Consider the following 223,287-nt stretch of genomic DNA (forward strand, 5'->3'; position numbering starts at 1 on the left):
GTATTTTTCTGACATCCAACATTTTTCTTGCCAATGTTATGAGGTCAGCTTTACCCTTTACCACTAGTTATATTAACTATTTTTAGGGCAAACTGTCAATGCACCCTACTCATTCCTGCTTCCTACATTTTCAATTTATTTTCTTTAGCCATATCTATTTATATCTGAAGTGTTTTTTTTTTTAAGAGATGTCCTCATTATTCTGCCAACGATGAAGTCAGGGCTTGTAATGAAGTTATAAACACACTGGGAGGGAAAGATGACATGTGATTTCAATGGGGAGATTGTGGATGAACTTTGGATTCTTTTTCTGATTCTGAATAAAAACCTCACTTTAACATTTTGAATCATACAGTCACAGAACTGGTAGGGACCTGAGGTGTCCTCTGTGTTGGTTAAGACCATGGGTTTTGTATCAGGCAGGTGTGTGACCCTGGGGCCAGAATCTACCATCTATAAAATGGTGATACTAACATCTACCTTCTAGAGCTTTTTTGTGGATTAAATGAGATGACTGCGCTCTGTTCCTTGTACCTACTTTTGATCCACAGTAGTTGTGGTAATTACTATTATTATACCGTCATTATCTCCCCAGATGACTCCAAGGGGGTGCAGTCTCTTCAAGCCCATCTAGTCCTGTCCCAGCAGGACCTTCCTCCTTGTTCTCCACCAGGACCCCTGAACTTTCCCCCTGGGGGAGAGGCCCATGGTTAGCAGGCCACCCCCTCCCCGTGCTCGCCCTGTGGGGTGCCCCGGGCAGTTCTTACAAGAAAGCTGTGCTGAGGCCCGCTACCAAAGCGCCCCTCAGCACACCCTCCGACCTCCCCACTTCCTTCAACACTCTTCCTCCCCTAGGACCTGCCTCCACAGACGCCTCCAGATGCATCTGAAAATATCACTGTTGAGGCTTTCCTTGGGACCAGCCACCTTGCTCTTAAGTGCTCTTGCCAATGACTGTGGACCCCTTGCCTCTCCAAAGCCACTGAGGAAGGGCAGGGCTTTCCTAGCCAAGCTTAGGATGCATGTCCCCATTGCCCAGAAACGTATCACACAGCCCCACATCATGGCTCGGGAGGACTCGTTTTGGGCACCGTAACCACAAACCCAGGAGAAGTCCCCACTTTGGCCTAAGATAGCAGGGAGTGAGAGCTCATGCCAAGGACACCTTCAGAGATCAGCCACGTGTCTGAAGTTGGAAAGTAGTTTAGCTCTGCCATGACCCTGAACTCAAGAAGATTTTAGAGGTGAGCACACTGACACCCAGGGGCTTAAGGAGTTGGCCTACAGGTACGGAGAATACCTGACGTTGACTTCCCCCTCGGATACGATGTTTATTCCTGGCACTAATACCCTTCGGCAATCCCCGCTCGTGTTGAAGTTGAGACAGCCTCCCACCCCCACCCCCACAGTTAGCACAGCGTGTGTCATCCAGAAGATAAGTGATAATATAATTATGATAATAATTAAGCGTTCAGTTATTAGGCCCTCGCAATTTCTTTGTTTCTGCGTCCTTAGGGCGGGCTCAGGGCCTCTCCCCTGGAGGCTTCTGCGCAGGTGGGAACCCTGGGCCCTTCCCCTCGGATTCTCCACGCTCGCGGGCCCAGGGTCTGACACCTGCAGGTGCCCGGCAGGTGCTGTCCCCTCTTCGCGAGGCCTTATTTATCTCAAGTCTTCTTGTGCTGGTTGCTTTTGGACCCTCTTTGTAACGTGAATAGAAATAAGATGTTATTCCTGAAGTACGCCTATTTCTGACTATTGAAAATTTTAGCTGTCTCAGGCACAGCCAAATCCAGGCCAACCCGGACCCTCCTGCCGCCTGTTGCCTAGTAACGACCGCCCTGGCCCCGCCCCACGCCCTGGCCCCGCCCCACGCCCTGGTCCCCGCCCCGCGCCCTGGCGCGCGAGCTCACAGCCTCCCTCCAGGTCCCGCCCCCGCGGCGCACAGTGGTGACGTACAGAGTCCGAGACACTTCCGGCGCGCTCGGCCGCCGGCCCCGTTAACCGGCTCCGTGGGTCCTGGGCGCCATGGCTTCTGTGGGGGTGTCTGTCGGCCGGCAGGCCGAGGATGCGCTGCAGCCACCCGCAGAGCCGCCGCTGCCCGAGACGAAGCCGCTGCCGCCTCCGCAGCCGCCGCCGCCGGTCTCCGCGCCGCAGCCGCAACCGCCGCCGAGGCCTCCGTCCCCGGCCGGCGTGAAGGCGGAGGAGAACTGCTCCTTCCTCCCACTGGTTCACAACATCATCAAATGGTAAGGCTCGGGGGGGGCCAGCCCGCAAGACCCCCGCTGCCAGTCACATTTCCGAGCTCCGGGGGCGCCCCGCGGTACAAAGGAGGAGGCCGACCTGGAGGGGAGCGGCCTCACCGAGACCACCCCCCAGTCGTCCCAAGAGTTCAGCAGACTCTGGCCCTGGGAGTTGCTAGGCCCCGTGCTGGCAGGCCCCGCTACGGTCAGACCACTCGTGTGCAGCCTGGTGGCCTGAAGCCAGTCAGGCTTCTCTGAGCCTGTTTTCTCACCTGTAATTAGGGGTATAGTACTCACTTCGGCGTCTTTCCCAACAGATCCAACAGATGTGTATCATATTCCGTGTGTGGCACACTGCTAAGTGCTGTGGGGTGTACAGGTGAAAGGGCAGACTTTTCACCCCCACGTTGGTAACCAGTTAGAAGGGAAAACGTCGTGAGAGAGAATAACCCATAATGCAAAGGGATTATAGGGGTGATGATGGGAACATTACAGGAAACGGGTGCTGGCCGTCTGCCAGCGCTTACGGTGCCCTAACATGGTGTCACGGGATGATTGTCTCCTTTTGGCCAGTCTTCAGGTTACCTAACTTTTCAAACTGACCCTTAGAAGAAACACACACACACACAAACCCAAAATCTTCCCAATCCCTACATTTGCCCAAATTATTTTTTTACCGTTATTTATGATAAACAAAGTGTAAACCCCTGGGCTTAACATTTTTATTCAGCCATTAAAAACCAAAACAAAGTAAATTACAACAAAGTTACTTTTACAGTAACATTCAAGTGAACATCAGTTGTGGTCCTGGATGTTTTGCTGAAATGGAATTGCTACTCACAACATGAAAATATTGTTACTGGCCCAGCTGGGTCTTTTTTTGTGTGTGTGGTACGCGGGCCTCTCGCTGTTGTGGCCTCTCCCGTTGTGGAGCACAGGCTCCGGACGCGCAGGTTCAGTGGCCATGGCTCACGGACCCAGCCGCTTCGAGGCATGTGGGATCTTCCCAGACTGGGGCACGAACCCGCGTCCCCTGCATCGACAGGCGGACTCTCAACCACTGCGCCACCAGGGAAGCCCCCAGCTGGGTTTTGTTCTTTTTTTTTTTTTGGTTGGGTTGGGTCTTCGTTGCTGCACGCAGGCTTTCTCTAGTTGCCGTGAGCGGGGGCCACTCTTCGTTGCGGTGCGTAGGCTTCTTATTGCGGTGGCTTCTCGTTGCAGAGCACGGGCTTCTAGGCACGCAGGCTTCAGTAGTTGTGGCACGCGGGCTCAGTAGTTGTGGTGCATGGGCCTAGTTGCTCCGCGGCATGTGGGATCTTCCTGGACCAGGGATTGAACCCGTGTTCCCTGCATTGGCAGGCAGATGATTAACCACTGCGCCATCGGGGAAGTCCCTCCACCGCTTTTCAAACAGCTGCAAAGCATTTGTTCTCACAGTAGACCTTGACTTCATCTGGCTTCACTTGGTGCGAACATACTGTTTATCGAGTAAGGCAGACTGTTCTGTCCTCATGAGCCTGTGATCGTCAAGTAGCACTTCTAGGCTGCAGTGACATGGCAAACGCAAACACAAATGCAGACCCTGCAGTCCCAGGGCAGTGCTTGATTATAAAAGCGTTATCCAGATCAACCCAAATATACTTATTCTGGTTTTAGGGAAAATATGGAAAAATGAAAATACATGGTGTATATTCTTGCATGCTGATAGAGCAGTTGGGTTGGGCTGGACTCAGAGATCGAGAAGTAACGTACACGAGAGAGAACATGGGCTTTGAAGTCAGATAGCCTTGAATTCGGGTCTGCCCGCTGACGCTTGCTTGCCTTGTAATCTTAGTAAATACGTAGCCTTTCTAGGCCTTAATTTTTTTATCTCTAATATGTGAATAATAATAATAATGAACTTCAAATGGTGGGTTCAGGTGATAGCTTTATGATGTACTGACCTTGGTGAAACAGCTGCTCTGAGCCTCTTTTCTCTTGTGAACGGGGACTAGCAATACTTAAGTCATAAGGCTGTTGTGAGGAGTCTCAAGAGCGTCCTCCTGTGAAAGGTGGCGGGTTGGCCACATGTGTTTGTCTCTGTTCCCTCTGAAAGCACAGTGAAGACTGGTTTTAAAGCATAAAACCGAAGAGGACAGGAGAGGAGATGATTGCCACAAAGCGATGGCCAAGGGCCAGTCCACCTCCCAGTGCCGGGAGCAGCCCGGAGCAGCTGCCTTTGGCCGTGGCCCCCTCCAAATCCCAGGAGATGGCACTGCCAGGGACCCCTGGTGAAGGGGGACTTAGAGCAGGAGGATTACCTGAAAGGCCGTTTGGACACGGACCCCCTCAGTCCGCTCCCTGATGCAAGCACACAGTGACGACCCTTCCACCTCAGCAGACAAGTAAAGGCGCACACTTTCCCAAGGTTGTTTTTAGGAAAGAGTCAGCTGGAGAGTGTCTGGACTGGGGGACACCAGGCATACTGCAGGACCTGAGGGAAGGGAGCCGTCCTGAGGAGAGGGCTGAGAGCAAGTCCACAGACTGGGTGTTGAGACCCAGCCCCCGCCTTCACCACCCCCACCCCCGGCTTCTAGACTGGCAGCCAAAGAAAACAGACTCTCCCGGGTGTCCGATCCCGACACACAACCCCAGAGACATTGAACTTAGTTCACTGTAAGAAAGTAGAACATCACTCGTACTCAAGAGTTTCCATTCAGCCTTTTAGTGTTTCACTGTTTGGGTTTTTAATATTCTTCAGTATTTATTTATACCCCATTTTTTACTAAGGGATATAAAACAGTTATATTTTCTGTTGCCTTCAGCTTCCCCCTCCCCATCTGATCCAAATTGTAATAATCAGCATTTTCCTTATTGTAAGGTTACATCTTTTTCTTCCTTCACTCAGCATGGTGGAAGCAGTGTATTATACATGTAACCCAAATAGTGTTTACTCTTAAACACGTGGTTGGACAGCCAAAGCCACTAAGCATGAGAAGAAAACCCCAAGTAGGGGCTTCCCTGGTGGCGCAGTCGTTGAGAGTCCGCCTGCCGATGCAGGGGACGCGGGTTCGTGCCCTGGTCTGGGAGGGTCCCACATGCCGCGGAGCGGCTGGTCCCGTGAGCCATGGCCGCTGAGCCTGCGCGTCCAGAGCCTGTGCTCCGCAACGGGAGAGGCCGCAACAGTGAGAGGCCCGCGTACCGCAAAAAAAAAAAAAAAAAAAGAAAACCCCAAGTAAAAAGGACGGGACTGAGCAGCAGAGTGGAAATCCAGTGCGCACAGAGAGAAGGGAGGTGCTGTGAGCCTGAGGAAAGGCTGGGATCTGATTTTAAACACTGTGTCTCGGCATTTGTTTGAGCTGCTAGGCTACTGAGGGTCAGGGCAGTGAGGGGGAGGAGGCCTCGTGGAGCCTGGAAGGGTCAGAAGACTTGTTGGGGGAGATGCCAGCTGCATGTCTAGAAGTATGAAAGGGAGGGGAGGTGGGTGGGGTAGGACAGGCTGCCGAGAAACATCCCTGACCCGTGGGGGGTCCGCGGTCAGTTTGGTGGAGCTGGAGCATAAATCCAAGGTAGGGAGGGAGTCCTGGTTGTCAGGCTGGTCTCACTTAGTGGAATTACCCATCACCACGGGTACTTAAACCTTTGCAGGTCCCCCCGGGCGTGTTGGATGTGGCAGAGGCAGGTTGGGGGGCCTCACGCTGGGTCGGCCTTCACGTTCACTTGGGGCGCGAGGCTGGAGCTGGCCCAGGGGTCATCGAGGCCGGTCAGCAGGACCCCAAGCCCGCAGGGCCTCTTCCCACACACATGCCGGTTCCAGTCCGCCCGGCAATCCGCCAGCCGCGGCCTGGCCTTGGGTCCTGATGGCCAGGAGGTGACCCCACGACTCGCCTGCAGTAGCTCTGCCCGTCCCTGTCTTCTTCTTTGCCGAATCCGAGTGAAAAGGCCAAGTGCCCAGATAGGGATTGTTGGTAGGCTGTTTGGAGGAATTCTCTCTTGGGAGGAGAGCACGGATCCCAGGAGGTCGGAGGCTGTTTGTGGTGGTCCTGAGGTTGTGCGTACACACACACGCACACAAACACACAGAGTGTGAACTTGCCTGGGAGCCGAGGAGCCATCTGAAGTTTTTGAGCTCAGGCCTGGGTTTTGTAAAGCTAGATGGGACAGAGGGTTTTAGGAGGGGGAAAGGACTGGGTCCACAGGAATAGTGGGAAGAGGTGCAGGGGTGCCCTGAGGCGGGTGGCAGGTGGAGTGGCTGTGCTGGAGGGGGGGCGGGGGACGGTGGGGCACACGGCACACGGGGGTATAGGTGTGGGATGTCATCGCCATTTGGATTGCAGGCGATCAGTTGCAAACATGCGCGTACCTATCAACAGCCAAGTAATCTAGCCGTATTATCGTGTACATCTTAACATGGACAGACATCCAAGGTGCATGTTACGTGAAGAAAGCAAGAATCAGAACCATGTGTGTAGTGTGGCCACAGTTTTGTCAAAACAACCTGAAAAGTATGTGTGTGTTTGTGTGCTACTGACTATCTTAAAGCGATATTAAACAATATGCACCACGTGTTACCAGAGCTTACCTGGGACAAGGGATTAGAGGGACTTCCCTATTGTAAGCCTTGGTTGTCTGTCATTAAACATTCTTTTCCCTCAAGCCCTGTAACTGTCGTAACTTAAAGGCCCTACTATTTTAGAAAGATGCCAGCCACTGACATTAGTGTGGGGAGAAGACTGGTCCCAGGGCCGGTCGGCGAGGAGGACATTGGGGGTGTGGGGACATGGGGCCGGAGGTTTTGAGGAGGAAGAAATAGTTTCCCATTTCTTTCCCGAGTCGGATGCCACCAAGAGACCAAAGAAATGCCTCTCGGATTTGGGAGGACGTGACTTCAGTGACCTGGTGGTTCCTTCGGCTTCTGAGTCACCAGTGGACACACCTGCCCAGCTGACACCAGTTTGCACCTGCAAGTGAAGCATCGTTCTTAGGCTTACCCGCTAGAACTGTGTGGTGTGCCCGAGCCCGTGTCTCCCACCGGGCGCCGCCACGCATCACCCGGGCCTGCCCAGAGGACCGGCAGGAAGTGGCCCGTCACTCGAGCCATGCGGTGGTGTCCTGAGCGCCCTCACCTTGCCCTGGTTTGTGGATTTTGTGCTTCTCCACCCATCCTGGTCTCCTTTGTTTCCTTCTGAGTCAGGTGCCGACCAGCACTGGCCACAGAGGCGGGCCCCCTGGAGCTCCCGCTTGCTCTCTGGTACCCAGGCCATCTCTTCTCTCGGCTGGAGTCAGGGTCCCGCTGCCTCCGCCTCAGGCAGCCTCCCAGCTCAGCTTCCCTCCGGGTGGGCTTTATAAATGGCTCCTAATCTCCTCCCCTCCCTTTTTTTTTTTTGCATTTTTTTATCGAAGTCTAGTTGATTTACAATGTTGTGTTGATTTCTGCTGTACGGCAGTGATTCAGTTACACATATATGTACATTTTTAATATTCTTTTCCATTATGGTTTATCATAGGAGACTGAATATAGTTCTCTGTATTACACAGTAGGACCTTGTTATTTACCTAATTTTTATTTTATATATTTTTGTTTGTTTTTACCTTGTCCTTTGAGACTTGTGTGATGTAAATCAGTTTTCTTAAAACTATATTTTAATTTCAAAACTCCCTTGGGACTTAAATTCGTAACGATGTGTTAGCACGTATGCCATCCAAGTGGAACGACTTCAGAAGCCCAAGTGGTGTCTGTCCAGGGTTGTAGATCTGAGCTGAGACATAAAAGAATTAGAATATAAGGTGCTCCCTCGAAGCTTGGGTAAGGTGTACCACTGATGGCGTGTGCAAATTGAGGGCCTCAGATGACAAGAGGAAATGTTTGGTTGGCCATTCATGCCCTAGAATAAACCATTGATTCTCCAAATCTTGCTTCCACGTTCAAGCTATTGATAAATAGTGAGCAGGCCTGGTGCATCTCATTTGTCGGGAATGAGCTGTAACCGGTGGATCACCAGGAAAGATGGATATTCTGTCTGCGTAAGCAGAGAAATGATTAATAAGAAACATGAACTGGCACCATCTGGGTAGAAATTTCCCATCAGGGATGAACGTTTATTAAAAAAAAATAAACGATCATTGACAGTTTTCCCCTGTCACGCTACTCAGTGGGTGACTTTGAAAACAGCCTGTGAATCAGCTTTTAGATTTTAGTCTCAACTGCCTTGTTTTCAGAAGCTCATCCATCCATCTACTAACTTTTAAAAAATTTAGAGGAGCGACTGACAGGCCGTTTCTTTGATCGTAGGTGAAGGTTTTTGTTCTTGTTTGCTTTTAATTTAGTCATGACAGGGAGCATGGATCTCTGGGCAGCTAATAATAGCGGTGAGGTGAAGAGTACGATCCTGCCTTTAAAGTGAGCGTGACCGGAAGGCGAGGGATTTACACGAGTGTGGTGGGAGAGGACGGGTACCTGCTGAAAATTTTCCAGTAGCTTGTAACTAGTTTAAAATTTATGAAAAGCTCTGTGGAAATTAGGATGTAAACAGGTTCAAGCATCTGAACATCAGCTCAAATTATCTCTTGCTCGTCGATAGTCTCCCGATTGGCCTGGAATGTCTCAAATTAGAAATGTGGTATGTCAGCAAGTGTCACTTGCCGTTTGTTACATGACATTGGTCAGAGTTTTTCGTTCATTCAGCAGACACTTAGGAACTTATTTGCCAGGCGTCCACTCTTTCAGCAAATGTGCCTGGGCTGGGGAAGCAGCTCTGCGGGAGGGCTCGGCGCCCGGCGGGCACCTGCTGGGGGCTGGGGGTGCCGCCTGCACTACGGCTGCACGGGCAAGAATCCGCCCCGTCGCCCGGGCGCACAGCCCAGCCCAGCGCAGCCGGGGACACAGGCGACAGGCGTTCGGACGCGGGGATGCGAGGCTGGAGCTGCCTGGGCTGCTGGTGCTAACACCTGCCCTCTGCCTCCGCAGCATGGACAAGGACAGCCCTGATGTCCAGCAGGACCTGAACGCCCTCAGGACCAAGTTCCAGGAGATGCGCAAGGTGGTCGGCGCCATGCCTGGCATCCACCTGAGCCCCGAGCGGCAGCAGCAGCAGCTGCACCGCCTCCGCGAGCAGGTCCGGACCAAGAACGAGCTCCTGCAGAAGTACAAGAGCCTGTGCATGTTCGAGACCCCCAAGGAGTAGATGAGCTGGCCCCCGGGACGAGGCGGGCACGGGCCTCCCGTCTTCCAGCCCTGTGGAGGGGGTCTCTGGTACTGCCTGCTTAGCTGAACGTGGCCCTGACTGCGGAGCGGTGTGTGTGCTGGCCTCCCTGGGCGTCCTTGTGTACTGTCCCCGCGGTCCAGATGCATAATGACTGTGTGCCTGCCGCCGGAAGGAGGAGGGCTCCTGAGGCCGGGGGGGGCGGGGCCGCGGCCCGGCCTTCGGGCTGCGCTGGCAGATCCCGGGGCAAAGCAGGACGGGAGGCGGCTGCCCTCTGCCCCTCCCCTCCGCTCGCGGCCCCGGTGGTGGGTATCCAGGTAGCCAGCGTTGAGTGAGCAGCAGGGTGCGTGGAGTCCACTGGACAGTTAGGCGTGCGCTCACATGGCGAGGGTTTAGGATAGACAAAGGCCTTGGGAGGACGGCCCTGTTCCTAAAGACTTGAGGGTGGCTTTTTGCTCTGGAATATTTGTTTCCTTCTGTGTTTGAGGGGTGGGTGTCACTGTCCGTGGGCTGCCCACCCAGGGCCCTGCCGGCAGCCCTGCCTCCAGGTTCCTGCCTCCCACGTGTGGGTGGGTGGCAGAGGCTCTTGCTCCTCTGTCCCTTGTCACCTTCAGGCAGCTCGTTTAGCCATTTCATGCCCAAGAATGGCCAGACCGCCTCAGGCCACGTGGTCTCCAGGTGAACAGACCCCTTCCAGCTTCTCAGAGTCCTGTTCCTGGTTTAGCGCGGCTTCCCCTCTGGCCTCACTGCGCGCAAACAGGCGGCCACGATGTGCCCTCCGCTCAGAGCCCCTCGGGGTGGGGAGAACTCACCTGGCAGTCGTGCGGCCAAGGCCTGGTTCATAGATGCTTATAAACACCTTTGTTTCACCTAGACGGACGTTGTGTTAGTGTGACCAGACTGAGGTAAGAGCATCTCTTTCCTTCGCCTCTGAAGGATGCGGGACAGACGGGCTCATAACCTGTGCTGACCGAGTCGGGGGCTTAACAGCTGCCTGCCAGTTGGCAGGAATGTAGGTTGAAGATATTTTGAGCAGGGGTTCTGTCCATGTCAGGCGTGCAGGGGGGTGTCAGGTTTCAGCGGCCTTGCCCAGAGGCGCAGGCTCTGAATTTAAGTGGGTGTCACCTGTTAGTCCAGCTCTACCCTGGGGCTGTTATCAACTGAATCAGTTATTTTCTTGACGTTTCAGAGTAGTGTGTGGGCCGGTTTTAAGGCTCCGACCAAATACTGTGGGACAGGAAGCTCAGAAACACCAGGCGGCCGGGCTCTCCCGGAAGGCTGCGGCGGACACGGGCTCCTCATGGGCCTCTCCTGTGCTCCAGAGTTGTGACTTGTGACACTTTTCAAGCGTGTGATTAAAAGAACTTGTGCTGTGCTGTCAGGACGTCTTGGGTTTGTACTGAGAAATTCACAGTAGGACCTCCCCTTCGGATAGTTGAGAGGAAAACCTCTGCTTTGCTCAGAGGAGACAGAAGGGACTGTGGGCACCTCCACTCTGTGCCCCCGCGCCAGCCCCCAGCACACACAGCCACATCAGCTAGACCAACGTGAACATGGGCTGACCCTCCCGGGAGTGGCATCCATCCCCAGGGTGCAGCTGGCCCGGGGGCCCCCGGGGCTGCCATTCCTCCTCTCAGAGGTGGGTTGGGCCCTGGTGGTGGGCAGTCCCCCAGAACGGTTGAAAGCCCTCCCCGGGACAGCACTGACACCTCACTTGGATGCCTGTTGGCGGGCACCACGTAAGACGTCGCCCGTGGCCCTCACAGCAACCCCAAGCGGAGGCGTCTGCTCTCTGTATTTCACGGGCGGAGAATTTGGGGCTTGGCAGGCGTCACTTGCCCCAGGCGTACACAGTTACAAGTGGCAGAGAGAGCTGGGTCCCGAGTTGGGACTGGGTGCCCTCAACTGCTGAGGGAGGGGGTGCTGGACCCCAAGTGGGTGGCGAGCGCTTCCTGGAGCCGGAGGGGCCGGGGCTGCTCATTGTGACTGGATCCAGGTGGCTACATGGCAGAGCCTGAAGCCGACTCAGGATGAGGGTCCTGCACAGAAGAGGGCCCGAGGGACCCCTTGAACTGTCTGCGGGTTCCAGGTTTGGTGACACTTTGTTGCCCTGGGCCTGTGCTGAGTATAGGATGGCGCTGGCCGGTCCCGGAGGCCCTTGGGGCTGGGCTAGTGGGCAACCTAGGCAGGTAAACAGCTGGAAAGATGCATCTCTAGGAAGGACCCTGAAGTGCTTTGTTTTTGTCCTGGCGTTCTGAGGAGTGGCTCCCCAAACGGAAAGGCATCCAGTCCAGCTGGAACTTTTGTGGAGCCTTTTCTCCCAGGAGGGCTGGAGCTGTGTTCAGAAAGCCAGGATTATTTTCCAGCTCTGGGGAAGGGGAGTCTAATTCCACAGAAGTAGAAACCCGCCTCTCCCTTCTCCCCCTTTCCCCCTTCCCCCTATTTCGAAAAGCAGAGGAAGCATGGTTTTCCATTTTAAGTTATTTTATTTTATATTAAAAAACCAGTGACAAGACTAACTTCAAAGGTAAGGTTTTGTTCGCGTCAGGCGGCGACACCAGAACTACCATAAAGTGCAAGTCCTCTGTTCTGCTTTGTGCAGTAGCGTACACGTGTAAACAAGGCACTCCCTAGGTCGGACCCGCCCTCAGTTTTCAGGCCAGCTGTCGTGGCAACCCCCAATCACAGATAATGCCCCGTTTTGTCCTGGCCCTCCAGCTGGCAGGACCCATTTCTGAAAGCCCAGTGGTGGCTGATTAACTCCCATTCCCACCCCCATTCTTAGGTCTTTGTGAGAAACAAGGCAAATTCAACCTCTGCTGGGCGGGTGGGGCTAGCGGGCGCCTACGGGGGATCGGACGTGGCGGGAGCCCGGGCTCAGCTAGCTCTTTTTCCTTCCAGAGCAGATAATGGTCCCTTCTCGGTTTCTTTGAGTCTCCCCAGTGAACAGGCTGGAGTGCTGGGAAGGAAGACGCCCGTCCGCGCGCGCACGCGGCTCGGGACGCACGGCCCGGACACTTGACTCTTGGACAAGAGGGTCTCCTGAGGCTCTGCGTCCGCGCGGGGCGGGAGTTCCTAGCTGATAACGCAGCGTTCCTTGTCCTTGGTCTGGCCGCCGCCGCTGGCCTTCTCGCGGATGTACATGAGATCGCTGTGCACGCTCGGCCTGCGCGCCCAGGGCGCCAAGATGCCGAAGGCGTCGTCCTGGTCGCCGCCCGCTCGCCGCAGCCTCTTGCCCCGCAGCGCCTTCTTGTGCAGCGTCTCGCAGTGCTGCGCCGATACCCGGCGGTGCAGGTCCGGGCTCATCTCGCGCGGCAGGTTGGCCATGGCGAAGAGCGCGTGGAACATCTGGTCCAGGCGGCTGTTCCTCTTGGCCGAGATCTCGAAGTAGGCGCAGCGCTGGGGGTCGGCGCCCACCAGCTGCTCGATCTCGCGCTGCTCCACCTCGCGGTAGAAGTCCCGGTCCCCTTTGTTGCCACAGATGACCAGGGGCACGTCCACGTTCTCCTTGGTTTTGTTCTTGAGGCAAGACTTGGTGTCGAGGATCTGCCGCTTGAGCCTCTGCACCTCCTCGAAGGAGTCGCGGTTGTCCAGGCTGAACACCAGGATGAACACGTCTCCTACGGGGAGCAGAAAAGGAGAGGGTGAGGGCAGCCGCCAGGGGACAACTTAAGCGGGCTGACTTCGGGGCCTCTCGACGCCGGGGCTCCGGCCGCCGCGAGGGTCGCGCCGAACTCTCCGCGGCCGCGCCTCCAGCCCAGGCGTCCGGGGACGAGGGGTCCCCGGCACTGCGGCGGCGCGCTCCCTCCCCTGCCCGCTGCCCGGCCGTCCCGGCTCACCAGTGAGGATGGAGAGGCGCCGCATGGCGGGGAAGGGGTGGTTGCCGGACGTGTCGAGGATGTCGAGCTGGTAGATCTCGCCGCGGATGCAGTAAAACTTGCGGTGGAAGTCCTCGATGGTGGGCGTGTAGGCGTCCTCGAAGCGGCCAGTGAGGAAGCGCGACACGATGGCCGTCTTGCCCACCTTGGACGAGCCAAGGACCACCATGCGGTAGCAGTTCTTGGCCGGGATACTCAGTTCCGAGTCGCTCTGGCACATCTTCTTGATCATCGCGGCCAATTTCATTGAGCAGAGGGACCGCGGGGGCGGGCGCGGGGCCGCGAGACGAGCCGACTGTGGCTGGGGGAACGGGGCAGAGCGGCGCGGCTCGAGCTCGGGACGAAACCTCTGCCTCTCAGCGCCCAGCGACTGCCCTTATATGCAGCCCGCGTGGCCGCCCCGCCCCGCGCCCGCCCAGCCTCTGCGCGTCACGGTGCGCACGCTCGCGAGCCCCGCCGCGCGCTCCCTCCACCTCCGCGGGCCGCTGCCCGTTCCCGCCCGCGGGGCTCGGGAAGGAAAACGGTACAGGGTCTGCCTGCGGCTACGGGCGCGCGGACCCTTCGCTTCTCCGCTGCGCGGGGCTCAGCGGCCCTAAGGGCGTCGGGGACACAGTCCCGGCTGTGCCTCTGACCTGGGGCAAAGAACCCCCCACTCCCCTGCCACCGCAGCACTCACACGCGCACACACTCACTTTCTTTGGGACGTTTCCCCAGAGAATAACGGCACTGGGCAGCGTGATGGCATGTGCTTGCCTGGTGCTAGGCACCGCGTCCGGGCTCCGCCCATCTTCTCACCAGCTCTGCGAACTGGCCCAGCGTAGGCCCCTTCGCGTCTCAGGCGGGTTTTGCTCCCGGGCGGCCGTGCCAGCGCGAGGTGGGCGCCGCGCGCCCCGGCCGCCAGAGTGCAGCAGAGGCCCCGCCGCCAGAACGGGGAGCCGTGAGCGCCACGCTCAGGGCTGGAGTCAGCGCAGCCAGAGCGTCCCGACCCCGCGTTCTACCGCAGGCTCAGCTTTCTCCCAACCAAAGATCCGCTGGATCCTGGCAGGGGTTTTCAGCCAGAGGTTGTCCGGTCATCTTCCTGTCGGAGACTGGAAGGACCAGAGGTTTGCCCTTAGTCAGTCTGAGGCCAATGTCCCCTCCCTTCCCCATAGCATTTTGTGCCTTTGGAGTCCCGTGGGCCAACATTCCCATTTTTATAGTTAGGGGAGCTGGTCTCGAAGCCAGAGTGAGCCTGAATGCTGTGTGGCCATCACAGCAGTCTCCGGCCTTCTCTGGACCTCGGGTTCCTCTTCTGGAAGATGGCGGTCTGGCTCTGACTGGCTGAGAACTTGCGAACAGTGTAGGGGCAGGCCCTAGTAATAACAATAGTAAATGACCCACGAGGCTGCAGGACAAACCGGGGGGCGGGGGCAGCAGGTAGATCAGTAACCAGGAGTGGGCTGCTGCCGAAAGGCTGCCGGAGCTGGCCAGCTCTGGCCTGGGAGCTCATGGAGAAGCCATCGCTCCCCGTGGTGACAGGCGAGGCACTCTGATTTGGGAGAAAGCCAGGGCTGTTCGCTGTTGCCACCCACCCATCCACGCGGTCCACGCAAGGTCGGAGCTGTGGGCAACGCTGGGGTTGCCAAGCCCGCACCCCTAGCTGTTTACGCAGGGCCTCTGGACTCTCATGGGCTTCTCGGCCAGCCCTCTATGACGAGTGATTCAGCAGAAATCTCACACCCTCTGCAGGGGGGCCAGGAGAGGTGTTTATTCCACGTATTCCATGCCAGGCATTGTTAAGGTCCTTCCTCGTGGCACCCGTGAGGGGTGGGAACTATTATTCTCTCCATTTTACAGGTAGAGAAACTGAGGCAAGGGAAGTGACTTGCCCAGGGCCCACAGCTATTAAACTGCAGGGTCCAGGGTTTGAACACAGCTCTCCCTGGGGTGGTCAGTGGGCCAGGACCCAGCCCTAGAGTCAGAGCCTCCCTCCCCCCACCCCAGGTCCGGCCCCTTCCAGCTGGTGACAGTGGTGGGTACTGAGCCCAGCCTGGGTTCTCAACCTTCGGTTCCTGGCACCTGGGCCCATCCCCACCCACAGATGCCGGGTTCTAAGACTTGTTCTCCCAGGTCAGCCAAGTTCATTAGGCCCTGAGCACACCTGTCGTTCTTTCCCCGCAGTGTGCCCCCCTCCCCCCCTTTGCATTAGTTCTAGGTTGTCCAGGTTTACGATGTTACCAGTGATCTCTCTTCCTATGCTTGAGCGCCTGCCTGTATCATTTCCTTGCAATGAAGCAATTTTCCAGCTCCAAGTGGAATGGGGAACCCAAACGTTGGGGGTGGGCTGGGGTCGGACAGCTGGACCCCAAGGCAGGAAGTGTCCACCACAGCCTGGTCTGCGGGCACAGAGTGGCTTAGAAGGTTCTTGAAAGCCGTGTCTGAGGAGTGCCGGGCGGGGCCCCGTCAGGGGGCGTGTGGAGGGGTGCTTGTGCTGAGCGCCAAGCCTGCCGCCCGGGCCCCACCCCCAGCAGCTCCTCGCCCAGAGGGTCCTGTGTCACCCCGGCCCACAGCCACACCTGACGAAGAGGGACAGGGCTGAAACGGAGATGGGTTTCCCCTCTGACCTCGCTTCCTCGGCAGTTCCCTCCTCAGCTGCGGGCCTGCTCCCATCACAGCTGACCCTCCCCACTCCGGGCCCACCCCTCACGGCGGCGTGACCCGCGGGTCAGAGGCCCGGAGGTGCTTGGTCTTGCCCTGACAGAGGGAGGGCTTAGGCCATGGGGGCCAGCACGTCCTTGAAGGGCTGGGGAGGATGTGTGTGCAGCGGTGCCCGCGGAGGGGTGAGCTTCCTGTCCCTGGAGGTATGTGAGCAGAGGCGTTGGGTTAAGATCAGCCTCTGTGCCTCCTGTGGCCCCTCGAGCCCGGGAGACCTCTGGAACCCAGACACCAAAGGGCGCCCTTGGGGTGCTCCATGGCGGGGTGGGGGCCCAGCAGCTCCGGTGCCCAGGGCGGGCACGGCTATGGCAGCCACTTCACAGGTGAGAACGCAAGGCTCAGGGCCAGGCGCCACACATAGAGTACACCCGTCTGCCATCCTGAAGGGAGGAAAGGCGAGTTCTGTGCCCTTGGAGGGCTGGGGGCCTGTGCAAGGGAGGGCCGGGCCCAAAGGCGGGTCCTGCCCCATCCCTGTGGCTCTGTGGTCAGGCCCGGCAACCTGGCCCCGGATGACCCCACAGCTGCTCCTTGTGGCCACACGAGGTCCCACGATGGGATTAGGAGAGAAATGTCAGTACCCAGAGACACCAGGTTCAGCAGGGGTGGGGGAGGGCCCAGTGCTTCCAACCCAGGAAGCCGAGGCAGGGCCCGGTCCCGCTGGCCCCCCACGAGGGGCAGAAGTGGGGTGAAGCTGGTGGCACAGGAGGCCCAAAGGCCTGGGCAGTCCCCCCCATTTGGCTGTGGATGGCGGCGCCGCTCCTGGCTCACAGGACCCCCTCCCAGACACCAGCCTGCCCCTCCCTGGCTTGGACAGACAGAGACCAAGGATGGGGCTGGGGGTCAGGCGCCTTTATTGGTCAGGGATGTGGGGGGTTGGCAGGGCAGGGGGCTCTGGGGCCACACGGTGCCTTCAGGCCCCCAAGCCACATTTCCAAGAGCACTGGACGGCCCAGGCCAGGCACCACTCTCCCCCTCCCCTCGAGGGGACGTGTGCTCGGGGCAAGCCCGAGGTGGGGACCCCCACGGAGTGGCCGCGGTCCTGTCAGCTCCTCTTGTGGGCCTGGGAGGCTTTCTGCTGGTAGATTCTCAGCGGTGAAAGGGCCTGCGGGGGTGGGGAGAGAGGCTTGCTCAGCTGGCGTCGAGGTTGACGCTGCCACCCAGGCACCCCCACCCGGCATGGACAGGGTGAGGGGGTCCGTGTGGGAGCAGGAGGGTCCAGCACCACCTGCCCGGCACCCGGGCCACCCCGTGCCTGCTCTCCAGCTGCTCGTCTGCCACCCTGACGGTGACTCGGCGTGGCCAGCTGCCCAGGCCCCAGGAAAGGCCTTGGAGGGAGAGGCAGGGCTGGTGCAGGTGACGCGGACGGTACACGGCAGCCCCGGCCCGAGATGGCGCCTACTCACTCCTCGTTACAGGATGGCGACCGTGTAGGTGAGCGCCACTACCGTGGTCCAGCAGCAGGCCGGCGGGGCTGGCGTGCCTGCGGGGAAACGCGGGTCAGGGGCAGGCCCGGGTCCAGCCTTCTCTCGGACCGGGGTTCACGGTCCGGGCCCTGACCCGCGGGACTAGCTCGCCACTGCCCGTTTGGGCCTGGCTCCCTGTCCACAGGCCTCCAGCTCCAGTCAGGAGCTCAGAACAGTGATGTGGGTGAGGACGGAATGGCTAGCCCTCCCCAAATCACTTGAATGGTCAGCGTGTCTTCTGCACAGGAGGCTTGTCCCGGTGGCAAAAACGCTCTCCTTGCCAACCAGAGGTGATGTTCTCAGCTGTTTTCCTAGAAATGGGCCCAGGGCCGCCAAAGCCAGGCGGAGCGTCCCTTGGGCCCCTTCCCGGGCTCTCTCCTGGTGACTGCTGTGGGGGCTGAGCCCCTGCATAGGACAGTTCGGGGAGGAGAGAGGTGGGTTGAGCTGGCTGGTGGAGCCCAGGAGCCAGAGGGGAACGTGAGCCCCAGGCCAGGGGCCCCGAGGCACAGGGGCTGGAAGACACACGAATACCCTTTGGGGACCCTCTGCCCTGCCCACTCCCCTCCCGCTGGGACATCACACTGTCCATCTGGGGGCTCCAGCAACAGCGAAGGGTAAGTGTCCCCTACGAAACCGCCAACTCCCGTTCCACGGGCTCCATTCAAATCAAGCTTGAGAGGCGGACTGGGCCACTTGGCCCTCGGCACTGCCACGTGGAGATGCCAAGGCCACAGATGCTTTGGGGCTGAAATGAGATCTGCCCTCCTGAGGCTCTGCTCACTGGCCCTGGCGCTGTTTCCTGAGTGGGCAGGGCTTCACCCCGCACAGCCAGGCAGCCCAGGGGCTGGGGAGGGGCAGGCTGAACCCCCCAGGGGACCTCAGGGCCAGGGCTCTGTGGCCACCATATCCCTAAGGCTGACGGCCCCTGCCTGGGAAGCTGAGTTAACTAGGCTCTACGGAGGCGAGGGTCGGGGCAGCCGGTGCCTGGTCAACCCCGACATGGGCCCTTCTCCGTTCCGTCCATGTCAAGTTTTCCCACCTTCCAGGACCTGTCGCAACCTAACAACCTATGTGGAGATGACCATCCCACACTGCAGGATGAGGAAACTGAGGTCCACAGGGACCCACATGCCAGAGCCCAGGCCTGGCCCCGAGCCTGGGGCAGGTGGGGTTGGTCCCAGGGACCCGGCTGTGCATACTGGGGAGGGGGCGTCTCACTCGGGCTGACAGGCCCAGAGAGAGAAGGCCCAGTTCCTGGTGCCCCCAGAATCCCGCTGCTCTGGGCCTTCTGGGGCTCCCACACACCTGGTTGCTTGGGTACCCGGAAGGCCCATCCGTGGGGGCCGCAGGTCGGGGACAGATGGGCTGCGGAAGGCCTGGGGCAGCCCTGCTGGGTCAGCGTCTGGCGCCCCGGGTAATGGCTTGTCTCTAATGAGCACTCAGACAGAGGGCTCCATCCCCAGCACAGCCGAGGCCCCCTCCTCATCACCGCATGGCTGCTGTCCTCCTGAGGGGTCTGTGGGAGCCTGGCCCCCCTAGGATCCCTCACATGTTCCTGAGAGCCTGGCCTGACAGCCCTGAGGAGGCAGCGACCTCTCACTTCTGGGTGCCAGGCACTGCTGGGGCACAGAGAGGACCCACTGTGTGGCTCTGCCCTTGGAGGCCCCGTCTGAGCACAGAGAAAGGACGTGAGTGTGTGTGTGTGTGTGTGTTGGGGGCATGTGGTCAGGGAGGACTTCCTGGAGGAGGGGACATCTCCAGTTGGGTTTGGAAAGACCCAAGTGGGAGGGAACATTGGGTGTGCTAGCAGGGCAGGCTGCAGGGGGACCTGCATGGGGTTTACCCTGCCAGTCTCATGTGGGAGTGGGTAAGTCGGGGATGTGAAGCCTGCCCCACTGGATCCCACTGCCTGAGTCCAGGTGAAAGGGGCCAGGCTGAAGGTAGGTGGGCAGGGTCGGAAGTGGGGCTGGGGTTGGGGGGTGTCCCGCAGACCCACACATGCCCCTCTAGCTCCTCGTCACTCAAAGCCCAGTGATTGGATCCCGGGCCACCCCCGAAGGTGGGGCTGGGAGGGGACGTCTCGCTCGCTCCAGGCCTTCCACCATTGATTCATTCCTTTGGGTCCTGTTGCCCTTCTGGTCTCTGGGAGCACTGGTAAGTAACCTTCTAGGTAAGTGGTTTTCAAGCAGAACACTTTCTACAAAAACAACTTTCTATGGAAGAAGTCCTCATCCAGAAAATGGACAAATCGGAGCTGCTCTGGGGGGCACGCGGCGTGATGCCCTGTGCCAGCCTCCTTGATGGCGGGCCGTTTGCTGGCACCCACAGCCGGCGACGCAGACGGAGGTCGGCACGGGGCCTCATCTGCAGGGTGCGGATCCCTGCAGCCTGGCCGTGGGCAGGGAGCCTCCCAGCCCAAACGTTCCAGCACCGAGTCAGCAGCCTGCAGGCCCCGGGCCAAGAACAGCTTTTAAAATTTTAATTGTTTTAAAAAATCCCAAGAATATTTTGTGACTCGTGAAAATTATGTGAAATTCTAATTTCAGTGTCCATGAACAAGGCAGTGGGGCCCCCAGCCACAGCCATTCCTTCACCTGCCTGCAGCTCGGGGACCTCCCACTCTTGTAACCGACCCCTGTTCTAGGAAGGGGACCCTGACCAGTGCCCTGGGCTCCACGGTGGTATAAGAGCTGACCCATCGCCCAGGTGGCACAGAGGGAGCCCGGGACTTACATGATGGCCCAGCCCAGGTAGTTGGCTGTGCTGCCCCAGTACATGGGGTTGTCCAGGACGCTGAATGGGAACGTGGTCACTCTGGTCTCCTTCAGGATCCCGAAGTAGTCGCCTGTGCACAGGGTGGGGAGGACGGCGGCGGGGGGGGGGGGTCACACCCTGGCCACCCCATCTCCAGGCGAAGGGGCCTGGGTCCCCAGGGGCCGAGGCCACTGAGTCTCCACGCCCACCTGCCTCTGTGCCTTTGCACACGCCGTTCCCCCCTGCCTGGGGTGCCTATTGCCTGCTCCCTGCACACCTCTCCTCTGCCATCTCCCTCAGCTCACATCCCCTCCTGTAGACCCTTCCCCCCACACTGTCCAAGGCAGGCCTGCCTGCTATTCACCGTCTCTGCCTCCATCTCCGCCCTCTGCCCCCCCCCGCCCAGGCTGCCCACCACCCCAGACCCCACCAGCCGGCCTGGAGCCGCTCACAGGGGAGCGTGTGGCCGCCCCGAGAAGCCTCCCCTAGAGGCATGAGACACAGGCACAGTGTCCGGCGCAGCACTGCTCACTAGGCCCCCTCTCCCCGACGTCCCTTGAGCTCCAGGCACAAGTAGGGCAGGAGTGGCAGCGGCGTCATCGCTGTCTGGGGACAGAGGGCTCGGGGCCGGGGAGCCGCGGGAACCTTTCTTCCTGGTGGCACAGAGACCAGCTTTGGGGTGACTCACGGAGGGAAGCGGCTGCCATGCCCTACATCCCAGAGTCTGTGGGCCCCTTGAGTTTCCACACCGTTTCTCCGCGGCGGCAGCTGGCATCTGGGCCCTTCCCCCTCCCTCCTCCAGACCCTGCGCTGCCCCAGCCTGCCGCCCTCTGCTGTGGGGCTGCTCACCCCGGCCCTCCTGACCTGAGGCAACAGCACCACCCTTCCCTCCCCCTCCACGAGGCCCACACCGTGGTCCCCCCCTCCTCCCTGCCCCCTATCCCGGCTCGGCCCCACCGGTCGCCTCCTCGTTGCTGGGAGACCACGCCTGTGGCCCCCTCCTCCCCGGGAGTGACACCTCAGTCCCCTGCATGGCTCTCGGGACACGTGCGACGTGGCCCCCAGCTGGCCTTCCACTCTGGCCCCACTGGCCCTTGCACACCAGCCACCCTGCCCTCCCGCCCGCGGCCCTGCACCTGCACACCCTCCTCTAGCACCGGGCTCCCTCCAGCTGCTGCCAGGTCCTCGCCCAAGTGCTGGTCCCCAGAGGACGACAAGTCTCATTTGCCTTCCGAGGGTCTTCTGTGGGACCCCTGCTGCAGCCCGCAGAGCCCCAGGCCGCCCCAGGCACTGCAGGGAATGGAGGCCAAGACTCCACAGCTGGCTGGGGCGAGGGGAGGAGGACCCAGGAGCCCCTCACCAGGCCGTCAGAGCCGGGTCACCTCCCTGTGCCCTGTGTGCCCGGAGGGCGCTCTCTGCGGCAGTGGCCCCCTCCCCTTCCCCCAGTCCCGGGGCTGCCCTGGCCCCTGCAGCCCCCACCCCGCCCCCGGGCTGCTCCCCTTCCCGAGCTTCCAAGCTGCTGGGAGTTGACGTCAGGAGGACATCCAGCCAGGCCAGCACTGGGCTCCCAGCCCCAAAGCACCGGAGCCGCAGGCAGTGGGGAAAGCAGAAGGCACAGCGCCCCCCATGTGTTGCCAGCTCCGGCTCGCAGCCCGCACACAGCGAACAGAAATCCCGCCCTTCCTGGCGGCCAAGCAGCTGGATGGGGTTTGAGAGCCCGGCCTCCCAAGCGGAGCAGGGCAGGCCAAGGCCTGGAGGAGCAAAGGCGGCCTGGAGCTGGTGGTAGCCGGGCCCCGGCCCCCCGCCCTGCGGGTCTTACCTAGGAAGGTCCCCGTGAAGCCCAGAGCCAGGAAACTGGAAAGGACAAACACGCCGCCCACTCCCAGGAGTGCCAGGCCCATGCGGTAGGCCAAGGGGTTGTCCAGGCTCTGCATCCTGGGTTGGCTCAGCATGGCCTGCGTGAAGCTGCGGGGCAGGGGACGGGAGAGACACGTCACTGCTGTGCAGAGGGGCCACCCTGCCCCTCCCGCCCCACCCCCCTGGGGCCCCCAGAGTAGCCGGGCCAGGAGTGTCGAACTCGGGGCAAGGCGGGTGCCGAAAGCGAGTGAAGTGGGCTGCCGGGGGGGCTGCCCGAACGACATTCAGCCCGTGAGAACAGCGGCGCCTCCTGCCCCGAACACCTCCCTGGCCCCAGCCCGCGCCAGGCAGAAGGGGTCCCAGTACGTGTTCAGTAGCCAGAGGAAAAGCAGCCCCCTCCCCTCGCCTCCCCTCCCCGCAAAGGAAGAAGGGGGGCAGGGAGAGAGGGAGAAGCGTCTGTTTGAACAGCAAACAGGACGCCGTGGGCAGAGGCCTGCATGGTGACCTGTCAAACAGTGGCACACATGTGTCAGGGCACACCTGGCCTCCGGTCACGCTGCCCACACCCCCTTCTCTCCACCCACCCCTCCTGCTGCCTGGGCTCAGGGTCACCCTGCTGCTCCAGGCTGAGCCGCTGGGATTGGCTCAGGGCCGCGCACACGCAGTGCTGTGCTAGGTGGCCGAGCCGTGCCCCACCTCCCCACCCCCAGCTCCGAGAGACCAGCAGCCTCCACCCCCTCCCCCTCTCCTATCTGCAGGCAGTGGAGTGGGAGGGGCCGGGCGTGGGCAGCAGGTGGGCCCTGGCCCAGCAGAGCCCACCTGCAGGCCCCTGGCTCCTTGGCCACCAGAGTGCTAGGGACCACGCGGCAGAGCGAGTGTGTGTGAGTGGGATGGGGGAGGCGCTCAGGCCTCCACGCAGATGACCCACTTCCGCTCAGCCCCCGCCCAGGCTGACCCCCGACCCCCAAACCTAGGGCAGCGAGGCATGCCGGGCCCCCTCTGGCCATCGCTAGGCCGCCTGCAGCCTGGTGCACCCACGGCCACAAGTTCTAGTTGGGGGCACCGCATGGCGACCCGATGGAAGTGCCGTGGGCTCGGGCAGAAGAGTGACACTGGGTTCAGACAGACCTGGGTGCCCCAGGCTCAGTTTTCACCCCTGTGATGGTGACACTGGGAGGTATGTGACCCGCTGGGCTCTGCCCACAGAGCTCAGGGACAGCTGGAGGGACAGGGGAGTGAACTGAGGGTGACACCATGAGATGAAGCAGGACAGGCACGCTGGGCGGGGCCAGAGCTGTGATCCCACGGAGGAGACGCAGTTTCTTTTGGGGTTTTCTGCGCTGGGGGTGTGAGTGGAGAGGCTCATCCATGTCTCTAGTTCTGCTTTTAAAACCTGGACTGAGCTTTTGGTCACCAATGTGACAAACCTGTCTGCATTCTGCTCCCCAGAAACCCCGGAACATGGGTGGAGGTGGGCTGGGGTGTCCCACTTGGTGCCCATTTCTATCCGCAGCCGATAAGCCCAGGGAACCCCAGCCCCTCGGGGACGTGGCCGCGACACCGTCTCAGGCTCGGGGCACTAAGCTCCCCGTTCTTCAGCCCACACCAAGCAAAACTGTCCACGAGAGTAGCATCTGACAGGCTCACTTGTGTTTTCTAACACACATTAAAATAAGCATACAACCACAAAATCAAAAAAAATGTTCACATGGGTAACATTTTCCACCTGTGAAAAATCGTGGAATTTAGGGCTCCGATGCTGTACTGATTCTGTACATTTGATCAACACATCACCTTTCCAAAGTGTTCCCCAAACCCATCACAGCTAAGAGAGGGTCTGTGGTCTTACAAATCCCCCCGGTTGGGGAAAGGAAGGGGGAGGAGCCCAGGCTGATAACCAGGCTCACCCTCCCCTGGAGGGTGGGCTGCCCTGTGAACACCAGGGGTGCCAGTACCTGGTGGTGCGAGGTCGGGGCATTTCACCGAAAATGTTACCCTGGGGCCCTTTCAAAGAGGCTTTGGAGGTCAGAGAGACTCTCCCGCTGGCCTGGAGGAAGGCGCCCGCCCTGCTGTGGGGAGGGCACAGACTCCAGAATGAGAGCCTCGGTCCTGCAGCCACAGGAGCTGAGTCCTGTCCCCCGCCCATGAACCTGGGGGAGGCCCCACCCGACCTCTATGTGCTCCCCCTGCGCCGGCTGCCCGGCCTGCTCTGCGGTGAGCTGTTCCCGTCTGTCTGCCCCATTCACTGCTCCTTCGTGCGGCCACTCAGCCATCAGGCCTGTCCTGACCGTGTCCTTGAGCAGCTCCAGCTGGACTCTGTCAGCAACGGCTGGCACCCAGATGGCCACAGGGACAGAGCCACCCGTGCCGACACCCCGCCGGTGCACCAGTGCACACGCAGGGACCTGCCCTCAGGCAACGAGCACACAGGTGTGGGGGGAGGCTTGCTCCCCCCAGCACAGCCCGGCTCCTGTCCGCTGTGCCTCAGCCCATGACTGATGGACACCCATTCACATGGTGAGGTCCTGAGCATCACAAAACTATACCTTAAGATGGCTGAAACGGTCAATTTTAGTAATGTGTGTTTCAACACACACACACACACACACACACACACACACACACACACACACACACACACACACACACACACACACACACACACACACACCCCTACACCCCTGCAGGAACCACATAAAGTGACAGGTGAAGGGTGCCAGGGAAGGGGGCGGGACTCCCGCAGAGCCCCTCCGCAGAGCCCCAGCCAGACCACCCAGACCTGTCAGCAGGGGGCAACCGGGAGGAGGACCCGAGAGGGGAGAAGAGGAAACAGGCCTGCGGGGGGGCGTCCTTTCTCTCCCCCCAGATTCCCTGGGTGGCCAGCTCAGCCAGACACCAGGCCTGGCCAGCACTGACACAGGGGCCTGGACGGTGGGGAGGGCGCTGGACCTGGGGTCACTTCCTCCCAGGCCTCCTAAGGGCCCAGGACACAAGAAGAAACAGGAAGAACAGGAAAAGGCCGTCGGCCCTCGGGGCTTGGCCCTCAGGGTACAGAAGCAGGACAGACAGGGAGAGGGGCTCGTCTAAAGCCACCTGCCTCTGCCGAGCGCTGGCAAAGGGGGGGCTTGGGTCGGGGCCCCAGGGGGCCCCCTTCAGCCCTTGGGCCGCCGGGCTCTCCATCACCTCACCCTCCGCCCCTCTGCTGCCCCGGCCCCCACCTGGCTGCCCACCTGGGCGCAGCCCACCTGCAGGGCGGGAGGGACTGTCAGCCTCCACCCCCCAGAAACAGCAGCTGGGGCTGGCCCAGGGTTCTGGGCTACCAGGTACCAGGCTGAAGAGAGCCCAACTGGGGTTTTCTCTTTACATCTTGGACTCAGGAAGCCAAGAACGCAGAAGTTTAGAACCGGGAACAGCACATCCTGTTCGGGGAAAGGCAGCAGGTTTCGGGCGCTTTAGATGCCTCCTCGGTGGCTGCCAGGAAGAACGCAGCTGGCGGGGTGGAGTGTGCCCACCCGGGCACTCACGCGTTCGCTCACCCGTTCACTCATTCACTCACTCATTCAGAAGGGCCAGAGTGTCTGCAAAGGCTCGTTAGGGAAGAAGACAGGAAAAAAAAAAAAATCAATCGAGCCGAAGGGTAGCACCTGGGCTGGCCTGCAGCCCAGGTGGGGCCGTTTGGGTCTCCTCTCCCCCCAGGCTGAGTTTCTAGAGAGTAACTGGGGGAGGAAGGCCGGGGTGCAGTACAAACGCACCAGCAGCCAAGCCCGCGGGAGGGTTTCAGGAGCCGACACAGAGCCCACCGGGCTGTCCTCTCCCCCAGCCCCCGAGGCCACTGCTCGCTGCCCTCCGTGCGGGCACCTCTCAGCCAGCAGAGCCGGGCGGGCGAGGGTAGCCCAGCTCAGAGCAGCCCCTGCACAGTGAAAGCCAACAGTCCATCCGTTCGCGCCCCCCGCCCCCCAACAGCTCGCGGCTCCCGTTTTCCTTCCACGTCCCGGGTGCCGCCTGACCCCCGCACGAGCCTTCCCGGGCGACCGGGACTCTCGTGGAGGGGACGGGGTTCCGTGCGGTCGGGCTGCCTCTCCCGCAGGCGCGCAGGGTGGGGGGCGGGGGCCTTACCAGTGGGAGCGCAGCACGTTGAGAAGCAGGATGGCGCCGCCCAGGGTGCAGCAGGCCAGGTGGGGGGACCCGAAGGCCCCGCTCAGCTTTCGGGTCTTATGTTCCCATCTCGCGACCTACGCAGCGGAGAGAGAAGCAGCCTGCGCGTGAGGCCTGCGCGGAGGGTCACGGTGCGGGGCGGGAGCGGGGTGGAGGGGTCAGGAGGAGGGGGGATAGGGGGATGCGGCTGGCAGCCGGGGGTCCTCAGCCCAGCCCCGTGGGGCATCCACCCTGCGAGTCCTGTACGGACGGACCACAAGGTGCTCCCGGAAGCAGCCTCTCCCGGCAAACACGACAAACACGGGGGCAGGGGCGGCCCTGAGCCCGCGCGGCCCGCTGCCGCCCTGGCTTCCTCTGCCCACGGCCTGGCACACACTCGGGTCGCCCACTGCATGACACAGGGGACCGCGGAGGGCAGGGAGCCTGCGGACGTGGCCCAGCGCCACCATCCGCGGGGCGCTCCCACCGGGTCCTGGGCCCTCAGCCCTACCCCCCAGTGCGCCACCAAAAACAGACTTTCCAGCTTTTAACTTTTAGCCACAGAAGCCTGCCTTTATTTTTTCAAGCTCGTCACGCCTGAAATCTCGACCTTCAGCAGCCGACAGCGCAGCCAAGTTGAGGACGGCCCCTCAGCTCCCTCCCGCCTCTGCCGTCTCCACAGCTGCCTGCCTGTCCCTGTGGCACGAAAGCCAGCCGGGCCAACTTGCTCAAAGTCAGGGGGGCGTCTGGGTGGTCGGCCTTCAGGACAGGAACCTGCACACGTTTCCTTCTGGGGCCCCTGGGGGACAGTCCCCTCCAAAGCAGCTGGACCAAAGGGGACCCACCGAGGGGGTGAAGGGAGGTCCCTGCAGGGTGACTGTCCGTCGGCAAAGTGGACGCAAGTGTCCTTGGCCGGAGGAAGCAGCCTGCTTTCACACATGGACCCGAGACTCAAGCCACAAGGGTGGACGGGACGTCCAGGCAGAGTGAGCTGGGAGGGGCGCCGACGTCCCAAGAAGCGAAGGATGTCAACGCCAACAATAAAAATCACAACCGTCGATTCAGCACCTGACGATTTAAGTGCTTTTACCTGCGCTCACTTAACACTCAAAACAAGCCTGGGCCGATAGCACTGGTGAACATGGATGCAAAAATCCTCAACAAAATACTAGCAGACAGAACCCAGCAGCACATTCTAAGGATCATACACCAGGATCAAGTGGGGTTTATCCCAGGGATGGAAGGATTCTTCAATATACGCAAATCAATCAATGTGATACACCATATTAACAGACTGAAGGAGAAAAACTGTATGATCACCTCAACAGATGCAGAAAAAGCTTTCGACAAAATTCAACACCCTCCAGAAAGTAGGCATAGAGGGAACCTACCTCCACATAGTAAAGGCCATATATCACCAACCCACAGCCAACATCGTTCTCAATGGTGAAAAACAATAGCTGATTCACTTTGTTATAAAGCAGAAACGAACACACCGGGACTTCCCTGGTGGCGCAGTGGTTGAGAATCCACCTGCCAATGCAGGGGACACAGGTTCGAGCCCTGGTCCGGGAAGATCCCACATGCCGTGGAGCAACTGAGCCCGTGCGCCCCAGAGCCTGCGAGCCACAACTACCGAAGCCCGCGGGCCTAGAGCCCATGCTCCGCGACAAGAGAAGCCAACGCGATGAGAAGCCCACGCACCGCAATGAAGAGCAGCCCCTGCCCGCCACAACTAGAGAGAGTCCGCGCGCAGCAGCAAAGACCCAACGCAGCCAAACATAAATAAATAAATAAATTTATTAAAAAAAAAAAAAAAAACTAACACACTGTTGTAAAGCAATTATACTCCAATAAAGATGTTAAGAAAAAGAAAGAAACAAGCCTGGGGTGGGTGGGACGAGGTCCGTTTACACGTCGGGAAGACGGGGCCCCTCAGAAGTGACTGGGGTGGGGGAGGGGGTCACTCAGCCACAAAGAGGAGCACCCGAGCGACCCCGAGACTCCGGGCCCAGGGTCCCTTCTATCTGAAGGGGCCCAGTTGTCCTTCAAACATGCTGTTTTTGTCACAAAACCTTGTTCCTGGTATGGGATTTCAAGATGCAGCTTTAAAGGCCATTGATTTTTCCTCCCAGCTGACGAGCTAACGCTTTCAAAAGGACACTGAAATGGGTGGGAAACCGCGTAGTACCACGTCCTCACCCCTCCTGCAGGCCCGGTGCGGGAGCACAAGCCCCGGGGGCCAGACCCAGAGCCCCCGCGTTTGTCGGTGCAGGCATGTTCCGCACTCTACCCCCACCCCGAACCGGCCACCCACCGAACGGGGCACGTGGACGAAGTGTGGTCCATCCAGAGGACGGCTGTCGTCGGCTTCATGCAGAGCGGGAGGAGTCTCCATCCTCGCAAAGGCCTGGAGGGCAGAGCCCACCACGGTGACGAGTCAGAGCCGCAGCGGCTGGGCTGGGGGTCTGACTAGGAAGGGGCAGGAGAGGACGTCTGGGGAAGGAAGGGTTAGGGTCTTGATCAGGGCGGTGGTGACACAGGCGTATACATTTGTCGAGACTCAAACTACATTTAGAATGTGTTTACTTTATTGTATACACATTCTAGCTCAATAGAGCTGATTATTGAACATTCCGTCCCTGCAGAATCTGAGCTCTAGGGACGGATGAGAACGGCCACCCACGTCACCCACCCGGGCAGACTCTTCTGCTCACAACACGCCGGGTCCGGCCCCTGAAGGAGGGGCCTCTCCCCTGTATCCAAGGGGGCCGTGACCGGCTGCACCCCCGCCCAGAGCCCCGGGCAGCGGAGGGGGCCAAGCTTCAGCCGAGCGAACCGGGCGCTGGGACCTCCGGACTCCGAGCTGGGCCCCCCGCTGCTCTGCGGACGGTGGAGTGTCTTTCCACCAAAGGCCCTTTGGGGACCGCTCTGCCAGCTCTGGCCTCCCGGATGGCCCCCCAACGCCTGCTCCTTCACCTGGGAAACGGCGGGGTCGTAACTGCACTTTCTGAGCAACCCAGAGACAAAAGGTGGGAGAGGAAGGAGGGGAAACAGCGAATCCGATTCGCCAACAGCTGTCTGCCTCCCGGCTGGCCAGCCTTAGACAGGTTGTTATTTCAAGGCAATCAATAAAGCAGCAGCCAGGAGCCTTGCTGGGTCCGAGGTTAATGTCCCGCCTGGCCTTTCCCGGGGCCCAGCTGCACACTTCATCGGATTAGGGGCCCAGAAGCAGGCATTGGAGCTGAGCACAGGGGACTGGCCACCACGGGCTGGGCCGTGAGACGATGCGGGTCATCACCCCGGGGGCCGAGTGACTGGCGCGAAGCGGGACGACCAGACGCTCTGCTGTTACCCTCCTGACTTGGCGTGGCTTCTAGGTTGCCAGGACCCCAAAATGGAGATGCCCTGGCCCAGCCCCTGGCCCTACCCCACACTCACGTTCCCTCTCCCTAGGGCTGCCAGAGAAACACAGGCCCCCAGGTGAACCTGGATCTCATATAAAGAACAAGTAATTCAGTACAAGTTGCCCCAAATGTAGCTCCCATTTGTTGTTTCCCTGAAATCCAAGTGAACCGGGCTGGTTCTGCGTTTGCCACCTTGGGCCACCTTGCCCGCACCCCAGGCAGGGTCACCAGTTCACCTCTGTAACGGGTAGGCCTCTTCCCCAAAATGTTGATTTTTTTTTTTTTTTTTTTTTTGCAAACCTCTCCCACAGAATCTGGGCCAGGAAGGAGGCTGCCGGGGCAGGAGGGGACTGGGATGGATGGAAATCGGGGGAATTTGTCCCTGACAGCCAGCCGCCAGCTGTACATTCCGTCAACCAAGTCAGCAGGGAAATGCGACAAACGGGCCAGTGACTCCTTATCCACCTCCCAGTGTGCGGGGAAGACCCAGCGGGCGACGGATGGCCACACGCCAGCACCAGCGCCTCGTCCGGGTGGAGGGCCCCTCCCCCAGGGGCCCTGATCCCAAGAGCAGCCCCTGCGTCTCGGTCCCCTCCGGGTCCCACTCAGCCACACTGATGGTGCTAGGTTTGCCTGTAAAGGAGGTGGCTCTGTTCCCCCCGGCAGCCCGGGGCCCGCATCCTGGGGCTCAGAGGGCATAAGGCATAGCCCAGAGGTGTTTTGGTCAAACCCACAGCATTTAAAAGTATCTGTCCATCAACAGAGGAACGGATAAAGAAGATGTGGTACGTATATACAATGGAATATTACTCAGCCATGAAAAAGAACGCAATTGGGTCATTTGTAGAGACGTGGATGGACCTAGAGACTGTCATACAGAGTGACGTAAGTAAGTCAGGAAGAGAAAAATATCGTATATTAACGCATATATGTGGAATCTGAAGAAACTGGTACAGATGATCTTATTTGCAGGGCAGAAACAGAGACACAAACGTAGAGAACAAACGTATGGACACCAAGGCGGGGAGGAGGGGTGGGATGAATTGGGAGACTGCGATTGACATATGTACACTATTGATGCTGCGTGAGAACCTGCTGCATAGCATGGGGAGCTCAGTGCTCTGTGGTGACCTAAATGGGAAGGAAATCCAAAAAAGGGGGCTATGTGTAAACGTGTGGCTGACTCACTTTGCTGTACGGCAGAAACTAACACCACGTGGTGAGGCAACTACACTCCAATAAAAATAAATAAATAAAAAATAGAAAGCATTTGACCCAACAATTCAACACCACTTAGAACTTCCACATTAAAACCCAGGCATCTGGGGCTTCCCTGGTGGCGCAGTGGTTAAGAACCCGCCTGCCAGTGCAGGGGACACGGGTTCGAGCCCTGGTCCGGGAAGACCCCACATGCCGCGGAGCAACGAAGCCCGCGTGCCACAACTACTGAGCCCGCGCGCCCAGAGCCCGTGCTCTGCAACAAGAGAGGCCACTGCAATGAGAAGCCCGCAAACAGCAACGAAGACCCAATGCAGCCAAAAATAAATACTTTACTTAAAAAACAAAAACCCAGGCATCCAATTTGAGGTGAAAAATCTGGACACTGAGGCTATGGGGGCTTCCACCCTGCACGGCAACCCCGGCCGCAGCCATGCCCGGGGTGGGAGCAGGCGTCCCATGTGGGCTCGGGCTCCTGCAGGCTCATGCGGGGGGGCGGCAGGGAGACAACAGCCGCATGTCCGCCGGATGGGCAGCCCCGTTAACTGCAAAGCCGACTCGCCAGCGTCCACAGGGAAGGAGAAAAAGCACGTTACCAAGACACGCGAGGCATCTGAGCTAGGAGCCACCAGCTCCGCAGGGCGCTGTGTCCCAACTCTCAGAGGCCTGCTGGGTTTGAGGCCCAGGCATCAGAGTGTTGACAGGTGACGTCATTGACTCAGGACATGGAACTCCTGTGTGTGAGCCAGGGGGGTCGCCGCGGGCTCAGCAGGCCTGGACCCTGGCCAGCTGTCACAGACCGTGTGCCCGTGGGCCGTGTCCTCTGCCTGAAACACCAGTGGTACCGACCACAGACAGATCACAGGGACCGTATGCTCGCCCAGGGCCAGGTAACAGTGTGTCCCCCGGGACACCCTCACACAGGGAGGCTGACAGCCCAGTGGCACCTGTTAGAACCAGGACCCGCCAAGCATCCCACACTGTCTGAGCATCTCACTGGGGACACAGTGAGCGTGGGTGACAGCAACTGAAACGATGGGGCATGGGGGTGAGGCCACAAGGACAGAGGTGGACTCTGGGGGGTCTTTTCAGGGCCTGTGGTCCACAGAGCAGAGTCTCCAGCGCTGGAGGCATGAGAAGTCCTTCCTCTCGATCCATCCACCCACCCACCAAGCGCCCATGTAGCCATACGTCCAGCTCTTACTGGGGGCCCTACTACAGGCTTGATGTTGTGATAGAGTGTTTTCTTGAAAAGAAAATGGGGAAACAACACAGGAAGTAAGTGCTTGCTTTGATTGGTACATGTAATTTAACAGTGATAACTCAAAGCCCAGATGGGTCCACAGGACAAAAGCCAGGGCAGCAGGAGGAACCTGTGCCCCGAGCACCTACACAGCGCGGCGGGGGGGCTGCTCTGGACGGCCCCCAGCCTCTCAGACGCCCCCACGTGTCCTCGAAGTGAGGCCCCATGTGAAGTGAGGCAAGGGTCCTCATGCTCCTTAAAGGACTGACTGTTGGGCAGGGACCCAGCGCCCGGAGGACGGCAGGTGGGCTGGGTGCCGGGTCCGGGTCCACCCACGAGCTCCTCTGCCTACCAGCCGTGTGACCCGGGGGCGTCGCAGCCCCTCTCTGCCTCAGTTTCCTGACCCGGAAGAGGGAGCCAAGCAGCGACGTCGCACCTCGTAGCGCTGCTGTGCGAGTCCGGGAGTTGACGCGTGTCTGGAGGAGACTGCGGCGCTGTCTGCCTCCTTCTGGGGGAACAAGCGGGGGCGGCGGGGGGCCGCCCACAGGTGAGGAAAGCCTGCTGCGCCCGCATCCCGGGCGGTGAGGGCCGGCAGAACTGGGACCACGCGGGCACCCGTCTGCCAGAACCTCCCCCTGCAGCCCCCGCGGCCCTGAACCCGGCAGGAGGGAGGCCGGCCACCGTCTCGTCCGGGCTCTCCACCTGGGGGCCTGGGCGTGTTCCGGGGCTCAGTAAACATCCCCAAACGGAAGCAAAGGCCGAGCGCTTTTGCATTTGTAGCTTTTGCTGAGAAGGAGCCAGCGTTTCCCTGCGTTTCTCAAAGGGGCCCACAGCCCAGAAGCACGAACCACCTGTGCACCACCACCCCTCCTGCTCGGGTGGCGGTCCCCTCCTGCCAGACACACAGGTGCTCCAGCCTTCTCACCTTCTTCTTCCTGCCTGCAATGCACGCCACGAGCTGCCCTGGACCACCCAGCACAGCCAGAACCTCCCGCTCCCTGCACCTGGCTCCACCGTCAAATGACACCCCACCTCTGTCTGTGCTCAGTGTCATATCCGCACGCGAGGCAGCCAACGGAGGGGGCCCCTGCGAACGCTGATCTCCACGCGCGGGTGGACGCGGAAACGCACAACAGCTCAGCGGCCTCCCACCCAGCCTGCTGGGTGAGGGGCTTCCCTGCAGCGGGGCTCGGTGGGGCCCGCCCAGCTGGTTCCATCTGAAAGTGGGTGACGGCCTGGCCTGGAGGGACTGGGAAGGGTGGGAGCTGGGGGGCTCCACGAGAGGGAGTCCCAAGCTGCGCCCTGTCCCACAGAGTGGCGTCCAAGAGCTTCCCCCAGCCGAACTGCCCCTTCACCACTGTCCATTAGCTCGCTCAGCCATCACCTGCTCACTGGACACCTTCCATCAGCTTGTCCAGGGAATACATCGATGCTGAGATGCACGCAGTCTTCCCCCAGCAGTGAATTCACATCTGGACTTGACTGCCTGGGAGACAGTCCCCAAATCCTACTGCCCACCCCAGACAACCTGGAAGGTTCCCGACACGGCATGACAGAGTTGAAGCATCACCACCTGCAGCTCCTCAGTGAGGACCCAGGAAACTCTATCATCAGGGACAGGGCGGAGAACCTGGCCGTGAGGGTCAGGCTGACCTCCTGAACCCACTGGTCAATCTCAGTGTCATGCAAAGTGGCGCTTCCCGACGGGCTGGGACAGGTAGCGTGACGTGGAACGTCAGGACACGGCACTTGGCAGGGCAAATAGTCAAATATTGGCGATTTCACATCCTTCAACCGAACACGCAGCACGTTTACGCAGAGTTCTTTATAACTATCAGGTTCAGGAAATACAAAGGAACACGTTAAAAAGCATCACAAAGATATAATCGCCCAAACTCAGAAAATTCTACTGGACAAGTGATTCAGTTTCTTCCCTAAGTAAATGACGTGGAAAGAAGGGGTGGGACACTGGTCTGGGTAAAAAGGGCTCGGGAATCACATCGACTGAACGCAACGTGTAGACCTTATTCAGATCTGGATTCAAACACACCAACTGGAACAAGACACTTTTGAGACAATTGGGGAAAATTGAACATGGGCTGAGTACTGAATGGTATTAAGTCATTACTGCTGTCCTTTCTACTTCCGGCTAAGATGGATGGAGCTTAGCATCTCACCCGAAACAACCAAAAACAGACAAATATACAAGGGCTTTCCAGACACCAGACATGAAGGAATGAAGGACGCTGATTTAAACCTAACCCCATCGATAACATTAAATGCTAATGGCCAAACATCTCAATTTAAAGGCAGAGAGTGTCAGGACTTCCCTGGCGGTCCAGTGCTTAAGGCTCTGCACTTGCACTTCAGGGGGCTCGGGGCTGATCCCTGGTCGGAGAAGTTCCACATGCCATGGGGTTCAGACAGAAAAAAAAAAAAAAGAAAGAAAAAGAAAAAGCAGAGATTGTCAGATTGGATAAAAAAGCAAGATCCAACTGCATGCTGGCCCCACAAAATACACTTTGCTTATAAAGATACAAACCAGATCAAAGTAACAGGCTGGTACAAGAGACATCCGGCTAACACTGGTCAAAAGGAGAGTGAGTGGTTACACAGATTTCACACAAAGCAGATTTCAGAGCAGACATTATTACCGGGATAAAGAAGATCGTTTCACGATTATCCAAGAGGACATAACAACCCAAAACATCCATGCACCCGATGCCTGAGCTTGTGGTCCATGAAGTAAAACTGATAAATCTGCACAACAGAAATAGTTATTTCAATACCCCTCTCTCCATATTGACAGAACAAATAAGGATATAGATTTGAATACTATCAACGAACTTGGTCTACTGACGTTTATAGAAGACTTCACTCAACGACAGGAGAGGGACTTCCTTGGTGGCGCAGTGGTTAAGAATCCGCCTGCCAATGCAGGGGACACGGGTTCGAACCCTGGTCTGGGAAGATCCCACATGCCGTGGAGCAACTAAGCCCGTGCGCCACAACCACTGAGCCTGCGCTCTAGAGCCCGCGAGCCACAACTACTGAGCCTGCGTGCTGCAACTACTGAGCCCGCGTGCCACAACTACTGAAGCCCACACGCCTGGAGCCCGTGCTCTGCAGCAAGAGAAGCCACCGCAGTGAGAAGCCCGCACACCACAACGAAGAGCAGCCCCTGCTCGCCGCAACTAGAGAAAGCCTGGGCGCAGCATCGAAGACCCAATGCAGCCAAAAAAAAAATTAATTAATTAAAAAAAAAAACGGTAGAAATTAGTTTCAAGTGCGCACAGGACATTTACCAAGATAGACCACGTGCCGGGAAATAAAACTAGTCCCAGTAAGTTCAAAGAATTATACATCACACAAAGTGTGTTCTCTGACCACAATGGAGTTAATTAGAAATTAATAACAGCAAGATCGCTGAAAAAAATCCCCAAACATCTAGAGACTAAGTAACACATTTCTAAAAAAAAAGCAACTCACGGGAAAAGGAAGAAATGGAAAGGGAAACTAGAAGGATTTTGACTTGAACAAAAATGAAAGCACAACATACCAGCGTCTGTGGGATGCTGCTGCTTGAGAGGGTTTATGGCACTGAACACCCACAGGAGAGAAAGAAGGAAGGTCTCCAATCACTGGTCTCAACTCCCACAAGAAACTAGAGAAAGAAGAGAAAATGAAACCCATGTAAGTAGAGGAAAGTTTGAAGTGGGAATCAATGATAGAAAATAGAAAAACACTAGAGAAAAAAAAAAATCAATGAAACCATGAGATGGTTCTCTGAAAAGATGAATAAAACCTCTATTCAGACTGATCTGAATAGAGATCAAGGAAAAAAGACACAAAGGCAAAAAAAGGAATACGTGAACAACTTATACCAATGAACTGGATCAAAGCTCACTCAGGAAAAGAAGCAGAGAGCCTGACCAGCACACACTATATATACCCATCAACATATAGTCAAAAACCTTCAGAAGAAAAAGCTCCAGGTCCAGACGGCTTCGCTGGTGAATGCCACCACACATCTAAGTAAGGAATAGTACCAATTATGTAAAAATTCTTCCCAAAAACTGAAGAGGAAGGAACACTCTCCAATTCATTCAATGAGGCCAGCATTAGCTGATACCAAAACACTGCAAGAAAACTAGAGAAAAATACCTCTCCTGAACAAAACGCAAAAATTCTAGACAAAATGTTAGCAAATTAGCAAACGGAATCCAACAACATACTAAAAGGATAATATAGCATGACCGAGTGAGATTTATACCAGGAACAAAAAGTTGCTTTAACGTTTGAAAACCAGTCAATGTAATTCACCACATAAACACAGTAAGTGAGAAAAAACACTACGATCGCCTTAATAGACATGAACATTTGACAAGAATCCAACATACACTCCTGACAGAAACTCAGCACGTGAGGAGTAGCGGGAAACGCCCTCGTCCTAACAAAAGGCGTCTGTGAAAACCCTACAGCTGACATCACCCCAGATGCTCCCTTAGACCAGAAAGAAGGCATCATGTCAAGTGAGATGTGACACGTGGTCACCTACATAAACGCTGATGAACCTGGCAAAGAATGCCGGACTGGCACCCCGAAACCTGCGAAGCTTCGCCAAGAATTTAAGAAAAGACCTCGATAAACGGAGAGATACAGAGTGTCCGTGGGTCCGGAAACTCAGTATTATGAAGATATCAATTCTCCTTGATTGGTCTACAGATTCAACGCAAACCCAATCAAAACCCCAACAGGCTTTTTGCTGCAAACCGACAACCTGAATCTAAAATTCTCATGAAAATGCAAAGGACTTAGAATAGGCAAAACAACTGAAAAAGGACAAAGGGAGGCCAAGTCGACAGATTTTGAACCGCATCATAAAGCCACTGTGACCAGGACTGGGGTGCTGGTGCCAAAGTGGACAGACAGACCATCGGAACAGGACAGGGAGTCCAGAAATAGACCCACGTGTGTAAGGTCGACCGATCTGTGATGCAGTATAAAGGTCATTAATTCAGGGGGCAGGGGACAACGGCACTGGGTGTCGTGCGCAGAACTCAGACCACATACAAAAATTAACACAAGTGGGTTATAAATCTAAACATAAAAACTGAAGCTACAAAATTTTTAGAGGAAAACAAACTAGAAAATCTGTATGACCTCGAGTCACGCAGTGATTTCTTAGATACACCGCGGAGATGTGATGAATGGTCGGGTTCCGGCTGACGGCTGGAGGGCTGGGCTGTTGTCACTCCCCCCGGGGGGCGGGGAGCAGCCCCCAGCGCCCACACCAGCTGCCCTCCACCTGCACAAATGCCCGCCAGGCCCCCTCAGCCCTCCGGCGCGGCCTGCGGCATCCCCTGCCACCTCCTCGGCCTCCCTTCACCCACGAGACCGAGTCACAAGACCCCCTCCTGCTCCTGGGCCCTGGGTCCCCTGCGTCTCCTCGCCCCTGCTGACACCCCCAAGAGGGCAGATCCCGTCCGGGCAGGTCCCCAGGCCCCTTCTGCCCAGGGCGACCAAGGTCACCTCATGAGGGTAGGACACAACTGCCCCGCTGCGCCGACCCCCCAAAGGATCACTGTTGTGATGTCGATTACTCACACTCTGCCTCGTGGCCACCTCCCCCGTCCCTGATGTTTGCCTCTGGGGGAAGGAAAGAGATCCGGAGGTTCTGCCCCCGTGGAGCCCGCCAGCCTCGGACGGGCCAGCCCTGGACCGGGCAGGCGGGGGACAGACGGCTGGTCCAGAACCTGGCTCTGCAGCGGGGCCTCGGGCCAAGCACTACGCAGGACGTGGCGGGGCTGGCGAGGGTCCCCGCCGCCACCCGGCCTCTGGGCGGCTCTGGGCGCCTTTGTTGACTCGAAAGGTGGTCACAGCTGTGACTCGGGAGGGACCTCGTCTTGGGGTCCAACCTGCCAACACAGGTAGTCCGGGAAAGAGGCCTGGGAGCTCTCAGCCAGCAAATCCATCACGGGGGACGGCTCGGCTGTGAGGACCGCTCCCCACCCCCCCACCCCCCCCCCCCCCGGGCAGCCCATCCGGTCTGAGCTGCTTTCCCTGTGCCTGCGACGGGGCAGTGCAGGAGGACGCCGGAGGGACCCCACCCATGCACATCTGGAGGAAGCAAGGAAGCTGCCCAGCCCCCCCACAAGAAAGCCCATCACCCCCTCAATAGGCCATGAGGCGGCCACGTGGCCCGAGAGCCCCAGGCTGGGGCAGGGGACACCCGTGGACCCAGCGACACAGTCCTTAAGCAGACCAAATACCTGTCTTTTCAGTTTTACATAATAAATATACTAACGGGGCAGGGAGAGTTGACTCTTTTTTCTTTTTTTGTGGTACGCGGGCTTCTCACTGTTGTGGCCTCTCCCGTTGCGGAGCACAGGCTCCGGACGCGCAGGTTCAGTGGCCATGGCTCACGGGCCCAGCCGCTCCGCAGCATGTAGTATCTTCCCGGACCGGGGCACGAAACCCGTGTCCCCTGCATCGGCAGGCGGACTCTCAACCACTGCGCCACCAGGGAAGCCCGAAAATTGATTCTTTATTGAAAGATCCGCTCGCTCGGGGATTCATCTAAATGTGCTGGTTTTCCCCCTACACTTACAATGTTTGAGTTACGCACAGCTCTTTAGGGTCTTTTTAAAATTTTAAATGAAACAAGGCCCCTCTGTAGGAAGCCACTGGGAAAATAGCCGTGGAGTGAGTGGCTCTTCAACTACTAACCAAATACAGTACAAAACCTGGTCTGCCTTATTTGGTCAATATTTACATGGACTTCAGCCTCGGAAAGAAAATTGGGCCGTGCTGGCGCTCAGCTGGGGGAGCTGTCTAGATACGTGGGCTCGATAGGCAGCTGGGCCCCCTCTGGCATCACAGGCGGGTGGGCGGGACACGCCACCAAGACCAGTGCCAACGCCAGTGTCGGCACAGCATCCGCACCTGTGGCCGGACGGCTGTTTCTCTTTTTTTTCTGAGCGAAGAGTAGTTTATTTTAGAAGGGGAGACTATTTTCGGTCAGCTTTAGAGGTAAAAGTAAAATTCTGTTAGACACAGGACACTTCCCGTCGCCCTGGAAAGCTCCCCGCGCCCCCGCCCCACGGCCCCTGACCTGGTTTCTGCCCCGTCCAGCCTTCTCCAGCGCGTGTGGCCACCAGACCGTCCAGGGAGCTGTGCGTGGATGGCCCATCGCTGGCTCGCGCACCCCAGCTGGGGGCCCTGCGTCACGAGCTCTGCTGGTGTCAGCAGAGCTGCTCCCAGGATTGTGTGTACGCACGTCTGCTGGGCTGAGGGAAGTGAGCCTTCAGCGTTCTGGGCACCTGTGCCCACCCAGCCCGTGCTGTGCGACCCCAGGAGGGTGGGCTGGGAAGACTGACCGGGCAATGGCAGGGCACCCTCGGGGGGCACCTCCCACAGTGCACAGCCCGAGGCCCAGGTGGGGGCAGGATGTGGAGCTGACAGCGGGAGCGAGGAGCCAAGGCCTGGGGCACAGAGATCCCTTCCTAAGCCCGGACAGAGACACAGGAAGGAAGGGGGAGGAGTCACGAGAAACAGGAAGGAAACGGGGAGGAGTCACGAGACACAGGAAGGAAACGGGGAGGAGTCACGAGACACAGGAAGGAAGGGGGAGGAGTCACCAGACACAAGAAGGAAGTGGGGAGGAGTCACGAGACACAGGAAGGAAGGGGAGGAGTCACGAGACACAGGAAGGAAACGGGGAGGAGTCACGAGACACAGGAAGGAAGGGGGAGGAGTCACCAGACACAAGAAGGAAGTGGGGAGGAGTCACGAGACACAGGAAGGAAGTGGGGAGGAGTCACGAGACACAGGAAGGAAGTGGGAAGGAGTCACGAGACACAGGAAGGAAGGGGGAGGAGTCCCGGGCAGCGAGGGCGGGAGGGGTGGGGGGGGGGGGTGCTCTGCAGGAAGGCGGGCCTGAGCCCCTCTCTCCCAGACCGCTTTCATCTGGGAAGCAGGGAGCAGTGCGGAACCCCCCTGTAGCCTCCGCGTCACCCGCTGAGCCGGTGGGTGAAGACGAGACGTCTGCCCTCTCTCGGCCCTGGGACCCCCCCCAGGGGGCGGCAGCAGTGGGGTGTGGCGCCTGGTCCCCAGGTCCAGAGAGCAGACGTGGCATCTGTCAGGAGGCCACCCACTCGCTGGGCTTGAAAGGTCAGCCCCAGACCTGGGCTGCGTGGCGGGGGAGAAGGCAGATCAATATTTCTACAACCACGTTCCAGGTGAAAACTGCAGTTCAGAGAGGGAAGGTAACCTGCCGCGATGCACAAAGGCAGGGCCGGGACTTGTCCGGGGGCTCTCCTTGTGAGCCCCCCGCCCAGAGAGGAAGGGCATGTGCCGGAGGGCTAGTGAAGCTCCATCAGCCAATGTCACAATACTGATGCCGGAGCCCGAGGGTGCAGCTAATCCTCTTATCCTCCAGGGCAGGAACTGCGCTGAGGAAAGTGCTTTGCCTAATTGTGCTCCCTCACAGTTAATCCAGAAAAAGAGGCCCCGTCTGCATGGACTGGCGTGACACGGCCCGCGGGCCCCCGGCTCGGGACGGAGATCCCCAGCTCCGTCCAAGGGTGCTCACCTCGCTGTGGCCCAGACCCCAGCTCACCTCCTGGTCAGGCGTCCGGAGCTGGCAGGGGCCCATCTCTTGGCCATCACCAGCCTCCCGGAGCGAGCTGGGCCACAGCAGGGACACAACCTGGCCAGGGCAGGGCATCGCGCTTTGGTGGGACTGTCTTTCGTGGAAGAAAGTTGCGTGTGGTCTGAACCTTTCCACCAGGACAGCACCCACTCCTGAACCTGTGTGGCATCCAGGTGTAAGCGGGGCTGAGCCGGGCCTGGGGGCCCTCCCTGCTGTGCAGTCACTAGGCCTGAGGCCACCGGGGCCACGATGCCGTCCCTTGGGGACGCTGCCCCGTCTAGGGGGACCTGACGCCAGGAGGGCTTGGGGACGCGGTGCTGCTCTCTCCAGCTGCCTTCCCGCACAGGCTGGCCTCCTCGCTGCCTCTAAACCTGTTCCTCAAACCCAGAGTGGTCCGCAGACCGGCAGCTTGGAAGCCTGTTAGAAATGCAGGCTCTCAGGACCTGCCCCAGACCTGCTGAGTCAGAATCTGCGCTTTAACCAGACACCCTGGGACGGCGAGGCAGCTGTGCTGCTCCAGGACACGGTGGGGACCCTGCAGCCGCTTGCTCCCGACGCAGCTCCCCCAAAGTTGGCTTCGGGCTCCTCTGTGCACACCCACGACCCTGCTGCACACTCGACTCCTCGGGCGTGCTGGTGTGTGAGCCTCTTTCCCGTCTCCCCACCCACGGGATGACCCCTGGAAGGTGCTGTCCTAGAAGCAGACACAGAAGGCATCACACACACACCCCTTGGGCCGTCTGGGGCTCAGAGTACAGCTGCAGGCAGACGGCAAAACCAAGCTCCTGCCTTCCTTGACCTCTCAGCTTGACGGGGCACGCAACTCTCTGGGGACCCTGGTGGCCGTCAGGTCCTTGGAACAACAGGCTTTGCGCCTCGGAGGAGCTTGCAGGATGGAGCTCCTGCTTTGGCAAACCTCGGGAACGGCCTTCCCAGGAGAAGTCAGCACCTCTCATGATGGCTGGATGGGATCAGAGAACAGCACCTACTGTGTGCAGCGCCCGCCCGGGGACCTTCTCAGTCCTCGCCGCCACCCACGAGGAATGCACTTCAGTTTACGCACCACTCAAGGGAACAGAGGCACAGAGAGGTTAAGTGACTCACTCAAAGCCACACAGCTGGGAAGTGGGAAAGCCCAGCCTTGAACCCAGAGCCTGTCTCTAGCCACTAAGCCCCTGGGCCTCCAGGCTGTTCCCCCTGCCCCCCACCCAGATCTGCTGGCACCGATCTCCAGACGGGCTGGACTCCAACAGCCCCGACAGCCCCGACGCCCTGCAGGGCTGGGCACGATGGCTCGGGGCCCAAGAGCCCTTTCCCACCGCACCAGGAGCTTCTGCCACGTGAAGCCTGGGCGGAGATGCGGGCGTTTAACGGCCCCCCCCCCCCCCACCTTCAGTGTTTCTGTCGGTGGAGCCAGAAACACTCGTAGGAGGGAGGGGAGGCCGCACTGGTTGACGGAGGTGACGCTCCGGTGCCCCTTCCAGAGCCGCCACGGCCCCAGGCCCTTGGCCTCACCAGGCGTCTCCCAGTCCTGAGGGCCACCGGTGTCCCCAGCTGCCCCCGGGCGGCACGTCGCCGGATCCCGGACCAGGGCCCCACCCCTCAGAGCCTGACCTCTCCTGGGCACGTCAGGCGGCCGGCCGGGACCACCGACATGGAGCCCAGCCATACGGGCCACCCCCGGGCAGCCCATGCTCCGTGCCGGCGTCCCCGGCCACCCAGCGGCCACAGGCCCCGCGTCCCCTCACGTCCATCTGCCTGGACGCCACAGCTTCCTGCACATCCCGGCCATCCGGAGGGGCTGCCCACCGCCCTTCGCCTGCTGCTGGCCATGCTGAAGACCCTCCTCTGGCTGTCCCTCCCACCTTGTCCTGCATCCTGGGTCCAGGCCTCACCTCGTCCAGACCCCGGACCCCAGGGCCTTGACGGCCTCCCCTGTCCCAGGGGCCGGGGGCGGGCGGCCAATGCCATGACTCACCCGCTCGTTCCAGAACACAGAACAAACCCTGCTCTTGCTTCCAAAGTTTGCTCACAATGTTCTCTCTCATAATGAGGTCGTGCTGAGGCAGGAAACGTCCTTAGCTTTGGGGATGCAACGACGCAGGGGCAGCAACCGTGCAGGATGTCCTGGGATCCGGGCGACAGCAGGCCCGTTCTCGCCACTGTTCCACATACTTAAAATTTGCAAATTAAAAAACAATTCCCTCTGCCCAGAAGCCTCCGTCCTCGGGGGTCTCCACTCTGTCCCCTCCATCCCCTGGGCCACATGCCGTCTTCCGAGTCCCGGAGTCTTTTCTGGAGGCTCCCCCCTCCTCAAGCAGCCTGGGAACCCCAGGGAGGGGCCTCTTCCTCTCCGAGCCTCCGGGCGTCCTGCGCTCGGACACTGGCCAAACCCCGACCTGCTAAGTGCCCAGGTCCACAGGCCGCCTCCGCGTGGGCGGTGGGCGGAGGCAGCAAAGCCGTCGCGCTCATGAGGAAAGGGGGGAGCGACCAGCGTCGGGGGAGAGCGCGTCCCGCAGCCAAGGTGCGGCAGGAACCTGCAGGGCGCCATCCCGCCCCAGCCCGGCAGCCCAGCAGCCCAGAACCCACTGGACGCACATTCAGCTGGTCTAGTGCTCGCGGGAGCAGCGGGGCTTTCTGTGCAGAAGCAGATGGGGCCGTGCACACGCGGCCAGACTCCTGCTGAATCTGCCGAGGACGCAAGCCTGCAGGGCTGCGAGTAGCGGCCCTGGAGCGGCCCGTCCCACACACGACCCCCAGCCGGCCACCGCCTCTCGCCCAGGGACCCAGCACAAAGATGCTGGGGAGGCCAGTGCAGTCCAGGGAAGGGGGCGACCCACCGTTCACCCCTAGGCGGGATGGGACTCAACAGGCACGCTTGTCACTCCAGGGGCTCAGCTCGTAAGAGGGGAAGAGGGGCTGCCATTCCAGGGGAGGGCTGACCCCCAGCCTGTGGCCCACGGCTTATGACCTGGAGAGCCACACCAAGTCCCAGCGAGCTCCTGATATAATTGCTGAAGCTTCCGTGCCGACAACACGCTTGGTGTCCTCACAGCCGCTGAACTCAGCGCTGAGCTGGGATCGTTCACTTTGCGCATGCCGACCTGAGCCCTGTCCACTGGGCTCCATTTGGTTGCCTCTCCTTTTAAAGGACAGAAACGAGGTGGCCAGGGGCTGGGCCTCTGCACAAGTCTACATGACCTTCAGGACTGAGCCCGGCGGCCCGCTGAGGCTGGGGGGGCCGTGGTTTCTCCAGGACTGGAGCTGAGCACCCCCCTGCTCCAGGTGCTGGGGGCCAGGCACGGCCTCCTGGGGCAGAGGTTCGGGACAATTAATCCAGCACCGAGGGGCTACCCGGGGGAGGCATTTACAGAACAGCCGAGGTCCAGGCCAGGCCAGTCTCCCCGCGCTGCAAGCCCGCCCCCACCCCCCCCCCCCCGACCCCGGCAGCCAATGGGTACCGAGGAGACCCAGGCCAGCGTGGCCTCTGCCCTCGGGGCCTCCAGTGCGGGGCAGATGTACTGGGGATGTGATCGCCAGAGAAGGGTGCTGGGAGGAAGAATAAATTGGGGTAGGGCCGTGGGGAGGCCTCTCTGGCAGGTGACCCTCACTCGAGGCCTGAGGGCTGAAAAGGAGACCCACACAGAGCACAGAGAGATGGGTCCTCCAGCAGAAACATGTGGCCTGCAACACCCCCAGGGTGCTGTCCGGACCAGACCAGCGGAGTCCAGTCCAGCCGGCCAGGCCACATGCCGGCCTGGGGGGTGGGGGGCGGGAGGCGGAGTGGGCCAGGGTTCACCAGAAAGCGCCACAGGTGCAGGGACACTGCAGGTGACAAAGCGAATGGGGGAGGAGCCGGCAGGACAAAGGAGCCAGAGAGAGGAAATCCGAAACCCCAGATGCCTGTGGGATCTCTGGGGGTCGAACAAGGAACCCCCGGCGGCCAGGGCCCCACCAGCACCACCTGCTCCTCGCAGGAACCCCGGCTGATCAGGACCCGCCGCCCACAGACCAGGCTCGAGGGCTGCTGCACCGCCAGGGAGCAGGTACAAGGCCGGGGGCCGCGCGGAGGGACGGCCCCACGGCGGAGGAGTCAGAGCGGCGTGGAGAGGGCTGGGGCGTCATCTCGCCCGCGGCTCCCAGTGGCCCGGATACCCGCGGCCAGCGGGCCAAATGTTGTGGATGCAGGCCTTGAAGATGGGCGGGACGCAGAGGTGCCACAGGCCACGCACCACGGCCCGATCTGGGACATTCCGTCCAGAAAGTCTCCCGGACCCAGCACGGGGGCCCAGCCCTCCGCGGTGACAGCAGCCTAGCCTTTTACTCATGGAATCCAGCGGGCTCCCACAAAAGCTGCCGAGACAGCGCGGCGGTCCCCGTGTCCTCCGGCCGCCCGCCCAGCCTCCCAGACCCACTGCGCAACTTGTTGGAGCCACAGCCGAAACACAACCCCACCCTTCCCCGGGCAGAAGCCATGCTGCTCTGCCGGGTCTCAGGGGCTGGGAGGTGCGCGTCCTGGTCACGGCCACACAGCTCCCAGGGGCTGTGACGTCCTCACCCGCCCCCCACCGCCCGGCAGCTGAGAAACACAAAAAGCCTGCGTCCTGACGGAAACCCAATCCCCTCGCAGAGCCCTGCGACTGGGACAGTCTCTCCTTCACTGAGTACAGCCTGGGTCAAAATACCGTGTTCTGTGCTAAATCGCCACACTCCCCCCACCGCGGGAACATTCTGGGGCCCTGAGGGGGGGCTTATGGCTCTGTGTCCCCCGAGGACGCGGCAGACAGAACACAGAACAGGACGGCCCCTGCCTGCAGCACGACAGCATGCTCTCTCCGGAAGACCTGCACAGCCTCCCGAGCCACTGCTCAGCCCGGCTGAAGCAAGAGCCCAGGGCCTCGTGGATGCACGGCTGGGGCGGCTCAGGGACTCCTGCAGCACGCAGGGGTCAAGGGTCGCGCTCAAGCCACCAGCCAGTCGGCTTCGGGACGTGGGGCCCTGGGCCTCCCTGCCAGCTCCACCAGTCACAGCCACACGGTCCGGTGACCGGAGGTTTCCGCGTCCAGAAGCAGATCCTGGACGTGTGCAGATAAGCAGGATGAAGACGTTTATTTTAGGGCTGTTTATGGGGCAAAGTGTGACATCAGCCGCTCATCCACTGGTGGGGGCCTGCTGAGCGAATGACAGGACATCCCCACAAGGGGCCTGAAAGAGTGCAGAGGCCTCTGGGTGTGAAAGTGAATGGCCTCCAAAATCCACTCAGAGGGGCTGTGAGGACAGGGCCCAGCGCTTAGGGGACCCTAACAAAGGCCAGTTCCATCTTCTGCTTTCCCGAACGAAAGGATGAGGGACCTGCAGGGGCTGCGGTTGGGGGCAGGTGGGCAGGTGGGCATCTCGGGGGCGCGTCCGGGGCCCGGGGCAGGGCTCAGACAGCCGTTCTCACCATCCGCTTCCGCAGATGGTGGATGGTGCACGTGCGTGGCCAACATTTAAACCTTCAACGTCCTAAACTGCAGAGAGACTAAAACAAGTGGCCACGCCCAGGGGGAGGGGCAGACGGCAGGGACCCTGGGGTTGGGGGAGGGGCTGGAGCGATCGAGGCCGACCAAGGGGAGGAGGGTCACACCCGCTCTTCCCAGGTGCCCCCCCCGCGGGAACGGTAACTCCCGCCTCAGGGGGACATGCTCTCCCCTCCACGCATGATCCTAACAAGCCCGGAACAGCAGGTAAGTGGCAGGTCAGAAGGGAGATGTGGGCAGGGGATGTGACGGCCGGCGAGGGGTCAGAACCACTGGACAGCCCAGGGCCGGCCTCCCAGCCCCGGGGCCAACGAGCCGTCTGACCCCTGAGCAGGCCGGGGACCTGTGTGAGCTGAAAGCTTCCCTGCGCACCAGCAGGTTTACTGCCCAAAGCAGGTTCCTCCCGCGGTGCTGGACAAACGCACCTCTTCCACCCCATGACTTGTTCTGCAGCGTGGAGGCCTCCGCCCACCTGCTGGTCCGGCCCGCATCTCCGCTGAGCTCTGCCCGGGGAGGGGGGGCTCCTAGCCGCCCCCCGAGGCCACGGGCAGCCCTGTCGGGTGGCCGGTGATGCTCCCCCAGGGAACGTGCTGGCTTCGGAGTTAAGGGTTGAAGCCGGGCTGTCCTCGTTCTCTCTCTCTTTAATCATTCTGCTGTTTTGACATGCACACCCAAGGTCTAAAATTAGGCCACTGGATCTCACACCTGACTTTCCAAGCTCCCTGTTGCGGGGGTGGGGGTCAGCACTGACCCGGGAAGGTGTCAGATCCGTGTGGGGGAACAGTGCCTTCTCAACACGCTGTTCCAGCCCTGCCTGCTGGAGGGCTGCCCGCCTGTGCACCACGGCCCGCAGGGTTCCAGCGCCCCCCCGCCCCCCCCCTCCTGGCCGCTCACCACTTCCACAAATTCAGGCCTGAAGGCGCCTGGCAGGCGGCGGAGTTAGAAAGGCTATGAGGTCCCCACCATCCCCACCGTGTCCTCGGGGCCGAGTGCTGAGACCCTCCGTGCAGGCCACACTCAGACGTGGGCCAGAGAACCAGGGTCAGGGCTCCAACTGCCCCCAGACGGGAAGACCTGGCCAGTGTCCTCCGCCTGTCACCTGGCCACGGGGTCGCCGTCTGCGCTCCGCTGTGGGAAGGCAGGAAGCACCTGCTCTCTTCCCTTCCTTGCCCATGAAGGTCCCTGCGACTCCCCCTGTTTCCTGAGGACCACCCCCACGCCAGAACGCCTTCCCACGCCATCAGGGTTTGTTTCGGAGGGACCCGAATTCTGCACCCGTTAAGCCCACAGTGCTCCCAGGAAGGGCCCTGCCCCTGCTCATGGCATCCGTGTGGCCACCTCCGGGAGGACCACAGTCCTGCCAGCCAAGCAACCCCGGTGCTTTCAACCACACCCCTTCCTCTTCCCTCGCCTGTTTCTCGGGAAGCAGTTTGTGCAGGTATTTGGCCGTCAGGACAGGGAGACAGCACTAGGGGATCAGCTCCCTTCACCTCCACCACCAGCCAAGGTGTGAGATCTGACCTCTGTCCTTTAGCGAGCAGCCTGACGGTCGATGGGGCCGAAACTTACATACTCCCCACCCTGCTCTCGGGCCACCTGCCATGGGCTCAGGGGCACTGATGCGGCACCTGGGCACGGCTAACATGGAGCACCTGTCCCGGCAGGTATGGTGAGGCCAGCAGGGTGGGGGCCTGCCCCAGGCTGGGCCGGCAAGTGCAGCCCTGTCACTGCAAGACGGCATCACTGCCCAGGCAGCCCAGCCACGAGGAACGGCCAGGGCGAGGCCGACAAAGGGCACCAGGTGGCCGGAGAGGAAGGAGGGGTGGCAGCTGCTGGCTGGCTCCAAGCGAGGTTCTGTGCCTGTTTTACAGATGAGAAAACCAAGGCTCAGAAAAGCGAAAAATCCTGCCCAGGTCCCGGCCAGGAGGCAACAGCAGCAGGACAGGCTGGTGTGCTCAGAGGCCCACGCCCCTCCCCGGGCCGCGAGACAGGCAGGGAGGACTCGGGGGCGGGCGGGGGGCACGGCTGCACTGGGCTCCTAGGGCCAAGCAGGCCAAGGACGGGCCCGAGGACGTGCAGCCGCCCCTTCTAGGTGGCTGCCCCTCGTGGGCGCCCCACACACGGCCCTGCCCACAGAAAGTCCATGTACCGTCATAACACTGACACAGGCGGGGCGCACACCAGCCAGGAAGCCGGTGCGGGGCACACTCGTGCACCCCAGGCTGCAGGGGGCGGGGCCGCAGGGCTGGACCCCCAGCAGGTGTCGTGGGGGCCTCTTCGGCCATCAGGGCCCCAGGTCCTGCCCAATCTGGGCCGGGCCAGGCCGACACATAGGGCTGTGTCTGCACCAGGCAGGCCCTCCGGGGGGTGGTACGGAGGCGGGCATGACACACAGGAGCAGAATCCGCAGCTGCCAGGCCCAGCTCTTGCTCTTACAGCTGTGTGACCCGGGCAGGTCAAGCCACCTCTCTGGTCCTCAGCTGCTGCTTCTGAAAATCCTGGGGTTGACCCGCCCCCACCCCGGGTCTGCACATCAAATCTGTTGGGGGGTGGTGACAGTAATTCTCACTCCCAGGACGGGCATCACTGAGTGCGCCCCACCCCCAGAGCCCCCAGTCCCAAGGCTGTCCTGCCCCTGTCACTGCGGTGCAATCCCTCAGTCCCCTCCCCTCCCCAGGGCTGGTGGGGAGATACAGAGCAAGGCACCACGCCCAACAGCTGACTGACCCTCGCAGGCGCCCACGCCCAGCCACCTCGCTCATGACCTGCAGGACAAGGGCTGGACTCTTCTTACTGTAATTCACAGAACCCCCTTCCCACCCATTATTCACCTGGAGCCCTGTGGGTGGACAGGTGGGGCGCCAGGCGAACAGGTGCCCGTTACGTGCCAGGAGCAGGCCCCTGTATACACACCTGTGGAAAGTGTATGCTTCCCAGGCTATTTTCCTACCTAAGCCCCGGGATGACCCTGAAGGAGGATAACGCTGTCCAGCCAGAGGGCTGTAGGGACCCTCACCATCCTCACTGCGGTCCCTCTGCCCACAAGCACAGCCCCGGAAGGCAGGAGGACCCTCACATCCCTTGTGCGCCCGTCTGGTGGCCAGTTGGGGTCAGTCTGATGTTGAGCTGCAGTGGCCCTCACTGTGCTGCAGAGCCACCAGCCCCTGGGCCACCGGGGGACCCTCTGCAGCAGGGGCGGCTGGACAGAGCGAAAGGTAGCAGAGGTGTGTACAGGCGGGGGTGACCCTCGCTCCCTGCAGGGGCTGGTACCCGAGTACAGGGGCTGCCCTCTGAGGCTGGCCAGAGCCTCAGACGACAGCACCGGATCCGGAAGTACCGTCGGGGAAGCTATGCAGGCTCCACCCCCGCCCTCTCCTGATTCCCTAGCTGCATCAGGTGGCCTGGTTCTCCGTCCCTCTTTGCCCAGGACCCCTGTGTTCCGGCCCCCCGACTCTCGTGATCTCCGCCTCCCCGGAGCCCACACTCCAGGCTGACGCCTCTTTGAAGAAACTACAAGAATCTCAGATCCGGCAACACGGCGAGTCTAGGGGCCTTCCCTGAGGTGCTGTGGGCATCCATCGCCAGGGTCTTTGGGCCGGCACTTGACCACCTTGCTTCCTAGCCCTCCTGAGGCTCAGGGTGCCAGGGCAGGGGACCAGGAGGCGGGATCAGAGGAAAGGTGGCCACGAAACGGGGCGTCCTCCCGGGCCCCAGAGCGGGCAGCGGCCGGACACCACGGGGAGCCCACGGCACTTCCAGGCGCCACGTGGCCCGGCGCCGGCCAGTGACAAGCACACCCATTGCCCCTGCATCTCAGAGCCTCTCCCAGGCCAATTCCTGATTCCTGGAGGCGAGGAAAGGGTCGCCAGCTACAACACACTCTCCGAGATGTACCCCTAGGCCACGGAGCATCTCTGGGCTTAAGACTCTGGGACAAGTGAGAGCACCGGGCCTTCAGCTCAGGCAGCAGCTCTGGGAGTTTGCGCTGATGCAAGAGCCCTTCCAGACGCGCCTGCACCCGGGACGTGCCTGCACCCAGGCGGCTCCCACGGCTGCTTTCTCCTCTGGGCCAAGTATGCCCGGCGCTTTCCAGACCCTTTCACACCCCACTGCCCGCCCCCACAGCCTGGCAGAAAAAAAGAGAAAAGCTGGGCAAAGGCCACTCCTCCAGAACGAAGATGAGGCAGCCGAGGCCCAGGTCAGAGCAAGTCAGCAGTAAAATGAGACAAAAAACCCAAGCCTTGGACATTTTCCCCGGAACATCCGCTGGCCTCAGAGGAAGACCAAGGGATGGGGCAAGCCAACGACACAGCCAGGTGGGCACCGTGCGGCCGGCGGAGGACCTAGCACCCCTCTACCAAGTGGAGGAAACTGCCTGGCCCACGGCACCCCGGGCCACTCTGGGCTCACCTGCGCTCACACTGGGCCTGCCCTTAACTCCAAGGCAGGAGCCCTCGGTCTAAGGTAGGAGGTGAAACATAAACTCGCGAGCAACAGCGACCACAGATCTGCGGGTCAGGGAGGCTGGAAGGGAGCTGGGCCACGTCTGCTCGGGGCCAGGGCAACAGGGAAGGCCAGTGAAGACCTGGGAGGGAAACAGGAGCAGGTTGGTGTGGCAGAGCCCTTCTAGGAGGGAGCAGGCCGTGCAAAGTCACGGGAGCACGAGGAGACCAAGCCTGCTGATGGCAGAGGGCAGGACACCAGAGCTCCAGGGAAGGTCACAGCAGACACCCTACGGAGGTGTGGACGGGCCCTCGAGGCTGCGGGGCCTACAGGAAGTCGAAGCAGGAGGGCTGATCTGTTGGGAACCCCAAGGGGAGGCCAGGTCATCAAACTGCCCCTCGTGCGGGAGGGGCCCGAGAGATGACCCACCAGGAGCCCTCCCGCCGCTGCAGCCACCTTGTCCCACCCAAGCTGCTGCTGCAGAGGCCGGGTCGTGTCCAAGTGAAGCATCGCAGGAGAGGCGCATCCTCTATCCACACGGCCCCCAGCAGGACTCGTGAGAAAACTCAGGGCTGCATCCTGGAGCGTCAGGATCCGGGAAGGAGAGGAAGCCCAGCTCAGGTGGGGTCTCACCCGGGGCTCCGGGTGGGAGAGCCTCCCTCCTCACCCCCTCGGCCTCCGCACGGTCCCGGCAGAAGGCAAGCTAGCCGCGTTCCAGCCGCCACGTACGCTTTACCGCCACGCTCCTCGGACACCTGAAGTTAGCGCAGCTGCAGCCCGTTGCCCACAGACGACGCTGCTGCCTGGCACGGCTCTCCCTTCAGAGGGATGGGGCCAAGGGGCAGGCAGGGCTGCCTGCGCCAGAGGACACACGCCTACTCCTCGAAAAGCACACCCACGCACGCGCCACAGGACATCCTGCGCTCGAGCCGACGTCGCAGCCAGAGGAGCGAGCATGGGTCCTAGTGATAAGGGGCTGACTGTCCCCACTGCAGAGCCAAGGCCAGACACCCGTCAGCACTGCAGGAATCCAGCTCTGAGCACAGCTCGGGCGGACAGGGGAGCTGCTGTTCCACGGCGTCCTGGGCGACATCGGTTCGGAACGGATGGCGGCCGGCCAGAGCCCTGTGCTCCCAGAGCCGAGGTCTCAGTGAGGCCCAGCCGGCCAGCTGGCTCTGCTCAGAGGAGAAGCCCTCGCTGGGGCCACGGGCCCTACCAGGAAGCCCCACTCAGCATCCCTGCAAACGCAGGACGCGCCTCGTCTAGAAACTCGGCACAGAGCCAGTGGGTACGCAGCCGTGCCCTCGGAGCCGAACTTCTGAGCCAGATGGGAGCAAGGGTGTCACACAAACCTGTCCACAGCCCGGAGCCCAAACTCCCCCGCACTCACACGGGCACACGCGTGTACACCTCGCGCACGCCCCTCGCCGCCGGCTCCAGCCACACAACCCGGTTGCAGGCCAGCACTACAGGGCCCTCCCGCAGGGGGACCGGCCGGCCTGTCCCCCTCCCCACCTGCACCGCATCCCAGCTCCTCCAGCAGCCCAGCCTCCGGCTCATCCCCTCGCAGCCCCCAAGCCAAGGAGCCGCACAGCCCCTCGCCCTGTCTCCTGGACAAGCTCCAGACGCCAGCTTCCTTGTAACCAACTCCGACGTTTGGATTGCAGGTCTGATGCCCAGTCTTACCTCGCTGCCAGCTCCAGGAAGGCAGGCCGCCCTCTCCCAGGGGGCCTGCGCGGGGGTCACCCCAGGGGGGCAGGGTAAGCCGAGTGGCTGCAGTGCTTCAGAGCCCAATGGGCCTCCATTCACAGATGGAAAAACCAAGGCCCAGAGGGGGCGTGAACACAGGGGCTGGGACCACCAGCCTCCGTCCTTCCTTCAGCACCCGCAGCATCACCTTCCCGGCCCCTGTGGGGGTCCCCGGGGCAGCCGAGCCCACCCCACAGTGGCTGACACCGAGGCAGACACGGAAGCCGCGCAGCAAACGCACACAAGGTTGCGGGGACGCCCCCCCCGCCCCCCCCCCGCCCCCGGCCTCGCCCTGGCCTTGCCCACAGCGCCACCTACCGTCCTGCTGCCCCCCGCTTCCTCGAGAGCCCGCGGCCGCCAGACTTCAGGCCGGCAGAACGCCCCTGTGCCAGGGCCCCCCAAGGCGCATGGGGAGCGCCCCCCTTTCTGGGGAGGTGCGTCTCCCTGCAGACCAGGTGACCTAGCAGGACGAAAGGCTCTGGGAACGCGGGACACCCAGGGATAAAGCGGGTCAGCCATACCGCTCACACTTCATCCTAGAAGGCGGGGTGCGGGGCGATCCCTGGCCCTGTGTTTGCGGGGTGAGAGCACGAGCGGAAGGTGGAGAGGAGCGGCTGGTGGGGCCGCGCTGAGCAGGGGGACGGGGGCGGGGCGTGGCAACCGCGAGCAAGGAGGGCAGGCTGGTCCAGGCCCTGGCACAGGGCGGCCTTCTCCTGCAGGTGGGGGAGGGAGCATGTCGGGGAAGTGTGGGCCAGGGCCAAAGAGCGAGGCTCTCTGCGGGGTCTGGACGTGCCCAGGCGCGGCCGAGCACCGGACACAAGGTCCTGGCACTGAGGAGATTCTGCGCCAGACAGCGACACAGGTGACAAGGAAACGCCCCAGCTGGTCCCTCTGCAGCACTTATTCTTCCCAACATTAACCCATCCGTGCATCTCGTGGGCTCATCCCCCCGCCCCCGCGGGCCACTCAGCACCCCAACAGCGGGCTCCCCAAGAGCACTTGCGGGGTGAGTGAGTGAAGAAGAGGGGGTCATGGCAGAGACGGGGCCAGGGACACCCCACGAGAGAGGGCAGGAGGCCCCTGCGGGCACAGCAACAGGGGTGCTGGCGCCAGGTGGGCAGGCAGGGCAGCGCGTCCAGAGATGCCCCAAGAGCTGAGGTCCAGCCCCGGGCAGCCACTCCCCAAACCTGGCTCCACCTGGAGGCCCTGGGGCAGGTCTGAGCTCCCCACCAGCCCTCGCCTCCAGCCCCCTTCTGCACCAATTTCCACGGGAGGGTCTTCCCCACACATCCGAACAATGCTGACATCAGCCGGGTGTGCTACAATTCAGCTCAATTCCAACACTCTCTACCTGTCGCAGGTCTCTGGAAACCAGCTCACTCACTAGATGACAGGTGTGTTACACAGGAAGCTAAAGCATACAGACCCAGGGGCCAGGTGAGAGGCCGCGCGGCCGCGGCGGGAGGGGGCCTGAGGGACGGAGGAGCTCTGGGGAGCGGGGGACCGGAGCTCGCTTTGTGGGGGAAGCATCTTCAGGCTCCTGGGAGCTTTGGTCCCTCCTGCCTGAGTGGCCCTGACCTGACACAGGCCCCAGCCATAGCTGGGGTGGCCCGCGCTTCGCCCGCCCCACGGTGATTCTGCTCTCCCCCCACCCCTCCCCGCGTCCCACCCAGTGCACCTTCCCCTCCCGCAGCACCAGACAATGAAGGGTAAAGGGTGTGACAGCTGAAAATCAGGCTTAAATGATGTCCCACGTCCTGACCTCAGAACTGGTGGAGGCTGCCTGCCCAGCAAAGAGGGGGCTTAGCTTGCGTTCAGGGTCTTTGAGATGGGAGTTGTCCTGGGTCGGCGGGGCCCTGACTGCTGTCCCCCCCCCGCCCCGTTTCCTTATAGGAGGGAGGCAAGGTGGGGGGAAGATGCTGGCCTTGAGGACTGGAGCCGGCTCTCCTGGAGGGGACCCTCCCCTGGAGCTGGGGGTACGGACAGCCCTGCCCGCACCTGGATCTTGACCAGTACTGGTTTTCAGGTTTCTGGCCCCCAGAGCCAGGGGAAAATATATTCCTGCTGTTCTAAAGTCCCCAGTCTGTGGTCATTTGTTACAGCGGCACAGGAAACCAGCGGGGCGTATGAAAAAGCCGTGTGTCCATCCTGGACAGGAGACCAGTCGGTCTGTCGGGAGGGATGGCGTGTTGACTGCAGCCTCTTTGAGATGAGCACCCTGCCCCCACCCCGCTCTCTCCCAGATGAAGAAAAGACCTAACTCGTCAACCAGATGCAAACAGGTCCGTTCTGCCCCGGGGACCGAGCGGCCACCCGAGAGGAAGACAGCTCGGAACGGCTGACGCCGAGCCCAGGCTCGTTCAGCAGGCCGCCCTCGAGGTGAGCACAGGACGTCCACGCTCTGCATCGGCAGACGCCTCGGGGGGGGCGGCCCGGGGAGCACGTCTACCGCCCCTTCCAGCCCACCAGAGGTGCTGGACAGCAGCCCAGAAACCCCAAGGGCTTCTTCCCCACATCCTGACAGGGGAGGGATGTCTCCGAGAAGGGCTGGCAGGAGGGACTGCTCAGAGCCCACTCCCCTCTACCTCCCACCCGGCCAGCCCCCCAGGCCCCCAGCCTCCTCGCGGCCCCGCACCCACAGAAGACCTGGGCGCAGACCTGCCTCCCGTTTCACTTGCTGTCAGCTCCTTCCTGCCCCAGCACCCCTCAGCCCGAGGGCTGCAGATGACCCTGCAGGAAGCCTCGATTAGGAAAAGTGATGATGTTTATGGAGCACACCTGCTGCGGGGGGGCTCCTAAGAAGGCGGCTGCCCTGTGTGTTGTGGCAGGAGGGGAGCAAAGCCCCGCAGGGACCTGCTGTCTGCTGAGGCCAAGATGTCGTGGGACCCCGCGGTGAGGGACTTCCCCGGTCCACGTCCTCCCTGGGTGCCGACCTCGATGGGGAAGCAGGACAATCTCCCATGCTGGCCAGAGACAGACGAGCAGAGGGAAGAGCCACCCGTCCGTCCCATCCATCCCTCTGCACAGCCTGTCCTGGGGCACTTACCACGTTCCAGAAAAGCGGATTGAAAGCGATGGTGAGGACTGCAGCCACAAAGTGGGGTTCTGAGGGGTCCACGTAGCCCAGCAGCCGGGTCATAATGCAGAGGTCTGCCTGCAGGGACAGAGCCAGCGTCAGCGGGAGACCTGTCTGCCCTGCCCCGCCCCACGTGGACAGACACGGGAGCGAGTGACAAGCCCCAGAACTTGGAAACAAAGTTACCCTCCAGGAACAGGTCAGGAGGCTTGGGCACGTCCAAGTCCAGCAAAGGTTACTACAATGTAATCTCATAAATGGAAGATAAAAGCCGAAACCCAACCGGCCGTGTCGTGCCTGTTGGAGAGCGGCCGAGCCAGCGGCGGAAGCACAGAGAGGAAACCAGCAGCTCTGAGGATGAGGTGTCCCAGCACGCTGGCGGGGCAGTGACCCCGCCGGGACCCGTGTCTGCATCACCAGGGTGACCAGGACACAACAGAGGTGTTCAGAGGCCCCAGAGACAACCCGAGGGGCCGACATCCGTGTGAAGATAGCTCAGCCTCCGAGACCCAGGAAAATGCAGATGAACTCTTCCCAGCCCCTGGACCGGCGCTCCTGAGTATGGGGGCTCCAAAACCCTGGCATCTGCCCCGCGAGCTCACACACAGTGCACAGCTGTTTCCTATCGGCAGCCCCTGGACCGGCGCTCCTGGGTATGGGGGCTCCCAACCCCGGCACCTGCCCCGAGAGCTCACACACAGTGCAACAGCTGTTCCTATCGGCAAGCATGGAACAGGTGTGCACGCCGGGGGCTCGGGTAAACCAGATGCGCTGTCCCCAAAGCAGCTTAAACCAGGGAACTGAAACAGACCAGGTCTGTGTCAAACTGCCATGTTCTCAAAACACATGTCAAATGGTACAAGGACGCTGCAGAAGCCAGAGCACCCTGTACCCACCACACAGCGCTGAGTGCCCCTCCCGTATGTGCAGAGGGCCAGCTTTGAGCCCCAGATTCATTGCCCCCTGTGACCGGGCGGGTCTCCCCACCACCTCCACGCTGTCGACCCTCCGGCCGGCACTCTTTGTGGCCCCCACCCACTCCATGCCGGCCGTCTCCCAGCTGTGACAAGCGAAAATGGCTCCAGACGTGGCCCAGATGTCCCCGGGGACAGAAACTAAGGACCCTGCCTCTTAGGACAAGAGGAGGAAACAGCTGGATGCCTCTAATGCTGCGTTCCCCCTTTAAAAACCGTGACACACTGCTGACTTCTGCGTGGTCAGTGTTCACTGAGTCCCTGCGTTACTCTTTGTATTTTTCTTTTTCTTTTAGAAATTCATGGCCGCTCTCCACATGCAATTCAGAATAACAATAAGTCTCAACTGGAAGGTAAGTCACAAGCCTTGGCTTGGGGTGGGGGGGTGTGGAATCCACTCCAGGCGGGCCAGCCGTGCCCAGGGTGCAGAGCTGGGGGGCAGCCGGGTACGTAAACCACGCCTCCTGCCAACGGCCCCCAGCCCCGGCCTGGCAACTGAATCACCACATCCAGCTTAGGGCCGCCCACAAAACATGCTTCTCACCAGTTACGGACTCTTATGACAGCAACAACTCCCACGGGAGTTGATATGGCATTTCTGCAGACAAGGGTGTCATTGTCAGCCAGACTCCCATTTTTCTCTTTTTCTTTTTTTTTTTTTTTGCGGCAGGTGGGCCTCTCACTGTTGTGGCCTCTCCCGCTGCGGAGCACAGGCTCTGGACGTGCAGGCTCAGCGGTCATGGTTCACGGGCCCAGCCGCTCCACGGCATGTGGGATCCTCCCGGACCGGGGCACGAACCCGCGTCCCCTGCATCGGCAGCATCGGCAGGCGGGCTCTCAACCGCTGCGCCACCAGGGAAGCCCCAAGCTCCAGATATTTTTAAGAATTCCACTGCTAGTCATTCAGCAAACACTGAGCATCCCCGGGAGGCTCCACTCTGGGGGTCTGAGAGCTAAGCCCCTGCAACGAGACCAATGCGCACCTATGTAAGTTCTCACACCTCACCTTGGGCCACCACCCAGCAAGACGAGCGCCGCTGTCGTGCCAGCTCAGAGAGAATCAAGCCAGAGGCCCCCAGGGGGCCAGGCCAGGCCAGCGCTTCCAGATTCCAGATTCCAGATTCCGGGTTCAGGCACTGGAGTGAGGATAAGTCCCAAACACCCCCAAGGAGGCCGGGCAAGTGAGCGGGAGAGAGACTGCTTCTTCGCCTTTAGGAGAGCAGAGGCGGAGGGGAAACTGAGGCAGAGCGGTTAAGCAGTGACGCTGGCTGAGGTGGCCAGCAGCAGACATCTGGCCCGGGCTCCCTGTTAGGGCTGAACTGGTCAAAACTGGAACCTTGGCCCCCGCCCAGGTCCCAGGGCCCTCGGTCAACCTCTCATCCAGGAAGTATCCGGTCACCTTGAGGGGGGATTTGCGTTGCCCAGAGAAGGGCCCACCGAGCAGGAAAGAATGACGGACAAGTCAGGTGGCAGCAGAGGGCCCCCTCCTGGCTTCCCGCTCCAGAGGCCTGCAGGTCCCGTCCTGGTTGCTGTCACCCCCAAAACCCACTGGAAAGGGTGCCCTCCCGGGTCAGGCAGGAGCAGAGCAGGAGGGTCCCAGACCCCCGTCCCGTCACCCTGTACCCCTGTGGGCCACCTCGACTAAGGGGAGGGGCCCACCGGGGCCCACCCACCCTCTGCCCAACCTGATTAAAGCAGCGGATGTCCTGGCCTTCTGCTCCCGGTAACCCTAACAATGGAGCCCCCCTCTGGCTCCAAGTCCTGGTGCTGGAACAGAGAGGAGATGGGCTACCTACCGCTGCCCGGGCAGTGCTCCCTTGAGGGGCTCAGCGGCTAGAGCCCGTGCCACTCACCGTGCGAGGGTCAACAGCACCCAGGGTCACATTGTGACATCCAAACAAACAGCAGGGGCCCAGGGAATCAAAGTCACGTCGACCGCAGCTGGGACCCACGTACCGCTCACTGCCGGGGAAGGGGACGGGGTGGGGGCAGCGGGGCGGGCCTCTAGCTGGACCCTCCGTCCTCCGGGCCTTCTCGGTGATTCAGGAGACGTCTACCGGGAAACTTCTGCTGCAAGCCCCGAGCCTGGCGCATCCAAGAAGGAGCGGTCACAAAGAAGCTTTATACTAAGGCGGCCACGACCTCATGGCGGGGGCACCAGGCGCAGAAGAAGGTCTCTGGGCAGCGGATAATCCAGGCTGGGCTGGGGGCACCCCCTCACCCTCCAGGGACGGACCACAGGAAGCTCCATGACCCATCTCCGCCCAGGGGGATGAGAGGGGAAAACAGGTGCCAAGATACAAGGGGCAGAGGGTGCTCCCTGTGCGCCTGATGCCAGCGCTACAGACAGATGCTCTCTGGAGGGGCCCTCGGGGAATGCTCCCTTCTTAAGGAAGAGCCAGCGAGGGGTACAGCCCACATGCTGGGATGGGGGCCGAGACAGCACTGGAGACCACCTGAAGTCTCTGCTTTCCTACGATACAGACAGCGGCCAGTGGCTGCCCCAGAGTTCCGAATCCATGACTCCTTCCAGGAAGCTGTTTATTCACACCCTTCCTCCAGTGAGCCTGTCCTGGGCCATGTGCCGCGAGGCTCTGAGGGGCCCGTGGGGTCCCGCGTCCATGGGGCAAGGTGGGCCCTTCCTGGGAGTGGGTCTGGGGCCTCCTCTCCTCTGCGGGGGGGCCGTAAGCCGCAGACCTCTCTCTACATTTGCCCTCAGGGGCCCCGGACAGGCCCTGCTACGCTGGTGCCTAAGGCTATTTACCTAAGGAACCGTTCTGTGTCCAAGGCAGTGGTGACAGGAAGCCAGCTGACCGAGCCCTGGGCCAGGGCTTTGCAGAGGCAACAGAGCCTGTCCTGAGACACGGCCGCTTGCCCTGTGGGAACCTGGGTAAACTTTGACGGGGGTGGCCCCTCCTTCCTGGGACCAGTCAGGAGGATTAAGTGAGATGATACAGGAAGCTCACTTATTACTCTGTGACTGAGTCCGCCCACAACCCTGTGAGACATGCCCAATTTTCAGACTAAAAACTGAGGCTAACACATGAAGCCAAAACAGGTAGGCAGAAAATCGGTGAGGACAAGGTGGGCCAGAGCACCAGCCCCCATAACAGCAGAAGGCTCATCCCTCTCAGTGCACATGAAAGAAAAGAAAGAAAAAGTAAAAGTATGTATGTTCTTGAACCCATAACAGAAGCAAACTAGAAATCAATACCAGAAAGATCCTTGTTAAAGACCATCAGTAGGGGGCTTCCCTGGTGGCGCAGTGCTTAAGAATCTACCTGCCAATGCAGGGAACACGGGTTCGAGCCCTGGTCCGGGAAGATCCCACATGCCACGGAGCAACTAAGCCCTTGCGCCACAACTACCGAGCCTGCGCTCTAGAGCCCGTGAGCCGCAACTACTGAGCCTGCGAGCCACAACTACTGAAGCCCGCGCGCCTAGAGCCCGTGCTCCGCAACAAGAGAAGGCACTGCCATGAGAAGCCCGCGCACCGCAACAAAGAGTACCCCCCACCGCTCGCCGCAACTAGAGAAAGCCCACGCGCAGCAACGAAGACCCAATGCAGCCAAAATAAATAAATAAATACAATACAATAAAAATTAAAATAAAATAAAGAACACAAATAGGGACTTCCCTGGTGGTCCAGTGGTAAAGAATCCGCCTTCCAATGCAGGGGATGCAGGTTCGATCCCTGGCCAGGGAGCTAAGATCCCACATGCTGCAGGGCACCTAAAGCCCACGCAACAATTACTGAGTTTGTGTGCCTCAACGAGAGAATCCGCGTGCCGCAAACGACAGAGCCCACGCACTCTGGAGCCCACACACCACTATTAGAGAGAGAAGCCCATGTGCCACAAGAAAAGATCCCACATACCTCAACAAAGATCCCGCGTGCCACAACTAAGACCCAACGTAGCCAAAACACACAAATAAATATTTGTTTTAAAAAAGAAAAGAACATCCATACTGACAGACGGATGAGTAAAGCCCCGCGATCACCTCAACAGAGGAGAAGAAACCGAGGTTCTGCCCGCTTACGTGACTTGCCCAAGGTCTGGACTCTGACTCAAAAACACTGAAGACAAAAATTACGTCCTTGAGAACTTCACACAGTAAGTCGTCCAGAGAAACGGCCTGCTGTTTATTCTAACTAATGTGATAACGCCATAAGAGTTTGGAAAACAACTCAGTGCAGCAGGCAAACATCTCGCCCCGGAAGGCAGCTCCTACCTGCCCCTGGGATTTGCCTCCCAAATGAGCACAGATGAGTCACAAACAGGGACCGTGCAGCCCAAGGGGCCTGTCACCCAGCATGGTCTCGACGCTGCCTGAACAACAGCGGCCTTGCCTTCTGAAGAGCACCCACCCTCAGGTGGGCTGCACTTTACAGCTGACAAAGGTCCCATTTTACGGAGCAGGTAACTGAAGGGCCCCTCATGACACCTACACCACCCATCGCTCACAAGGGCTGGAGAACCATCTGGAAATGGGCATGAAAGGGGCCCCCCGACTGTGCCCTGGCAGCCTGTGCTCCCAAAGAAGCCGGCACCCCGAGGCCCCACTGGAGCCCTCCAGTCCGGCTCCATCGCCCACCAGCCGGCGGGCTTCACTCAGCTGCCCAGCTGAGGAGCCTGGCTGAGTCCAGGGCAGGGAGAGCCTCGGTCGACGAGGCTGCAGCCGGGGACGCGCCTCAGCCCAAGGGGGGACTTTCTAAGCTCAAAACAAAGCCCAGATTCTGCACCAGCTGGGGCAGGCCCAGGAGCTAGTGGTCAAGGGCACCGTGCCCATGGTTGCACGTCAGCACACGTGCGGCTGCTGAGGACGTGCGGTGCCACGTGATGAAATGACGTATTTTACGTATCGGGTCAAATATATTGTCAAAAGTGATTCACCGATTCCTTACTTTTTCAACTGTGGCTACTAGAGGAGTTTCGATTCTCAGCGTGACATATTACCGCCAAGGGACGGCGCGGGTCCAACCCACTGCCACCATGCAGCTGAGACGCCCGGCTGCAGAGAAACCATCCCGAGGATGACATCTCTCAAAACCAGAAGTTTTCACAGGAGGGAGGAGGGCTGCCAAGTAGGACAAATACGTAACGTTCAGCGTTGTTGGCAACAGGAGGCTTAACTGCACCAATAAGGGCTGCAGTGGAAAAAGCGGAATGTTAGCCAACGAGGGTCACCCTGACCTGTCCCCTGAAAGGCTCCCAGATCGCTCCAACCGCACAGCCCCACAGGGGAGGGAAGAAGGGCAGAAAAGGCCTTCCCCCCAACACCCAGGAAATCTCCCCCTCCCCCGCTGCTAGGTCTAGAACACAAGCCTTGCCTAGACCTGAGGGCAGGACCCTAACCCTGCAGCGGGGCCCACTGCCCCCTTGATTTCCACCAGAAGCCCCGAAGGCTTCCCCACCTCCAGTTAATGGTGCCCCATCCATCCCCTGTAGGTCTCACCCATGAAACATCCACCCCAAGCCAGGCAATGCCGAGGGTCCCCTTTGGCTAGGCTTCTCTTTGTTCTTGAACAAATACTCCTCCTCAAGGCCTTGGTCTGCCAGCCCCCCACCAGAGCACCTGGGCCCCCACCCCCCAGGGCGTATCACTCAGGGCTCAGATCAGAGGTCACCTCCTCAGATGGGGACCGGCTATCTCAGGATCTCAACCCACCTCCCCACAAGCCAGTTTCTAAAACATTGACCAGTTTTATCTCCGGCAGAGAATTTTCAGTTTCCAGCCTCAGTGGAGTGAATGGTCAGTGAGAGCCGACAAAGAATGCCGCCTGCCATTCCGGTAAACAAGGGAAGTCGCCCCCCATCAAGCCATCGGCTGCTGCTGCCGCCAACCCCACAGTGCACCCTGACGGGGGATTCAGGATGGAGAAAAACAGGAGACAGGCCCCAGGCAGTTAAGATGCAGATCTGAGGAATAATTTCAAGGAGCCCAGACTCTTGCACCTTCCCACAAATAGAAAAGTGCTAAAATCATGTACAAGATGTCTGCTTTTTTGTGTTTAGCAGTAATCTTTTGATGTTCGATGTGGGTTTTTTTTCCAGCAAAAACTCCTATATATCCTGGCTCCCCCTCAGAGCTACTGAGAGGCTCTTTCCTGGGCTAGAGTCCTCAGTAAGGCCCCCAATAGAACACAACTCGCAACCATTAGGTTGTGCGTTTTTCTTCAGTGGACACCTGCTCTCGATCGGTACCGGCTGTACCAATGAATGGACCACAAAAGGCGGCCTCGGGCAGGGACCTCTTGGGAGCTCCACGGGGAGTGGCTGACGCCAAAAAGGTTAATGTCTTGTCTCAGAGGAGACTCTAAGGGCCGGGGCCAGGGGCCCGGCTGGTCTTCAGAACCAGGTCCCGCCTGGCCCATCCCGGCCCGGCCCGTGCGGGGCTCCGCAGGCCGCGAACTCCCCGCCAGTCCACCCGGGAGGAGCCCTGTCCTCCGGTCTCAGCTCGGGGCGCCTCCTCCCCGGAGCCTAGCGATCCCGTAGGTGCACACGTGTACGCACTCCCACGCGCGGTTACGGGTGCGGACACGCGCATTCGCACTCACACACACGCACCCGCGGCCCCGCCCCGCGCCCGTTGCCTGGTAACGGCGGCACCGCCCGCGGGCGTAGGCGGTGGCACCGCCCGCCGCGGACCCAGCAGCCCTAGCGACCCCCCCTCCTGGCCCGGCTGCCGGCGCGGTCGGTACCTTCCTGAAGTCCAAGTTGCCGAGGCCCCCGCAGCAGTCGGGCGCCGCCACCGAGCTGCACATGGACCCCGCCCGGCCCGGCCCCGTCGGCCGCGGGCCGCCTTGCAGGGACCAAGTGCGGGCCTCGCGGCAGCCCCCAACCGCCAGCACCGGCCCCATCGCGCCCGGGAAGCGCCGCCGGACGCGGCGCTTTCCCGGTGACCGCGCTTCCCCGGCCTTCTGGGAAATGTAGTCCCCGTCCCCGCGCAGCGCCGCGCTCCCGGGCTCGCACCGGCCTCTCGCGGAGCCGAGAACTACAAGTCCCAGGGCCGCCCGTTGCGGCGCCTGCCAGTCCCGAGTAGGCCACGCGGCTGCTGGGCCCCCGCCCGCCGGCCCCCGGCCCCCGGCCCCCGGCTCCCCACTCGGTCCGCCAACTCACCTGGTGTCCCTGTCCTTGGCCGGCTGCGGCGGGTCGTAGGTTTAAGTAGCGCGCTGCGCAGCCCCGCGGACCTGGACTTTGGCCGGCTCGGCCCCCCGCCCCTCCTAAGGCTGCCTGTGGCGGGGGGCGGGCACACCCCGCAGCTCCCGCCCCCCCACCCGGTTGCGACCCCTCCTCCACTGGCCCTCGAGCACTCACCGGGGCTGCCCTCACTGTCCCCTGGGAGATGAGAGCCGAGCAGCACAATAAAGGGTTATAGCTTGATGCGGGCTGGGATGGCAAAACGGGGGACACTGCCCTGGAATGCTCAGGGAAGGGCCCGAGGGAAGCCTGTGCGCAGGAGAAGGTGGCAGACATGCAAATTGCGGGGGTGGGAAGAGGGACCACCTGTGCAGGTGCCTGGAGACCAGAGAAGTCCTCAGTAATCCGGAAAAGGCTGGCGTAGTGGTGGAGGGGGGACAACGGGAGGGAAGGGGTTTAGAAAAGTAGGTGGGATTTTAGCTGGTTGGGTCCCAAGAGAGCCCCTTTGGTAGCTAGGTGTCACATACCTGGGAGCCCTGGCAGTCCCTCTGCTTCCTGATTCCGGCCCACTTCTCTCCCCCTTGGCCCTCAGCACCTACCAGCCCAGAGCATTTGTGAGCTGCCACCGTGTGCCCACCCCTGTGCTGACCACAGCATCCCTAGGATGGGGCAGGCCCACCAAGAGACAGGAAGGATGCTGGCACCTAGCTAGCTAGGTGCACTAGCTCTGTGGTTGCAGGCAACTTTCGTTTTCTCAAAAGTAAAAGGGAAATAGCTGCTGGTAAAACCCACTGCACAGGACCTGACCCGTGGGAAGTGCTTGAGAACCACTGGCCACGAATGGGCTGGGTGCACAGCAGGTGCTGCAGGGCTGGCTTGCCCACTGACCACCCCGTCAGGGTGTCCAGGCAGGGCCTTCCGGAACCAGAGCCAATTCTGGAGAGCCCGCCAAGGGGGAGGGCCCCCAGGGAGCACTACCCCCCCCCACCACTACAGTCTGTTTCACCCAAGCCCCAGTTTTCTCCCCACCTACCAGGCCACTCTCCTCCCCCCCACCCCCCATTCTTTTATTAAGCCAGGAAAATTAGTTTTTGTGTGTTTGGTTTATCTGGGAACAAAGAAAGGTAAATGTCAGAGGTCACACCGTAGCTGATGCAACTGGAGGAATCCACTCCTCCACCGCTAACCCACCCCCACCACTCTGGCTCCATGAAAGGAACACACCCAGACGTGCAGAAGCCAAACTCAGCTTCCAGTGTGATCGATCGGGACTGTTCAGATCAAAAACCTCCTGCTGAAGAAATCTGGGGGCAGAAGTCTTGCCTGGCCCTTTGAAAACTCCCAGGTGTGAGCTGGCAGGGGAGTCCCCAGGCCGACCTCTCTCGGGGGAATATGCCTTTTCCGGCAACCCTGGCAAACAGAGAAGTCACTTCTGAGGCAGCACGCTGCTCTGTTGGACAGGATGTTTGTTCCAGATACCGACCCAAAGTCCCTCTTGCTGGAGCTTTAACAAACAGCCCGTTTCTACCCTCAGGGTTATCTCTCTTTGCCCCTTGATAGCTCTTCAGATATGGGAGCCATTTATCATGAGTGTCTCCCAGTCAGCTCCAGGACAAACATCTCTAGATGACCTCTCTGGCCAGGAGTTTGACCTTTGCTGGGAGGGGATCAAAGCTAACAGCCATTTCTTTGCCGTCCTCCCTCCCCCAGTGGCCCTGGATCTGAGTGCCTGGCTCCCAGCAATCACCAAAAGCAGCTTTTATTACTAAAATTAACATTTGCTTATCGAGTGGCCTTGGGTAAAACCTAAACCTTCCCCTACTCTGAGTCTATTTTCTGTTCATAAAGTAGGTACGATAGTGTCTCCCGATAGGATCAGCCCGGCACGCAGTAGGTTCTCAACAGATGCCTGTCTCCCTCCTTTCCATACAATCAAGACTTGCCTGAGATCATACCCCTGACGGGCATGAACACGCTGCGGTTTAGGACTGCCCATGACGGGGTCCAGGGGAGCCGGCTACTAACTAGGAGGCCTGCGAGTCCCCGGGAGGACGTGGGTGAGGAGGCAGGCTGGGCAGCGTCCCTGAGGGGTGGGAAGCGGGGGGAGGCTGGGGCGGTGGCGGGCACCACAGGTCACCGGAAACCAGGTCATCGCGAGTTCTTTAAAACCAGGAGGGGACTGAGGGGCCGCGGCCATGATGCCCAGCTCCCCTCCTACCTCCAGGCCTGATTGCCCCCACCCTGACCACGGCAGGTTCTGTAGGAGCCGGGTGGGAGCTGGGGCGGGGCAGCACCGCTCATGAAGAGTCAACGACCCCTTCCGCCAGGGCTTGGGGAGGAGCCCCTTCCCCAGCGACCTCTGTTGCTGGGAGGAGGGCCTCGCAGCAGGTTCCCCTGAATTCAGGCCCAGGAAGCACCAGCAATCTCTGCGGGCTCTCTGCTGGGCCTGGAGCACCCCGGGCCCTCTCTCACCTCAGGACGTTCGCACACGCTGTGCCTTCTGCCTGGAATGCTGCTCCCCTAGATGTCCTGAGAGCCCCTCCCTCACCTCCTTCAAGTCAAATGCCACCTTTCCACTCGACTGGACTTGTCAGCCTCCCCCCGCTCTCCATCCCCTTCCCAACTGTATTTCTCTCCAAAGCCCTTGTCGCCACCTAACAAATGTATTTGGTTTACTTATTTCTTCTGTGTAGCATCAGTCACCCCCAGGAGGATATGAGCTTCCCGAGGGCAGGGTTTTATCTGTTTCTACACCACTCTCTCCCTGGCGCCTGGGTCGCTCCTGGCACAAAGCAGGCACTCAATAAATAGTGAATGAGTGAATAGTTCTGCCACTCCCATATTTGGGGCATCCTTGGGCAAACCACTTCTCTGGGCCTCAGGGACCCTGTCAGTGGAACGGGGAGGGTGAAGGACCCTGGCTGTGTGGCCTAGGGCAAGCAACTTACCCTCTGACTCTCAGCAGATGAGAAAATCCTAATCATAAAAACAAGAGCTAAGATGTTTGAACTCTTGCAAAGCTGCAGGCCCAGCGCTCAGCACCGTTTTCTCTGAGCCTCGTGACGACCCAGTGAAGGAGAGATGGCAAGCTGACTCACGTGGAAGGGACCGCAGTCACGCAGCCAAATGAGTGACGGGCTTGGGAACTGCCAGCCTAGAGCCAAGCCTGGCCTTTACCACCAGAAAGGAGCAGGTGACCCAAAGCCCAGCACAGGACCCACTGCAGGAGCCAGCCCTGGTTCAGACAGTCAGCGCTCAACCCCACCAGGTTTCTGCCCCCTTCTCAGCTTCTTTTCACCACATGCACCCTTCACGGGCCAGTTAAAGCTTTGTCTTTTCTGAGAAGCCTCACTGCTCCTATAAGGACGAGGGCAAAGCGTGATTCCTCACCCACAAGGTCCCAAGTGGCCCAGGTGCAGCCGCCTCCCCAGCCCTTCTTGCTCCCTGTGCTCCAGCCACGGGGCCTTTGCACATCCCCCTCCCTCTGCCAGGCACACACTTCCCTCTCTTCTTGGAGAGCGAGGGCGTTTCCTGCACCCACGCACACTCAGCACCAGTCAGGGCTCATCGGATATTCACCCAACAAACGAATACACGAGTGAATGACGGTCAAAACTGAATTTCAGTCCAGTGAAATTATCCCTCAAAAATGGAGACAAAGTAAAGGTGTATTCAGACAAAGGAAGGTTAAGAGAATTCATCCCCAGCAGGCTGGTCGGGAGCCCGGGAACGCTGGAAGGAGTGAAGAGCAGTGAAAATTAGCTGTTAAAACTAATCAATATTGGACGTTCGTAACAATAGAAACATCTTGTGGGAGTTAAAATATTTATCTTGGTCACTGAGAGAAAAGTCAGGGAAACCCCCATAGGGTTTGATTCCCCACAAAACCTCCTCCTATTAGTGGCAGAGTATACGTTCTTGTCAAGGTCACGCAGAGCATTGGCCAATGTCGACCACATGCAGAGGCACATAGGGCAAATCTCGATAGATTTTGAAGGAGTGCGATCACGTAGTTTATTCTCCCATACACAGGTGGATTAAGCTAGAAAACAGGAAGGCAACTACCGCAGCCCCCAACATTTGGGAATTACCCAAAACATTTTTTTTTTAAACCCCAGAGACAAGTTCTAGCTGCTTCGAGTTCCCGGGACCCACCAGGCACTTTACCTGGCTGGAGTGGGTCAGGCGGGGGACACGGCTTCGAGGACCCTCTTGGAGGAGGGGCCTTTCCTGTTTAATCCCAGGTTCCAGGAGCGGAGGAGAGGGGTTGGGGTGGGGCGCTGGGTGCTCTGAGGGCTGAGGGGTGTAATGGGGGCTGAGCGTGTGCGCAAGAACCAGCAGTCCTGGCCCAAAGCTCAGGGCGAGTGGAGTCTCAGCAGGTCTTCAGGCTGAAGACTGTGCAGGGTACCCCTCGGGCACAGCCCGAGCAGGAGCTGGAAGCGACCGTGATCAGCGCTGAGGACGGGCCGGGGCCTCGTGCACCGCATCAGCTCCACGTGCGGAGTCTTGTTTAGGACTGTTGCCAGGAGCACAGAGGACACAGTCGGCCCAACCTCTTTCCACAGGTTTGTGCCTCCCTTCCTCACCAGCATGGGATCTTATTATTCCAAATATACTTACATTAACTTAATAGTTGAATGATTATACCTTATTTAACTTGTTTCTTCCCCGTTATATGTGATGTTGGACGTTTTCCCATGTGCTTTCCTTTTTGGTCAGAATACTGTTTCGTTTGCACTATTTAACAGCGCACCTCTTGGGCTTTCTTGCAAAAAGACCTGTGAGCCTCAGTCTTAGCAATCTCTTGAACTTTTTAATTAAATGAATGGGGCCGTTGTAACTCTTAAGTGATTAAAAATTGTTTTTACCTTGAAAAGTTTCCAAGCCACAAAAAATGTGGAAGAATTATGCAATAAACACCTCTGTACCCTTCACCTAGATTGACCCATTTTCATTCTCCAGCATTTGCTTTATCTGTTTATAAGGAGTTTTATTTGGGGGGGGGGGGTGGATTTTTTTTGCTTGGCCGAGCCGTGAGTGTAGCATGCGGGATCTTAGCTCCCCAACCGGGGATTGAACCCACGCCCCCTGCAGTGGAAGTGCAGAGTCTTAACCACTGGACCTCCAGGGAAGTCCCTACATGAAGTTTTTTTTAATTTAATTTATTTATTATTTTTATTTATTTATTTTTGGCTGCATTGGGTCTTCGTTGAGGTGCACGGGCTTCTCGCCGCGGTGGCCTCTCTAGTTGCAGAGCACTGGCTCCAGGCACGCGGGCTTCAGGAGTTGTGGTTTGCGGGCTCTAGAGTGCAGGCTCAGTAGCTGTGGCGCACGGGCTTAGTTGCTCCACGGCATGTGGGATCTTCCCGGACCAGGGATCGAACCCGCGTCCCCTGCACTGGCAGGCGGATCCTTAGCCACTGCGCCACCAGGGAAGCCCTGGAGTTATTTTTCTATGAACTGTTTGAGAGCACATGCAGACTCTTCACCCCTAAACCCTCCAGTGGATATTTCTCCTGGGAACAAAGACATTCTCCTGGGAAACCTCAATACAGCGATCAGAGTCAGCAGGTTTATGGTGGATACCGAGGACAGCTAACGCTGAGGCCACGTCCGGATTTCACCCACTGTCCCATCGAGCAGACTGGCCCTCAAGTGGGTTTTGTTTGGTGGTCTCGGGGCCAGAGCGTCCCCTCAGTGCTGCGACCTCTGAACCTGCTTCCAGCTGCCCTTCCCGGTGCCTGAGCTTGACCTCTGGGCATGGGCCTCTCCTCCGCAGAGATGCACGGGTTCAGCTATTTCCTTTCCTCTGTGTTACCTGCTCGGCCGTCGCCCTGGCCTGTTGTTCTTACCGATTCACAAAACTCCTGGGGTTTCATAGTCCAACTCAGGAGGGCAGCTCAGAGGCAGCCAGGGTCCAGGCTGTCACCCCAGCCCCTGCTGCCTGGTCCATGCGTCCCTGGTATGCTGGCATCTCCGACATCTAAGGGGAAAATCCCTACGGAGGAGCCAGTGTCCCAGCAGCCAGCAGACCCGCTGGATCTGTGGGAGATGCTGGGCCTCCTCCTGGTACAGCCTCCGCCCCTGGCAGGCCAGACAGGAGATGCCCGGGTCAGAACCTGCTCAGGTTTCTGGACGAGGGCAAGTGGGACAACGCTCTGTGCTGTGGGCAAACATGGGCATCCCTGCCCCTCACCCTGGAAATACACCCCCAACCCGAAACGCCCCACTCCAAGGAGGGATTTATGGGCCCCTGTTGAGAACAGCTAGAGAACACTATGTATTGAGGGCTTCCTTGGAGCTGGCCTTGAGCCAAGCACTTGAGACACTTTATCCTGTTGGTACCGCCCAACTGTCCACTCTACAGATGAGAAAAGTGAGGCCCAGGAAGTTGGAGCCGGGACCGTGACCCCGTAGGCCTGACCCTTGTGCCCCCCCCGTTCCCGCTGTCCACAAATGGAGGCCACGTCACATGCTCGTGTGGCCCCAGGTTCTGAGTTAAGCCCAAGCAGGAGGTTGGATTATCGCTCAGCAAACACTGGCCCTCATGCTTCCCCTCTCACTGAGGGCAGAGCGGATGTCCCCGTGCCATCCACCTGGGCCTGGGCCCGGGCCTGGGAGCTGCTCGGGCTGATGCAACCATAGCGGGCAGGACATACAGAGCCGTTAGATGAGGCAAAGGCCCTGAATGTGGCCCACGTGATCTGCTCGGGCTCCTTGGGCTCCAGTGACCAGCGCGAGGAGCACATGGCCTGGACCCCAGAGCAAACACCCCTGGAGAAGGCCTGGACTTGGCCAGGTCAGACAGCACCACAGCCTGAGTGTAAGTCTCGTGGCCATAAGGCCCTGGCGTGGGCAGTCTTTCCGCAGCATCCCTGCAGCAGTAGCTGACGGACACAGCCTGGCTCCAGGGGCATCTTGGGCAGGTGCTTCCGCCTCTGCAGAGTTGTTTCCCATCCATGTGAGAGTCAACGACAGAACGGACCTTATAGGTTGTGGGGCAGGTGGGAGGGGCTTGCGCTCTCAGCACAGGGCCCGGTGCGCACAGAGCACTTAGTAAACGCTTGTCCTGCGTGACTACTGTCACTAGAGCCGCTGCTCGTACCGTTGGCTGTGCCGCCCGGGGTCCAGCAAGGAGACCCAGGCTCTGCCCTCGAGGACTCAGACCGTTGGAGGTTAATGAATAGGAAGCAGAGTTAGCCTTCAGCTACGGGGGCAGCTCTCGGAGCACCCTGCCTAGTCCTGGAGTTGCCCCTCCCCTGATCCCAACTTGCCCAGCAGCATCTAAAGTGGGCTGCCTGGACCCCAGATGGCCACGTGCCCGGTGGGGAGGACCGGCCGGGTCACGGTGACCCACAGACCACGGGAAACTCAAAGCCAGCCTAGCCCCACCCCACCCCGACAGGCCTCCCCCTCCGTCAGCCCGGCTCTGGGCCCAGGCCCTCGGGTGTGTGTCGTGTGATGGTAGCGTTTGGGTCTGTTTCAGTGTGTGTGTGGGTGGGTGTGTGTCTGTGTGTTTCCAGGCGTGTGCAAGTCTGCTTCAGCATCCACGTGTGTGTGTGAATGGGTGTGTCAGTATGGTCTGTGTATGTCGGTGGGAGTGTACTTCTGTGTTTCCAGGGCCATGGCTGTGTATCTCTGACTCAGAGCACTGCCATCCAGAGGCCAGGAGCTGACCGACAGCAGCTCCCCTCCTGCCCACGCGGGGACCGGGCACACCTGGGGTCTGCCCAGATGTGCACACATGCACTGACGGATGCTGGGCGGATGCCTTCACCTCTCTGGGCCCCCAGTCCCTCACGAGCTTGTCGTGAGGGTCAAAGGCGGCAGTCCTTTATCCAGCTCCGGGCAGACGGCCTCTGAGGACCGTGCGAAGCTCAGACTTCACTCAAGAAGAGGACGGGGTGAGCTGGGGGTCTCGGGAGGCGCGGGCGGCCTTGACGACCCTGAGCGCACGAGGGGGTCCCAGTGCCCAGAGGCCTGCTGGTGGCACCGCGGGGCCCAGGGCCGCAGACTGCACCCTTCTCATGGCCATTTCATGTTTTATTCTGCTTTTTTAATGAACAGACCTTATTTTCAGAATACTTTTAGGTTTGTTGAAAAATTGAGCAGAACATACAGAGAGTTCCCATACACTTAAAGAAGCTTTTGTACTGATGTAAAATTAATCATTTTAACCGTGCTAACGTGTACAATTCAGTGCTTTTCAGCACATTCACAGGGTCGTACGACCACCGTCACCAGCTCATTCCAGAACACTTCCGGCATCCACGTGGAGACACGAACCCATTGGCTCCCACCCCCGCCACCTGTGATCTACTCTCTGTCTCCATGGATTTGCCTGTCCTGGAAGTTTCATATAAACAGAACCAGGCGACAGGCGACCTTTTACACCTGGCATCTTTCACTGAGAGCAATGCATCTGAGGTTCTCCCACGTTGTAGCAGGTGTCAGTACTTCCGTCCTCTTTACGACAGAATGACATCCCACCATGCGGATGGACCACGCTTGTTCATCTGATCACCTGCTGATGGACACCGGGGTCGCTTCTACCTTCTGGGGGCTGTGAACAGGGCTGCTGTGGACATTCACGTACAGGTGTTTTTTTTTTATGGACACTTTTTTTTGTATTTCTCCTGGCTATTCTCTAGCAGGGAAATTACGGAGTCACATGGCAACTCTATATTTGCCTTTGGAGGAACTTCCAGACCGTTTTCCACGGCAGCTGAACCACTTCCTGCTCCCACCGGCAGCACACGAGGTTTCCAGTTCCTCCGCGTCTTCCACACTTACTCCTTGGTTTTGCGATGATGGCCATTCTCACAGATGTGAGGTGGTACCTCACTGTGGTTTTGATTTGCATTTCCCTGAAGTCTAATGCTATCGAGCATCTTTTCCTGCGCTACTGGCCTTCTGCACGTCTCCTTTGCAGACACGTCTGTTCGGATCCTTTGCCCATTTTAATCGGTTATTTGCCTTTATAGTATTGAGCTCTAAGGTAAAGGGTAATTACACACCAGGAGTCTTTAAAATGGAAGGCGGGACATAGCTTCTCAGGGTTGTCAGCCCCATCACTGGACACGAGCCCCTGTTGTGCGTCGCCAGGGAGGACGGAGCACGCCTTCCCCTGGGAGGTTGCTTCCAGGCAAACCCAAGGCCTTCCACCCAGTCAAGGGCTCTTAAAGTGTTTTTCCAGCCAAGAGGTACTCTTCCTCTCAGCATCAGTGCTGCTGCCACCTCGTATGAACGGAGAAATAGCTACTGCCCGCTTCTTAAAAATAGAATTACGTACGCGTTTTTTCTGCCCGTCACTACACATGAATGACTTATAATTTTCCATTTCTCGTTTGACTTCTCTTCCAGATTCCTTCCACATGCTGAACTCCTCCCCAGCGTGGGGTGGGGGGTGGGGGGCGGGGGCGGGCGGGGGGGTGTCTTCCAGGCACCTTGCCCGAAGCCCTCTCCGCTCCCTGGTCCCCGATCCAGCGCCCCTCCCCCTCGCCCCCTCCCTCCCCACCACAAGGAATCAGTCCTCAGAGTAACTGTTCCTCTGAGGCTCAGGCCTCGTCAGCTCCCACCTGGACTATCAAGGTACCTGGCCTCCCAGCCTCTCCCGTTTCCAAAGCATCCTCCACCGACAGCAGGTGGCCCCTGCTCTGAGCCCTGCAGTGGCTCTACTGCCCAGACCGAGACCCAGTCCTCGCAGGCTGGCATAGGAGACTCTCCAGGAATCAGACCCTTCATTCGTTGGTTCATTCATTCAGTTTTCTGAGCACCTACTGTGTGCAAGGGACTGGGACACAGTGAACAAAGGACAGGGCTTTGAGGAGAAGCAAGCCTCACAGGGTGGCCGGCAGTACAGTGGGCCTGGGGGAGATAGTGGGGACAGAGAGGAGGGGACCAGACCCAGTGAGCAGAGGGCTTCCCAGAGGGGCAGCTCCCCAGTACCCACTCCCGCTCCAGCCACTTCCAATCACCTCCAACTCCCAGAATACACCTGCCGTCCTTGCAAACCCACCAAAGCCACCCCGCCCACCCCCGGCTCCCCACCCTTTGGCAAACTCTCCCAGCCTTCAGAAGTGACTCCTCATTTGCCGAGTCCCCCACCCCCTGTACGGAGCTGATCCCTTGGTTCTGCCTTTAAGACGCCCCCAGCCCCACAGAGACCCCATCACAACGTTGATCTCACCCAATTCTTATGTTAGCTGTGACTTTCTGGGAACTGAATCGCCATCTTGCTGTCCTTTTCTGCTGCTATAGACACAGGGAGACACAGCCTGTCCCCCACCCCCCACCGAAGTCCAGGGTTCTCAATCAGGTGATCTTGCCACGTAACCACCTCCCCCAAGGACCCTGGGCGCCGTCTGGAAACACCTGTGGTTGTCACAGCTGGGAGGTGCTGCGGACATCGGGTAGGGCGAGGCCAGGGACGCTGCTCAGCCTGCTACAGCGCGGGGTCCGGCTCCACAGCCAAGATCATCCCGCCCAGGGTGTGATGGTGTTGAGGTCAAGGAAGCTTCTAAGGCCGGGACAGCCAGGTGTGGTTTGGGGGAGGGCAGGCCTGGGGTCAGGTGGGCGTGGCGCTGGGAGACGCAGGGGTATCCAAGGCCCCGGGCGGGGGGGTGGGGGGGTGGGAGGGTGGAGTGGGGTGGGCACGTGACCGTGTCCCAGCCAATGAGCGGGAGGAGGTGGTGCCCTGCTTGCTTACGGCCTGGCCCGTGCGCCCAGCTCAGTGTGACCCTCGTGCAGCAGCTGACTCTCCGGTCCCGGCCTGCGCGTAGGGAGCCCCTGAGACGCTGGGTGTAAACCAGGCCCAGACTCGGACCCCGACGTTCCTGGGTCCGCGGGGGTGTCCGGCGTGCAAGGCCAGGTCCCTGGGCTTTTCCAGCTGAAGCCCCCCCCCCCCCGGTACCCCGTGTTGACCATGAGCAGCCCCACCTCCCTCATCACAGTCTTGTGCCGTTTTTCCAACCCTGGCGCATGGGTGCGAAAGCAGGGTCCAATCTGATTTTCAGAAGAAAAGGGCTTTCCTGCGCCCTGAGCGCTGGCAACAGTTCTTATCAGTTACACAATTTGTCTGTTGTGTCTTTTGGTGGACTGTGACCCCCTGAGGGGAAGGTCTGGGCCTGATTCACCGGATGTCACCAAGGACCAGCAGAGGCCCCAGCACAGGGCAGTCCCAGGAGCTGTTTGTGGACCTCTGAGCAGGGATGGCCCTCACAGCTGCCCACCCTGCCTTCATGTCCGTATCAGTTAGGAACACATTTACCTGCAGAACACCAAAATCCAACCAACAGGGGCTTAAACAAATTGATAGGAGGTTCGTTTTTCCACAAAACACAACTAGAGGCAGGCAGTTGCTAGCACCAGGGACCCTGACTCCACCATCCCTAATATAACTGACCTCTCAGGCTTATGCTTTGGCCTCGTAGTCACAAGATGGCTGCCATAGCTCTAGTCATCACACTTGGCTTCCAGACAAGCCAAAGGTAGGGGAAAGGTCAAGGGCCACAGTAGCTGCACCTGTCTCTTTTCATCAAGTGAGCGAAAGCTTTCCCAGAAATGCCCCGCAGCAGACTTCCACTTTAGGACTGATTGGCCAGAACTGGGTCACACAACCAGCATGAGACACTGGAAAATTTGGTAACAAAATGACCATGACTGGCTTAGAACACCGTATCAAAAACTAATGGAGGTTTTGTAAGCACAAAAGGAATAGGTGTTAGGAAAGAGGCCAACGATGTCCTCTTCTCCTAGGATCCAGAGGGCTTGCACGCCTGGTCTTCCGAAGGCCTGAGGCTCTGTGGGGATAAATCCGCGGGACCCTCCCACGTCCGTTCGCAGCTCTGTCCTGGTGCCTCTTCCCAGGAAGCCTTTGGTGTGCCCTCTACAGCCTGTACAGATGGCCTCTTCCAGCAGAGACTATCCCAGTCACGCGGCAAAGCTGGACTCCGTCCCCAGGAGATGGAAGGAAAGTCCGTGAGTCATTCCCCCAGTGAAGGCGGGGGCCGAATCAGTGGATTCTGCAGAATAAACACAGCATTCTCAGTTACTCCAATCTGAGGGACTGTCACAGCGCTCCACCGTGGCTGCAAATAACCACTGGGCTCACAGGTAGAATCCAGAATTCCAAGGAAATGGAACTAAAAATAGCCGGAGGCAGGAGGATGTGCTCCCAGGCAGACAACGTTCAGCCAAATGTGGGAAACAGAGGGAGGAGTCCGGGACTGAGAACAGGGTGACAACAGCGAACTCGGACCAGGCGCCTACTGTGTGCCAGGTACTGAATGGGGCTCGTCCAGGCATTAGGGTCTCATTGGAGACTCCAGCCAGCCCAAAGAAGTTCTGTCATCTCCCCCATCCACAGACAGGGACACCGGAGCTGTCAGGGGTTATGATGTGAGCTCTGTGTTCTCCCAGCTTGTGGTTCCCTGGCTGTATGTGAAACCCTTGCACCTCAGTTTCCTCATCTATAAAATGGAAATGATAGCAGTACCTACCTCATAGGCTCACTGGGGAGACTCCCTATATTAACACAAGTAAAGCTCTCAGAAAAGGGCTGGCAGGAGATAAGCCCTTGAGCTACATGACTGGAGCAAATCCCTTTAAACCTCAGTTTCCTCATCTCTTAAATGGTGATAATACCTCCATTCTCATGGGGTTATTGTGATAAGACGGTCCAGGGGAAGCGTGAGCACAACTCCCAGTGGCTGGTTTATGAGCCCTGAGCTTCTTGTTCCCACCCATCGCTGGGCTTTGCGAAGGCTGTTATCTCCCACTTCATAAGCTTCCCTTTGACGCCTCCAAACCATCCCTGTATGACAAGCTCCAGCTCTGGGTTGACCTTCTTGAAGAAACAAAAGAAATGTTTAAACACACATTTGTTTGCTGGGAGGAGGACCTGCACAGATGCTCGCTGGAAGGTGGGCCGTCAACCTCCACATCCTTTTTTGTGGGATGTATAAGCACACCTGCCCACTCACAGCTTTAGGGGACCCACTCACCTGTGCACCTAGTGGAGATGTTTCTGGGACTCAGGGCCACCATGCCCAGTTGCACAGGTTGGGCACTGTGCAACCCAACAGGGGTACATTTGCAGACCTGGACATGACTGACATCCTCCCTAGGGTTAGGCGGTGCATAGCTTGCACAGTGATGCCTGGCAGGCGTGGTCAGTGTGGAACTGCTGTGTTTGGAAGTAAAGGAGTTTCCTTGAGAGATGGGAATGTTTGTGAGAAACAAGACAGTTTTCTCTGCTTCTGAAGGTCAAGTGAACTCTGGCATTTAAACACAGCTGCTGGAGTCACCCTACATTCTGTGTTTTCCTCCTAAGAAGGAAAGCTTGGCCAGGGAAACGTCAGCTCTGAGGTCCACGCCAGCCTCCGAGGAGCTGTGTTGCGTCGCCCTGTTCACCTGGGCGGTGGGACCCCCCCACCAACCCCCCGCCTCGTGCATGCAGGACCTGACTCCTCACAGGCCAGGCAGGCCCCGCCTCGCTCGGCCTTGGGACTGCCGCGCTGGGCCACGCGGGCTGTGCCCACACATCAGGAATCTGCAGTGGGCACAGCGCCCCCCGGAATTGTGCAGACACGACCTGCCCTCCAGACTTGGGCTGGAATCCCAGCTCCACTGGGGCTGGCTGTGGGACTTCTCTGAGCCTCTGTCTTCCTCTGCAAAGTGGGAACTAGAGATGGAGCTGCTGGAAGGGATGGGGTGTGCGCGGGGGGCCCTGGCCAGCCTCAGGAGCTGGGTAACCGTAGCCCTTGTCATGATCCCTGTACTCATTCTTGGAACACGTGGGAGACACGAACACCGACCCGCACACAATCCCAGCCAGGCTGCGCAGTCCTCCGAATGCCCATCCTAAGCCAGCACGTCTTACTGACTCTTTTGTTCTTCCTTTGTAAGAAAAATATCTAAAATGCAGGAAAATGGAAAGAATGATAAACAGCCAGATTTCCATCACTCAGAGAAGTCCAGCTTCCAGGCAGGCAGCCCTCAGTGGGGGGACCCGCTCGGACAGAGGCAGTGCTCCCCTGCCTGCCTCACTGCCCACCCAGCTTCCCCTGGGGGGATGGCCTGGGTGAGATTCGGGGGCCGGGGCTGCAGGAGGCAAGGGGGCAGCCCCCCTGGTTAATCTCACAAAGACAGGAGGGCTGGGCAGCATCACGGAGGTGCCGAGAGGGTCACGCCCTGTGGTCCTCACGCCACCACCGTCAGCCCCCTTGGCCGTGACGGGAGGCGGTCCGGGCAGGAGAGCCCTGCAGGCCGTGTCCACCACTGTCCCCGGATCAATGCCAAGCGTTCGTCCTGTTGCTGCTGCAGCCCTGGGGGCGGCCTCTAGCAGCCCCTCCCATCCTGGGGGTGGGCGGGGACCTAGCAGCCCGCTGTGATGGTGCAGCATCACTGAGGGGACCGCGGTGTCAGGCTGGGGGCCCTATGGACTCTCGAGGGCAGATGTCTACTGGCTATTTGGGTAAGGGAGGACCCTGGAGGGGTAAGTGAGGCCACGTATGTGACTGGCCTGGCCCACGTGGGGCTCAGCAGTGTCTCAGGCTGGGGTCCCCTCGGAAGCAGACCCCAAGACGAGGGCTCCAGAGCAGTGACTTCTGTGAGAGGTGACCTCACCCCAGGAGCAGTGGGAGGAAGGTGAGGCGGGGAGGGAGTGCTGGCCACGCCAGCAGCTCTGGGAGTGAACCCAGCCCCCGACACTGAGCCCCAGGGGACAAGCCTGCACGGGGGCGGGGTGGGGGGGGGGTGGGGGGGGGCCAGGCAGGCCCAGCCCAGTTCCTGACTCTGCCGCCTCCTGACCACTCTCCTGGGCTGGTTGCCGAGACTCTTCCCCTTGAAGGTGAGCTCAGGCCTCGTAGAACAGATGTGAGGGCACGAGGGGAACCACGCCAAGTGCTTGGGGCAGAGCCGGCCCTCAGGACGCGCTCAGTGGACACTCCAGAAATCCATGGCGGGTCAGCTGTGATCCCAGGTGCCAGGGCGGGACCTTCCAGGCGAGGTTGGAGGCCAGCAGGAAATGCATTTCAAGTGCAAAACCCCCTGAGGCCCGGTCCTGGCTGCTTTCGGCACCAGGCTCGTGGTGGGGGTGGGCGGTGGGGAGAAAGGGCCAGGAGACAGCGGTCAGAGTCTGGCTTGGCCCCGCGGCCACAGGGCTGGTCACCTCCCAGCACAGCCCCAAGCCCACCACACCAGTGTCCAGAGAGCAGGTGACCTCGTGGAGCAGGGGGTCCTGTGAAGCCTCAGGGAATCGGGGTTGCGGGGAGTCCAGGCTGCAGGCCCTGAGGGAGCCACCGAGCCCTTGGTCCGGGAGGGGTCAGCACTAAGTGATGGGGGAGAGGCTGTGCCGTGCCACTCAGAGGACAGAAGCCAGCCTGCAGCCGGGTCTCCATCCTCGCCCTGGCCTCCACGGGCAGGTGCACCGGGGGGCCCGCAGTGGTGGGAAGGGGCCCCGAGCTGTGGGTGATCCCGTTCTGACGCTCAGCTTTGCCAGAAGATACAAGCAGCTGCACATCCCTGCCGCTGGGACCTGCATCATGTTCAGTGTGGAGCTGCAGCCACGCTTACGTGCTCAGGACGGAGTGGCGGACTGCTGTTCATTTATTGATTGAATGGTGAACCGGCCAACTGGGCGACTACCACGGGCCAGGCTGGGGCCTGCTGGGCGCCCCCACCCGCTGCCTTTAGGCCTCTGCTTCAACATCCCCTACCTGAGACAGCACCTCCACCCTGGACACTTGCTGCAGCCGAAACACGCCCCAGACACGTCCACGTCCTAACCCCCGGAGCCTGTGAATGTTCCCTTTTACGGCAAAAAGAATAAATAAAAATAAAAAATAGAGGTTTCCAGGTGTGACTAAGTAGAGGATCTTGAGATGGCAGTTGTCCTGGGTCGGCGTGGCCCTGCCTACTGTCCCCTGTTTCCTTATAGGAGGGAGGTGGGGCGGAGGGGGGTGAGATGCTGACCTTGAAGACTGGGGGTGGGGGGCGGACACCATGGCCAAGGGGGGGTCAGGCGCCGAAGCCGGAGCAGGTCTCCTGGAGGGGACCCTCCCCTGGAGCCTGGGGGCAGGCAGCCTTGCCCACACCTGCATCTTGGCCCAGCAGTACTGGTTTCAGGCTTCTGGCCCCCAGAGCTGGAGAGAATACGTTTCTGTTGTCTGTGTCCGTGAGTTCCAGCGGGAACAGGTACTGTCTCTGCCTCTGATTCCCCTTCCCCAGCTTCCAGTTCTTCTTCCTCTGCGGGTCTCCTCCCAACGGGGGCTCCACACCGAGTCCCCTGCACTTGTCGTGGACTTCGGGCCGGGAAGCCCATAGTCCCCGCCATTGAGGGATTCGGGATCCTCTATTTTATCAACAAGACAGGTAGGGAAGGCAAGCCGTGAGGGGAGGGGACCATGGATTTTCCCAGAAGACTGGTTTCCTGTGGGGTGGAGGCCGGGAGCAGATGTGAAGGAAGAGGTGGCCCTGCAGGGCTGTCATTTGAGTGGGGCTGCAGGCAGAACCCTGGTGTCTCTGGCCCTTTAGAAAATGTGGAAGGGACTTCCCTGGTGGTGCAGTGGTTAAGAATCCACCTGCCAGTGCAGGGGACACGGGCTCGAGCTCTGGTCTGGGAAGATCCCACATGCGACGGAGCAACTAAGCCCACGCGCCATAACTACTGAGCCTGCGCTCTAGAGCCCGCGAGCCACAACTACTGAGCCCACGTGCCTAGAGCCCGCGCTCTGCAACAACAGAAGCCACCGCCATGAGAAGCCCGCGCACTGCAACAAAGAGTAGCCCCCGCTCGCCGAAACTAGAGTAAGCCCAAGCGCAGCAACAACGAAGACCCAACGCAGCCATAAATAAGTAAACAAATAAACAAATGAACAAATAAATTTATTTTTTAAAAAGGGTGCAGGAGGGAGTCATTGACAGGGGAGCAGCGCCACCTGGTGGACCGCGGGGGCATGACCAGCACTGCTCTTTGGGCCGCCGGTGGAGGTTGGTCCCAGGTGCCCCAGGACCCCAGCCTCGCCCAGGCCACCGACACTGTGGCGCTGGTTCCTCTTTTCCTTCCTCCTGACGGGGCTTCCTGGGGCTCTTCCCCCACACGGCCGCCACCCCAGGTCCCTGTCTGGACAGGCCCATCCAGCTCCGAGCGCCTCTGACAGGTGGGTCCCATGCTGCCCCCTCCCCACCTCAGTGCAGACGACCAGGGCCAGGCGTGTCACCGACGGGGACACGGGGCAGCCACGCACCTGTCCTTCCTGGGCCGGCCTGCTGACGCCTGGCACCCTGCCCCCTTTCCCTTCCGGAGGCCCCATGTGGACGGCCACTCACATAGGGGTCGGCAAACCTGTAAAGGGCCAGTGAGCGGATATTTCCGGCTCTGCATCCCACACGGTGTCTCTGGGACCACTGGGCCCGTGTCGTAGCCCTTAACCCTCAATTTGGACTTGGTTCCGTCCCCTTACAGGAGTCCCCAGGCCTGGGAAGCCAGTATTCTGGAAGAATTCCTCAGTTTCCCCTCAATTCTGCCGATCAGGCAGGTGACCCCTGCTCCCCGGGGACACTGACCTGGCCGTGACCGGGAAAGATGGTGACCACGGTCCTCAGCCTTCCAGGTGTCTCTGTGTAGCATCTCCCCCTTATGAGGACACCTGTCATTGGATTTAGGCCTCGCCCTAAATCCACAATGATCTCACCTTGAGATCTCTACCTAAGTAGATCTGCAAAGACCCTGTTTCCAAAGGAAGTCACATTCTGTGGGGCTAGGTGGACATGACTTTGAGGGGAACGCTCTCCGGGACCACAGCCAGGATCAAACAGTAATCTGTCTCTGGACCCCCCACCCCACCCCTCCCCAACCTTCCTGCCCTCTCCAGGGCCAAGCTTCACCCTGCCCTCCCCCCAAGCGCCCTCATACTTTTGCCACCTGCCCATTCAGCCCCTCTCCCCTCCCACCAGCCACCCCTAGCCTCCTCTGTTGGCAACAGTGCTCCCTTGCCACCCCTACAATGGGCCACAGCCAAGTGGCCCTCAGCACCCATCCCCACCTCCTTCTCCGCCCCCCTGGGCAGTGAGGCCAGAAAGCTGAGTCCCTGTCCCCGATTCCCTGCGGCCAGCTTCTGGATTTGAAATTGCTCTGGCCGTTCAACGAGCTGATCCCCAGACCGGGAAGGAGAGGAGGGAGGGGCTCCTCCCTGCCTGGGGGTGGGGTGTTGGCTCCAGGATCCAACGCTGGGGGGCTGCTGTGGTGGCGGCGGCATCCTGGCCCAGCTTTGGCAGGGGGCGGGGGGTCCCCGGCTCCCCACTGTCTGGATTGTAGCAGAGCTGGACGGTCTGCTCTGGAGCCTGACTCTGCAGGCCAAGCGACAGCTCTGTTCTAATTGCTGCATTAGTTAGGACACATGAGGTTACGCTGCTGTAGCAAGCAGCCCCGAAATCTCAGCGGCTTTTAAGCCTTAAAAGAACAAAGGCTGAGCAATGACTTTTTAGATACAACACCAAGTCGTGATCCATCAGAGAAAGAATCGATGAGCTGGGCCTCATTAAAATTTAAAACCTCTGCTCTGTGAAAGACACTGTCGAGAGGATGAGAAGGGCGGAAAGGACGAAAAAGAAAGAAGTGATTTCTCACTCATGCTGCACATCTGACCCAACGGGCAGGGAGACATCGCACGTCAGAGTCACCCAGGCGGCCGAGGCTCTATCTTGGTGAGGGTGGGCAGGTCCGGGCAAAGGGAAAGGGAAGAACTGCAATCCCTCTCTTGAAGCTGCTTCCTGGAGCGCGATTTCATCGGCCGGAGCAAGTCTCCTGCCACCCTGACTTCAAAGCGAGCGGGGGCGTCATGCCACCGTGTCTAGCGCCAGGAGGGGAACCAGAGCACCCGTGGTGGTCACAGACGTCACGTTCTACGGGGGACCACACGGAGCCCTGCCTCCTGCGCACAACACACGCACGCCCACCTCCTCCGCACCCCGTGACATTCCGGCGCGGCTGTTCCTCAGCTGTTGAAAACAAGGGCCCTCAGTCTGGGGAGGGAATCATTTCCAAAGCAGTCAATCAGACATTCACTGAGAATGTTTGGTTCTGCTCTCACAGCCAGATGAAGGCTCAGGCGGCCGAACGGAACAGGGCCGAGAGTGGTGTCTCCGGAGGTCCCTCCGTGGCTCTAGTGGAGGGTGGGAAGTCATGAGCCCCAGGCTTTGCGACTGGATCAGTACAGCGTAATGACATGCAGTTAAACTGACCGGTTTTTAGTGTACACTTCTGTGAGTTTTGACAAATATGTAAAGCCGTGTAATCTCCACCACCACTGTCACGACGTGAAACACTTACCTCACCCCCAGAACGTTCCTGGGTGCCCCCTGGGTTGACCTTCCCCCCACCCCCGGGCCCTGGCAGCCACCGGTCCATTTTCTGTCCCTGTCATTTCCACGCTCCCAGAACGTCACGTAAACAGAATCAGTTTGCGGCCTCGCGATCCGGCTCCTTCCATGCAGCGAAACGCGTGTGCGATTCACTGACAGCTCTGCCTCTCCCGCGGCGCATTCCTTTTCATTGCTGAATAATATTTCACTGGAGGGATGTGTCGCGTTTGCGTATTCACTCCTCCGTTGACGAACATTTGGGTTGTTTTCAGTTTGGGGCAATTATGAATAAAACCGCCACAAGCATGTGTGCAGACATATGTTCTCACTTCTCTCGGGTAAACACCTAGGAGTGGAAAGGCTAGATTGTGTGGTAAGCGTATATTTAACCATATAAGAGACTGCCGGACTGTTCTCCAAAGTGGCTGTGCATTTCTCATTCCCACAGCCACGTGTGAGCGCTCCCCCGGTCCCGTGTCCCGGATCCTCCCCTGAACTTGTGTTACCGTTTTTCCCTTGTACCTGTCCTGGCTGCTATGGTGGGCATCGTCCCCTGCGCTCGCCGCCCCTCTGTACCTCTTCTGTGGGGAAGTGTCTGCTCGGGTCTTCTGCTCACCTTGATTGTGTTGTTTGTCTTCTTACGAGTTGTGAAGGTTCTGGGTTTGTTTTGCCGAGCAGAGCTTGCAGAGGGGCCAGAGCAGAGTCACTCCGGGCAAGAGGAGAGGGGAGCTGTCTGCCACCAGCAGACAGCTTTGTCACCCACCACTTGGGACCCCTATGCATCTTCCACACCAGTCCCCAGGCTCACTGAGCCTTTCCAAGATGAAGAGCTGTCCAGGCTTCCTCGGGCTTAACTAAACCCCTTCCCCAGGCCTGGCATCCAAGGCCCGGCCGGCCCGGCCCTGTGGACAGCCCTGGTCCCTCTGTTCCCTCCCATCAACGCCGGTGACCTGACATGCCCCTCGCTGTGGAACCCACACCGCTCCAGCACATCGGCCCCACAGCACCTGAACCTCAGGGCCTTTGCACTTGCTGGTCCCTCTGCTTGCATGTCCCTCCTTCCTCTGGCCTCTGCTCACAGGCCTGCCCCCTGACCACCCATCACGCACTGTCCTTATTGACTGACTTGCGTGCTGTCCATCTCCCATCAAGCTGAGATTCCCAAGGGAAGGGACTTTGATCGCTGAGTCCACAGGGCCTGACACACAGTCAGCCCTCAATAAAGACATGTTGAATGAATAAGCTTGCCGTCCCTGGACTCACGTGAAGATTATGTGAAATATCGGGTGCGATTGCCTTTCACAACCTCCTGTGTCCACAGAGGAGGAAGCTGTGGCTCAGAAGGGGTGCACACGAGGGCCGCAGTCAGACACTTGGGCCACCCCTCGCCCACCCGGCCTCAGGCCAGAAACACACGCTGCACACACGCTGCCCACATGTCTCCACGTGTAGATTCGCGCAGCTTTGCGCACAGGTGTTCCACTGGCGCACCCACACACACGGGCGCACAAACCACTCATGCCCGCGTCCCACAGCACAGGCCCAGGTGACTGACAGCCCAGGACTCCAGCGGGCCTCCATCACTATGACAACGGACAGCGCCAGCTCGGGCTGTGCACAGTGGCCAGGAAGGATTCAAACCATGTGCGTCACGGCTGTGGCGATGCTCCTGGGCTCCCCGCAGACCCCTGGTGCCAGCCCTTCCTGGCCGTGAGCTGACCTCTCAGACGTGTGTGGAAACTGCGCTTCCTCATCCACCTTGGGGACGAGGCTCCAGCTCCCCAGGCTCTGTGCCGGGTGTGGCATGGGCCCAGCGCTTCACACACGTTTTATCCCTACGTCCTCAATGTCCTCCAGATGAGCACTGCCAGGGAACCCATTCCACAGGTGGCAAACTGAGGCTCAGAGAGGGAAAGTCTCTCGCTCAGGGTCACCCAGCAGGTAGCCAGCAGGGCTGAAAGCTGGACCACTGCCCTGGGCTCCATCTCAGCAGCATGGTTTCTCCAGCAGCAAACAGTCTGGCCATCCTTTGGAAGGTAGTGAGATCCCCCTCATGAGTGGCATTCAAGCAGAATCTGTCAGAGTTTTTACGGAAAAGGATCTGGCTTCAGGACCAAGGGGTTGGATGAGCCGGCCTCCCGTTAGTCTTTGAGTTACAAATGACAAAAAAATTATTTGGTGAATGTAACTGGAAAGAAGCTAGCTTCGGATAAAGCTGGATCCAGCTCTCAGACATCAACAGGAGACTTTCTCTGGGTTTCCCTTTCTGCTGGTTTACTTTATTCTCAGATTAGCCTTCCCTGGCCTGCATGGCCCCCAGAGCTCCAGATTTATATCATATGAGCTTAGCGCCCCCCAAGAGCAAGCCCAGTAAACGTTTGTCAAGTGAACGCTAAAGCACGGATAAGGTAGGGGTTTGAGTCCAGTCGAGTCCCAGCCCAGCCTCTGGGAGAGGAGCCCGGCACCCGTGGTCACTCGGACACAGCACAGGGCCTGTTCCTCTGCGCGGACCACCACCGTCTCTGAAATGTCAGAGAGTGGACGTGGCGTCTGCTGCGCACCAGGCTGTGTCTTGAGCACTTTACAGATATTAACCTATAGAAACCACGTGGCAGCCCTGTGAGGCTGTCACGGTCCCCATCTCCTGGAAGGGAAACTGAGTCACAGAGAAGTGAGGTGGCCAGCCCAACGCAGGACTGGAGCCACAGGGCCACTCAACATGCCGGGCTCGGGGGGGCTCCACCTCCCGCAGGGGCACAAGCGCTATCCTGAAGCCCTCGTCTGCCCAGGGGTGCAGAGGACAGCACCGACGCTCACTCTGCCAGGCCGCCCTGGGGTTACTATGGGATGGAGCCTGGAGGAGCTGAAGTTTCCCGAGAAACTTCTGAGAACTGGGTCTGGTCCCAGCCTTCCCGTCTGTAAAACGGGCAGGCCTCTCCACTCAGAAGCACGGCTCTCGTGTCATGCTGGACCACCCGCTTTCCGTGATGTCCCCCGAGGTAGCCACATGTGGCTTCGAAAACCTGAGCTGTGGGTGGTGTGACCAAGAAACCACAGAAAACATTTTTTTTTAAATCTCCTTTAATTAGTGGAAATTCAAACAGCCCCACGTGGCTACTGACACCTCTATGAGCAGCCACCTCCAGGGCTCCAGACGGTCGATCGAACGTGGGTTTTCATCTTGGTTTTGTTCTGTCCGCTAGTTACCCGCCCTTCCCCCGCTCCACCAGGCAGGTGCCCCCGGCATATCCTCTCCAAGGGAGTTTTGCTGGTGTCTCTCCCGGCCAGGAAGAGGCGGTCACCTGTCCTGACCCGCAGCCCTGCCAGATAAGATGGCCAGACTCAGAGTGGCCTGAGTACCTTCGCGTCACTGAAGGGGACGGGAGCCCCAATAACGGCTGAGATCTAGTTTCCCAGCAGCCAGCTGGAGGCGGGCTTAGCACAGGATTTAAACTGATCTAAAGACAGGAAGGAAGCCGGCTGCTTGTGGCACACCTGCGTTTTCAGCTGGGTCTGTACCAGGTACACACACCTACTCCCTACCAGTGTGGGAGCGCTGCGCATCTGTGCCCCACACCCCAGCACGCACACACTCACACACACACACGCAGGTGTGGACACGGCCCTGCTCTGTGGGCTTCCTCCTGCCAAACTCCCAGCAAGGGTTGGGGGTAACGACATCCTGTGCCCTCTGTTCCGAGGCCAGGAGGAACCCAGCCGCCTTCTCCAGGGTGACCCCCGCTGCACCCTGACACCCAGGAGCTGGGCAGAGGTCAGGCATGCCCAGGAGCCCAGGCCTGAGCTCAGGGTCCAGTAGCTTTGGGCCCCGGCCACCTCCCTCCCCTCCAGTTGCCCCTGGGGGTCTGCAGGAGTGAGTGACCACCCCCTACCCTACACGCTCACCTCCCAGCTCCGAGTGAGCAGTGGGCAGGGAGGGGGCTCAGGTGGTAGCCGAGAAGTCCTAAAATGTAAGAGGATTCGCTTCCTGTGGCCCCTGTAACACAGCCCCACAAACGTGGTGGCTTAAAGCACAGACGTTTATTCTCTCTTGGTTCTGGAGGCTGGAAGTCCAGAACCAGTATCGCTGGGCCGAATCAAGGTGCTGGCGGGCACACTCCCTCCTCTACCAGCTTCCGTGGCTTCCTAGGCCTGTGGCTGTAGCCCCGCCCCATCTCTGCCTCTGTGGCCACGTGGCCTCCTCCCCAGCGGATCACGTCCCTTCAGCCTCTCTCTGAGGACACTTGTGTGGCGTTTAGGGCCACGTGCATGATCCAGGACGATCTCCCCGCCTCAAGGTCCTCAGCTCAATCACGCCCTCAAAGACTCCTTTTGCTGTTTTTATAAGTGACATCCAGGTCCCAGCGGTTGGGGCGTGGGTGTCTTTGGGGGCCGTCTTCAATGGGCCACAGAGAACCACGCGGGGTCTGAGCTGTGCCCGCTCCTGAAGCTGGCTCTGGCCGTGACCAATGCATGACCGAGGGGAGCCGTGTACAGCGACAGACCCCGGATCCTGTGTGGTACCAATGTCAAGGGCCTCAGGGGCCTGCGATGCCTGCCTGCGGGGACCCCCAGAATGAAGGGCAGGGGGGCAATGGGGCCGGGGGTGGCACTGGGGGGAGTGAGCACGGGGAGGACACCCGGGCTGCCTCCTACCTTCCCGAAGCCCCCTTGACGGGTCAGAAACTGGCAGGACCAGCCCACGGGACAGGTGCCGCAGCTCCAGGTCCAGAGGGGTGGACGCAAGGTAGACCTGCCCCAGGACACATGGCAACAGGTGGCGACAGTGGGCCCCTCTGGTGACCTGGGCCCCATGTCCCCCGAGCCAGGCTTTGAGCTGGTCTTGGAGGCTGGGCAGGATGTGGGGAGGAGGGGAGTGGAGGAAGCCTGAGAGCTAAAAGGACCCATGGATGCTTCCTGACTTCCAGAGGGAGAGGCCCGAGGTGTGAGGGCTCGGGGGGCAGATTCCTCCTTTCGGGGCCCCAGGACGGACCCCAGCAACCCCTGGAGGGGTTGGACCCACAGTGCCCACGTTCACCCCACGAGTGTTTCTTGAGGGCCTGTCGCGGCCCCTCCCGGCCCGTTCCCTCTGCCTTTCGCCAGCTCCCAGCCCCCAGGCCCTGGGGGCTGCAGAGAGGAGGTGGGCAGGGATCTGCTTGGCTGGGGCTGGTGCCCCACCTGGGAAAGCAGGAGGAGTGGAGGAAGGGGTGAGAGCCCTGCCCTGGACTCTGAGGGTACATGCTCACAGCCGCGTGTGCGGACACACGACCCCACCCTCACTCACCTGGGCCTGCGGACCTCAGACACCCACAAAGAGCGGGCCCCTTGCCTAAGGCAAGCACAAGGACAGTCGCTCAGGCCAAAGCCCCCAAGTGCCCTGGACTCCTCTCTTTCTGACCCTGTCAATTTTACCTTCAGAATATATCTGGGATTAGAACTTACACAACCCACGGCCCACACCCTGGCCAGTCCTGTGGTTGCCCATCTGGACAGGTGTTCCCCTCAACTCAGCGTCATTGCCAGAGGTCTCTCCGTGGCCACCCATGCCCTTCCTGACTGCCTCTGGCCCACAGGCCTCCTCCCATCCCCCTCATTCTGGCCTCAGGGCCTTTGCACCTGCTGTTCCCGTGGCAGGGCAGGCACCCCCCTCCAGCTCTCCACGACTTCCTACTTAAGTAACTCAGAGCCACCTCCTCACAACTAGCCTGTGTATTTACTTATCTATGTGTTTGTCTGTCTCCCCCCAGCCCCCAGAATGTCAGCTCCACGAGGGCATGAATTTGTGTCTGCTTTGGTCACCGTTGCTCCCTGCCCAGCCCCACACCTGGCACAAGACAGACCCTACCGCCTGTGGACTGCAGGAAGCCACAGATGCAGGTGGACACCCATGGAGACGGTACATGTGAACAGCACTGCGGTCCACCGTGCCCGCCGGGCCCCAGCCCCTCTCCTCCTGTCATTCAGCCCTGACACATCACAGCCGGGAGGGACGCAGGCCGCCCAGGTGCGGCTGCTCCATCGAGTGGAAGGGGAGACTGAGGCGGGAGGTTGAAGCCCAGGATGTGGCTCCCTGCCCAGCCTGCCCCTGCTGGCTTGGTCACCTCCCAGTCCGACTCCGCAGCCCGGGAGTGTGCAGTCACCACGCATGCTCCCACCAGCCAGGCCTCCAGCCCCATCTTGGCCGGAGGAGCTTATCACCGATGACTTTCCAGACAGAAATCGATAGAAAACGTTTTATCTCCTTCCCCAGGGGCAGCCGGGCCTGAGAGCGGAGCTGGCTCCGTTACTATGGTGACCCTCCTGGACCTCCCCACTCCCTCCCCTCCCCCTCCTCCACTCCTTCCCCTGGTGGCCCCACTCCCCTTGTCCCCTCCCCACAGCTCCCATCCTGCTGCCTGGTGGCTGCAGCATTGCCATTTTGTGGGCCTGAGAGGGAGTGGCCTCGGGGCCCCTCAGTCCACCCAAACGTGACCTTGCGGCCCTCTGCTTCCATACCAAAGCGTGGCTCTGGAGGCCAGCTTGGGTCTCATCCCCCTGCCAGGCACTGTCCTCCGTGTCTGTGACAATCCTCTGATCATTTAGCTCAGTTTCCCCTCTGTACAATCAGACGGGGAACAGTTCCTCCCTATAGGGCACTATGGGCACCCTGGGAGACTGGACCTGTAAAGGCAGGGAGCACAGGGCTTGGCTGTGATCAAGAAACGCCAGCCACTGTAGATAAGCCTCGATCTGCACATCTGCAGAACGGGTACACGAGAGATTACGGTTGTCAAGTCTAAATGAGACAGGAAAAACCGTCTGGCCCTCTGCCTGGCATGTCCTAAACGGTGCATTCTCTGGAACGACCATCGTCCAGGCCCTGCTGTGGGGGTGGGAGGAGGTGGGAGGGACAGCGGTGCCCCACCCTCCACGGAGGCTCCCTGGCCATGGCCTCCATGTGGCCCGCCGTGGGCAGTGATGCCTCACGGGGCCCACGTAACCTGTACTCTCCCTCCACCCACAGAGCCGTGTGGATTTTCTCCCTGCCTGCAGGCTGGGGTCGCGTTCCTCCTTCTGCCTCGAGTGCCCTGCCCCACGCGGTCCGCTAGGCCACACACCTCCGGGATAGGAGGCACCACGTATGGCACAGAGACTGGAGCCAGACCACCGGGGGTGTCTCAGCTCTGCCGCTTGGGGACACTTCTGTGGCCGCTGAATAATGGCCCCGGAGATATCCACACCCCAATCCCCAGAACCTGGAGTGTGACCTCAGATGTCAGAAGGGACTCTGCAGGTGTGATTAAAGATCCTGAGATGTGGGGATGATCCCACCTTATGCGGGTGGGCTTTACACGTCATCACAAGTGTCCTTCCAGGAGAGAAGCGGGGGAGAACCGACACAGGCGAGGAGAGGTGACGATGCAAGCAGAGAGGCAAGGAAGCGGCCACGAGCCGAAGGGCGCAGGCGGCCCCTGGAATCTGAAAAGGGCGAGACACCACCGTCGCCTGGAGCCGCAGGGATGCTGAGCTGGACTCCTGACCTCCAGGACTGCGGTCTTAAAGCAGTAGGTCAGCGGCAGTGGTCACGGCAGCCCCGGGAGATGCCCTCTTGGTGCCTCTGCATCTGTAAGATGGGCTGATGCAGTGCCCCCTCCCTGGGCTCTTGGGAGGCTGACCTGAGTGGACAGTGCAAAGAGCTTAGAAAACTGAGAAGTATTGTTTTTAAAATGACTGTGCAAAAAGCTGGTCTGCCTTAAAGAGGACAGCACTCCTGCCCTCAAGGAACTAACTCATGACCTGGAGCCAGAGAGACTTACAAAGAATAGTGATGACTGGGAATGTGATAGGAGGGCCTCAGGTGACTGGGGGAGGTCTGAGAGGGCTTCTTGGAGGAGCCCACTCTTTTTTTTTTAAGATTAAAAAGTTTTATTTATTTATTTATGGCTGCGTTGGGTCTTCGTTGCTGCGCACGGGCTTTCTCTAGTTGCGGCGAGCGGTGTGGTGCGCGGGCTTCTCATGGCAGTGGCTTCTCTTGCTGCGGAGCACGGGCTCTAGGCGCGCGGGCTTCGGTAGTTGCGGCTCACGGGCTGTAGAGCGCAGGCTCAGTAGCTGTGGCGCGCGGGCTTAGTTGCTCCGCAGCATGTGGGATCTTCCCGGAGCAGGGATCGATCCCTGTGTCCCCTGCATCAGCAGGCGGATTCTTAACCACTGCGCCACCAGGGAAGTCCGAGGAGCCCACTCTTCATTTGAGCCTGGAAAGGTGTGGAGGGAGCAGCCACACAGGGCAGAGAGGGAAGGATGTGCAGGGGCCAGGCCAGCCCTGGGGTGTGTGTGGGGAGTGCAGGCCGGGGAGGGACACCGCGGAACAGAACAGGGCCACCGTGAAGAGGGTGGATGGGGGTGTTGAAACAGGGCGAGGAGACAAGTTACAGAGGCCGCGACCAAGCAGGGAGCAGAGCGTAGAACCGACAGGATTTCAGGACAGCTTGGGCCAGGCGGGTGAGCAGGGGAGGGGCCGGAGAGCTTGGGGCACTTCGCCTGGACAGCCATCGTCCTAACTAGCGCCAGAACCTGGCTCTCACCACCTACACGCCAGGGGACGTGCCAAGTGCTGGATGTGTCTCATCTCAGCCTCAGTCCTCACAGCCCTGAAATTGTGATTGGCCACAGTGTGCAGAGGGGAGACCGAGCCCAGACACAGAGCAGGGGGGCGAGGGGGCGGGGCGTAGGGGCTGGGAGGGCAGGGGTGGAATAGCTTTCATATAAACTCGGTAAGAAATGGTTTGGGGACTGCTTCTGTAACAGGTTTTTATTCCAAGAAAGAAGTAAAGAAAGAAGGAAAGGAGGGAGGAAGGAAGGAAGAAAAATATTCATGTTTTATTAGTACCTAAGTGCTTTTATTTTCACCACTGGTAATAAGAAAAAAATCTGCACAGCCTGAAAGTATGGCAATTCAAACCTCTGTTAAAGAAAGACCTGTGACCTGCACACCCCTTAGGATGGTGCACACGTAGTAACAGCTTAAAGCTGGAGGGGGAGTCTACGACCAGGAGCTCAGCTGTATCGATGAGGTTTGATTTCTCGAGCTGACAATGGTGGATGCAGGGGTGATCCCTGAATATTTCTTGCGCCTTCTTGACTATCTTAAATATTTTACAATTAAACATTGGGAGTCACTGATGATCCCCAGCTGTCCGCTAAAGCGGGTCTGAGGTCCCAGCTCACATCCATCTGATGACAGGACCGCTGTCCTTGCAGCCAGCCTGAGTCCCCTCCACCACATCCTGCCTGTTTGCACAGCCCCAAGGAGGGAACTTCCTCTGTCCCGAGGCAGTGCATGGTCTCCTCTGAACAGTTCTTATTGTGGGAAAGTTCTGCCTCATAAAGAGTCAAAATGCTCTCACTGGAAACCCACAACTTGCATGTGAGTACACAGCGCCAGGGCAGCCCTTCAGATCTTTGAAGAAGTCAGTCCCCTCCCCTCCTCACCCTCATTTTTCTTCTCCAGGTAAAGCAGCCTTAGTTCTCTTTGAGACAAGCGACAGAAAACAAACTTAGGCTGGTTTAGGTAAACAGGTAAACTTATTGGTTTGTGTGTAATGAGCTTCAGGTGTAGCTGGATCCAGGTGCCCAGCTGGTGTCTCTACGTGTGTTTTGACACTGCTCTCCTACATACTGGCTTTATTCTCAGGCCCACAACCAACCAGCTTAACACCCCCTGGAGGTTCCAGCAAAGCTCAATCCTTCCTGCAAAACTGCCAGTGGCCTTGGGTCATGTGGCCATCCCTGAACCAGCCACTGCAGCCAGGGAAATGGGGCACTTTGATTGGTTAAACCTGACTCCTAGGCACATCTCTGTGTACCGGAGGTAGCGTCAGCCCAGGCTGAACCACGTGGGCAGATAGCGGGAAGAAATGTTCCCCCAGGAAATCAAGGTGTGATAACCACCAAGAGACAGGTGTGTGAGCTGGGACAAAGGTTCTCTGTCACAGAGATCCACAACGGCTGAGACAAGGTAGGACTTTATCCCTCCCTAATGTAGCTTCCTCAGGGAGGCAGGCCGGCTGCGCAGAGCTCAAGCTGGGCCCTCAGACACACCTGCAGCCCACTCCGCACGCCCCACTCCAGGTGCCTCCCCTCCCTGTGCTTGGTCTTCCGTGTGATAAAGGGGGCGGGGGCTCCTGAACTGGGGATGTCCCCACGGAGGCGAGCCACCAGTAAGCCAGTCCCTCAGGGTACGGGAGTCTGTCCGGAGGTGGATCCCCCTTCCCTGTCTTCCAGCCCCGGGGACCTCTCTCCCTCGGCCGGGAGTCATTGTCTCCTTTTGGCCTAGGAGAAAACCGAGGGGGAGTTCCAGGCCAAGGCACAGATGCAAAACTGAGTCTTAAGACCCCAGGGGAGCGGGGAGGATATCTCAAACCTGGTGCCTTTGGGGGCAGTCGGTGATTTAAATGTGGGTGTGGGTAGTGGTAGGGCCGCAAGAATTTATATTCCTTAAAGGTATTTCAACTCCAAAATCTTTAGACACTTTTCTCTCCAGTCAAAACAAGCCCGCAGCCTGGATCCCACCTCGAGGCTGCAAGTTCGACATCTTTGTAGCAACACTGCCTTTACTGGGTGTCTGCGTTGGGCAGTGGGCCCACTCCCACCTTACCTCCCACTGCATCCCATGAGAGGTGACAAGTAGCTTCTCGGCAGAAATCTTCCGGGGGCTGGCTCTGCTGACCAACCCCTGATGGTGCCCACAGCAGACTGAGCACTGTCCTGCTCAGAAGCCTCCCCTCCCTAAATTGGGCTACCCAGCCTTCTGAAGAGGCCTAAGGATCACCCTCCAGATCTCAGCTCACAGGTCACCTCCTCCAGGAAGCCTTCCCTGAATTCCTCAACAGGACCAGGTCACGACACTTTGTGCCTGAGCTCCACAGCACGTTTTTCACAGGTAGCTCTTACATGGCAACCCAGAACCTAACCCAGTGTCTGACCCACGGTGGGCACTCAATTAATATGCATGGGAGAGGTGAAAAGGCTTACCTGCTGTGTGACCTTGGATGAGGGGCTGACCTCTCTGAGCCTCAATTCTTTCATCTGTAAAATGAGTTGTGATGAGGGAGCACTGAGAGGATGCATGGAGTGTGAGGCTGAATAACGGCTCACAAAGATATCTGGGTCCTGATCCCCGGATCCTGTGAATGTTTCCTTATGTGGTACAAAAAAACAGGGGGTGGAGGGTCCTTGTAGGTGTGCTTATATTAGGGTCTTGAGATGAGAGAGTCTCCTGGATTATCCAGGCGGCCCGAATGGAATTGCAAGGGTCTTATAAGAGGAGGCAAGAAGGTCAAGGGAGGAAGCAGGAGCTGTGACAACAGAAGCAATTATTTCCTGCCTTTTCTGGTTCCTGGAGGTCACCAAGGGGGCACGAGCCATGACATGCACGTGGCCTCCAGAAGCTAGAAAAGGCAGGGAACGGACTCTCCTGCTGATGCTGATTTCGGACATCTGCCCTGCAGGACTGTAGAGAATAAAGTTGGGTTGTTTTAAGCCACTAAATGTGTGGTCATCTGTCTCAGCAGCCCTAGGAAACTCACACCCACGGAAAGCATCTGGTGCACAACGGGCCCTCAGAATGGCAGTGGTTAGTGCCTAGACCACGCCATCTCCTCCTCCCCCGGGACACCCCCTCTTCTCACCGCCCACCGAGGTCCCTGGTGCCAGGCCTTCCCTTGGTTCTTCCCAGAGCAGGGGAGGGCAGGGAGGGCAGGAGGCTGGACACGGCAGGGGGTAGAAGCCCCTGGATGTATGGAAGCCCCGTTCCCCCTCCTCTACCTCGTGACCTAAAGCACTGACAGTGTTCACGGCCTCCAGGCTCCGGGCTCGACGCTCCACACTCCCACCTCCTTTAGTCCTCAGGAACCCGGGAAGTAGGTGCTACTCTTACCCCCATTTTACAGATGAGGAAACCGCGACTCAGCATGTCAACTGGTTTTTCCAAAGCCTCCCAACTGGGCCCAGAGAAGCCAGACTTAGAGACGAGGTCTGTCTCCCCCAGAACCTGTGCTTAAAGCCACGCTGCGCACCCTCTTAGCCCGCTGCTGTCCGGCTCTCAAGCTCGCCCTCCGGGGTGGTGGCTGAGTTGGGTGCAGGTCCTGGGTCTCGCTTGTCACCTTAGCTTGAGACCCTGGACAGATGACTTCACTGCTCTGTGCCTCAGTTTCCTTGCGAACAAAAGCGGTGGGTTTGCCTCCTGGGGGGCGAGGGGGCCGTGGGTGTCAGGATCGGATGAGAGGACGTGTAAACAGGGGGACAGTCCTCTGTCACAGAGTAAGAGCACCGTACCCACCACCTGGCCTTACCTACAGGGGAGGAGGCTGAAGTTCCCGGGACCCTGGCTCCTTGACAGCCCTCCCCTGCTCGTGGGACCAATAGACCCCAGAGGCTGGGTGGGAGCAGGAGGCCTTCTGCCTCGGCTGTGGCGAGTGGAGGCTTTGGGGCAGGAAGTCAGGCAGCTGTAAGCTCATAATAGGTTCACTCACCCATTCATTCAGCATTCCTCTGCCCAAGCTCTGCCGATGGCACTAGAATTGCATCCGAGGTCCCCACCAGGCCGTGGTAGCGCTGGAGACCCGGGTCCTCCCTACGGCTCTGCCTGTCCCCCTGCTCTCTCCTGCCTCGGGGCCTTTGCACTTGCTCCTCCCCCTGCCAGGAACGGTCAGTTCCCAGCTCACACCCAGCTAAGTAGCCCCTGTTCTTCACTTCACTAATGACTAGCGCTCATTTGTCCCTGGAACGATCTTCCTCACGTGTGGAAGCATTTGTTTGCTGTCTGTCTCTGCCCACCAGGGTGCCAGCCCCGTGACGACAGGACCACTTGTCTCTGCTGATTTTGCGTCCAGCGAGGTGCCAGAAAGTGAAGAAATCCATGCTCGGCGGCCTACTGAGCTTAGAGGTCGGAACGTTTCCCAGACTGTGAAGGGGAGGTCACGGGAGGGCTGTGGTGGGTGAGGGCGGGGGCCTGGCCCAGGGACCCGGCCAGAGCCTGGGAGCATCTGAAGACCGGTGCCGGTCCACGTCCTCCGCCCGAGGTTCCGGCCCCGACCCCGGCCCGCGAGTCCTTGAGGGCCCCCCTGAGTCCCCCCGCCCAGCCCCCTCCCCCCAGGCCCGCGGCGGGCGCTGGCCGCCAGGGGGTGCTGTCGGGGCGCGCGGCCCACCTGGCTTCCCGGGCGGCGAGCGAGCGCAGCCAGGCGGCCGGGAACTTTTCTCCTCGCGCTCTCGCCGCCTTCTCCCCCCGCGCGCCGCCCGCCGCCGGCTCTTCCTGCGCGGAGGGGACCGCATTCCCCCGCGGCCGTGCGACGCCAGCAGGCCCGGCGGTGCGCAGCCAGGGCCCGGTCCCCGCGCCCCGGGCGCCGCCCCTGCCCGCGGCTGCGCTCGGAAGGCGAGGTGCGGAGCGAGGCGCGGCCGGAGCGAGAGCGCGCCGAGCAGGCCGCCCAGCCCGCCGCCCGAGCGCCGGCTCGAGGAGGGGGCGCCGAGGCCCACCCTCTTTCCTGCCTGGCTGCTGGCCGGCCGGGCCGCCGCGCCCCGACCCCCATGGCCGCCCGAGTCTCCGGGCAGCGAAGTCGCAGCGCCAGAACCCGGGCCCCCGAGTGAGCGCGCGCTGAGGTGAGCACCGAGCGCCAGGGCGGGGGCGCGGGGGGCCGCGGGGAAGTGCTTTGTGTGCGGGGGGCGCGAGGTCACCGGATGGCCGTCCGGGGAGCTGCGGGGTGCGGGCGCGAGGAGCTAGGGTCGCGGGTGCGGGGGTTGTGCGCGCGGTGGCGCCGGGGGTCAGCCGAGTGCGGGTGGGGACCGGGGCGTTCGCGCGGCGCCGGGGCCGGAGGCGAGCTTTGTGAGTGCGTCCGGGTGGGGGGCGGGGAGCCGACTTCTCCGGGGGGACTCGGGGCCTGGTGGGGCCACGGCGTGGGAGCCAGGGCCTCGAGGGACGGCGAGGGCCGTGGTGGGGAGGGGTGGCGCGCGGGGCTCTCAGCGGAGCCCGCGGCGGTGCCCCCTCGCGGGCGGCGGCGCCCCGGCCTGTGCGCAGGCCGCGCGACCCGGCAGGAAGCGGCCCCGGAGGACTGGGAGCTCCGACGCGGGCAGGCCCGGGGCGCGCGGGCCTTTCGGGGTGACGTCACGGTGGGGGCTCCGGCCACGCGAGTCCCGTGTTCCCGGACGGACGGCTGCGCACCGGCCGTGTCCCTGGCCCCGCGGCTCCGCGCCTGGGAGGCAGGGGACCTGGGAGGAGGACGCGGGGACCGGGCGCAAGGCAGTGTCGCCGAGCGCGGCGGGGGGTGTGTGTGTGTGTTGCAGGACGCGGGGTTGACATTTGGAGCCTTGGTCGCCGGGGGCGGCCGAAGAGGGGCGGAGGGGAAGCGAAACACCAGACAGGCCCGAGGCCGCGGCGGCCCCAGCTTCCTGGGGCGCCCGTTTTCCCAGCGAGCTGTTTCCTTTCTTGGGTTCTGGGTCGGCCTCAAATCCACGCCAGGGGCCGGAATGCGGCCCGAGCCGTGCCCTGGTTCGGGGAGCCCCCGACGGGCGCGGCGCTGGGGCTCCGGGCCTGAATGGAGACGGCTGTCGAGAGTAACAATGCGCTACTGGGGGGCTGGGGGAGGGGAGGCAGCGCGCCTGAATGGCGACCCGGGCCCCGGGCTTGCCAGGGTTTCCGCAGGCTCCGATCCGGGACCCATGCGGGACCCTCACGGTTCCCTCCACCCAGAGTGCCCCCCCCCCCATTTGTCTTCCAACGCAGCGGCGTGTTGAGGATTCAAGGGCATTACATCTGGTTGCAATCCAGTTTCATGCCGCTGTTGGGCTGTTAAGACTTCGCGCTGACGTCAGAGCAGGGGAATTACTTCTTTTTATTTTATCTTTTTTTAGTTGTCTGCTGCCCGGGGAGGGGAGGCGGGGTGGGTTAGGAGAGTTCTGATGTGGAGGCGCCAGCGCCGTGGGAGCCCCAGGCTGGGGGCTATGCCTCTCTCCCCACACCGCATCCTCCATTCAGACCTGGCTCCGCCTGGGGTCAGGCGCACCCTGGGTGGGGGCAGCCCTCGCTGCAGACTCAGTGGAGGCCCCTCCCGACTGACCACACAGCTGCATTTCCAGAGGCTTCCCTGGGACGTGGCCTCAGGATCTGGAAGCTGGAAAGGAATCTTCTAGTTTCCCACCCCTCCCCCTTGACAGTGAGGGCCTCAGGAGTGTCCAGAAGGGAGTCCTTAGGAAAAGTGGCCTTCTGGGTAACACAGAGGAGTGGACACAGACATTCTGGTTTGGGGGAGGCTCAGCCCCAAAACTGTGGCAAAGGCTCTCACAGGCAAGAGGCTTGGAAAGGAGAATGTGTCCAGGGGCGATCCCGGCCCCAGAAGCCGAGTATGGAGTGGGCTGAGTGTGATCTTTCCCAACAGCCAGAAGCTTCTGTAGCTTCCTCAACAGGGCGGGGGGGCGTCACCCGCCCCGTAACGGTCTTTCTCTCCCCGTTGACCAGGAGGCCCCTGCAGGCAGGGACCCTGCTTATTCCTCCTTAGACTCTTTAGTCTGGACTGTGGCCTCCAAACCCTCAGCTGTGACCTATAGTAAGAAATGCATTTTAGGTCACAATTCCATTCACGCCCACTGTGTGTAACTGGAAAAAAAAGTTTAGTGACATAGCTCTTTACTCTGCTATGTACCCTGGTCTGATACTTTCTATTCTAGTCTATTTGGTTTTTGTTGTTTTTTTAAATTGCTTTCTGTGACCCACTAAATTGATTTCACGATCCACTAATGGGTCCTACCCAGGGTTTGAAGAAACAGGCCTAGAAAATGGGTCTGCCTTCTATTCATTCAACAAACATTAACTGAGGCCCTGACAGTTTCTCTCAGTTTCTTCTTTTTGAATTACTCAGGTAAGACATGGATTTGTGAACAATGCAAATAACCCGGAAGTACACAGAGTAAAAGTGCCCCCCAGGTAACCCCAGTTAACACCTTGAATATGGTTTGCTCTTCTCTTATGCATACATGTATCATGTACACAAATACAGAGTTTTCTCTTACCCCAAACGAGACCGCCCCTCGGGCTCTTAGTGGTCAGCTCCCTTTTCCTTCCTGTTGTCTTGGCGGGGTCACAGGTGGGGTGCTCCAGGGCAAGGCTTTGGGTGACTCCTGGCTCCACCACGTCCTGAATGAGTTGTTCACCTCTCTGTGCCTCTGTGTCCCCATCTGTGCAACGGGGGTAATAACAGTACCAGCCTCACAGGACTGTGAGTGAAGCTTTAACGAGTGAGTGAGTCCACGTCAACCTGTGAAGCTGAGAACAGTACTTGTCCCAATAAATGTTAGCTGCCACTGTCACCATTATCATCACCACTGTCTTCCCATGGCCGTCCACGTTTGCACCTCGTTGCTTTAATAGCGCCTGTGGCTGGGCATGGATGTCCCGCCAGCGACGTGTGGCTCCGCAGGCAGGCCCAGGCGGAGCCCTGCACGCCGGGCAGCGTTCCTTCGGGAGAGGCACCGGGGCTTACTGGCCCACCAGGTATTTTCCAAGGGCCCGCCGTTTCGAAGTTCTGTGTTTAATGCACCTGCCTCCAAGGTCACAGCCCAGGGGTGAGAACCAGATGGTACCCAAGGGGACAAGTGGGAGCTCGCGCCAGGTCTTGGCAGGAAGCAGGGCCTCGCATGGAAGCACTGACAGGTGTTCTGGGGACAACGTGGGAGGGAGTGGGTCGGTGTCTTTGGCGGGACTTGGTCACGCGGGGAGGGGCAGAGGGGACCACGGAAGCCAGTTCCAGGATGGTGGGCAGGTAGCCTGAGCTTTACGATCCAGGGATGAGTGTGTCCCAACTTGACCAGGGTTGGGGCTTTGTGGAGGTGCGGCTGCATGGCAGAGGGGGCTTGGAGCAGGTGCTTGGAGCACAGGTAGGTGATGAGGGGCCGTTCCTGGCAAAGGGGACACACCAGCGATTCTTCGGCAGCTGCAGCGGACATGGCCGGTGTCCTATGGCCAGGAGGGAGGACTTGGCTCAGAAAGAACGTGGTGGGAGAGGCTAGCTGTTGCCGCGGCCTCCTCAGCAGCCTCCCTGCCTCCATCCTGCCCCCTCCCAGCATGGGCCACACTGCAGAGTGACCTTTCTCAACCACGGCAGTGACTCCCCGGGGCTCCTGCTGCGCTCTGCATCAAGGTCTGCTCCGGAGTCCCTCCCGCGCCGTGTGGGCCTTTCTGGTCCTCGCCTGCTCTGGTCCCACTCAAGCCCCGTCCCCTCCTGCCACAGCCGAGCCCCCTCCCAGGATGCAACCCTGGCATTACTGCCTCTGTACGTTGGCCCAAGCTGTTCCTTCCACCTGGGCTGCCCTTCACCTTCCTCCCTGCGTCCCGAGACCCAAACAGACGTCCTGTCCCCTCCTTCTCTGACCTCCACGGCAGAACTGAGTCATCTCCCTTTGTCTATGGCTGAGGCATAGCATTTATCTCAGAATTATCGGTAATTCTGTCGGTGTCTGTCCTCCCCGGGAGGCCGGGGCATCCAGGCCCAGAGCTCAGCTGCCTCGTCTGTGCGGCCCCAGCTCCAAGGGTGAGGCCGGGGGCGCGGGGCGCTCAGAAGTCTTCCCGGCAGGAAGGGCCGGGCGAGGTGGGGCGGGGGAGCCCAGCATTGTTTCGGGGGCCCCTGTGGGATCTTGGGGATTCTTGGGGCGCCAGTCAGGGGATTCTATTCGTCACCCTCAGAGGAGACCGGCAAGGCCAGAGAGGGGCCCCTGCTCCTTCTGGGGGGCTGAGGAGAAACTGGCTCGTCCTGTTTCCCGGGATTGAGGCAGAGCCGTGCCCCGTGCCTGGGTGGGTCACCGGGATCCGAGACTGGAATGTGACACCAGGGTGGGTGCCAGCAGCTGGAGGTGCAGATGGGGCTCGGCTACCAGAGGAGAGCTTTTGCCCTACTGGTTCTCGAATCTGTGTGGATAGCGTGTGTGGTGGTGGGACACCAGTGGGGTTGGTGGGAACGAGGAGAGGGCGACGTGGGAAGGACGCCTAGTCAGGAAGGACAGAAGGACAGGCCAGGAGCACCAGGGCTCTGCTGTGACCACCCGATCGTCGCTCACCCAGCAGACACCCCCTCCCCGCCACGTTTCTTCCCCTTGGCCCTGGGCTCGCCGGCCCCGGAGATGAGATGCTCAGGGCCAGTGGACAGCAGGCGTCCAGTTTCTGCATGGTGATCGGCCTCAGGAGGAGGGGGTCCCGCAAGCCCGGAGGGGAGCTGTCAGGAGGTGTAGGGTCCCAGTGGGGGGGGGCTGGGGCCCCTCAGGGCCCCCCAGGCTGGGGGTCCCAAGGGAGCTGGTGCAGACTACACCGCATTTGGCCCCCTCTCCTCCCGTCCCCTCCCTGGAGACATGCCTCAGTCCAGTCTGGGCAGCACGGCTGAGCAGGGGAGCGGCCTTGGGTTTGGAATCAGGACAGGGTTTGAGTTCCAGCTGCTGCTTCAGGAAAGTCACGCCCTCTCCTTCCCCCCCTCCCCCGTCCCCCACCCCCCGCCCCACCACCCCAGCACATTTCCCCTCCTGTCCGAGAGGGGGCGGTAACTGCTGCATCCAGTGTGCTCTGTGATCTGGAAAGCATGGGGTCAGAAACACAGGCCAGCCCGGGTTCACATCCAGGTGCCACCGTCCTTTCAGGGGCTCCGTCTCCCCACCTTTGAAACGGGCACAGTCACAGGCCCCGAGTCACTGGCTGCTGGCCCGTGGACTCGGCAGGGACCAGTACTCTTTCTGCTGAAGGACTTTGGGGGAAGAGGTCGCTGTTATCACTCCTCCCGTAGCCTTCCCTGCGGTGACGTTGGCCAAAACCAGGAGTTCGGTGCCTGTTCCTCCCCCAAGCCAGGCTGAGGTGGATGGATTGCGTGTCTCTGTCAGCCGGTGGGGCAGGTGAGAATTACAGTTTTCCGGCCAGTTTCTGTTTGCAAAGAGGCTTTGCCCCGGTGCTATAGGTGGACTTGGGCAGCAGTGTACCACAAACTCATTCATTTCTTTGTGCATTCATTCATAAATCACATACTGAGTATCTCGCGCACACCAGGGTGCTGGGAACACAGCCGTAAACACAGGCTTTTTGGCCGTGAACACCTTTCAGAGTTCAGCTGCCTGGGTTCACATTCTGGCTCTGCCGCTTGCAAACTCAGACAAGTTACTTCTTTGCTTTCTTTACTCATCCGTGAAATGGGGGAAATGGCAGCGCTTGCCTCAGGGTTGTTGGGAGAATGAGTGAGTTGATGCAGATAAAATCCTTAAGACAGGGCCTGTTTTCATACATAGAAATACACAGAAGGTGCTCGAGGATGGTGGTTTTTTATTCCTGCCCTGAAGAATCTCAGTGCCCGCTCAGCACTGGGGGAAGACAGTCCAGCCAGGGCCTTCCGGAGACGGGTGACACCTGGGAAGGGGGTGGCAGCCCTCCGAGCCCCGCCCTCAGGCCCTGGCCCAGGGAGGCCACTGCACCAGGTACCTCTGCAGTCAGACCTTCCGTGCGGCCCTGGGGCCAGGGGTCTAACTCCGCCTGCACCAGGAGGGCTTCAGACTTGGAAAAGTAATTTCAGTATCCAGGGTTGAAGCTGAACGGGTTTTCTGATTGGCATCCTCAGTTACCAGAGGCCAGCAGACCACCTCTGGGTGTCCTCAGGTAGGTTCCCCCAGCTCCCTGGGCCTCTCTTTCCTCCTTTATAGACAGCAGAAACAACAGTACCGACCTCATCGTTTCCCTTTTAAGAGGATTGAATGAGATGATGCCTGTAAAACGCTCAGCTGTACTTGGCACATAGCAAAGCGCTTAATGATGGTGCCTACTAGTAATAATAATTCTCAGCAAATGTAAATTAAAAACCATCTGAAAGATTTCTTCTTGGGCACTACAGCTCCCTGGAGGTGTGAAGTTGTCACCCTCCCACCGGCTAACAGGACAAAGAATTGTTACAGAGACGCTGAGGCCCAGACAAGCTTAGCTGCTGACACAAAGTCACACAGGAGCCCAGGGCAGGGTGTGGAAGGGGGAGCAGAACTGGGTTTTAGTCGGGTGCTCTCTGATGCTTTGAGAGTTATTCCTGCAGCAAAATGGTAACTGGTGATCAGCTCTGATATTCAGCTGAGGTCAAATGGGCCTGTATTCTGGAAGCTTCTGGTCTGATAGGGAAGATGAAATTTGTACATGATTATGATAAGAGGAAAAGAGGTAAAATAAAAATCACCTGTTCTGTTGGGGGAAGAAGGGAGAGTCGTGCGTTCACTCATTTTGGGGGGCGGGGTGCCAGGCCTCAGAGCAGTGGTTCTCAGTTGTGGGTAATTTTGTCCCTCAGGGGACGTTAGGCGCTGTCTGAAGGCATTTTTGGTTGTCTTCACTGGGTAGGGGATGCGGGCATCTAGTGGGTCGAGGCCGGGGACACCCCCCCAACAAATTACCTGGCCCCAAATGTCAACGGTGCTGATGGGGTTTGAGCAGCCTTGCCCTGGAGAAATGGGTGACTACATGACGGCCGCCCCTCCCCTTTTGAAGCCCACAGTCGGGTAGGGGAGCGGACCTGAAAGACATGATTCATAGATGTGGATTCAGATGTGGTCGTGTTGCAGCTAAGAGGGCGCTCCTCGCAGGGGAGGCCTTGGGGGAGAGCTTCCAGGCCGGGGGCGCGGGTGCAGCCCAAGCGAAGGCAGAGAAGCAGAAAGGCAAAGGTGTGTGGTGGGAGGGGCGGACGCCTGGTGTGTGTCTGGGGCGGCAGCAGACAATGACCCGGCCTCAGGGCTTCCAGAACCGGAAGGCCGAGGACTTCTCCGCTTTGCCTGGTTTGAAGCAACTTTGTCTCCTAGCCTGCTGTGCTCTGGGGGACTGGTTGTGGGGGGGAGGAATGCTGCCCTCCGAGGGGTCCCAGCTCTGCCCCTTACCTCATTTGCATCCACCTGATAGGTGGGAGAGAGAAGCAGGATAAAAAGAAGAGGAAGAACGATACTTTCATTTCAAACACAGATAGGGACGGGGAGATGGGAAGGAATTCGGTTTAGGGTACCTTTGAGAGGAGCACAGAAAATCCCCACCATGGCCCAAAAGAGCACTAAAAACAGACGTTTTGCCAGATCAGACTTAACTGAGTGGCTCCCTCTTGTCGAGTCCAGCAGGATGTGGATGGAGCTGGCTTTGTTCCCTTGGGGTGACATTGACCCCTGGGGCCCCCTCCCTGGCAGATTAAACAGAGAGGCCCTGGTCTCCTGGACAGGACAGGAGCCTGCGGAGCTCAGCTTGAGCGTTCCAGAGGGCCAGAGATGGTGACGGGGGGGGGGGGGGGGGGGGGGGGGGGGGGGGGGGAGGGGGGGGGCAGGCCCGGCAGCAGGGCCAGATGGGGGATGGTTCCTCTAATAAGTGTATGTCTGGCTCTCTGGCTGCCGAGAGGGATCATGGAGCAAAGCCGTCATTTAATGAGTGCCTGCTTTTGTGCTTGGCACTGGGTGGTCCTCTGTAAGCCTTATTAACCGCCTCATACAGATTATCAAGGAAACTGAAGCTCAGAGAGGTTAAGTGACCTGCATGAGGTCACACAGCGACCAAATGCGATTGGAAACCACATCTCTTGGGCGCCAAAGCCAGGCCCTGCCTGCCCCTTGCTCACTTCCTCATGGTGGTCACTCATCCAGTCAGCAGATAATCTCTGACTGTGAAATAGTACTGTGACCTGGTGGGAAATTTTAGAGTCGGAAGTGGGCTTGAATTCTGACCGGAGCAGTTTTAGTGTCTGGAAGTTGGAGCCTCCTTTCATCTGTCAAGCGGGCGTAACCATACCTTTATCCTGGAGTTGCTGTAAGGGTTAAACTCTGCATGGAAGGGGACAGGAAGGGGAAGAGGGAGGCCCGGGGAGGTTAGGACCTGCCCTGGGCCACCCAGCGTGGCAGGGCGCAATAAGAGAGCCCTGGGTAGAAGGAACCAGGCGAGATTGTGGTATCTCTGTGCAGTATCGGTGTTGGGTTTCTTTATTTGAACCAGGAGAGAGGGCAGCCCCACTCTGCAGGTAGAAAAGGTGGTGTGGAATGCGGGTGTTTATTTTTCTTTGCCTGTGAAAGCCTTGTTTCAGCTCAGGCCGATAGGGCTTCCCAAGACACTGCAGAGGGTGCCTGCCATGCTGAGGGGTCTGCTCAGGTGCCTGCCTAGGGTGGGCACTGAGGGGGCACCTACCAAGCCAGGCTCCCAGTGCAGCCTGTGGACCCCCAGAAAGAGTGAGGGTGGGTGAAGACCGTGAAACCGGGGCGTCGCTCTGCCTCCTTGAATTTGGCCTTCCTGGTCCCATTCATCTCCTTATCTCTGGCAGCCCCCTTGGGTTGCTGGGAAGTCAGGGGCAGCCTTCCTGATTGACAAACAAAACAGGCCTTGCTCACAAAAGGAGAGGGGAGGTTGGCCGGACCGCTCTGGCTTCCCAGCCCCTGGCTGCAGGCATCTCTCCTGCTCCACCCAGAAGACACCCTACATTCTGAGAGGCAGTGAGGGGGCTGCAAAGCCATTTTCAGTCAGATCGCCCTGGCTGGTCCCCAGCCTCCAGCAGTTAAGGAGGTGGATTCTCGGAACGATGAGGTGGCCACGAGGCAGGGCTTGCTGTATGGTCGGCGCCTCCTTCCCTTCAGCAGGCTGGGAAGGCAGCTTGGAGAGGAAGCCAGGCCGGCAGGTAGCAGAGAAAGACATCGGATCCAGGGGGAGCAGCAGAGAAAGCAAACAAACAGGGCTTTGTGTGGTTGTAGATCGGCGGCTCAGAAGGGAAGCCGGCTGGTGGGAGGGGGAGAGGGAGGGGGAGGAGGGGAGTGCAGGCCGGGCCAGTGCTCTGGGCAGATAGGTGGCCGGACCAGCTCAGGCTGGGTGGCCACGGGGCAGGGAGTGCCACTGTGTGTGGACAGGCGTCTGGAGTCAGCCTGGCCGAGTCCCAGCCCTGCCACTTCCCTCCTTAACAGATCTGGGCTTGTTTGCCCACCTACCCGGGCAGAGCCACTCACACAGGACTGGGGAGATAAGTCATCCGGCCCGACTGGCCTGGCCTGTCGTGTGAGCCCCCACCCTATGGGGATGCAGGCCAAGAAGGGGTCAGGGTCTGCCTGGCGGGCTGCCAGCTTGGCTGGGTCTCCTGGGAGGGCACTGCGGGGGGCCTGGACGGCAGCCGAGCAGAGGAGTTTGCACTGTCCAGCAGCAGATGCCTGGCGTGTGGGTGGGCAGAGGCCAGCATCTCGGGCCCCCGGCCCTGGCGCGGAACGTCTGCACTGTGGTGGAGGGGCCATCTCGGGGCCAAACCCTGGATCCTAGCGGGGCTGGCCCGCCTGTCCAGGAGCGCGCAGCTCCGCCTCGGGGAGGGCTTGGCAGGAGCGGGCAGGCCAGACACGCAGGCAGCTGCATTATCGCCTCCGGGGCCATGTCCTCTCCTCCCTGACCTCGGGAGGGCAAACGCCCGCTCTTTCTGGCCTCCCTTCGTTCCCGGCGGCGCCCCCACCGCGGCCGCGCCGGAGCCTCCGCGCGTCCAAGCGGATGAGCCCCGCTGGGGCCGAGACCGCGACGCGGGGAGGGCGGGGCGGGGCGGCCGTTGCGTCGCCATGGCAGCGCCCCTCCCGGCGTGCCCCGCGCCGCCGCGGGGCGGGGCTTCCAGGCCCTGCCCCTCACCTCGCCGACCCGCGGCTTCCGGGAACCCGGGCTGGGGGCGGGACTTCCATGCCCCGCCCCCCATCGCCCACGGCTTCCGGGAACCGGGGCGCGGGGCGGGGCTTCCGGGCGGTCTGCCTTCGGCCGGGTTCTGCTCCTGCGTCCGGTACCGGTTGCCGGGGAGCTGCGGTCGTGAGTCCGGCGCAACCCTGCGGGGCGGGCCTGGGGTTACCTCCGCCCTTCCCCCGCCAGCCGCCGCTCCTGCTTGGCGCCCCTTCGGTGGCCCGCTAGTCACTCCCGGGCTGCCTTCTCTCCCGGGGCACTCGCTGAGCTCTGCCCGCCCCCACCTGGCTTGGGCAGGCCGCCGGACGTGGTGCAGCCTTGGGCCTTGGAAGGAAGGGGGGCTCTGGGCGGGGGCAGTCGTCCTTGGCCTTTCCCGAACCTCTCCCGGGGCACGCGCACCGGGAAGGTGAGAATGGGCTTCAGCAGCTGCGGGAGGGACTTGATATGGAAAAGAACTTCTCAGGCCTGAGCATTTTGTTAATAAAACCACCAGGTTATAAGCATGTTGATTTTTAGAAAAACCTAAAAATACCGTAAGACAAGTAAAAATCCCCTATAATTCTACCCCCGGGACACACCATTGTCAACATTTTTTCTCTAGGCATGTGATAAACAACACATGGTAAATGTAATAAATATAAAACGTGGAATCATGCAATATATTTGGCTTTGTAAGGCACTTGGTGGTTTAATACCTTTTTTTAAATCACTATACACGGAGGACAGGCTTATTGTAGACTTTTGGAAAATAAGGCAAGTTAAAAGAAAAGCAGTTCACCCGAACTCCCAGTCTCCAAAGGCAGGTGCGTTTGACTTTTCTTCGCAGCCACCCGCACCCCCGTTCACGGGGTCTCTGTTTAAGTATGCTGCCACTCCTCCCCTGTGTCCATCTGACATCCTGCTTTTCTCCCCTCCTGTTGTGGGACCTGCTCCTTTTTATTGAGTCTGTGAGTCTGGAGGGAACTGCAACCAGGTCTTGGGAGAGCTTCAGACAAGAGTCGGGCTGGGGGGGCTGCTTCCTGACTTAGTCCGTCCTCTCCCCACCTGTCGACCCCGGGAGCCCTTCCCCACAGCCACTCACTCTGATCGGCAGCTTGGGCAGGGGCCACCCAGCCTGAACAGGTACGTTGAAGACTTGTGGCCCTCTCTGAGACCCAGGCTCCAGCTGCAAGGCCACACCGAGGTCTCAGACCTCAGCCTCATCCGGGGCCTCCTTTGCCCAGCACACTCGGACTCAAAGACCCCTTGTTGGTCCTGTGGCCCACCTTCTGCTCCCTCTCTGCCTCCTAGGAGCAGGTTTCTGCTGCCCTGGGCTCCTTAGCCTCCCCCCGGGGGTGTGTGGGCCTGGCACCAGGCACAGCCTCCCTCTGCCCAGCTGCCTCTCAAGCTACAAGCTGCCCTTGCTCCCATCCGTCCCTCCTGCCAGGCCTTCTCTTCCCCATTCCTCAACAGTTCGATTCTAACACATCCCAGCCCCGTGTGAAACAGACCTTGGAAAATCAGAGTTGCCAAGGATGGATTGGCATTTAAAAGGCATCCAAGGGTTGGGGGGAAAAGCCGAAGAGGCAAGAGAGCACAGGGCCCTGTCCCTGAGCAGTAGCAGGATTTAGTGGATGGAAAATCACAGAACGCTCCTTTCCCTGGAATAACAGCCTAGGCAGAGGGGTGGCGGGTAGGGTACCAGACAGCATGCCCCACTGGCCACCACCTGCTGTCACTGCCGTGTGCTCTCCGAAGTGAAAAGATGCGGGAGGGATGTTGGGAGCCTGCAGCCAATGGCCCTGTAAATTGTATTCTTTTAGCAAGTTTATTCATGTATAAAATATGTAAGGCCTGCTTCACTTCACCTGTAGCAAGGAGGTGGCCGGGTTGGGGCTGAGATTGACGCTCTGAGCGGTTTACTTATCTGGAGCTGCTCTTCTGGGCTGGGCACCGCCTGCCATGTGGAATTTAACCAAGTGGCAAGATGGGTGTGTGTCTGTTCCTGGGCTTGGGGGCTGTGTGTATGTGGCGTGTGTCTGTCAGTCTTTGGGGGGCTCTGTACGTGGAGGGTGATGGTTCTCGAGCGGTTGCTGCATCCAGGCACGTGTGAGTCTGTGTGTGTCGGATTGCTGAGCGTGAGCTCGTATGTGTGATGTGTGTGTGTGCCTGTGCGTGTGCGTGTGCGTCTCGGTTGGGAAACGAGTTAAGGGGACAGGTTTTGTGAGCATGTCTTGGGCGCTTACATGTGCGGTGGTGTCCACGACGTGGGGGGAGGACACACGTGCTCCTCTGTGTGTCTGCGTTTGTGCGTGGGGCCCCGTGTGTGGCTGAGTCTGTCGTGTGTGTGTGCGTCGTTTCCGTGGGCACGTGCGGTGTGGTGCAGGACTGTACGTCAAAGGCAGAGGCAGTGCCGCCGGCCGGGTTGTGGAGCACCGGCTTACAGCCCTGGGCACTGGGAGGGATTGATGCCTGGCGCACCTGTGTTCTGTGACCCCTGTGTGGCTGGGCCTCAGGCTCCAGGAAGGACTGGCCTTGGGGACTCAGGGGAGGCTGACGCCCCTGGGCCTCTTCCAGCAGAACCGGGCCTTCCCTGCCCTGTGACTCAGAAACCAGAGGGAACTCCAGGGTCAAGGTGGTCTGGGCCCATGTTTGACGGATGGGGAAACCGAGGTCCAAGGGCACACAGCCTGTGGTGGCCATGGCAGCCCGTAATGCCGGGCATGGCTCCGGCAGCACAGCCCCACCCCCCACCCCCCCCACCCCGCCAGGCTTAAGCTTCCGCTTCTGTGCCTGGGGGCTTGGTTCCCGGCTCTGGGGGCGACTCTGCACCGAGGCGGCATCGCTGTCCCTCCCCTAGCTGCAGCTCCCGGCCCAGACGCGGCCCAGTGGCATTCTCCTCAGCCTCGTGACAGCCCACAGCTTCCCCCACCTCAGCAGCTAACGCGTCTGTCACTACTTTCCTAATGAGGCTGCCGAGGGCCCCCCCCCCCCCGGGACCGATACCTTTGCAGGCCAGCCGGCAGCTGAGAGGGTGGGCCGGCCTCGGGTCAGGCTCGGGACGGGGCAAGCCCCTTTCCCGACTTCAGCCCCAGCCACGAGGGCATCGAGGTCCGTCCAGGCCCCTGAGCCTGCTGCTTGGGGGCGGGGGGTGCCCGAAGGCCCTGGGGAGGCAGGAAAGCCCACACCGGCCACATTTTTCTTTGGCACCGCGACCGTTTATAGTAACAGTACTTCATCCGGCCGGTAGGTGTGTTGGCGGGCCTACTGTGTGCCAGGGCTAAACTCATCCGTGATCTGGCTGTTCGTAAGCCCTGCCCTTGGGGAGCTGTGGCCAAAGCAGGAAAGACAGTAATCAACTGAGTTGTTTGCATCGTTACGCATTCCCGTGTGGGGATGCGCCTTTGTCACGAGCCAAGACAGAGGCATGGACCAAACTTGCAGAGTTTTTCTAACAGAGAGCAGGAGTCCTGTGCCTAGGCTGGGCCACACCGGCCCCTGAAAGGCTCAGCTAGGACTTGAATGAGTCAGGGGACCGAGACCCTTGCTGTTTGGCCCCAGGCCACTGCCCACCTTCTCTGGGCTCCCTAGGGGCTAGAAGTTCCCTTCCGGCTCCATCACCTCTGACTGGAACTCAGGCAGCGGTGTCTCTTTGCCCTCCCCTCCAGGGCCCTCAGGACACCTAAGCTACAGCCTTGGCTTGGGAATGCCAGAGGCACTGCCCCAGGGGACCCGGGAGCCTGTCCTCAGGCCCCACCTCCTTTTGCTCTCACAGAGGCTGTCCCTGGGCTGAAGGAAGCTGGGAAGAGACGGAGCCGGAGCGTCAGGCCCAGCCCCTCTGCAGCAGAGGGAGGTGTCTGTTCATTCATTCACCTGCCCACGAGTGCCTTTATTTTTTTATTTTTGAAAATTTATTATTTTTATTTTTGGCTGCGTTGGGTCTTCGTTGCTATGCGCGGGCTCTCTAGATGCTGCGAGCGGGGTGGGGCCACTCTTCGTTGCGGTGCGTGGGCACGGGCTCTAAGCGTGCGGGCTTCAGCAGTTGTGGCTCACGGGCTCAGTAGCTGTGGCGCACGGGCTTAGTCGCTCCGCGGCACGTGGGATCCTCCCGGACCAGGGCTCGAACCCGTGTCCCCTGCATTGGCAGGCGGACTCCTAACCACTGCGCCACCCGGAAAGCCCCTGGACGCCTTTAATTGCCGGGCACTGTGCTGTGCATGAGACCAGGTGCCACACTGGTTGTCGTCTTGCCACATCCGGCCCCCAGACCCACCTTGAAGGCCCACCAGTGTTTGGGGGGGGGGGAAGCAAATGAGTTGCCAGGGAGCAGCCCTTGGGAGATGTCACGTCCAATTCCAGCTTACAGCTCACCTGGATTATTGCGGTCTGCTTCCCTCAAGACCACGCTTGGTGGCCCTCCTACAGCCTGACACCCAGGTGGGGTGGGATGGCACACCTCCTCCTAGCCACAGCCCCCATGCCTCCCTGGTGTCCTGGCTGTGTTGCCCGTGGTGATGCAGCTTCCTGGTTACGAGCCCAGCCTCAGGAGCCAGACCGCCCTGTAAATCAAGTCCCTGTCTAAGCCTCAGTTTCCTTCTTGTCAAGTGGGGTCACAACAGTAAGGACCCACGAGCTCCTGGAGTCACAGGAGGGATTAAAGGAGAGAAGTTTTAAGTGCTTAGAACTGGCTTCAGTGTTGGCTGCTGCCCTTGTGTTACGAGCCACCTGCAGGCTGAGACCTGGGTTCCAGCTCCCTTGCTGGGGACCCTGTGTGGCACGCGCATCTCCAGGCTTGTTTCCCCAGGTGTTTCTTTGGGAGAGAGACACCTGCCGTCCCCGTTGGACCTCGTCCCTCACCGTCCAAAGACCTAGTCTTGGGACCTGGACTGGGCCCCTGGGGACCTGGACCCCCCACCCCATCCCAGGCGGGGCCCCCCGTGGGTGGGGCTTCTCTTGGGACTCAGGTCCCGGCAGCCCTGGGGTCCCGTGGCCCTTGGAGGGTCTTCTCGTTCTTCTGCTAATGAGCTGCATTAATGCTTCGTGGCCTCGAGCACGGGTTTAATTGCTCCTGTCCGGTTGCCGGCCTGCGTGGCCTTCATCACCCGGAAGGTGCGTGGGGTGGGGGTGGGGGGAGGCTGGGGGGTGCACTGGACCAAGGTGGGCTCAGGCTGCGTGCGGGTTCATGTAATTGATTCGCTGCCCACCCGCCCGCCCTTCCAGCGCCCGGCCAGCTCTGGCTTGGCGTTCAAGGCCCCGCGGGACCGGCTGCTGCCCGTGACCTGGCCTCACCCTCTGGCACCCACAGTAACAACAGTGGTCGCTCACTGCATGCCAGGCACCCGGTGGGCAGTCCGTGTCACCTCTCCGAGGCCCGACACCTCCCTCTCCCACCCTCCCTGACAATCCCTGCCCCTCCCAGGCGAGCCTCTGCGCCCCAGGGGTGGTCTGGTCCCCCTGCTGGGGGTGGGGCAGCCCAGGGGGAGGGGAGTCAGTTCCTTGAGGCCGCCTGGTCTGGCCATCCTGCCCCCGTATGGCACCTGGGGGTGGCACAGGGGTTGTGGCTGTGGTGTTGCCCTAAGCCCTCTGCCCGGGCTAGGGGCCCCGGGGCCGTGGGAGCAATGGAAACCTCCCAAAGCCTTGAGGCTTAAGGTGGTCCCTGTGGGACCGGCCTCTGCTCCTCCGCAACCCGCCAGCTAAGCTTCGGGGGTGCGCCCCAGTTCGGGGCAGCTCACGTTCCCTTCTCCCGCTGCGTCCTTCCCTCCCACCCTCTCCTCTCCCTCGGGGGGAGGGCGAGAAGGGAAGCGGGAGCGGGAGAACTGGTCAGCGGTTTCCCCAAGCTGGCCTTCTCCTCCCTGCCCCTCCCCTTCCCTGCACCCCAGCCCCTCCGCTAGGCCCCCTCCAGCCCACCCCCTTTGGTCTGCACCACCCGTGTCTCCCGAGTGGGCGCCTGCGCCCCTCCCCCCGTGCCACCTGAGAGACAGAAGCATAAAGGGTCACGCAGTGTCCCTCTGTGGACACCGACCCCGGCCCTGTCAGGTTGGGGCTCTGCCTGCCAAGGATCCCTGTCTGGGCGGGTGGCCTTAGGAGGGAATCCCTGTACTGCAATGTGAAAAGGACCAAGTTGGGGGAAGCAGAGAGCGTCTTTGAGCCCAGACCTGGAAGGTCAGGGGAGGCTTCTAAGCCCGGCCTGGAAGGATGTGTGTGAGCTCCTCAGAGAGGCTGGGAATAGCCCTCTAGGAAGGGGGCAGTTGGAGCAAAGGCCTGGCGGACAGTTCGGGGCGGGGGGGTAAGGGATGAACACGCAAAGCCCAAGCGCACAGATGGAGGTGAGGCCTGAGGCTGGAGATGTGGGCAGAGGTCTCTTTGCCACTCGACACTCTTAGTGGCTCCCTGCTGCCCAGGGGGCCAGATGCGTCCCTCTGAACTCGGGCCACCTCATCTCAGGACACGGCCTGGCCTCAGCCTGTTTCCTTCCACCAGCACAGCCCTTGGTGTTTATTGTGGGCCGACTGTGTGTGTGCAGGTGGTGGCGGGGGGTGGGGTGTTGGCAGTGACTCTGTGGCTCCAGGGCAGTTGGGCCTGCTGGGTGGGCCTCTTCTGTTTTCCTGGGGTCCTGCCACAGCTGGCCTGCAGCCAGGACTTGGCCTGCTCCATCCTGGCCCTGTGTCCTTGCAGACAGGATGGAGGTGAACGGGCAGGCTGCCAGGGGCGTCAGGTGGCATCCCAGCCGGGCGGACAGTCCTGCCTGTTTAATGAGGCGGTGGAAAGCCGGAGGGCGGTCTCCATTGGCTCTGCCCTGGCCCGTCTAGGGGAGAAATGAGGCCTACACGGGTTGAGCACCTACTGTGTGCCAGGCTCTGCTTGAGGCTCGGTACCACCCACGCGGCAGATCATGCTCCAGTCTCCTGGTGCGGATGGAGGCGCTGAGGCCGGCGCGGTGAGACAGCGGCCAGAGGCACTTAGCTGGGGGGCAGGTCTGTGCGCCTTCAAGCCTGTGTATGTTCCCGCAGGTCTGTGCAGCTGGACTGTGGGCTGGCGGGGAACGGGCCTGGCGCTTTGCAGCTCTGCCTCTCAGGGTGGACGGCACGTAGCAGATGCTCCACGGATGCTGTGGGCTGAGGATTGGGCTGGGGAGCTGGGCGCAGGGTTCCTAGGTGCTGGAAGGTTCTGCCGCCCCCACCCCCCCCCCAGCAGCTGGCGGGGCGGGGGCTTAGTGGGTAAGGGGACTCGGAGACTCCAGTCTTCCAGGCAGAGGATGAGGCCGGGAGGACGGCTGCCCCGGAGGCTGAGCTGAGGGCTGGCCTCACTGAGCCAGTGGCACTGCTTGGGGCGTGGATGCCGGGCGGGGTTTGGGTACGGGTGGGGGCTCTTTCTGACCTAGCTCCTGGGCACGGAACCTTTGGGAGGGACCAGGTGAGAGGAGCGCATTCTAGTGGCAGCCAGGGCGAGAGTCTGCACCCATAATCTTTCTGGTGCGGGACCCCTGTAGTTCAAGAAATAAATGAATCACGGTCTGGGGCTCAGGTTGATGGGGGTGCGTGGTGGGCAAAAAAATACCAGTAACAACCATAACGGCCACAGCGTTTGTATCAGGTATCGGGTACGTCATCTGTACTCCCGCTCACAACCCCATTTTACAGATGAGGAAACGGAGGCTTGGGGAGGTTCAGGTCACAGAGCAGAGCTGGGATCTGACTCCAGGTGGGTCTTTTCTCAAACTCCACTGCTCCCTTTTCTTTTGTTCCTTGCCACTCTGCACAGCCCCCACCCCCACCCCAATGTGGCTTTCTGAAGGTCACCGGCCTTGTTTTCAGAAGTCCTGGAGGTGACACCTTGGAGGAAAGACTTACCTCCGTCCGTCCCTCTTTGGCCTCCGCTATGGGACTGTCCCTGGGGGCAGGTGCCGGCTACTCGGCCCAGCTCCTCAGAGAGCGGCCCAGGTGGTCAGGGCTACAGGCTTGCTGGCCTGGAAGCGGGGACACTGCCTCAGTGGACCTGCCTGCAGGAAGGTGGAGCGTGTATCGCCACCCTCACTTCTGAGGGTCCCTGGTTGAGGCTGTGGATGCCCACGGGCACCCAGTGCTGTCAGGGCAGTTGGGACAGTCATGCCACAGTGGACAGGGGCTTGCAGCCTCGTCTCTGCCGTGCACGGCCCCACGGGGTGACCTTGGCCCGGTCACCCCTCCCTCTGGGCCTCCATTTCTATCCGTGAAATTTGGGACCAGCATCGGGGATGTCTGGATATGGGACATGGCAGGGCAAGGAGGCTCTTTCTGGTGGGGACAGTGCGGTCCTTGCCCCCAGCTGGCCTTGGTGGAGGAAGCTGAGAGCCTGTGCCCAGCAGTGGGCTCCATGGGGGAGTTCGTGAGGTCCCGGAATTACCAACGTGAGTTCTGACCTCGGGGTCCCCACGTCCAAGCTGGGTGATCTCGGTGAGTCAGTCACGTCAGTGTCTGGGCTTCAGTGACCTCGTCGGGAAAATGGGGCTCTTCATGGCACTGGCCTCAGAATAACGCGTGAGCATTAAGGGAAATTCCACTTTGGCCCTCAGACCAGCGTCCAGGGCACAGGAAGTACTGGATGAGTGGCCTCCGCTGTTGGTATTGGTGGTGGTGTCATCAGAGGTGTCAGGCGAGCTTTTGGTCCAAACTCCTAGTCCCCCATCCTCCCGAGCCCATGGTAGGATGAGCTTCTGGGACGGCTTGTGGTTGGTTGGGGTCATGTGACCAGGTCTGGCCAATGAGACGTGTGTCCCTCCCTGGCTGGGTGTGTCACTGCCAGGGCCACCTGCCAGGCCTCTTTCCCTTGGCCCAGGTGTGACGACTTGGTGAGCAGGAACCTCCCTGCCACCCTGCCGGACCTGCAGTGTGAACGAGAAACAAACCTGTGTTGTTTTGCATTAAGCCCTTGAGCTTTGGGGGTTTTGTTACAGCAGCATAGCCTAGCCCGTTCTGACTGACGCGTCGTGACTGTCCTCAGCGTCGTGTCCAAGCGTGCCCCCTGCCAGGTCTGTACCGGAGAACTGTGCGCCGTGGAGGAGACCTGGCAGAAAGTAGAACGTGTTGGCTGACCTGTTCCCAGAGCCCTCCCACTCAGACTCTCACTCGTTTATTCACCTTCTCGCTAAGTGGTTCACATCATTCATTCATTTATTCAGCAGGTGTCCCTTGAGCACCTGTTCACTGGCCTGAGGGAGCCCATAGGACGGTGGGGAGCTGGAGATCGTTGTGCAGAGTGATGGTGCCCGGCCCAGAGAGGGCCAGGTCCCCTAAGGGGCTAGTGGTGGGGGTACCCTGAAAGGGCGGCGGGCAGCAGACTTGCTGAGCCGGGCAGCGGGCGCTGCTCCAGCAAAGGCTGAGGGGTGACAAGAGACCTGGGCGGTTGGGTGTGGCCAGCAGGGCTGGGGCCAGGGCACAGCCAGGCTGGAGGGAGACTTTGGCCTTTGGCGCAGTGCTCTGGGCTGAAAGATGAGGCTGAAGGCCTCACGGGTAAGACAGAAGGCCAGCACTTGGAGAGGGAGACCAGGTAGGAGCCAGGCCGTGGATCCGGGTGGGCAAGGGCCGGACAGGGGTCTGAAGAGGAGAGGCAGGCACAGGGAGAGCCTGGAGGACGGCCAGTGTTCCCGGGGGAGTGGTGGGTGGGTAGGGGCGCCCTGCACAGGGATGGGGAAGGTTTGGGGGGGTCAATGCGGCCAGTGCCTGAGCAACACCTAGGGGTGACGTCTAGGACGCAGGGTGGTCAGCGGACTGAAGGAAAAGGATGACCACCCTTCCTGCCCCGGATCCAACCACTGCTTTGGGGGTGGGCCTGGGCTGGGAGGGGTGGCACGTGTGTCTTCTCTGTGCTGTCTCAGGAGAAAAGAGAATTGAAACTGCGACAGGGGGAACGTTATAAAGATTTCACCATTCAAGTGGAGGCTCTCCTGTCTCAGAGAACAGGGTGTTGTACCCATTCCCACGCATTTACTGAGCCCCTGCCCTGTGCCGGGCGCTGTTCCGGGTGCACGTGGATGAACAGAGCAGAGGTCCTGCCCTGCTGGAGCGTCTGCTCTAACGGGAGACGGTACCACAGAGGATATTAGAAGGCGATAAATGCAGCGAGGAAAAAATAGCGCAGGAGTCGGGGAGCTGTTCACAGCTTTAAATTGGGGAGTCAGGAAAGGCCTCCTGAGCGGGCGACTTGAGGGAGGTCGGTGAACCTGGGGGACATCTGGGGGGAATGGCCGTGCAAAGGCCCTGAGGCTGGAGCGTGCTGCACATGTTGCAAAAACAAGCGAAGGGGCCAGTGTGATGGGTGGAGTGGGGGAGGGATCGGGAAAGGCCTCCGACCACGGCCGGACTTGGCTTTCACCCCAAGAGAGCTGCCCTGAGCTGATCTAGGAGCTCACAGGCTCCCTGGGGACTTGAGGGGCCAGCAGAGCTCAGAGAGCAGGAGAAGCTTCCCGGAGTCCTCAGGCCCTGCAACCTGATGGGCCTCAGAGGCTACTGCCCGCCCCATCTCCCAGAAATAGAGGAGTGGGTACCCCGCCATCCTCGTCCCCCTCCCCCTCCAGCTTCCCTGCACCCCACTCTCTGCTCCCTTTGCCCTCCAGGATCGCTCAGCCTGCAGGCCCCGGCCCTCTCCAAGTGTATGTGACCTGGAGGAAGCAGCAGGAGTGGGGGCTGCCCTCCAGGGGGAGGCCCCTCGGTGGATGTGCGTGCCCGCGGCCCGGATCGAGGGCTTGGCTCCCACGTCCTCCTGCCCGCCCCTCCGGCTGCTCTCCCTCCCGGGTGAGGCTGGGGGACCAGGTCTTGGCGCTCCCGGGCGGGATCGGCCTCGGTGGGTCACAGCCTCCTACGTCTTGCACGCCTGCTGTGACGTCCCCAGACAGTGCATCGTTTGTCACGCTTGAGACCCAGGGAGACTCTGTGTCCCCGTGTCCCTGAGCCCCCATCCTTCAGCGGTGGCCATCTCTACCCACACTCTCCTTCTTGTAACCGAGGGGTTCCAGACAAGGTGAGGGACACAGAGCAATGGTCCAGAGTCTGGAGACCAGGTCCCTGTCCTGGGCTGGGCACCAGCACACTGACCCAAGCCTGTCCTGTACGTGCTGAAATCCTCTAGGCCGGGTGGAAGCTCCCACAGCATCCCAGCTTGGCAACTGCGGGGAGCTGGGGGGCGGGGGTGAGTCCCGTGCCCCGCCCCCAGCTCCAGGCACAGAGGGAGCACACTCAGGGGCAGGGTGGGCCGGGGTGCCCCTTTTACAGGCGGGGAGACTGAGGCCCAGGGAGAAGCGACTTACAGTGGGAGCGGGGCTGCAACCCGGGGGTCTCCTGCGTGGTTGGGCAGCAGCCCGGGAACCACTGCAGTGCCAGCCCCTGGCCTCCACCTGTGAGGAGGACGGTCCACGTCCCAGCCTGGGTCGGGGCAGAGCTGGGAGCCCCTGTCTTGTCCTGTGTGGCTGTTCGTCTCGGTGCCCCCCGTTTGGTCTCTCCCACACGCTCAGAAACCCCCCTTATCCGCCCATAGCCCCCACTTCCCCCTCATCACCCCGGCCTCCGGGGGCCCTGCTGGTCTCCTGGCTTCCGGCTCTCGTTACCCCTGTTTCGTTGCGCCTATAAGCTGACCCTCCCTTGTCCCAGCTGGGAGCAGTGGCTGAGCACCCCTGGCTGCCCCCCAGGATCTCTGTCCTGTGCAGCCCTGGGTCTGCTCCCTGCCCCCCGTGCCCTCGCAGGCCGCTGATCTCCCTCCTCTGGGCCAGGATGTGGCCTCGAGGCCTGACCCAGGACCTGCTGGGCCTTGGGAAGGTGGGCGGGCCCCTGCCCGGGCTCCTTGCACCCTAATACCGGGTCCAGAGTCCGTGCACAGTGCCCAGGCACGTGGCCGGCAGCATTCCTCTGAGTGTCAAGGGGCCCCCAGATATGAGCCCCGGGCCGGGGCGCATGCGTGGGTGCAGCTGCCGGGTTCTGGAACCGGAGAGCAGGAGCCTCGAGGGGCAGTCCCTGGAGTCGTGCCTCGGGAGGAGGTCCTCCAGCTGGGTGCTCACCCTGGACACCAGCCCCCACGCTGTGGGCACGCTCGTGGGTGCTCCCAGCCCTTCCACGGCCCGCACAGCCTGCGTCTCACTCACACACACACACACACACAGGTGTGCCAGCTGGCCTCGGACCAGCCGGACCCCGAGGCACAGATGGACATGCGGACGAGGGCGTCGGGCTCCTGCACGTGCTCCGGTCGGAACTGGTGGCCGCAGTGAGGGCGACTCAGAGGCCAGCTTCTCACTGAGAAACAGCCACTGACTCCGGGGGGAGTCGCTCTACTGACACGCACACGCGTGCGTGCACACGGAATGACACACGCAGACGCAGCCAGAGACTCACTTCCCGCTGCTGCTGTGGGGACTTTTCCTCCTGGCTTAGGCGGTGTCCCATCCCCCACCCCAGAGCTGGGCTCTGCCCAGAGACCCCTCCCTCTCTCCTGGCGCCACGGGGGAGGCCTGCCCAGCGCCCTTGGTGCAGGGGATGGGCCTTCCGCTGTAGGCCCCCGCTGGTCCCGCGGCGGGCGGGCGAGGCAGGCCTGAGCCCTGTGACTGGCACAAGCTGCTCTGCCAGCTCCTCGGCCCCCTGCCTACTGAGGCTTTGCCCTCCTCACTGTAGAGGTGCGGAGACAGAAAAGGAAGTGGAAAGAGCCTCATCGGGGACCCTGGGCACACCTCCCTCACACCCTGCCTCCTTTGTGACAGACAGCCCCCGCGGAAGCCCGTGCATCCTATAGCTGGGGACCTTCAGGGCTATCTTCTCCAGAGGCCCAGAGAGGGCAAGGGTCTTGCCCAAGGTCACACAGCAACTCCACGGCACAGCTGACCAGACTTACTCCAGAGCTCTCCTGGGGGCCCCACATGTGCATCGGAGGGGGTGTGGAGGGGGAGTGAGTGGGAGGCAGAGCTGAGTTCACATGGAGCCTCTCCTCTTACCCTCCCCTGCTCCCTTCTCTTCCTCAAACGGGTTTGTTTGGAGAATGACTCACAGGAATGCAGCAAAATCCTGATGGATGAGAAGGCAGGGCCGCAGTACCCGGAAAATCTCTCCGGGGAGGCGGGACTGAGCCGTGGGGCCAGGGAGGCTGGCAATCCAGGGAGCCCTGCATGCAGGGGGGGGAGACCGAGGCCCTGGGAGAACTCCAGGCTCTGCCTGCTGTGGCGCCTGCTATCGTCAGCGTGAACGCGCACACACACATGTGCGGGCCCTACTGCAGCGGCACATCTGGGCTCCAGCTCTCCCACCTCTTCTCTGTACCTGACCCCCTACCCCACCCCCACCCTCCAGGGCTGTCCTGGGTTTTCCATCGCTGTGTCTCCTGCCAGCGCACAGTAGGTGGTTGGCAAGTGTGGGCACTGAGCGTGACCCCAGCCAGACTTTTCTAGGTGCGTGCATGTTACAGTAGATCCCTCAGGGCGGGGGCCGTTCACTCAGCCCCTTAACGCAGCTTCCTGCCTCCTATGTGCCCTACTGTGTGCTGGGCGCAGCCAGGGCCAGGGGAGGCTGGGAGGGAGAGGGTGCCCCCTAGCTCAGTCAGAGGGGGAGGCGGGGGACACCCGAGGGGGCAAGTGAGGTGGGGTCCCTTAGCAGGTGTGGGACCACGGCGAGAGCAGGCACCGGCTGCAGCAGCTGCTAGGGTGGTGGGAGCTCCGGTGCCTGGGGAGGGGCCGGGCTGTAGCTGGGATTGGGCGGGGTCGGCCGGGCCTTTGCGGGAGCCTCACCGCCTGCTGATGTCGTCGTGCGGCTGTGCGGCATGGATGACCAGATCCGAGTTTTCAGAACTCCCCCGGCAAGGTCTGGAGAGGCACCGTGTGGCTTGCACCTTGCGTGCCCACAGGCAGAGGGGCGGCCAGTTACAACGGCTCTGTAGGCGCATGGGTTTTGCATGTGCTCCTTTACATTGCTTGTTCTATTGGAAACAACCCAAATATTCACTGAACTGCAACTCAGTGCTAGGTGCGAGCTGCCATTTTAGTGGAGAAGATGGGACAGAAAGAATGTCAGGTGATGTGTCCTGAAGAAGAAAGCAGAATTACAGGGAGCGGTGGGGAAAGTTGAGCCTAGCAGAAGCATGTTCCAGGTGAGAGGAACAGCTGGTGCAAAGGCCCTGGGGCAGGACCATGCTTGATGGAGGCCAGCGTGCCTAGAGCAGAGGGAGCGAAGGGGAGGGTGGGAGGAGGTGAGACAGCGGAGGTCCAATTGCACGGGACTGTGGGCCGAGGTGTAAGTGAGGTTGTAGCTCGGGTGAGGTGGGAGCCGCCACGGAGGGTTCTGAGGGCGGGTGGGCAGGTTATGATCTGACCTGAGTTTCAGCAGGCTCCCTCGGCTGCCAGAGTGCTGAAGGGGGCCGGGGTGGGCACAGGGAGGCCGGGAAGAGGTGCTGCCCTGGCCCCTAAAGACGGAGAGCAGATGAGCGGTTGACAGGGGCTGTGGTGTAGGGGAGACTGGGGTGACTGCTCATGGGTACTGGTTTCTTTCTGATGAAAATGTTCTGGAAATAAATAGTGGTGATGGTCGCACAGCTCTGTGCATACACCAAAAACTGCTTTAAAAGCGTGAATTTTATAGTATGTGGATTGTGTCTTAATTTTTTTAAATTTAGAGCACACGAGGATTTCTAACCAAAACCGATGTGTGTAGAGAAGATTGGAAGGAAGTATTAGTGGTAACTGTCCCAGGGCGAGGGGAACCTTGGCTTTGTTTCCTTTCTACTTTTGTATACTTTCCAACTTCTAAAATCAAAAGTAGGAATTTCCCTCTAAAAGTTAAGTGGCTCGTGTTGTGGGGGGTGGGGGGGGCAGGTAGGGAATCGGATCGGAGGGCTGGGCCCCTTTCTCCAGCCCGTTTCCGATGCCGTCGGTGGGTCTACGGGGTTTCACGTGGCAGCTCTGGCCCCCAGCTCTGACCTTCTGGAATTCCGTGCCTGCTCACGTGGCCTCGGGCAAGTCACAGGACCAGAGATCCCCGCGGCCCTCCCCTGGCCTGCGTGCGAGCCGCCTGCGTGGTGCCCCCACCCGGAGACCCCCTTGTCTGCTTGCTCGCCGTCAGCCACAGGCCGCTCACCACCTCCCCGGGGCGGCAGGCTCATTCCATTCCTGGGCAGCTCTTGCCTGTGAGCAAGTTCTTCCTTATATGGAGGCGAAAGCTATCTCTCTGTTGCTTCTACTTCTCCTCACCTCCCTCTCTGGGCCCTGGTTTCTGGGTGTGCGGCGTGGGGCTCCCGGCGCCTCCTTGCCCTGCGCCTGGCTGCTGGGAGGCTGTGGAGGGATCTGGGGATTAGCAGCCCAGGGCGGTGTCGGTGGCCGTGCGGTTCTGGGACGTAGCGGGTCTGGGCCTCTGCCCCAGGAGCACGGCTGAGTAGGGTGACCACATGCAACATTCAGACCATCGCCATGGAACTGAATTTGATAACTCATCTCAGAGGCTGAAAACTCAGCTCTCTCCATAGACCAGAAGGGAATAACCCTCCTCAGAGATACAGCAGGCAAATCGCGCAGTGACTTCCACGTGCTAATTTCCATTCATCAACACTCCCTTTTAAAGGTGAAAAAACTGAGGCTGAGAAATGCAATGAGAAGCCGCTGAGTGAGTTCTGTTGCCTCAGGTCCCGGGAGCGTGTGGACCGTGTAGGAAGCTGACCAGCAGTCGGCCTCTCCGCTCCGCCCAAAGCGCAGGGGAGCAGCTGGAAACGCTGCTAGTTGTGGCTGGTTGGACTTGGCTCTTGGCCCTGTCAGCTCGTCCAGTGAAGGGTCCTCACATCAGTTTTGGTCCTAGGTTTGGGAGGAGTCTCCTGGTCGCACGCTGTGAGCTTCTTGCTAACTTTGGGAGAGACCTATTACAGCCTAGAAGCCTGCTGTCCAGCCCGTGTCCGCCCCACTCCCATACCCCACCACTGTCACCCACAAGCCGGAGCAGACGCATTATCCCTCTTCTCAGCTGTGGAAACCGGGCCCAGAGAGGGTGTGGCGCTGCCCAGGGCCACACAGCCGGGATATGGCAGAGCTGGAGTTGCTCTGGGGGCAGGTGGGGGCCTGCCTTTCCTGGTTCAGGGTGTCTGGGAGTATGGTGACCTCAGCTCCCACTAACTCTCCTGGAGAGCCCAGCAGGGCGTCTGAAGCCAGGGTTGGACCCTTTCTTCCACACGTGTGCCGGGTGGGCTGCGCTGGGCCGGGGCCTGGGCGTAACAGGTGCATAAGAGTGGCCCCTCGAGAAGCTCTGGGGACGGCGCAGCGGTTCGGGCTGGACCTGAAATCACCCAGGCCTGAACCTTGCTCCTCTGCTCCCCCAGCCCGTTTTCGCGTCTCTAAGGTGGGTTGAAGACTCCTACCTCCAAGGCTGCTGGGACGGTTCCCCGGGGAGCGCTTGGTGGAGTTGGCGCCATCTCCACCCGCCACCCCTGCCCCCACCCATCACCTGGTTTCCACCGGGGAATTTGGGATGGAGCCAGACTAGTAGGCGGGGCACAAGAACCGTGATTCCCCTCCCCCTCCCCCTCCCCCATCCTCGTACACTCACACTCACGCAGCTCCCCAAACGGCCCCCGCCCACACCCTCCAGCAGTTTCTTCTCCATCCTTCCAGAGGACATTCTCTGCAGATCCAGGAGGCCCTGAATTCAGGCTTTCGATGTGAATGTCCTCGGGATTCACCTGCCCCTGGAGAAACTGGGCCCGGGCCTCCCTCATCCTGCCAGCTGGGTCAGGGGACTGGGTCCCCCTTAGGAAGAGCGCACCACAAGCAGCCTGGAGCCAGGCGGGACAAGGTCAGGAGGACTCGGGTCCTCAGGTGCCGGGGGCTGTGGGCCAGGAGAGTCCCTGGGGGCCGCATCCCTGGAGCCACCAAGTCGAGGGAGAGCAGAGGCCCCAGGAGCTCTGGGCGGAGCTGGGAAGGGGCTGGAGGGGTCACGTGGGCCACCAGAGGTAGGGGCACCACGAGCGCTGGGGTCGGGGAGGCAGGTGTGGGTGTGTGTGGCGCCGTCACAGAGGAGTCTCTGCGTGTCCTCACCCTGTGCCCCTTGCACGTGTATACATGCCCTGTGCGCATCTCCTCGCCTGCATTGAGTACGTGTGTGTCTAATCAGGGGAGTGTGTGTGTGCATGTCCTGACCGCCTTGATCTGCTGTGTGAAGTGGGGGGAGTTTGGGGGAGGGAGCCATGCTCGCCCTCTTGCTGGGCTCCCTCCCAGGCGGGCAGAGGAAGCCACGGGGCCCACGGAGGGGCCGTGAGGAAGTGGAGGGCTGTCTGTTGTCGCGCCCATTGTCTGATGCCTGGGGAGCCCCTGGGCCTGGGCCGGAGGGGCTGAGTGGCCCAGCGAGAAGGGGCCGGGGGCAGGGGGCACAGACAGTCTGCGTGTACACACGTCGTCTGTTTGCCGTGCCCTGGGGCCTGGCTGCGTGTGTGCGTCCAGCCTCCCGTCACCGCAGGCCTGAGGCCTCTGTGGGCCACTGCGGGCTTGATGGTGCTTCTTACCTGGGCGGTGAGTGGCCCTGAACTGGGCCTTTTCCCTTCTTCCTACGTGGTCCCCAGAGGAACATGTCCACAGGATGGTCACCACAGTAGGCCTCTGCCGGCATCAGGGTTGAGGCTGGGGCCGGGGTCAGAGGTCAGCCTGTGGCTAGAGACTATGGCTGGGGTCAGAAGTCCATCCCCAGCAGAGGGCGGGGGTCTGTCTGTGGCTGGGGTCGGGTCAGGATGCTGGCGCACTGACTGGGATCAAGGGTCGGTCTGTGGCTGGGGCCAGGGGTTCATCCGCATTGGTGCAGTGGACGGGTTAGGCCTCAGCCACACTGTGGCCCCCAGCCCCTTGGTGGGCCCTGCTGGGCACCAAGCAGGCGTGTGGCTGCCAGGAGCTGCTCCCAGGGCCAAGTCAGGATCGCAGCCAGGCCAGAAGTGCCGGGAGTGGGTGGCCTTGTCATAGCCAGGAACCGAGGTGTGCCCTCCGGTCCCAGGACCTTTCCAGAGAATGCAGAGCGGGAGAGGCACCGGGAGACCCCTGCCCACCCTCTCCTCCAGGCTCCCTTCTTTCCTCCATTCTGCTCCCATCTCTCACCTCCTTCCTTCCCCCCTGCCCTTCATCTGCACTTCCCGTCTGTCCATCTGTCTTCCTTCCCTCTTCTTTTCCCCCCACTGATCCGCTCTCCGAATCCGGGGCCTTGCAGCCTCCAAGCTCAGGGACAGAATCCAGCATCTTCAGGTGCGCTGGGACGCTGAGAGAGGAAGGCGATGGCGGGGGCAGGGTGATGGGGCTGCACTGGCCTGGATCCCCCAGCAGAGGGAGGCTGCAGAGGCTACTGGCAGGGTGAGTGTGTGAGAGAGAGAAAGTGTGGGACCTCCAGGCCAGGTCCCACACCCAGGGAAGAGGGTCCCCTAGCAGGTGGGTGTGCTCTATCTGAGTATGAGTTATATGACCTCATCTGGTGGCCTCCCACCAGTCTAGAAAGGAAGGATGGACAGACAGATGGCAGAGATCAAAGGTCTTACAGACCAAAGGCACAGGGAAGAAGGGCTGGCCTTGGCCTGATGTTCAGCAGGCGCTGCGAGTGGACCCCAGTGCAGCCAGCCCCAGGGCCACAGGCCAGCCCCGGGCAGGAGAGGTGGGCACCACGCAGCCCTGCTCCTGCCTGGACTCTGGCAGAACCTAAATGAGGAGACCCCACACCTTCCTGCAACCTCTCCTGCTGGCCCCTGGGATGCGGGGGAGATGGACAAACTGAAAATGTGCCCCAAACTTAAGGGAATTTGGGCATTTATACTCCTGATTCCCCACCCCTGCCCCCAGCAAAAACATCAAGTTCTTTGCCCTGAGTCCACATTGTGGCCCAGCTCTCAGGAAGTGCCGGGCGTGAGAGGGTTTGGGGAGAAAAAGGAGGCGGGCGGGAGCTGTTTGCTGTCCACGTTGGCCCGCGAGGGCAGGGTGCGGGTCTGCCTTGTCCTCTGCTGTCTCCCCGGCTACCTGACAACACCTGGCACCCGGTGGGCACTCCAGAAACGTTGGGCCAAGGAGCGATCCGTGGGGCAGGCTTGCCTGCTGGTCTGTGAGGTGGACAGGAGCCGCAGGGAGGGAGGTACGTGGGCCTCGGCTGCTGACCTGGACCCACAGGTGCGTAAAAAGGGGGAACCGAGGCTCGGAACGGACTCAACTTGTCAGGTCACCAGAGCTGACCCAGGCGGGCACGGCTCCTGGCACATCTGCTAACAGTGGAGGTATCTGAGCTGACAGAGCGGACGTGAAGGTCACAGACCTGTCACAGACGCAGGAGGACTGCCCTCCCGCTGGGGGCGCCCGCCCCACGTGCCCACCCGGCTGCCCGCAGCGGCTAATCCTGTCAGCCCCGCCTCCAAAACAAACCCAGAACTGGACGCCCTCTCGGCTCTCCCTGGTCCCCGTCCTGGCCAGGCCACCTCCCTGGGCTCCCTGCTCCTGCCCTGGCCTCACCCCTGTGAGGACCCGTGGAGGTCCCTGGCCTCCCTGGCTCAGAGCGCTGCAGGGACACCTCATCTCGTGCCCCGCGAGAGCTGCAGGCCTCACAGACGTGCACAAGGGCCTGTGGGTGGCTCCTGTCCCTTCTCTGTCCCCGTTCCCTCCCACGTCGTGCCCCATCGCACCTCCACTCCGGCCTCTGGGCCTCCTCCGCCCTCGCCGTCCCCTCTGTCTGCACAGCTCTGCCCCCGGTAGCTGCCTGCCTCACCGCCTTCATGTGTCAGGTCTGTTCTCACCTGTTTCAAGTGCCGGTTCCCTGGCCAGTGACAGGAAGACAGCATCCCCACCCCGGGCTCCCAGCCCACTCCCCAGCTTCATTTATTTGTCACAGCACACTTCCCCTAAATGTCACAGACCACGGAACTCGCTCACTCATGCAGTTTCTTGACAGTGTCCTGACGAGGACGAAGGGGAGCTTTGTCTTGTTCCTTGCTCTGAATCTTCACGTGCAGAACGGTCCTGGAACATAGTAGGTGCTCAGTAAATATGGGCCAAGCAGTTGGGTGATGGTGGGCCAGTCAGCCATCTGGACCTCAGGGACCCTGTCTCCGAAATGGGGAGGGTGGCAGAGATGAGGGAAAGATGGAAACTTGAAACTGCCGGTGCACCTCTGACCCCAGGCCTGCGCCCCTGCAGGCCAGGTACCTGGTGCTGCATCCTCTTCTCGGCGAGCTGCAGCCCCCCTGAGGCCAGGAGACCTGGGGGTCACCAGAGCAGGGCTGAGCTTGAACGAGACTTCTGGGTCTCGGTAGCACCCGCCTGGCCTGGTGTCTGGAGTGCACGTCCCTTTTCTCCGCCTCTCGTGCTCACCGGGGTGGTGCCTGGCTCACCCGTTCCCTGATGGCCTGTCAGTGAGCCCAACATCTGGCAGCCCCGCTGACCGCATTGCCTGCCTGGGGTCCCTGTTTATTATTTCACCCTGGACAGCATTTGGACACGGGCTTTGCAGGAAGGCGGCTTTGCAGACGGTGCTGGGAGAGTGAAGGGCCGCCAGTCCAAGCCCTGGCTCTCTGACTGCAGCCACGCCTCCCCAGGAAGCAGTGGCCCTTTGAGACCGTGAACACCCCACCCTGGCCCACGGGACTCTCCTGCCAGCCACGCGAGGGCATCCCCTGTCCCCGCCGAGCCTGGAGCAGGACTCACGTGGTGAGCTGTGGACTTAGACCCCTGGCTGGAGCAGGGAGCTAGCCAGCCTGGCAGCCTCCCCTCAGTGTGGACAGAAGACCCGCCGTGTGCTGGGCACGGCTGCCACAATCCCGTGAATCCTGCTAGTAGGGTCTGATGGGACAGGCAAGGGGTTGGGCGCTGTGCAGACCTAAGTCTGAATCTTGATGCTGTCACTTCATTCATTCCTTTGCTAAGTGCATACGGAGTGCCCGCTCTGGAAACTTACAGTCAGGTGGGGATCAGCTTGTCCTGCTGTGTGTCCTTGACAAGTCCTCTGATGGCTCTGAGCCTGGCTTCTCTCAGAGATTGGCAGATCCCTTCCATGAGGGGCTGTCCTCACCACCTTCCATGACAACACTGGTGGGAGGACCCTGGCCAGGTAGGGTGGGTGTGAATCTGGACCCTCAGCCATGCCCTTATCCTCCTTTGGGATGAGCCATGGCTCACCATCTCATTCCTCCAGACCCTCAGGACTCGTGCTGGGAATCCGGAATCCATGAAGGGCCCTAGAGTGACCTTGGATGAGTCATACCATCTGTCCTTGCCCCACTGTTTTCTGTCCCCTCCCATTGTTCTCCAGAGGGGCCCTGGGTTCAAAGAGAAAGCCCCGGGCTGGGTCAGGCTCAGTCACCAAATACTTACTGAATGTGCGCCAAGCACGGTTCCAGGCACGGAGGATACACCAGTGAGCAGACAGACAAAAATTCCTACAAAATACATATGTCAGTGGACTGTATGGTACAGTAGAAGGTGGGGAAGAGCATTCCAGGCGGAAGGACCAGCAAGTGCAAAGGCCCTGAGGTGAGAATGTACCTGGGGAATTCAAGGAGCCGCAAGGGGACAGTGGTGAGGGGCAGGGGGCGCTGACTGTGTGGGAGCTTTAGCCACTGTGAGGACTTTTTCTTCTGATTACTCTGAAACCAGGAAGGGGAGGGAGCCTGTGCCCGCCCCCCAGGGGAAGGGGGCATCCACTACCAGCCTCATTCTCCCACCTGCCACGTAGCCCGTGGGTGGCTGGAGGAGGTGGCTGAGTCAGAATGTGACAGGGATAGTCTGAGGCTGTGGGTCAGGTGGCACTGAGGCTGGGTCGGGGGGGGGGGGGGTCCCAGCAGGGATTGGGACTCTCTTGTCTAATGGTGCACACAGTGGGCCTCTCCTGGCTCGCTGAGCCGCCTCAGGACTGAGTGAGCCTGGTTCCCAGGCCAGATAATTGAAGAGGGAGATTAAGCGGTCTGCATTTTAGAGGTGGGGGGTGGGGCTAGAGCCCAGAGCAGGGAGAGGCTGCCAGGGCCTGCTGGTGGGATCAGGTGCCTGTAGTTGGCATCTCTCTTTTCGCTGCATCCTTCCCAGGTGAGTCTGGGGTCAGCCTAGAGGGTCCATTTCTGGGAGCAAAAAGGGTTGCTCTTTGCGCCGGGCGGCCGCGCTCAGGACTGCGCAGGCTGTTAAGATGTTCCAGGCCAGTGGTTCCCAAGCCTGGCTGTGAGATGCTGATTCCCAGGCAGAGGGAACAGCCTATGAAGAGGCTTTGGGCACTTGGGTTGATGAGGTCTGGGCTAGAGCCCAGGAACCTGTTTTTTTCATCCCCAGTTGACACCCTACAAATGGCAGGTTTGGGAGTGACTGTTGTGGTCACTGGGGTCCTAATGGCCCCTGTGCCACCAGGACCTGGGGGCAGAGCAATCCTTCATAAGCCCCCCCCTCGAATGCCCCCATCCCCAGCCCAGAGAAGGCCAGGCTGAGGAGGCCCTCCGGCAGTGGTGTGATGAGCTGCTGGCTACTGCCCTCACCAGGTCTCAGGGAGGGCGGGGAGAAGGCAGGGGTGGGTGTGGGACGTATGAATCCGTTAGTGGGGGGGGGGGGTGTTAGTAGGCGGGGCAGGGGTCCCCTGAATCACTGAAAAGCAAAGCCCGAGTGTGACAGGGCGTGGGGTGCACTCCTCCCTCCTGCCAGACAGAGAGGGGCCTGAGGGGAGGCAAGGTGGCTGCCGAGGAGAATGGCACGGACAGATTGGCGAGCAGGAGAAAGTGGAGAGAGCCAGCTCTGACGCATCAGGGTGATCCCTGGCGCGACAATCGGGCGGACGGACGATAGGCCGGACACGTGTATGGATAGAAGGTGGGTGGATGGAGAGAGGATGGATGAATGAATGAATGGCTGCGTGGGCGGTGCGCTGCCGGGCGAGGGGCGGGCTGCCGAGCGCTCAATCACGGCCCCGGGGCGCGGCGCCCGCCTGCTACGCTCACCACCGCCCCCCACCTTGGCCCCGCCCGGGGCGCGTAGTTCCGCGTCCCTAGGGCTCTGGGGCAGCTGCGGCGGCGGCCCCGGGACTGGAGCGAGGAGGGGCCGCCCCTCGGCCGCGGGGGGACCGGAGGTACGGTCCCGCCTCGAGGCCCCGGCCCCGCTCTTTGTCTGGGCCTGGTCCTCCGCCGTCTCCGGACCGCGACCCGCCTTTGCGGGCAGCCCTCGCCGCGCGCTTCTGGGCTGCTCCCGGATCTCCGAGCCTTGGGTCCCCGCTAACCCCCAGCCCGTAGGCGTCTTCCCGGGCCGGTAGGGTCCTCCAAACCCGGTGCCTCTAGGACCGCGGGGCTGGCCAGGGCCAGGATCTCCAAGCTGCGTCTCTGGTGCGGACGGGGGTGTGGGGTGGGGGCGGGATGCGGGACCCCGGGTCTCCGCCTTCTCTTTTCCGCCACCACTCGTCTCGCTTCGCCCCGACCCCAGCGCGGCCTGTTCGTGCCTCAGGCGCCTCTTCTGCGGCGGTGCGGTCCCCGACGCCACGCGGACCCCCCCCCACCCCCTCACAAGCCAGGCCTCGGCCCTGCACGCAGAACACTGCCCCGCCAGCCCCACACAAGGCCGCCTGCGGGCGCACCCCAGCCGTGCACGGCCCCTACCACCGCAGCCCCACGCAAACAAGCCCCCACGGAGACACGACACCCCTGAGACACACTCGGGCCCACGCAGACACAAGCCCATAAACACACAACCTCACGCAGACACGGCCCACACAGGCGCAGTCCCGCAACCGTCGATAAACAATCGCACACAAACAACCCCACGCAGGCACCGCATCACTCCGTGCCCCGGAGACCCAGAAGCACATTCACAAGCTCGCCGCAGGCCCCCAAGCCCCGTGATATTCACACGGAAGACAGACCAGAAACACACAGCCACACTGATACACACACGGGCCCAAGCGCGCAGCCAGGAGCTCATCCACGGGCTCGTAAGTCACTGGGAAAATATTAAAGCGTTCCTCCCTCCCTCCCCTTCCATGTCTTCGTGCGCGCGCGCGGGCGCGCGCACGAAAGACACTAACCCCCACCCCCACCTCCCGCCCGGTCTCTAATCGCCTCGGAGCCTCCTAGCCGTTGACCCCGAGCCCCTGCGGTGAGAGCCGCGGGAGCGTCTCCCCGGCGCCCCCTCCTCCCGCTCGCTTCACCAGCTCCCGCTCCTCCCCCGCCTCCTCCTTCCCTGCCCCCTCCGCCTCCTCCCCTCCCCCGCGTCTGGGGCGCGGGCTGCGCGCAGCCAAGCCCCCTCATCGCGCGCCCCTCCCCGCGCGCGCCCCGCGCCCGCATCGCGCTCGCCGAGTGGATGCGGCCACTGGGCTGTCTCTACCTCCTGCCCCCGGTGGCCCGTGAATAATGGCTACTGAGGGCGCTCGCAGGGTCTGCTGAGAAGGAAACGCGGGGCGCTAGAGGCGCGGCGCGCGCGGGAGCGCGAGGGAGAAAGGAGCGAGCCCCGGGCCGCCGCGAGCGGCGGGCGGAGAGAAAGGAACCGTGCGAGCGCTCACATTTTTTTCTCCCAAGGATCTCATCCGGCCGCCGCGTTCTGGAAGAGACGAAGGGAGAGCGCGCGCGAGCTGAGGAGGAGGAGAGGCGGCGCGGGGAAGGGAGGCGGCGAGACGCGCAGCGCTGGCGCCCGGGAGACCCAGGAGGAACCCGCAGGTATTGTTGGCGGCGGAGCTTTGTGTCTTCGGGGGGCCGATCCGGGCGCGAGGGCTCTCGGGGCTGCCGGCGGGGGTCGCCTCCCGCCCCCGGCACCCCTCCCGCCGCGCCGCGATCTTGGCTAGAGTTGCAGATCTGCCTGTTTGGGGTTTTCGACACCGGTTGAGGAAATCGGGCTCAGAAGGAATTTCTTTTTTCTTTTTTTTGGCTGCAGTTTGGTTGGGCTGGGGATTCCTCCCTTCCCTTTTCTCCACCATACATAGGTGAAGGGTCTTGGCGACAGCGCCACTGGCCTAAGGCTGGGGTCTGAGATGGCGGGGCTGGTGGCCGCGGACGGGAGGGGAGGGACGCGGGGAAGGAAGGAGTTTGCTCAAGTTCGCAATCTGCGCCCGGGAGCTGGTCAGGCGGGGAGGGGTGTCTGCGCGCCCAGTCCTGCTCCGGGCCACTGGTGGGAAACTTCCCGAGAGCGCAGCCTCCCGGGGGACTCGGCGCCCCCGACGCCTCGGGCGCTTCCTGCGGCCGCCGCGGCCCCTCCTTGCAGCCCGCGAGCGCGGAGGTCGCGCTCTCCCCGCCCCCGCCTTCCTTCTCCCCCGGCGGCTTCCGGATCTGGACAGAGCGAGAGGAGCTGCTCTAAACACTTCCCCTGGAGACCCCTCCCCACTGGCCGCGATAGCTCCCCTGCCCTGCACCGCCGCCTCGCGCGCGCCCCAGTGGCCAGGTTGACAATGAAACCTCGCGCCTGTGCGGTTGCGGGGGGAGGTGGGGGGGTCGAAGCTCGGTCTCTCCGGGGGCTGCTGACCCTGGCCAGGGAAAGGGGGAGGGAGACTCCTTAGTGGGAGGGGCTTGTTTGGGTTAGAGATGTTGACGTCGGATGGGTCGGGCGGGGTGGGGTGCGCAGTGGAGGCCCGAGGCTTGGGTTTGGGGCCCGGGTCGTGGGTTCCAGCCTCTCTCGGGCTGGGTGGTTGGCTGGTGACTCCAGGCACGTCGAGGCCCCCCACCACCAGCCTCCTCCTCTCCTGTACAATGCGGGCTTCAGAGGTGATCCCGAGGGTGGTGTGTTGTGTGTGTGTGTGTGTGTGTGTGTGTGTGTGTGTGTGACGGCGTGTGTGTCTCCTGCGATCCACAGCAGACGCTGCTCCTTGACCCGGAGATCCGGACCCTCGCCCCTCCCCTAGGGGCTGGGGGAGGGGAGAAGAGGGGTGGGAACTTCTCCTTTCCCGCCTGGGCCCTGCTAAGGGAGCGCTGGCCCGGAGAATTTCTGGGGACCGTAGTCCTGAAGGGGGGCTCGACTCAAAGTGGCGGCCGCAGGGTCAGCTAAGCGCTCGGATTCCTTTGCTCCTTGGGGGCGGAGGGGAGGGGTGAAAGGGGTCGGGGCTAGTTGGAATGGGAGCGGGGGTGAAGGAGAGTCCGTGGAAATCTGCCTTCGTTGGGTTCCAGGCAGCGGCGCAGGGCGCTAAGGGGGGGGCTCTCCCCTTTTTCTCCCGAGGGTTGGGCCCAGCAAACCCGATCAGGTGAAGGAAATCCTTCTACTTAAGAAGGCGTTCCTGCGGGAGGGGGGCAGCTGTTCTGTGGCTCCGTCCAGGTGTGGGAAGAGTTAACCCTCCTGGGAAACCTGTCAGCCCCAACCTGGCAGGCCGCAGTGTGGACCTTTGACGTGCTGTGCTCCCGCCTGGTGGGGTGGTGCCTTACTCAGGGACCCTGGGGAGGTGGGAATCTGAGCCCAGAGAAGGTGCCCACAGCCAGATAGCAGCTGTGTGGCCTCAAGGGAAAAGGGGTTATGCCTACTGCCTTGGGGCTGTTGCCGTGGACGTGGGGTGGCGGCGTTCCCCCAGTCCCCATTCCCCGCCGTTAAGCGTGGGTTTCTGACCCATAGGCTAGGCTGTGAGGCCCTGGCAGCTGAGGGCAGGCCTGCCGAGGCTGCAGGAAGGCAGGACCTGGCAGGATCGATTTCTGCTCACCCAAGGGCCAGATACAGCACAGGCCCCTGGTGTAGATCCTGGGGTAGGGGCGAGGTAGGGGGGCGCGTCTTCCCTCCCCCACTGGTTTCCCTTTCCTGCAAGTGAGAGCCCAGCCTGGCCATGATGAGCAGTGGGCTTTGGCCGATGGACACAGGGGTGAATGCATCAGTCATGAATGAATGAATAAATGAACCGTAGGGGAAAGTTTCTCAATTGGAGGCGTTCAGTCCTTGTTTTTTTTTTAAACGATATTTTCAATGTATATATCTTAAAATATGGTTAATAGAAAAATGTGAAAAATAGAGAAAAATAAAAAAGGTTACAGACAGCCTCAGTGGGCTGTGACAATGTTAATATGTTGTGGTCTTTCTCCACGGTCTTCTTGACTTGGTGGTTGGTTTGTTTTTTAGAGACTTGCCGGCATTCTTTATGTTCAGACGTATATCCTGCACTTCGTTGGCGCTAACGGGAGCCTTTTCCTGTTTTGTAACCAACTCTTCATAAACAGCGCAGTTAATGTCTTCAGGCTTTTCCAATTGGATGGATGCGCCACCGTTTACTTAATATTCCCCTTTTGTTCCACGTTCTGGATGCCCCTGATGAATGAGGTAGTGGATTTATTTGTCTGGAGAGCTTTTTTTGACGTTTAAAATGATTTCCTCAAAATGACACTGCTCGCACCTGCAGCGGGAGAAACGGGCTCCTCGTTTTTTCCCTGATAAGTGGAACACTCTTCTCCTTCCTCCCCACTATCTAGAACCTTCTCTCAGAGCTGAAAGAGCCTTGGCAATGAGTCACCTGTCTGACCTCCTTCCTTTGACACAGGAGGAAACGTGAGCCCAGAGAGGGGAAGTGAATTCCAGGGTCACACAGCAGCCGCTGGGCCTTGTAGCGGCCAAGAATGGGCTCCTGACCTGCCTTTTGGTTTCCGCATCTGGGAAGAGTCCCTAGGGGTCTTTTAGGCTGACCTTGGCCATTTCACAGATGGGGGCACTGAGACCACAAGAGAGGAGAGGCACCTGGCTGGCCTATCGTGTTGGCAGCTGGAGCACCAGACAGGCTGCTCAGCCCGTGTGTGCCATGCACACTGGCTGTGGCCACGATGTCCACGGTACCTGGGGCCACCCAAGGTACCAGCCTGCCACTGGCCAGCCGTGGATTCCCTGTGGCCCCTCCACACGGCTCCCCCTTCCTCCTTGCCATCCCATTTTCCAGGAGGAAAAGCCGAGGACCCAAAGCAGGTGCAGAGAGACAGTGGGACTGCAGATGTCAGAGGACCCCAGAGGTCATGCCCCTTCCCCCAGGCCTCCGTTTACCTATCTGGAGACCTAGCTCTGGGTCTTTTCAGTGGCTGGGAGTGGGTATTGGCACAGATGGCCACTGCGGGGCAGTGGGGAAGGACCAGCGACATCTCACCCACTCCCTCTGGCTCAGCTTGACCCCAGGAGGCCCCTGGGGAGGAAGGGGAAAGAGGGAGGGGAAGAAGGAGGAGACAGGGAAGGAAGGCTGGGAGCAAAGGCACACGGAGAAAAAGGGATTAGAAAGGGGGTAGAGGCAGAAAATGGGGAAGGAAAGGACCTGTTTAAAGTGAAAAAAGGAGAGAGGAAGCCCCCAGCCCCCAGCCTCATTGGGCACCCAGAGGAGCGGCTGGGGGCATGGCTCCCAGTGCGGGCGGGGGCTGGCCAGACCTGCATGGCCCGGAAAGGCTGGACCTTGGGGTGGGCTCGCTCAGGGCAGAGTGGGACAGCTGTTCAGGGGGCTCTGGAGATCAGGAGGACCCAGAACAGGTGGGTGGCAGGGAGGCAAGACCTGGGCGGTGGCTTCTCTGTTCGTGGGTCCCTGTGGGGCAGGCGGCAGGGCCCCCTCAGGTCCGAGGTCAGGGCCGGGGTGCATGGGCGAGGCGATTGTGGCTCGGACTCCCCACTGCAGGACAGGGGCCTTCTATCCCCCCTGTGCACAGCCCTCCCACGAGTGTGGGTATTTGGGCCTTTCTGTGGTGTCTCCGGGCTTGGATGCTTTCCCGTGTGCTTGCATGTGCATATGTCTGTGTGTCTGATCCTGTTTGTGTATTCTTGGGGGTCGGCGTGCCTGCCAGCCTGGGTGTGTGCGCCCATGCCTGTGTGCCTCGGGCCGTTTGTACATTCTTGGGCACGTGTGCGTGCGTGCATACCTGTGTGTGTGTGTGTGAATCTGTGTGTGTCCCCACGTGTACCGTGTCTGTGGGTCTCTGATCCCATTCACGCATTTCCAGGGGGAGAGCGTGCCCTGGAGCTTGGGCACGTGCGTGTTTATCTGTGTGCGAGCACACACTTTCCTCCTAATGGCCCCAAGAGGGATCTAGGCACCAGGCTTTTGTGCTGCTTTCAAGGTTGCGGCTGGGGGAGGGGGTGAAGGGGGGCGGCCTTCGACTGGGAGGGGGAGGTGGGGGGAGGCAAAAGAAAATCTTAAAAGACCGTCTTCCCTCTGGTCTCCAAGGAGATCAGCCTGTGAAATGATCTGCACGTTAATTAAAAACGATTATATCCTGATTGAGCCATTTCTGCTCACATCCCCCAGCCGGAGAGAGGATGGGGCTGCGGCCAGAGATGTAGGATGGGACAGGGTTCCACTGCAGGGCAGGGCCAGCTCAAGACCCGGCCCCCAGAGTGGAGCGGACCTGGAGGTGGGGGCAGGTGGCGAGGTGCTGGGGGTATTTGCCCACGGTGGATTTGAGCTTCTCCTTTGAGTTTTGAAGGCACCCCACTCCCAGGTATGTTCTCTGAGGTACAAACAGCTCCATCCAGGAGGTCGAGGTTAAGAGCCACCCACCCTTGAGTGTGGGCATTTGGGCATTTCTGTGCTGTGTCTTTGTGCTTGGGTGTGTGCCTGGGTGTCGGGGTGGCAGCCACCAGGCCCCATAGATGCCCACTCATACGCAGGGCACTGGGCCTGTTTGCACACATCCTGCGAGCCAGCGTTTGTGGTTCCAGTTTTATAGAGAATTGGCATGCTTGAGGTCACGGAGTCAGAGGTTGGGGACCCCATCCTCTGATCCCGAGGTCCAGACTCCCACGATGAGGGGTCCTCCCTCTGCAGGACCCCTGGGAAGCTGGGGTGCCCAAGGGCACGCCTTGTCATGCTCACAGCACCCCTGAGGTTGTTCGGCTCTGAGGTCCGAGCTGCACGGGGTGTAGGGCTGTGGTGCCCGCTCACGTGGGGAGCAGGTGGCTCGCCAGCCTGGGCAGGGCCTGGCCGGGGACCGCTGGCCACCGAGGAACCACACTCCTGGGTCCATTGCCATCAAGACCTTTCTGGAGAAGTCTGGGCCAGGTCACACTCTGCCTAGCCTGGTTGTCTGGCCCCCAGTCAGCCCTGTGAGCCCTGCAGTCATGGAACAAGTAGCCGTAATAACAAGAAGCCAGGAGACCCTCAGCCTGCATCCCAGAATCAGGTGTTGTCGCGGTCTGTAACTGGGAGGCGCTCGGGTGAACCGGGTCACCTCCCATTTGTGGGGACCCGACTGTCCAGAAGGTGGCCCACTGCCCTGCCCCTTGCACTGCACGCACTCGGCACCGGCCACGAGCATGGGCCTTTCATGCTTCCTCCAGCCTCAGTTGGCCCTTTGTGCTGTGGGGAGCATAGCTTTTTCCTGACTGGACTGTCGGGAAGGTAAGGAAAACCAGGTCAAGTTTGTTCACGGGCCCGGTTGCATCCGGACGCACAGAGAGGCTCGTTAAGCGTTTGCCTGCGCAGCTGTCCAACCAGGGCGCCTGTGCGTTGCCACGGCAGGGGCCCTGGGTTTGCTGGCTTCTGGGAGGGAGATGGCGCTGTTACTCCTTCAGTGCTTCCGGGGGACATTCTGGGGGTGAGGTGGCTGTCGTCTCGGTAGGAGCCTCCAGGGGACTAAGGAGTTCACTGGGCCCACCTGAAACTACATTATCAAAGGTAGAGTGTCTGGAAAGAGGGAGGGGATGTACCTGCTGGACCAGATCCCACATTCCTAGGGGGAGCTTGACCCAGGGGAGGGTTCTGGGGCCAGAAATGGTGTCATGAGGAACTAGAGGCATCGATGGGACCAGAAAGGTCCTCTGTCCATTCCCAAGGGCAAGCGCTGGGAGAGAGACAGGCAGATGTCGGCTTCTCCCACGAAAAGCCCTTCGCACTGAAGCAGGCAGAGACCCTGCCCGCCCGGGCCTGCAGGGTGCCACCTTCCAGGAGCACCTTGACCCACGCGGTATTGGCCTTCTTGCCTTTCCCAGGGCCGGAGATGCCTCCTCTCTCCTCCCACGGTATCCTGCTTACCCAAAGGCGTGTGGCCCAGGAGTGACCCGGGATGAGCTCGTGTCTGCACAGCGCAGGGCCCTCCAACCTGCAGGACCTGCAGGGCCAGCAGGCAAATCTACCGAGGGAAGGGGGGCCGCTTGGTCCTCATGGGGGGCAGCAGCTCAGCTCTGCTGGGTGGCATTTGGGGATGTGGCCCGGGTGCCGTTACCCGCCTTCTTAGGAACTGGTACTCAGGTGTTTACGTGACATCTTCTGGTTAGGGTACGTTGTCGCCTAATCCGGCAACTCACCTGTGGCCAGATTGAGACCCCAGGCCGCAGTTTGCAGCCTCCTGGCTAAGTGGCTGTTCCTCAGGGGTCTCTGTGTCCGGCCTCGAACCTCAGTCTACCAGCCTCATGCACAGCTGCACTGTCCCCAGCCCTGTGCGCCGTCTTGGAGGTGAGGCCGTGGGAGCAGAGGGCACACCCGGGGCTGCCGGGACCCACCTGAGCGCCAGCCTGCCCCGCCCCCCTGTGTGCACAGCCGGGCGGGGCGGGCATCTGATGGGCGCCGGGGTCATAGGTCAGGCTCATTTCCTTCAGATGTTTGCTGACAGCACCCTGGCCCTGTCCCAGGGGAGTCAGGGTGGGCCTCCCAGAGGAAGAAGGGCATGGGCACACCTTACAGCAAGCCTGGAGGCGGGAGAGAACCTGCAGGGCTCTGGAGGTCAGACGGTGGGAGCAGGAGAGGTAGAGGCAGGGGTGGAGGCTAAATGGAGTCTGGGCCATGACTGCTGTGAAGGCAGTGGGAAAAGAAGGGTGCTCTGGGCAGGGAGCATGGCTGGAGCTGTGGCTTGGAGGTGGGTGCACTGGGGCTGACGAGGGAGAAGTGGGAGGACCCGGTGGGGCAGCGTGACCCTTCAGGGCCTGAGTTTGCTCCCTGAGAACGCCCGCCTCCTCTGATTGTAATTGGTGGCACGTGCACTGGACAGAACTCAGACCTGGGGCGCCACTCCAGGGCGAGGCAAGGGCCTGCGGGGCCTGCAACTGAGCCCAGCCCCCAGCCAGAGGGATTATGACATCTTAGCTGGGGAGAGAGATGGCGGGCCACGGGGACAGTAATTAAAGCCCAGCAGATTGTAATTCCCCAGAAGGAAGCTCAGCATGGAGAGGAAGGACACCCAGAGAGGGCAGAGGAGGGGCGGTGGGGATGGGGCAGGACGGGGGGCGGTGGGGATGGCAGGGGGCAGAGGACTGGTACCTGGAGTCCTACTGTTCAGAGCATCCTCTCTGCAAGACCTCCTGCTGCTGGGCCCCCCGAGCACTTATTTCCTGTCTTCAGACCCCCTGTGAAGGAAAGTCTCCTGTTGTCCCCATTTTACAGATGGAAAAACTGAGGCTTGGAGGAGTCAGGCACCTGTGGGTCAAGGTCCTCGGGGGACAGTAAGACGCTCAGCTGGGGTGACCCAGGGCGGGCGGCGTCCCAGGCAGGGCAGGCCTTCCCACACCATCCCTCTGTGTGGGGAGGGGGCAAGGGGAGCTGGCATCGTGGCTCGCATTGCGGTGACTGGGGGAGGCCGGCCACGCAGGGCATCACCTGCTGTGACACGAGGCAGGGGCGGCCCCTCCCAGGTGTCTCCGCACCTGCCCAGGGCTCCAGTTATCTTGGGGTTTCTTGTAGCCTGAGCAGCGGGGATGGCCGATAGGGCAGAGATCCTGCCCGTGAAGGGGGCTGAGCTCTGGGACTTCCTCCTCCTTCCCCGCCCCATCCTACGGGTCCCTCTGAGCCTCTCGCACTGGGGGCTTCGGCCATCACCTCCGTCTGACAGAAGAGCACCCGAGCCATCTCCTAGAGAATTAAAACACGTTCTGCAGTCCTGCCCCCTCCCACTCCCCCACTTCACTCGGGGGAGAAACTTCGGTCGTGTCTGCCCTTGGCTCCCTTGTCTGAGCAGACCACCCTCCCAGGAGGGGCCAGAGGCTGGGCGGGAGACCTCAGGCCAGAGGTTGTCCACTGATGATGCCTTCGGATGGGCGCTGTGTGGCCCACACAGGGTTTAAGAAATATCAGATTTCACATAAAATTCCCACTTTTTGCTTCTCTTACAACTGGCAGGTCCTAGCACTGCAGGCAGAGCCGGGATCAGGCTGCCCACCGCCTGGGCCTCTGCAGTCCCTGCTCAGTCTAGTCTCCCCCCCACCCCCGAGCTTACTTACGCCTGAGTTTCCATCCCGGCACCCCAGCTTTCGGCACCCCAGCCTTTGCTGATCTGGGGCAGATTACGTCTTTGACGCTCATCTGTAAAATGTCACAACTGAGGAACCAATTGAAACTGGGTCTTGAAGAAATTCTCCAGCCAAAAGTAAATAAAATAAAAGGAAGGAGGGGGCTGCGTGGGGAAGAGAAGAGGTGTGGGAAGGGGCCCGGGGTGGCTGGGGAGCATTGCCGAGCTCTCCTGCCCTCACGCCTGCTGGGCAGCACCTGGACACTGCCCCCAGCCGGGCTCTGCTGGTTCCACATGTGACCGTGACTGCGACTGCTCGGTCCAGCCTCACATCCACCCTCCCGGCCTCTCTGATCGAGGGAAGAGGGTGCAGAGAGGTGAGGGACTGCCGGGTGCCACCCAGTCCAACACCCGTTCTCATCTCAGATACTGTAAAATTGGCCGCGTTTTCCCTGTGCATTTAAAAAAACGCTCTTTTGGTTAATATGTGGGAAGGATTTTCATGTTCTCGCACATAACCTTTTGCTGAAGCGACAACGTGCAATGAAAGGGTCCCGGGAGAGTCGGTGTAATTTGGGCTGTGAGGGACGGAGAATACCAATGCAGACGCCTCCAGAAAGTCTGCGGCCCCGGAGCTGAGAGCCCGGGGGACACCCCACCCGCCGTCCCACGCGAGGCCTCGCCCCCTGCTCTCCGTCCTGGCCCCCGAGACCACGGTCCATTCAGATTCGGCTTTTCTCTCTCACGTTCTTTGAGTGGGGACATGAATTCCCAGAGCGGGAGGTCTCCATGGAGAGAGGATGACTCTCTGGGAAGAGAGAGATTGAGGGGGACAGATGTGGAAGCCCCCTTTCTGGGCAGGAGCTGGCCAGTGTGGTGGCAGACAAAGGGGCCCACGCCGAGGGAAATTGAAGGGCACCTTGAAGGTGTGTCGTGTCTGCCCTTGGCCCCAAAGGATCAGAAAAGGGGGCTCGGGAGGTTCCAGTTAATTGAGGCTGAGTCTAAATCGGGAGGCCTAATAAATGGTAATTATCCTCCCGTGGGAGCAGACCAGAGCTAACGGATGCCACCAGGAGCGGAGACCGTGGATCGGGCCCCCTTCCCCTCCTGCCCACCTGGAGACTCTAAGAACGGCCACCCCGAGGTCTGAGGGACAGACCTGGTGCGGACGGGCCACCTCCTCCCTTCCCGGCTGCGGGTCCAGGGCCTGGAGGTGTACTGCATGCCTGCCTGTGTATCTGCACGTGCCGGCACGCCCGCCCTCCACCCAGGTGTCTCCAGGCCCCTTCATGCAGAACAGCTGACCCCTTACCTCTCCACGCTGTCTGGGGACAGGGAGGGGGGCATCTCCTCGTGCAAGTCTCGGTGGGACACAGGCTTCGCAACTCCAGACAGCAGTGCCGGGCCATGTGGGCAGAGGTGACTTCGTGGAGTTTCAGTTCCACCCAGAGAGGAACTTGCTGTCATTTCCAGTGGCCCGGAAGCAGCGGGGCTGCTCTGGAGCCCCATCCTAGTAGGTATGCGAGCAGGTCAGGAATGCACACCCTCATCTCCCTTCTGAGCCCAGAGTCCCGGGCCGTGAATTTCCCCCGATGACACACAGCAGTTATTGAGGCCGCCCTGTGTGGTTGGAGGGCCCCAGCAGTGGCCTTCTGCCCCTCGGGGTCCCCAGACCTGCCCAGAGAGGCGGGGAGTGTGGAGGAGGGTGGGGACGTGTGTTCTGTGCGCTTGCCCGGGTGGGGCTGCACGCGTGTGTGGTTCTGAGGGGTGGGAGGGGGGGGCTGTGAGTGCGGGCACCGGGGCCAGGGGACGCATTTGTGGTGGTGGTGGGCGGGGGGGTGCCAAGGCCCCGCCCACCCTTCCTGGGCCAGACCTTCCCACCCGGGCCCCTCACTGCCCCTGCCCCCGGGTCAGACCCGGGAGGGTCCGTGCTCCCCGCTTCCAGGGACCTCGATAGCCCACCTCTTACTTTATCCTTGCTCCTGGGATATGAGCAGGCCCTGCAGGTGGCCGAGAGATCCCCAGGAGATCCTGAAGGAAGTGGGTTCCTGAGTTTCTGCAGCATCTGGGCCAGAGGGGGAGACCCTTGTGGACACACCGTGAGCGTTTCCAGATGCAGACGGAATATTTCCAGCAATGGAGTGTTTTTAGAAATGAGACATGGCGTTTCTGGAGATAGGACGAGGACGTTTCTAGAGACGATGCAAAGTTTTTCTGGAGGAGGGGCGTGAAGATGGAAGGCGAAATGGGGGCATTTTTGGAACTAGAGGTCATTTTCTGGGGTGAAGATGAGGCCTTTCTGGATTCCAAACATTGTTAGAGGCGAAACATCTCTGGAAATGGACTATTTCTAGAGACAAACTATGGTACTTCTGGAAATGTGGAATGTTTTCGAAGATGATGCTGGAGTATTTCTGGACATAAAATAGGGCACTTCTGGATTTGAGGTATTTTGGAAGCTGAAATGAAACATCTCTGGAGATGGGGTGTGATATTTCTGGAAATGGAGCATTTTTGGAGCTAAGATGGAGCCTTTTTAGAGAGCGCTGGCATTTCTGGAGATGGGCTATATTTGAAGATGAGAAAGGATATTTCTGGAAATAAGATGGAACATTTCTGGAGATGGAACATTCTGGATTAAACAGAGGGTTTCTGGAGAGGAAATGGGTCATTCTCAGAGCGGGGATGTGTCTGGAGAGGGAGTTTTCTGGAGATGAGGGTGGCGTAGTTAAGGCTGGCTGTGAATGCTTCATGAGGCGTAGACGGGGGATGGCCTTGGGGGCCCACGAACAACCCCACCTGTGACCCTTGCTTCGTGGGGTGGGCCCAAGGCCTGGAGGGGCGGTTCCTGCCTAGGCCCACCCCTCCCCGAGGGAGGCCGGAGCCTTCTGGTCCTGCTCCTGGGGTCCCCAGCCCCAGCCTGTGGGACCCTGGCCGCCTGGGGGCTCACTGCAGGAACAGGCAGAGGCTGAATGGTTAATTTCCCTTGATGCAGCTTCCCGGGAGCCATCGGAGGCTCACTCCCCAGCCCCCCTGACAGGAGCTCCCACCCTCTCGAGCCCCCCAGCACCCCCTACTTTTGAGCAGCCCTGAGGTTGGTCTCGGTTCAGCAGAAGGGTTGCGGGGTTCAAGGCCAAAAGTGGGGGAAGGCCAGGTGCCTGCTCGGGCCCAGGCTGACCTCGGGGTCCCGGGCCACCTCCCCCCCGGCTCCAGGGAAGCAGATTTTGAGGACTGTCACCATTTGAGCTGGCCTGAAGCCCCGGAGTAATTATTTCTTGTCCTTAATTGAAATTTCAGCCTCAGTGATCCTGCCTCGGGAGCGCGGGGCCGGCAGAGACCCCGCACCTGGTGGGGTGGGAGAGGGCAGGGAGCCCCCCACCCCGGAAGGAGGGAGCTAAGGGGGCGCCCCACGCCCCGCATGCTGGCGGCGGGCATGGGGTGGAGGGCTGCGGTTCAGGGAGATGGGGGTCTCGGGCAGTTGTGGGGACACTGCAGTTAAGGGACGGACCCTTCACCCCTCACGGTTTGGGGAAAGGTCGAGAGCTGGAGGGGGCTGGCCTGAAGCAGGTGTGGATCCGGGGCAGCCTGTGTTGGGGGCTTCTCAGCCAGGGTACCAGGGGGGCGGCCGGGGGCTATGGCTCAGGCTGAGGCGACCATGGCCGTGGGCCCAGTTCCTGGTTCAGGGCCCGGTGAGGCGCTGGCGGGGTGGGCTGGGCTGGGCTGGGCTGGGCAGGGGGGCGGGGCGGGCAGCGGGGGCTGAGGAGCCTGTTTTCCCAGCTGCGGTCAGCTGGGCGGAGCGTCCGGTGGGCTGGGTCACCGCACACACACTCACACACATTCGCTCACTCTCCCGCTCTCTCTGCCTGGGTGGTCCCTGCCGCCCCATGGGGCCGGGGGGGCCTGTCTGCTGGAGGGGACAGAGGACCCCAGGGGCAGCAGGAAATGGGGAGAAGGGTGGGCTCCAGCAGGCCTCCTCAGGCTGGGGGCGGGGAGCGGCTCTGAGGTTCGGGGATGCAGGGGGCCCCTGGGGGTCTCAGTCTTCCCCATCTGGGAAGTGGGGTTTGTGGGTGTTCTCAGGTGGGGCTGTTAGCGTGCCGGGTTGGTGCTAGGGGTGTTTTCCTGGCACCCAGAAACGCCTGTGTGGGGGGCCCTGCACCCGGGGCGCAGGCTACGACAAGGGACAGTGGGGCCGTCCGGGGCGAGGGCGGAGGGCGCTGTGTCCTCTACGCACCCTGGAAAACCATTACGATGAGAATTGCGCGCGGCAAGGCTCACTGGAGCCCTGGCTCTAGGAGCGCACAGCCCACCTTTGGTGGCGGGTGGGTGGGCTATGGCTGCCCTCCAAGGGTGAGGGGCCAGAGATGGACGGGAAAGGACAGGCCAGCCCTGGGTGCCGGGGAAGCGAAGACGGGGGTGTTTTCGGGGCGGGGATGCGGGTGCAGACAGAACCAGGCAGCAGGGGGCCGGGCCTGGGGCCCCTCCACCTGCAGAGCTGGGCGGGCGCGCTGCCCTGTCTCAGCCCCAGACCATCCTGCGCCTGCCCCCTCCCCTGACCTCCAGCCGCCCCCCACTGGCCTCCCCTTGCTTGGGGATTTTGAGGCTTAAGCCACCACCTGCCCTGAGCTGGGCCCCATCCTCCCTCGGGTTGGGGGCCTGGAGCCCCAGAGGCTGCCTGTGGGCTGGGTCCCAGGCGCCAGCCCAGCCAGCCGGTCTGCTGCTGAGCTGACCTCCTCACCTTGGGCCCAGACAGGGCAGCGCCTCCCCCGAGCTGGCGGGCTGACTCACCTCACCACCTCCTGATGCTGCCGCCTCCCCCCCCCCCGCCCCCCCGCAGGGATTCAGAGGCCAGGCTGAATCCCCTTCTAAGCACGTGGCCCGGGGTCCAGGCATCAGTGCTGCAGAGCACGTGGGGGCCAGGCCCCATGCTGCAGCCTCAGGCTTGGTGCCCTCCTGGAGCCTTGGGACCTCGACGTTGCGGGGAGTGGTGCATACACGGAATGCAGATCTTTGGCACCTGGGCCAGGGCCCCTGCCTGCCCCTAGCTGTTGCCATGGCCTCCTTTTGGGAGGACCCCGGCCAGGGATCCCAGCGCCTCCTCCACCCAGAGAAACCCTGGGTACCAGGGTCAGGGACATGCCCTCTTCCTCTGAAACCTCCCAGAGGCTCTGGACCCCGCACAGCCACCCCTGGGGAACTGGTGTCACTGTCACTCCTGTTTCTTTCCACACTCCCTCCCCTCCCCCCCCCATGGGAAAGTGGCTCCTCCCATCAGCCCAAGAGCTGGCCAGGTGGGGGGAGAGACCTGACATTGTGCCAGGGGCTTCCTATGGTTGTCATGAAAGGCCAGCAAGCCAGGCGCAGAGAGTGAAAGAATATGACCCAGGCCACGGGGCAAATGTGGTCACTAGGCTGGGATCCGACCAGGCTCTGCTGGCCAGAGCCCTTTTGGTGGTGCTTCCCTGGACCACGCATCTCAGGCAAGAGGTCCAGGCGGCGCGGACCTGTGGGACGCTGCTGCTGCTTTTCGTGTTCCTTTCTGACCCCCACCCTGGCGGGCCCTGGGACAGACCTCCGTCTTGGTTTTCCCCAGAACAAAGCGGTTCTGCTAGACATGCCACAGCAGAGGCTTCAGTCAGAGCAGGTGGAAGGGGACTCCATCTGCCTTTTGTTACTCAAGGAGGGAGTGAGGGGATGGATTTGCCCTTGAACAGGGAGCAGAGTGGGGAGGGGTGGGGATGTGTGGGGAGGGGGCCGGGGGCAGACATACCTGAGACAGACACCCCGCCCCCTACTCCCACATCCGTTGGCACCCCAAGAGTGTGGTCACCATTTTTGCATTCAGCGCACACGCCTGCGCACACACGCGCGCTCACACACACACACACACACACAGGCGCACACGCGCGTGCGCGAGCTCTCACGTGCACACGCACACGCGCTCACACACACATCACTCCCAGCTTCCTCCACCCAGCTCTGAGGTTCCCTGTAAACCAGGGAGGTAACCTCTGACCGGCAGAGAAAAAAGAAAAGGAAAGAGGAAGGGAGATTAGTGGAAGAAAAACCCGATCCTGGAGTTCCCTAGTTCCCAGCTCTAAAGACTCGTGGGGCGGCGCGGCCACCTTCCCGTGCGGGAGGACCATCCCCCGGGCTCCTCCATTGCCCCATTAATAAGAGTTCTGCGGCAGAAAGGGAAGAATCAAGGACTTTCCAGTAAGAGAGAACTCCCTGGGTGGCTTTTTGTGTGGCAGCGAGGGACAGTCCTCTCCTCTCCTCGACTCTGCCCTGGCTTCCTCCTGCTGTCTGGAGCTGCCACTCCCGGGTCTCCAGATGGACGAGCTCCTTTCTCAGGAGCCCAGTCCTTTATTGTTCCTGCCTTTCCCTCCAGACACCCTCAGCTTAGCGGAGGCCACGGGTGCCTTTGCATCTCAGGAAAGCAAGAGAATCCCCGAGATAATTCTCAAAAGGCTGGCGCCTGGGGAGTGGGGCTCCTGCCCTGTGCCAGGGGCCAGAGGCGAGCCCTCCCGTGCCCAGGTGCTGGACCTGCGGGGCCCAGGCCAAGCCGTGGAAGGGGTGGGACTGCAGGGCGGGTGGGCCCAGGGGAGGTGATGGTGGGAAAGGAGGCAGACAAGCAAATCTGTTTCATTAGATGCCGCATATCTTAGGAAAGCACGTTTCAGCTCTTCTGGCTTTTGGCAAGCTGGCCCCAGCCTTTAATTTTCTAATAAAAAGGAATTATGTTTGCTGAAAAGGCAGTAACCAGCTCATGCCCTTGTCTCTCCCAGAGACCGAAGTTCCATCTTGGGCGCCTGCCGGCTTGGGGGTGGGCTCCCGTGGCCGCAGGTGACGCCGTACAGGGGCCAAGGGGCGGGGATGCAGGGGGCACACGGCCGGAGGCAGGCAGGGGCCTGTGCACCCCAGCCCGGCCCCAGGCCACAGCGCCAGGCCTACCACAGAGGCCCGGAGACTCACGGCAGACACGTGATAAGTATCTGTGAATGAATCAGTGAATGAATGAATGAATGGCTGCTTACTGCCAAGGCCTGGGGTAGCTGGCAGGCAGCTCGGAGGGTCCGGTCTTTGCCTCCTGAATTAATGCCTGTGTGCACACGTGTTCCGCAGTCTGAAGTCGCCTACCCCGGAGGGCCTGCCAGGCCCACAACCCCCCACCCCGGGCACTGATTCACTGGCAACTTTGCCAAAAGTCATATCCTTTAAAAAAATAATAACATGCATTCATTGTTTGAAAAAAAAAAAAGACAAAACAGAAGCGTGTGAACTCAGAAGTTCATGTTCCCAGAGCTCCAGGCCCAAGCCGCTGCCACCCGCCACCCGCCGACCCCGGGTCGCAGTCGGGGGGGGGGCCCACCCTCCCGTCGCCGGGAATTCTGTGCGTTTCTCATGCCTCTGGGGTTATACTCCATGGGACCCTTCCGCACGCAGTGTTCTGCAGCCCCGCGTGCCCCTCCAGTGTCCCCTGCCTACCACGTGAACGGCTTTTCTGCTGTTACAAATTCCTTCATTCCAGTCCCAGTTTTATTACTTATTATTATTATTGGCCTCGCTGCTCAGCTTGTGGGATCTTAGTTCCCCAACCAGGGATTGAACCCGGGTTCTCAGCAATGAAAGTGCAGAGTCCTAACCATGGGACTGCCAGGGAATTCTCCCAGTCTGGGTTTTAAACAAGGTGATATAGGCAGAACACTTGATAAACGGTAGCCTTTGTGATTTGGAAGGAATCTGTACTCACTTCCATGCCCGAGACATTTCTCGTGTCTCTTCTGTGTGCCGGGCCCCCGGCCGATGAGGAGGCCCCTGAGCAGCGTCCAGGGGCCCAGCTGCCCCCCACCCGTCGCAGTTCATCACCGTTGGCGCCCAGGCACCACCAGCCTGGTTTATGGCACCGGTAGTGCTAGGGCAGGTGGGCGGCACACTCAGCATTCTCTCTGGGGCGGCCCCGCATCCCGCTCTGGGCGCCAGGCTGCTGCTCGTCGGCTGGCAGACTTGGGAGCAGCCTGGGGCTCGTCTGGTCGGGCCCTTGGGCAGAGACAGAGACACAGAAAAGCCCAGCACACCGTCCCTGACCTTGGCCTGCCCGAACCACAGTTCCCGGGGTGGCCCTCAGGTGCCGCTGATGCCAGCCAGGACCCTGTCCGCTCAGGAGTGCCCTGGCTGGGCAGCAGGGCAGCCAGCGGGCTCGGGGCGGGGAGGGGACATACGAATGGGAACAGGCGGTGGGACCAATTACCGGTGTCCCCTGCACAGTTCTGGGCACACGGGGCCTAAGAGATGGCTCACCCACGTGAGTGACCGCGCAGAGGGTGGCATTTGGACACGCCCACTGTGGGGTCCCACGTGCTGCCCGCACCCGCCCCTCCTTCTCACTGAACCAGCTTGGCTGGGGGAGACCCTGGGGCCGTTGCACACACACACCCCTTCATTGAGCACCTACTGTGCAGGGAACCCTCATCCTGCTGGGGAGACTGGCTGGGGCCGGAAGGGCGCCGCCTGTAGGTGCTGGGGAGGTGTCACGGGGAAGGGCCTGCTGGGAGACAGGTCGGGGCATTGTGGGGCTCAGGAAGGGCCCACGGGTCTCCTCGGGCGCGTGCAGACTTCAGAAGTGCAGAGGGGAGGAAGCACGGAGGGCACTGGACCTGGATCCGGTTTGGGACCCGTGGCCCCTGGGTCCCCGCGGTTCTGCCGGGTCAGGCCCTCTGCGAGCAGCCCCTGGGAGGACAGGCGGGCGGCCTCGGGCCCTGCTCTGTTCTGAGCGACAGGAGCCACGACGGCCCGAGCGGGCCAAGCTCCGGTCCCCTGTGGGTGGGAGCCGACCTCCAGTACAGCTGTGGGCGGGCAGGCGGGTGGCCGGGGGGCGTGGAGGTCTGGTCTCCATCCCAGGCCTCACTGCCGGCCCCCATCCTGGGCGGGATGCCCCCTGCCAGCACCTGTCACATCTCGCGGCAGACAGCAGTGGGAGATGACCAAGCGCCAGGTGCCCCGCTGGTGCCCCTGCCCCCGCCCTCCACCCTCTGCTGCTCCCCAGAAAGACAGACCTTGGCACAAAGCGGGGGAGGGAGAGGACGCGGCCCATGGCCCATCTGGGAGCCGACGTTATTTTCTGATCCAAGGAAACATGTGTTCCTGCTTCTCCTTTCCGAGCAGGGCGGGCAGCAGCCCCAGGACCGGGAGCCCCGCCCTACACTGGGCAGGGAGGTAGGGACCTGGGCTGAGCCCAGAGCCCCTGTTCTCTGCCCTACTCCCCCCGCCCCCCTACCGCCTGTTCTGTCTCTCCAGGGACTCCTGGCCAGGTGCTCCCGCGTCACGCTCCCCACCCCCCGCCCCCCGCCAGAAGATGCCCGAGGCTGTCACTGCCGACCCCCAGGTACAGGGGCTCCTGGGGCAAACATGGTAGCCTCCCCTGGAGTGCCATATGTGTTTACTGAGGGACCCCCCTCCGCTATTTCTCACACACAGGAGCCGTGTTTTTGAAAGATATGGCTGCCAAACAAGCTGCATTTATTACATAATGGTTAATTCATTGCCCCCATTTCTTATTAATCAAAGACATCCATAACTGCCTCCCCGAGCTTTGGGTGGGGGGAGATAGCCGGCGGGGCTGTGAGCTGACAGCTTCTGGCCCAGAGCAGGGCCCTGCCGGATTTGTGTCAGCGTGGCCTCGTCTGGGATAAATGCGTAGTACCCCTGAGCCTCCTAGAAGAAATGGAGACAGCTCGGGGACCCCCACCCGTTGCTTCCCTAAGCTCCTGGGGCCACCTGGGATGTTTCATCACCCCTTCTCCAGCCAGCCCTGAGCTCAGGCTGGCCACTTGGCCACCGGCTGGCCGGCAGCATGGCAGAGGATGAGGGAGCGGAGTGGGCCCATCCCCATCTCTGGGAGCTGCCATCAGTGGCTGCCTGGGGAGGAGAGTGGGGGCCTGGGCCGAGGTCAGGACTCCTCCGAGCAGAGATGGACAGCAGCCTGGCAAGCTGGTCCCGAGCATGGAGACCGAGAATCCTGGGGTCCAGGGGCATCTGAGATGCCTGTCCTCTCACCTACCAGGGTCCAGACAGAGGAGGAGGCTGAGGTTGGGCCTGTGCCATTCACCCCTTCTTTCAACTTCTTTGTCTGACACTGACTGTGGGGCCTGGCACCCACCAGGAAAGTCACAGTCATTGCTGCCCCGTGTGGTGCCGTGCCAGGGGTTGCCCAGGGAGGGAGGGACCAACAAGAAGGCACTTAAGCCAGACCAGGGGGTGTGGTCAGGGAAGGCTTCCCAGAGGAGGTGCTGCTGCAAGAAGTTGGTTGGTATTTTTTGAGGTGGGGGGGGCTACTTTTTAAATAACTACTTCGTGCTGTTTGCCGTCAGGTGCTTTTCACAGACGCTGTCGTGTTTAATTTGCACCAACAATCCTGTGAGGTAAGAAATAGCTTCCACATGTTCTCAGTGAGGAAGCTACGGCTTGGAGGGGAAGTTGCTTGGCCACCTCACTCAGCCAGGTTTAGAACTCCAAGGGGTTCTTAAAAAGATGATAGAAAAGATGTAAGGGGATGGGAGGTGAGTCTGGCACGCCTGGCGGAAGGAACAGTGGATGCAGAAGCATGGCAGTGGGAGCAGCTGTGGTGCAGAGGTGTGCCGGGGTCTGGAGGAGCCTTGATGCTCTCAGCAGACAGCTGGGGAGCCGAGGCAGGTATATGAGGGCGGGAGTGACGTGGTCCCACTGCAAGTCACTGGGGGCTCCAGCTCCTGGTCGGACCTCCCCTGGCCAGCAACCTCCTGCTTGCCCGGTGCCCAGCACGCCTCCCGGATCTGCTGTGTCTTTTTCTGCTCCTTATCTCAGGAGACAGCAGCCAGGCTGGCATGGGACATCAGGGAAGTGCTCAACATATCAGCCCCCAGGGACCTCCCAGACCTGCCCCCAGATCCTCCGCTGCTCGTTTCCCTGTCCAGAGGAGACTGAATAGCAGCCAGCATCTGCTGTCAGCAGACAGTTCCCGCTCAGCACCAGCCGCCCCCCCTCCCCAGCCGCCTCCCCAGAGAGCCAGCAGCACTTCCGCTGCTGCCTAATAGCTCTCCCGGCTGGAGACAATCCTTGATGTGCAGCCTGCGTGCACGAGCCTGAAGAGCAGCCGCCAGCCCTCCCTGCCCTGCCCAAGCCCCCTGCCCAGCCCTGCTCACCTCCTGAACTGACGTCCCCCCACCTGCACCGCACAGGCGGCCGGCAGAGGCCTTGGCTCCCACTCTGGGTGATGTCGGGATGAAAGGGCATCCAGGAGCATCGCAAGTGGCGTTCTCTCCCCTGCGACCCAGAGATGCCCCGAGAGGCAGTGTTATTAGTGTCGCCTTCGTTTTAAAGAGAAAACGGAGGCTCAGAACGGGGAGGTGATGAAGTCGGACCACTTCGGTTGCATCTTTCCACCTCTGGGTTCCAGGAGTGGACCGTGTTCCCTCAGGCTGAAGGACCTCCACCCCTGCGGCCTCTCCCCTTCTCTGCCCTCTCTTTGAGACCCCATCCCAGGGAAGCCTTTCTGCCCCAGTCCCCTGCCCTGAGCACTTACTGAGGATGGCCTTTGTTGACACCTAAGCTCCACGAGGGCATCCCCAGAGCCCAGAGCCCCTCATGAGTATTTATTGAAGGGTAAACGAGGAAATGGGTAAGTGGATCCCTGAGCTAGTTAGGGTAAGGCTGATTGCAGTAACAGACAAACGCTAACATTTCCAGAAGTTCATTCTTCACACATGAGGGCAGCAAGAGTTTCTGGCCGATGGGTGGCATCTCCTGTGTCGAGGCCCTGCCTTCCCTTGCGGCCTGGGCTTGGTCCCCATGCCTGGGCGGGGCACCTCACCTGCCCTCACATGCCACTGGCTGGAACTCAGTTACGTGACTGTCCCCAGTTGCAGGAGAGGCTGGGAGATACAGTCCAGCTGCGGCTCCTGGGAGAGGACGTGGGTTTTGTCGACTTCATCAATGTAGTTTTCACTGCGGCCCCGTAAGACGGGTATTACTCTCAGCCCCGTTTGCACACGAGGAGACTGAGGCTCAGACGACATGTGCCGGCCAGAGCCGGCCCGAGGACCCGTGTTGTCAAGTGCTGCCCTGCCCTGCTTCTTAAAGGCCACCTGTCCGGAGTGTCCTGCTGACACTCACCCTGAGTCTCGACACACCAAACGCGTGGGCATTTAAGGAGGCGGCCAGTGTGCAGAGCCGCAGGGGCTGGCTCCCCCTTTTCCTCGTCTTATGAGGGTTTGTTCTCGCCTGGGGGCGGGGTATGTCTCTCCATCATTTCAGCGGTCCATGTTTGTTGGACGGCTTCTGTTCGTTCCTAAGTCACCAGCTCTGGGCCCCTGCGGGGCTCCTGTGCGTGGAGGCTAAGGCAGGACTCACCCTCCCGCACCGGGGGTGGTAGTTAGTGGTTGGTAGGCTCACGCGTGCCCACTAACCACTGGCCATCGACTTCAGGTTCTGTCTTCCCCATCCCCTGTGATTGACAAGTGCTCTCCTGCTGGCCTTTCTGCCACTTGGCAGCTGGCCCCTGCCTGTCACCCACGCAGAGGAAGGACAGATGCCCCCAGAGGGAAAGCTGCAGGAGGGTAATGGTCAGTGCTGTGATAGCGTCTGTATGGCGGGTAGTTCCAGGAGTGGTGCCTCACCAAGCCTGGCTTCCGGGAGGAGGTGACACTTGACACATTGACAGGTGGGAAGGGCGTGCCAGGCAGAGGGAACAGCTTAGCAGAGGCTGGCGGAGCCTGGCTCCTGGCTCTGCCTCAGCCCCAGAGCCTGGTCTGCTGCCCAGGCCAGTAACCCAGGTCCTTCCTATCTGAGCTGAGGGAGTAGTCTAGTTCTAGTTGTGGAGGAGAGAAGGCCTGGGAAGAGAAGAGGAAGGAGGAAGGACAGCAGGAAAGGAAGAAGAGGGGGACCTGCCGAGGCCCTGTGCTGTCACCTCTCAGGCCTGGTCGCCTCTGCTCCCTGTTCTCAGCTACACACGCGGGGCCGCCTTGCTCCCCGCCCCGTCGCAGTGGCTCTTCCTCTGGCTCCAACGCCACACAGCTGATTCCTCTCCCTTTAGCCTTCCCTCGGTGTCACCTCTTGAGGAGGCCGCCAGATCACCCCGTGTAAGGCTGCGGACCCTGACATTTCCCATTCTGCTCACTCCAATCTGTGTTTTCCCCGAAGCGGCGCTTAGTCACCTCGCCCTGTAATTTGCTTACGTTTATGCTCATTGGTTGCGTCCCTTCCGCACCCTGCCTCCCGGTATAAGCCACCCGAGGGCAGGATTTTGTTTGGAGTCTGACCTGTTCGGTGGCGGATCTCTAGCCTCTGGACACAGCAGGCTTTCAGTAAATGTTGAATTAAGGAGCGAATTCAGCCCTGGGCAAAATGTGACCCTATTTCTTAGTGGACGAGGGCGGGAGGCCGAGCGCACCGCGGGCGAGACCCCCCCGCACTGGCCCCCACCCCCGGCCCGCGGGCGCGTCCCCGGCTGCGTCCGGGGCGGCGCGAGGGCGCCGGTAGTCATGGTTACAGCGCCCGAGACTGTGTGGGTTTCTGGCCTTTTGTGTTCGCACGGGCCCCGCCCCCGCCTGGCCGCCGCCCCTGATTGGCCGACACGCTGCGGAGAGGCAGGGTATCCCGGGCAGGAAGTGGGCGGGGCGTGTCTCTGGCGCGCGCGGCCGGGATTAACCAGGCGCGCGCGCGCGCGTGTGCGGCTGGAAGGGGCGGGGCTTCCGGGACGGCCTCCGGGGGGGCGTGGTTGGGGGAGTGCGCGTGGATGGCGCCCAGAACAAAGGCCGCCTCGACCTGGCTCCGTCTCTGGTCGTTTCTTCTGGTCCCCGGGGTCTGGCAGTGAGAGGCCCAACTTGGCCAGTGCCTCCTAATCCTGGTACGCGCACTTTGTGGTCCACCCCGCCAATCTGTCCCCGACCGGCCCCTTCCTGCCACAGGGCCTTTGCACGTGCATTGCCTGTTCCTGGTCTCCAAGTCCCTTATCCTGGCCAGTTCCTCACCCTTCCTCTGGAAGCTTTCCTAACAGACCACGTGCCTGCCCCGCTTAGGCCGTGTCTCCCGTGTGGTTGAACCTTTAATCGTGCATCCCCCTCCCACACCAGATTGCCGTTCAGGCAGGATCCTGCCCGTGGCCTGGCACACAGTAGGTGCTCAGTTTATATTGTTGAATGAATCCATTCATTTGACTGCCTCCAAGGCCTCCTTGGCAGGCGGAGGGCTGGACGCTGGGGCTTGGGAGAAAGGGAGACAGATGTCCCTTCACTCCCAGACACAGAAGAGCTTATGTCCAAGGCCAGGCCATGGGGTGAGCATCTGGCCTGGATGCCAAGACGGAGGAGCCTGGCTTGGCGTGTGCCCGTGGTGAATGGCCCCCTGTTCTGGCAACATGGGGAGCCGTGGGGTGGCCCTGCCTAGGAGGCACACATGGTACAGAAATGGGCTGGTGAGGGCTGCTCAGCACACCTTGGGGACGGAGACCCTGGGAGGCCCAGTGGCCCACTCACTGTGCCTGGAGTGGGAGTGACAAAACTCCACAGCCCCTGCCCCCACGGCACTCCCAGTTACACTGTTAGGCACAGATTCAGCTTTCGGGGTTTGAATGGGCTCTGGGGTACATACGTTGTTCCCCACCAACACCCAAAGAAGGAAATACAATGCTAGGTAAAGCCAGTAGTAACTGTGTATAACATCAGAGCTTCTGGAGCTTTGGCCAGTTTGATCGAAATCCCAGAGTTTGTACCACCGAGGATTTCTGGGCTCAGGCCACCCGCAAACTACAGATCTCAAGGGAAACAACCCAGGAATCTGCCTTTTTTCAAGCCTGTGTGGTGTTGATACTCAGAACCTTCAGTGTTTGAGAAACAGAATATCAAATGTTTGCGTCCCCAGGCTCTACTAAGACCCGTCTAGCCCTCTCCATCCCAGACCCTGGGGCCAGATCCAGGTCTAGACTGCAGGGACTCTGCCCCCTATGGGAACTGGATAAAAGCTCTGCACTTGCTTTAGAAAAACGTGCTTGTGCGTGTGTGTGCACGCACGTGCACACACACACACACACTTTGCATTTGATCTCAGGCTGCTCTCACACCTGAGTTCAGTGGTCTGAAAGGCTCGGGAGACCTGTTTGGGGAAACGCCTCCATGCTGACAGTCACCTAAACCTAGGGCCCAAATGTACAGTTGTATAGGTTGTATACTGCACAAGAGGTCCTGGCAGAAGTCCAGCCTACACTCCACTGGACACGTTGTACAGCCTTGCACCTGGGGTATCTTTTCCTGTCTTATGCATAAGCATCACATGGCCTGCCCCCAACCCCTAGCCACACTCCTGCCTCTTATATGATAACTCGGGTTAGCAGCACTAACGAAGTTGCAGAAATCCTGTGTGCTATCACTGATGAACTGGCCTTCCGTAAATTCCCCTATTAAAGGCACGACGGACGACTTGGCAGCCCTCATCCGCTAACGCTTGGTTCCTGGTGCTCCCAGAGTCCTGGGATCGTATTGGGCAGTGGCTGGGGGCTGCCCACAGGCCTTGCTTGGGACAGGAAGATGGTCCAAGAAGCTGGTCTCTCAGTGGAGAGTGGGCAGAAGACGAGTATTTATTTGGTTGACGTGAGTGAGTCACTGGGCCCATTTTATAGATCGGGAAAACTGAGGCTTGGAGGGCTGGGCATTTGGAGTGGAGAAGGCCTGCCTGTCTGGGAAGACTTGATGAACAGAAGCTTTGCAGTGGGACAGGGAGGAGGGCAAAGACCAGGAGAGGAAGTAGCCAAAGCCACACCCCACAGCACCTCACATCATGCAGCTCGTGAGTCTAAGTGACGCCACCTCGTGGAAGCCTCCTCTGATCTTTGGGCTGGTTAGAGGCTTCTGGGCTCACACAACCTGGGCTTTTCTGTCACAGTGCTGCCACCCTGGTTTATGCACCGTATCTCCACAGCCTGGCAGCACCCAGCGCTGGGCAGTGAGCCCTAGACACGGGGTCTGGCACACGGCGTGAAATACAGCGTTGTTGAATGAATGAGGGATCAGTGGCTGGTTAAGTGGGCTCTCGGCTCCAAGCTTTGCCTTTGGACCACCGCAGGCAGAGACCTGAAGTGGGGTTGGTGAGGCTGGGAGTCCCGGGCCACAGCAGACAGGAGGGGTGCAGGCCTGGGGTGGACCTAGAGGCCAAGGGGAGTCGGCACTGGAGCCGACTCAAGGGTGAGCTGGCGTTTCCTGTTTGCCGAGGCCTGGCCTGCCGGCCACCCTCACTGCCCTCCCGTCCAGCTCAGCCAGGCTGAAGGGTGGCAGGGCCTGGACGGTGACGCTCCAGAGGACAGAGGCTGCCGGACGCTGGGGCAGGGCTCTCCACCCGGGGGTCTCTCTCCACCGGAGATCCTCAGACCCTCAAGAGCAATGTCCGTCCCACGCGCGGGCTGGACACAGCCCCCCTGAGGGACCCCTGCCTCTGTGGAACGAGGATCCTGAAGACATCGGGGGGCCGCGACCCTTTAAGCCCCCTCCCCAGGCAGCACTCTCAGTCACCATCAGCCAGGGTCCCCCCCGCCGGGGGTGTTTCTCTGAGCCAGAAGAGGGGACGTCCCCCCGACCCTTGGCCCTGGCTCAGCCCCCCGGCCTGGGCCTGGCCTCACTGTCTCCGATCCCTGCACCCTCAGGTGTGACTGAGCCGCCGTGGCACCCGGTGCCCCGCAGAGCTGCTCCCCACACTCTCGTGTAGATAATTAGTGTGTCTCCTGGGGTTCCCCCCAGGTGGGGACCAGGTCGGATTCCCAAATGTCCCCAGCATGTCTCCACAGGGCCTGGGTCAGAGGAGGGCCTCGCAGAGTATCTGGTGACTGAATGGCTGAGTGAACGAGCGATTCTCGCAGTTCCTGCAGGAGCCCCCCCGAGGCAGGACTTCTCTCCCAGTGGGCAGGGGGCCTGACCCCCAAAGGCCTCCTTCTTTTTTTTTTTTTTTTTTTTTTAAAATTTATTAACTTATTTATTTATTTTTGGCTGTGTTGGGTCTTCCTTTCTGTGCGAGGGCTTTCTCTAGTTGTGGCGAGCGGGGACCACTCTTCATCGCAGTGTGCATGCCTCTCACTGTCGCGGCCTCTTGTTGCGGAGCACAAGCTCCAGACGCGCAGGCTCAGTAGTTGTGGCTCACGGGCCTAGTTGCTCTGCGGCATGTGGTATCTTCCCAGACCAGGGCTCGAACCCATGTCCCCTGCATTGGCAGGCAGATTCTCAACCACTGCACCACCAGGGAAGTCCCAGGCCTCCTTCTTGATGCAAGTGCCCAGGGCCCTGGCAGTACCGGCAGGGGCTCTGCAGGCCCAGGGGAGCAGCCCTCCATCTGTGGCTCAGGGGGTATTCAGGGGCCTGCTGGTGGGTGTGTGTGTCCTGGTCCTGTAAGTGCCCGGCTTGGGCCTGGCATAGGAGTTCCGGGATGCCTGAGCCTGGCAGTGGACAGCGGTGGGGGGAGGGGGCGAGCCATGATTACACCCAGCACCGGCCCCTGCCTGCAGGCCGGTCGGGAGGGGCTCAGAGCACACCTGGAGAGGGGGCTCACCACTTCATGCCTTTATCCACACAGCCTGCCACAAACACCCATTGAACCCCTACCGTGTGCTCTGGGCAGGGCGGTGATCAAGACAGACAAAGACCCGGTAATGAAGCAGGCGGGAGGGGGCCGGGGGGGCTACTGTGGGGTCGGAGCTGTCCTCCCAAGGCCACGGTTCTCCTGCCTGTTCGTGGGGGCGTTGTGCCCACCCGGTGCGAATGGTCCTAACGTGTCATCGCCACTAGCGGCGTGCCCACAGCCCTTTAGAGTTTGTGGGCCTTCACGAGCAGCCCCGGAGGGCGTCGGCGGCGGGACAGCGCTGGTGAGTCCACAGCAGGCTGGTGTGGAGTGCTGGGCCCTGGGGCCTGGGTACACTTCGCCTGATCCCCGAAGCAGGAGGTGAGGGCCGAGGGAGGGCAGGGCTCTCCCATGCGTTTGGAGCAGGGGTCGCCAGGGCTCTTGGGTGTGCAGGGCCCAAGGAGGGAGGCAGGAGGACCCTGAGCGCGACACACCCCCATTTGTAAGTGGGAGATGCTGTGACTTTTGGGGACAGCTGTCAAGGTGAGGGGTTGCGGTCTGGATATTGGGGTGCCCGGCCCAGGGTCCCGTTTCTTTGGCCCAAAGACTGGGGTCTTGGGGATCCGGGGAGGTACGGGCCTGTCTGAAGACCTCCTGGCCTGGATGGAGAGGCTGAGGAGGGTTGGGGGAGGCCGGGTGGGAAGGTCAGGGAGGGCACCCTCCTGAGGAGGGCCCCAGGGGAGGCCTCTCCTGCTGGCCTCCACGTCCAGGCCAGCCCCTCGGTGAGGTGGTGGGACCCGGCCAGCAGCCCTGCTTCCTGCCCACACGGCCTGCTCCCCACGGAGGACTTTCCGCGCCTCGACAGCGGTGGCGCTTGCAGCCGAAGGGAAGTTGGGACTTGCATTTGTCTCTGTGGAGCCTGTAATCAGCCCTGCACAGCCCCCCACGGGCGCCATCAGCGCCGCTTCCCAGAGTCTACTTGAGATACACCTGCTTGCGCTAAAAGGAGAAGCAGGGATCCATCAAAACAACCCAGGGCGGGTGGGAGGGGCCGAGACCTTGCCTCCCCTCCTGAGGATGGGGCAGCCTGGCATCTGCAGGCCCCTGGGGTCCTGGCATCGGAGCCATGTGGCTCCGCCGCTTGGCCTCTGTTTCCCCGTCTGGCCAGGGTGGCGGGGGATACGCTCCCAGCTCGTGCCTCTGGGCCGCCTCCCTTGCCCGCACCCTCTTCCCTCCCTTTCCAGAGACATTATAAATCAAACGGCTTAGAACGTAAGGCATCAAAAATTCTGAAACCTTCATCTATTATTAACGCTGACAGTAAATTCCCCCTCTAAGCGTTTTACATAGCAACTGTTACCAAGACTCGCTGGTGGGCTGCAGCTCCAGCCCACCACATCCCACGGCTCTAGGCGGGATGACAGGATGGCGGCCGGTGCCGAGCCTCTACCCGGCCAGGCTGCCACCTGGGCATCTGCCTGGCTCTCCCCAGCGGTGGAGGGTAGGGAGCCCTTTTGGCAGGGGAAACAGTCGGCTTCCTGCTGAAAAGGGGTTCAAGCCGCTCTTGGTGAGCCTGCCAGAGGCTCCCGGCGAAGCTCAGCTCCTGACCAGGCAGAGGGAAAGGACCCCAGGCCCTTCGGAGGTGGCGCCTGTCGTCGGGGATGGGGTCCGGGGCCTTTGCTCCCCGCTGCCCTGTGGAGAAGCCCAGTGAGACAGAGGACGGAAAAAGGCTTCGGAAACTGTAAAGGGCTGTGCAGATGTTGTTTACCGACTCACCCACCTGTCAGCTAGACGTTCCTGAGTGCCTGTTTATCTGCAGGCGGTATCTGGGCACTAGGGATTTAAAACAAAGACAAAAGGCCTGGTCCCTGTCGCGTCCGGTTTGGTAGGAGACAGACGCGTCAACCCCTAATTGCATTGAGTGCAGTGATCAATGTGTGTACAGACAGACTCAGGAGGGAGCCGGGCGGGTAACGGGCCTGGGGGAGGGGCAGGGATCAGGGAGCCTCTTCGCAGGGTTTTGAAGGATGAATAGGGGCAGGTCTGCCTGTTCTGGACAGAGGGACCGGCGTGTGCAAAGGCCCAGGGCTGTGAGGCAGCCCCGTTGGCAGGTGGGATGTAGGCTGATCTGTTTTGGTCGGGGAGGGGACCTGCAGGAGGGAACAGGGGTCAGAGGGTACAAGACCTTGGATATGAAGCTGGCGGCGGGGGAGGGCAGTGATTTCGGGACACTGAGGGGGCTGTGGAAGGTTTTAAACTGGGGAGGAGCAAAGTTGGATTTGAGTTTGCAGAAGCGCCACAGATGTTGTCTCTGGTTGCAGTGTTTTGGGACCCTGGGCTGCGGGATAGCAAACACCTATAAGCACTGGTATCAGCCCCCCTTGGCCTGGAGGGGGGAGAGCACCTGCACGGGTAGAAGGCAGGGGAGGCGGCCGCTCCCTGCGAGCTATTATTATGCACTTGCTGTATGCGCAGCCCCACGCTGCACCCGTGGTCCCTGCCCTGGCGACTTTGCCATCACAGTGGGGGCCAGACCAGTACAGACCCCACGGGGGACAGCATGGGCAGGGTGGGGCCAGCAAGGGCCCAGGTGGGGGTCTGGAGAAGTGATGGGGTCACAGGGCCCACCCACGAGGAGTCGTATCACTCGCTCTCCGCCGCCTGGCAGGCAGGACACAAACGAGGACACAGACCAGGGCTCAGCCTAGCAAAGGCGTCGATTGGCAGACTTTCCCCCCTTGTGACGAATAATACACGTTCCTTGTGGGAAATTCAGCAAATAGACAGCGGCCCCAGGAGGATGACCCCCCCGCCCGGGATCACACCACCCACCAGCGACCTGGCCACATCTTGGGTCCAGTTGCTCCAGAACCGGGCATGGTCATACGTTTTTTAAAAACAAACGTGACGTCCTCTTCTTCTGCATCCCCGGTGACCTGCTGTTACTGCTGAGCAAGTTGGGAACAGCTCCCCATCTCCCCATGTATCCGGGGGGAGTTTGTCAAGAGCTGAGGTCCCTGGAGCGGGCCTGGCTGATGTAGAACGGCCAGCTCTTCTTTGGGGGCTGCAGGCTGGGACTGTCCTGCTCCTGCACCCAGCGCCCAGCACGGAGGCTCGCACCTAGTAGGTGCTGTGGGAAGGGAGCCCTCCGTCCCCGAAGGTGAGTGAGCGGAAGTTGGTTGGAGCCCACAGGGATGCTGTGATTTGGATCTGGGGTTAAACTGAGCCTTGGGGTGAGATCTCTGCTTAATTACTAAGGATGCCCAGTGACCAGAGTGGAGGGAGCAGGGTGTTCAGGGTGTCCTTCCTGGAGGAGGTGGGCCGTGGGACGTTATGGAAGGACAGTAAAGCATAGGATCTGTTTGCTCGCCTAACGGATATCCACTGAGGGCCCCTTCCTGGTCAGAGCCCTGTGTGGACAGGGCTGGGGGCCCACTCAGGGTTCTGGACCCCCCAGGGCTGCCAGAGACTTGGGAGAGACAGACAAGTGCCCAGGACATGTGGGTGTGTGTTCAGAGCTATGATGGTGGAAAGGGGGACAGGGAGGGCCCAGCGACCCGGGGGGGCTCGGCGTCTGGCCGGAGTCACACTGACTGTCATCCAAAAGTTTGACCCAGTCCCGTGTCCCCTGACCTTCCAGGAGCTCCTGGACGCTGGTGCTGATGGCAGCTCAGTTGGTGCCCTGGCCCCAGGTTCCCCGGCTTTGGAGGGTGGCCCCTGAGCCCAGGGCCCACTCCCAGAGTCCCACACCAACATGGGCCCCCAGCAGCCATGCAGCTTCTCAGAGTAGAGCTGGGACCCAGCTGAGGCCTGGGGACGTCCCCCAACCTGGCCGAGCCTGGGTCTCCTCAGCTATCCATGGTGGTGCAGCCCACTGGGCCCACCCTGCATGGCCCGGGCCACCCAAGCCAGGCTGGGAAATGCTCCCGGGAGGGCCGCCACCTCCCAGCCAGAGGATTTGGGGATGGACTCAGGAAGGAGCGGTCTGGCAACAAGGCCAGGCTCTAGATGGGGGAGTTTGGGAGGGACGCCTGGCAGGCGGCCCCCTCTCTGCGGCCCCCCAGAGCCTCCTGGAACTGCGTGCTCCGGGGACCACAGCTCCTCTACTTCTTGGCTGTGTGACATTGCACTAGTTCCTTGTCCTCTCTGTGCTCAGTCCTCATCTGTACTTTGAAAGGTTGTCTTGGGGCTGGAAGAGGCGATCCACGTGTGAACTCCTGGCGCACAGCGAGTGGATGAAAGCAGCTGCTGTCGTCCTGGCGCCCTGGGGACGGGTGGCAGAGCCCCTGCTGGTCTCTTAGAGGCTCGTGTTCAGCCTACAGCTTCGGCCTCTGGAATCACATGGCCCTGGTCCCTTCGGTAGCCACATCGCCCGCCTTCTCTGAGCACCGACTATTTGCTGGGCACTGGGGCACCCTAGGAGGCAGACCCACAGCACGGTGGGCAGTGAGGGCGGGGGCAGGGAGGGAAACCAGGACAGACGACTGTTGGGACGTCACAAGAGAGCCGAGAGGAGGTGACCCTGAACGTCTGCGAGGTGAACTAGGGAGAGGTGTACCCTAAGGTGATCGCACCCAGTATGTGCAAGGGGCGGCACAAGAGAGCTGGTAGGTACAGGTAGCACCCTGTGGTCTAGTGTTGCTGGGCGTGAGGTCTGGGAACTGGGAAGGTGGGCGGGGGTCACCCCTGGATGCCAGCCTGGAGAGATGGACCGGGAGGGGTCCGAGCAGGGGGCAGGGCTGGGAGTGAGGGAGTGGGCTCTGGAGGAGGGCCAGCAGATGCAGAGTGAGGGGAGGGAGTGCGGCCTGTGGCTGTGCGGACAGCCTGGAACCTGGAAGCAGCCGCAGCCTGGCCCATTCAGCATGACAGACGGGACCCAGTGCTTACAGCTCACCGCCCATGGGGCAGACAGACGGAAGGGAGTCAACAAGCACACGAAGGATGTGACTGCAGAGGGCGGTGAGAGCTGTGGGGACCAGGAACTGGTGATCCAGGAGGAGGGAATGGTGTGTGCAAAGGCCCGGAGGTGAGGGCCCAGCATGTCCGAGGGGCCAGTGTGGCTGGAGAGCGTACAGGGGAGAGGGGTGGGAATTGAAACTGGAGAGCAGTGCAGGCCGAGCTCGGGGACTCAGTCTGAACCAAGGGGGAGGTCTACCCCGTGGCAGTAAGGGGGGGCCCCCAGCAGGGAGGAGAGCGAGCGCCCAGCACTCGCTTCCGTGTGTGGCCTTGAGCAAGTCGCCCACCCTCTCGGAACTTCCGAGTTCTCCTGTGTGGTGCTCAGAAGGTGAGATGCTTGCTCAGAGGCCTCCCTGCTGTGGCCACTGCCATCACTTCTGCTCCCACGGACCCCCGCTCTGGGTGGGGAGCTTGCGGGGTGCAGATGGGACGACTCGGGGGAACCGAGAGCCCTGTGGACACGGGGTCCATGGGACCTGTGCCTAGGCAGCCAGTTTGCACCTTGAGGCGCCCCGAGTCCTGCCCACCCCACCCCACCTTCGGCCCTCCTGTCACCACGACTGGAGACTCAGCCGAGGCCCCTCTGGGGGCCTCAGTGATTGGCCACTCTGAAACCCTGCTGCTCCGGGAGGGTCCCCGGCCACTGCTGGGAACTTGTAGCTGGGAATCCAAGGCTGTGCCGAGCTGAGATCATTTCTCACATGGCCTTAAACGGAGGCCTTTCTGGAAGAGATATTCTTTTCCTGAGACTCCAACCAATATCATCTAAGATAGGCTAATTGGTGGCGCCGCCTCCCCCTGAGTGCCCCCAGATCCTTCCTTGCACCCCAATTTTCCCCAGCCACTAAGAGGCCCTCAGGGTGGCACGGCGGCTCTTAGACACCAGAGGAGGGAGGGTGGGTTTAAGACAAGCCGTGTTCTGAGCACGCCAGCCAGCTCTGCAGGTGTGGGAGGGTCCTAGAGCTTGGCTGGGGTGTCCACAGCCTCCTGGGCTGCCCTTGGCTTTGTGATCAAGGGCAGGGGCCACCTTTGAAGTCCCACCGCAGCAGCTGGAGGCCAAGCCTGTGTGCCTTTACCCCCTGCTGGTCCTGTAGGGGACGACGGTTGCCTGACTGCATGCCTGCCCTCATGGGGCCTCTGAGAGGAGCAGGCAAGGGCGGTACGGGCTGGGCTGCGTGGTCCAGAAGAGGGAGCAGCTAGCTCCACCCGAGTGCCTAGGCAGCAGGTGGCAGTCCTCCTGGGAGATGGATGGAGGCACAAGGGCCCAGGACAGGAAGGAACCAGCTGGGTCTGAACAGCTGGGATCCCAGCGTGCCTGGGGCAGAGACCCCATGGGGCTCAGGGCTAGCGTGTTTCTGTTTCGCAGAGCCAGAGAGCTTGTCAAGGACCAGGCCACAGAGAGCCTTGGAAGCCTGGTGTACAAGTCAGGACGGACAGGGTCGCTGCATAACAAGCATCCCCCAAAGATCAGCCCCTTAACAACAGGGTTTATCCCTCCCTGGTGCTGTGTGTTGTGACTGGGCAGCAGAGGGACCGCTCACTGCAGTCACTCAAGGACCCAGGCTGACAGCAGCAGCCTTCTGAGGGCTGCACATCCCAGGGTGTGGGGGTCGGGGGAAGACAGAGGCACCTGGGCTCATGGAGCTTCTGAAAGCAACACGTCACTTTCACTCAAATTCCGTTGACCAAGGCGGGAGCCATCCTTCCTCCTTGGCGGGGGGAGTGCACACTGCTGTTGACCGAGGAGCAGAGCGAGTATCTGGAGGTGGGCTGACCTTGACCCAACGGGCTGAGGTGGTTCCCATCCTTCCTTCCGAGCAAAGTGAGGAGCCTCAGGAGGCCTTGAGTAGAGAAGGCTGAAGTCTCGATGGCTTTACTTTTTAACTGTTTATTGATCCCATGCAGAGAAGGGCATGAATCCTGAGTGAACAGCCAATGAATCACTGCAAACTGGACACACTCGTGTCCGACCAGCATGCAGATCAGGAGAAGGCATCACGGGCCCCGTGTCCCCGTCCGCCCGGGCCTGGCCTGCCCAGGATCCGAGCGTCAACTTGTGAACTTCATCCGTGTGGTCTCTCGGGTCCAGCTCTCTGACTTGCCCAGGCCGCGTGCAGCCGGTGTGGGCATTTCCATCGTGCTGTCCATCCACACCACCTCTGAGAGCATCCCGTCCGTGTACAGCTGGAGGCTTCTACGACTAAGCCTGCGGGGAATGTTCAGGAGCACCGGGTCTGGTGCCGGTGCGTGGCACTCGCGTTGGCTGTGTGTCTCGAGGTGGGATTGCCATGGTCTCACGGTGTTTAAGAAGGCCCCCCTGGACTCGGGGGGCGGGGAGGGGAGACCAAGGGAGCGACCCTGGCCAGGGCCAGGGGTCAGGCCCTCGGAATCCAGAAACGTCCCTAGCGCAGTCTTATCTCCCATGGGACTTGGAAAGTGAAGGTCACACAGAACCAGTGCCCCCCCAAAATCCCGTAAAGCAAGACCGAGACGCGGGGCTGTGTGTGGAGCCCCAAATGGTGACAGCACGTGCTCACGCGCAGGCAGGGAGGGTCGGGTATCTTAACGCCCAGGACTCACCGGTGCCCGGCACACGTGTGGGGAGCGCTCCCGAGCCCGTCTGACACTCAGGGAGACCGAGACCCGCCAGGGGGTCGGCACAGGGTTTCCCGGGGCAGCTGTGCTCGGCCGAGCCCCACTCTGCTCCCCAACCCTGGGCGCGTGGGACGCAAGTCGGGGATCATGGCTCACAGGGTCACCTCTCGGGGTGTCATTTCTTAATAGAGGGGCCAAGGGAGGGTGATTCTTTGCCCAAACCGAAGCCAGGAGTACAGGGGTTAGGCCTCGGCTGTTGGAAGATGGGACTTTTTGGGAACCTCACCTGGAGCCGCCCCGGCTCTCGAGGCTGGGGGCACCGCAGTGGGGGCCGCGTGCTGGGCCCGGGCGGGGAGAGCCGGCTCCCAGGCCTTGTCTGCAGTGCTGGTAGACTTGCTCGGTGGGCCCAGGGTGCGCACGCGGCCGCTGCGTGCCTAGCCCCTGAGGCCAGAGCAAGGCTGCGCTGAGATCCTCAGGCCTCTGGGCCCAGGCACGGCCCCACCCCCGAGCCCTTCAGGGTTGGTTGTTTTTAGTTTTTATTTTAATAGGCGTGGTTTGGTTGTTCCTTCGGCTGGCCTCCCCCAGCCCTGTGTCTGGGTGACCCAGGTACAGGGTGGTCCCTGAGACCCCTGCTCTTGCGGAAGCGGGCCAGGCACCAGTGGGGGCATCCGGGGAAGCCGGGTGGGCCGGGGGCCGTGGCCAGTCACGAGAAGAAATGCGTCTTTGTTGCAAGACACATGTAGGGCTCTTTATTGTTTCAGTGCCTCACAGGAAGAAGAAAAGTGGGGCTTTGACGTGGGCCGCCTCTCGGCCAGCCGGGCTGGTGCGATGTCACGATGTCACTCAGGCGCGTCTGTGGAAGCTTTTATTAAGGAGCTGTCAGCTCTTCTCAGGCCGGAGACCCAGGGGGATCTCGTGGCAGGAGAAGGCTCCGAGCTGTCTGCCCAAGGCCCAGCATCCACCTCCGAGGGGCAGAGGGGGCCCGGGCGGATTCCCTGGGTACTGTGCGAGGCCCGGTGGGCTCAGTGGGGGTGACCCAGTGAGATGTGGTCCTGATACCCGCCCCGCAGCCACTGCGTGGCAGGGAACTGGGAGCGGCCCCTGCTCGGGACTGGGGGGGTGGGGGGCAGGTAGAGAGGCGGTGCTCTAGGCAGGGTCTGCGCAGGCGTCCGGCACTGTCCGGCCCCGGGCGATGAGGCTAGAAAGGGTAGCAGGGGCCACATTCGGGGCAGGGGGGGAGTCTGGTCTTGTGAATATTGCGGCGGTGGGGATCCACTGGGCTGTGAGCAGGAGAGGGTGGGGTGGTGTGAGTTCCACGGGGGCCTCGGGGATGTGGAGGGACAGAGGGAGGTGGGGACCAGCGAGGGCCAGAGGGGAGGTCCAGCAAGAGGACAGCACTGCCAGTGAACACCAGACCTGCCTCCTGACCAGCCAGGGGGGACAGCAAGACTTGCAGCGCCCGGAAGCCCTCCCGGGGCCCACGGCATCCTGGGCACTGGGACTTCCCCAGGGAGCCAGGCAGGACCCGAAGCTCTGGGTCTTGGGAAGCGTGTAAACCCTGCTCCGTATCCGTGGCAACTCTTTTAACCAGGGCTCAGTTCCACAAACCCCCTTCCTCATTCATTCCAAAAACTCCGAGCTGTTGGTCTTTTTAAAAATCTCAGCTCACTGGAGAAAATACAAAAAAATAACCAGGAGTGTAAAGAAGTCACTGCCTGGTCCTCTGATGAGAAGATGCTGATGTGGGCATCTGTGGGTCTCCCGTCGCGTTTGCGTCCTGCCCTGCAGCGGATCGTGAGCATTTGCCTGCGTCTTTGGAAACAGGCCTGTTGAGGACCGGGATCGGGTCCTGCTATGCTGTGTGATCTTGCAGGAGTCGGACACCCTCTCTGAGCCTTAGTTTCTGCATCTCTGTGGGGAGAGTTTAGGGTGGGTTCTCAAGACTCCATTCAGAGCCGACATCAGGGGTCTCGGCGTTTCAGCGGCATGTGCTTCAGTCAGGAGCCCTGACACCCCAGCCCCTGGAGTCCGGGCTCATCCTGTCTCCAGCAAGGGACCCTGGGCAGATCACATTGCCTCTGAACACCACCGCTGCCCCCCGCCCTCCCCCGTAAGCTGTAGAGTCCGTGATGGTTTTCTGACTTAATATGTACAGAGCTCTCGGCACAAAGCAAGTGCTCGGTCGATAGGAACTGTCGTTACGGGTGTGACCGGCGGGTCAGACCCGCACCTCCCTGCCGCTAGCCGCGGGGTGTGGCTGCTGGCCCGCTGACCTCCTCTGGGCTGCGCTGGCTTTGTGGGCCTGTGGCCCTGCGGCCAGGCGGGGTCTGCACTCAGAATGTCCCGTGCTTGGTCTCATGCTGCTCTGTTGCCATCTGGAGATGAAGGCCTTCTGAGCAGGGTTCCCCGTTTTCATTTTGCGCTGGGCCCCTCAGATTACAAAGCTTGTGCTGCTCTTAACGATAGGGTTGCTGGAAACGGGGCGTAGGATGGCCTGGCCGGCACCCCGCGCAGTGCTCCGGGGCTGTGTGTCAGGCGGGAGCGGGCCAGGACGCCCCCTGCCCGGGTCACGCGGAGGCTCAGGCTGGGGGCTGCCCGCGCGGCCGTGGAACCTGCCAAGGGCAGGAGGTCTGGGTGGGAGGCGGGCGGGCCCGGGCAGGGGTGCCTGCCGAGCTGTGGCCGGACACCCTGGGAGGCGGTGGGCGACGAGGTCGGAATCAACTGAAACAGCCGAGCGCCCGTGAAGAGGAGGACGGGGTGCAGCGCTGGCACCCTCGCCCCGTGGTCCCCTCCCCCCCTCCTCCGGACGAAGGGTAGGCCCATGCATCCCCTAGCACCCACCATGGGGGAGGGGCGGGGCCCCCGCCACCTGGCATCCAGAGGCTGGTGACAGTGCCGGGCCGCAGTCTCGGCCACCCGCACGTGAAGCAGCTCCGGGGAAAGGAAAAGCGGAAATTAAAGGGCCGAGAAGAAATGACTGCCTGGGGCGGCGCAGGTCTCCCCGGAGGAGCAGGGCATGGGGGGGGGGGGGTATGGGAGGGGTAGTCACTCCTTCCGCTGCCTCACCCCCGGAGGGCCGTGTGCCCAGAAAGAAAGGGGATTCGGGGGAGGCTCTGCCTTCTGACATCCCAGGTTGGCCTCTGTGCGGTGACTCTGGCCTAGTGTGGGCCCCAGGGGGACACTGCCCCATGCTGTGGTGGGGAAACGGACTCCAAGGGGCACCCCTCTGCCCCGGGCACCCAGGAAGCCAGGGGTCCAGGCTGGGGCAACCGGGGACTCCAGGAGCTGTAGGAGCCATGGGAGGGGACCGTGGCACCCAGAGTCAAGGGAAGGGTTGCTTCCCGCTGAGGGAAGCCCTTCTGCCTTGTGTCTGAGCTGCAGAGTGGGGGACGGGCGCCCCGGGAGGTGTGAGCAGGCCTGGTGTCGGGGCAGCCCCTGCTGGGGACACCCGAGGTCTGGTGTCAGCGGAAGAAGGGCAGGGCGTCGGCAGCCGGCTCTCCCCAGGACGCGGGGGCTGCAGAGTTCAGAGCAGCACGCTGAGGATGGGGACTCAGGTAGGTGAAGGTGATGGGGAGCCACTGAAGGCTTTGCAGCAGAGGGAGAGCGCCCTGAGCCCAGCTGGAGGGAGGCCACATGGGACAGAGGCCGGGAGCACGGGAGGCTAGATCTGGGCTGTGGTCGTGAGGAAGGGAAGGGGGGTGCCCTGAGGACTCGGGGGCCTCCTCAGAGACAGCCCGTGGGGAGACTGGGGCAGAGGACGAGGTCTGTGGGGTGGTGCGGCGGGGCCTCGGTGCCGTGCATGCGCTGGATCTGGGGGTCTGGAGCAGAGGGAGGTGGGGGGGGGGCGGGCTTTGTTCTCAGGAACGGCCGAGCCTGTGGGAGGAGCAAAGTTCACCGGGGAAGAGAAGCCAAAGGTTGGGCCCAAGGGAGGGCGGGCTGTGCCAGGCGCTCCAGGACCCCGGAGGGTCCCGTCTCCCGAGACCTGTGCCGAGAGGACGAGGGAGCTGGCGTCGTGGGGGGAGGCGGCATCCAGAGGGCCTCGGCCGAGGTCCTCGTCCACCTGCCGGCGGAGGACAGCCCTTCTCCCAAAGGGCGGTGGGGCTGCCAGGCCTCAAGGACAGAGGCAGGCGGGGGCCGGGGAAGAGCTTGTGGCTGGGAGCTTAATGGCCCCGAAAAAGCCCCCATAAAACTGGAGAATTATGGGGAGACATAAACAGAGCTGTCAGGCATTAGCTGCAGGGAGACGGCTCAGCCCGGGGAAGAGATGCCGGCGGCGGGGCTGGATTCTAGCGTGTGCACAAAAAAGACGGAAGTTATCAAAGGAGGGAGATTAAGAAGCTGCTGCCTCCATGCTCTGGCCGGATCTTTTCTCACGCCCCGGCTAAGGCCCCGGCCACATGCTGACCCTGGGGGCCGGCCCACGTGGCCGGGGGGCAGGGGTAGGGCCTGCCGGTGGGGCGGGGGCTGCGGGGAGGGGCACGCCCGCCATCTTTATTTTCACCGTTTCTGCCGCTGTCATTAGCCAGGCTCTAATGGGCTTAAATTTAACCTTAAACCATCCTCACTGTCCCCACAGATGACAGACGTCCTGCTCGCTCCGGCTCTGCAAAGCTGCCGGGCGGGTTCACCCCTCCCTCGTGTGTCCTTCGGGCCCCAGCTCGAGGCTCCCAGGGACCCTGGCCCTGTGGACGCTTACAGGTCAGGGGGACTCCCAGGGGCCTCTGGGACAGGGCCCAGGAAAGGGGGCTTCTGGGTGAGCTTTGGAGGCCCTGAGATGACACAGCACGGGGAAGCAGGGGCCCAGGATCCAGGGCCCCTCCCTGTGCCCCTCCATTTCCCAGCCCAGGCGTCATGATGTGCGGTTGCGTGGTTGCAGAGGGGACCCCTGCGACCTTGGGAATGGCCTGCCATGTTTGTTTGTTTGTTTTCTAATTTTATTTTTTGCTGCGTTGGGTCTTCATTGCTGCGCGTGGGGCTTTCTCTGGTTGCGGCGAGCGAGGGCTACTCTTCGTTGCGGTGTGCGGGCTTCTCGTTGCGGTGGCTTCTCTTGCTGCGGAGCACGGGCTCTAGGCGCGCGGGCTTCAGTAGTTGTGGCTCGCGGGCTCTAGAGCTCAGGCTCAGTAGTTGTGGCGCGTGGGCTTAGTTGCTCCGCGGCAGGTGGGATCTTCCCGGACCGGGTCTCGAACCCGCGTACCCTACATTGGCAGGGGGATTCTTAACCGCTGCGCCACCAGGGAAGTCCCGCCTGCCATGTTCTTAAAAGCCTTGAGGAAATCTTATTTTGCTCAGGCTAAAAAAAAGTAGCAATGGCTTTGCTTGGGGCTGGAATTCCACCCACCCACCCGTCTTTCCACCCACCCATCCATCCGTCCATTCACTCACTCATTCAACAGGCACAAGGCCCACGACCCCCAGCTTGCTCGTGTCCATCAAAGTCCTAATTTGCCGTCCTTTTGCACCCATGAGAGAGAACACAGGGTGATCTCTAAATGCAGTTTATTTGGGAGACAGTCTTTCCGGCGCTGGCCCTGTGGGTAAAGGGGTAGTGGCAGGGGAGCCCTGGGGCTGTGGGGTGTTGTGTGGACCTGCGGGCCCATCCAGTTCTCGAGGGTCAGGTTTGCCTGAAAAGGAGGGGAAACGAATAAAGATGGAGCCACAGCAGAAGGAAGGCCAGGACGGGCTGCCTGGGGTTCCCTCTCATGTTTGCACGTGTCCTGGCCTCTGCCCCGCAGCCTTTGTCTCCGAGAGGGGCAGGTGCCCGAGGAGCCGGCTGGAGCTTATCCACCAGCCGAGCCAGCCTGAAGGGGCTGCTGCTGGAACCACCCCTTTCCCATGGGAATCTCACGCCCTTCCGGGTACCCGTGGCCCTTCCTCATATGCTGGGAGCTGCGTCCCTCCCACACCCAGACAGCAGCCCCAGGGAGGCCTCAGCCAGAGGGAGGCCGCTGCCCCCCAGGGCCTCGGCAGTGGGACAGGGAGGGAGAAGAGGCTGGTGCAGGCCTGCAGGGGAGGTGGGGGGCGGAGATGGGGGTGCGGCTCTGAGCCCCTGTGCGGCGCGGCCCCCTGCGCTCGCTGGGCCTCAGACGTGCGATCTGCCGCTGAAGGGCGCTGACCCCGCTGGCCACTGTGGGCCAGACTGGAGCTGGTGGACGCGCGCTGGAGGGGTGGGTGCGGCAGCCCTGGGGGGCTCTGGGGAACCCCGAGTCTGTCACCCATTCTCCCCACCAGCGTTTGGAATTGGCTGCTGAGGTCTGTGGGCGCTTGTGCCTGACACTTCCAGACCCCACCACGGCCCGCCAGGTCTCACGCCGCTCGGACCCGGTGAGGGCGAGCCTCTGGGAAGCCCCCTCTGAGCCCCTGCTCCCGCTTGGGTGTGATGTAGGGCCCTTCTGCCCCGCACGTGACCCCTCTGGGCTGGCCAGCACTGCCTCGGGAACTGAGCCTGAAGCTTGCCCATCCTCGGCCTGACCCACAGCCGTGAATTATAGTAATAATATCATCCCTCACGGTACTTTCCTGTCACGGTGCTTCTGCCCCTCACAAGCTGTGCGACTCTGGACAAGTGCCCTAATCTCTCTGTGCCTCTGTTGCCTCATCTGTAAGAGGAGTTAAAAATACGTTGACTGCTTCTTAGAACAGGGCTCTGCACACGTAAGCGTCATGTTAGAATTAGCTACGAGGGTGATGATGACAAAGCACTTTTATGTCCGTTTTCTCAGTGGGTCTTTGCGCAACCCCGTGAGGTGGGCACTTACCACTTGCCCTGTCTTACGGGCAAGGAAATGGAAGCCCAGAGAGGTGGGGTGACTCACCTGAGGTCACACAGTGAGTCAGCGGCAACCTCGGGCACTCGCTGCTCTTTCCAAAGACACGGGAGGCTCTGGTCTGGAAAAAACAGCCTAGAGAAGGGCGGACACAGGGGCCTTTCTGAGACCTCTTTCCATGGGCCTGGGGCTGCAGGGGCCTCCAGCCAGCCGGCCAAGTCTGTTCTGCCCAACATGCCAGCTCGGGAGCCCAGACGGCCGGGCCCTGCTCCGGCTGGCCACTGCCCGCCGGGCCTCTGCCAGCGTGGCAGGCACCCGCTGCTCTTGTCACCCCGAGGAGCTCCCACCTTCTTGGCCCCAGCTCCGTAGCCAGCGCTAGGACCAGTCAGGGATTTTCCTGAACTTTCCCTCTGTCATAGCAAATTATAGAAATGTTTACCTTTTAGAAGGAGCAGCTTGCTTGTTGGGCCCTGCTCTGCCAGGCCCTGTCCCTTGACACATCGCCCTCTGAGGGACGGACCCCCACTCTTCCTCACAGCCGGGGAAACGGAGGCCCAGCCCCACGGCGCACGGGTGGCTCAGCCGGGAACTGGCCCAGCGTTCCTGGCCTGGGTCCCCATGAGCCATGCCCTCACAGCCCACAGTCGCAGGGCCCCCGGAGCCAGAGTGGCCTTTGCCTCTTAAGTGTTTTGATGATCGAAGGAAGCGCGGTGCTGGGAGAAATGGAGTGGGAAGTTCGGTGACCCACTGACCAGGAGCAGCCCCCGTGAGCCCCAGGCCCCGTTTACAAGGGCCCTGGTGGCGGCAGCTGCCTGCACAGCTCAGGGCTTGACCCAGTCCTGGCTTGTGTGTCCCCAAGGCCGTGCACCAGGAAGCGGGAGGACGTAGCCTCTGTGGGGGTTCAGGTGGGGCCTCGGTTTTCTCATCTGTAGGACGAGGGGATGACCCCTCTGCTGTCCACCTCAGGATGTGGACATCGGCAGCTGGGTTCCTCCCCTCCTGCTGCTGGCCCCTGGGCTTCTGCAGTCCAGCAGCTGGAAAGCGGCCATGCCAGATGGGAGCCCGACACCAGGCGCGCTCTCCAGCCATCCTGCAGAGCCAGCCCGGAGAGCAGATACGTATCCATAGCATAAGTTTTAAATTCTCTTTTTTTTGGCTGCTTCGGGTCTTAGTTGCGGCACGCAGGATCTTTCTTTGCGGCGCGTGGGCTTAGTTGCCCCGCAGCATGTGGGATCTTAGTTCCCCGACCAGGGCTGTAACCCGTGTCCCCCTGCGTTGGAAGGCGGATTCTTAACCGCTGGACCACCAGGGAAGTCCCAAGTTTTAAATTCTTAAGTTGGTGTCACATGCCAACGGTAAAAGAAGAAAACTCAAATCCACTCTCCTCTTTTGTACAAACGGGGCATCTCTGCACACGTTCTACGCTGCGCTTTTCTCGCCCGGCTTGAAGGCGGCACCCTGTTCACACACGAAGCCCTTCCTCACTCGTATCCACTGTATGGAATTCCCCACGTGTGTTTCCCTCAGCCCCTTCACAGGGACATTTAGGGGATCTCCGGTCTTTGGCCTTTACAAACGATGCTGCAGTTAACCTGCGCAGATGACTCTGGGCCTGGCTGGAGGCAGGGCTGCTGGGTCAGGAGGCCCGTGTAGCTTCCATTTGGGTCCAGATTGCCAAAAAGCTCTCTAAGAGACCGTACCAGCTTACCCACACATCCCTAACTAGAGCAGGGGCAGCTGCTGGCCAGGGGAGGTGCAGACGCCGCATCCATACCTGTGCTGGTGGGGCCGAAACAGGTGGCTTCCCCAGAAGAAATCCTCCAAGGTCTGGCACGTCTGGGGGCCAGGCCGGGGAGAGCCAGAGTCCAGCCCCTGCAGGCCTGTTCCCTCCTCCGGGGTATGGTCTCTGGGCTCAGTGCTGTCGTCTGTGAAACAAGAACGACCCAGCCCGCGGGACTGGCGTGAGGATGAAGTTTGTTGGTGAAAGTGCTTATTAGGTCAGCGCCGGGCCCGTGGGGCGGTGAGAACAGTGTGGGTGAGCCCTGTACCCCCAGGACTGCAGCCCCTGGGGTCTATGCTGGGGTCCAGATATCTTGGTCCCTCGGAGGGGGTCAGGGAAGGAGAGAGTGTTCGGGAACCATCAGGGGAAAGGGTGGGATCAGGCCTGGACTTGAAGTGACGGTGGGTTCAGCAGCGTGAGCTGCCCTTTCATCGCTGCGTCGCCGCCAGGAAACAGGGCCGAATTCAGAGTCCCGGGCTTGCCCAGGCCGCTGCAGGACCCCGGCTCTGAGACAGAGGGCTCAGGAACGCCGAGCCACAGCCTGGTCCCTGGTCCTGGACGGCCCTCCTCGGACAGGACAGGACCCAGAGCCCCTGGCTGAGCCCGGCCTCCCGGCCTCCCAGGCCGGCAGAGACACACTCGCCTGGGAGCTTGCTAGAATCACCCCGGGCCCAGCTCAGCAGACGCCATCTTACGCCATCTTACTAAGACACGCCCCGCAGCGTAGGACACACATGCGGACTCCAGCCAGGAAACAGCCCGCCCTCCCGCCCACCGTGGGGGTCAGGACACGGTCCGTGGGCAGACCTTAACCCTCAGTCCCGGAGGCCCTCCCTCACTCTGGGGCATTAGCCCTCCCCGGGCCCTTCCCGAGGACCCGCTCTGGCCCCCCACTTTGCTCCCCGGAAGGTAGAGGTAGAGCAAGGTCCGGCCCTCGCCCCCGTGGATGGCGCTGGGGCGCTGGAAGCTGCTGCCTCTCGTGAAACCTCCACTGGGCACCCAGCACAGCGTCTCCACCAGCCTTGCGGCCTGCTCCCCCCCCCCATCAGTGTGGGGTCAGAGCAGGCTCCAGCTGAGAAGCTTGAGGCCCAGAGAGGTGAAGTGAGCTGCCCAAGGCCACCCAGCAGACAGTGTGCAGAGCTGTGTGGCATCAGGGCCTAGGTATTTAGAGTCAGGGTGGGGATGGAGCGGGGGCAGGTGGTAACCCCCGGTGCCCCAAGGCCACACAGCCAGCCACCTGTGAGCCATCACAATTGGCCGGCCTGGCCAGTGTGAATGTGACATCTCTCTGGAGCTCTGGTCTGGTCTCGGGAAGAGACTGCCACTCTTTCACCGCAGAGCCGGCCAGGAGGGATTCTCCTGCAGCTTTCCAGAACAAGGCTCTCTGGGTCGGGCTGAGTTAGCTGTGTATAGCTGGGAGAGGCACTTTCCCCCAGATGCTGAGTGACCCGGAAGCTGGGGTGGGGAGGGAGATCTGGAAGGGTCTGGTTTAGTTGGAGGTGAGGCCCGAGGGGGCTGGGCCTGGGAAAAGGGAAACTAGCCTTTAGCTGCAACCAGTGCGCAGAAGACGGGCAGAAAGTGTGAGAAAAAGAGTGCTGTTCAGAACGGCTGGGTGCTGGACTCAGATAGCTGCCCTCACCTCATTTTTACCCTCCAGCACCTCCACGTTTGAGGGCTGTGTGGAGGAAAGTCAGCCCGGACGAGGCGGCAGCCGAAAACCAAAGGCAAATATTTTCCATTCTGAGAAGAGCGGTCCCGGGCCACCTCCAGATCAGCGCCGGTGGTGTGCTCTCCCCAAAGGCCAGTGCTTCTGGTCTCCAGGCAACGTGTCCGGGGGCGCTGCCCAGGATCCACCCCGACCCCGGGAGAGGGATGTGTGCAGCAGGCCAGCCATCCAAGCCACGCCCGGAAATGGAAGCTCCTTTCCCAGCAGAGGGGGCGGCGGGGAAGTCCAGAGCACAAGGTGACCCCAGCTGTTCATCCGGCAGGGCTCCCCCCACCCAGAAGCCAGTCTTGAGATGGAGACCCCCTTCCACATCAAAATCGGAGCTGCCTGTTGTTCGGGCAATGCAAAGCTGCCAGGCCCTGCACGAAGCTGTGTATTTGTCGTAACTACAGCTACACACGTGTAAAGAGCAGTGGTACGTGGCCGTGTGGCATTTATATTTGGGCGGCAGGTGAGGCCCTGCCTGAGACCGTCGGTAGGGGCCTGGTGCCTTGTTCTGCGGGGGAAGGGGGGGGACGTGGGTGGGGAGAAGGCAGTGTGACTTCTCTACAGCGCTTCACCACACCAAGCCCCCTGCCCCTTCTTTCTCCCAAGAAAACCAGTTTTCTGAAATTTCCGAAGGAGTGAACCGCGGCTTCACTGTCATACTTGCGCCCTGGAACACGGAGGGCCCCCCCTCACCCCGCCACGGCCCCTGTCCCGCTCTGTGGCTTAGTGATCTAAATCTGTGAAATGAGAGGTCACGTTGCCTCCTAGAAGGGCAGTTTGAGGGTCAGAAGTACAGTCTACGAAGGCCACAGGAGGGGGCCAGGCAAGCCGTGCCGCTGCTGCTATTACACCCACTTCCACCGTCTGAGGGTTACCGAGAACTTTCAAGATCTGAGGGAGGCCCCGGGCCCTGTGTCCAGGCTGGTTGAGGGGAGAAGCCCCTGGAGAACCCCCCTCTGCCCTGCCAGGCCCTGCGTGTGCTCAGGGCCCCCCCCCCCCCCCGCTCTACCCGCAGACTGCCTCCCCTGCAGGCCAGGCTGGGCCTCCCAGCTGGCCCTAGGGTGTCACCAGACCAGCTGTCCTCACATCTGGATTCCACAGGCATCCCCCTGCCTCCACCCCGGCTGGCCAGGCTTCCCTCTCTGCAGCAACCCTGGCCACTGGCTGCTTCCTCGGGGTGGGGGTCTTGGGCTCCCCCGCCCTTCAGCTAATCCAGGGAGAAACCTGGCCCCCGTTCCCAGATAGGCCCTTTTCTTTGCTGCCACTGGGCCAGGCAGCTCCCGGCGGGAAGGCCCCTTCCCTCTCTTCCCAGCCCCTGCGCTCCAGTCCCCCCCTCTGCTCTGCAGAGGTTTTCTCTCGCCCCCCACCTCGTTCAGGAGGGAGGTGGTCGGGGGTGGTCTGTGCCTCGGGGTCTCCAGGATTGGGCCTGAGCAGAGTCTGCAAAATGTCAAGTGACTGATCCAGTGGAAGCCCTCAGGGGTTCCTGGGTTCAGACAGCTCCTTTGGGGCTAAGGACAGGCTGGGGTTTGGATGGGTGGCCTTTCGGAGAGCAGGGTAATGGGAGTGGACGTGAACTTCCTGTGCCTCAGGCCTCTGAGTTAGGGGTCGGGGTCTGAGCTGCTGAGCCTCCTGGGGAAGGGGCCGGGAGGGAGGGGCGAGGGTGGGTCTGAGGGAGGGCAAGCCCGGGAGGAGGCCTCGGTGCGCCCTGGCCCGGCCGGCGGGTCTGACTTGAAGGTGTGGGTGTGCAAGGCCGCTGCTGTGTCAACGGTGTGTGTGTTTGGAGCGGCTTAGGGAGGGGGCTGGAGATGGGGCAGGCGGCGCACCACTTGGCGCTGCCGCTGCCCGAGGGTCCGCGGGTTAGAAGCGCCAGCTTCCTCGATGACTGAAGAAGGGTGGGCGTTAAGGAGAGAAGGGCGAAATTCAGAGGGGGCTCGGCGCCCCGGCCCGGCCGCCCCGTATCTGCGGAGGGAGAGCCGAGCCGCCTCGCCGCCTCGCCGCCTCGCCGCCTCGCCGCCCAGGCGAGCGCGGAGGGAGGCGAGAGGACTAGCGCGCCGGGCTCCCCGCCCCCAGCCCAGCCGGTTCCAATATTTCGCAGAAAGGCACGCGGCTGCTAATCGGTCCTTTCCAGGCTGAGATTCCGCCGCGCTATGCCCGCGCAGAGGCGGGGGCCGCGGGCCGGGGGAGGCGCTCGGAGTCCGGAGCCGCTGAGCTAGGTGAGGAGCCCGCGTCCTCCGCTGCTGGGGGGGCGGGGGGGGGAGGCGGGCGCGCAAACCCGAGAGGCTGGAATGGAAAGGGGAACAGGTTAAAAATAACCCTCTCCGGCTGGGAAGCTCGCGCGCGCTCTCTCGCCTCGTTCGGTGCCAGAGGACTCCAGGGGAGGTGGCGGCGTTGGGGAGGGCAGAGCGGGATTCCCCCTCCTCGGCGGGCGGGGTGCCCGCCTGCGCGCCGCGGCTGCACGTGTGCGGGGCCGCGCGCCCGAGCCCCCGCGCCCGGCCGGGGCGCCCCCTCCCCGGGACCGGGCGCAGCTGGCGGCGGCGGCGGGAAGCTTCGCTCCATTATTCATTATTTACGAGCGTTAATAGGTTTGAGGCGCGGGGGTGGGGGCGAGGGCGCGGTGGGGACCGAGGCACTGGGGGCCGGGGTGCGAAGGGGTGGCCGGGCGGCGGCGCCACCGTGAGAAGGGGGTCTCCGCCTGGGCCGCGGTGCACCTCTCCGCCCGGCTTCTCTTCGCCGGCGCCGGGGCAGCGCGGGGCGCCGGCAGGGGAGTGCGGGCCTTTGATTTTGCACGTCGCCGTCTGTCCTTCGCGTCCTCGCCCTTCCCGGAGCGCGGGGAGGGGGTGCGGGTCGTACGCCCCGCCCTGCGCGCCCCTCGCGGCGGCCGCCGCGTCCCCGACGCGGCCCGGGCCTCATTTATCATCATCTTTGGTCAAGTGGAGTGTGCAAGGAACAGCTGCTTCACTCGGCTGACTTCCGAGGGCGGCTACAGCGGGAATCAGGGAGATGAATGATGGGGGCTGGAGGGGCGCAGCCCCCGGGGTCCCAGCGCGGGCAGGAGGGAGGCGCGCGGCGTCCACCTCGCCTCCGCCTCGTGGCGAGAAGAGTGCCCCTTCCTTGCTCCCGGCGCCTACGATCGCGGGACCGCGGCCGGGGGCGCCCCAGGAGGGGCCCGCGCGCGTCTGGCGGAGCCCGAGGTCGCCGCGACCTTGCTGGGGTCAGCGGGTTGGGCGGCGGAGGCGGCGGCGCGGCGTCTTTGGTGGCGCTTTCCGGATTGGCGCAGAGGCCGGGAAACCGGGCGGGGGGAACACAAATAGAAGGTGAAATTTTACCTGCCCCTGAGGGAGTCCTGCGGATTTTCTCCCGGCAGCGGCAGGCGCTCTGCCTTTGTCTTACACGCCTGAAACATCTGTTGCAGGGGGGCGGCGAGGCCGCAGACGCCCCCGCACACCCCGCGCGGCTCCCCATCCTCGTTCCCATCCCCCGCTCGGCCGGCGCCCGGCTCTCGAGACGCGTTAACCCTGCCGGCGCTGGGGCACACGCCGGCCGCCCGCGCTCCCGGGGTGCGTGGGAGCCGCGAGGGCGGGGGCGGAAGGGTTAACGGCCGAGGCGCAGACCCTAACTGTCAGACCCGGGCCCCGCTTCGTTTCAATTACCCTAAGTAGAGGCTAAATGCGCAATTAACGGAGTCAGCTTGCCAACTGGAAAGCCGGCCCGCTTCCACGTTGAGAATACTCCACCAGCTGACTCGGACTAAGCAACTTCCTTTCCTCACTCCCTTCCTCTCTGTCTCTCCTATAACCCCCTCCCTCTTTTTCTCTCTACTTAATAATAAAATTATACCAAGCAGTTTGCGGTGTGGCAGGCGGCCAGAAAAGCGTTTCTTTAAACGCCGCCGTCTCACAATTAGGCAGCAAGAGGATTTGACACGCCGTGGCGGCCTGACAGGCCGCTTCCTCCCCTGGGGGCTGGGGGTGGGAGGGGGCGCCGATTCCCCAGCTCCCCCAGGTGGAGGGGGGATGGGAGGGGCTGTCGGCATGCTGCAGAGAGGGAGGGGGTGTCAGAGGCAGGAAAGGGAGGGGAGGTTCCCTCCCGGGCTGAGGAAGGGGGCCGTTCCCTGGCCCCTGGGAAACTGGGTGTCCAGGAAGAGGATCTGGGCCCCCACTTTTGGCCTCCAGCTCAGAGTTCATTTTCTGGTGGGCAGAGGGGCCATTCTGGGGCACAGAGCACAGATCTCAGCCCTGCTGGGCCTTCCGGACAAGTCACTGCCCCTCTATGGGAACCCTCTGCAAAACGAGGGGGGGAGGTTTGACCTCCAGTATGCTCTGCAGAAAGTGGCTTCTGGTGGCTCACTGCTCTTAGCAGCTGGCCCTGTTGGCCGGGCGGTAGGGGGGGATGCAGGCACCCCTGTCAGAAACAAGTCGGAGACCCCACTCCAGCTCTGGCCACAGACCAGTGGGCCTCCCAGAGTGGGGGAGAGTGGCCCTTCCGCGGGAGCAGTGATGCAGGCAGCTGACGAATGGGGGTGACTTTGCAGGATTGCCAGGGATTGGTACCGTGAGGACGGTGGGCATTTGACCATTGGCTGCAGCAGCCAGGCCACCTGAGGTAGGGGAGGGGCGGTAACTGCAGCCACCACACCTGCTCAGTCCCCCGCCCCACCTCACTCAGGCCCGTCCTCCCACGGGGCGGGCCCCCTCCTTCCAGCCTGCCCTGACCACCTCCTCTCCCGGCCCCCAGAGCCTCGTCTGTGTCTGTCTGCCTCAGGAGGGCTGGAGCCATTGCATTGTCCTGTGTTTCCTCAGCGCCCAGGTTGGCCCCTGTGCACACTGTAGGCTAAGTGGAGACGGGCTTGGCAAGCGAGTGGGCTCGGGCACAGAGGGCTGTGACCCGGGGGGCTGCGGAGGGCAGAACACAAGCTCCATCTTCCCTTCCTGGTTGGCTGTTGCGCGTGTCCTGGCCTCCAGGCCTGTCGTCAGGGCTGTGGTGAGGGTCAGGTAACGCACCCGCACCCATCTGTTCATCCACCCACCCATCCAAGCAGCATTGAATAGGCAGCTACTTGGGGCCGTTTCTAGGCTTCGAGCCTAGGACCCAACAGATGAAGCCCCTGCCCTCATCAGGCTGCTTCCCAGTGAGGGATGCACAGGTGAGCCGGCTCATTAGACCATTCATTATGTAATTACCGCTGATGAGGGCCACCAGGGACCCAGCAACGTGGAAGGAAGGTGGGGCGGAGCTCTCAAGGAGGCTACGGGCTCCTCTGTGGGCCTCGGGCCTTCCGCCGCCCAGCCTTTGCAGCCCCCGTTGCTCTGGCCCCATGGGACCGCCGCTGCCCAGCGCCGCCCTCCCGCAGGCCCCCAGTGCTTCCCCTTTGGTTCCATCCAGAGCTTAACTGGTTCGTGCTGGCCTCAGGGCTTCTCCCAGAAGCCTCACTCGGGCCAAGTGCCATCTGCATTTGACACCAGGAGCTTGTGAGCAAATACAGCCCGCAGACCAGTTCTCTTGATCTCCGGGGTGTTAAAGTTTTTACTTGGTTGATAACATTTAAAAAAAAATTTTATTGAAGTCTAGTTGATTTACAATGTTGTATTAATTTCTTTTGTACAGCAAAGTGATTCGATTATACCTATATATGTTTTTCATATTCTTTCCCTTTATGGTTTATCAAGGATGTGGAATATAGTTTCCTGTGCCATACGGCAGGACCTTGTTGTTTATCCATCCTGTGTATACTAGTTTGCATCTGCTAATCCCAAACTCCCAATCCATCCCTCCCCCATCTGCACTTACCCTTTGGCAACCACAAGTCTGTTCTCTACGTCTGTGAGTCTGTTTCTGTTTTGTGGACGTGTTCCTTTGTGTCCTACTGTAGCTTCCACATATAAGTGATGCCGTGTGCTGTTCGTCTTTCTCGTTCTTGCTTAGTATGATCGTCTCTGGGTCCATCCGTGTCGCTGCAGATGGCATTATTTCATTCTTTTTTACGGCTGAGGAGTATTCCTTCGTATACATGTACCGCATCTTCTTTATTTACCTTGGTTCCCTGTCTTGGATATTGCGAATAGCGCCGCTGTGAACATAGGGGTGCGTGTGTCTTTTCAAATTATAGTTTCATCCGGATACATGCCCAGGAGTGGGCTTGCTGGATCACATGGCAGCTCTATGTTTAGTTTTTTGAGGAACCTCCATACTGTTCACCATAGTGGCTGCACAAACTTACATTCCCACCAACAGTGCAGGAGGGTTCCCTTTTCTCCACATCCTCTCCAGCATTTGTTATTCGTAGACTTTTTAATGGTGGCCTTTCTGACTGGTGTGAGGTGGTACCTTGTTGTTTTGATTTGCGTTCCTCTAATGACTAGTGACAGTTGAGCGTCCTTTCATGTGCCTGTTGGCCATCTATCTGTATGTCTTCTTTGGAGAGATGTCTGTTTAGCTCTTCTGCCCAGATAACGTTTTTTGAAATGAGAGATTCCTCTTTCTGTAAAACACTCGGAGGCTCTGGCACCCTGGGCCCTCCTTCCCACCGGCAGCAGTCAGCTGGAGCACTTTACCTCCTTGCTCACCCTTCACGGGGCGTTACCTGCCAGGCCCGAGGGAGATCTTGTCAAGTGACTGAGGAGGAGCTGTGGCCACAAGCCCCTTACCCCCACCCAAATGTGCTCTACACCTCCACTCGACCTTGTTCTGGGTATTTTCATAATGTGACGTTTTATTCATTTATTTTTCAACAATTAGACTTTGGATTTTATTTATTTATTGGCTGCACCGTGCAGCATGGAGGATCTTAGTTCCCCGACCACGGATCAAACCTGTGCTCCCTGCAGTGGAAGCGTGGAGTCTTAACCCCTAGACCACCAGGGAAGTCCCGCGTGACGTTTTTATTTATTTATTTATTTATTTTTGGCTGCATTGGGTCTTCGCTGCTGTGCGCGGGCTCTCTCTAGTTGCGGCGCACAGGCTTCTCTTTGCAGTGGCTTCTCTTGTTGCAGAGCAGGGGCTCTAGGCGCGCAGGCTTCAGGACTTGTGGCTCACGGGCTCTAGAAAGCAGGCTCAGTAGTTGTGGCGCACGGGCTTAGCTGCTCCGCGGCATGTGGGATCTTCCCGGACCAGGGATCGAACCCGTGTCCCCTGCGTTGGCAGGCGGATTCTTAACCTCTGCGCCACCAGGGAAGTCCCCCATGTGACATTTTAAACAATATACATTCAACACTTATTGTTCAGGGACTTGGGGATATGGCTGTGAACAAAACAGGCAAAAATCCTACTCTTGTGGAACTTACTTTCTAAAGAGGAGAGGCAGTAATAAAGCCAGCCAGCCAGCCATATGACTTGTTACCTTGGAGAAGTGGGGGGGGGGGGGGGGGCGGGGGAGGGGGGGTTTCAAACAGTGGTTAGGGTCGGCCACCTGAGGTGACGTGAGCAAAGGCTTGGAGCCCAGGGAGCCAGAGGAGCCACGTGGTACCTGAGAATGGTATTCCCAGCAGAGGAAAAGGCGGTGTAAAGGCCCTGAGGCTCAGGAAGGTGCCACACTGACCACCAGCTGGGCACCTTGGTACGTCCTCTTCCCCGGGAAGTCACGGTGGGTGGGGCACGTGGGGTGTCCAGGACAAGACGGGGCTGAGAGGTTAGGCTCTCTCTTTGCCTTCTCTGCCTCCCCTGAAAACCAGCAAACAGATCCTCTGCACTGTGCAGACCCGCGAGACCAGCGGGGCATGGGGCAGCTGGGCAGCCCCCCCATGCCAGCCTCTGGACCAGCTCCTTCACCTTGAAACTGGCACCACTGACCCCAGCCCCCTTAGCTGTGTGCTGGATTTTCTTTTCCTCATTTGACAGAGTTGGGGAGTGGTGGATAAAATGATGTAAAAGCAACCACTGTCCACAAGAGACTAACGGGTGTGGAGCCGATAGCAGGGTGGGCCCCCCCACCCGCCAGCCTCCCCCGGAGGGCTCGTGAGTGCCAACAGCTTGGCTGCGCCGAATCCTTGCTGCCCCACACCTCACGGCGGGGAGGGGTCCGGCTAGCCATCTGCCCTCACCCCCTGGGCCGTGGGCCCCTCCGGCTCAGCTGGCCCTCACATCCCAGAAACTGCACTGTGGGGCAGGGGTGAGGCGGCCGGGCTGAGAGCTCCGCAGGCGGGGCCCAGATGGTGCCCAGGACGGCGGTGATGCCCGGGGCAGGGCAGCGCGTCCTCCTGGTGGGTTGACCCTGAGGGGAGGCTCTCTTTCTGGGGGCTTAGTAGGTCTTGGCTGTCTCCGCCGCTGGGTCCTTGGAAGAGGCATCGTTGGTGGGCTTCGAGGGGAGGCTTTACCAGACCCCTGGAGAGACCAGAAGTCTCTGCCCCCCCCCATTCACACGTCCTTCAAAGAGCCCCGAGACCTCCCCCTGCCCCGGGGTCCCTAGCCTCAGCTAAGGAGCCCGGCTGTCTTCCTGCTTCTCCCCGTCTCACCCCATAACTTGTCTGAACATCAAGACCTCCGGCCCTGCAGAGAGGGGTGTGCTGGATCCTTGTGGGGTTCTCCCATGGGTGCCCGTGAACGAGGATGGTTGTTGCCCACAGAGGGTGGTCTTGAGAGGCCGTACTGCGGGGTGGGGGCTGCCTTGTTCTCTGGGATTCCTTATGCCCGGGATGGGCCCCCTCTGCCCCAAGCTGACCTCTCCTGGTGCCTGGCCCAAGGACCCTCCCTACCTGTCCCAGAGGCTTGGGGGCCCTGGGCTCTCTTGTCCTGGGGAGTCCTTGCAAACACCCCTTCCCCCCACTTAGGCCAGGCTTTTGGGATTCAAAATAGCAGTAGGCCTGACTAATGATCCATCATTTTCATCAAGGTGTCCTACAGCACATGGGGAGGCACAAGGTGGTCCCACCATTCCGTTCCTCCTGGGACACCCCCATCCCCGGCCTCCTGACTCAGGTAACTTGCCCCTCCTTCCTCGTTCCCAGGCCTTGAGTGGGTTGGGTTTTAAAGTTTTTTCCCTGCAGCTGCAAATCAGAAAACCAGGTCATAAAAAAGAACCTTGGGTGAGTGAGTGAGTGGGATGGCCCCAGGGCCCCCGCTGGGGAACAGAAGCTTCCGCCTCGCCCCTCCCTCCCAGGTCCCTGCGGGAGCTACAGCAGCTCCGGCCCAGGCCCACGCTGGGCCCACTTCCCTGACCGGGGCCTGACCCTGGGGGCTGGAGAGGCTGTGGTGAGTTGTCTCTGAGGCTGCCCAGGGTACAGCAGGCAGCCAGGGGCCACCACTGCCCACTAGTAGATTGCCTATAGTTGGGTGGGGCCTGACCCGGCTTCTGGGGCCACGCAGGTTGCAGAGGGGACCTGGGCACCCCCCTTTCCTTATCGCGCTCCAAGGGGCCTTCCTCTAAGCTGGAAATTCTTGGCGAGGGCCATCCATGCCGCTGTGGCATCCGTCACGAGGAACTGCCCTGTGGGTGGCTCACACGCAGGCCTCGCCCCTCTGAGCCTCCCCTGAAAGGGCAGAGCAGTCAAAGCAGTGAGTGTGCAGACACGGGGTGGGCAGGCACCGCGGGCAAGGCCGCCCCTGCCCCCCACCCCAGCGGGTCCCGCAGTGCCTTGCAGGGACCGCAGAGCCGTGCTCTTTGCCTGAAAACACGGCTGAGCCCTGGTCGCCCTGCTGCCTAAGGCCTTCGGGGGCCGATGGCCTCGTGCCTGGGGCCTGAGGGTGTCTGTGGGGCTCGTCACACCCTCTTTCACGGCGTGGGGAGCAGGGAGACCCGTCGCTGAGCTGGAGGAGTCCCGGGGCACGGGTGGGCCCTGCGGCCTGGCCCAGCTTTGCGCTGTTTCTGCCTGGACCAGGGGCCTGGGCAGGCCGGCTCGCAGGAGTCGCCACAGAAGCACTGGTGGCTCTGGAGCTCAGGACTGACTTCCTCCTCCCTTCCTTCTTTCCTCTCTTTCCTTCTTCCTTCTCTCCCAGTTTGGCTAGAACCTGAGATGTGGCCTTGGCCGAGTGTCTGGGGGGGGGGGTGGGGAGGCGGGTCTGGACCAGGAGTCGTCCTGTGAAGGTATGTTACTGGGTGCCCTCCCCTGACCCCCGCCCCTTCTCAGTCTAGCAGAACAGAGGCCAGACCCCAGCCTGCACCCCTCCGCTGCCACCTCTCCTCCCGGGTTCAGAGGTCACCATCTCTCTGCCCGGCGAACCCCTTTCCGCCCCCTCCTGATGCCGCCCACCCCAGCTCTCAGCCTGCCTCTCTCCCGCCTGTCCTTTTCTAGTGCTCTTGAAAACTAATCATAGTCATTAATAACAACAGAGCCTGTGGCAGGCCTGAGGCAGCTCTTAAAGAGGCTGAGCCCCATTTTCTCCTGGCAGAGCTGGCGGGCCGGGGACCTGGTGGCTCTGAGAGGTGGCCCTTGTTCCTGCACCCCTCCCCTCCCTGGGCCTGGGGTCGGAGGTGGTGCTGGGGAGGCAGTTTTGCCTGCCTTCTCCACCAGTCACTGGGCTTCGCGTATTTTAATTGAACTGTCTTGTCTTAGAGATAGATGCTTTCACCGCGTCCAGCTGCCCCTGTGTGTTGGAAAACCCGCTGTAATACGGCTCTGCGACATTAAAAGACGCAACAGCTGGACTGATTAAACAGGGAAGGGGACACTGGCCAGAGCACTCTTTTTAAATAACGTTTCTGGTAACGCACTTGTAGAGAATGCGAAAAAATATTAAAAAAAAAAAAAGCTGTAGAAACGTTAACGATATCCACAAGACGCTCTGCGGGAAATGAGGGCGATCTGGGTAATAAAAGCCGAAACGTAATTTGTGCGGATATACGACGCGCAGCCTTCAGAGTGGGCCTCGGTTTGCGAATTCCGGGCTCATGAGCGAGGCCAGGGAGGGCAGAGCGCGGGGACTGCAGAGGACACCCTGAGCAGAGGCCGCCACCTGCCAGCTCAGGGCTGGGCCAGAGGGAGTGCCCGCCCGTGTGCACTGCCCAAGGGCAGAAGGAGCCTCCTCCCACCCCCGCCGGCACCCCCCCTCCCGGAGCCCCGTGGGGGAGGTGCGGGGCTGCCCACCTTGGCAGGGAGCCGCCCTGGAACCAAGGCTGGGTCACAGCAGGCACCTCCTGTCGTGTTTGACCGCTGCCAAGATGGACTAAACTGGGTCAGAAGGGGGTCTCCTCGGTGTCAGGCGCCTGTGATGAGCCAGGGAGAGTACATGGCATGGGGCTGTGACCCGTCCTGTGGGCAGGGGCCGAGCCCTCTCCAGGGTCATGGGCTTCAGTCCCTGAGTCCGGGCAGCCGACTGCCAAGGACAGGGAGGTTGGCCTGGGCTGTGCTGATAGGGCTCCTGGGGTCGCCCGGCCACCCCAGGCTTGACCCCCTCCCTGGTCAGCACCCCGCCCCACTCCCCGGCCACCGCATGAGGAGAGCATGGAGGTGGGATCTGGGTGAAGAAGGGGTGAGCTGTACCTCTTGGGGGAGCCCCTCCCTCCACGTGTGCCTGTCCCCCACCCCGTTCTCTGTGCTCCCCCCGCAGAGCCCTGGAGGCTCGTAGCCCATGGCGAGCCACCCCTTCCTCTTTGGGGTTGGGAACGGGCACTGCGAGGTCCCCTGTGCCCTCCTGGGGGCCTGGGCCGTGCAGGCGAGCATGGTGTGCGTAAACGCCGTGCCCAGGGACGCAGGCTACCGCCAGCCCTCGCCATCAGGACTCCTGAGCCTGGGGCATCCTTACTCCTTCCTCCCTCCTCCGAGGGTCTTGGGTGGCGGCAGGACCACCATTAGCCTGGACGCTACAGCTGGCCTGTTATGTGAATCCAGTTGTTCTGCCCTGAAGGCCCCCCCCCACCCCCACTCCAGGGTCACTTCCTGACCCCCCCGATCCTGCTTTGGGGCAGGTCAGACCCTGTGCGCGCCGGCCCCTAAAATCATAAACAGATGGGCTCTCGGCCTGGCCCTGACCCCGTGCAGGCCCCGCCCACCCAGGAGGCCCAGGGCTGCCTCTCACGTGGAGGTGCCTCTCACGTGGAGGGACCGCAGCCCTGGGCCACGTAATCTGTTTACGTACCTACGGTATGAAAAACAGGAGGCAGGTGCCGCCGTCCTGCGTTCCTGGGAGTCGAGGAGGGGACATTTTATGCCTACAGTGGCTCGGCAGCCCCTAATCAGCGTCTGCTGGAAGGAACAGACAGATTCCAGATGGCATGGCAGTGATGGAGGAGGTGTGTGTGTGTGTGTGCGTGTGCGTGCGTGTGCGCGCGCCAGGCCTTGCTGAGTGGCTTCTGGGGCAGGGGCAAGCTGTCCCCAGCCCCCCGCACGCTGGGTCACGCCTGAACACTGCTGCACTGGGGCTAGCTTACCGGATCCAGCAGCCCCAGGGGACAGGGGAGCGGGGAATTGCCCTGCTAAATGATTCTGAAATGGCAGGGAAGGGCTGTGGGGGAGGGAGGGGGAGCCGGCTGGGGGAGGGGGCAGCTCCCCAGTGACCTGGCGCTGGGCAGCCGGGTCGCACCTCCCTCCTCGGTGGCCTCCCTGTACCCATCCCTGTCTGAGCGGGAATTACAGAGCACACGTCCCTGACACAGAAGTTGTCAATATGTGCACAGCTGGTGGGGAGGCTGCGGGAGAGGGCAGGGCCGGGAGGGGGGCCGGCTCTCCGAGGGAGAGGAAATGGCTCGTCTGAATCGCTCTCCCTCTGCCCCTCCCCGCCCTCCCTCTCGCCCTTTCTCTTTTCACAGATAACCAGCCCGAGTCATGCAGTCTTTTCGAGAAAGGTGTGGTTTCCATGGCAAACAGCAGACCTACCAGCAGACCTCACAGGAGACATCTCGCCTGGAGAATTACCGGCAGCAGCCGAGTCAGGCTGGGCTGAGCTGCGACCGGCAGCGTCTGCTGACCAAGGACTATTACGGCCCGCAGCCCTTCCCCAGCTACGAGGGCGGCGCCGGCACGCCCGCCACGGCGGCGCGCACCAGCAAAGGCCTGTCCTCTCCGCAGGCCCCGCAGGGGAGGCCGTCCTTCCCGGGCTACGCTGTCCAGGACGGCAGCCCCTACCCCGGCCGCTACTCAGGGGAGGAGGGCCTGCAGGCCTGGGGGGCGCCGCAGCCACCACCCCCGCAGCCGCAACCCCTGCCAGGGGCGGTGGGCAAATATGACGAGAGCCTGATGAAAAAGACAGCAGCGCCCCCCGCCCGGCAGTACCCAGAGCAGGGCGCCCAGCTGCCCTTTCGGACTCACACCCTCCACGTCCCGCAGCAGCCCCCGCAGCCCCTGGCTTACCCCAAGCTCCAAAGGCAGAAGCCCCAGAACGACCTCGCCTCGCCCCTGCCCTTCCCCCCGGGCAGCCACTTCCCCCAGCAGTCCCAGTCCTTCCCCGTCTCCTCCACCTACTCCTCCACCGGCCAGGGCGGCGGGCAGGGGGCCCACTCCTACAAGAGCTGCACGGCCCCGTCCACCCAGCCCCACGACAGGCCGCTGACCGCCAACGCCGGCCTGGCCCCAGGCCAGCGGGTCCCGAGCCTTCACGCCTACCAGCCTGGGCGCCTCAGCTACGAGCCCCAGAAGCAGCAGCAGCAGCAGGCCCTCCAGAGCCGCCACCACGCCCAGGAAACCCTCCACTACCAGAACCTCACCAAGTACCAACACTACGGGCAGCAAGGCCCAGGCTACTGCCAGCCGGACGCGGCCGTCAGGACCCCGGAGCAGTACTACCAGACCTTCAGCCCCGGCTCCAGCCACTCGCCCGCTCGCTCCGTGGGCCGCTCCCCTTCCTACAGCTCCACCCCGTCGCCACTGATGCCCAACCTGGAGAGCTTTCCCTACAACCCGCAGCCGCTGGGCCCCGGAGCCTTCCCCGCCGGTCTCGCGGACCACAGCCACTTCCTGCCCCTGCTCAACCCCTCCCCGACGGACGCCGCCGGCTCCGTGGATGCCCAGGCCGCCAACTGCAAGGCCCTGCAGAAGGACAAGCTTCCCGAGAGCCTGCTGTCAGACCTGAGCCTGCACAGCCTCACGGCGCTGACCTCGCAGGTGGAAAACATCTCCAGCACCGTGCAGCAGCTGCTGCTCTCCAAGGCGGCCCTGCCCCAGAAGAAGGGCGCCAAGAGCCTGGCGGCCCGGACCCCGGAGCAGCACAAGAGCCAGCACTGCAGCCCCGAGGGCAGCGGCTACTCAGCCGAGCCGGCAGGCACGCCGCTGTCGGAGCCGCTGAGCAGCACGCCACAGTCCACGCACGCCGAGCCGCCCGAGGCCGACTACCTGAGTGGCTCCGAGGACCCGCTGGAGCGCAGCTTCCTCTACTGCAGCCAGGCCCGCGGCAGCCCCGCCAGGGTCCACGGCAGCTCCAAGGCCAAGCCCGAGTCCGTGTCCACCTGCTCCGTGACTTCACCCGACGACATGTCCACCAAGTCCGATGACTCCTTCCAGAGCCTGCACGGCAGCCTGCCGCTCGACAGCTTCTCCAAGCTCGTGGCTGGCGAGCGGGACTGCCCGCGCCTGCTGCTCAGCGCCCTGGCGCAGGAGGACCTGGCCTCCGAGATCCTGGGGCTGCAGGAGGCCATCAGCGAGAAGGCCGACAAGGTCTGGGCCGAGGCGCCCGGCCTGGCCAAGGACACCGGCAAGCCGCCCTTCTCGCTGGAGAACCACAGCGCCTGCTTGGACCCCGTGGCCAAGGGTGCGTGGCCGCGGCCGGGGGAGCAGGACGCCCTGCCCGAGGCCCTGCAGCTGGAGAAGGGCGGCGGCACCAAGGACTTCGGCCCGGGGCTGTTCGAAGATCCCTCCGTGGGCTTCGCCACCCCTGACCCCAAGAAGACAACTGGTCCCCTCTCCTTTGGTGCCAAGCCCACGCTGGGGGCCGCCGCCTCGGACCCCGCCACGGCGGCTTTCGACTGCTTCCCAGACACGACCGCCGCCAGCTCAGCGGACGGCGCCAACCCCTTCGCCTGGCCCGAGGAGAACCTGGGGGATGCCTGTCCCCGGTGGGGACTGCACCCCGGCGAGCTCGCCAAGGGCCTGGAGCAGGGCGGGAAGGCCGCCGACAGCGTCAGCCAGGAGGACGCCCGCGAGGCTTCGGCCTGCCTGGGCTTCCAGGAGGAGCAGCCCTCGGGGGAGAAGGCCGTGGTGCCCCGGGACTCCCAGCAGGAGGAGGGGGGCGGGGTGAAGGAGGAGGCGGGCGGGCTGCTGCAGTGTCCCGAGGTGGGCAAGGCCGACCGGTGGCTGGAGGACAGCCGGCACTGCTGCTCCGCCACTGACTTCGGAGACCTCCCGCTGCTGCCGCCCGCCGGCAGGAAGGGGGACTTGGAGGCGGAGGAGTACTCGTCTCTGTGCGAGCTCCTGGGCAGCCCCGAGCAGAGGCCGGGCCTGCAGGACCCGCTGTCGCCCAAGGCCCCGCTGCTGTGTGGCAAGGAGGAGGTGGAGGAGGTGCTGGACCCCAAGGCCGGCTGGGGCTCCCCGTGTGCCCTGTCTGGCGAGTCCGTCATCTTGCTGGGCCCCACCGTGGGCACCGAGTCCAAGGTGCAGAGCTGGTTCGAGTCCTCCCTCTCCCACATGAAGCCGGGGGAAGAGGGGCCCGAGGGGGCGCTGGCCCCGGGGGATTCCACCGCCCTGGCCCCGGAAGCCTCCCTGACCCAGAAGCCGAACAAGCCCGCTGTGCCCGAGGCGCCCATCGCCAAGAAGGAGCCTGTGCCTCGTGGCAAAAGCTTACGGAGCCGGCGGGTGCACCGGGGGCTGCCCGAGGCCGAGGATTCCCCGTGCAGGGCCCCGGCGCTGCCCAAAGACCTGCTGCTCCCTGAATCGTGCACGGGGCCCCCCCAGGGACAGATGGAAGGGGCGGGGGCCCCAGGCCGGGGGACCTCGGAAGGGCTCCCCAGGATGTGCACCCGCTCCTTCACGGCCCTGAGTGAGCCCCGCACACCCGGACCCCCGGGCCTGCCCACCACCCCTGCCCCCCCAGACAAGCTGGGGGGTAAGCAGCGAGCCGCCTTCAAGTCGGGCAAGCGGGTGGGGAAGCCCTCCCCCAAGGCCGCTTCCAGCCCCAGCAACCCGGCCGCCCTGCCCGTGGCCTCCGACAGCAGCCCCATGGGCTCCAAGACCAAGGAGACGGACTCGCCGGATGCACCAGGCAAAGACCAGCGCTCCATGATCCTCCGGTCCCGCACCAGGACGCAGGAGGCCTTCCACTGCAAGCGGCGACGGGCCTCGGAGAGCCGGCTCCCCAACTGCCGCGCCGCCAAGAAGCTCCTCGCCAACAACCACCTGCCCGCCACGTTCAAGGTCGCCGGTAGCCCCCAGGAGGGCAGGGCGGGCCAACGGGCAAGGGTCCCCAAGCCTGGTGCAGGCGGCAAGCTCTCCGATCGGCCCCTGCACACCCTCAAGAGGAAGTCGGCCTTCATGGCACCTGTCCCCACCAAGAAGCGCAACCTGGTCTTACGCAGCGGCAGCACCAGCACCAGCGGGGACACGAAGGAGGAGGGGGCCGAGGGCCCTCCCACCCTCTTCAAGAGGATGACGTCTCCCAAGAAGGCCAAGCCCGCCAAGGGCGGCAACAGTGAGCCCACGGCAAAGCCGCCGCCCCCGGAGACCCCTGACGCCAGCCTGAAGCTGGCCTCACGGGCATCCATCCAGGGGGCCATGAAGACCAAGGTGCTGCCCCCCCGGAAAGGCCGGGGCCTGAAGCTGGAGGCCATCGTGCAGAAGATCACCTCGCCCAGCCTGAAAAAGTTCGCGTGCAGAGCACCAGGGGCCCCTCCCGGGAATCCTCTGAGCCCATCCCTCCCCGAGAAGGACCGCGGGCTCAAGAGCGCAGGGGGCAGCCCGCGGAGGGCAGAAGAAGGTCTCTTAAACGTGAGCACTGGGCAGAAGTTCCCAGCAGCCTTGGGGGCCGATCCGTTATGCAGAAATCCGACCAACAGATCCTTAAAAGGCAAACTCGTGAACAATAAGAAACTGTCCTCGACTGACGGTTTCAAAACTGAGGCCTTCACATCCCCAGAGGCCCTACTGCCCGGGGGCACTGCCCTGGCACCTAAGAAGAGAAGCCGGAAAGGCAGGGCTGGAGCCCTCGGACTCCCCAAAGGCTCCCTGGAGAAGAGACCTCATCTCGGCCCAGCTCTGCTCCTGACGGCCAGCAGCACGCAGGGGGGCAGCGAGGACAGCTCTGGCGGAGGAGGCAAGAAGCCAAAGACGGAGGAGCTGGGGCTGGCCTCCCAGCCCCCTGAGGGCCGGCCCTGCCAGCCCCAGGTGAGGGCACAGAAGCAGCCTGGCCACGCCAACTACAGCAGCTATTCCAAGCGGAAGCGCCTGACGCGGGGCCGGGCCAAGAACGCCGCCACCTCACCCTGTAAGGGGCGTGCCAAGCGGCGGCGACAGCAGCAGGTGCTGCCCCTGGATCCCGCGGAGCCTGAAATCCGCCTCAAATACATTTCCTCCTGCAAGCGACTGCGAGCAGACAGCCGCACCCCCGCCTTCTCGCCCTTCGTGCGGGTGGAGAAGCGGGATGCGTTCACCACCGTATGTACTGTAGTCAACTCCCCCGGAGACGAGCCCAAGCCCCACAGGAAGCCTTCCTCCTCTTCATCCTCTTGCTCCTTCTCCTTGGACGCGGCCGGGGCCTCCCTAGCCACGCTCCCTGGAGGCTCCATCCTGCAGCCTCGGCCCTCACTACCCCTCTCCTCCACCATGCATCTGGGGCCCGTGGTCTCCAAGGCCCTGAGTACCTCTTGCCTTGTTTGCTGCCTCTGCCAAAACCCAGCCAACTTCAAGGACCTCGGGGACCTCTGTGGGCCCTACTACCCCGGACACTGCCTCCCCAAAAAGAAGCCAAAACTCAAGGAGAAGGTGCGGCCAGAGAGCACCTGCGAGGAGGCCTCTCTGCCTCTTGAGAGGACACTCAAAGGCCTCGAGTGCCCAGCTGCCGCCGCCGCCGCCACCGCCACCACCACCGGGAAGCCCCCCAGGCCTGATGGCCCAGCCGATCCAGCCAAGCAGGGCTCCCTGCGCACCAGCGCCCGGGGCCTGTCCCGGCGGCTGCAGAGTTGCTACTGCTGTGACGGTCGGGGGGAAGGTGGTGAAGAGACGGCCCCAGCTGACAGGAGCCGCAAGCACGAGTGCAGCAAGGAGCCGCTGGCAGAGCCTGGCGGGGACGCACAGGAGCACTGGGTGCACGAGGCCTGCGCCGTGTGGACGGGCGGGGTCTACCTGGTGGCCGGGAAGCTCTTTGGGCTGCAGGAGGCCATGAAGGTGGCCATGGACATGGTAAGAGGCCAGCCCAGCCGGTGGGGACCTCAGGTTCTGCAGGCAGGCAGGCCATCTCTCTAATGCTACAATCTGGCCCAAACACACAGCAATCACAATGAATACGCGGGGAGCCTAGCCAGAACGTGGAGGCACACTCCAGGCCGAGGCAGGACACATCTGCCCAGCCCTGCCCCAGACCTCCCACTGTGGCCCCTTACTGCCTGCTCAGCCCTGTACCCACCACACACGCACTCGGCCCCTTCCGGCTGCAGCACGCCCCCACCCAAGCCCCCTGCTCACCTCATCAGCTGAGAAGCTCAGGCCCCAGAACTGCACGTCAGGGGGTTGCCTCCGTGGCCTCAGGTGCAGCGGGACCTGCGGGGGAAGAGCCTCTCCAGCACCAGGTGGCTGGATTGTGAGCCCTTAGGGGCAGGGTGGTCCAGGAACCTTTCCTGCGAGGCCCTAAAACGTCCCCTGAGGAACTGCAGTCGCCGAGGACTTGGTTTAGGTCCCAGCGCTGCCCCTCGCTGTGTGTCTCCGAGAATATAACCTAACCTCTCTGTGCCTCCGTTTCTTTATCTCTAAAGTGGGCATGATAGTCCCCTGTGGAAGGGCCCTGAGGATTGAGTTCACACCCATAAAGCTATTACAGCCACGCCTGGCCCGTCCACGTGCTCCGTGACTACCTCCTGGGGCCAGTGACAGTGGCAGCCACCTGGATGACACTAGCATGTTGTCTCAGCAGTGTGACCATTACTCCGATCACCGAGGGGACCCCCATCCCCTCACTCCCGGGGATGGGGTGGGACTCGGCACTCTCCTGCAGCCCGTGCTCCTGCCCCGCTCCCCAGCCCTCGGGGCCCCACCGCCCTGTGCCCACCTGTTCCCTCTGGGTACCCCCACCCCTGGCACCAGCCACGCGGACAGCCCTATGCTGGGCAGGGGGGCGCTACTGGGCTGCCCACACCTCCCTGTTTCCGGCGCCTGACCCTCTCCGTGCGGGGTCCTCCAGCCCGACGGCAACCCCAAGACCCGGAGCCCTCAGCCTTCCTGCCTCCGGCCTCCTCCCCTCCCTCCTGTGTGTCTGCTTCTCTCCCTCCTCACTGCCTCCTTCCCAGCGGCACTGAGATAGGTCCAGGTGTCTCCCGCCATTAAAAGATAATACCAAACGCTCAGATCACCAGGCCAGCTAGCGGCCACCTGTGGCCTCCTGAAAGTCTCCCCGGCTTGCTCCGCCCCACTAGGCTGCACTGCTTCTGCACCTTGTCCAAGCACAGGAGCCAACCCCCCCTTTCCCAGGTCGCCTGTTCCAGGCGCTTTGGTCTCACCTCACTGCACCAACCTCCTGTTGGCCTGGGGAGGAAGCCGGGGGGCCGAGTGGCCTCGCAGTTTCCTGGCGTCATGCGACTGTTACGTCACGGAGCTGGAGCTTGGCCCAGTCGCCCCATCTCTGCCCGCTGTGCCATCCTCCAAAAATGGTCCAGCGGCCTCCCACCCTGGGAGCATCCCTGGGAAAGTCAGAACAGGGGTGGTCACCAGCCGCCTTGCCAGAGAGGTGGTCCCGGGCCAGGTGGAGCTCATTAAAGCAGCGCCCGTACCTGGAGGACACCCTGCCTGCAAAGACGGGCGGGGTCTGGGGTTTCCCAGGTCATGGTTCAGCCCCCTGACCACTGACAAGCCCAGACCTCCGTGGGCCACCCGTCCCCCCAAGACCCTTTCTGCCTCGGAGCTCGGTGGTGGCGCGCAGCCTTGGAGTCAGGCAGACCCCGGTTCCAATCCCAGCTCTGCCCCAAGAGCCAGTTCTGTGACCCCAGCAAGTCACCGTCCTCTGTGAGCCTCGGGGCGCCGAAGCCCGTCAGCAGGGTGGAGCTGCGGGGACAGCTGGACCCCGGCCTTCACACCCGTCAGCACTCTGGATGTGCGGGAACAGAACTTCTGCACAGGCCCGGGGTCACCCCTCTTCCTTCTGTGTCCCTTTCTGGGGGCCCCTACACACCTACCCGCCCTGAGCCGTGCTGTGCCCACCTCCAGGGACCTCAGTTTCCTAGTCTGCCCAGAGGCTGCCTCTCCCCACAAACTCCCAGGCCCCCCATCACCCACCCAGGGGAACAGCTCAGAACGTGGGCGCTGGGGTCGGAAGGGCCCAAGGCCTCTCCGTATCTCCATTTCTCCACATCTAAAATGCCTGTCTCAAGGGTTTGGGGGCCTCCTCAGTGCAGGCGGGGTGGCGTGAGGCCGTCACCAGAGGAGCCCACTGTCGCTGTTTAGCCATCAAGGGCCACTTGGGCCCGGTCTGGGGGCCCACTCCTCCATCACACCTTTGCCACAGAGTCCTAGGAGGCTCAGTCCTGACCAGAAGGAGACTGCCATCCTGAGGGAATGGATATTCCAGGCCGACCCCCAGCCCCCACTCTAGCTCCCCACCCCAGCTCGGCTCCAGAACGCACATTCCCAGGCGCTTCTCAGGCTAGGCCCAGGAAGGGCGTGAGAAGACTCATTCCTGGCCTCCCACCTGCTGGGGGTGGGGTCCCCATCAGTCCCTGGCATGGGAAGGAGCCCACCCCTGCCCCCCACCCCGAACAGTGAGGCACCATGACCGCCAGCCTGTGCTCCAGCGGCGTTGCTGGGCTCAAAGCCCACCCAGCTGCTCTTAAGCTGTGTGCCCTTGGGCAAGTTACTCGGCGTTTCTGAGCTCTCATCCCTCACCTGTATAAAATAAAGGGACGCTGATGCCATCGGGGTGTTCTCAGGAGGCGGCCTCCACGTGTGCCTGGTGTGTCACGAACTGCAGTTACTGGTTACAGTGGCTTAGCCTCCGCGCGGGGGCCTGCCCCCCTCCCCCTCCCAAACCTCACTCCCCTGCTGCACAGGGGGTCTGCAGGATCTGGGGACCAGCCTGTCCCTCCCCAGGCCTCAGGTTTTGCTTCCAAGGGGCTTCCTGGCATCGCCATCCTGTCCTGGCACATCCCCCTGCAGGCAGCTGGGCCCAACCTGGGGCAGCCCCCAAGCGCAGACCACGGTTTTGGCTTTTGAGAGGCCGAGTGGGCCAGTTGAAGTGCCGGCCGGCGTAGGGTTTACATGAGCCCCGCGTTCAGGCAGTGGCTGTTTCCTCCTCGTGGGTCCTGGGCAGGGTGAGCGGTCTCTCTGAGTAGAGCGCCGACTCTGGGTCCAGTGCTCGTTCTGAGCCCGGATCACCTCCGCCTGGAGTGGGGGCCTCAGCTTCACTGTGAAGTGGCGTCCATGAAGCTGCCCACCCGGAGGCTGTGGGGAGGAGCTGGCAGGCGAGGGCACAGCCGGGCGGTGACTGGCCCCGTGCGTTGTCATCCACTGGGCACACGGAGTTGCCCATTTAACCTTCACGACTGTCCCATAAGGCAGGCGCTGTCCCCCCTGTATGGACGAGGCGGGAGGAGCGGAGTTGCTTGGCTGAGGTCAGGCGGTACACAGTGGCTGAGCCGGGGCTCGCCCGGGCCTGCGGGATGCCGAGGCTTATCCACAAGATGGTTGCTTTCCCGCCCTGAGAGCTCCCCCCGCCCAAGGTGCCAGGCTGGCGGCTGCCACAAAACCAACCCTGTGGATGTCCATCCTGAGCCTCCCTCCAAGCTGCCTTTCCAGGGCCCCCGGGGAGGAAGGGGTGGGGGCCGGGCCCCTCAGCTGCAGACTCACCTGTCTTCCCTCTCTCCTCGCCAGACTTGTTCCAGCTGCCAAGAAGCCGGGGCCACTATCGGGTGCTGCCACAAAGGATGCATCCACACCTACCATTACCCATGTGCCAGCGATGCGGGTAAGAGCCAGCCCAAGGAGACCGAAGGTCGGGGGACGCAGGCACAGCTCCTCGAACTGACCCCACTTGACCCGTCGGCTTCCCTCTTCTCCTGCCCCAGCAATTCTTTACCTTCTCGTGTCTCTCGGCCGGGCCCTGTACTGGGCAGTGCTGCTGACAAGGAGACACGTCAGTCCCCAGCCACCTGCTGGAGGAGTGCCCAGAAGCACAAACTACAAAGTGGAAAGCTGTATGTGAGCTGCCATTGCCGAGGGGTGCCTACAGCTCGGGAGGGTCTCAGGCCTCCAAGAGCAGGGCTACTGGGCTGGGCCTTGGAAAAAGGCTGAATAGTTCACTGGGTTGGAGAAAAAGGAGAAAAGATAGTTCAGTGACAAAAATTGAGTGAGACAGAAGGAGAGGAAGTTCAAGACAGACTCCCCCTGGCTCCACGGCACAGCTGTGGAAGGTTTAAGCAGGACGGTGGGCCCTGGAGTCAGGACCAGGCTCCCCTGCACCTGCCCCATTCTCTCCACTCCCTCGCTCACTTGACCCGCGGGCATTTATCGAGCACCTATCATCACCAGGCAGGTGGCATACTGATGGCCTGGGCCAGAGAGCCCGGAGCCCCCAGTCCTGGTGGCATGCTTCAGGTGTGGACTGGGTGAGTCCACCGATGTCTCTGCACTCAGTTCCCCATCTATACAGCTGAGGTTAGAGTCATTTCTTTCTGCAGCTGTCTGGAGCAGGGAGTGAGATCACAAGCACGACCCGGAAAGGGCAGCCCCGGTCCGATTTGGGGGCCAGCCCCCGCAATCTCTGTCCCCCGCCCCCTGCTGCCCTGGAAGAGGGTGAGGTTATCGTGACCCTGTCGCACGACGGCAGGGCAGAGGCATCTGCTGGCAGGACCCTCGCTGCTCCCACAGCCCAGGGACCCCTCTTCCCACCTGAATGCCACTTCCTGGCATCAGCCCGCACCGAGCCACCCCCAGGAGCACACACGGGACTGAGCGGTGACGGTTCCTTGGTGAGGGCTGAGGCGCTAGCACCTTAGGAAAGGAACGTGCTGGAGCGGGACACGGGGGCCGCTCTGGCTCCACACCCTGCCCTGAGGGCCGTGGGAACCAGATTGTAATGTGGACTCCGCCACTTCACCAGACCCCGGGCCTGACCTCCAGGAACAGGTGCCGCGGGCTGCAGCTCTCCTCCCGCAGTGATTAGGTTTGCGCCTGCGCTCTGCCAGCCCCGTGCCAGGCCTTGCACTGTCTCCAGCGGCACCTTCACAGACAGGCTATCTTACCCGTGGCCACAGCACTGTAGGAACAGGACCAGGGGGTGACTCACCGTCTGGCCGGCTCCACATCCTGTGCACTGTCCTCTCCGGTGTTCCAGCTTCCCAGCCTCCTTGGGGGCTCATGTCTCAGTGGGACAGACAGGAAAACCGTGATCCTTGCCTAAAGTTACGGAGACCAGACAAGGAGAGACTGTGCTGAGAGATCCATCCCGATTTGGGAGGGAATCCAGGAGGGCTTCTAGGAGGAGGTGACATTGGAGCCAGTCCTCAAGAGGTCAAGGGAGGTGGGCAGGAGCTGACTTGTGGTGCGACATATATACCAGGCTTGGAGCGATACAAACTGTTTCCAGTGATGTCTTTGAGAAATTCCCCATCTAGTAGAGCTCTCTGTAGGGCTGCAGGGGGCAGATGAGATGCTGGCCTGAGCAGACCTGTGACGGAGCCCTGCATTCCGGAGAGAGGGGCTGCAGGTGCAGATGGAGCCTGCGCCTCAGAGGCTTTGCAAGCACAGGAAGCAGGGCCGTGCTGGGAGGAGCGGGGAGAGGGAGGTGGCCAGCGTCCCCAGCTCAGTGAGCAGGCCCTTGGCAGGGCAGGCTGTGCCACTGGTGTATCAGCCACCGGACCTTCCAGGCCCAGCCTCCAGCACATCTCAGGAGGGGGTGTGTGGGCAGGCGGGCCCTGCCGCATGCCAGATTGAGCTCACCCAGGTGGCCGTAGTCAGCCGGCAGCTCAGCTGAGGCTGGTGGACCCAGATGAGCTGGGGCCCCAGCTGGGCCAGCTCCTCTCTGCTCTGCATGGCCTCCCCGCTCCACCAGGCCCAGCTGGGCAGCCCCCTCTCTCCTTCACAGAGGGGCTGTGCAAGGCCGGGTGTGGGGGGCGGTTAATCCCCACACGTGCAGCTCCCTTTGGGGTTGAACTTGAGGTATCTGCCTAAGGGTTGGAGAGTTTGGCAGAGCCCGGAGGGGGTGGTGTGAGGGAGGGGCATGGAGGGGGTACAGTGGCCAGAGAAGGGGGCAGGATTAGTGAGCCTAGCAGCCAGAGGGGAGGGGGACCTGGCTCCAGGCAGCAGGGGGGTGCGGGGAGAACCCAGGGAGTGAGCTGGGCAGGCAGGAGCCCCCCAGCAGTTACCCAGCCCCTGGTCAGCACCTTGCACCTGCCCGACCCGGGTCTGGAAGTACGGTCCTCCGTGGGGCTCTCCAGGGGTCTGGGCCAGACCCTCAGACCGCGGGGCACCAGAGCTGCCCAGGCCCACTGACCCTGCGCCCTTTGTTAGGCAGCCCACGTTGGAGCTAGCAGAGCGGGCCCCAGGCCACTTTGTCAGCTGGGCCCTGGCTCCCCAAGTGCAGACACCAGGAGAGGGGCTGGGGCTGGGTGACTGGCCCTCCTCCCCACGTTCAGAGTGGCTGCGGGGGGCGGCCGAGCACGATGCCTCTGGAAGTGCCACCCCCAGTCCCAGCTGGTCAACGCACGTTCACTGAGCACCCCCTGGGTGTCATCAAGGCCTACCTAGGGGCTGAGCCCGGACCACCAGGAGGGAGTGACCAGTATGGCCCAGCAAAGCACAGCGGGGGAGGGCGAGGGGGAGGGGGAGAGTGGGGAGGCCTCCCCATGACAAAAGGGGGTTCCAGAGGGAGGGGAAAGGAGAGTAAAGGACAGATAGGCCAGCGGGGCTGGAGGGCTGACAGAGTTCGGATTGGGTCCGATTTCAAGCAGAGGCTGACTTACTCTTTGGAAAAAAAACCTGCAGCTGAGGGCGTCCGGGGCGGTGGGCCCCCCACCCGGCCGGACAAGACGCCGTTCTGACCGCACGAACTTCTCTTGCTCACAGGTTGCATATTCATCGAAGAGAACTTTTCTTTGAAATGCCCCAAACATAAGGTGGGTGACCGCGAGCCTCCCCTGGAGGGGCCCAGGCTGGAGAGGAGCCCCGGCGCGGGAACGCCGGCTCCGGGCAGACCAGGCGGGGGCGGATCAGCACGGGTGGGCCCCGGCCACTTATACAGCCCGCACGTGCGGGAGGCGGGGCCAGTCCAGGGCGGGGCGGGGCGCGGGGACTGGCCTATGGGCAAAGCTGCAGGTGGGGCCTCGCTCTGGAGGAGCGGGCGGGGTCGGGGCCGAGGGGCGGGTCTGGAGGAGTCGACTGCTCGGCAGGTGCCCCGCAGTCAGCAACTAGCCGCGCGTCTCTTCCCCGCAGAGGCTGCCATTGTAATCCACCCCCGGCCGGAGGAGCCGCCGGATCCCGCCCGCCCGCCCGCCCGCCCGCCGACGCCGCCGACGCCGAGGAGAGGAGCCGCCGGCGCAGCCCCCGCGCCTTTGCGCTGCTAACGGCGCGGGTCCAGAGCCGATCCTTGATCCGGAACCCGGATCTTGGATCTGGCCTCCTCGGGCGGAAACTAGTGGTCCCCGGTCGGGAAGAAAACAGGTTCCGGATCCGTCTGCTCCCGGAACCGGACGGCACAGGGCCTTCTCGCCCCCATCCCCCGGCCAGGCTTGGAGAAGGGGAGCCCGCGGAGCGGCCAGACTCCTTGGAACACCCAGGCTCCGGCGTGGGTGGGAGGCCTTTAGCCTGGGGATACGCTTCTCCCCCTGGAAGTTTCAGGACGACGTGGCACACATTCTACGTGGGTCGGTATTGGCACGAAGCTGGGCACCCTGGGAGTGGGGTGGGGTCCGAAGAGGCCGAGGCTGGCTTCCCTCCAGGACGTGTCTCCTGGAACGAGGCTGGGGGCGGGGGGAGCCGAAGCCTGTCCGGCGCAGGAGGGGCCGGAGGCTGTGCGCCCTTCCTTCCCAGCCTTGGCCAAAACCTTCGTGCGAGTCGGGAGGGCCGGGGGCCTGGGGCCCGTGCTCAGGGGATGCGGGCTCCCCGGGCGTGGGCCGGACTGGCTCCCGCTGGCTTCTGCTCGTCTCCCTTCCAGTCCGCCCCGTCCCCGGAGCCCAGCCTGGGAGCGCAAAACTAAAAGTCGCGACCAGAGTGCACCCCCGGCAGACGCATGACCGACCCTCTGCACGACCACCGTCTCCGGGGGCCGCAGCGCCACTCGCACGGGAGCGGAGACAGCGCTAGATCCATGTACACACCTGTGTGCCCCTCTATATATATGTCACATAGAATGTATATATGTTGGGAACATGCTCACTTCTCCTGTGTGTCGCCGCTGTGCGTCGTGTGCCCCTCAGCACGGGGCCCTTGCTGGGAAGGGGGCTCCGGCGCTGCCTCCTTCCCCAAGCAGCCACCACCGCCCGGGCCAGTGCCCGCCAGTTCGTCCGCCTGTCTGTCCGTGTCCTCAGCTCTGTCCACGCTTCGATAGGCCTGATGCAGCCCCAGCCCGGGGCCGCCCTAGAAACTTCCTGTACATATGACTGTAAAACGGTGAACGTGCGTACTCTCCCCGGCCTCGTTACATAGTGTGTATATATGTATACTATACATATATATAATATATACGGAGATGTAAATGTTAACACTAGTGTTCCTATTAGGATACTGCTTCACACTGAAGACTGTGTGTATCGAGCTGTTTCTAAAAGATGTTTATTTTCCTTAAGAGTAAAAAAAGTCATTGCATTCAGAAAAAAAAAAAAGTCAATAAAGATACGACGATTGTTTTGGAATTCTGCAGCCCGTGGATTCTGACCCGATTTTGCTGGGAGAGGGGCCAGGCTCTGGGGGAGAGGTTGGAATGGAGGGGAGGGGAGGGGAGGGGAGGGGAGGGGAGGGGAGGGGAGGGCTGGGCTCTGGGGACCTTACTGCAGGTACAGGAAAGAAGCCCTTGCTGCCCAGCCACACCCACGTGACCTCCGGGAAGGGGACAGGGGTCAGGCAGGGGAGACTGACACCCAGACACACAGGGAGACCCAGGTTGTAGCTCCTGCTGTCACAACAGATCCCCAAAGACATGGAGCTGTCCTCCCATGTCATCCCGGGACCTGAAGGGGGCAGAAGCTGGGAGAGGAGGCAAGGAGGCACAGCTGAGACCATATGGGCCCTAAGGATTAGGGGATGATATAGCCCAAACATGCGGCCCCGTGATCGGTGGGACCCAAGTCAGCTGGAGGGAATAAAGCTGGGCCTCCCAAACCGAAGGGCAGGTAGGGATGGGAAGCATTTGCCTGGGTGCTGGGGGGACGGATGGCCCAAAGAATCCCCTCTGGTTAGCACACACACCCCTCCCCAAAGGAGCAAAACCCAGATTATAAATAAGTTCATTTTTTATTCTCTGTATAAAACTTCTCAACCTATGAAAATAAAGTTTGCAAAAGACAAAGTAACACTTGGAACCTCAGAGGCCAGGAGGCTGGCGCACCACGATCTACACTATGCACAGGTCTCCCCAGATGGGAGGGAGGCGCCGGGGGCAGGGCCCTTCGGCTCAGTGAGACGCACCCCTCTTCCCTCTGGACGGAGAGGGAAAGCCCAGGATCGGCGGCGGCGCGCGTAACAGTTGACCCCCCGGCGGCGGCCAGGCCCCGGCAATCCCCCGGCCGGCCACCAGGGGCCAGCACCATCCCGGCCGCCGCTCACCGAGGGCTGGAGCGGGCTGGGGAGGCCCCAAGGTCAAGTGCGGAAGTCCCCGAGGGTCTCCAGCCCTCCAGGGACAGTGCACTCCGTGGGCGAGCCTTGGACCCCGGATCTCCGGCGCTGCCCTCGGCCGTCGAGACAGAAACAGGGGCGCTGGGGCTGGGCCGCCAGCGGGGGTCTAGCTGGAGGTTACGGTGGTCCCGCCGCCCAGGCGCATGAGCAGCTGCTGGCAGTCATGCAGCAGCCGGCGGTCACCGAGCTTCTCGAGCGTGCGTGCCGCCTCGGCCAGCATGCCCACTCGCTGCCCAGGCGCCGACAGGAAGCCGGGAGGCAGATAGCAGGAAGCCAGGAGCAACGCCTCCGCGTGCTCCCGCCTCGTGGGCCGCGGCTCCAGCTCCGCTGCCGTGCCTGCACACACGCAGAGTGGCATGTCAGGGGCGGGGCCGCGCCGGGGGTGGGGCTCGGATCCTTGCCCCGCCCCCCGGGACAACCGGCCCCGCCCCAGGCTAGTCAGCGCCCGCCCCCCGCCCCCCTCGGTCTCGGAGCACGGAGCCTCGCCCCTTCCGTGCCTGCCCCTGGAGCACAGACCGCGTACACAGTCGCGTGTCCCACAAAGGACAGTCGTCCCCACTGACTCTCAGGTTAGGCCTCCCATCAGGGAGCCACCACCAAGTCCCTCGGTCTCTGTGTGTCTTACACACAGCCTCCCTCTGCAGCCTCCACCTGCCGTGTGGCCCTTCCCACCTGGGCCAGCTGTCCTTCTCACCTCCTTTGCCACAGGGGCCGGCCCTCCTCCTCAGGCTGCGGTCCAGGAGCTGATGTGTCCGCGCCGGGCTGGCCCCTGCCATCAGCCGGGCAGTGGCTTCATGCAGGAACACCTGGGCAGGAGGGGCCAGGAGAGGTTCCAGCCAGGACCCCGCTCCCTCCCGACACCTCACATACATCCCCATTGCAAGCCAGGGCCCCATGGCCACTCACCCTCCGCATGGCAGGCCGGAAACTCTGTGCCAGACGCCTCAGGCCACTCAGGTCCCTCTGGAAGCCACGGAGCTCGAGGGCAGAGGCCTGGGCCCCACTGCCCGGGCCCGGTGAGGCCTGGGAGGGTGCCGGCGGCTTCTGCCGCTGCCACAGGCTGGTGCGCGCCCCAAGGAGCAGGTCACACAAGAGCAGCTGCATGACCTGGGGTGGTGGGCAGGGCAGGGGTCAGGGGGCTCTGGCTCTAGGAGGGAAGAGTGGGGGCCCATGGTGCCAGGGGCCGGCTCCGGGCTGCACTGCCGAGGCACTGCACCCGCCTCACACGTGCAATGCAACAGCAATGCACCGCGGGGCCGCCCGCTCTCCAGGCCCCGCCACACAGCTCACCCCAGCCGTCCTCCGGGGGTGGGGACACTGAGGCCAGAGGGGGGCAGCCACTCTCCCCTGGACCCAAACCTTAGCCCCCAGTCCTGTACTGTCGGGCTGACCCTGCAGTCTTCTGCAGCCCAAGGGGGACCGTCCGGGGAGTGGAAAGGCCAAGGCCCCAAGATCCGCCAGGCCCCTGGCCCCAGCCCTCACCTTGTCAATGGAGCTGCCGGCTGGTGTAGCGACCAGGCTGTCCTGAAGGTACCCACTGGCCTTCTCACACATGGCCAGGCTGGCCGGGCCAGACTCTGCCTTCCCACGGCCCAGCAGGGCCCGGGCAGCCTTGAAGGTATGCAGAGCCGCCCTGGGCAGGGGTCTCCTGTTGGGGCCAAGGCAGAGGTATGACGGTCAGACCAGGCCTCAGGCCCTCGCCGAGCTTCCCCTGCCCTGGTTCTGGCTTCCCGGGAAAGAAATGACGGGACCCCAGCCGCACAGAACAAAGCTGCGGGTCGGGGTGGGGGCACGAGCACACAGCCTGCGCTCACTCGGACTCCTGCAGGGCGCGGGGCAGGCGCTCCACCAGTGGGTACAGCCGCTCGGCCGCCGCCTCGTCCCGCCGGAGCCAGTGGGTCACCACGGCCGTCAGCGACGCCCACCACTTGGCCACCGGGTCTGCGCCTGCAGGAAGCAGGGCCAGAGGGGTCCCTGAAACTCGGCCCCACCGCACCCAAGGCCGAGCTGCTGTGGCGCTGAGCCCAAGGGCATCACGGGGCGGGGAGGCCTGGGGGCTCACCGGCGGTGGCAGCCATGCCGGAGCCGATGGAAAAGCTGCAGGCAGGAGCCCCGGCCACGTCAGAACAGCTGTTCAGCAGCTGCAGGTACCCGAGGGCATCGGAGAATTCCCTGTGGCAGGAGAGGACTGGCCGTCGGGACAGGTGGCAGGGGTCCTGAAGCGGACGGCCCTCCCCACCTGCCCCCACGGCACAGCCTGGCTTCCTGGCTCCTCAAAGCGCGGCCGGCCCCTGCCGGGCTGGTGGGGAAACTGAGGCCACGGTGACCCGGCTCTGGCCACCGACACGGGTCCCTGGACGTAGCCTTTCCCAAGCTCCACTGGCCGGGGGTGGGGGACCTGGCCCGCTGAGGCGCAGAGGGACACTCACCTGTCCCCATCGGCTGATCCGGGGCCGGGGCTGGGCTGGGCCAGGCAATGCAGTGCTCGCTCCAAGAGATGTTCACGGAATAGCTGAGTCACGTGGGCCAGGGGGTCCACTGTGGGGAGGAGTGGGTGAGTGGGGCGGGGGAGAAGGGCCCCACCTCCCCATGCACAGGCACTTCCCTGCACCTAGGACTCTTCCCTGGGCACGGGGGGGCCTGGCTCTGAGACGGATGAAAGCTGGGGGATAAATATTCTGCCTCCCCCACCCCGTGGACAGGATAACCTAGCTTGGGCACACGCCCTTCCTGACCTCCTCACAGCACAGCGGTGTTGCCTGGAAGCACCTCCCAAATCAACCACCTGCCCCCAAATCCCTCTTCCTGTTTGCCTCTGAAGAGCCCCAACTGAGACAGAGCCAGCCTGGCCTCCCTGTTCCTGCAGCCCCCGTGGCGACAATGGATGGTGGGGCAACAGACCAGGGTGGGCAGGGACAGCAGAGAGGCAGGGGACAGGGGACAGGCGCAGGGTGAGAAGGCACCTGGGTCCCCGGCCACGCTGTACAGGCTGTGCCGCGGAGCGCTGCACACGGCCCAGTCACCATCCACGAAGAAACGGTGGCCCACAGGGTGGCAGAGCCACTGCATGGCAAGAGGAACTGAGCCGCTCTGTGCCAGGGAGGCCTGGCGGGCACTACTCAGGAAGAAGCGCTGTGGGCGAGAGGGGCAGGCTGTCATACCAGACCCCGGGCTGAGACCCCAGAGGGCCTGGAGCCCACCCCATAACCAGCTGCCTCTCCCGGGCAGCCCTCAGCCCAGGGAGACCTGAGCCCCGTCCCCCACCAAGCCCACCACCTACTCACTGTCAGAAAATGCAAGGCCCGGGGGAGACTGGTCTTGACCCTGAGCGCGGTGGCCACATAGATCTCAGCCAGCGTGGCCACGGACATGGCCTCCCCCGCGCACTCGGCCAGGTTCAGGGCACTCAGTGCCAGGTTGGCGGCAGCCAGGTGCCCGCCCGAGTACTTCCCTGGAAAATGGGAGGGCATGAGACTGGGCGTGGCGCAGAGGTGGCGGGATGCCCTCAGGCCCAGCCCTCGCCCGCCATACCCATGGTGTGCAGCTGGTGCAGCTTGTGGTAGACGAGGGCCGCATCGCAGGCACTGGTGCGGGCGTCCACCTGCAGGGCACCATCCCTCCGCAGGCCCCCCGCCCGGCCTGCCAGCCAGCGGCCCACCCAGAGATGCTGCAGCAGGTGACGGATAAGGCCCCAGAGCAGGCTGCAGGCCAGGTCCAGGTGGGAGGCGGGCAGGGGTCGGCCCAGGGCCCGCAGGGCCAGCCACAGCTGCTGGGCAGCCTGGGCAAAGTCCCCCTGCGGAGGAAGGTTTTCCAGGTGAGAGAGGTGGGGTCAGAGCATCCCCAGCACGTGCCACCCCTCTAGCCCCGGAGAGCCCTCCATCTTGGGCTCCCCGCCACGACCCCACCAACCCCGGCAGTGCCGCGGCTCCGTGGGGGTCTGAAGGGTAGACAGGAGTGGAGAGAACAGGGGAGATTCACGGTGTGCCCGGCACCTTCCCACCTACCCGGGCCAGGTCCAGGTCGGCCTGCTTGCGATGCCTCCAGAAGTGCACGGCGGGGCCCGAGTGGGGCCGCGTGACCGGCTCTCCGTAGACAAAGAGCAGCGCCAAGGAGGACAGCACCAGCAGCCCGTTCATCAGCCAGACCAGTGGGGGCAGCAGCCACGGGGCCCAGCCAAGGCCGTCTGGGGGCAGACAGAGGCTGGGGACATGCCACCCAGGAAGTCCAGAGCCCCAAGCCCACAGGCCCGGGATCTACGTCCCCAAGAGTCCCCCCTCGCACTGCCCAGGCTGGCCTGTCCTACCTCTGCCCTCAGCACCCAGCATGCTGCGCCCAGGACCGTGGTAGACACTGGTGGCATCGGAGGGGCCAGCGGGACCCCGGCTGCCCAGCAGGGAGGCCAAGGGGTTGCAGGAGACACAGAGGAAGACAAGCACACACAGGGCCAGGCGGGAGCGGTCCAGCATGCCCCGGCTGTGGGGGGGCGGCAGCTGCTCTGGCTTCACCTGGCGGGGTGGGCGGGGCGGTGAGAACGGGGTGAGCACAGCCCAGAGAGCTCAGCTCAGAGGAGGAGGGATCAGCTCTGCCCCCAGCCTTACTGCGGGACCCCCGCCCAGCTCCCCGTCTCTAAAATGGGAGGTAGGACACGCCCCAGTCCCGGAACTCAGAGGATGTCACTGGATGACAGGGAGGGGGCGACGACGTGCGACCCAACCTGGCTGTCCTCAAAGACTGGGCTGTCAGGCTCCGAGTCACTGCCACTGCCACCACTGCTACTGCCCCTGCTGCCAAGGGACAGTGGGCTGCTCTGGAAGGGCGAGCCAGCGTCCGAGGGTGGCGGGCTCAGGGTGTCCACCACCTCTGGCTTCTCGCCCTCCATGGGCACGTCTGTGTGGCCTCCACTGCTGCAGGCTGACACCAGGTCTTTCAGAGATTCTGTGGGCCAGAGAGGAGCTGGGCTGGGGTGAGGGCTACACACCCCACCTCGCCCCAAATCTGAGCTGAGGGCCACGGGAAGGCCGAAGAGAGGGTGAAGGGCCCTCGCAGGGTGAGCAGGCATGGAGGGGAGCCAAGACTCACTGCTTTTGTGGGCAGCGGTACGCAGATTCAGGTTTTCCTGCTTGAGTCTCTGGTTGCCCTGCTGAAGGAAGCGGATGTAGTCGATGGCCTTGCGCAAGACAGCAGATTTATTCAGCTGCAGGCGGTAGGGAGGAGACACAGCACAGGTGGCCGGTCAGGCCAGACAAATGGGCAGCTAAGCACAAGGGGTGGGACTGCTCTGCCACACAGTTGCCTCAGGGCCTTTGCACCTGCTGTTCCTTCTACATGGAATGTTCCTCCCTAGTAGAACCTTCCTCCCAAGTAAAACGCATACAACAGCCTACGGGCTAACCGCTGTCACCATCGTTCTTCCACCTCCACGCCTTGCCCCCTCGCCTCCTCCAGGCCTCTGTTCACATACGGCATCACCTTTGCGAGGCCTCCCCGACCAGCCGACTCAGATCTGCGACTCCCACCATCCCTCTTCCCGCCCCGTTTTCTTTCATGCCACCTGGCAAACCCCAGCACGGATCTGTCCCGTCTGCCGGCGCCCCGATGCCCCGCCAGCAAACCCCAGCACGGATCTGTCCCGTCTGCCGGCGCCCCGACGCCCCGCCAGCAAACCCCAGCACGGATCTGTCCCGTCTGCCGGCGCCCCGATGCCCCGCCAGCAAACCCCAGCACGGATCTGTCCCGTCTGCCGGCGCCCCGACGCCCGGCCAGCAAACCCCAGCACGGATCTGTCCTGTCTGCCGACGCCCCGACGCCCCGCCAGAACGTCAGCTGCTCAACAGAACAGCAGTCTGTCTGTTCACTGCTGAATCCCCAGCACCTAAAAGAGCCCACACCGCACAGGGCCTCCATGAAGCTCAGCTAAACAGAGCCGCCAGGCCCGAGGGGTCTGGAGCCCCAGGCCTGTCTGTCCAGGTTCAGCCCCATCCTCCTCTTCCCCCAAGGTGCCTCCTCTTCCCCCCAGGTGCCTCCTTCCCCAGGGCCACCCCATCAGGGCCTCTGCCCGCACCTTGGCCTCTGTGCCCACCACCAGGTCCTTGAGCTCGACGATCTTGTCATTGATGGAAGAGCGGTAGCGTTTCTCAATGGCATTGTGGGCCGTACGCTTCTCACCTCGGCTCTGGGCCGAGCCCGGGGCCTTGCCACCAGCTGCCAGCCGGTTGATGGGCAGCTTGTCAGCATCCACTACCAGCGGCACAGTCGCCAGGATGGTTCCGCCACTCACCAGGGTCTGCGGGGCCAGGCACGGTTAGCAGGTGGACATGCATGCATAAACACCCCCGCCCCCCCCGCCCTGCCCAAGCCGCCCACCTGCAAGGGCGCTGCCTGCACAGCCATGCCAGGGGCCAGGGAGCTGATGCCTGCTGCCTTCATGGGGGCTCCCACATCTGTTTTCACAGTCGTCAGGAGCAGCGAGTCTGCCTTGATGAAGTGGGGCTGCAGCAGGACCTAAGGACGGGAGGGGGCTCAGCTGTGGGCTGTGGGTCTGGGGCCGGGGCCACCACCTCCCTGAGGCCGGGCCAGACCCCCTCACCGGGACCTGCTGGACCTGTGAGGTCACAGTGGTTGTTCCAGGGGCCACCGTCGGGGTGGCTGTGGCCGTCAACAGCTGCTGGGGAGCCGCACTCTGGACCTGGTTGTGCAAGGAGACGGGCGGGACCCCTGGCAGGGCAGCCAGTGGCAGGCCAGGCAGCGACTGCGCGGTGCTCCCCGGGGGGGTCCCTGCAGAGATAAAGACTGGAGCTGCGGACACAGGCTGCCCTAACCCACTTCCAACCCGCCCCACAGGTACTTATCACCCTGTGACCTTGAATGGCCTCAGGTTACTATCGGGACAGTCCCTGCCTGGGGCTCTGATGCAAGCCTGCTCGCTTCCCAGCCCCGCACCTATCTGCTGCGGACGCTGGAAGGCTGGGAAGCGGTGCTTCCTGAGAGCTGCTGGTGACAGGGGCACCTCCAGCAGCACAGCAGGGACCCGACTTCTAAAGCCTGCAAATTCCTCTACTGAGACCACAGCAGACCCTCCTCCTGGTGCTCCTGCCGTGCCCCTCCCTCCACACGCCCCCCTTACCTGTGGAGAAGCCTCTAGGAGGGCTGGGATAGCCCAACACAGGGGCAGAGCTGAACTGCGGTGGGGCTGGGGCCGGAAGACGCTGGGGCAGGAGGGCCCCCGGCAGCGGCTGGAGGGTGGTCTGGGGCGCTGGTTCCTCCTTGATAGCAGGTCCCGTGGAGAAGGCAGGCACGGAAGGGTACATCTTCAGGGGAGTGGGGGCAGGCTGGGGAGGGGACAAGGGTGGGGTTGTCGCCTTGGTCCCCCCCAGGAAGCCTTCAAGTGGGGAGCTCATCGTGGAAGGAGGTGGGGACAGGCTGCCCGGGGAGCTGGCATATGGACTGGTGGGCTCTGTGCCCCCTGCTCCGCCCCCAGCGTAGGGCGGGTCGAACAGGCCCGGGAAGTCGCTGTCTTGGTTGTTGATGAGCTGAAGCATGTCTGCGGTAAGGAGGAGAAGCTGTGTGAGCAACAGCGGGGCAGGTGTCACAGATTTGCACGCTCCCCCCACCCCCACCCAACAGTGTACCTGTGGGACCAACGCCACGGAAACAGAAAGCCACCCCCAGGAGCCCCCACTCACAGACACCTGTGACGTCTGGAGCTCTGCCAGGTGCGTCAAATGGCCTTGCAACACTGGACGAGCCCAGCGCCCCCCTGAGGCCCACCGACCTGCCCCAGGACCAGGCGAAGGCAGAACTGAGGCCTGGGCCCACAACTCCCGACTTCAGAGCTGCCTTCGCCAGCCCACTCCTCTGTGGGATAGACCGAGGCTTCGGGCAGAGCCAGCCGCTGGCCAAGTGTGTGCCAACCAGAGTGTCCCTGTGTGTTCTGGGCACAAGCCCAGACCCCGTCGGCAGCCAAGCAGCCTCGGGACCGGCCATTCAGGCTTCAGTTTCCCCTCGACAAAAGCAAACGCCGTCTGTCCTCTTTCCTCCTCATACAGACTGGACACACTGCCTGCCGCGGCCCCAGCCTGGCCACAGGCCCTCTTCCCCAGCTGGCGATCAGCAGCCTGGCTGGGTCAGCCTCGGGCCCTCTAACCCACTGGGGGAGCCACCCACTGGGTCAGAGTACTCTGCAGGATCCATGCGCAAACCCTGGGAGCCCGAGGTGTACCCCAGGTCCCCAGCCTGGGCTTCCAGCTAGGGCTTCCTCTCATTGGGCCTCGGTTTCCTCATCTGCACAAGACAGATGAGACCCTTTGTGGCAGGATGGCCGCACGGAGGAGAGAGTCAACATCGCCTGAGTCCCTCCTACTGACAGGTGCCAGGCAGGAAAGTGACTGCAGGGGACCCTCCCTACGGCCTCCAGGAGAGCGAGACGGGGGTGCCAGGCTCAGTCTCCTGGTCCTCAAACAGAAACACGGGGCGGGCCCTCGAGGTTTGTGCAGGTCATGGGGCATAGAGACCTTTCACCTTCAGGACCTGCTCGCTCCCCAGGCTTCATGAGCCCCTTTGACAGATGGGGAAACTGAGGCCCAGAAAGAAAAACTGGCTGAACCCAGGGGGCCACTGTCTAGCAAGCTCAAGAAGCCCTCCATCCTAGGAGCCCCAGGAGACAGAAGGACAACCGGGCCTCCTCCCTGCGGAGCAGAGGATGTGGGAAGGCCACCCTCTCACGCCAGACGTGGGGGTGGGGGTGACTACTGAGGTTGCGGGGGGGGGGGTCCGCCAGTTCCCCTGAGAGCCGGGAGCGCGTACACCTCCCCTCAGGGCACCGGGGATGAGGACCCCGCGATGCAGATGGAAACTGTAATAAAGAGGTGGGGTCCTCCAAAAAATACCTTCGAACGTGCAGTCCATGGCTCCGCGGCCTGCGCCCGCCGCCCTTCGGGGGGTCCAGGCGGCTGGCCCGCCGGTGTCCGCGCGCTGACTTCACCTGCGTGGCCGCCCGCGCTTTAAAGCTGCCGAGCGCGCCGCCGGTCCCGCCCCGCTGGCCCCGCCCCCGGCGAATGGCCCCGCCCCCAGATGGCCACGCCCTCCCGGGGCCGCGGCCCGGGCATGGGGTGAGCGCGCGCGGCCAATCAGCGGCCGCGCCACCGCCTCCTGGGGCCCCGCCCCACCCCCGCGGCGCGCGGCTCGGTTTGAGCTCCGCAGGGCCGGATGGGGCCGGGGTTACTCGCGGACACCGTCCCTCAACCCGCTCGGCGCCGACGTCCGCAGGGGTTACTGGCAATCACGTCCCCTGCTCCCACCACCTCCGAGAGCGCGGCGGCGCGGGCGTGGGGCCGGCCAGGGGTGCCCCAACTCCGCATCCAAGCCTCTGCCGCACCCAACCGCATGGACCCCTGACAACAGGTCACTGTTGGGAAACTGAGGAAGGGAAACCCCTACCCCAAAGTGCCCAGCCAGTAACAACCAGAGCTGACGCCCCACACAGACATCCCTTTGCAGAGGGGCCTGGGTCTGGGATGGGGGTCGGTGAAGGTCTCACCCCCTCCCCCACCCGACTAGCAGTCTCTGGGTGAAGCCTGATTCACTCACTTATTCACTGTAGGGCCGGGGAGTCCAAGAGGCAGCCCAATCCCTGGGACAGAAGGTGAGGAAGTGGTAGGGTGACAGGCTCTGGGGGTCTTTGGAGGGGTACCTGGGCCTATCTCCCCTTCTGTGTAAGGTCAGAGTTCCACACACACACGTGAACATAGACTGGCCAGCAGCCCAGGTTGCCAGCTCAGGCTTTTGTGGCCAAGCAGACCCCGGGCTCAGGCCAGCCTCCAACTGTGGCCGAGCCCACCCCGGTACCCTCTCCTGGTCTCCTGCAGCCTCCGAGGGTGTTTGGGCTACTGGAGAACCCCCGGCCCGGATGGCCCTCCCTCTCCAGGAGGCTAGCCGAGGTAACGCCCCCCCCATCCTCCTTTGTCCGGGTCCTTCCATGGCCTTGCAGGGGGTGCCAAGGGCAACAGAATTCTCTAGCATCCTCAGCTCCGTCTCTCCTCAGCCGGTGGCTCTCACACCCTCCCTCACCCCCAAAAAACAAACAAGACACTGCTGTTGGGAAGGCTCCTCCTTCACCTCAGTACCTTGAGACTGGAAGACACTGAGGCCTGAATTCCAAGGCCCACACGCAGACACTCGCCTGCGACTCTGAAGGGCCGGGGCCAGGGCCGACCGCCCCGAGGGGTCCAGTCCTCCCAGCTCCTGACCCATCCTTCTGCCCTTCTCCCTTCTCACTCCCCTTCTCTGAGCCTTCACTCCTGGCCTCGGAGTAGGGGATTCCAGGAGGCAAGAGAGGTCCGCAGCGTGCACAATTGTTTAAGGAAGCGCCCCCGCAGCGGGTCTGAAAGGCTGGCCCCTCCTTGGGTGAGCTGAGCACTCGGCTTCCCGCATGAGGGAAGACTCAAGGCCCGCGTGGCTCCTGCATGCACTGTCCACTGCACATCGGGAGACCGGAGGCTCAGCTCGGCCTCAGTGGGCCCACCTGCCCGCCCCCAAGCCTGGCTCCTTTTGCTCTCCTTCCTCCTAGCCTGCCCTGATCCTATCAGGACCCAACAGGAAACCTGAAACCTCCTCCCCCCTCCCTGGCTTGCCTTCAAACCTCCCTCTGAAGGCAGATGTGGGGCAGCCTTTTATTCTCCTGAGTGTTTATTCGGTGAGGCCATGATGCAAATCCTGGAGGGGCCCTGCACCACGAACCTACAGGAGCCCAGCTCTGACCGTCACGGGAGCCTCCGGCCCATCCAAACTGCACGAGGCCTTGCACCCTGAAGAAACCCTGCTTGCACGCTTCCTGGGACAGGGAGCTCACCACCTCCCCTACACAGCCTGGCCCACGAAGCCCAGATCTGCTTCTGTGGCAATACCTACTGCCCTTTCCTAAGTGTCTACTAAGTGTACCAGGCACTAGGGTGCTGGAACACAGCACGAAGATGTCCCTCATGGAGCTTGTGTTCCATCTGTAACCAACGGTCTGCAAATCCAGGGAGGAACAGGGGTATGGGTGGTGATGAGCACCATGAACAAACGGAGGCGGTCAGGGCAGGCCTCTCCGAGGAGGTGACGTCAAGACAGCGAGGAGGCCGGTGTGGCTGGAGCAGAGGGAGTCAAGGGGGTGGGGGTCAGGGAGACAGTCAAGAGCTGGAGTTCCAACCCACGTTCGTCTCTCACCTGAGCCAAGGAGACCATTTCTCAGGGAACGGGCAGGAAAGGGATTTGCAAGCAGGTCACAAAGTCTGCACAGCTGTGAAGAATGGCAAACGGTGCAAAGCAGCAGCCCCGTCCCAGCTCCGCCCGCTCGATGGAGGGCGCAGGGCAGTGTGGGGAGGGGGGCTGCACCCTGCCTGCCACCCACCCTGCTGCTCTCTGAGGAGCCCGGTTGGCAGGCTCACATGTCCACGGCCCGTGAGTGTGCAGCAGGGGCACAGGCTGCCCTTTGTGTGCGCAGGGCTGCCCGGGGGTGCAAGTGGGTGCCGGCTCTTCCTGGAGTGGGACGGGCCCGGGGCTGGAGCCCCAGGGGAAGCTGGGCGTGAGCCCTCTAGACGGACGAGGTCACTAAGGCTCAGAGGGAAGCCACAGGCCCCAGGTCCCCTGGCTGCCAAGTGGACAATCTGGGACGCAAACCCAGGCCTGCCAACCCCCAAGCCCACAGCCCTCAGCCCAGCCTGCCAGGGGCAGGTGTGAGCCCCAGGGCCAGCCTGGCTCTGTCCCACCTCGCTGCCACCACTCACCCCAGGTCAGGACGTGCGTGCAGCGTGGGACACGGAGGCGAGGCAGCACGAAGGTGCAAGGAGGAGCCCCAGCACCACCTCCGCTGCGAGGCCCTCCTAACTGCCCTTAGAGGAGCCCCTAGGGCGGGGTCAAGGCCTGAGCCAGCTGGGACACGCAATCAGTCAGCGCGGGGCTGAGCACAGAGGAGACCAGCTCGAGGGGCGTGTGCACGGCCAGCCCCACCCCTGCTGGTCCCTGGCTGCCTGAGCCCGGTGAGCCTCGCTCTCCTAGTCTGCTTTCAGAAGGCTGTGCGCTGGCCCAGCCCGTCCCCTCTGCCCCAAAGGCCCTTCCCACTATCCCGTGTCCACCTGCAAACTCCTCCTCCTCTCAAAGCCTGCTCTGAGGCGACCACCTCGCACTCTTCTCTCATCAGTGCCGCTCCACACGCCGCTCCCAGTTACATGGACCAAGTGACCCTGAGCACGGCCACTGGACAGATTGGCCAGCACCAATACCAACATCCTGTCCTGGGGTAGAGACTCCTTCCAGCAACTGGGAAACAACCCATGGGGCTGACGCAGCGGCAGTGCAGGGGGCAGTCCCGTCCTGCCGAGCAACGTTCCAGCCTAAACAGTGCTAGCCACTCCCTTACATTAATTATACTTCCCCCTTCGCGGTTGTTTCACTGCAGCTGTTTTAAACCTGCAGTGGGTGTGTTGTTTCAAAGGCAGCACGCTGCTTCAGAGCCGCCAGGCTGCTTTCTGGAAGGATAAACCCGTTGGCGCTCTCCCCTGCAATGCTGCCCATTTCCTCGGAGCAGCCCCAGCACTGGGCTTTGTCGTTTCACCTACTTTTGGTCGCCTTCCTTAGTCCCCACAACTGTGTGACCGGAATCTCCCAAGTGCTTTAGTTTGCATCCCCAAGGCTGCCTGGATGTGCTCTGCCCAGCAAAGCATCAACTATGGCCGGAGACTCGGAAACACCTGCTGTGCTCTGGCCCTCCTCCGCCAGCTAGAAATGGTCTCCAACAGGTTCTTGGCCTGGGAAGCAAGCACCGCCGGGCCTGGCCTTCCTGCTGCTGCTAACCCCCTCGGCTGCCGTACAGGCTGGGCAGCTGGGGGGCAGTGGAGGCGTCTGCTCCTTGTCTACACACTGGGTGAAGAGGTGACCGTGGCATTTCTGAGGCCCTCCCCTCTCCCAACACATGTGCAGATGGGCAGCCCCACTCAGGTCCCGGGGTCAAAGGGCACATCCACAGGGCCTGCAGCTGGCAAGACACAAGGACAGAGATGCTTCCTCTGGCCGGCGCAGTCATTCTCACCTGGCCTGCGCTTATCAGCTGGGCAAAGTCCGGATCCCAGGCCCCTGCCTGGGGCTGACCAGGTCACTCAGGATGTTTGTGTCCAGTCACCGTCGGGAAAGAGGGAGCTCCCGGCACGCTTCTCTCTGTGCCCCTCAGAGGCGCGAGGGCTGGAACCACCCCCATCTACAGCCTCACCCCCCCCCCGCTTTCCAGGGGAGCCGCTGCAGCCGAGAGGGCAGCAGATGGCCACGCTGGGGGGGTGCCTTCTGCTTCCGGTCAGCAGGCCGGGTACCAAAGGCAGGAAGAGGGATGGAGAGTGGGTCGTGTCTGGTGATAGAGGCCTCTCCAAGGCTCTGCCGTGGGGACGAGGCAGGGGCACCGCACGGGGGCAGAACATGGCAGCAGCGTGAGGGCCTGAGGGGTGGTACCTGGAGGGACGGGAATCATCAGAGGGCAGGCTTGGCCCACCGTACAGGTCTCGAACGCCATGCTGGGACAAGGGGACTTTAGTTCGGGGCACTGGGGAGCCACGGTTGTTAGGGAGCTGAGGAGGTGCACGCCAGGGCCAGGAGCTGGGCTGTAAGCCACCGTGAGCTTGTTTCCTAAGGATGGCCCGTGCTTGGTGGGGCCAGGCAGACAACTGGGCATGAGAGACCGTGGGGAGAGGCCTGGGGGCAGGGTGGCCCCTGTGTGTCCTCTCCACCAGGCTGGCCTGGACCCCAGGAGGCCCGGCCCGTGCAGTTGATTCAGGTACTGGGCAGAGCGGTGGGCAAGATGTCGTAAGGCAGACACCTGGGGTGCAAAGACAGAGTGAACTTGGGGAGCCCAGCCAGAGATGACTACAGGCTGTGCGCTGGAGCCCCAGGCCCACCCGCGGGAGATGCGCGGGCCCCGACAAGCAGCCATCTCCACTCGCCTCTTCTGCACTAAGTACACGTTCGAGACCTGGTGAATTAACCAGCAGGGAGGTGAGGACCGCCCCGGAACCCACAACGATCCCAACGCTCGCACGGGACAGCTCTCACATGCCCTCTGCCCACGGCCACAAAGGACCCCAAAGCAAGAACAAGAAGAGGAGGCCGGGAGCAGACTGACTCACCAGGAGTCACGGTGCACTGTGGCGGGGGCAGTGCCTTCGGCACAGAACCTGCGACTCCTGGTGAAAGTGCCACCCCAAGAACTGGTCGCGTGACAGAGAGTCTGGTCAAGGCAGATGCCCGGGCTGGGTGGGGCTCAAGGCCGGTCCTCAGTCTCATGAGTCAAAGGCTCTTGCCTGGGATGGGGAGGTGGCTGTGTGACCTATGACACCTCCCCGACCCCCAGCATACCTCCATGTGGAGTAGCCTCCTGGGTCCCCTGATCTATTGCCCACCCCCCCACACACATGCACACACTTTTAGGAGCCCAGCGGTTAAGAGCTTGGGCTCTGGAGCCCACAGCTTGGGTTTGAATTCTGGCTCTGCCATGCTCTGGCTGTGTGACCTGGGACAAGTCACTTAACCTCTCTGTGCCTCAAGGCCCTCATTTGGGGCTGTTGGGAGGACTCAGTGGTCAGCACAGTGCCTGGCATACAGTAAGTGCTGAATGAGTCTTCTCTACTCGTTCTGTGATCATCCACCCCAACAGCTAGAGGGAACTTCCGGCACAGAACCCAAGCATGGCATTGCCCTGCCCCAACCCCTCCCCCAAGACTCCCCACTGCCTCTGGGATCCAGTCCAGCTCCCCATCCTGGACTCGAGGGCTGCCTGGCCCTCCTCTCAACCCTCGTTCTTCTCAGGGGACCTGGCGACTCTTGGGCCCTGCCAGCTGGGTTCATCTGCAAGGCTGCAGTAAGGCAGGAGTGGGTGTCCGTTTTGCTAACCCCAGAGTGGCCACAGGCGTCATGGACGTGTCTATACAGGTTGTGGGAGGTTTGGGTCCTGTGCTCTTGGCCCGTTTCCCCATCAACAAAGTGCAACACAGCAACCTCGGAGGCAACTCAGGGGGGCTGGGATTTGCTGTCTGCACAGTGGGCAACAGCCTCCTAACTGGCCCCTGCTTCAGCGTCTCCCCCAACCACTTCTCTGTAGAACAATCAGAGCGGTGCTTCCACAGGTGTAAGCGAGCCGGCGCAGTTGCTCCCTCCTTTCCCTGCCGACAAGGGTCCTCGGTCTGCCAACCTGCCCAGCCTCACCTGTGAATCTCCAACTCCTCGCCGTGCCCTCTGCGGCGAAGACATCCTTCCCAGCGGGTCCTGGGGCTGACTTTCAGGTCTCACCCCACCGCTCTACCGGAAGCTGTCGCCCTGCCCCGGCTCGACCACAAGGTGTAACTAAATATCCGTTTGTGGGTTTCCTTGGCGATTTTTGTGCTTCCAAGAAAAGGGGAGCCCAGGTCTGTCTGTGAACCCCTGGTGCCTAGGACGGGGCCTAGTATATGCTCAGTAAATGTGTGCCGAACCGATGCCCTGCGCCGGCTAGGAGAACCGGACCCTGGGGGGCAGGGGCTGGAGGCGCCCGCGCGCCTGCGCAAGAGCTCCTGCGCCGAGCTGAACTCTCGGGCCGGAGGGAATGACCGAGAATAACCTCCCGCTGACGTCAAGGCCGGAGCGGGGGCGGGGCCTCGGCGATGCCCGGGTCCCAGGCTCTCGCCGCAGCCGCCTAGGGGCTGAGGACTCACTGGCCGCGGGGGGCGGACCGGGACGCCCAGAGGCGCACGTGCCCAGCGCCGAGCCTCCAAGGACCCGGAGCGGCCTGAACAGCCAGGGCGGGCGCGGGAGGTTCCGCGCGGACAGGACAGCGAGGCCCGCAGCGCTCGGCGCAGAGACGCGGGGCGCTCCGCGCGCCCCGCACGGAGCCAGCGCCAGCGCCGCGCCCCGCCCCGCTCCGCGCCCGCACTCCGCGCCCCCCGCCGCCCCGGAATACAAAAGCCGGCGCCTCCTGCGCGCCCCACTCGCGCGGAGCCCAGTGGCCCTGACGCACCTTCGATGTCGGTCAGCAGCGCCGCGTCCAGCTCGCTCGGCTCAGCCAGCGCCTGCTCCAAGGCCGCTTCGCTGAAGTGTGGCTCGTCCATGGCGCAGTCGCCTCCTCCCGGCGGCCCGCCCGGCCCGCCGCCGCCGCTCCGCGAGTTCGCGTCACGCCCTGGCCTCAGTGACGCCCGGCGCCCGCGAAAAGTTCCTCGGCAACTGGGCTCCCCGGCGGCGGCTCTGCGGGGCGGGCGGGCGGGGGCGGGGAGGAGCCTTGCGGGGAGCCCCGCCCCCGGTGGACGGTCCCGCCCCACCTGGAGAGCGCGGGGGCCGGCTCGGGTCTGGCCTGCACACCTACCCGGCCGGCCCCTCCATCCGAGTGACGACTGCTGCGGGGCTTCGGCAGGCCCTGGCCTCTCCAGCACCAAGCAAGGGGGCCGAGTGGAAGCCCCGGACTGGGTCCGTCTCAGAGGTCTCTGGACTTGGGGAGGGAGGTGACCCGACAAACATTGTTCCGAGAGTTGGGTCTTTAGGAGACAGACCCGTCCAAGACCTGCTGCGTGGCCTCGGGCCAGGCAGCAGGCCCCACTCTGTGCCTCATTTACCTCAGCTGTAACGGGACTTGATGATGCCTCCGCATAGGTGGCCCGGACGTTAGTGACCATGGCTGGCTGGGCCTGTGAGATGAGCCCGACCCTCCTCAGTGTCCAGATCAGATGGGCCTCCTGAAGAGCCTGGAAGAGGCTGGAATTTCCCACTCTGACTTAATCTGGTTTGCTCCCAGATACAGCTGTGGGAATGACAGAAGGGTTGGCCTATGCACCCAGGAGGACAGGAAAAGCCACAGAGTTCAGGAGCTAACCTGCACAAGGTCACACAGCTACCTGGGGCAGCAACAGGGCTGGGTCCCAAGGCCATCTGACTCCCATCTCCCATCCAGCTGATCCTAGGGAGAGACTCACATCTCGGTGTCTGTCCGTAGGAGCAGCTGGGATGAAGGAGCAGACTGTGCTTTAGACCTGGGCCACCTTGCCCTGGATCATGACAGGCTGGGGCCAGGTCAGAGGAGGCAGCTAGGCTGGGGAGAGGACTGGACCCTGGACCCTGCGTCCTGTGGATTGGGGGCAGAGATAGGTGGCAAGGGAGGGGTCTAATGAGGTGGATTGAGATGAACCAGAACTAACATCAAGTACTGAAAGTGGGAAAGCAGTGAGCTCCCTGTCCCGGGAGGTATGCAAGCAGAGAGGCACCCTTGGTAGGGGCAGCCAAGGAGACTTATCAAAGGCCTGGATCCCCAGGCCTCCCTAGCCCCCTGCCTCAGTGAATCCAGCCATCCAGAGTACTGCTTTGCTCAGGCTCCAGATATAGCCTGTCTGGCCACACCCTCTGACAGAGTGAAATTAGTGGCGCACTTTGGAAGGGGGTTGCCCAGGCCAAGAGAGGCCTTGGAGGCCCAAGTCCCTGAGGCTCAGCCCGGACACGCAGGGCTCTTTGTTCCCCTCCCGGAAGTGGCTGCTGTGGAAAATTACCCAGAACAGGGGTGGCCAGGACCCGGGGGCCTCCAAACCACATCTGTTCCCCAAGTGGCCCTGCTCAAGGACCCCCCCCGCTCAGGGCCTGGCCCTCCGAATGAACTTCTGCTGGGGAACAGAGGGATCCCCTTTCTCAGCCCCCTGCATCCTGACGCCCTAGACCCCACCACCCCCCAAGTAGGAGCCAAGCACCCAGGGGGCCTTGGGAATCTGGTGGCTTCCCCGAAAATTCCAACAGCCCCTCCCGGGGAGAGGAGGGGGTGCTAAGTGAAGCCTGAAGACCACCTTCTCAGAGTCAGGAAGCAGGTCTGGATTTTCACCCACTTGCTGTGTGACCTGGAACCACTTACTTCACCTTTCTGAGTCTCTGTAAAATGAGAACACCCCTTCCTGCTGTGGGAAGGTGTATTGGAGTCACGGTCACGACAGACCTGCCTGACTGTCCTTTAGACGCGTTTACCGCATATGTAAAGAGCACACTCAGTCAATATGCACACAGAACTGCAGCAGCTCAGGAGAGAAGGTGAGGCAAGGCCCACGGAGACCTGCAGCCTGGACTCAAGCCGCCAGTTGCAGTGAAGCCTGGCTGAAGCCTCCTGTAGGGCCCAGTCGTGGGAGGGGGTAAGGATCTGCCACCAAAGAGGCCACACTTCGCTGCGGAGCCTGAGACCAGCCGGGCAAGCGTCCAGGGAGGGCTGGGAAAGCAGGCTGGGGCTGCGGCTCTTCGGGGAACCTGCTCCTCTGCGAGCCCCTACCCCGACCCTCCTGGGGGCTCTGCGCTCGCACCGCGCCGCATGCCGGGGCTGCGCGCGTCCGCGTTAACCCCTTACTCCCCGGTAGGACGGCGTCCCATTTCACAGGTGAGGAGAGCGAGGCCGCGGGGACGCGCGCCGGGAGCGGCGGGGTCGCCGGCCGGACGAGCCCCGCCCCGGCCCGCGGCGCAGCCAATGGGTGCGCGGCCTCGGGTGGGGTGACGCGGCGTCAGCGCCCGGCTCCCGGCGGCCGGGTCACGTGCGCCGCCTGACCGACCCGGGCGCCCCGCCCCGCCCTGCGGCCCGGCCCGGCTCAGGGCCGGCGTCCCGCCCGGTCCCCGGTCCGCGGCCCACCCGGCCCCGTGTGCCAGCTGTGAGGCCGGGCTCACTTCTGCCCCGGGCGTCGGAGAGGCGCAGGGGCATCTTCTGTGGGTTCAGAGCCGTTTGGGCAGGTGTCCAGCGCGGGCAGGGCCAACCCATGTCCTCGCTGCCCGAGCTCAGGGATGGGTGGCGGGGCAGGCACGGGAGTTGCCAGGGCTGCCGGCACTGGGCGTAGCTTCACAGGCTACCGAGACCCCTCCCCACTCCTGGAGACCCCTTGCCACCCACCTGCCCGTTTGTCCTTCATTCTGCAGCAGCCGAGCTGGGACCTGCCCAGCTGTGGCCGAGGCTGCACAGAACCAGCAGGGAGCCTTGGGTTCCACCCACCCCCGCATCAGACATAATGGAACCACATGGCCCTTGACATGGATGATTCTGGTCCTAGATGACCTTGTGTTCTCATGCCAGCTTGCCCTCTGCTGTGCACTGTGCAAGTCATTTCTAGCTTTCTCTGAGCCTCTCTGGCAGTAAACCCTCCACAGAAGAGCTCCTTGAACCCCGAGGTCTGCAGCACAGTGAGGGGTGGGCCTTACAGACATGGAGAGTGAGGCACCAGCTGACACCCATGGGCCACATCCAAGTATACACGGGTTCTGATTTTGAGTCCACTGTCAAATGTACATTTCACCCGAAGGCTGGATTCCTGGCTTTTCTTGAAAAATGGAACAATCTGGCAACAGCAGGCTACAATGGCCTGTGAGCTTCCCCAGTCCCCTCCATCCCTGGGATCCACCCAGGCAGGGCCCTGGAGGCATTGGGTTAACTACCCACGACCCCATTTCTCGAGCTCAGGGACCTGCCCCAGGCCTGCAGCCCCAGGCGGGGATGGGGAGGGAATGGCACGTCCCATGGACTCCCTGGTGCTGAGGGCCTGGACCCCCTGCACAGACCCCCTGAAGTCCACCCAGCAAGAGCTGGCAGGGGCTCCTCTGCAGCAAACCGTATTTCTGGGTGAGTCGTGCCTGTTCAAGTCCTCTTGTCTGCCCACCCTGGCCCCTCAGGACCCCAAAGAGAACCTTTCCTTGCAAGAGGGGTGGTTGTAGAAAGACTCCTCCTCAGGTGTTTCAGTGGGGAACTGGCAGGCAGGGGGCCATGAGCCATGAGCAGATCCACGGTGCTCCCACACTGCCCCCATCTCCCCAATCTCTGGCTGCTCCCCCAGGGCCTCCCTGCCCTGCAGGCCCTGGAAGAGGGCTCCAGGGCTTCCTGGCTGCAAAGTGTCCTTGATTCTGGGAACTGGACAGGCTGCGAGCTCCCCGAGGGCAGGACCAGGCACCCCGCAGGCTCTCAGGAACACGGGCTAAAGCCCGTGGCATCGTGGCAAGTCCACGATGGAGTCTCAGGGCCAACTCACTCTGCACGGGTCAGGGACACAGCGCCTTGCACAGGGGACATGCCTTCCATTCACAGGGATGGGGGCCCACACTTCGGAGGCCGCTCCCAGACTCCCCCCGGCACAGAGCCTCTATCTCACCCCAACTGAGGCCCACCTGAGCTGGCGGAGGTCTGAACGTGGCCCCAGTCTCCTATCAGCAGGCATGGCATCCCCCTCCTGAGCCGCCCTCCCAGAAGGCCTGGTGTGGGGGGCGGGGGGCGGTTCCCTTGCCGGCCATGGCGACGGAGACAGTGCTCTCCCTGCCCGCTCCTCCACGGCCCTGGTCTGGGAGGCCCAAGGGCTGAGCTTGAGCGGGTTCTGCTGCTGATCCCAGGCAAACGTCCGGGCCTCGGTCTTCTCACCTGCACATGAGACGTGGGCAGATGTCT

At 61.6% G+C, this 223,287-nt stretch overlaps 5 protein-coding genes and 1 long non-coding RNA gene across 16 annotated transcripts; 2 read left to right on the top strand and 4 right to left on the bottom strand.

The window, feature by feature from the left end:
* The first annotated feature begins 1,971 nt into the window (after nt 1-1,971).
* Nucleotides 1,972-10,802, top strand: MED9 (mediator complex subunit 9). The gene is made up of 2 exons (XM_032616462.1): nt 1,972-2,246; nt 9,187-10,802. Exons 1-2 carry the CDS (start codon nt 2,026-2,028, stop codon nt 9,401-9,403), a joined length of 438 nt encoding a protein of 145 aa, XP_032472353.1. The 5' UTR covers nt 1,972-2,025; the 3' UTR covers nt 9,404-10,802.
* Nucleotides 10,803-10,921: 119 nt separating this feature from the next.
* On the bottom strand, nt 10,922-14,112 carry RASD1 (ras related dexamethasone induced 1). Its single transcript, XM_032616461.1, has 3 exons — nt 13,992-14,112; nt 13,261-13,600; nt 10,922-13,041 (listed from the first exon to the last, which is right to left on the bottom strand). The coding sequence occupies exons 2-3, from the start codon at nt 13,544-13,546 to the stop codon at nt 12,497-12,499; spliced, it is 831 nt and encodes a 276-aa protein (XP_032472352.1). The 5' UTR covers nt 13,547-13,600; nt 13,992-14,112; the 3' UTR covers nt 10,922-12,496.
* Nucleotides 14,113-16,824: 2,712 nt separating this feature from the next.
* PEMT (phosphatidylethanolamine N-methyltransferase) lies at nt 16,825-64,294 on the bottom strand. 4 transcript variants are annotated; one of them, XM_032616459.1, is made up of 8 exons: nt 64,153-64,294; nt 55,480-55,587; nt 28,519-28,611; nt 26,184-26,299; nt 22,030-22,175; nt 20,190-20,301; nt 17,397-17,473; nt 16,825-17,095 (listed from the first exon to the last, which is right to left on the bottom strand). In XM_032616459.1, the coding sequence occupies exons 2-8, from the start codon at nt 55,570-55,572 to the stop codon at nt 16,851-16,853; spliced, it is 882 nt and encodes a 293-aa protein (XP_032472350.1). In that variant the 5' UTR covers nt 55,573-55,587; nt 64,153-64,294; the 3' UTR covers nt 16,825-16,850. The 4 variants fall into 4 exon arrangements, with proteins under 4 accessions (XP_032472350.1, XP_032472351.1, XP_032472348.1 ...); XM_032616460.1 differs by lacking the exon at nt 64,153-64,294 and adding an exon at nt 63,605-63,712; XM_032616457.1 differs by lacking the exon at nt 64,153-64,294 and adding an exon at nt 63,187-63,394.
* A 31,999-nt stretch (nt 64,295-96,293) lies between these two features.
* RAI1 (retinoic acid induced 1) lies at nt 96,294-201,893 on the top strand. 2 transcript variants are annotated; one of them, XM_032615575.1, is made up of 6 exons: nt 96,294-96,619; nt 131,112-131,249; nt 187,727-193,238; nt 196,911-197,004; nt 200,103-200,152; nt 200,469-201,893. In XM_032615575.1, the coding sequence occupies exons 3-6, from the start codon at nt 187,743-187,745 to the stop codon at nt 200,481-200,483; spliced, it is 5,655 nt and encodes a 1,884-aa protein (XP_032471466.1). In that variant the 5' UTR covers nt 96,294-96,619; nt 131,112-131,249; nt 187,727-187,742; the 3' UTR covers nt 200,484-201,893. The 2 variants fall into 2 exon arrangements, with proteins under 2 accessions (XP_032471466.1, XP_032471467.1); XM_032615576.1 differs by lacking the exons at nt 96,294-96,619; nt 131,112-131,249 and adding an exon at nt 187,071-187,210.
* Nucleotides 149,182-153,102, bottom strand: LOC116745131. 2 transcript variants are annotated; one of them, XR_004347283.1, is made up of 3 exons: nt 152,966-153,102; nt 150,851-150,971; nt 149,182-150,527 (listed from the first exon to the last, which is right to left on the bottom strand). It is a non-coding gene; the product is annotated as an uncharacterized LOC116745131 (long non-coding RNA). The 2 variants fall into 2 exon arrangements; XR_004347282.1 differs by lacking the exon at nt 152,966-153,102 and adding an exon at nt 152,614-152,820.
* A 572-nt stretch (nt 201,894-202,465) lies between the features above and the next one.
* Nucleotides 202,466-219,254, bottom strand: SREBF1 (sterol regulatory element binding transcription factor 1). 6 transcript variants are annotated; one of them, XM_032615582.1, is made up of 19 exons: nt 219,217-219,254; nt 209,989-210,193; nt 209,452-209,639; nt 209,229-209,366; nt 208,927-209,148; nt 207,945-208,059; nt 207,580-207,800; nt 207,169-207,370; nt 206,870-207,048; nt 206,397-206,658; nt 206,150-206,316; nt 205,829-205,997; nt 205,295-205,403; nt 204,928-205,037; nt 204,680-204,812; nt 204,348-204,513; nt 203,772-203,972; nt 203,560-203,671; nt 202,466-203,201 (listed from the first exon to the last, which is right to left on the bottom strand). In XM_032615582.1, exons 2-19 carry the CDS (start codon nt 210,170-210,172, stop codon nt 202,972-202,974), a joined length of 3,108 nt encoding a protein of 1,035 aa, XP_032471473.1. In that variant the 5' UTR covers nt 210,173-210,193; nt 219,217-219,254; the 3' UTR covers nt 202,466-202,971. The 6 variants fall into 6 exon arrangements, with proteins under 6 accessions (XP_032471473.1, XP_032471469.1, XP_032471468.1 ...); XM_032615578.1 differs by lacking the exon at nt 219,217-219,254 and adding an exon at nt 218,875-219,095 and having other exon boundaries at nt 207,945-208,002; nt 209,989-210,405; XM_032615577.1 differs by lacking the exon at nt 219,217-219,254 and adding an exon at nt 218,875-219,095 and having other exon boundaries at nt 209,989-210,405.
* Between the last annotated feature and the right edge of the window lie 4,033 nt (nt 219,255-223,287).

This window comes from Phocoena sinus, chromosome 20 (genome assembly GCF_008692025.1).
Source record: "Phocoena sinus isolate mPhoSin1 chromosome 20, mPhoSin1.pri, whole genome shotgun sequence".
Lineage (NCBI taxonomy): Eukaryota > Metazoa > Chordata > Mammalia > Artiodactyla > Phocoenidae > Phocoena > Phocoena sinus.

Coding starts and splice junctions, on each gene's coding strand:
- MED9 (XM_032616462.1), top strand. CDS start 2,026: ATGGCTTCTGTGGGGGTGTCTGTCGGCCGGCAGGCCGAGGATGCGCTG. Junction 2,247..9,186: donor GTTCACAACATCATCAAATG/GTAAGGCTCGGG, acceptor CTGCCTCCGCAG/CATGGACAAGGACAGCCCTG.
- RAI1 (XM_032615575.1), top strand. CDS start 187,743: ATGCAGTCTTTTCGAGAAAGGTGTGGTTTCCATGGCAAACAGCAGACC. Junction 193,239..196,910: donor TGAAGGTGGCCATGGACATG/GTAAGAGGCCAG, acceptor TCTCCTCGCCAG/ACTTGTTCCAGCTGCCAAGA. Junction 197,005..200,102: donor CCCATGTGCCAGCGATGCGG/GTAAGAGCCAGC, acceptor TCTTGCTCACAG/GTTGCATATTCATCGAAGAG.
- RASD1 (XM_032616461.1), bottom strand. CDS start 13,546: ATGAAATTGGCCGCGATGATCAAGAAGATGTGCCAGAGCGACTCGGAA. Junction 13,042..13,260: donor GCGCCTCTCCATCCTCACTG/GTGAGCCGGGAC, acceptor TGCTCCCCGTAG/GAGACGTGTTCATCCTGGTG.
- PEMT (XM_032616457.1), bottom strand. CDS start 63,345: ATGGGGCCGGTGCTGGCGGTTGGGGGCTGCCGCGAGGCCCGCACTTGG. Junction 55,588..63,186: donor GCAACTTGGACTTCAGGAAG/GTACCGACCGCG, acceptor CTGTCCCTGCAG/GCAGACCTCTGCATTATGAC. Junction 17,474..20,189: donor TACCTGGGCTGGGCCATCAT/GTAAGTCCCGGG, acceptor GTTTCCCCGCAG/GCACGCCAGCCCCGCCGGCC.
- SREBF1 (XM_032615577.1), bottom strand. CDS start 218,965: ATGGACGAGCCACACTTCAGCGAAGCGGCCTTGGAGCAGGCGCTGGCT. Junction 204,813..204,927: donor CGGCATGGCTGCCACCGCCG/GTGAGCCCCCAG, acceptor TGCTTCCTGCAG/GCGCAGACCCGGTGGCCAAG. Junction 203,202..203,559: donor CGGCCCCTGTGGCAAAGGAG/GTGAGAAGGACA, acceptor GCGTGTGTGCAG/GCACGGCAGCGGAGCTGGAG.